This window comes from Trachypithecus francoisi, unplaced genomic scaffold (assembly GCF_009764315.1).
Source record: "Trachypithecus francoisi isolate TF-2019V2 unplaced genomic scaffold, Tfra_2.0 Lachesis_group11, whole genome shotgun sequence".
Lineage (NCBI taxonomy): Eukaryota > Metazoa > Chordata > Mammalia > Primates > Cercopithecidae > Trachypithecus > Trachypithecus francoisi.
This window is the reverse complement of record NW_022681456.1, coordinates 94,555,605-94,843,962: the sequence shown is the minus strand read 5'-3', so window position 1 is coordinate 94,843,962 and position 288,358 is coordinate 94,555,605. Positions and strand designations below refer to the sequence as shown.

The window sequence follows — 288,358 nt, the reverse complement described above, 5'->3', positions numbered from 1 at the left end:
AGAATATACATTCTTCTCAGCACCACATCGCACTTATTCCAAAATTGACCACATAATTGGAAGTAAAGCACTCCTCAGATAATGTTAAAGAACAGAAATTATAACAAACTGTCTCTCAGACCACAGTGCAATCAAACTAGAACTCAGGACTAAGAAACTCAATCCAAACCGCTCAACTACATGGAAACTGAACAACCTGCTCCTGAATGACTACTGGGTACATAACGAAATGAAAGCAGAAATAAAGATGTTCTTTGAAACCAATGAGAACAAAGATACAACATACCAGAACCTCTGGGACACATTTAAAGCAGTGTGTAGAGGGAAATTTATAGCACTAAATGCCCACAAGAGAAAGCAGGAGAGATCTAAAATTGACACTCTAAATCACAATTAAACTAGAGAGGCAAGAGCAAACACATTCAAAAGCTAGCAGAAGGCAAGAAATAACTAAGATCAGAGCAGAACTGAAGGAGATAGAGACACAAAAAACCCTCCAAAAAATCAATGAATCCAGGAGTTGGTTTTTTGAAAAGATCAACAAAATTGACAGACCGCTAGCTAGACTAATAAAGAAGAAAAGAGAGAGGAATCAAATAGAAGCAATAAAAAATGATAAAGGGGATATCACCACTAACCCCACAGAAATACAAACAACCATCAGAGAATACTATAAATGCCTCTACGCAAATCAACTAGAAAATCTAGAAGAAATGGATAATTTCCTGGACACTTACACTCTCCCAAGACTAAACCAGAAAGAAGTTGAATCCCTGAATAGACCAATAGCAGGCTCTGAAATTGAGGCAACAATTAATAGCCTACCCACCAAAAAAAGTCCAGGACCAGATGGATTCACAGCTGAATTCTACCAGAGGTACAAGGAGGAGCTGGTACCATTCCTTCTGAAACATTTCAATCAATAGAAAAAGAGGGAATCCTCCCTAACTCTTTTTATGAGGCCAACATCATCCTGATACCAAAGCCTGGCAGAGACACAACAAAAAAAGAGAATTTTAGACCAATATCCCTGATGAACATCGATGCAAAAATCCTCAATAAAATACTGGCAAACCGATTCAGCAGCACATCAAAAAGCTTATCCACCATGATCAAGTGGGCTTCATCCCTGGGATGCAAGGCTGGTTCAACATTCGCAAATCAATAAACGTAATCCAGCATATAAACAGAACCAAGACAAGAACCACATAATTATCTCAATAGATGCAGAAAAGGCTTTTGACAAAATTCAACAGCCCTTTATGCTAAAAACGCTCAATAAATTTGGTATTGATGGAACATACCTCAAAATAATAAGAGCTATTTATGACAAACCCACAGCTAATATCATACTGAATGGGCAAAAACTGGAAAAATTCCCTTTGAAAACTGGCACAAGACGGGATGCACTCTCTCACCACTCCTATTCAACATAGTGTTGGAAGTTCTGGCTAGGGCAATCAGGCAAGAGAAAGAATCAAGGGTATTCAGTTAGGAAAAAGAAGTCAAATTGTCCCTGTTTGCAGATGACATGATTGTATATTTAGAAAACCCCATTGTCTCAGCCCAGAATCTCCTTAAGCTGATAAGCAACTTCAGCAAAGTCTCAGGATACAAAATTAATGTGCAAAAATCACAAGCATTCTTATACACCAGTAACAGACAAGCAGAGAGCCAAATCATGAATGAACTTCCATTCACAATGCTTCAAAGAGAATAAAATACGTAGGAATCCAGCTTACAAGGGATGTAAAGGACCTCTTCAAGGAGAACTACAAACCACTGCTCAGTGAAATAAAAGAGGACACAAACAAATGGAAGACATACCATGCTCATGGATAGGAAGAATCAATATCGTGAAAATGGCCATACTGCCAAGGTGATTTATAGATTCAATGCCATCCCCATCAAGCTACCAATGAGTTTCTTCACAGAATTGGAAAAAACTGCTTTAAAGTTCATATGGAACCAAAAAAGAGCCCGCATTGCCAAGACAATCCTAAGTCAAAAGGACAAAGCTGGAGGCGTCACGCTACCTGACTTCAACTATACTACAAGGCTACAGTAACCAAAGCATGGTACTGGTACCACAACAGAGATATAGACCAATGGAACAGAACAGAGTCCTCAGAAATAATACCACACATCTACAGCCATCTGATCTTTGACAAACCTGAGAGAAACAAGAAATGGGGAAAGGATTCCCTATTTAATAAATGGTGCTGGGAAAATTGGCTAGCCATAAGTAGAAAGCTGAAACTGGATCCTTTCCTTACCCCTTATACGAAGATTAATTCAAGATGGATTAGAGACTTAAATGTTAGACCTAATACCATAAAAACCCTAGAAGAAAATCTAGGTAGTACCATTCAGGACATAGGCATGGGCAAGGACTTCATGTCTAAAACACCAAAAGCAACGGCAGCAAAAGCAAAAATTGACACATGGGATCTAATTAAACTAAAGAGCTTTCACAGCTAAAGAAACTACCATCAGAGTGAACAGGCAACCTACAGAATGGGAGAAAATTTTTGCAACCTACTCATCTGACAAAGGGCTAATATCCAGAATCTACAAAGAACTCAAACAAATATACAAGAAAAAAACAAACAACCCCATCAAAAAGTGGGCAAAGGATATGAACAGACATTTCTCAAAAGAAGACATCCATACAGCCAACAGACACATGAAAAAATGCTCATCATCACTCGCCATCAGAGAAATGCAAATCAAAACCACAATGAGATACCATCTCACACCAGTTAGAATGGCAATCATTAAGAAGTCAGGAAACAACAGGTGTGAGGGAGGATGTGGAGAAATAGGAACACTTTTACACTGTTGGTGGGATTGTAAACTAGTTCAACCATTATGGAAAACAGTATGGCGATTCCTCAAGGATCTAGAACTAGATGTACAATATGACCCAGCCATCCCCTACTGGGTATATACCCAAAGGATTATAATTACTCTACTACAAAGACACATGCACACGTATGTTTATTGCGGCACTATTCACAATAGCAAAGACTTGGAATCAACCCAAATGTCCATCTGTGACAGACTGGATTAAGAAAATGTGGCACATATACACCATGGAATACTATGCAGCCATCAAAAAGGATGAGTTTGCGTCCTTTGTAGGGACATGGATGCAGCTGGAAACCATCATTCTTAGCAAACTATCACAAGAAGAGAAAACCAAACACCGCATGTTCTCACTCATAGGTGGGAACTGAACAATGAGATCACTTGGACTCGGGAAGGGAACATCACACACTGGGGCCTATCATGGGGAGGGGGGAGGAGGAGGGATTGCATTGGGGAGTTATACATGATATAAATGTTATGCACATGTACCCTAGAACTTAAAGTATAATAAAATAAAAAAAAAAAAAAAAAAAAAAATAAAAAAAAAAAAAAAAAAAAAAAAAAAAAGACTCACATTGTGTATATAGCTTTGTAATGTTTCTCCTACCGAATCTAACGCTATTTCATCCATCTTTTCACAGGTGAAGATACTTCATAAATAATATAGCTGTGTGACTTCTATGCTATAGATGTGCTGTAATTTATTTAATATGTCCTTTCTGTTTGACATTCAGATTATTCTCTCTCTGCTGTTATACTGTAATAACAATCTGTTTTTCATAAAAAAAAAAAAAAAAAGATGAAGAAACTCTATTGAAAAATTTCTAAACGTATTTTGCGTGAAAAAGAGCAGGTTATAGCACTCTATGTTAAAAAAACAAAAAACACAAGAATAACAAGAAGGTGTCTTTAAAAAAAAAAAATAATAATAATAAAAAAAGAAAATGTGTATTTACTAGCATGAGTGTATTCAACTCAAGAACTTAAAGCCCTGTTGTGAAAACAGAGGTAAGCTGGCTTTAGACATTTCTCTCTCTGGAACTTAGGTAATACTTTCAGAATTATTTCTTTTTTCTCTCCATCTCTAATTTTAGCTTCTCTTTGTAACCTTGCCTCATTATCTCAGACTTTTCTACAAACAGGGACCATTAGTCACATCCTTGTAATATGTGACCTAGGTAAGAAGAAAGAAATTCTTTTTTTTTTTTGTTACCAGAATCATATATAAAAATCCCAGCAATTTTTTATGATTGGCTCTGATTGGATCACATGGCCAAAATTTGCACAAATAATAGAAGTCAGGAGAGCAGGATATTAATAACAGAAGTCAGAATTATAGGATATTATGATTTTTGCATCTCTAGCATAAGTGAGCAGAAAACACCTAGATGACCAGGTCTGTGAGAGGCAAACAATTTGAGTGGTAGAGACAGTTTTCCAAAGGAGTTGAAAGATCTCATTCTTGAATGTGGGAGTGGATACTGAGAACACAAAAACACAAAATTTAACAAATTATCCCCACATTTTAAATCTGTAGCAAAGAACTCACCATTGAATAAGGGCCAACAGATATCTGTAACAACATAATGTTACAGATGTCATAGGGGATACGCATAAAATGTGTCAGGCATGCAAGGATAGAGCAGTCACTAATCTTTCCCAGGAGAGGGAAGATATTGATGCAATCTAATATGAATCGTTAGGGATGAATATGATTTTGTCCCAAAGAGAAGGTATAAGAGAAGGGGTAGCATATTTCACGGGAAGGCAGGAGACAATGATAAATTTATATTGCTTTAGGGATAACTGCTTAATGGGCAACCCATAGAGACAGAAAGTAGACTTAGTGGTTGCCAGGGTCTGGGAGTGAAGGGGGAATAGGGAGTGACTACTAATGGATAAATCGTTTATTTGGGGGTTCTGAAAATGATCTGGAATTATATAGTAGTGATGGTAGCATAATTTTGTGATTATACTAAAAGCACAGTTAATACTTTATTGTTCACTACTTTTTCTTTTTTTAGTTTTTATGAATACAAATTATATATATTTAAAAAAAAAGATATGCATACTGGGTCTCATATTTATCCATTCATACATTTATTTATTCATTCATACATCTGCTTTAGGATATTTATCATGTATTTACTATGTGCCAGTTTCTGACTTGAGCAATTTGATATATCTTATGCTATTTTAAATTTTATTTTCTTTAAAAATCTATTAATATTTCATTCATGTATATAAAAACGAAATACCTAGTAATGGAACTAACAAAAGATGTATGTGACCTTTGCAAAGAAAACTGTAAAACATTTTGAAAGACAACTCCAAATAAAAACAATGACACAGCATGGATTACAAATGGATTAAAAGATTCGACATACTGAAGATATCAATTTTCCCCCAACTGGTACTTATACTCAATGTAATTCCACTCAAAACCCAATGGATTTTCTTGTAAGGGATGTCAAGCTGATTCTAAAGATATAAGAGACAAAAGGGTTAAAAATAAGTAAGACTATATAGCAAACCGTATGCTTTATCACACACATATATATAATAATTAAATGATGAAGTATTCACTCAAGGATAAGCAAAGTGACCTGTGAAACAGAATAAAGAGTCCAGAATCAAATCTACATATAACTGGAAACTTAATTTATGACACAGCTGATCTTGCTGATAACAGAAGATAGAAAGAAATTCTTAAATAGTGCTGAAATAACTGATCATGCTTGTGAAAATATCAAAACTGAAATGTTACCTTACATATATAATATATTATCTAACATATTCGGAGCAACAAGTCACTCCGAAAAGTTAGGGCTCAAAACAATAATAAATATCTATTTGACACAGTTTCTGTGGCTCAAATTCAGGAATTTTTTTTTTGAGACGGAGTCTTGCTCTGTCGCCGGGGCTGGAGTGCAGTGGCCGGATCTCAGCTCACTGCAAGCTCCGCCTCCCGGGTTTACGCCATTCTCCTGCCTCAGCCTCCCGAGTAGCTGGGACTACAGGCGCCCGCCACCTCGCCCTGCTAGCTTTTTGTATTTTTAGTAGAGACGGGGTTTCACCGTATTAGCCAGGATGGTCTCCATCTCCTGACCTCGTGATCCGCCCGTCTCAGCCTCCCAAAGTGCTGGGATTACAGGCTTGAGCCACCGCGCCCGGCTTCTGTCTTGAGTTTCTAATGAGGTTGCAGTTGAGATGTCAGGTGCCACAGTCTTCTGAAGGCTTGACTGAGACTAGAGCATGCACTTCTCAGATGGCTTATCCACATGGCTGTTACCAGCGAGTTCCTCACTGCTTCTTGGCTCAGTTTCAGCTCCTAGCCACATGGACGGCTCCATAGTGCTGCCTGAATGTCCTCATGACACAGAAGTTGATTTCCCTCATAGCTAGAAATAGAGAGGACAGGTAGAAATTGCAATGCCTTTTATTATCTAGGCTCAGAGATCTAACACCATCATCTTTGCATATCCTGTTTATTACACAGGTCAGCCTTATTCAGTGAGTGAGGATACCACAGACAAGGTACGAATATCAGGGGCAGGGATTATTGGTGCCATTTTGGAAGCTGGTTATCACATAATTAATTATAGGTAGATTAGAGAATTCTATAACACTTTATAAGACAATCTATGAGAAAATCTTTATGATTTCAGAGCAAAGATTTCTCAAAGAAGAAGCAAAATACTCAAATTACAAAGAAAAAGACTATTTAATTCAACCATATTAAGAATAAGTCCATCTGTTTAACAAGAAAACAGCATAAAGTAAGAACCAAATCACAAATATCATATTTGTAGCAAATATGATTTAAAATTATTAATATCAAGATTATAGAAAGAAATGCAGACCAACACTAAAGCGATAAATGATACAAGAGAAAAATGAGCCAAAACGTTAAGTTCCTGACAGAAGAAAGAGGAATGGTCTATAATTAAAAGATGGACAATTTCATTAGTAACCAGGGAAATTCAAAGTAAAGCCAAACTGTGATACCGTTACACACCCATTAGATGTGCAAAACCTAAGAAATGTGAAACAAAGCAAAACAAAAAGAGAAAAAAAGTTAAAAAGTAATTAATTTAAAAAAGAATTCTGAGACTATCAAAGTATGATGACATGGAAAAATGGAAAACCTTCCACATGGCCAGCATGAGTGTAAACGATCCAATCGTTTTGAATCACAATTTGGCATTATGTACCATAGTTGAGTTTGTGCACACCTAATTATCAAGCAATTTCTCTTCTGGAGAAAATACTACATATGTCTGTAGAAACACTGTATTAACAAAAACCAGAAAATAACTCAAGCAACCAACAAAAGAATGGACAAATTGTAGGATACAATGGAATATCATACAGCTATGGAAGGGTGGGAGTAAGTCTGCAGGAATTTTTTCTTTTTTTTAACTTAGAGACATTATAACATACTTAAATGCCCATGAGAAGTAACCCGTAAAGAGGGGGAGGATAAAGACTCTAGGAGAGAGTAAAAAAATGAGTAGTGTGAGATTCATGAAAGGCAAATGAAAAAGAATATGGAGACAAAGGAAAGGATTTCTTCATTACACGTGATGAAGGAGGTAAGGATGGATATGCATTTATTCAGTAAATATTTACTATATATCCCCTCCGTGGCAGGCCCTGTCGTTGCTACTAAGGATGCAAGTAGATTTGAAAATTGGGGGCCGGGTGCGATGGCTCACGCCTGTAATCCCAGCACTTTGGGAGGCCAAGGTGGGCAGATCAAGAGGTCAGCAGATCGAGACCATCCTGGCTAACACAGTGAAACCCCGTCTCTACTAAAAATACAAAAAATTAGCCGGGCGTGGTGGCGGGCGCCTGTAATTCCAGCTACTCAGGAGACCGAGGCAGGAGAATGGCGGGAACCCGGGAGGTGGAGCTTGCAGTGAGCCTAGATCGCTTCACTGCACTCCAGCCTAGGCGACAGAGCGAGACTCCATCTCAAAAAAAAAAAAAAAAGAAGAAGAAAAAAAAAAAGAAAGACAATTGAGAGATAGGAATATGATGGAATGTCTTATTTAATGGCTCTCATGTTCCTTGTGAAGTAGGTGGTAAAGTCATCTCCTGGGAGTGAGGGGAAAGCTTGGAGCTTTAGGTTTAAGGAGAGCAAAGATTAAAAATTGTGTATAGAGCAGGAGAGCAAGCTGGGGAAGGAAAAGCAGCACGGTTGGGCAGTGTTCAAAGCCTAGCTAAGGTTGGTGAATTTATGGACAGAATTCCCAGTTGTATATAAATAAATATATATATATGTGTGTGTGTGTGTGTGTGTGTGTGTGTGTGTATATATTTTCCAGCAGGACACTGGCAAGAGGTTTTTTTGAAATGACAGATGATAGCCGCCAGTGAGTTTGCTGATTAAAATCCTGGAGAGCCATGCGTGGTGGCGCATGCCTGTAGTTCCAGCTATTCTGGAGGATCCCTTAAGGTTGCAGTGAGCCATGACTGCACTCCAGCCTGGGCGACAGAATGAGATCCCGTCTCTAAAAAGAAAAACAATCGGAAGGAGAATGTATCATTTGAGTATATCCAGGAATCAAGTAATGTTGTTACATATTTATTTGATGAGAAATACAAGTGTTTAAAACCACAAGTACAGAGGAGTTAATGTCCTATTGGAAGGAAACTGACTGATGAGAGACCGGAGATGGAAAGGGTCCTGCAGATGTATTTGCTGCCTTTCTCCCCCGGCTGCTTGGAGATGCAAAAACTTCCCCCTGTCCTGTGATGCTGAGATATCTTTTCTTGTGAAACTATGTCCAGGTCAGTAATGCACCATCTCCTATTTTCTTTTCTTCCTTCCCTGCTTCACTTTGCTCTTTACCTCATTCTTGCTTCCCCAGGATTTCACTTCCTGATAAAACAGCACTGCAGAAGTTTTGGTTAGGCTCTGTCTTTTAGGGTACTTGGAGGAAGACAAAGTGAATTTCTCTGCTGAATTTGGAGTTCTTAGAAGACAACTCATGGAGGGGAGGACAGGGAAATTACGAAATAGAAGTGGGAAGATAAATAAAGAACCAAAGAGACAGTAGTAGGCCGGGGTCAATCTGCAGTGAGGCAGCAGTGAGAAATACCTGGCAGTGTGTGGGATGACTGAAGGGTTCTTAGTAACTAGGATGTCTATTACTCAATTTAAAATAATCATGCTGCTTCAAGGTAAAGTCCCTCCTATCCCTTTCTTCCCCCTAAATTTGGTAAATTATGTTACATATATATAGGCTTTATTCAATTTTCTATTTTGAGGGAGAACAATAAATGACTGAACTTCACATTTGGGTTAACACGGCATGAAATAGAAAGGATATTTCCAGGTGGAAAGATTATCCATTAGCTAAGCTAGTTCAAAGGGCAAACAAGCCAGAAGAACCAAGACAATATAAGACCTAGAAAACTTGAGAAGAATGTTTTACTGACATAGTCATGGAATGGGATGATGGAAGAAAATTTAATCAAGTATTAATGGATCTGGAGGTCCCATATGACATATGGGCAGCTTTCCTTACCAGAGGGTACTTCTGTAATTATATTGATTTTTAGCTGTATCTGTTTTTGAATATATATTCATTTATGTGCTGAAGTCTTTTTAAAGTATATTTATTTTCTTTAATCAACAAGGATTTATGCAATAATATGTTGATATTATAATGGAATTATTATGGATGCTACTTCCAGATATGAGATTTTGCTGCTAAGACTGTACTGGGACATTGCTATTTGAGACAATTTATTCAGTCCTGTGCACAGCTGTATAAGGTATGCCAAAAACTCTTCATGCAAATTTTTATGTTCGCAAGGCAATAGATAGGGGAGTCCCTGCAAATGTGTCAGCTCCTGTAGGTACTGTGGCATTTTATATACAGTAAAAAAAAAAAAAAAAAAAAAAAAAAAAAACCTTTGTCTACCAAACAGAGTATACCATAAATATTGGAAAAATTATTGTTTGGTAGAAATTTCTACTTTTTAATTTATTTATTAAGTAACCAATAATTTTCAAGAATAAAACCATATAGATTGAATAGAAGGAGAAAAAAATGACAAAATCATTCTAAAGCCTTTCATAACTCATAATTTATGCATATCAATTGAGCTCACAGGTATCTGGCATTTCCTAAATCAAAATGAGAGTGAAGGCTCCCCACTCTTTGTAGCATGGTATCAAAATACCTCATATAAAAATAAATTACGAGCAATGTAGCAGAACTATACATATTCCTTTTGCAAACAGTTTATGTGAAATAAATATATTTCATTTTTTTTTTTTTTTCTTTTTGAGACGGAGTCTTGCTCTGTCACCCGGGCTGGAGTGCAGTGGCCGGATCTCAGCTCACTGCAAGCTCCGCCTCCCGGGTTTATGCCATTCTCCTGTCTCAGCCTCCCGAATAGCTGGGACTGCAGGCGCCCGCCACCTCGCCCGGCTAGTTTTTTTGTATTTTTTAGTAGAGACGGGGTTTCACTGTATTAGCCAGGAGGGTCTCGATCTCCTGACCTTGTGATCAGCCCGTCTTGGCCTCCCAAAGTGCTGGGATTACAGGCTTGAGCCACCGCACCCGGCCATATATTTCATTTTTTATAGTTTGATTGAGAAAGCGTGCCTTAGTGATATTGAATGGCCTGAGGTCATGGACTCAAGCAAATTAAATGTCAGTCTAAACTGTTACATGTATTTACAAAATTATGTCATTTAGCAATGTGATTTACTCCTGTTGGTGGGTAGGAACATACCTTTTCATTTTTCATTAGGAATACGACAGTATTACTCAAGTTTTTAAAAATCCCTTTTGTAAAGTGACTTTTGATAAAATGCAAGTGCTATACCTTCCTTTAGTTATTTAGCAAAAAACACTTCAGTGAAATGGGTAGGAACCTAGATCCTGGAATAAGACATACTTGGATTTGAATTATGAGCACTTACTAGATATGTGATCTTACACTTCTGCATTTGAGTTTCCCCATCTTTTAAATGCAGATACTAAGAATAGCTACTGCAAAGTATTATTGTGACAAGTTAATGTTATAATTATTTTACGTGCCTATTATATTGCCCAGAATATCATATATGTCTATTACTATTATCATTATTCACTTTCAAAGAAAATTAAGTACATTGATCAAAAATCATTGTAATTTTAATTTTTCAAACTGTGTATTCTCCCACGAACTCTGACATGAACTCCCCTACTCTCCCTTTCTACCCCATATCCCCTCTTGCCCCCCCAAGAATTATTAGACTGTATATGTAAGATACTGAATCACGTTCTGAAAATCAATCTCTTATGATACTAATCGATGACCTTAGGACCCATACACAATTTCCTTGTTTTTCCAAAGTTTGTTTCTTTTCTTTTTTTTTTTGAGACGGAGTCTTGCTCTGTCGCCCGGGCTGGAGTGCAGTGGCTGGATCTCAGCTCACTGCAAGCTCCGCCTCCCAGGTTTAGGCCATTCTCCTGCCTCAGCCTCCCGAGTAGCTGGGACTACAGGCGCCCGCCACCTCGCCCGGCTAGTTTTTTGTATTTTTAGTAGAGACGGGGTTTCACCGTATTAGCCAGGATGGTCTCGATCTCCTGACCTCGTGATCCGCCCGTCTCGGCCTCCCAAAGTGCTAGGATTACAGGCTTGAGCCACCGCACCCGGCCCAAAGTTTGTTTCTTTAAATACTATATATGGATGAGCTTTTGGCTAATCCTGAAACATGCTGGATTAGAATGAATAGTCCAAATGCCATTAATCTCTTTACATACTAACTCTTGAAACTGAAATACGCTCTTCAACACCTAAACATAATATAATGAACAAGCACTGGCTGGTATTTTATGCCACATGTAATTACAATAATAGACCATCCAATTTAGAAAGAAAAAAATATGTCCTTCTATTTCTCCAAAGGGGTTAGATTACTGCGTTGAATGTTGCATAACTGACAGAAGTAGCTTAGCCAAATATGAGCTCATTTTCCCCATGTACAAGAAGTCTGGGGGTAGGCAGACTAAAGATGATGAATTAGAGGTGGTGCATAGATGGTGCTAAGAGAATTCATCAGACCAGGCTCCTTCTACCTTCCTTCTCTGCCATTCTTAGTGTCTTTAATCCTCTTGGTTATAGGATGGCTGCCCCACCTCCAGATGTCATTTGTATATCTCATACGGGAGGAAGAGAGCAGGATGAGGGGCAAAGGTGACTTTTATTGTGAAAACAATAACATTCCCACAAGCTTCCTACAGGAAGTTTCCTCCTGCATCTTGTAAATCTAGATTATGTGGGGGAAATTTTACCTTAAAGAGAGTTTACAGAGGAGAATTTTTAACTGGACACATTGCTGTCCTTAAAATTTGTGAAATGAGGAAAAGATGAAATATTAGGCAGATAATCAGCAGTGTCTGCCACATGGGTCAAGACATTTCTGCTTGATTTATAGAGAATGATACTGCAACACCATTATGCTACCAAAGTACACCAGCATCAGTTTAATAGGGAAACATCCTTTATTAATATAAAACGTAATACCAAAAAGATTCAGTTAATAAAAGGAAGTTCAAGATTTTTAGTAAGTCTCAACAGAAGATTCAAATAAACTCTGTAGTAGTGTCAGAAACTTCAGTATGAATCCCTATTATCTATTAATATCTACTAATCATCTATCTAACCACTTAATCATCTATATATAAATTGAGAGACAGAGAAATAATTATAGATGTGCTTATATACATATATATGTATTATTAGCATACATACATGTGTTTCCTACTTCAGTTTGCTGGAAGAGCCTAGAAGTAATGACATCCTATAACAATGAACACACTAAGCGCCCAGATCTTGCTTTCTAAATACCAGTCACCAATAGAAACAATCAATCAGAGCTCCTTGAAGGAATTACTGATTCTAGGGCTGGGGTTGGGTAAATACTAGATGAACCTGGATCATCTTTTAGTGCCAGAAGTGCTCAAAAGCAAGCAAACAAACAAACAACAAACAACCCTCACTCCCCAAAGAATGAAGGCATATCAAAAGGTCACAGTAACAAACGTGAAAGAAACCACAGTGGCCAAAGTTGGAATAATTTGTGCAGTAAAATAAATAATGTGGTATTGAATTATAACCCAAAGTTTAAAATAGCACATGAGTCTGTACTGGTACAAAGAAATCACTGAACAAATAAATAAAGGGGAGACAAGAGACAAATTTTCCTTCCAGAAAATTTCAAATAACATGTGCAGATATTCTCTCCTCTCCCTTCCATCTTGAGGAGTGTGGGCTGAACTTAGTGATGCTCTCCTAAAGAACAGTGAAAGGAAAAATAGCAACTTTCTGGTGGAAAAGCACGACCTTAACCAAGTGGTCAAGGTTCTCATCACCAGTGATAAGTTATGTTGATACCATATACGCCTGCCTGATATGAAAACCCATAACTCCAGTCTAATCATGAGAAAAAATTCTTAGTGTATAACTTTTATCTTCTTGGTTAAAATTGAATTTGGGAACATTCTACAAAATAAATATTCCTTAAAACTGTGAAGGTCATGAGAAATAGAAAAATATGAGAAACTTTCACAGAAGAGAAGACTAAGGAGACATGATGGCTAAATGCAATATGATATTCTGCATGCGAATCTGGGATAGAAGAAGAACATCAGTGGAGAAACTGGTGAAATCTACATAAAATTTGGAGTTTAGTTAATAGGGAAGTACCAGTATAAGTTTGTTAGTTTTGCCAAAGGTAGCAGAATAATGTAAGGTGTTAACATGAGAAGATACTGATTGAAAGTATGTAAAAATTATACTTTCTTTGCAACTTTTCTCTAAATCTCAAATTGTTCCAAAATTAAAAGATTTTTTAAAAAAACTTCCACATAGTTAAAACTGGAAGGGATAATAGCAGGTTCATAAAGTTTTACAATAACAGTGTGAACTTATATCTAATGGTCTCCAAAACATCTCAGAGTGGATCAATACAAACTGCTTAAGCTAGGTACAGTTATTATATCAATACTAGTCTGGTTCAAACTCCAGATCCTAAGGAAACAGAAGCCCATGTGTAAAGCGATATTTAATTTGAACTTTTCACCAAATGGTGCTTCGTATAAGATTTCTGGATAATTGTAACCTTTGCAAGGTCAAGTGAAAGCTGCCAGCAGTTGCAGTTAATCTATTGCTTTCTTCAAAATCAGGATATTCACAGTTAGGAACCTATGCCTGCAAAAGAAATTTTGGTCAATTCTATGTCATTTTTCCTCACAAAATCATAGAATTACATTGAGAAATCCCAACTAAAAAAGTGTTTCTACTTAAGAACTACATTTTTAGAGCAACAGTGTTGGCAACCAGCTAACATCACTGTGGGAAATCAAAATTTTAATATTGCTTTCCCACTCATTCTTTCAACGACCTTGAAAAACTTATTTAATATGTTCCTTGGCTACTATATGAGGTTGAAGAAATTCTCTAGATTAAAAAAAAAGGAATAATTATATAATCATCAAAAAGCTACTTGAAATGAAAAAGTGTTAACATACATATTGTGGAAGGACATTATACCACTTCGTGGAAGTCATACAGATATTTTTTCTCTAGTTTTCTATTTATTAAGAGCAAAGTTGAATAGAAGTAACAAAAAAGTCATTCTTGCTGAGAAACAGAACAAATTGAAGTGATGAATGAAGGTTAATCTTCAAAGATATCCCCTACAGAAAACACTCCAAATATTTTTTTCTTGTAGAAAGACTTCCTCCAGAAACTCAACATGAACATAAACATCCTAAGTTGCAATTCCGTAACAACTGCTCAACTTCAACTTTTAAAAACCTTCAAGAAATGAATCGTCTTTTGACTCTGCCAACTTAGAAATTAAGAGAAATCTCTTCAAAATATATCAGCATCCTTTTCTTCAGTCTCTGATCTTGAGTTAACTTTTGGGAGGTTTTTCATGCCCCTGTCATCAAGGAATGCAAGCATGTATAACTCAAAAGAGCCTTGTAATTGTACAGGGACATTCAGGATTAATTGTGCATGTTGCCACCTCGCAGAGGTCCACAAGGGGGCACTCTTTTGCTGAACTTTTCTATACATTTTAAGGTTAAAAACAGACTATGATAAAAGGAATTTGGTCTATATATATTTGTCTCTCATGGTTCTTTCAATTGTATCATCCTAGTCAGTTTCCTCCTTTGCTATCTTTCTTCAGGTGATTCTTTTTTATTGTGGTAAAATATACATAATGTAAAATTTACTGTTTTGAAGTGTACAGCTCAGTGGCATTAAGTACATTGACATTCTTTTATAATCGTCATCACCATCCACCTCCAGAACTTTTTCATTTTCCCAAACTGAAACTCTACACCCATTAAAAAATAACTCCTGATTTTCCCCTCCCGCGACCCCCAGCAACAACCATTCTACTTTCTGTGTCTATGAATTTGACTCTAGGTACTTCATATAAGTGGAATTGTAAAGTTTCAATTAACATAATTTTTCAAAGTTCATCCCTGTTGTTCCAGATGGTTCTCAAATGAACTTTTCTACAATTTTACTAAGTACCCAAAGTTTTAGGAAAAACTAGGCTAAATGAGGCTGATTATTGGCACTTCCATATTTGTACCTGCTCTTTATTGGTCTTTTCTTCCTCATTTGTCCACATTGCTCAACTTCCTAACTGACTCACCATTGTTTAGTGAGTCAAATTCCACCAACCACCTTTTTTACTAAATTCATCACAAAAATTCATGTATTTCTTACGATGGGCTTCAATTCTCATTTAAATGACTGTTCATCTAACATTTGCAGTTGAACATAGTAGCAACTCTTTATTTATTTATTTAAGACAAGGTCTCCCTCTGTTGCTCAGGCTGGAGTGCAGTGGCACCATCTCAGCTCACTGCAGCCTCCACCTCACAGGCTTAAGCGATGATCCTTTCATCTCAGCCTCCTGAGTAGTTGAGACTACAGACATAAGCCACCACGCCCAGCCTGGCAGGAACTTTTATACAAGGTCACAGCACCGAAAAGCAAAAATAATTGAGTATAAAGTGCTTCCTGATCCAGTACTAATGAAGATGGGTGGGGGCAGAAGGTGGTGGCACTGCCTGGATTAAGTTTGCTTTAAAGTTCTCTCACCTGATACTATATCCTCTTAGCCAAAAATTGTAAATTTCCTTTTAATTTTTATTTTTGTAGAGATGGGGTCTCTCTATTTCGCACAGGCTAGTTTCCAACTCCTGGGCTCAAGGTATCCTGCCTTGGCCTCCCGAAATGCTGGGATTACAGATGTGAGCCACCATGACTGGCCTGTAAATTTCTTCATATGGCCAGAGAAAAAAGCATCAACTGGGAATATTTTAACCAGATTCACATACTTTAAGCACCACATGGTCTTTGTTAATATCATCTTCCTCTTCTACATTGATGATGTTTGAAAACAAAATGAACAAGAAATTAATCAAACAAAAAGACCTACAGTGTCTTTCAGGGTCCACTGCACTATCAAGAAAATAAAAGAAATATTTTTGGAATAGCAGATTATTACACTGTAATTAGTTTGGCCTAAGAATGCCATAGCCATTTAGAGTAGTTGGGGCTACAGGTATGAGCTGCCATGCCCATCCTAGTAACAACTTTTATAGAAGGTCACAGATAATACCAAAACGCTAGTATCTGCTAGTGTGCGCTGTATGCATGAGAGTTAGAGAAATTATTCCAGAAGAAAGATGAAAGGTCTGAAAGCTCTACTTAAGTGCTCCCATTGCTTGATCCAGACAGTTCTGATAGTCTGTTTTTACAGACATGGCAAAATAACACTTGGAAGTCATCTGAGAAAATATTCCTGGTATCACAGAGGTAGGCAAAAGGACAACTTGAGATCTCTTGAATATTTATGTTCCTATTGATTGATTCTTTGAGGTTGGAGAAAGAATGAGTCTTCCTCCTCACTAGACAAAAATAAGACTATTATAGAAGAGAGCATTATACTATTATAGAAAATAAGCGTGGCCAGGCCCAAGAGTCAGACTCAAACTGATTCTTTTTCTTAAAGGATCTAACCGCAGCCATGTTTTTCATTGTTATTTTAAGTCTGGGAGGGAACCCCTGCCTTGTTCGTTTTGAAAATCCTGATGCTTTGATAAAATAGTTTCTAAAATATTTCCTGAAGGGGTGGCTTGCCCCTCCACACTTGTGGGTGTTTCTCGTTAGGTGGAAACGAAAGACTTGAGAAAAGGAATAAAACACAGAGACAAAGTGTAGAGAAAGAAAAGTGGGGCCCAGGGGACCGGCGCTCAGCTTACAGAGGACCCACGCCGGCCCCGGTCTCTGAGTTCCCTTAGTATTTATTGACAATTATCTTTACCATCAAAAAGATAAGGGAGTGACTGGACAATATGACTATGGTAGGGAGGAAATCAGCAGTAAGACATATGAACAAAAATCCCTGTGACATGAATAAGTTTAAAGGAAAATGCTGTGCCTTGAGATGCATATGCGAACATCTCCATAAACCTTTTAGCAGTATTACTCCAGCAAGCCCCACCTTATTCCTTTTTTTTTTTTTTTTTTTTATTATACTTTAAGTTCTAGGGTACATGTGCATGACGTTTATATCATGTATAACTCCCCAATGCAATCCCTCCCTCCTCCCCCCTCCCCATGATAGGCCCCAGTGTGTGATGTTCCCCTTCCCGAGTCCAAGTGATCTCATTGTTCAGTTCCCACCTATGAGTGAGAACATGCGGTGTTGGTTTTCTTCTTGTGATAGTTTGCTAAGAATGATGGTTTCCAGCTGCATCCATGTCCCTACAAAGGACGCAAACTCATCCTTTTTGATGGCTGCATAGTATTCCATGGTGTATATGTGCCACATTTTCTTAATCCAGTCTGTCACAGATGGACATTTGGGTTGATTCCAAGTCTTTGCTATTGTGAATAGTGCCGCAATAAACATACGTGTGCATGTGTCTTTGTAGTAGAGTAATTTATAATCCTTTGGGTATATACCCAGTAGTGGGATGGCTGGGTCATATGGTACATCTAGTTCTAGATCCTTGAGGAATCGCCATACTGTTTTCCATAATGGTTGAACTAGTTTACAATCCCACCAACAGTGTAAAAGTGTTCCTATTTCTCCACATCCTCTCCAACACCTGTTGTTTCCTGACTTCTTAATGATTGCCATTCTAACTGGTGTGAGATGGTATCTCATTGTGGTTTTGATTTGCATTTCTCTGATGGCCAGTGATGATGAGCATTTTTTCATGTGTCTGTTGGCTGTATGGATGTCTTCTTTTGAGAAATGTCTGTTCATATCCTTTCCCCACTTTTTGATGGGGTTGTTTGTTTTTTTCTTGTATATTGTTTGAGTTCTTGGTAGATTCTAGATATTAGCCCTTTGTCAGATGAGTAGGTTGCAAAAATTTTCTCCCATTCTGTAGGTTGCCTGTTCACTCTGATGGTAGTTTCTTTAGCTGTGCAAAAGCTCTTTAGTTTAATGAGATCCCATGTGTCAATTTTTGCTTTTGCTGCCGTTGCTTTTGGTGTTTTAGACATGAAGTCCTTGCCCATGCCTATGTCCTGAATGGTACTACCTAGATTTTCTTCTAGGGTTTTTATGGTATTAGGTCTAACATTTAAGTCTCTAATCCATCTTGAATTAATCTTTGTATAAGGGGTAAGGAAAGGATCCAGTTTCAGCTTTCTACTTATGGCTAGCCAATTTTCTCAGCACCATTTATTAAATAGGGAATCCTTTCCCCATTTCTGTTTCTCTCAGGTTTGTCAAAGATCAGATGGCTGTAGACGTGTGGTATTATTTCTGAGGACTCTGTTCTGTTCCATTGGTCTATATCTCTGTTGTGGTACCAGTACCATGCTGTTTTGGTTACTGTAGCCTTGTAGTATAGTTTGAAGTCAGGTAGCGTGACGCCTCCAGCTTTGTCCTTTTGACTTAGGATTGTCTTGGCAATGCGGGCTTTTTTGGTTCCATATGAACTTTAAAGCCGTTTTTTCCAATTCTGTGAAGAAAGTCATTGGTAGCTTGATGGGGATGGCATTGAATCTATAAATCACCTTGGGCAGTATGGCCATTTTCACGATATTGATTCTTCCTATCCATGAGCATGGTATGTTCTTCCATTTGTTAGTGTCCTCTTTGATTTCACTGAGCAGTGGTTTGTAGTTCTCCTTGAAGAGGTCCTTGACATCCCTTGTAAGCTGGATTCCTAGGTATTTTATTCTCTTTGAAGCAATTGTGAATGGAAGTTGATTCCTGATTTGGCTCTCTGCTTGTCTGTTACTGGTGTAAGAATGCTTGTGATTTTTGCACATTAATTTTGTATCCTGAGACTTTGCTGAAGTTGCTTATCAGCTTAAGGAGATTTTGGGCTGAGACAATGGGGTTTTCTAAATATACAATCATGTCATCTGCAAACAGGGAATTTGACTTCTTCTTTTCCTAACTGGATACCCTTGATTTCTTTCTCTTGCCTGATTGCCCTAGCCAGAACTTCCAACACTATGTTGAATAGGAGTGGTGAGAGAGGCATCCCTGTCTTGTGCCAGTTTTCAAAGGGAATTTTTCCAGTTTTTGCCCATTCAGTATGATATTGGCTGTGGGTTTGTCATAAATAGCTCTTATTATTTTGAGGTACGTTCCATCAATACCAATTTATTGAGCGTTTTTAGCATAAAGGGCTGTTGAATTTTGTCAAAAGCCTTTTCTGCATCTATTGAGATAATCATGTGGTTCTTGTCTTTGGTTCTGTTTATATGCTGGATTACATTTATTGATTTGCGAATGTTGAACCAGCCTTGCATCTCAGGGATGAAGCCCACTTGATCATGGTGGATAAGCTTTTTGATGTGCTGCTGAATCCGGTTTGCCAGTATTTTATTGAGGATTTTTGCATCGATGTTCATCAGGGATATTGGTCTAAAATTCTCTCTTTTTGTTGTGTCTCTGCCAGGCTTTGGTATCAGGATGATGTTGGCCTCATAAAATGAGTTAGGGAGGATTCCCTCTTTTTCTATTGATTGGAATAGTTTCAGAAGGAATGGTACCAGCTCCTCCTTGTACCTCTGGTAGAATTCAGCTGTGAATCCATCTGGTCCTGGACTTTTTTGGTGGGTAGGCTATTAATTGTTGCCTCAATTTCAGAGCCTGCTATTGGTCTATTCAGGGATTCAACTTCTTCCTGGTTTAGTCTTGGGAGAGTGTAAGTGTCCAGGAAATTATCCATTTCTTCTAGATTTTCTAGTTGATTTGCGTAGAGGCATTTATAGTATTCTCTGATGGTTGTTTGTATTTCTGTGGGGTCGGTGGTGATATCCCCTTTCATTTTTTATTGCTTCTATTTGATTCCTCTCTCTTTTCTTCTTTATTAGTCTAGCTAGCGGTCTGTCAATTTTGTTGATCTTTTCAAAAAACCAACTCCTGGATTCATTGATTTTTTGGAGGGGTTTTTGTGTCTCTATCTCCTTCAGTTCTGCTCTGATCTTAGTTATTTCTTGCCTTCTGCTAGCTTTTGAATGTGTTTGCTCTTGCCTCTCTAGTTCTTTTAATTGTGATGTTAGAGTGTCAATTTTAGATCTCTCCTGCTTTCTCTTGTGGGCATTTAGTGCTATAAATTTCCCTCTACACACTGCTTTAAATGTGTCCCAGAGATTCTGGTATGTTGTATCTTTGTTCTCATTGGTTTCAAAGAACATCTTTATTTCTGCTTTCATTTCGTTATGTACCCAGTAGTCATTCAGGAGCAGGTTTTCAGTTTCCATGTAGTTGAGCGGTTGGATTGAGTTTCTTAGTCCTGAGTTCTAGTTTGATTGCACTGTGGTCTGAGAGACAGTTTGTTATAATTTCTGTTCTTTTACATTATCTGAGGAGTGCTTTACTTCCAATTATGTGGTCAATTTTGGAATAAGTGCGATGTGGTGCTGAGAAGAATGTATATTCTGTTGATTTGGGGTGGAGAGTTCTATAGATGTCTATTAGGTCCGCTTGGTGCAGAGATGAGTTCAATTCCTGGATATCCTTGTTAACTTTCTGTCTCGTTGATCTGTCTAATGTTGACAGTGGAGTTGAAGTCTCCCATTATTATTGTATGGGAGTCTAAGTCTCTTTGTAGGTCTCTAAGGACTTGCTTTATGAATCTGGGTGCTCCTGTATTGGGTGCATATATATTTAGGAGAGTTAGCTCTTCCTGTTGAATTGATCCCTTTACCATGATGTAATGGCCTTCTTTGTCTCTTTTGATCTTTGATGGTTTAAAGTCTGTTTTATCAGAGACTAGGATTGCAACCCCTGCTTTTCTTTGTTCTCCATTTGCTTGGTAGATCTTCCTCCATCCCTTTATTTGGAGCCTATGTATGTCTCTACATGTGAGATGGATCTCCTGAATACAGCAGACTGATGGGTCTTGACTCTTGATCCAGTTTGCCAGTCTGTGTCTTTTAATTGGAGCATTTAGTCCATTGACATTTAAGGTTAATATTGTTATGTGTGAACTTGATCCTGTCATTATGATATTGACTGGTTATTTTGCTCGTTAGTTGATGCAGTTTCTTTCTAGCCTCGATGGTCTTTACATTTTGGCATGTTTTTGCGATGGCTGGTACCGCTTTTTCCTTCCATGTTTAGGGCTTCCTTCAGGGTCTCTTGTAAGGCAGGCCTGGTGGTGACAAAATCTCTAAGCATTTGCTTATCTGTAAAGGATTTTATTTCTCCTTCACTGATGAAGCTTAGTTTGGCTGGATGAAATTCTGGGTTGAAAATTCTTTTCTTTAAGAACGTTGAATATTGGCCCCCACTCTCTTCTGGCTTGTAGAGTTTCTGCCGAGAGGTCTGCTGTTATTCTGATGGGCTTCCCTTTGTGGGTAACCCGACCTTTCTCTCTGGCTGCCCTTAAGATTTTTTCCTTCATTTCAACTTTGGTGAATCTGGCAATTATGTGTCTTGGAGTTGCTCTTCTGGAGGAGTATCTTTGTGGCGTTCTCTGTATTTCCTGAATTTGAATGTTGGCCTGCCCTACTAGGTTGGGGAAGTTCTCCTGGATGATATCCTGAAGAGTGTTTTCCAACTTGGTTCCATTTTCCCCCTCACTTTCAGGCACCCCAATCAGACGTAGATTTGGTCTTTTTACATAATCCCATACTTCTTGCAGGCTTTGTTCATTTCTTTTTCTTCTTTTTTCTTTTGGTTTCTCTTCTCGCTTCATTTCATTCATTTGATCCTCAATCGCTGATACTCTTTCTTCCAGTTCATCGAGTCGGTTACTGAAGCTTGTGCATTTGTCACGTATTTCTCGTGTCATGGTTTTCATCTCTGTCATTTCGTTTATGATCTTCTCTGCATTAATAATCTAGCTGTCAATTCTTCCACTTTTTTTTCAAGATTTTTAGTTTCTTTGCGCTGGGTACGTAATTCCTCCTTTAGCTCTGAGAGGTTTGATGGACTGAAGCCTTCTTCTCTCATCTCGTCAAAGTCATTCTCTGACCAGCTTTGATCCGTTGCTGGCGATGGGCTGCGCTCCTTTGCAGGGGGAGATGCGCTCTTATTTTTTGAATTTCCAGCTTTTCTGCCCTGCTTCTTCCCCATCTTTGTGGTTTTATCTGTCTCTGGACTTTGATGATGGTGACGTACGGAGGGGTTTTGGTATAGGTGTCCTTCCTGTTTGATAGTTTTCCGTCTGACAGTCAGAAGGACTGTCTGTTGGTCTGTTGGAGATTGCTTGAGGTCCACTCCAGACCCTGTTTGCCTGGGTATCAGCAGCAGAGGTTGCCGAAGATAGAATATTGCTGAACAGCGAGTGTACCTGTCTGATTCTTTCTTTGGAAGTTTCCTGTCAGGGGTGATGCCACCCTGTGAGGTGTGGGGTGTCAGACTGCCGCTAGTGGGGGATGTCTCCCAGCTGGGCTACTCAGGGGTCAGGGACCCACCTGAGCAGGCAGTCTGTCCGTTCTCGGATCTCAACCTCCGCGTTAGGAGATCCACGGCTCTCCCCAAAGCTGTCAGACAGAGTCGTTCGCGTCTGCACCGCCCCCGCTCTTTCCCCTAATGGACTGCAGCTGTGCGCTGTCCGCAGAGGTAGAGTCTACAGAGACAGGCAGGCTTCCTTGAGCTGCTGTGAGCTCCACCAGTTCGAGCTTCCCAGCGGTTTTGTTTACCTACTTAAGCCTCAGCAATGGCGGCGCGCCCTCCCCCAGCCTCGCTGCTGCCTTGCGGATAGATCGCTACAGACGGCTGTGTTAGCAGTGAGGGAGGCTCCGTGGGCGTGGGATCCTCCCGGCCAGGTGTGGGATATATTCTCCTGGTGTGCCTGTTTCCTTAAAGCGCAGTATTGGGGTGGGAGTTATCCGATTTTCCAGGTGTTGTGTGTCTCAGTTCCCCTGGCTAGGAAAAAGGATTCCTTTCCCCCTTGCGCTTCCAGGTGAGGCAATGCCTCGCCCTGCTTCAGCTCACGCTGGTCAGGCTGCAGCAGCTGACCAGCACCGATTGTCCGGCACTCCCTAGCGAGATGACCCCAGTACCTCAGTTGAAAACGCAGAAATCACCGGTCTTTTGTGTCGCTCGCGCTGGGAGTTGGAGACTGGAGCTGCTCCTATTCGGCCATCTTGCTCCGCCTCCCGCCCCACCTTATTCCTAAAGGTGGTTTTCTCCTTGCTCAGTAAACAGAACGCACATGGGTGTTACCCGGAGATGTTCCATTGCCCAGGGAGGGGCAGGAGACAATGTTTTTCTCTTTCTTGAGATTTAAGAGAATGTTGATGACCTTTAACCATAAGCAGCCTTTAGGCACTTGTTTAACAAGGCACATTCTGCACCGCCCAAAATCCTTTTAACCTAAGTCACCTTTGCACATGTCTCTTGCAAGGACAAAGTTGAAGGTAAGGTCACAGATTAACAGCATCTCAAATACAGAACTAAATGGAGTTTTTTATGTCTACTTCCTTCTATATAGACATGGTAACCAACTGATCTCTCGTTCTTTTTCCCCACATTTCCTATCTACCTGTCCTGCTCTGTTCTGGCTATAATTACCAGACTAGCCAAAAATAAACTCTCCTATGTGTTACATCTAGTTGATTGTTGATTTCCTAGAGGGGGGAAAACTGTGGTAATTAATTGAAGCTTCTCTTTAAAATAATGTTTACGTCATCGCTCAAGGCTCAAATTAGGCCAGGTTTCTTATATTGCATATATTTTTGTTTTGTTCATTTTCTTCCTCTTTCCTCCCACCGAAACAAACAAATAAACAAACAAAACTAGAATCTGGTTCAAAGGGTCAAATGAGAGTTTTTGGTAGAAATACAAACTCTTATTTCTGAATTCCACATTAAATGTGGTTACTGTTTTGAGCTGGTCAAATTCGTTCAACACTTAGAATAGTCATCCAAGAACCAGGGGGAGAGAATTTTAAAGAAACCAAATAGTCAGTGATTTAGATATAGTTTTAAAGTTTTAAAGCTTATTTGACTTTACAGTTCCATTGAATGTAGGACGCTCCATTCTTTTGAAGACATAGGACAACTATTTTTGTTTCTGGACCAGACAAATTTGGATTTCCTAGACCACCGAATAATAATAATAATAATAATTGCTAACATAACTTGCACAAGGTGCAGTAACATGAATATCATGTGGATTGTCTTATGTAGCTTTCCAAATGATCCTGTAAGGTAGCATTGTGGAAACTGAAACCCATATAAGTTAACCTGGTGGTAGCTTGTAATTGAGAACTAGAATGTAAACCAAGGTGGTTATGCTTAATGCCCTGTGCTCTTAAAACAGTATCATGCTGCCTCCTTGGAGGAATCTTTAATTTAAGCAGGAAGGTTTTTCCTTATTCCATCGTTGCAACTAGGTTACTGTTTTTATGACTTTAGGCAAATCAATGGAACTGAACAAGGAAGGCAAGGAAGGTCTTGATTCAATGATTTCTCAAGTCCTTTTTCCTTTTTTTTTTTTCTTTTTTTGTCAAGGGAGTGTCCTCTAGCTGAGTGAAGTCATTTTTCCTTGAATGACTGACAGAACGGCTTTGGCTCACCTGTAATTCACAGTTTAGCTGATCCAGTGTACTGTAAAGTCTGTTTCACTCCACCAGCCAAAAAGGAGCAGGCAGCCATGGCTTTCTTACGTTCTGGGGGAAGCTATTTTTCAGTGATAATCTGGCTAACTTTGGATAGCTGCAACAACAACATCTATCCCTTGGCGTATGGCGTGTTTAGATGCTAATCACTGCCTCATCTGTGAGCACTTCAGTTTTTGTTTTTCACACAAGCCGGGTGAATATAAAAATAGAGGTAAATAAAAAGAAATAACTGAATCAGCAACCTGGAATTTTCTCTCCTCTGGTTAAAGACTGTTGTTAACTGAAAATGCTCCACTGGTTGTTTGGGGGTTTAAGACAGGAGTGGGATGGAGATGTTTGATAATTTGGTTGCTATGCAACCACTTTACAATTATGTAAGCTCCTACCATATGAGGTGATACAGAAAGGGTGGTAGAGTATGCTGACGCAGTGAGCATGCAGAAGACTTTTTCCATGTGACAGAGCCAGAGTCTGAGATCTGGAGTTGCAGAATTAGGTAAGAAGTAAATGTCACAAATTACAAAGGCCTTTATTTATAGCAAGAATATGGAGTTTCTATTAGAGTTGGATGAGCAAAAGCTCACCAGAAACAGCCTTAGTTTCAAGGAAGGAAGACACACACATCTGTCCTTTGAATCAGGACTTAACTCTAACCAAAATTCAGGAAAGATTTTTAAAAAAGGAAACTATGAGTATGGTATACTTTATTATTATTTAATTAGCCTGGCCCAGTTGAATCTTTTTCAGTGATGTTGTAAGGTAGGTGGTACTATTCTCTTTAGATAAATGCAAAAATGTAGGCTTAAGTGACACTCAGTAATTTGCTCAACATCATATTATAGTTGGGAGTAAATCTGGGCTATGAACACAAAACTTTTAGTTCAAGTTCAGTATTGTTCTCATTACATTATGCTTGACAGATGATCATGTACCCTTAGTGTTTCTTTCCTATTGTAAGTTCTATCTTTTATAAAATCCACTGATTCTGTTGAAAATCTTATTTTTATTCATTTTTGCTAGATATCAAGGATTTATCTCTGACCCTTTCCTAGTGGTTTTACTGAATTTCAGAAAAGGCTACCTAATTGATTTTATTGCATATGTTGTAATTTATTGCATATGTCATTTACTCAAATATGCAATTTATTGCATATATCATTTTAACATTAACTTAAAGGGAGAAAATGTGCATAGTCTAAGAAACAAGACAATTGCAAGTTATTTTAAGTGGTCTTTACAACTTAGCCAGTCCAAATCTCCGAATCATGGATCGAATGCCAAGACGACAGCCTCACTGAGGAAGTTTCTTGGTGCGTCTGTTTATAGCTCGGCCAAATGGCAAGTGGACATTTCTTTTAGAAGGGGTGGTATTATGCGCTCAGGATTTAGAAAAGATTAGTTAACATCATAAAGCTAGAGTTAGATCAGCATGATGCTATGTAGAACATTGTGTTCCCTAATCTTGAGTCACAATAAAGATTAGGTTTATGTGTTAGGATGGATGGTTTATCACATTGTGTAATGTCTGTATGGTTTTCACATATCCCATATCCGCTCATTCTCATGATGACCAATGAAGCAAATAGGGCATATTTATTCACTTCATTTTACAGAAAATTGAAGTAATTAAAGGAAAAGAACCTTAGAGACATTAAATGACTTACCTGAGGTCCCATCTGAGCAAGAGGGCAAGCCAGGCATCAGTTTTATGCTCTAAATAAAGTTCCAGTCTTTTTTCTTGTCCCTTTGCTGTTAGAATCACTGGTGGCTTTACCACTAACCTTCCTTCTCCTCACTCCTTATCTTCAACTTACTTCTTGCAGGTACTCTTTTTTTTCTTTTGTCATGGGGAACCAGGGCCACTGAAACTAAGTTTGTAATTACGTGAAATTAGATTAGGTTGGTTAGATTTTAAAATTGAACTAAATGCAAATAAACACGGGCTTCTGTGCCAATTTTGAACACTTGAATGTGGCTTTCAGAAAAATCTTGGATGAGAATTCTAATGTAGAACTCAAAGGAACTACAATGTAATTATTTCATAATTGTCCAATTGAATTCAACAAACCACATGCTGAGTGCTAATTTATGCATAAATCACAATATTAGATACTGTGGGAGATAAAATAAATAAATAATATATTGTCTCTGCTCCTTGGTGGCTGATTAATTATGGGAAATAGAAGCACATTCTTTACTTTCTATTCTTTGTTCCCTCCCTTTTTTCATTAAGGATTCAAGAAACTCACCATAGGGGGGGCGGAGCAAGATGGCCGAATAGGAACAGCTCCAGTCTCCAACTCCCAGCGCGAGTGACACAGAAGACCGGTGATTTCTGCATTTTCAACTGAGGTACTGGGGTCATCTCTCTAGGGAGTGCCGGACAATCGGTGCTGGTCAGCTGCTGCAGCCTGACCAGCGTGAGCTGAAGCAGGGCCAGGCATCGCCTCACCTGGAAGCGCAAGGGGGAAGGAAATCCATTTTCCTAGCCAGGGGAACTGAGACACACAACACCTGGAAAATCGGGTAACTCCCACCCCAATACTGCGCTTTAAGGAAACAGGCACACCAGGAGAATATATCCCACACCTGGCCGGGAGGGTCCCACACCCACGGAGCCTCCCTCACTGCTAACACAGCAGTCTGCAGCGATCGATCCACAAGGCAGCAGCGAGGCTGGGGGAGGGGCGCCCACCATTGCTGAGGCTTAAGTAGGTAAACAAAGCCGCTGGGAAGCTCGAACTAGGTGGAGCTCACAGCAGCTCAAGGAAGCCTGCCTGTCTCTGTAGACTCCACCTCTGGGGACAGCCCACAGCTGAGGTCCAATAGGGGAAGCAGCGGGGGCGGTGCAGATGCCAACGACTCTGTCTGACAGCTTTGGGGAGAGCCGTGGATCTCCTAACGCGGAGATTGAGATCTGAGAACGGACAGACTGCCTGCTCAGGTGGGTCCCTGACCCCTGAGTAGCCTAGCTGGGAGACATCCCCCACTAGGGGCAGTCTGACACCCCACACCTCACAGGGTGGAGTCATCCCTGAGAGGAAACTTCCAAAGGAAGAATCAGACAGGTACACTCGCTGTTCAGTAATATTCTATCTTCGGCAACCTCTGCTGCTGATACCAAGGCAAACAGGGTCTGGAGTGGACCTCAAGCAATCTCCAACAGACCAACAGACAGTCCTTCTGACTGTCATATGGAAAACTATCAAACAGGAAGGACACCTATACCAAAACCCCATCAGTACGTCACCATCATCAAAGACCAGAGACAGATAAAACCACAAAGATGGGGAAGAAGCAGGGCAGAAAAGCTGGAAATTCAAAAAATAAGAGCGCATCTCCCCCTGCAAAGGAGCGCAGCTCATCGCCAGCAACGGATCAAAGCTGGTCAGAGAATGACTTTGACGAGATGAGAGAAGAAGGCTTCAGTCCATCAAACTTCTCAGAGCTAAAGGAGGAATTACGTACCCAGCGCAAAGAAACTAAAAATCTTGAAAAAAGAGTGGAAGAATTGACAGCTAGACTAATTAATGCAGAGAAGATCATAAACGAAATGACAGAGATGAAAACCATGACCACGAGAAATACGTGACAAATGCACAAGCTTCAGTAACCGACTCGATCAACTGGAAGAAAGAGTATCAGTGATTGAGGATCAAATGAATGAAATGAAGTGAGAAGAGAAACCAAAAGAAAAAAGAAGAAAAAGAAATGAACAAAGCCTGCAAGAAGTATGGGATTATGTAAAAAGACCAAATCTACGTCTGATTGGGGTGCCTGAAAGTGAGGGGAAAATGGAACCAAGTTGGAAAACACTCTTCAGGATATCATCCAGGAGAACTTCCCCAACCTAGTAGGGCAGGCCAACATTCAATTCAGGAAATACAGAGAACGCCACAAAGATACTCCTCGAGAAGAGCAACTCCAAGACATATAATTGCCAGATTCACCAAAGTTGAAATGAAGGAAAAAATCTTAAGGGCAGCCAGAGAGAAAGGTCGGGTTACCCACAAAGGGAAGCCCATCAGACTAACAGCAGATCTCTCGGCAGAAACACTCCAAGCCAGAAGAGAGTGGGGGCCAATATTCAACGTTCTTAAAGAAAAAATTTTCACCCAGAATTTCATATCCAGCCAAACTAAGTTTCATCAGTGAAGGAGAAATAAAATCTTTTACAGATAAGCAAATGCTTAGAGATTTTGTCACCACCAGGCCTGCCTTACAAGAGACCCTGAAGGAAGCCCTAAACATGGAAAGGGACAACCAGTACCAGCCATTGCAAAAACATGCCAAAATGTAAAGACCATCGAGGCTAGGAAGAAACTGCATCTACTAATGAGCAAAATAACCAGTTAATATCATAATGACTGGATCAAGTTCACACATAACAATATTAACCTTAAATGTCAATGGACTAAATGCTCCAATTAAAAGACACAGACTGGCAAACTGGATAAAGAGTCAAGACCCATCAGTCTGCTGTATTCAGGAGACCCATCTCACATGCAGAGACATACATAGGCTCCAAATAAAGGGATGGAGGAAGATCTACCAAGCAAATGGAGAAAAAAAAAACAGCAGGGTTGCAATCCTAGTCTCTGATAAAACAGACTTTAACCATCAAAGATCAAAAGAGACCATTACATAATGGTAAAGGGATCAATTCAACAGGAAGAGCTAACTCTCCTAAATATCTATGCATCCAATACAGGAGCACCCAGATTCATAAAGCAAGTCCTTAGAGACTTACAAAGAGACTTAGACTCCCATACAATAATAATGGGAGACTTCAACACTCCACTGTCAACATTAGACAGATCAACGAGACAGAAAGTTAACAAGGATATCCAGGAATTGAACTCATCTCTGCACCAAGCGGACCTAATAGACATCTATAGAACTCTCCACCCCAAATCAACAGAATATACATTCTTCTCAGCACCACATCGCACTTATTCCAAAATTGACCACATAATTGGAAGTAAAGTACTCCTCAGCAAATGTACAAGAACAGAAATTATAACAAACTGTCTCTCAGACAGTGCAATCAAACTAGAACTCAGGACTAAGAAACTCAATCAAAACTGCTCAACTACATGGAAACTGAACAACCTGCTCCTGAATGACTACTGGGTACATAACGAAATGAAAGCAGAAATAAAGATGTTCTTTGAAACCAATGAGAACAAAGATACAACATACCAGAATCTCTGGACACATTTAAAGCAGTGTGTAGAGGAAATTTATAGCACTAAATGCCCACAAGAGAAAGCAGGAAGATCTAAAATTGACACTCTAACATCACAATTAAAAGAACTAGAGAGGCAAGAGCAAACACATTCAAAAGCTAGCAGAAGGCAAGAAATAACTAAGATGAGAGCAGAACTGAAGGAAATAGAGACACAAAAAACCCTCCAAAAAATCAATGAATCCAGGAGTTGGTTTTTTGAAAAGATCAACAAAATTGACAGACCGCTAGCAAGACTAATAAAGAAGAAAAGAGAGAGGAATCAAATAGATGCAATAAAAAATGATAAAGGGGATATCACCACGCACCCCACAGAAATACAAACAACCATCAGAGAATACTATAAATGCCTCTACGCAAATCAACTAGAAAATCTAGAAGAAATGGATAATTTCCTGGACACTTACACTCTCCCAAGACTAAACCAGGAAGAAGTTGAATCCCTGAATAGACCAATAGCAGGCTCTGAAATTGAGGCAACAATCAATAGCCTACCCACCAAAAAAAGTCCAGGACCAGATGGATTCACAGCTGAATTCTACCAGAGGTACAAGGAGGAGCTGGTACCATTCCTTCTGAAACTATTCCAATCAATAGAAAAAGAGGGAATCCTCCCTAACTCATTTTATGAGGCCAACATCATCCTGATACCAAAGCCTGGCAGAGACACAACAAAAAAAGAGAATTTTAGACCAATATCCCTGATGAACATCGATGCAAAAATCCTCAATAAAATACTGGCAAACCGGATTCAGCAGCACATCAAAAAGCTTATCCACCATGATCAAGTGGGCTTCATCCCTGGGATGGAAGGCTGGTTCAACATTCGCCAATCAATAAACGTAATCCAGCATATAAACAGAACCAAAGACAAGAACCACATGATCATCTCAATAGATGCAGAAAAGGCTTTTGACATAATTCAACAGCCCTTTATGCTAAAAACGCTCAATAAATCGGTATTGATGGAACGTACCTCAAAATAATAAGAGCTATTTACGACAAACCCACAGCTAATATCATACTGAATGGGCAAAAACTGGAAAAATTCCCTTTGAAAACTGGCACAAGACAGGGATGCCCTCTCTCACCACTCCTATTCAACATAGTGTTGGAAGTTCTGGCTAGGGCAATCAGCAAGAGAAAGAAATCAAGGGTATCCAGTTAGGAAAAGAAGAAGTCAAATTGTCCCTGTTTGCAGATGACATGATGGTATATTTAGAAAACCCCATCGTCTCAGCCCAAAATCTCCTTAAGCTGATAAGCAACTTCAGCAAAGTCTCAGGATACAAAATTAATGTGCAAAAATCACAAGCATTCTTATACACCAGTAACAGACAAGCAGAGAGCCAAATCATGAATGAACTTCCATTCACAATTGCTTCAAAGAGAATAAAATACCTAGGAATCCAACTTACAAGGGATGTCAAGGACCTCTTCAAGGAGAACTACAAACCACTGCTCAGTGAAATCAAAGAGGACACAAACAAATGGAAGAACATACCATGCTCATGGATAGGAAGAATCACTATCATGAAAATGGCCATACTGCCCAAGGTGATTTATAGATTCAATGCCATCCCCATCAAGCTACCAATGAGTTTCTTCACAGAATTGGAAACAACTGCTTTAAAGTTCATATGGAACCAAAAAAGAGCCCGCATTGCCAAGACAATCCTAAGTCAAAAGGACAAAGCTGGAGGCGTCACGCTACCTGACTTCAAACTACACTACAAGGCTACAGTAACCAAAACAGCATGGTACTGGTACCACAACAGAGATATAGACCAATGGAACAGAACAGAGTCCTCAGAAATCATACCACACATCTACAGCCATCTGATCTTTGACAAACCTGAGAGAAACAAGAAATGGGGAAAGGATTCCCTATTTAATAAATGGTGCTGGGAAAATTGGCTAGCCATAAGTAGAAAGCTGAAAGTGGATCCTTTCCTTACCTCTTATACGAAGATTAATTCAAGATGGATTAGAGACTTAAATGTTAGACCTAATACCATAAAAACCCTAGAAGAAAATCTAGGTAGTACCATTCAGGACATAGGCATGGGCAAGGACTTAATGTCTAAAACACCAAAAGCAATGGCAGCAAAAGCCAAAATTGACAAATGGGATCTAATTAAACTAAAGAGCTTTTGCACAGCTAAAGAAACTACCATCAGAGTGAGCAGGCAACCTACAGAATGGGAGAAAATTTTTGCAACCTACTCATCTGACAAAGGGCTAATATCCAGAATCTACAAAGAACTCAAACAAATATACAAGAAAAAACAATCAACCCCATCAAAAAGTGGGGAAAGGATATGAACAGACATTTCTCAAAAGAAGACATCCAGACAGCCAACAGACACATGAAAAAATGCTCATCATCACTGGCCATCAGAGAAATGCAAATCAAAACCACAATGAGATACCATCTCACACCAGTTAGAATGGCAATCATTAAGAAGTCAGGAAACACAGATGTTGGAGAGGATGTGGAGAAATAGGAACACTTTTACACTGTTGGTGGGATTGTAAACTAGTTCAACCATTATGGAAAACAGTATGGCGATTCCTCAAGGATCTAGAACTAGATGTACCATATGACCCAGCCATCCCACACTACTGGGTATATACCCAAAGGATTATAAATTACTCTACTACAAAGACACATGCACACGTATGTTTATTGCGGCACTATTCACAATAGCAAAGACCTGGAATCAACCCAAATGTCCATCTGTGACAGACTGGATTAAGAAAATGTGGCACATATACACCATGGAATACTATGCAGCCATCAAAAAGGATGAGTTTGCGTCCTTTGTAGGGACATGGATGCAGCTGGAAACCACCATTCTTAGCAAACTATCACAAGAAGAGAAAACCAAACACCGCATGTTCTCACTTATAGGTGGGAACTGAACAATGAGATCACTTGGACTCGGGAAGGGGAACATCACACACTGGGGCCTATCATGGGGAGGGGGGAGGAGGGAGGGATTGCATTGGGGAGTTATACATGATATAAACGTTATGCACATGTACCCTAGAACTTAAAGTATAATAATAAAAAAAAAAGTTCTGATATTACAAAAAAAAAAAAAAAAAAGAAACTCACCATAATAAACTTTAGTAAAACAAGGTCCCAGGTGCTCTGGCCTTCTCAGGTTTTACCTCCCCCTCTTCTTTTAAATAACCAAATACAATATTTTGTGTCACCAAGCTACATTTGGCTATGGGAAATTTAGCTTTTTCCTCACCCCTGATGTTTCTGAGAATTCTCAGGAAATATTTAAATGTCATGATGAGCACCTCTCAATTCCACTACTTACTCAAGAAGTTCCTCTTCTTGCTCAATATTTTTTTCATAATCACTTCTGACACTCTCTCTTCATTGGTTTCTCCACAGGATATTCCAAAGCTCTTCAATTCACTTTATTATAAAACAGTGCCAACACAATGCTGAAGTATCAGCTGAATCAGCTCTATATTGCCACAACAATGACGTGTAGCCAGCAACCACAAAACCTTAGTGGCACACAACAATATATGCTTTTTCCTTGTGTGTCTTGGGTGGTCAGTTTTGTGGCTTTGCTTATCTCTTTTGGACTTGCTGTCATGTCTAGGAGTGAGCTGACTATCATCTGATTTAGTAACACCATTGTGGCAACTAAGGAGGCTCAGCTGTGCTTTCCATGTCTCTTGTCTTCTAGTAGGCTAGCTGGTGCATGTTCTCATGGCAGAGGAAGAGGGCAAGCACCGGCATGCACACTCACATGGGTGCTTTTCAAGATCTGCCATATCCTGTCACCTAATCTCCCATTGCCAGAATGCTGGCAGACCCCAGCATCAGAATAAAAGGGCACTTCAAATTCATATGGAAAAGGCTATGGAGTGAAGGATAAATTTAGGAAGATAACAAGTATCTAAAGATATTGAGGGGACCGTGTTCCTGCCATTTTGAAAAATCTACCACATACTGAGAAACAGTGAGAAATATTTTAGGAAGGCAGCTATCAGCTAAATAACTCGAGTTTATAGTTTCCAAAAAACCATTGTTCACAGGTGATCTGAAATGTAATACAGATGAGATAAACTGTTTTGTTTCCATTTTGGTAAATGCCAAAGGACTTTTCTGGACTTAAAAAGTAACTCAAATGCAATATGTTTATTTCTAATATCTAAAATACCAGAAGAGATGAGTGGGTTTTTTTTGTCTTCTTTTACTTTCTTTTCCTTTGTTTTTGTTATTGTTGTTTTCTAAAATGTCAGTTGAGAATTTGATATGAGAATGAATATAAATTATGTTCCATTAAGTTTACTAAACTTTTTGACAGAATGTTGTGTTATGCCCAGACCGTTTATTCCCCGAATAAGACCACCAGAGTCCAGAGTCAAAGCCAAGCGGCAAGGATCTTTAATGCAAGTTCGAACTTGGTCCCTCCGTAACACAGCATTCAAGAGGGCCCCAAACAATGCGTGCGCTTGCTTTTTATAGCTCGAGGTAAACAGGACTTGTCAGGTTACAGAGGAACAAGGCATTTCTCTAGGCTACAGCATTACAATTGGTTTACATGTTAATGTGAAGTTATGCTTTTAGCAGCCTTCTTATCGGTTCCTGCACTTTTACAAACGGTTGTAACCTTATTGGAGCTTCTCCAGGTGTTGTTTTTCTTAATGTGTTTGTGTCGGGCAGGCATATGGGGGGATGTGATGTGTTCAAGGCTGTGATGTGTTTGTGTCGGGCCCAGGAAGTGGAGGCATATGGGGGGATGTGATGTGCTCAAGGCTGTGATGTGTTTGTGTCGGGCCCAGGAAGTGGAGGCATATGGGGGGATGTGATGTGCTCAAGGCTGTGATGTGTTGAGGAATGTGTTCTTTCATTTCCCCCTTTCTCAGGTACCTCTGGAGCCAATCTTGGGTCCTATAGGTCTGACTCCGTTTCAGTGTCCACAGTTTGGTATTGAGCTCTGAGGACCATGAGCTGTATGGTGTCAAACCTTTCCCTGACAAACCGCAAAATTCTGTTTATAACACAAGGTCCTATGGTAAGCAGAAACAGCAGACTTAGCAGGGGTCCAAGGAAGGGGGCTAACAGAGAAAACATAGAGGAATTCCACCATTGGTTTGCAGCTGAGGCAATCTGCTGTTTTTTCATTTCTATGGTTAACCTGCGTAACTGCTGGACCCGGTTCTCTACAAGCCCTGATTCATTGATATAAAAACAGCAATCTTCCTTCAGAAACATACATGTACCACCTTTCTCAGCAGTGAGCAAGTCTAAGGCCCTCCGGTTCTGCAAGGCTACTTGAGCTAGGGATGTAAGCTGTCATTGGAGGGAGGCAAGGGACTCAGCCGACTCCTCCATAGCAACAGCAAATTGTTGGTACAACTTGTTATTTTCTATGAGGGTGTGACCTAGGGCTCCCCCTGCCAGTCCGGCCGCAATGAGGGATGATGTGAGGGAGATTCCTGCAATGAGGGGGAGAAATATGGCTCGTGCAGGTCTCGGTCTAGGGACTGGGTGAATAGTAGTACTAGTCCAGTTACCGGTGTACCCCAGGAACTCGCCGGCAGTTAGGAGAGTTAACCGGGGAACTAATGTAACGGGAAGACACAGTTGGTTAGTTACAGAGGGACCAGATAGGTTCTTAGATAATGTTCCATTACACCAAAAGAATATGCCCAGCGGGGCCCTCAGGTTGGTGTTGGGGGGCGTTACAGTGATGTTGCAGAGGCTGGAGTTGGTGCCTGAAAAACAGTAGGGAAACTTCTCCTGACTGGGGTTCAGGTACAGTGGCACATCAAGAATGGGGGCGTTTGTGAGATTCTGAAGGTTGTTAATTTGGCTAGAGGATTCCCATGGCAGAGGGACAGCGGTTAGCGGTGGGCGCCCTAGGGTGGCACATAGAAAGCAACCGGACAAGCTATGAAGTCCTGTAAGGTTAGCAAGTTCTACTCCTTCTCGTAATAATTCTAACCAGGAGAAAGGACGTAACTCTTGTGTTAGTCTGTCTTCCTGTCGTTGGATATTCCCATGGACCAGGGGCAGTACTTGAACTAGGCCCCGCCACAGATAGAGGTGACTGCTAGGCCATGTGGAGGAAGGGGAGTAGTATACAGCTCCATGTTGAGGCTTGGTCCAGCGGGAGTTCCAAGGGTCTTTAACTACCCAAGTATAGATGCCGCCTCTACCCTGTCAGTAGAAGTTCCCCCCGGATCGCTCGTGCCACCCTCTGACTGAATGCATTCTACAGTAATTGTAGGGGCAGCCTGCGTTTTGGTGCCACCAATAGTGTTTACAATTGTATTTAGTCTGATCAAACTCAAAACATATTATTGGCACCTTTGGTTTGGCTATTTGAAAACCAGTAAAATTTAGCAAGATTGGGTCACTGCACCCTGGGGGGGGGGGCAATCAGCACTGGCTAATAATTTCCCGGGTTTATGAGGTTGCCCAGGGTGGGTTTGGTTTTCACAAAGCCAGAATCTCCAGACAAAGGGATTAGAAACTGGTTTTGTGTTTGCCCCAGTGGCCACTAGGGCAGCTAACGCTAGGGTTAGACTGCTTAGCTGCATGTTTGCAGTGAGCTATGCTGCCGGCGCAGGGTGAGTTTTAAGGGGTTGTTCTTAGCTCTGTCCACAGTCCACGTAGTTGGTGCTTCAGTCGCTGCCATGAGTGGTCCAAGAAGGTCGGAGGTTGGGTCCACCGGTTTGACGTGGGTGTAGTGGATCCACGACGCGATGCCTTCTACTTTCAGGGCAGTGGGTGTGGTTAGGAGTACCTGCAGTGGTCCTTTCCACCTGGGTTCTAAGGTCTCTTGTTGGTGTCACCTAACCAGGACCCAGTCTCCTGGCTGGTACGGATGGGGTGTCGGTGGGGGACCAGTCTCATATAGTTCCTTCAGCTTGGGCCAGACTTCCTGATGAATTTTCTGCAAGGCTTGTAGGGAAAATAAGAGTTTAGAGACATTTTCTGTTTCAGATTTGAGCAGATCATCTTTTAGGCTAGCAACCAGGGGTGGGGGGTCTGCCATACATGATTTCATAAGGGGTAAGGCCCAGTCTGTAAGGGGTATTACGGGTCCGGAACAGAGCGTAGGGGAGAAGGACCACCCAATTAGCACCAGTCTCCATAGTCAATTTAGTTAAGGTCTCCTTTAAGGCCCGATTCATCCTCTCTACCTGTCCTGAACTCTGGGGCCTGTAAGCACAATGTAGTTTCCAATTTGCCCCAAGGATGGAAGCCAAATCCTGACTTACCTTAGCAACGAAGGCTGGTCCATTATCTGACCCTATCTGGACGGGGAAGCCATAGCTGGGAAGGATATCTTCCAGAATTTTCTTTGCTACAACCTGAGCAGTCTCCCTCTTGGTTGGGAATGCTTCAATCCACCCTGAAAAAGTATCTACAAAGACAAGTAAGTACCGATACCCGTATTTTCCTGGCTTTATCTCAGTAAAATCTACCTCCCAGTAGATACCGGGCCTGGTTCCCCTAAGCCTTGTTCCCGTTGCAGCCTGGGATTGAGGGTAGGCGTTGTTAAGCTGGCAGACTTTGCAATTGGTCACGATGCTGCTGGCCGTCTCGGCTATATGTCTGATTTTGAGCTTGGAGCGTCTGATCAGGTCTATCATCCGCCGGGCACCCAGGTGGGTGGTTCGGTGGATGTGTTCTAACACTTGTTGTCCTAATTTTTCTGGTAGGATGGTTTGGTCATTAGTATCAGTCCACCACCCATTCTGGATCTGTTTCAGGGGAAGTTTGTCGATCCACTGGAGATCCTGTTCTGAATAATCAGGGAGATATGGCAGGTCCCGGGGGCCCGGATCAGGGAGCTGGAGTGCAAGGAGTTGACTGGGAGCCTTTGCCACACTCCTTGCAGTTTGGTCTGCCAGAAAGTTGCCTTGAGCAATTGGAGTGGTTGGTTTCTGATGCCCTGGGCAATGTACAATAGCCAATTTTTCTGGTTCCCATAAGGCTGTTAACAGGGCTAGGATCTCTTGCTTATTTTTTACCTCTTTTCCTTCAGCCATTAGTAACCCTCGCTCCCTGCAAATGGCCCCATGTTGGTGTGCCATAGCAAAAGCATATCAGCTGTCTGTGTATACTGTCAGTTTCTTCCCTGCCCCTAGGGTAAGAGCTTGGGTGAGCGCTATCAGTTCGGCCTTCTGGGCCGATGTCCCCGGGGGCAAGGGTTCCGCCCAGATTACCTCAGTCTCTGAAGTCACTGCTGCTCCAGCGTACCTCTGGCCTTGGTGAATGAAGCTGTTTCCATCAGTGAACCAGACAAGGTCTGCGTCAGGAAGTGGGCGGTCCTGCAGGTCTTCTCGAACTCCGTGCACTTGAGCTAGTATCTCAGTGCAATCGTGGAGCGGGGCGTCCAGGTCCGGGTTAGGCAGCAGCGAGGCCGGGTTTAAGGTTGTTGGGGGCAGGAAAGTTATCCTGAGAGGGTTTAGTAGTAGTCCTTGGTAGTGGGTGAGCCGGACATTACTTATCCACCGATTAGGTGGCTGTTTGAGCACACCCTCGATGGCATGTGGGGTACCGACCCATAATTCTTGACCCATGACAAGTTTATCAGCATCTTGTACCATCAGGGCCGTGGCTGCAATCATTCGGAGACAAGGGGGCCACCCGGTAGCCACTGGGTCTAATTTCTTTGACAGGTAGGCAACTGGCCTCTGCCAGGGGCCTAAGTTCTGAGTTAGCACCGCCTTGGCGACACCCTTGCTCTCGTCCACGTATAAGTGGAAGGGCTTAGTGACGTCAGGTAGTCCCAGTGCAGGTGCAGAGAGTAAGGCGGTTTTGATCTGTTGGAAAGCCATCTCGGCTTCTTCTGTCCAATTAAATGGCTGCTGTCCCCAGTTTGCCTGATATAAGGGTTTAGCCAGCTCCGCGAACCCAGGTATCCATAGTCTACAAAATCCTGCTGACCCCAGGAATTCCCTTACTTGTTGGGTGGACTGTGGCCTGGGGATCTGCAGAACAGTCTGCTTCTGGGCATCTGTTAATCAGCACCACCCTCCTTTTAGCAGGTACCCCAGATATGTTACTTCTGGTTTACAGATTTGAGCTTTCTTTGCCGAGGCCCGGTATCCTAGATTTCCTAAAGCTTGTAAGAGACCCTTGGTCCCTTGGAGGCAAGCTTCTTGGGTCTCGGCTGCAATCAGGAGGTCATCAACATACTGTAGTAAAGTTATTTCAGGGTGTTGGCGTCGGTACTCACCCAGGTCTTCATGGAGGGCCTCATCGAACAGGGTGGGAGAGTTTTTGAATCCCTGAGGCAGTCTGGTCCATGTCAGTTGGCCACTTGTGCCCCTCTCAGGGTCAGTCCACTCGAAGGCGAAGAGCTTTTGGCTCTGAGGGGCTAAAGGCAAACTGAAGAAGGCATCTTTCAGATCTAAAACAGTATACCATTGGTGTTTGGGGTTTAGAGTACTCAGGAGGGTGTACGGGTTAGGCACAGTTGGATGTATGTCCATAACCCTCTTATTGACTTCTCTTAAGTCTTGTACAGGTCTATACTCTCCGCTATTAGGTTTACATACCGGCAACAATGGAGTATTCCAGGGTGAATGACAGGGCCGAAGGACCCCTTGGTCGAGGAGCCGACGGATGTGGGGCGTAATTCCTACTCTGGCCTCTAGGGGCATTGGGTACTGCCATACCCCAACAGGATCTGTCCCAGGCTTGAGTTCGACAAACAAGGCAGGACGGTGTTTGGCTAGTCCTAAGCCCCCTGTCTCTGCCCAAGCTCCTGGATATTGCTGAAGCCAGGTTGCTCTGTCCTGGTCAGGGGTCACTTGCTCTTGGTGGAGCCAGTACTCATCTTCTAGGGTTATAGTCAGGATGGGCACGGGCTGATTTTGGGAATTGGTCACGATGGGCCCCTCAGGGAGGAAATGGATCTGTGCTCCCATAGTGACTTCTATTTTTTAGACTTTCTTAAATAGATCCATTTTACCTTTACTGTAGAAAATTTAGGAAAAAAACAGGAAGAAAAGAAAATGAACAATCTCCTGGACTGGTTGCAGTGGCCCATGCATGTAATCCCAGCATTTTGGGCGGCCAAGGCAGGAGGATATCTGGGGGCCAGGAGTACAAGACCAGACTGGGAGACATAGTATGACCCCGGTGTCTTCTAACTAACTAAATAAATAAATAATCTCCCAGAATTCCACATCAGGGAACAGGAACATATCCTTCCAATTTTGTTCTATGTATTGTGAATCCTGAACATTTGAGACCGGTCTCAGTCAATTTGGAAAGTTTATTTTGCCAAAGTTGAGGACACACCCGTGACAGAGCCCCAGGAGGTCCAGACAACATGTGCCCAAGGTGGTCAGAATGCACAGCTTTAGAAAGACATGAGACATCAATCAACATATGTAAAATGAACATTGGTTTGGTCTAGAAAAGTGAGATAACTTGAAGCAAATGTGGGATAACTCAAAGAGGGGAGGGGGCTTCCAGGTCACAAGTAGGTCAGAGAAAAACAATTGCATTCTTTTGAGTTTCTGATTAGCCTTTCCAAAGGAGGCAATCAGATATGCATTTATCTCAGTAAGCAGAAGGATGACTTTGAATAGAATGGGAAGCAGGTTCGCCCTAAGCAGTTCCCAGCTTGAATTTTCCCTTTAGCTTAGTGATTTTGGGGACCCAAGATATTTTCCTCTCACATTTCTCCCCTTTTCTCTATTTAAATCCTTTGGAGAAAGTATTTTAGAAGAAAATGAGTCTCTGGACCCAGGTGTCGTCTGATCTCTCATGGCTGTACTGGTTTACTCCTAGACAGCTACATCCCAAGTTATTAGGAAAGCTCATTTCTGTAAGGTTGGGAAGTCTCATGTCCTGTGAAGAGAAAATAGGTGGAGGAAGGGAGAAAAATAGCAGCAAACAAAAGAATAATCCTAGAAAATTGACATAGGCCACATTGAAAGAGACCAAATGAAATCTACAGGCAGGCAGGCAGCCCGGGCGGCGCCTTGAGCCTAGTTAGAAGTTGACCCTACAGGCAGACAGCCCGGGCAGCTCCTTGAGCCTAGTTAATGTTATCTATAGATTTCAGATGTTGTATAGACAAGCAATGTGAAAGTCCCTGTCTTGTTCTTTTTCTGTTCTAATTACTAGTGCTTGCCATATATCTCTCAACTTCCTGAGCCCAGTATAAACACATCCCACCATATGTCTCCCCTCCATATATCCCTCAACTTCCTGGGCTCATCCCACCATATGTCTCCCTACCATATATCTTTCAATTCAAAGACTACCATATATCTCAACTTTAGAAGGACACCACCTGGAAAATCCCCGATAAGAACACAGCCGTTTGTGAGAGTGCGGGAACCAATAAAAAAAACTGTTAAATGTATAAACTTAAAATGTTAACCAATTGTAATGCTGTAACCTAGAGAATTCCCTCGTTCCTCTGCAACTTTACAAGTCCTGTTTACATTAGGCTATAAAAGGCAAGCGCACGCATTGTTCAGGGCCCTCCTGTATGTTGTGGAATGGAGGGACCAAGTTCGAACTTGCATTAAAGATCCTTGCCGCTTGGCTTTGACTCTGGACTCTGGTGGTCTTTTTTGGGGAACAAACGGTCTGGGCATAACAACATTACTCTGAAGCCATCAGTAGGCAGGTATGAAAGTGGCTTACGTATGTAAATAGGTTACTGTTATTTTCTTGTGAAGTTTAAGTTGTCTAGCTTCAGTTCACAGGGCTTTACAAAAGCAGTTTAGTTCTCAGTGACTCCAAATTAGGAAAAATGGAGAAAAAGAGCAGAAAATTGAAAACCTTATTTTGAAAACTTGTAGCTAAGAAAAATTAGAATTTGGTTCAAACTAGAAAATAATAAAAATTGAAAAACATTAGGCGAGACTAGAATCTAACGATAGGTATACTATAGTTTTTGAAATGTAGTTTTTCTCTCTCCAGTTTCCCATTTTTACTAATGACAAATCCTGGTAGAACTGGTTTGTTTTATTATATTTGGCCTGATTATTTGTATACAGTGCAGCAAGAGTAATTCTTTTTTTGCATAAGCTTTTACATTGGTTTTGATGGAACTGTATTCCATAGAAGGAATCTCAAATAAGACTTTTTTTAAAGCCAAGCCCAGCCATGATTTTGTGTCACTAAATACCTATAAGTTGGGTGATCTTCTCCTCTTGAGTTTCCAAGATAAACCTGGGGCTCCTGAGCCTGTCAGAAAGTGACATTCTTCACCTACCACAGATCAGAGCCTATGTAGACAAAGGTATGAGGCCAGTTTTTGCAAGGGGCTTTTTATTGTTTCCACAAATCAGGCTTGATTCCTTAAAGAAAAGCACATCATTTCAATCAAAGCCTTGGTAAAATAACCAGTTTCTCTAATTGTGTCCTGTTACAAATAAAAACAGATTTTTTTTTTTAAGAGATGAGATCTCATTATGTTGCCCAGACTGTTCTCAAACTCCTGAGCTCAAATGACCCTCCCACCTCAGCCTTCCAAAGACCAGGATTACTAGTGTAAGCCTCCACACCCAACCAACGGATTTTTATCACACTTATGCAGATAACTGTATTGTCATAAGTTAAGAATACTCAAAAATAGTTTCCAAATTCTGGAGAAATCAGTAGAGAGAAGCAAACATGCTCCAAATGTTGTTAGTAGGAACATACTCAATTGTTAAAAGCTGTAAATAGCTTAAAAATTTTCTTGACTCTGAGAAACAAAACAAAGAATCAGCAATGTTTCAGCCAAAAAGTTAAAAACATTACTTTGTCTTCTATTAACTTGGTTCACACATTTTACTCCTGTTCTGCTTGATATTCATGAGCATTTCAGCTCTCCATGAGAGTCTTAAAAGTTTCTTCCTCTATTGTAATGTCACAATCTCCAGAGTTATCAGAAACCTACTTTTAAGGACACCTGTTAGAGTTCTATAGATGATTACAAAACCACCTTCTAAGGAGGACCAAAACAAGACAACAATTGTCTGTGGATGACAAAATGTTTCAGGGCAGCCATAGTCAAAGACACAATTGACAAGGAAATTTGTTACTTCTGTGGCACAAAACAATTTAACATAACAATTATAGTTATTACTGATAATGTACACTGAGTCATATTAGAATTATAGGAGTTTCCCATGATTTTGGAAGACATAGCAATGATATATTCATACAAATCCAGCCTAAAGAAAAATAAACACCATTTCCTATTTGACAATGTTTCCTGTATAATTTATTTTTATTTTTTATTTTTTTTTTGAGGCGGAGTCTTGCTCTGTCGCCCGGACTGGAGTGCAGTGGCCGGATCTCAGCTCACTGCAAGCTCCGCCTCCTGGGTTTATGCCATTCTCCTGCCTCAGCCTCCCGAGTAGCTGGGACTACAGGCGCCTGCCACCTCGCCCGGCTAGTTTTTGTATTTTTAGTAGAGACGGGGTTTCACCATGTTAGCCAGGATGGTCTCGATCTCCTGACCTCGTGATCCACCCGTCTCGGCCTCCCAAAGTGCTGGGATTACAGGCTTGAGCCACCGCGCCCGGCCTCCTGTATAATTTTTATACCAAGTAAGCCAAATTATGTTATTTTTGAATGTTAAGGAACCCAATATTTTAAAGCATTAGTTAGATCAGAAAAAGCCATAATTTTTCATTTGATTTTGGAAAGCTTGTCAAATATCAAAGCTGTAAAACACTTGATATCACAGATCATTGTAAAATAAGTCACTCATTTGACAAAAGTGATACTTCAAGGATTTCGAAAAAAAAAAAGAAAAAACCCAGCAAAAACCTTCATTCTTTGAGAGAGGAGACTTAATTTTCTAACAATAAGCCCTAATAAAAACAGTATCAAGCTGATTAAATTTGTTTTTCAAAATTTTATAAACAATCATCTATAAAATTTTAATCTTGACCATGAGATACAACTTCCATAAGCCTTTCTTAACCTTTATAACCTTTATGTACGAGTTGACTAAATGCTTCAAGAAAACCTTGTTAATCTGAAACAGGCGCATGTGCTGGCCTCGCATCAGTGTGACTTAGATATTAATGATTAATTTATAGAGAAAGTGAACTTATATTATGTCTCAAAATTGGCCCTTACAATCTCACATGCCCACCTCTTCCTCAATAGTCCCTGGTCCTTAAGGACTTGAATAGCTTTAATTTTTGGCTCTGTATTTCAGGAATGCAGTTTATTTTGATTGGCATCTTCTAGTGGGCCTGATGATGGGGTTTCAATTGCTGTTAGTGTTTAAAATTTAGCAGGACTTGGTGTCCTTTTTAGACTCAGGAGTCAAAGCCCTGTAATTCAATGTCACAAGTACTTTAAAAGTGCATACAGAGAGATACTTGAATGTAATAATCTTAATTTTAAAAAGTATTTAAATCTCAGGGTTTTTTCTAAGCAACCCAAAACTTAGTAATAATGTGACTATTTGACCATATAAAAATTTATTTTTAAAAAAAATCCTCTTTTTTTAACTTACACAGATTGTTCATGACATTCTTGGACTTTCTGGTTTGTCCTGAACATCCCTCCTTCTTTTTTTTTTTTTTTTTTGAGACGGAGTCTTGCTCTGTCGCCCAGGCTGGAGTGCAGTGGCCGGATCTCAGCTCACTGCAAGCTCCGCCTCCCGGGTTCACGCCATTCTCCTGCCTCAGCCTCCCGAGTAGCTGGGACTACAGGCGCCCACCACCTCGCCCGCTAGTTTTTTGTACTTTTTAGTAGAGACGGGGTTTCACCGTGTTAGCCAGGATGGTCTCGATCTCCTGACCTTGTGATCCGCCCGTCTCGGCCTCCCAAAGTGCTGGGATTACAGGCTTGAGCCACCGCGCCCGGCCAAACATCCCTCCTTCTTAAACAACCAGTCATGTTACTCTAGGACTAAATGTACCATAAGAGATTCTTTCTCATGTGAAACTGTTTCTCTTTAAGCTTTCTTTCCCCCCAAAAAATCTGAAAAACCCTTTTTATTTTTATAACTTTCTTTACATCTCTTCTGTTTCCTGGTTCCTTTTACCTTGTTCTATGCATTACCTTTAAATGAGCTTTGAATTAGACAAAAATTGTTCACCTTTTTAGAATGGACACACTTTTTTTTTTAGAAAGAATGTTCTCCTACAAATATATTTTATTGGAAAATACCCAAATAACGAAATATCTATTATTTAATTTAATATAATTTTAGATTCTAACTTATGATGAATTTGTCTACAAGAATTTATCCTATTACATTTACCTAATTATTTTATTTTATTTGCTTACCTAGGTTATTTATGAAAACTGTGAAAAAATCATTTAAGTTATGGAACTGATATTGCAAAATTATAATTGAAAGAGTAAAAAAGATTTGACCTAACCAACTTCATCTTGCTTTTAACCTCCGAAATGTCCTTGTTCATTCCTGGGTGTGGGCCAAACTAACTTTGGGAGGAACTTAGTTTATAGTTTAGCTTTGAAACAAAGGCAATAACAAACCTTACTGGCAGTGGAGTAGACTGCCTAAAGCCACAAGATTAGAAGTTATAGTCATCTTACTAAATTTGAGGCATAGTTATTTTTATTAAACCAATATTAATGTCTTATTTATTAAAGATTGCACAAGCAAAGATCATTCTGTCTTGTTCTGGGTTTATAGATTTGTAATCCCTTCATTGAATTTTGCACAGAAAATGGTGATACCTTTTTTCTGCATTCTCAGTTCTCTGTCAATCTCAGGAAATTTTTCTTTAACTGTACATTTAATTACTGCTACTGTTCCATCTTTTCTGATCTCTTCTTTGGAAACACAAACATCCACATGCTCATTGCTATTCATTGCTATCATCTTCTCTTTAATTATTTTATGTCTGTTACTCTGCAAGTTTATTCTTTACAGCTTTGTTACACAATACATGGTGCTTAGACCAATACTTGTGAGAGCTTGTTAGAAATGCACAATCTTGGGCCCAGACAGACCTAGTGCATTGGAATCTGTATTTTAATAAGAACCTTGGGTGATTTCCATGCATACTAACCTGTGGGGGAAACACTGTTCTACAAGACTGATCACATTTTCTACAATATAAATTTTGCTGTTTCTGGCTGTTAGTGCAGAATTTAAGTTAATCATTATATTTTGAGTTTCCTTGCAGAAACTTTCTAATCTTAGCATTTTCCTTTCCATTATGTTGTGTTGACTCTCCTCTTTTCTTCTATTTTATTACTCTTTCATTGCATAGCATCACCTTTTGGTTTCTCTATTATTTTTCTGTGACTTTCTCTTCATAGAAGTCATGACTCTTTTGATGATAATACTAACTTATTAAAACTTTCCTCAGGATCTTATATTATTAGAAATATATTCCTTCAGCCGGGCGCGATGGCTCAAGCCTGTAATCCCAGCACTTTGAGAGACCAAGATGGGTGGATCACGCGGTCAGGAGATCGAGACCATCCTGGCTAACACGGTGAAACCCCGTCTCTACTAAAAAATACAAAAAACTAGCCAGGCAAGGTGGTGGGCGCCTATAGTCCCAGCTATTTGGGAGCCTGAGGCAGGAGAATGGCGTGAACCCGGGAGGCGGAGCTTACAGTGAGCTGAGATCCGGCCACTGCACTCCAGCCTGGGCGACAGAGCAAGACTCTGTCTCAAAAAAAAAAAAAAAAAAAAAAAACCAGAAATATATTCCTTCTAATCATTTCATTACTTTTAATGGCAAAAACCACAATTACTTTTGCACCAACCTGATAGTTACTACTCTCTTATTAGCAAAATGTTCCTCCTAGAGGTCCAACATTTTCTGCGTGTGTTACAAATTCCCATACAAAAGATTCAGTCCTAAGTCTCAGTGTCTGTTAACAGACTAGAGAATCAATGGCTGAGTTCCTACTCCTGATAAACTTTTGAAATTTCTAACAGAAATGCAGACTGTTATGTTCAAATCAACCTCATTTCTAGGGTTTTGTTGATGTTCACCCAATGTTCCTATTGTTTTGTGAGATAGTTTTCTTCCCTAAACCCACTGGTTCTCTGCTACTTTAAACTAGTGGGACCCAGGAAGAATTTTTATCTCCAGGCTTTTTCCCCCATCTGTAACCATAATGTTTTACTTTTGTTAACACTACTTTATTTTATTTTATTTCATTGTATTTTATTTTTATAGAGAAGGGGTCTTGCCATGTTGCCCAGACTCATCTCAAACTACTAGACTCAGACAATCATCACACTTTGGCTTCCCAAAATGCTGAGATTACAGATGTGAGCCCCTGTATCCAGTCCTAACAGTACATTATTTAAGTCAAAGTGCTACCACCAGTTGCCCCTACATATTGAGAGTCTTTGTGAACGTGTTGGAAACAAATATGGAAAGGTTTGGGTGGCTGTTCTCTGCCATGTCATAGAGTAGGACTGTGAAGTTGGTTTGGCTGCTGATTTTATGCACAGAGGGGCAGTTCTAAAAGCTCCTTTTAACCTTTTTTTTTTTTTTTTAAGTTCTCCATCTCTTTTAACAAAATGAAACTTATATGTGTGGTAAACTTTGAATTATTTTCTCCTAATCATTTGCTACCATCCTTATGACTGGCAGAATTTACTTCAAGATTAGGGCACAAAGTAGTCCAAGAGTCTTAGGTTTCACTGTTGTGAGTTTTCCTCTGCTTTTCTGTGTTTCACTGGCAGTTTAAAGGGAAATAAGAATGAAGCTTCCTTGGAGTAATTAATTAATTCTTTTTAATTCCAATCCCTTTTACTTTATTTCTTAAATTTCACCCAAGGATAAGGTCAAGCTTTTCTTTGCAAAATTAAAAATTGTCTGCCAATTAGCTTAAGATACTTGCTTTAAAATCCTTGACAACTATCCATTTTATTTCAAAATAAATTGCCATTTTTACTGTGCATCACACTTTTACTTCCAAATTGAAAATTTTACTTTATATTAATCTCCCCTACATCGCCTATAAAATTTAAGCTAAATTGATTAAATTTTGTATCAATAAAGGCAAACAAGCAAACATTAATATTGAGATAAAATTTGAAGTATTAGACACTTCTCACTCATTAAAAAATACAAAATTGTATTTAAAAAATTCATTTATATTTACATTAATTTACTTTAGGATAACAATTTAACACATTAATTGTCTCTTTCAATACAGTTTACCTAAAGCTAACATCTGATGACATGATCACAACTCCATATCCTGAGTTGATTTCAACCTATGATTTTGTAATTTTCCACATGGAGATAAACATTGGGAAGCAGCTAATCATTCTCTTTGGATTTATAAGGAAAAAATGGATAAGTGAAACTTGAAAAAAATGGTCAGAGTATTAAGAACTAAGGTTTCTTTAAGGAAACAAATACTTTTACTTTAAGAATAGAAAATAAAAGGCCAAAGTTGTAATATAAGACAAATTATGTAAATATATGCTTATACATATAAAACCACTCCTCTTTTTAAAAAAGCATGCTTTTTAAGAAGAATCATCTCATTTCAGTGAGAAGGAAAGTTATCTTAGCAAACAAAAAGGATCTTGAAAAAAAGCTTTCACATGTTTAAGAAAGGGAATGAACAAATAAATAGGAAAAAAGATCTCTAGTTCAACTATATCAAAGCTTCTTCATGTTTGTTATTTTACTCTAAAGGACACCTCCCTGATCTTGAACTGATAATATAGTTAAAATAATTAACAAAAAGAGAGAGGGATAGAAATGGTCAGGTACAGAATGAAGAATAAAGGAAAATTTGTTTCTTATTTTTCCCTAATTAGTCTTTATTCAAATGAGCAGCATAGAGTGCTCCAAATCAGAACTGTGACCCACTAGAACTAATATATTTCATCAACATATTTATAATTGAACATATCAGTACTCTTTCATTTGAACAATTAATTGTATCAGTAATCATTTATCTGCACAATTGTTAGTTATAATTAATTTGTTACATTTATATAATTATTCATAACTTATTACCAAAGGCAATGTCAAGAATCATCTAATATATAAAACTTATTTGACAGTATTTGATAAATCTGTTTATGAATGTCCCACTGAGATATGTAAAAAACCATATTGATAGCAAAATTACTTTAAAATACAAGCTTTATCATTATGGCAATAGATGTTGTTTATGACTAATCTCGTTTCTATTCTGTATAATGAACTCTCAGATGTTCTTTTTTCAAATTTCGATTTGATCTCTGAGTTTCTGACTTTCTCCTCTCTCTTACTTATTTTTGAAAAAGGACATTTTGACATTACCAATAATGATAAAAAAGAGAAGAAAAAGTGAGATTAGCAGGTAATTTTTAAAGTTAAAGGTTAGTTATATTTAGGTAGGGCATGGTGCTTCACACCTATAATCCCAGCACTTTGGGAGGCCAAGGCAGGCAGATCACATGAGGTCAGGAATTTGAGACCAGCCTGGTGAACATGGTGAACCCTGTTTCTACTAAAAATACAAAAATTAGCCTGGTGTGGTGGCACATGCCTGTAGTCCCAGCTACTCAGGAGGCTAAGGAGGGAAAATCACTTCAACCCAGGGGGCAGAGTTTGCAGTGAGCAGAGATCATGCCACTGCACTCCAGCCTGAGCAACCAACTGAGTCTCTGCCTCAAAAGAAAAAAAAAAAAAAAAAAAACAGTGATATTTATTCATTATTGCCACAATAGGATAAAATTATTTAAGTCCATATAAATCTAAGTAAACTTGCAATTGTTTATGTCCTAAAAGGACACACAAGGAAGTATGTTTGAAATTAATCATGTGGCTTTCTTCCAACCCCAAATACTCCCCCACTCTCCAGATTCTTTAGAGTTCACTTTTCAAAAGGATGGAAAAAACATATTTTTCAAAGTTTTTTTTTTTTTTTAAATTTAAGGAATTGAAAGAGCAGAAAATATATACTAATCATTCTTCTTAAGCCCCATGCTCGGTTTCATTTCCCAAAGGCGTCTACTCTCACCGGTTTGTTTTTGCTCTTTTTGTGGTTATGGTTATAGCTAAATATGGTAATCATTTACCTTGCTTTGTTGCTGCATTTACCTGCTATGAAGTATGAGGAATTTAGTTTACTTGCACTTCTACTTTCCAAATTATTGTTTGTAGCCTCAATATTAGTTCTCCTTGAATGATACATTTGAACTCCCTATTTATATTGAAATAGCTACTATCTTCTACCCTGAAAGATGAAGAAATTAATGCACTTACTTTGGACTTCTTTCCATCTCTCTTCTTGGGTGTCTTTTAGTTATATAACTGTTTTACACTGTCAATAATTATAATTCTTGCATTTTTGCTGAAACTAATTATTTTTCATATTCTCAAATTTTAAGTATTGAGTATTTGACTTCAATTTGCATAATTGTCTTATGTACAAAGCATGGAAGGATTAATCCACTGTAGAATTCATGGTGTCATGTGATTGATGTCAAAAAAAAGAGAGAAAATATGATATCATATCATTTAAACTTTGCCACTTGAAGGAAAATTTTGCAAGTGCCTGAATATAGTAATTTTCTTTTAATATTTTTCTAGCTTGCTTTACTTCTTTTGAGTCATACTCAGTTGCTGGCATTTTGGGGACAACACTTTGTTTTGTTTGGGGTTATATATTTTATTTTTCTGTAGTCTAGCCTAGTCTACTTTTATTTATCGTATATGGGTAGTTTGTTCTCTAAGTTTTTGCATGCTAACAAATCTTTGATTTTTGCTCATATCTGATTAATTATTTGGATGAATAGAGAATTCTAGATATAGATGGTTTTCTTGGAGTCTGTCTTACCATATACTTATGAGAAATCTGGCCTCTCAGTTATTTTATTTCTCCTTCAATGATCTTGTCCTCCACCTCATGCCAATTTCCCACTTCTTTGGTCTTAGACATTGCCATGACCAACCCTCCCATAATCATATTCTCAGATATTCCATTCTTCTGTCTTTCCAGCTAAAATCACCATCGCCACCATCTTTCCACCTAAAATTGCCACCAACAATCCTTTAACCTCAGTGGACCTCCGCTCTAATGATCCCACCACAGTTTGATTGTTTATCGTTTCCATCCTGTCCTCACTTCTTATTACCCACTTTAGATTTCATGGCCTATTAGACTCATCATCTCCTCTCTGCATCTACTGTTTATTTCCCTGTCTTGCTTTTTTTCTAGCTCCTTCTGGCAGAACCCCCAAAATGGTTCAAACTGGACTCTCTATCCCATGCCTGTCCCCAAGCAGCTAAATGTAGCTGGAGAAAAATTATTCTGATTTTTGTCACTTTACATTCATTGTCATTAATTCTAAGGGCCTTTATGTGGCCCAGCAGTCTGCTGCATTTCCCTGGGTAATTCCCCTCCACTCTTCCACTATCCAGTTTTCTTCTATTTCTGTTTATAAACTTTCAAATTCCTTTGTATGCTGTACTGTGTTGATGACATTTACTACCTATTTTTCAGCATCATTGCATTTTCTTTTCTTTTTTTTTTTTTTTCTCTTCTAGTTGGAGTCTTGCTCTGTCACCCAGGCTGAAGTGCAGTGGCAGGATCTTGGCGCACTGGAACTTCCACCCACTGGGCTCAAGCAATCCTCCCACCTTAGCCTCCTGAGTAGCTAGGACTACAGGTGCACGCCACCACCCCCAGTTAACTTTTGTATTTTTTGTGGAGATGAGGTTTCACCATTTTGCTTAGGCTGGTCTCAAATGCCCAAGCTCAAGTGATCTGCCCACCTTGGCCTCCCAAATTGCTGGTACTACAGGTATGAGCTACTGTGTATGTGAATTTCATTATTTTAAAACCTTCTTTTATATCTCTTCTCAAATCTTATAAAAGAGTGAGAAAGAGGAAGAGAGAGGCAAAAAAAATTGATATATATCAGTATCTTCTACTCCATAATCTTATCTCTATTAATTTTCATAATTTACTAATATTCATATTCGTATAATTATCACATATATAAAAATTATCATTATGTATCTCCATAACTTTCTAGGGCACACATTGTAATGTTTTCATAAAATCCCTTATTTTCTTTTATGAATATGATGGGAAATGCTAGATCCAGGAATAATGAACAAAACAAAGGAATATAGATGCTTCATGTATTTATTCAACATTTTTTGAGTGCTGACCAAGTGACAGACACAATGAAGACTCTGACGCTATAGAGGTAAATGGTCAACAACAGCAATAACAAATCTCAGGTCTCAAATCCTAGTAAAGAATTTCACAATCTAGTATGTCAAAACATTAGCATGCTTAACAACTATTGTATTCATGGTGCAAACAGAAATAGGCCTCTACATTGAAAAGTAATAAAATTATGAGACCAATTTTTCAGGATATATAGGGTTGGTAAGTTTGTTGAAAAAGTTTGGGAAAGTATTTTGATAATGAGATAAATTACGTATTACTAGAATTTTAGGTTTATTTTAAATTTTCTTTAAAATAAGTAAGGGATAAAGTAAGTAATACTCTAGTGGTTTAACAATATGTCCACAAATCTTTGGTCTCCTTCCATTCAATGATTGGAGCCTAATTTCCCTTCTCTTGAAAATAATCTAGAATTAGTGACTAGCTTCTAATAAGAATGTGGCAGAAATGATAGCATCCAACTTCTGAGACTAGGTCATAGATGACATTGCTGATACCATGCTCCTCTCTCTTGTATTGTTTGCCCTGGGGAGAGTCAGCCATCTGCGATGTCATGAGGACACTCAAGCAGCTCATGGAGAGGCTCACATGGGGAGAAAGGGAGGCCTCCTGTCAAAATCCAGCAACAACATGGCAATCATGCGAGTGAGCCACCTCTGAAGTGGAACCTCCAGCCCAGTCCAGCCTTCAGATGACCAGCACTCACTTTCCTGACTGCAACCTCATGACAGACCCAAAGCCGGAATTGCCTAACTAATGTGTTCCTAAATGTTTTGACCCACAAAAACTGTGAGAATAATCAATGCCTATTGTTTTAAAGTCGCTGAAGTTTTGGGGTAATTTGTTATACTGTGATGAACAGCTGGATACAAATTGAAGTTTATTAAATTAGAAGTTGAAGGAGATAAATAAAAGTCAAATTCTAGTAGTCAGTAAATTCTAAAAGCTTATGATACTAGTTAGTTTTTACATCATAACATAATTGCTTCTTTTTTTTTCCTGGGCAAAATTGCTATGGAAAAATCCAACTCAACAGTTAGCAAAAGAGAAATACAGTTTTCATTTAAAAGGCAAAGTACAGCTTTGCTGTAGGTCTTAGATAAAAATAGATTGTATAATCTGAATACCTACCCACAACTTTTTTGTGAGTTTATATTATTTTCTCCTTTTAAAAGATTATTAAACTGCCAACTAAAGGAATTTCAGAAGAGAACTGCCATAAAACATTTTAACTTATTGTACAATGGATAGACTTATTTGCTATTTGTACAATATATATACTATGAAATATAATTTAGAATTGATTTAGAATTGTGTAAGTTTTTTTGAAAATAACTCTGGAGGTATAAGTAGAAGCTTGACTCCGAAATCAGACTTTTCCTAACTCATCCTCTTTCAACTAAGAAAAAAACTATCGGAACTGGGTGAACTGCCAGAACTTGTGGTTTTTTTTTCAAAGGACTTGGGCAATGACCATGGTTGGTGTCATAATAAAGCACATAGATTTTTCTTTTAAAAAACATTTGTAAAAGAGAGTGGATTAAAGAAGTTATTTATCTCAGAAATGGCATATACCCATGTAGGTTTGGTTGTATTTTCAATTGACTACCTTTCATACTTGGGATTCCCTCAAAGAAATAAAGTTCTCTGAAAAAGCTTTTGGTACTTTATTTAAAAATCCATCATATGAAGAATATGAAATAAAAAGAATTGGTTGAACTACCTGCATCTAAAAAACCACAAAGCAATGTTGCTTAACAATAGTGAACTTGGCCGGGCGCGGTGGCTCAAGCCTGTAATCCCAGCACTTTGGGAGGCCGAGATGGGCGGATCACGAGGTCAGGAGATCAAGACCATCCTGGCTAACACGGTGAAACCCCGTCTCTACTAAAAATACAAAAACTAGCCGGGCGAGGTGGCGGGCGCCTGTAGTCCCAGCTACTCGGGAGGCTGAGGCAGGAGAATGGCGTAAACCCGGGAGGCGGAGCTTGCAGTGAGCTGAGATCTGGCCACTGCACTCCAGTCCGGGCGACAGAGCGAGACTCTGCCTCAAAAAAAAAAAAAAAAAAAAAAAAAAAAAAAAAAATAGTGAACTTTCAGCTAGGCACAGTGGCTCACGCCTGTAATCCCAGCACTTTGGGAGGCTGAGGCAGGTGGATCACCTGAGGTCACGAGTTCAAGACCAGCATGGCCAAAATGATGAAACCCTGTCTCTACAAAAATACAAAAATTAGCTGGAGATGATGGTGGGTGCCAGTAATCCCAGCTACTTGGGAGGCTGAGGCAGGAGAATCACTTGAACCCGGGAGGCAGAGTTTGCAGTGAGCTGATATCGCACCACTGCACTCCAGCCTGGGCAACAGAGTGAGACTCCATCTCAAAAAAAAAAAAAAAATTAGTGAACTTTGTACCTGATAATTATTTCTTTAGATACTTTCTTTAGATACTTTAAATAATGATTTTACATAGATATATATGTATTTGTACATCTCATGGAAAATGTTAAAGACAAGTCAGATATGAAAGAAAACTAGTTGTTCTAGAAAGAATGGCAACACTCCAAAGCACAAATGAAGGAAGTCTTGTTGATGGAACTAAAAGAAGCACAGGCAATTAGGAAAAACGTTGAGAACTTAGATGTCAAGCTGGAAAAGAAAAAAATAAGTTAATGAGATACTCCCACCAAACTGTTTTGAAACATGTTGCTCAGAAAAGGAGTTCAAATTTATCTGTGTCTTGATCAAAATTTATGACTGGATCACCCCCAAATCAAACATGGTTTGTAAAAGCAATGTCGTTTAATTGTTAAGACTGTGACCTCTGGAGCCACATTGCCAGGATTTGGACCGCAGCTATTGTTGTTATTGGTTAAGTCTCTGTGCCATTGTTTCCTCATTTATAAAACAGGAATAGTAAGAATTGGATCTCCCAAGATTGTTGAAAAGAGTAAATGAGATAAAATGTCTAAAAGTCTTAGACTAGTGCCTAAGCATAGAGTAAGTAAACTATTATATGAATTACAATAATGGTAATATTATTATTAATTTTAATAATACAACTACTGCTAATAATAAAAGAGACAAGATCACAAGAAACAAACTAGAATGACTTCCCTGGAGAAACCCAGATCCAAAACCTCCTGAGTTGTTCTCTCACCAGTAGGACACATGAGACTATGTTGAATTAAATCAACTCTTAAAATGACTGAGGAACTAAGCCATTCCAGGAGAAGGTAGTCCTGGCCATAGGCACCAGGTAGATCCCGATGCTGAGACTGAGGTGAAAACAGAATTAGAAAGGAAACAAAATTGAGCTTCAATTTCTTTAAACTTAAATTTAAAAAATGGACAGAAACTTTACTTTTGGGCCGGGCATGGTGGCTCAAGCCTGTAATCCCAGCACTTTGGGAGGCCGAGATGGGCGGATCACGAGGTCAGGAGATCGAGACCATCCTGGCTAATACGGTGAAACCCCGTCTCTACTAAAAAATACAAAAACTAGCCGGGCGATGAGGCGGGCGCCTGTAGTCCCAGCTACTCGGGAGGCTGAGACAGGAGAATGGCGTCAACCCGGGAGGTGGAGCTTGCAGTGAGCTGAGAGCCGGCCACTGCACTCCAGCCTGGGTGGCAGAGCAAGACTCCGTCTCAAAAAAAAAAAAAAAAAAAAAAAAAAAGAAAGAAACTTTACTTTTGGACTTTAATTTCTTTCTGGGATTTAATAATGGAAGTGAAACGTTCATTTCAAAGCTGGGCTGAGGATGTTATTTCATAACCAATCTCTGGTGAGTATTTTAAGACTAATGGCTGAGTATATTTTGAAATAGGAAATAGAAAACGATTTTTTGGCTTAGGTTGTACCATGTCTGTAGAATCAGCTAATTTCTATCTCTTTCTGACCTATTTCAAAGATCACTGGAGTCCAGTGCTAAACTCCCCAGTTCACTGAGTAAGGAAGACACAGGGGAACAGACATAAGCAGGCTCATGAAGGTGGGGCAAGCTGGCCCACATGCTCAGCTGGTCTCCCCAAGAGAAATATATGCCCAAACATAGGCTTGGCTATTTCACCCAATGGGATAAGAAGAAATAAAATATTGGAGAGTGAGAACCTCTGTTTTTCTCCTGCATTTCTGCTTCTACCAATAGATTTAATACAACTTCTACAAAAACATCTTTTCCCCACTTGGGAGAGAGTTGGAAGGGAAGGAACTTACGTATTTTCCTCCAATCCATTCCTTTTTCAGCCCTGCATTAGTTTCTTAGGACTGCCATAACAAAGTACTACTGAAAGAGATCAAATGAAATCCACAGGCAGACAGCCCAGGCGGCGCCTTGAGCCTAGTTAAAAGTTGACCCTGGACCTAACCGATTATGTTATCTATAGATTCCAGACGTTGTATAGGCAAGCATTGTGAAAGTCCCTGTCTTGTTCTTTTTCTGTTCTAATTACTAGTGCTTGCCATATATCTCTCAACTTCCTGAGCCCCGTATAAACACATCCCACCATATGTCTCCCCTCCATATGTCTCTCAACTTCCTGAGCACATCCCACCATATGTCCCCCCACCATATATCTTTCAACTCAAAGACTACCATATATCTCAACTTTGGAAGGACACCACCTGGAAAGTCCCCGATAAGGACACAGCCGTTTGTGAAAGCGCGGGAACCAATAGAAAACTGCTAAATGTATAAACTTAAAATGTTAACCAATTGTAATGCTGTAACCTAGAGAATTCCCTTGTTCCTCTGTAACTTTACAAGTCCTGTTTACATTAGGCTATAAAAAGCAAGTGCACGCATTGTTCGGGGCCCTCTTGTATGTTGTGGAACGGAGGGACCAAGTTCGAACTTGCAGTAAAGATCCTTGCCGCTTGGCTTTGACTCTGGACTCTGGTGGTCTTCTTCGGGGAATAAATGGTCTGGGCATAACACTACATACTGGGTGCCTTATTATTTCATAATTATTATTTCATAGTTCTTGAGGCTAGTATTCTGTAATCAAGGTGTGGTAGTGCCATGCTTTCTTCTGAAGACTCTAGGAAAGAATCCTTCATTGCCTCTTCCTAGCTTCTGGTGGGTGCCGGCAGTTGGCATTCTTTCCTGGCTTTGCAGCTGCATCATACCAATCTCTGCCTCTGTCTTCACATGGTTTTTTGCCCACTTGTGTGTTTCTGTGTCCTAATGAGTCTCTTCTTATAAGCACACAAGTCATTGCACTAGGGTACACACTAATCCAGTATGATTTCATCTTACATTGTTTTTTTCTTTGTTTTTTGAGATGGAGTCTTGCTCTGTCACCAGGCTAGAGTGCAGTGGTGTGATCTCAGCTCATTGCAACCTCTGCCTCCTGGGTTCAAGCAATCCTCCTACCTCAGCCTCTCGAGTAGCTGGGACTACAGGTGCATGCCACCACGCCCAGCTGATTTTTTGTATTTTTAGTAGCGATTGGGTTTCACCATGTTGGCCAGGATGGTCTCAATCTCGACCTCGTGATCCACCTGCCTCAGCCTCCCAAAGTGCTGGGATTGCAGGCGTGAGTCAGTGCGCTAGGCCAGTCTCATCTTACATTGATTACATCTGCAAAGACCTTATTTCCAAAGAAGATCACATCCATAGGTACTTGGGTTTAGTGCTTAAACATATTTTTTGGTGGGGCACAATTCAACCTATAACACTCTCTCACAGAGGAGATGGTAATTGTGGTAACTTAGAACTTGACATTCACTGATGCATATTGAATGTTGGGCAGGCTTTTTATGCTTTATGGTTCAAGCTTGAGGATATGCCACACTGAGTTTACTTTCTGCATGCAGGCACAAGTGGCTCTATTGTGTATGGTGTGGCTGAGTGGTTTTTATACCTGGCGGGCCTACCCACATAGAAGAGAGAACTACTGTTCTCTGACTCGGATACAACTTCCTGCAACTGGGTGATCAATTCATATTGGGCCCAGGCTATGGAATCAGCTGCCTTCAGTTCAGAGGAAAGAGACTAGGAAGTCTCACTTCTGCTTCAGATCTAAACTGCATTCTCCAATACAGTTTACTAGAAACACCAAATTTGGAGGGGTTAAAGCCTGTTGGTCTGGTTTAATCAGGTAGTGCTTCGTTTCCTATTTAGGCTGTACTTCTGCATATGTTCCAGTACTGCATACCTATAACTCACTAAAAGGAAGAACTTATGGAAGAAGTGGCATTTGAGCAGAGATCTGGACACAGTGAATTAGCCAGCCATGATAAGGTGTTGAGGGAGAAAATTCCAGACAGGAAACAGCAAGTGAAAATGATGAGAGGTGGTAACACAGAGAATCTACGTAAAGGTCAGAGTTACCTGAGAAGAGTGAACAAAGTGAAGTGGGTTAGAAATGAGGTCACAGAAGGACCCAGGTCTGGAGTATGTAAGGCCTTGTAAGACCTGGAAAAATCTTTGTACTTCATTCTAAGTGTGATGGGAAGCTCTAGAGAGATTTTGAGCAAAGGGGTGACATTCCATGATTGAGGTTTCGAAGGATCGTCCTGGTGTGGTGTGGAGGAGAGAAAGTAAAGACAGACAGAGAGGTGATGGTGAGGAAAAGTCAGATTCACAAGGCGAAAATGTCAGGCTACTGCTGATTAGATGTAGTGTGACAGATGAACGCTGTTAGATTCCAGACAGTGGACAGATCATTAAGTAAAAATTCTTGTTAATTATACAAGTTGAATAGCACAAAGTTGTGTCTCCCTGGAACTTCAGAATATGACCTTACTTAGAAATAGGACCTTTGTAGATGCAATCAAGTTACACTGAAGTCATACTCAATTAGGGTAGTCTCTAATTCAATGACTGGTGGACTTGTAAGAAGAGGGAAATGTGGACACAGAGACACACATGCACAGACAAAAGAACACTGTATGGAGGCAGGAATTGGAGTGATGCCGCTGCAAGCCAAAAAATGCTAAGTGTTGAAAGAAAAACTTTAGACAAATTAAATGTAATATGGTTTGTTTGGGCAAATAATGATTTGTGAATTAGGCAGTCCCACCCCTTCAACCAGAACAAGCTCAGAGACACTCCAGCACCACACTACCATGTGGTTGGAGAGAATTTACGGACAGAAAAAGGAAAGTGACCTACAGAAACTGGAAGTGAGGTACAGAAACAGCTGGATTGGCTATAACTTGGCATTTGTCTTGTTTAAACAGGGTTTGAACAGTTGGCTACCAGTGATGTGCTAAATCTCTGTTACTGTTGCAAGAGTAAGTTACAGTCTGTTTATACATACAGTTAGCCACAGTTCATTATGTATGGAGAAACCTTTAGGCTGAACTTGCAGTCACCTAATGAGTTCTTCCTGCTTGCTACACTGCTATACATTCAAAAACCAATTCACTGAGACCATGGCCATTGCAGTAAAGACAGAGTTTAATTGACACAAGCCCAGGTATATGGGAGAACTAGAGTTATCATTCAAATCAGCCTAAGAACTCAGAGGCTAGGGTTTTTATGGACAATCTGGTGGGTGGAGGATAGGGAATGGGTGCTACTTATTGGTTGGAGATGAACTCATAGAGGTGCAGAAAGCAGTCCTCGTGTTGAGTCCACCTCTGGGTGGGGGCCACAAGACTGGTTGAGTTGCAAGTCATGGGTTCAGGCAGAGTCAGCCTGCAAAACATCCCAGAAAAGCAACCTTAGGTTCTACAATAATAATGTTGTCTATAGCAGCAATTGGGAAAATCACAAATCTTGTGACCTGTGGCCACATGACTCCTGAGCAATAACAGATTATAGAAACTTTGCCTACATTTTAGCAGAACTCAGGCCCCTCCCATAATCCTAATCTCGTGGCCTTTCATTAGTCTTACAAAGGTGGTTTCAGTCCTGGATCAAGGAGGGGGCCACTTTTAGAGAAGGCCTATTGTCATCCTCATTTCAAAGTTAAACTATAAACTAAATTCCTCCCGCGGTTAGCTTGGCCTACATCCAGGAATAAGCAAAGATGACTTAGAAATTAGAAGCAAGATGGAGCCAGCCATGTCAGACTTCTTTTTTTTTTTTTTCTGAGGTGGAGTCTGGCTCTGTCGCCCAGGCTGGAGTGCAGTGGCGCATTCTTGGCTCACTACAAGCTCCGCCTCCTGGGTTCATGCCATTCTCCTGCCTCAGCCTCCTGAGTAGCTGGGACTACAGGTGCCCGCCACCACGCCCAGCTAATTTCTCGTATTTTTAGTAGAGACAGGGTTTCACTGTGTTAGCCAGGATGGTCTCGATCTCCTGACCTCGTGATCTGCCTGCCTCGGCCTCCCAAAGTGCTGGGATTACAGGCGTTAGCCACCATGCCTGGCCTGTGTCAGACTTCTTTTACTGCCATAATCTTTGCAAAGGTGTTTTTAAACTTAAAATATGTAAAGAGGCAGCTTTAGACTAAATTTAAGGCAAGGATTGCCAGTAAACACCAGATGCAGAAAGAAACAAAAGAGGATCTTGTCCTAGTACCTTTAGAGGGAGCATGTCCCGGCAGACACATTGATTAGAGGTTTCTAGCCTCCAGCCTGGCCAACATGGTGAAACCCCGTCTCTATTAAAAATACAAAAATGGGCCGGGCATGGTGGTGTGCGCCCACAGTCCCAGCTACTCGGGAGACTGAGGCAGAAGAATTGCTTGAATCTGGGAGGTGGATGTTGCAGTGAGCCGAGATTACCCTGCTGCACTCCAGCCTGGGCAACAGAGTGAGACTCTGTATAAAACAAAAAAGCAACAACAACAACAACAACAAAAAACACCCAACATGCTAATTAAGATGAATAATAATATTTTGTTTTAATTTGCTTTTCTTGAGTGCCAGTGACTTGGAGTCCTTAAGTCTTTTGAGCAGTAGCTCTTCTTTTTAGTTTTCTGTTCACACGCTTAGCCTTTTCACCATTGTTGTCTTTGTGTTTCCTCATTGATATGTATGAAATCTTTTCTTCAAAAGGTTTAACTCAAGGCTACATTTCCTACAGTGTAGTAAGGTTAAACTGTGTGTGGTAGTCTTTTGCAAACATTTCAGATTTTGTTTTTATTTAAGTACAGATTAAAAAAAAAAAAGACATGGACATGTTTTTAAAGGAATTTGAAAGAAAGTTTCTCCAAAACTAGAATTACTCATTTCACTTGCATGGTATTATAATATTAGAATGTATAATTGCAAAAATATTGCTTTTGGTAAAACTAAAAAAGAAAAAAGAATTCCTGTGGAATACATATCTTTTCATACACTATGCTTGCATATGAATTTTCTCTCTTCAAAGAAAAAGTCATGCTTTTCTGGTGCTTCTATTCTATACGTATGGAGGAGGCAGAAGAGGATACTTCAAAATTAGTGACTTTGCATAAGCACTGAATTTAAACTGAGATAATTTTTGGAATTAACTCTGAATTTAATAAAAATAAATACATAGTTTAAAATGTATAGTACATGGTATGCACTTTGAAGCTATGTACTTTCTTCAAAAAGTTGTTGTTTAATGTTTTAAGTATAGAAATCATGTTTATAGTTTTTCTGATTACTTGCATTAAGTTAGAACTGATTCCAACTACTTATTCATACATCAAACTAAACTTTTAAAAACATAAGTTTGTAAACATCATTGGGCGTTGTATATGTGTATACACTGTCTTCCCAAATACAAAATTCAAAGTCGTTGGCCATGTTTACCTACTTAATTTGTATAGAAGACTCTTAATTTTTGGATGGATTCTCTTATGAAGAAGTATTTGTAAACTGTTCAAAAATCTGAGATTAATTAGCCATGACTTAACGATAAGGCAAAAATGTCACTGAATGTGCTTACACTGTCATACTAATCAGCCTGCAAGAGAGCATTTAGAGGTTGCAACTTTTGTTAATTTCTTTCTTTTTTTTTTTTTTTGAGTTGGAGAGTTGGAGGCTCACTGTGTTGCCCAGGCTGTAGTGCAGTGGCGCGAGCTCAGCTCACTGCAGCTTCCACCTCCTGTGTTCAAGGTATTCTCATACCTCAGCCTCACGAATAGCTGGGACTACATGTGTGCGCCACCAAGCCTGGCTAATTTTTTGTATTTTTTAAGTAGAGATAGGGTTTCACCATGTTGGCCAGGGTAGTCTTGAACACCTGACCTCAAGTGATCTCCCTGCTTCAGCCCTCCAAAGTGCTGGGATCACAGGCATGAGCCACTGTGCCTGGCCAGATTTACTCTTTACTGTTAACAGGAGCTCAGACTGTGAAGTTAGACATTGCTTTCTCAAAGACTGTTGGTTTGTAAATTATTTTTGTCTCGTAGAGAAACAAATATTATCTTTCTAGTAGAAGAGATAAAGCCCAAAAGTTATGGTTTTATTGCCATGACAGGTATTAATCAGTATTTTTAAAATCTGATTAAGCAATCTTTTTTCAGCATTCTTTCTTTCATTGACTTGTATATACTAGTCTCTCCTTTCTTCTTTTGAACCAACTTTACCATTCTTCTATTTCCCTCATTAAGCATACATCTTTGATGTATGCTCACTAATATTTGTATGAGGGTCTTGCTGTTAATTTTGGAAATGCATACTTTCACAAAATGAGAACCTAGAAATAATAGATACTGTGGTTAAGCCCCAACCATGTCTGCCCCAAGTGAATTTCCTCCCAGATGCACCTGGTATAACACATAATGACATTTTAAAAAATTAGACTATTATGATGACAGTAATTTTAAAAAATACATTGAGAATTTTATTTTAATAAACATTTTTTTCCTTTTTTCTTTTTGGGGACAGAGTCTTGCTCTGTCACCAGGCTGGAATGCAGTAGCACAATCATAGCTCACTGCAGCCTTGACTTCCTGGGCTCAGGAAGTCTCACCTCACCTCAGTCTCCTGAGTAGCTGGGACTACAGGCATGTGACACCATGCTTGGTTTGCTTATTTATTTGTTTACTATTTTCTGATAGAGATAGGGTCTCTCTATGTTGCCCAGGCTGATCTCAAACTCCTGGGCACCTCCCACCTCCACCTCCCAAAATACTGGGATTACAGGTGTGAACCACTGAAACTGCCTTTGAAAAATTGTGACTGAGACCATGAAAGAGATCTATCTTAATTGACTCCAGCTTGCTTCTGACCTCCAAGCTGTCCTTGTTCATTCCTGGGCATACACTGAACTAACTTTTAAACTTTTATAGTTTAAAACAAAGACGATAACAGCACTTTCCCGAAGCAGACCTTCTTGCCTGGGGACTAGATTGCCTTTGTAGGACTAATATTAGCCGCAATATTAGAAATTATGGTTTAGGAGTCATGCAGCTGGAGCAAGAATCTGACCCTCCCTAAACTGCTACTAAGATCATTCCTTGAGAAATTTTGCAGACCCTGCACTTGATGGATCATCGGGCACTACCCAGACTGATTAACTGGATCATCTGATCTTGTGGCCCCCATTCAGGGACTGACTCAATACAAGAAGCAGCTTCCACTACCTATTATTTCATCCCTGACCAATCAGCATTCCTGGCTCACTGGTTTCTCCCACCCACCAAATTGTCCTTAAAAACTCTGCTCCCCGAATGCTCAGAAAGACTGATTTGGCTAATAATAAAACTCTGGCCTCCCACAAAGCCAGCTCTGCATGAATTACTCTTTCTCTATTGCAATTCCCCTGTCTTCATGAATTGGCTGGAAGTAGTGGGCAAGGTGAAGCCCTTGGGTGGTCACACCACCCTGCCCGGATTAATGAACTTTTTGATGACAGGTTTGATTAGAGGATGAGAAGAAAGCAGTGTCAACTGGAACATGACAAGTTTCACAAATTTGGAAAGCAGAACTTTATTTCTCATAAAGGGCTGCAGTCTGCAGGGTGGCCATTCTGATAGGCTGGGAAGAGTAGCCTCTGGCCAGAAGCCAGAAACTGCACTTCACAGGAGGAGCAAAAAGGATAGGAATTTGTGCTGAGCATGGTAGCTGAATAGCCATATTTATGAAACTCTAGGAGGATCCATTAATATTTATGATAGGCGAAACATGCACATGTCCAATTGAGCTTCATCCAGTCATGAGTAGCATGCACAAAAAATGGCAGCATTAGCATGATCCACGGGTGGAGATTTTGGGCCTCTGATATCAAAAGGTGAAGCACAGAACACAGAAAGTCTCAGTGTGCAGGCTCCATAGACTGGCTAGAGCCACTCTGTGGTCAGTGGTCTCCTAGCGCTAGTGAAGGCTGGTGGATTGTTTTGTTGAAATCTCAAAAGGGAAAGGCAGCATCAGGTGGTTGGTTGAAAACAGCCATGCAGTGAGTCTTTAGAGAGAACCAGTTTCTGTTTAGCCCTATGGAAGAAAGCCTAACAGCGGTTAGCGAGGGAGGAGAGTGTTCTACTACCCTCTGCATCATGACCAGGAATGAACTTTGAAGATTTCTCCAGTGTCCCCTTAGCAAAGAGGGAGTCTGTTCAGTCAGTGGGTGTGTGGTGGGGAAGGAGCTTAGGATTTTATTTTTATTTCTCAGTAGGTAGTGGGAGGCATTTATAGTCATCTATCCTGATAAAACATTTTAAACATGCTCAATACTTTTAGACATTTAATCCCATTGGTTCTTTATTGTTCACTCTTATCTCAGAGTTTCTGGTGTATGTTCCTTGATGTGGGTGTATTTTCACATCAATTTTAAAAGTTTTATTTTTTTTCAGTCACAGGCAGGGTTACTGGGTATAAATATTAACTCAGCATTATGTGGCAGGTACTCTTATTAACACATCTGCTTTACAAATGAGGAAACTGAGGTATGATAAGCTAAGTAAATTACAGCCATCAAACTAGTAATTAAGAAGCAGAAATATCCACTCAGGCAGGTTGAGGCCAGAATCCACCTACTTATCCTCATACAAGCTGACCTGACTCTCAATGCTGCCTTTGGAAATGGAACTCAATTATCTCAGGTCGCCAGGAGGGAAAATTGAGGTCCAGGAGGCTTCAAGCAATTTGCTCAAGGTTAACTAGTTCATTAGTAGTGACTGGGGTTATTTTGTTTCACAATAAAAAAAAGAGAAGCAAAAGAGGAAGCTAGGATACCAAGAAGCAGTGAGATCTTTTTGTGATAGTTGAACAAAGGCTGGAAGTGAGTAAATTCAAAGGAGAGGAAATTATTAATCAAAGTGGGTTTACATGTTTAAAAGTTGCCTCGGGTAGAATTGACTGAAATGTGCAGCAATAAAGGTAGAAGAAACTGGGTGCAGTGGCTCATGCCTGTAATCCTAGCACTTTGGGAGGTTGAGGTGGGAGGATCACTTGGGCCTAGAAGTTCAAGACGAGCCTGGGAAACATAGGGAAACTTTGTCTCCACAAAAAATAAAAGCAATTAGCCAGGTGTGGTGGTGTGCACCTGTAGTCCCAGCTACTTCAGAGGCTGAGCTGGGAGGATTGCTTGAACTTGGAAGGTCAAGGCTGCAGTGAACAATGATTGTGCTAATGAACTCCAGCCTGGAAGACAGAGCAAGACCCTGTCTCTAAAATAAAATAAAATAAAATAAAATAAAATAAAAGTAGAAGAAAAGGTTGAATACAGAGACAAGGCAGACAGGAAAGAACAATGTTGTGAAAGTGCCTCTCTGTAAGGTGTTATCTGGGGTGAGGGATATTGTGTGGTGGTGCTATTCCAGCACAGCAGTGTTCTGTAGAGACCGTACAGAGCAAAGACTAGGGGAAGGTCAGCAGTGCATAAGATGTTCAGAAAGACAGGCTTCAGGTCTTGAACGCATCTTCACAGTCATCTATGTCTTTTCACAGTTATATTGCTATAGTAAAGCACTTTTCATGAATGCTATTGCTGATGATAAAACTCTTAACTTATATAAAATAGGTCATTTTCAAACTACTTATTGCACAGAACATTTTACTTTATAAGCCTTCAGTAGGCCTTTATTAGAGTCCATGGTCCACCAATTGTGGATTGGTAGCAAGAAAACTGCAGAGATTTCCAACTCAAGAAAATGAGTTTAGTGTATGACGATTAACAACTTGTTTACATTTATTTTCCTTGTTGGTGTCTTAAATAAATGAGTTCATTGAATGTCTTTATTCTTAGGAAAGGCATGCTGAAGTATTTAGGAGTGAGTTGTTATTGTAATATTTTCAACTTATTTCCAGAGGTGTATATATATACACATGTATGTGTGTGTGTGTGTGTGTGTGTGTGTATATGTAGAGAGAGAGAGAGAGAGAGACTCTAAATGTGGTAAAATGTCAATTCCTGAATCTAGGTGAAGGATACACAGGTATTCATTGTACTACTTTCAACATTTTTGTAAGCTTGAATTTTTAATACAAGTGGAAAAAGATAAAACAGTGTTATAAACCAAAAATAAAGTTCTAAGCCCCACAACCAACTGATGGAACCCCCTCTTGGCCAATGGATTCCGAAGTAAACCTGAAAATCTAGTTCAGGTCATGATGGGAAGGGGTGAGGATGAGACACGCCTCATTATACCCTCTTCTCCTTGAAATCCAGGCACAACTGACCAGCATTAACACTAAAACAGAGATCCTAAGACTGACAAGACAGGCTTTTTGTAGCAATAAGACATCAAGTATAAGCATCACATGACAGATAGCAGGCCCAAAAAGAAATAAAGGTATTTTACCCCAAAATATATTTCTTGGACACGACTGGAAATGGTTTTGCAAAGCCGTCTCTTGTGGGGAAAGGCTTCATCCTGTAGAGAATCCCCCTTCCTCTCCAGGTCTTTCCTCTCATCCAAGAGAGACTTAACTAAGAGTCTGGCATCTTTTTAGGCTTGATAAGAGCTCTCAAGTCTGCTACAAGGAGGCTTCATCTGCGTGATAAAACCTTTGTTTCCACAACCCCTTATCTTAACCCAGGCATTTATTTCTATTCATCCCAGGCCTTCAGATAATAACTCTTTCAACCAACCCATTGCCAATCAGAAAATCTTTGAATCCACCTATGACCTGAAAGTCCCCCACCCCATCTTCCAATTGTCCTGCCTTTCTGGACCAAACCAATGTACATCTTAGATGTCTCCCTAAAATATAAAACCAAGCTATAGCCCAACTACTGTGGGCACGTGTTCTCAAGATCTCCTGGGGCTATGTCATGGGCCACCGGTCACTCACATTTGGCTCAAAATGAATCTCATCCGATATTTTACAGAGTTTGACTCTTTTCATTTACACTATAATGAGTAGAAAAGATTCTTTCAGATTCTAGATTATGTTTTATATCAAGAATTGTAGTCCTGAGTGTTATTATTTTAAGCCAATGATTATTCCATAATTTTGTCTTATTTTTAAACATTTTCTCATTTTAAAATTATTTTTAAAAATGTTGATAATAGCTATTATTTATTTAATACTTATTTATTAGGAATTTTACATATATTACCACTAATCCTCACAAGAGTTCTGAAAGGTATGTATTATTGTCTCAATTTTTCAGGTAAGAAAACACATTTATTTGCCCTTGGTCACTTGCAACTATAAACGTTAGTGCCATGATTTGTGCCTAAGTGTGTTGGAATACAAACTCTGAGCTCTTCTCATTACATCACCTCATCCTCATGATAAGGAACTTCATTTGTAAGTTGGTGGGTAGGTGGTCCTTTGGAGGAGAGCCCTTTAGGCCAATTAAAATCTATTAAAACATTATTTTATGCCAAATGAGCAGGAAAACTAGTTCTGCTGCTTTTATCTGTATCTCAAAGTCTTAACAACAAAGTTATCCAAATCTGAAGATCTCTCCAAAACCTTCTTATGAAGGTTCCATGCCTTATTTAATTGTATTAATTATCATAAGCAAGAGGTAATATACCAACTGCATGTTTAATAGTACTATTTCAACATATATTGATATTTGGTTGTTTCTTCTAATTTTCTACTTTCAAACATGCATATTGTTATCATTAAGTGGCACTTTCTTCCCATAAGGCAAAGCATTAATCATTCATTCAACAAATACTTATCGAGCACTTAATAAGTGCTTATCACACCATGTGTGCATTTTATGGAACATTCTATTGCAATCTTAACTACATTTTGTTCCCATTAAAGATAGTAACATTACACGATTTTCTTCCCCTTCACAATTTTAAAGTTTTCTGGCAGTAGCAAAGCTTTCATAGGATAGTTTTCTGGTGAACTATTTTTTAATATATTTACCCATAAACTCCAAATTAAACAAGAATATTTAAGTCCACAGTTCAAGAAAATTCACAAAGTTTTTCAGAGTTATTGATAAAGCCCCAGGATATTTTAAAAGAAAGGATCCTGTAATCCCAGCATTTCGGGAGGCTGAGGAGAGTGTATCACCTGAGCCCTGGAGTTCAAGACCAGCCTGGGTAATATGGCGAAAACCTGTCTTTACAAAAATTAGCCAGGCCTGGTGGCACTCACCTGTAGTACCAGCTACTCAAGAGGCTGAGGTAGAAGGATCACTTGAGCCAAGGGAGGTCTTTGCGGTGGTCTGTGTTTGTGCCACTGCACTCCAGCGTGGGTGACAGAATGAGATCCTGTCTCAAAAAATAATAAACAAACAAATAAGTAAAGGATCTTCTTGACTTTGGGATGATTTCAGTAGAGAAGACAGACGAGAGATGATCCCTTAGAATCACCTCTAACATTGTGTGCTTAGATATATGATGAGTAGGCCGGGCGCGGTGGCTCAAGCCTGTAATCCCAGCACTTTGGGAGGCCGAGACGGGCAGATCACGAGGTCAGGAGATCGAGACCATCCTGGCTAACACGGTGAAACCCCGTCTCTACTAAAAACTACAAAAAAAAAAAACTAGCCGGGCGACGTGGCGGCGCTTGTAGTCCCAGCTACCCGGGAGGCTGAGGCAGGAGAATGGCATGAACCCGGGAGGCAGAGCTTGCAGTGAGCTGAGATCTGGCCACAGCACTCCAGCCTGGGTGACAGAGCGAGACTCCGTCTCAAAAAAAAAAAAAAAAAAAGATATATGATGAGTAGTAGTAAGTGTAGGCATTCCTGTTTTATTTTTACATTATTGGGGAAAAAAGTGTATTTTCTTGAAATTTTGTTCATTAAGCTTGGCTATATGACTGTCATTGAGGTAAAGAAGCTTATCTGTAATGGATAATTTTCTCAAGCCCTGCTTGATGAAGTGAGATGCTGCCAAGATTCTCTTTACCATCAGCTCCAGGGATTTTTGAGCTCATTCATCTGCAGATCATTCTCCCTTTAAATGCAAAGTTAGAGTTCACTACTGGATGTGCCTCAATTTGTGTTTGCATTTACTTAAGTTTATTTATTTTTTCTCATTTAGAGCTTGAATTGTAAACTCTGCTTTAGAAGCAGTACCAGTCTTCTTCCCTCCCTCCATTTCATCTATCCCAGGAGCATTCAGAGAGCATTCTTAGAGGTGAATCTGTAAAGGGGAATTAAAGGCAAGCATTGATTCCAGGAAAGACAGAGCAACAACAGCTTTTGCTTCTAGGGCTACAGTGGCTTTGCCAACAGTAAGAAGAGTCTCAGAAATTGAGAAAAAATTAAGAAATAGATTATTTCTCTTGAGTCACATCATTGACCACATTTCCAGGCTCTTCCTTCACTTTTAGTTATGAAACTTACCCTTTTCAATGACCTAGTGGCCTAAATCTCTAGGCAGCCTTAATTAAGGATACAATTTTCAGCTGAGAAACCAAGTTACATCAAGATGTTAAGTTTTTTTCATAGATGTTAGTATTTTAAAAAAATAGTTATGTTGAGAAGGCAAAGGGTCACTTATAGGTGATTTTCAGAATCAAAAGGATCCTTTGATATGCTTCTAGTTAAAACATGTTGGCAATTTTCTACTTGATAATTGATGTACTATTGAGGTCATCACTAATTATTAAAAATATATGGATGGGTCACTTATGATCAGATATTGGAGAACTCATTGTTATCTAGGTCATACAATTTTAGAAAGTCCAGGAAAATGTCCCTGACTCTCATTATCTGCCATATCCAACAGCAGTGATGTAGACATTTGATTCTTTAATTTGGGACTTGTCCTTTCCAGGACTGATCAGTGGATATCCAAACACTGTGGATGTGGTAAGGCATATATAGTTATTGCTCTTTTCACCTTAGAATAAGTTATGTTATGCCCAGACCGTTTGTTCCCCGAAAAAGACCACCAGAGTCCAGAGTCAAAGCCAAGCGGCAAGGATCTTTAATGCAAGTTCGAACTTGGTCCCTCCGTTCCACAACATACAGGAGGGCCCCAAACAATGCGTGCGCTTGCTATTTATAGCTCGAGGTAAACAGGACTTGTCAGGTTACAGAGGAACAAGGCATTTCTCTAGGCTACAGCATTACAATGGGTTTACATGTTAATGTGAAGTTATGCTTTTAGCAGCCTTCTTATCGGTTCCTGCGCTTTTACAAACGGTTGTAACCTTATTGCAGCTTCCCCAGGTGTTGTTTTTCTTCATGTGTTTGTGTCGGGCAGGCATATGGGGCTCAGGAAGTTGGGACAAAATAGAGGATTGTGTGTACTGGGCCCAGGACTAAGATATGTGGCAGACACTGGTAATTAGAGCAGGACAGAGACTTTCACAACGTTTGTCCTTACAATGTCTGGAGTCTATAGATAACCTTAATCGGTTAGGTCCGGGGTCGATCTTTAACTAGGCTCAGGGCGCCGCCCGGGCTGTTTGCCTGTGGACTTCATTTCTGCCTCTTAGTCTCTTCATTTGATCTCTTTCATTCCCCCCTTTCTCAGGTACCTCTGGAGCCAATCTTGGGTCTTATAAGTCTGATTCTGTTTCAGCGTTTACAGGTTGGTATTGGGCTCTGAGGACCATGTGCTGTATGGTGTCAAACCTTTCCCTGACAAACCGCAAAATTTGTTAATAACACAAGGTCCTACGGTAAGCAGAAATAGTAGACTTAGCAGAGGTCCAAGGAAGGGGGCTAACAGGGGAAACATAGAGGAATTTTACCATTGTCATCATGACACTGAGATTACAAACTTTACAAAGTAATAGAATATTACAAAGTAAGTGGGGCCAGGATGAGAGCACAGGATGGTGTTAACATTAAAATTGCTAATGAAATTTTGGGCACACATAGTCATTGATAACATTTTATCAGGAAATAGGGTTGAGAGCAGACAACCTGACTGACCAAAATCTATTAGGTGGGAATTTCCTCATCCTAATAAGCCTGAGAGCACTACAGGAGGCCGGGGCTTATTTCATCCCTTCGGCTTCAACTGTAAAAGGCGGCACGCCTCCAAGGGGGTCGTTATAGGCCTACCCTCAGAGCGCATTCTCTTTCTCAGGGATATTCCTTGCTGAGAAAAAGAATTCAGCGATATTTCTCCTATTTGCATTCAAAAAGAGAAGAAATGGCTCTGTTCCGTCCGGCTCATCGGCGGCCAGTTCAAGGTTACCTCCCTTGTTCCCTGAACATCACTGTTATCCTGTTCTTTTTTCAAGATGCCCAGATTCCATATTGTTCAAACACACATGCTCTACAAACCATTTGTGCAGTTAACTCAATCATCACAGGGTCCTGAGGTAACATATATCCTCCTCAGCTTACAAAGAAGATGATGGGACTAAGAGATTAAGCAAAGACATAGGAAATTACAAAAGTATTAAAGTAAAGACAGACCTAAGAAATTACAAAAGTATTAATTTCGGAGAACTAATAAAATGTCCATGCCATGGCGATGAAGGCTCGTTCGTTCTCTCCATTGTGGCATAGGATTCTTTGACTGGTCCAGCACACTAAAAACAAACCGATTAAACAGAGACACATAATTCCAAAATTTACTGCAGTAGAGTTCTCAATAGACTTAATCTAAGTTGTGGGGTTTTAATCCATAAAAATTTTTTTTTTTTTTTACTTGATCTAATGCCTCAGTTCCAGGCACAATATTTAAATGACTTTGAGAGGCTTTAAAATTTGTTGTTCTAATTTAGAAATGTCTAAAGTGAGATAATTTCCTCTTCCCTGTAGATGGTGTTTTGCCATGTCCCAGTGATGTTTAGACTCATTATAAACTTGGGGTGTAATACAAAAATCTGAAGTATTCCAGTCACACTGTAACTGGAAACGATACCTAATGGAAATATTTATCATCATTCTTTTTTTCCGGTTAGGCAGGGCAACAATCATCTGTGGACCAGGTATCTACACACTATTATTAACCATATTTTAATAGGATTATCCATCCTTGTGACTGCCCGAATTAAGGGCGGGAAAGGCACATAAGCCCAGTAGGTATAGTTAGCTGCAGCTGCTCCTGCAGGCATGGGGAGACTTACCACCATTGATACAACCATTAAAGCTGCCAGCAGCATTTTTTTTTTTCTGAGGTTTGTGTCACCTTTGCGCTGGCTAGGCTTTTTCTAGCTAACAGTGTCAGCTTCTTTAACTGTGCTCAGGTCGGCAGCTCTGCCTTCCTGGTGTGTGGTGACTTTATCTGTTCTTCTAATATCACCACTTGATTTATCCTGTGAGTCGATGGTGCTCGATGACGGTGTTTCTGTCTCTGTGGAGGCGCTTTTCTTTGCATCTCCGATGGGTTCATTGTAGAACTTCAAATGTTTAGTGGGTATCCAAATAGGAAGCTGATTTTCTCCTAGTGAAACACAAGCAAAACCTCTTCCCCAGGCTATTACCTTCCTCTATTTCTCATGTCCTATCTTTGTTGTAACAAAGTGAACAGCTGGTGTAACTGATTATCTATGCTATATTTAATTAGAGCTGTCTTAACATCCTTTGTAGCCTGTACTACATATGCAGAATCTGATATAATATCACAGGTTGATTAAAATCTTTTAACACTGTAATGACTGCAACCAACTCTGCTCTTGAGCAGATTGATATTGAGTTTTGATTACTCGCTCTTTTGGCCCTCTGTAAGTCACTTTTTCATTGCTGGGACCATCAGTGAATACTGTCAGAGCATTTTCTAAAGGTTTATGTCTGGTAGTTTTAGGTAAAATCCAAGTAGTCAATTTTAAAAACTGGAAGATTTTTGTTTTTGGGTAATGATTATCAATAATTCTTACAAAATCTGCAAGGCCAATTTGCCATGCACCAGAATTGATAAAGGCTCGTTTAACTTGTTCCTTGGTTAAAGGAACAACTATTTTGTCTGGGTCATTACCACACAATTTTATTATTCGTAATCTTGTCTGACCAATTAATGTAGCCATTTGATCCAAGTACAATGTAAAAGTTTTAATTGTACTGTGAGGAAGGAATGACCACTATACAAGATCAGTATTTCGAAAATGATGCCTTTTGCAGAACGCACAGTGGCGAAAATCAAAAGTTGGAGTGGGACTAAAGAATCTATTATCTATTTGCATCCTTAAATAATGAAAAGGAGCAGAGGTTTGGATCTTATTAAATACTATTGTTAGTCCTGCGTTGGCAACCTCTGCTTGCAGAAATGTGTAACAGTCAATTAATTTGTCTCTTGTTTCTGCAGCACATAAAATATCATCAATATAGTGAATGATATAACAATCTGAAAATTTGTTTCTAACTGGTTGAAGGACTTGACCTACGAAAGCTTGACAAATAGTTGGACTATTAAGCATTCCCTGAGGTAAAACTTTTCACTGAAACCTGGTAGCTGGTTCTTTATTATTTATGGCTGGTATAGTAAAGGCAAATTTTTTACAATCTTGCTCTGCCAGAGGAATGGTAAACAAAAGCAATCCTTTAGACCAATTATAATTAAAAGCCAGTCTTTTGGGATCATGGCCGGAGAGGGCAATCCAGGTTGGAGAGGCCCCACGGGTAGAATTACAGCCTTTACGGCTCTTAAGTCCATTAACATACGCCATTTGCCTGATTTTTTTCTGAATTACAAATACAGGAGAATTCCAGGGTGAGAATGAAGGCTCAGTGTGTCCCTTTTCTAATTGTTTCTTTGCTAATAAGTGTAAAGCCTCCAGTTTTTGCTTTGGTAGCGGCCACTGATTTACCCATACCAGTTTTTCTGTTTTCCAAGTTAATGGAATGGGTTTAGGAGGCTCTACAGTGGCCGCCCCTAAAAAGGATACCCCATTCCTTTTCTTTTTTTTTTTTCTTAGTCTCAATTGGGACTTTAATGCCATTTTCATTTTTTCATAATCCCTTTCCTGGTATATCCCATCTTAGTCATGATTTTTTGACTCATGGGGCTGTATAATGGAGCAGGCATAATGATTTCTGCACCCCATTGTTGTAACAAATTTTGACCCCATAGATGAACAGGAATTGAAGTAATCATTGGCTGAACAGTACTTTCTTGATTATCTGGCCCTAAACAATGTAAAATCATTGTACTTTCATACACTTCTGAAGCTGTGCCTACGCCGATAAGTCTTGTAACAGCCTTTTGTTTAGGCCAATTTTTTTGGCCACTGATTTAAAGCAATGGCAGAGATATCTGCTCCTGTCTCTACCAACCCTTCAAACTGTTTTCCTTGAATATGGCCTTACACACAGGTCTGCTCTCAGAGACCAGACTTGCCCAATATGCAGCCTTTCCTGTCAGATCAGTGCTTCCAAACCCTCCTGTTCTTTTTATTTCACTGTTTCCAACTTTAATATAAGGTAGGAGTAATAATTGAGTGATCCTGTCTCCTGGACTGGCACTCCAAGGAATTGAGGAACTAATACCAATTGAATTTCGCCTTCATAGTCTGAATCAACCACACCAGTATGAATTGAACTCCTTTTAGATTAAACTTGATCTTCCTAAGATTAGTCCTACAGTCCCCTCAGGCAATGGGCCGTATACCCCTGTGGGGACTTTTCGTGGAGGCTCCCCTGGAAGCAGAGAGACTGCTTGTAAAGTACATAGATCTACTGCTGCACTACCACTTGTGGTGGGGGATAATTGCTATATGTGATAACTGGCTTATTCCCTGAGACACTTGTGACAGTGGGGGTTGTTGTTCCTGAAAACGCTGAGGAACAAAGCATTGAATTTTAAATGCCCCAGTTTGTTGCGGGGCCTGAGGCTGGCCCCTCCTCTCGTTTCCTGACAGTGAAAGGAGGGGCAGGCGGTTCCTGGGTCTTGGATTTTTCTCCCAGGTCCTAAGGCAGATAGCCCTGATTTGCTCAATGGCCTCATTTGGCATTATTGCTTGTTGGTCAACAGTGCTCCAATTTTGACCTATTCCTAATAGTTGATCTGCCTCTATGTTAATTGGAGGATTGGCAGTCCTATTTCTTCGGACCTGCACTTGTGCCCCATCAATCCACCAAATCTTAAATTGTAAAAATTTAGAGGGTGAAAGTGAGGATTTTGCCAGAATCTCCCAATCATTCCATACTGTAAGTGGGATGATTTTACCTTCCCTACTTGCTTGTTTTAATTCTTTGCCAATTTTTTTCCCAATCTTTTAGATCTAAAGTTCTCTGTTCCGGAAACCATGGACAAAACTGTTCTTGTTTGAAAGAGCGTATTTAGATTTTTGCTAGACACTTTAACTCCCCCTCTTTTTAAGAGAATTTTTATAAAGCTGCGATGAGGCATATTTACTTTTAGTTTGCTCCATTGTTACCCTAGGTTCTCCGAGCGCGCAAGCTTACCACAAGGCTGACTGTAGACGTACTCGGGAGTCTCTCGTCGACTTGTCCTCAATGACCATGCTCCGGCGTACCTTCACCTTAGAGAAAAGCTTCCAAGTTGGGCACCAGATGAAGGGGTGGCGTGCCCCTCCACATCTGTGGGTGTTTCTCGTTAGGTGGAACGAGAGACTTTAGAAAAGAAATAAGACCCAGAGACAGAGTATAGAGAAAGAAAAGCGGGGCCCTGGGACCAGCTCAGCTTACAGAGGACCCACGCCGGCCCTTCAGAGTTACTTTCCCTTGTAGTGGGTCCGGGTGCGCTGGTCACCTCCCGTCCGCCTGCTCCCTCCCGCGGCTCAACCTGGGCGGGGGATGAAGGCTGCGGCCGGGAGAGGTAGGAGGGAGTTCTGTGGACAGTGGGTCCTCGCTATCCGGTAGAACAGGATGGGGGGGGGCAGTCGGTTGCTTGGATTTTAGCGGTCGAGCAACCAGTGCCTTACAGGGTTCAGAGGCTAATTGGAAAGGGGACAGCCAAGGGGGCGGGTTCCCAGCTATATCCTGCCATATGAGGATATATGGGATATGATCCAGGTGATTAGCATGCCCAGGCTGGAAAACCTTGGACTTTACCCTAGTGATGACAGGGAGACAGAATGTCCCTTCTGGTGGCCACCCTACGTTAAGGGCGGGCCACTCGGAGCGGCACAGAGTAATTAGCTTTCCCTTCCTGATATCCATACCAAGATCATGGCCCCTTGCCCTAACATCCTTGAAATTACTTGTAAGGAGAGATAGGGGAGTGCTCTGGGTATTACCCATCCTGAACAGTAGCGCCCGGAGTGGCATCTGCAACAGATCCTGCAAGGGAAAAGTGAGTTGCTGGAATATCAACAACAAGTTTACATCAGTCGCAGGCGCGCACCAGAAATCTGGGTCAGAATAAATTCAGACAAGAATCAGATGAGAGCCAGGGGACGTCTCCCACGGTCTCCACTGGCTGTCCTATAGCGCGTCCGCCAGGACTTATGCCAGCTTTCAGCTTCAGACCTCGCGAGTCACAGATTCAGAGCGGACTTAGAGAGCCGCGGATTCAGACAGGCTAACAGCCTCAGAGCGGACTTAGAGATCCGCAGGTTCAGAACGGACACAGACAGACAAACAGACGAGCCGCAGCCTCAGAGAGCCGCTGATTCAGAACGAACACAGACAGACAAACAGACGAGCCGGCTCACCTATTAGCAGATCGATCCTAGTAGATCCGTTGACCAGGGGTCTGGTGGGCTTGGGGAATCCCGGGAGAGCCCCCAAATGTTATGCCCAGACCGTTTGTTCCCCGAAAAAGACCACCAGAGTCCAGAGTCAAAGCCAAGCGGCAAGGATCTTTAATGCAAGTTCGAACTTGGTCCCTCCGTTCCACAACATACAGGAGGGCCCCAAACAATGCGTGCGCTTGCTATTTATAGCTCGAGGTAAACAGGACTTGTCAGGTTACAGAGGAACAAGGCATTTCTCTAGGCTACAGCATTACAAGGGGTTACATGTTAATGTGAAGTTATGCTTTTAGCAGCCTTCTTATCGGTTCCTGCGCTTTTACAAACGGTTGTAACCTTATTGCAGCTTCCCCAGGTGTTGTTTTTCTTCATGTGTTTGTGTCGGGCAGGCATATGGGGCTCAGGAAGTTGGGACAAAATAGAGGATTGTGTGTACTGGGCCCAGGACTAAGATATGTGGCAGACACTGGTAATTAGAGCAGGACAGAGACTTTCACAACGTTTGTCCTTACAATGTCTGGAGTCTATAGATAACCTTAATCGGTTAGGTCCAGGGTCGATCTTTAACTAGGCTCAGGGCGCCGCCCGGGCTGTTTGCCTGTGGACTTCATTTCTGCCTCTTAGTCTCTTCATTTGATCTCTTTCAGTTACTTCATCTATTGTCTGGAGAATGAATGGAACAAGACTGAAAGGGATTATATATTAACCATCACTTATCAGCCAGAGTGCCGTATGAGGCCTCTGAATAGAGTTGGGATAGATGGATGGATAGACATAAAAGCCTAATCTCAGCTTTGCTATAATCAACAGGGCATCCTTGTGAAAGTCACCTCCCTTTGGCCGGGCACGGTGGCTCAAGCCTGTAATCCCAGCACTTTGGGAGGCCGAGACGGGCGGATCACGAGGTCAGGAGATCGAGACCATCCTGGCTAATATGGTGAAACCCTGTCTCTACTTAAAAATACAAAAAACTAGCCGGGCGATGAGGCGGGCGCCTGTAGTCCCAGCTACTCGGGAGGCTGAGGCAGGAGAATGGCGTAAACCCGGGAGGTGGAGCTTGCAGTGAGCTGAGATCCGGCCACTGCACTCCAGCCTGGGTGGCAGAGCAAGACTCCGTCAAAAAAAAAAAAAAAAAAAAAAAGAAAGTCACCTCCCTTCTCTGGGTCTCAATTTCCTAATTTTAAAAAAGGGTATTAGATTAGAATGATCTCTCAGTTCCTGCACAGTAATGTGAACCCCAAAGATCTGAGACAGATCTCAGCTAATTTAGAAAGTTTATTTTGTCAAGGTTGAGGACACACACATGTGACAGAGCATCAGGAAGTCCCAACAACATGTGCCCGAGATGGTCAGAGCATAGCTTGGTTTTGTACATTTTAGGGAGACATGAGACATCAATCGACATATGTAAAATGAACATTAATTTGGTCCAGAAAGGCGGGACAACTGGAAGCAAAGGTAGGACAACTCAAAGTGGGGACAGGCTTCAGCGCACAGGTTGGTGAGAGACAAACGGTTACATTCTTTTGAATTATATATATATATATATATATATATATATATATATATATATGTAATTCGTGCATTACTGCTAGTCAGCATGAATATTATATAGTACTATAAGTGCTTTACCATCCATAGAACATACAATTACATATCCACCAACAATCCACCCAAAACATGCTTACAAGCAAGAACTCTACTGGAACAACTCAACTATAACACATACCGCCCAAACATCCAAAGCTCACAACACAGTCCACTAGAATATCAACCGATCCAAGAAACTCGCTAGCATACATAGCACATCTCACCCTTTACCGGACATAGCACATTATAGTCGAGCACGTCCAAACAACCCTCAACAACACGTTGAGGTTTCTGATTAGCCTTTTCAAAGGAGGCAATCAGATATGCATTTATCTCAGTGAGCAAAAGGATGACTTTGAACAGAAGGGAAGCAGGTTGACCCTAAACAGTTCCCAGCTTGAATTTTCCCTATAGCTTAGGGCTTTTGGGGGCCCAAGATATTTTCCTTTCACATATCCCCCCTTTTCTTTCTAAAAATCTTTTGGAGAAAGCATTTTAGAAGACAATGAGCCTCCGGTTCCATGTTTTGTCTGATCTCTCATGGCTAGGTGGTTTATTCCTAGACACGTAAGTCCTGAGTTATTAGGAAAGGTCATTTTTAGAAGGTTGTGAAGTCTCATGTTCTATGAAGAGAAAATACAGAGAGGAAGGGAGAAAAAAAAACAACAAATGAAAGAACCATCCTGGATAATTGATATAGGCCACATTACTCTGAAGTCCATACATTAGTAGGTAGGTATGAAAGTGGTTTATGTAAGTAAATAGGTTGCTGTTATTTTCTTCTGAAGTTTAAGTTGTCTAGCTTCAGTTCACAGGGCTTTTCAAAAGCACAGCTTAGTTTTCAGTGACTGCAAATTAGGAAAAATGGGGGAAAAAAGCAGGGGAAAAAATGAAAAATGCTATATTGAAGAGTTGTAGCCAAGAAAAATTAGAATTCAGTCCAAATGGTAGAAAATAATAAAAATGGAAAAACATTAGGCAAGATTAGAATCTAACAACAGATATACTATAGTTTTTGAAATGTAAGTTTTCTCTCTCCAATTTCCCATTTTTACTAAAGACAAATCATGGTAGGACTGGTTTGTTTTATTATACTGGGTCTAATTATTTGTATACAGTACAGTGAGAATAATTATTTTTTTACATAGGCTTTTATTTTATTTATTTATTTGAGATGGAGTCTCCCTCTGTCACCCAGGCTGGAGCGCAGTGGGGTGATCCTGGCTCACTGCAACCTCTGCCTCCCGGGTTAAAATTATTCTCATGCCTCAGCCTCTTGAGTAGCTGGGCTTACAGTTGTACACCACCACACCTGGTTAATTTTTGTATTTTTGGTAGAGGCAGGGTTTCACTATGTTGGCCAGGCTGGTCTAAAACTCCTGACCTCTAGTAATCCACCTGTCTCAGCCTCCTAAAGTGCTGGGATTACAGGTGTAAGCCACTGTAGCTGGCCTTACATAGGCTTTTAAATTGGATTTGATGGAACTGTGTTCCGTAGAAGGAGTCCCAGATGAAACTTTCTAAAGCTGAGCCAGGCCATGGATTTTTGCCATTAAATACCTATGAGTTCAATGATCCTCTCCTCCTGAGGTTCCAAGATAAACTTAGGGCTCCTGGGCCTGTTAGCAAGTGACATTCCTTACTTGCCACAGGTCAGAAAACATGTACAGGGACTATATAGACAAATGTATGAGGCCAGTTTTCCCAAGAGTCTTTTATTTGTTCCATAAGTTAAGTTTCATTCCTTAAAGAAAAGCACACCGTTTCAGTAAAAGCCTTGGTAAAATAACCAGTTTCTCGAATTGTGTCCTGTTACAAATGAAAAGAGATTCTTATTACACTTATGCAAAAAACTATATTGTCGTAAGTTAAGAACACTCACAAATAGGTTCCAAATTTTGAAGAAATCAGGTAGAGAGAAAGAAATATGCTCTACATTTTGTTCACAGGAGTATAACTTACTCAATTATTAAAAGCTGTAAACAGCTTAAAAGTTTTGACGCTGAGAAACAAAGAATCAGCAATATTTTAACCAAAAAGTTAAAAAGATTACTTTAGTCTTCTATTAGTTCAGTTCATGCAGTTTACTCCTCTTCTCCTTGATATTCATGAATATGTCAGCCCTGCATGATAATATTGAAATTTTTTTCCTCTATTGTAATGTCACAATCTCCAAAGTTATCAGAAACCTGCTTTTAAGGACACCTGTTAGAGTTTTATAGCTGATTATAAAACCACCTTCTAAGGAGGACCAAAACAAGACAACAATTGTCCACGGATGATGAAAAGGTTTTATGGCAGTCATAATCAAAGACACAATTGACAAGGAAATTTGTTACCTCTGTGGCACACAATACTTTAACATAACAATTAAAATTATCACTGATAATGTACACTATTATAATTATTACTGATAATGTACAGTCATATCAGAAATATAGAAGTTTCCCATGATTTTGGAACATATAGCAGTAACATATTTATACAGATACAGCCTAAAAAAAAACAAATGCCATTTCATATTTGACAATGTTTCCTGTGTAATTTGTATACCAAATAAGCCAAATTATATCATTTTTGGACTTTAGGGAATCTAAAGGTCAGAAAAAGACATAAGTTATAATTTGATTTTGGAAAGTTTGTCAAATATCAAAGGTTTAAAACACTTGATGTCACAGGTAATTGTATAATAAATCATTCATTTGACCAAAATGATAACTTAAGAATTTCAAAAAAAAGATATTAGGTTCCCTAAGGTCCAAAAAAAAGGAAAAAAACCTTCATTCTTTGAGAGAGGAGACTGAATTTTCCAAACAATAAAGCCCTAACAAAAACAATATGAAGCCAATTAGATTTATTTTCCCAAATTTTATAAACAATTTGTAAAATTTTAATCTTAACCATAAGATATAACTTCCATAAGCCTTTCATAACTTTTATTTAGGAGGTGGTAAGTCTGAAATGGGCCTATATGCTGGTATTGCCTAAGTATGCCTTTGACATTAATTATTTATTCGTAGAGAAACTGAACTACTTTATCTCCCAATATTGGCCCTTCCAATGTCACACTGCCACCTCTTCCTTGATAGTCTCTGAGACTTGAGGACTTGAATAGCTTTAATTTCTGTCTGTGTTTCAGGAAAGCAGTTTGTTTTGATTGGCATCTTCTACCAGACCTGAAAATGGGGCTTTAATTACCATCAGTGTTTAAAATTTAGCAGGACTCTGTGTTCTTTTTAGACAGGAGTCAAAGCCCTGTAACTCAATTTCACAAGTACCTTAAAAGCACATACAGAGAGATACATAGATGTAATAACCTTAACTAAAAAAAAATTAATTTCAGTTTTTTTCCTAAGAAAACCAAACCATATTAATAATAATATGACAACTTGATTATTTAAAACTTTGGGGTTTTAAAAAAATAAATCCTCTTACTGTAACTTACACATACCATTCGTGACATGCTTGAACTGTCTGGTTTGTCCTGAACATCCCTCTTTCTTAAATAAGCAATCATTTTACTCTAGGACTAAATTTACCATACAAGATTCTTTTGTATATGAAATTATTTCTCGTTAAGCTTTCTTACCAAGAAAAACCTACTTATTTTTATAACTTTCTTTACATCTTTTTTATTTCATGGTTCCTTTTACCTTGTTTTATACATGACCTTTAAATAAGCTTTGAATTAGATAAAAATTGCTCACCTTCTTTTTTAAAGGACACATCTTTTTTTTTAAGAATGTTTTCCTACAAATATGTTTTTGTTGGAAAATACCCAAATAACAACATATCTTTTATTTAATTTAATATAACTTTAGATTCTAAATTATAACAAGTTTGTATACAAATATTTATCCTATTACATTTACCTAATTATTTCATTTAAATGTTTACCTAGAGTATTTATGAAAACTGTGATAGTTATCATTTAAGTTATGGATCCGTCATTGCAAAATTATAACTGAGACAGTGAAGAAAATTTCACTTCGCTGACTCCATCTTGCTTTTAACCTTCAAGCTATCCTTGCTCATTCCTTGGTGTAGACTGAACTAACTTTGGGAGGAATTTATCGTTTAGCTTTAAAAACAGACTATAACAAACTTTACTGCCTGTGGACTAGACCACTTAAAGCCACAGGATTAAAAGTTATGATAATCTTATTAAATTCAAGATGTAGCTATTTTTAATAAACCAATATTATTGTCTTGTTTAATTAAAGATTACACAAGCAAAGATCATTCTGTTTTGGCCTGGATTTATAGTTTTGTAATCTCTATGACAAATTTTGACACCTTAGAGTACTTGTCTGGGATAAGTATAAAATTCCTTGACTAATAAATGCTAACAAAAATGTATACTGCCAAATTCTTAAGACATTTCTAGTATTATTTTACCAATAATTTTAAAGCCAGTTTATTTATTAAAGATTTTACTTAAGTCATGTGAACTTGAAAAAGCATTTTACTAGTCTTTTTTTAGTATCTGATTTTAATGCTTTTATTTTTAAGCCAATTAATTAGAGCTCTTTTATAAATTTTTAGTAGTGAAATATTGTGTACACAGCACATATATAGAAGTATTAGGCAGGCCGGGCGCGGTGGCTCAACCCTGTAATCCCAGCACTTTGGGAGGCCGAGACGGGTGGATCACGAGGTCAGGAGATCGAGACCATCCTGGCTAACACGGTGAAACCCCGTCTCTACTAAAAAATACAAAAAACTAGCCGGGCGAGGTGGCGGGCGCCTGTAGTCCCAGCTACTTGGGAGGCTGAGGCAGGAGAATGGCGTCAACCCAGGAGGCAGAGCTTGCAGTGAGCTGAGATCCGGCCACTGCACTCCAGCCTGGGCGGCAGAGCGAGACTCCCTCTCAAAAAAAAAAAAAAAAAAAAAAAAAAAGAAGTATTAGGCATGCCAGTAGAAGTACATCTTATAGATTCAGAAAGACTTCTATTTTTTTTCCTTTTGAAAAAAAATCTTACCCTAGGCCATTGTCAGCTAAATAGCCTTACATTTGCATATTAAAGGAAATAACTCTGGTGAAAATCAGATAATAAAATTTACATCATAAGGTATGAAGAGAAAGTCTGGTGAGTTATAGGAAAATTAAAACAGATTTAATGGCCAATTAAACATAAAATTATAGAAGTCTATTTATAGGCCCTCAAATCTATACACATACACATATACATATACACATACACACACAAATATTCTATAGCTTTTACTTCAGTACTCTAGCCTTTTGATACGTACACATTAACCAGCTTGCAAAAATCAAAACATTTTTAAAAATACCTGTTAGATCCAAACAGTTGTTTTTATCTCAGTAGAAATGTAACAGCAGATTTAAAACAGGCAGAAATGAAAATAGAGGTAAAGGGAACCTAGGAACTCTATAGTTTACAGGTTGACTTCAGGGCACTTTTTCATTAATGTAAATGTACACAAAGACCATATTACTTCCATTTTACTCTGGCAAGTAGAAGTGCCATAAAACCTACAGAGTGCTTCAAAGCAGGTCATTCTCCTTGATTTCTCCTAATTCTTAGATTATCTGTTTCTTGCCTTTTTTTTTTTTTTGGTCTCAAAAGGAGGAACTGAGCTGTGACCTGGGGTTTTTGTGTGGTGGATTGACGCATGCTGCTTGTAGGCAGGACTCCATAGTGTGTCACCTCTGAATTGTTTCCACCCACTTAAGTGTCTCAGTTTCTCTCTCTTTTCAGACCTCTGAGAGGGCTCAAAATGCCGGGTAATCAGCCTTATATGTGTTTCCTGGATGAGCTATTTTTAAAATTAATTTTTGTTGGGGATTTTCCTGCAGGGCCACTGCACGTCGTTATAGGGGTCAACCCCTCAGACACTGTCGCAAGGGCCCATGGGTGCCTTTCGGTTGGGAGGCCCTTTCTCTTCAGAGCTGAGAAAACTTTGTCTCTCATTTACCTATGAAAACAACAGTTCAGTTCCTCATGCAAATGCACACAGACAAACCTAACTGAGATTATTTTGGGAGAAAAAGCAATAAAGAAAATCTTTTAGAATGTGTCACCGAACTAGGATTAGGATCCTTAAAACAAACAACTTCGTAGGAGAAAAAGAAAAAACGACAGCCAATACTGTCCTGTAAACTGTATTCAGCCACTTGTAAATTTGTAGCTCTCATTTGACATTATACACACCAAGGTCAAATCCTGTCACAGTGCAAGGTTATCTCTGGTATTCTCAAAACCATAGAGGTCAGGTCATGCAATACAGGAGAATGGAGCTTTAGACCAAAGAAGAATCTGCCCATGGCTCTTAAAACTCCACAAAGAAAATAGAACACCCCAAAAGGGGTGAGTGGCACCTTTCTTCTGAATTCTTTAAAGGGGTTCAAGTCATTAGAAGCCTTCTCTAGATTTTTTTGGTATTGCAGGAAGCAAACATAAAAACTGAATGCGTGCTTTTTTGTTTTCTGTTTTTTTTCTTTTGCAGCTGTAAGGAATTTTGGCCAGATTAGAGAAACCTTGTTACCTATAATTTTGATTTCTTACTCTTATTTGATCAAGTCAGGTAGAGTTGATCAAACCTGATGGGAGAAAAACCAGAACAAACAACAACAACAACAACAAAACTCCAACAATATGATCACTGAGTGCTGTAATGGTAAGGAGAAATTAAGATCAGCTGGTTGTTAAACTTTAGCCAAGACAAAAACTCCCATTCAGCTGCTTACATAGAGATGGCTCTCAGGCTGAAGAATGCTTTCTGCCATTTTAGAAGCAGGAAAAAACTCAAACTCATCTTCCCTGCTGGGAGCGAGCTCAAACTCTTCCTTCCTTGGTCATCGTCATGGAAACAGGAAATCTTGCCTTCCTAGTTGGAAGCAAGTAAAACTTCAAAAAAAGGAGTTGTACAGCAAAATATACTTTAGATCTCGACCAAATTTGGGGAGAGAAGGGATTCTCTAAAGGCGATGCTCCCAGACCTCAGCAAATTGTCCTATTGTTTTGAGTCATAAAGTTAGCTCGTGTTGGCATGAAGCACTGCTAGGAGATTTGTCAGATGTAAATCCTGAAAATCTGAGACAGGTCTCAGTTAATTTAGAAAGTTTATTTTGCCAAGGTTGAGGACGTGCAGCTCTGATACAGCCCCTGGCAGTCCTGACAACATGTGCCCGAGATGGTCAGAGCATAGCTTGGTTTTATACATTTTAGAGAGACAGGAGACATCAATTGACATATGTAAAATGAACATTGATTTGGTCCGGAAAGGAGGGACAACTTGAAGCAAAAGCTGGACAACTCAAAGTGGGGTTGGGCTTCAGGGCACAGGTAGCCGAGAGATGAACAGTTACATTCTTTTGAGTTTCTGATTAGCCTTTCCAAAGGAGGCAATCAGATATACATTTATCTCAGCGAGCAGAGGGATGACTTTGAATAGAATGGGAGGTAGGTTTGCCCTAAGCAGTTCTCAGCTTGAATTTTCCCTTTAGCTTAGTGATTTTGGGGGCCCAAGATATTTTTCTTTCACAGTAATAATGTTCCATGAGGCTGTCCCTTCCTATTCTAAAACTTGGTGGTCTGGTGAAGAAGTTTACAAGTGTCCTATCTGCGTCCATCATCATATTATGCTCTTATATTTTACCTTATTTCATCTGTTCAGACTAAACAGCCGTAAGTATTTGCTCCTATAGAAGCAACTTTATCTCCTATGCTACTTTAGTATTCTCCTTTTGAAAGAGATCAAATGAAGAGACTAAGAGGCAGAAATGAAGTCCACAGGCAAACAGCCCGGGCGGCGCCCTGAGCCTAGTTAAAGATCGACCCCGGACCTAACCGATTAAGGTTATCTATAGACTCCAGACATTGTAAGGACAAACACATTAAGAAAAACAACACCTGGGGAAGCTCCAATAAGGTTACAACCGTTTGTAAAAGCGCAGGAACCGATAAGAAGGCTGCTAAAAGCATAACTTCACATTAACATGTAAACCAATTGTAATGCTGTAGCCTAGAGAAATGTCTTGTTCCTCTGTAACCTGACAAGTCCTGTTTACCTCGAGCTATAAATAGCAAGCGCACGCATTGTTTGGGGCCCTCTTGTATGTTGTAGAACGGAGGGACCAAGTTCGAACTTGCATTAAAGATCCTTGCCGCTTGGCTTTGACTCTGGACTCTGGTGGTCTTCTTCGGGGAATAAACGGTCTGGGCATAACACTTTGATCCTCCCCAGATTCGTTAAGTCATCTTTAAAGTTTCTTATCCCAGGACTTCTTTTGAATGCCTTAGAGACAAGGTGGATACTAAAAAACTAAGCTAGACAATCTGCCTGTTTCGTAATTTCCTTCCTTCCTGAGAAATGACTGGTGTTTTATTGATTCTTTTGACCAAATAATACCCTATACTAATGTTCTGAAGGTCTAATTATGCTGCTGTCTTTGCTAGTTACAGTCTTTGTCTTATTAATAGCGTACGGATTATTTTTCCCTCAATAGGTTATGTTGCTTTTTTCCCAATTGAATCTTATTTGTTACTTGAAGGCCTGGCTGCATTGCCCAATCTGCAGATACTATTCTTGCTACCTCTTGGGCACCAGCACACTCTCAAGTACAACATAAAACAGGAGGAACAGAACACACTGCTTCCATCAAAGTAAATCATGCTTTTCATCTTCTTCCTACTTCATCCTCAGGAACATAAATCTCAGTGGGATCTCTAGAGGGCCTATCCCATAATGTAAGTTCTAGGGCTTAACCATTGATAGGTACAAGGTTAGTAAATGGAGCCTATGGTTCTACGACCAGATTGGGGGTGTTTTCTGGGTGGCTTTGGCCCCAGTACATCAAACTCATGAGTCATAGATGACTCCTATTCTTATGCTAAATGTGCCACTGTCCTCAAGGTAAAAACTATCCCCACTAGAGAGTAGGAGGGATAATACCTAGAGCCAATGTGCTTTCCTTCCTGTGAGGCTGTTTGTTCTTGAAGCCACTTAGATGTGTTTTCTATCTTTACCCAAACGTTCTGTCATCATATTCTTTGTAACTATTTCCTTCATTTCTTATTCAACATATTTCTGTAAGGCCAGTAGAAAGATAAGATTCAGTTCTGTAATCTATATTATATCCTTAAATATAATTTTTTTTTTAAGTAAATGGAACATGAATTCAGTGACAAGTGGGAAAGAAGAAATGCTCAAATCAATTGGCCCATGTTTAGCAAAAATAATTTGGCAGAGCACCTACATTGGTCATGAGACCTTCATTAATTTAATAAATATTTATTTAGTCCTTAATATGTTCCAATCACTTTTATATTTGAACAGGCCAACATGGTACCTCATTCTTTTGGAGGCTTACAAACTACCAGAAAAGAAAAATAGTAAACTAGTAAATCTAATCACATAGAAGAAGGAAGTGAGCTCTAAGAATTAAAGATATACAAAACTGAATTTTGAGGGAAGCAATAACAATAAGAAATGCATATTGCCAGGCACTTTATATATATTAACTTTTAATCTTCATAACAGTCTTATATCAGTTTGCTGGGGTTGCCATAACGAAACACCACAGATTGGGTAAACAACAGAAATTTATTTTATCACAGTCGTGGATGCTGAAAGTCAAAGAACAAGAAGTTGGCAGGTTAGTTATCCTCTGAGCCTCTCTGCTTGTCTTGCAGGTGGCTCCCTTCTCACTGTGTCCTCACGTGGTTTTTCCTCTGTGCATGCACACATCTGGTCTCTCTCTCTCCACACATACCTCTCTCTCTCTCTCTCTTTCTCTCAGTGCATGTGTGTGTGTGTGTGTGTGTGTAAGCATGCACAGGTGCACAAGAGCCTAGAACAGAGAGAGAGAGAGAAGGGAACAATTAACTCCAAGAAATAAGATCAGTCATAGGCAATCAGACATATACACTAGCTTGTCCAGTAAATAAACTTGGGACAATAGATATCAGCTTCTCCCCAATTTTCCTATTAAATAAATCTCTCTTCTTTTGGGAAGTAAAAGGGTGGAGAGCATCATGGCAGCTTTTTCCCCAGAACTTCCCCAAGGAAGGGTAAGTATTGAAGGGAGGTCACTAGTACTTCTTGAAAGGCAAGAAGATTTGGTGGGAGTACCTATTTTATGACTGACCCTAGAAAGAAACGTGAAGAGATGAAGAGAACAACTTCCTCCACATTTATCACCAAGGATTTTTAGATGTGCATTTATGTGTGCAAAAAAAAAAAAAAAAAATCAAAGAAACACTAAGGCTTTATAAATTTAGAAAGACTAATTATCACAAGTTAAAATATACTATATTGTACCCTAAAGGGGATATATCAGAATCATCTGTGGGTCAGGGACGGAAGATACGTAGTCTGAAAAAACTCTGCTAGTAATTCTGAAAGGATCCCTCAATTCCCCTCTGCCCTCTTTCCCTACACACATAAATTAAGAATCATTGATCTCAAGCAAGAAGGGAAAAGTGTCAAAAATAATTTGGGGAATATCAATATGTGGGATTTAAGCCAATGAAGATAAAATTATGAAATACATCAATAACGTTCTAGAAAATTAGGAGAATGCCAGAGCAAAGTGGATTCCTAAAAGCCAAAGGTGCAGATGGTTTCAAGAAAGGGAAAAGGGAAAATAGTTAATATCAAATGTTGCTTAATGGTCAATAATATCATTACTATTATTCTGATTTCAAATGAAAATGTGCCAGTTGTTTCACATCTGTTATCTCATTTGATCTCTCAACAATTGCATGAGGTAAAACTGAAGATTAGAGATGTTAAATAACTTGCTCGGATATAAATTTAGGCCTGTAGGATTCCAAAGCCTGTCCTATTGCCACACTGTTCTGTGAAGTCATTGGTGGTCTTGGTGAGAGTGGTTTTGGTAGATTATTAGGTACAGAAGCCAGAAAGTTTTGAGTTGGCACAGTTAATAAAATTTGAGAGCGGATAGGCTGTGATGACACCTGAAGTTTAACTGACAAACATGAGAGAGATGGAACCAGAGAGGTGAAATGAGTTCACCCTGTGTTTTGTTTTGTTTATATGATGCAGTTTCGTACAGTGACTTAGATCACATGCTCTTCATCCATACTGCATCTGCTGGAATCCCAGGTTGCTCATCAGCCGTGTGTTATTTAACCTTTGAGTTACTAAATGATATTGAGTTATTTTAAAATTTAATTTCCAAACATATTTACTGTTTGTTTCTTTGTTGTGTTTTGTTTGAAGACAGGGTCTCGCTTTGTCACACAGGTTGGAGTATAGTGACATGATCGTAGCTCACTGCAATAAATACTACATTCACCTTGTCTTTTACTTTAATACTGAATTAGTATTCAGAGACATAATATTGTCTAGGATACTTAAGAGCTTTTATGTACACGATAACATTTTTTGTTGTTCTTCCCAGACTTAGAAATAACTGCAGTTGACAATACAGGTTTGAGCTGCACAGGTTCACTTCTATGCAAAGTTTCTTCCACTGCTGCCGCCCCTGAGACAGTAAGTCCTACTCCACCTCTTTCTCCTTCTCCTTTGCCTACTTAATGTGGAGAGAGTAAGGATAAAGACGTTTATGATGATCCACTTCCATGTAGGGAACAGTAAATCTATTTTTTCTTCCTTACGATTTTCTTTACATTTTCTTTTCTTTAGCCTACTTTAGTGTAAGAATTCAGTATATAATACATATAACTACAAAATATATATTAGTCAGCTGCTAATTTTTTTTTTTTTTTTTTTTTTTGAGACAGGGTCTTGCTGTGTCACCCAGGCTGGAATGGAGAATGCAGTGGTACTATCCTAGCTCACTACAGACTTGAATGCCTGGGCTCAAGTGATCCTGTCACCTCAGCCTCCTGAGTAGCTTAAGGCTACAGGTGAATGCCACCATGCCTAGCTAATTTTTAATTTTTTTGTAGAGACAAGGTCTCACTATGTTACTCAGGCTGATCTCAAACTCCTGGCTTCAAGGGATCCTCCTGACTCAGCCTCCCAAAGTGCTGGGATTACAGGCATGAGTCACCATGCCCAGACAACGGTTTATGTTATCAGTAACATAAACAGTTGCTGTCAACAGTAGGCTATTAGCAGTTAAATTTTTGGGCAGTCAAAAGTTATATGCTGATTTTTGACTGCATAGGGAGGTCAGTGCCACTAACCCCTCCAACCTGGGTGAAAAAGCAAGACCCTGTCTCAAAACAAAACACAACAAAGAAACAAAAAGGAAATATTTTGGGAAATTAAATTTTAAACTAACTCAATATCATTTAGCAATTCAAACTCATCAAATAAACCAAACAAAAATATTATTCAAGGGTCAACTGTACTCAATATGGGTTTAAGTTTCCTCTTTTTATTTTTCCAAATACATCTTTAATACTGCTAAACTCTAGGGCCACTATTTTGGATAATTTTTCAATTATATTTTATGTATGCTTTTCGAGCATTTACTATAGGGAAGATGTCATACTAGATGCTAATGCCAAATTTCATGTTTCATATTTAAAACTGGCTCAAAGTGCTTTTGGTTTTGGGTTCCTTGCTTCAGTTCCAGAGATATAAAAAGAAATATACAGATGTTATTTGAAAATATTTCTTTGACAACAAAGCAGTAAATTTTAAACTGTTGTTGAAGAACAATCAGGAATCAACGATACAGTTTTTCCTTAGAGGCTGCTGAATCATAAAAGCCTATTTTAAAATGTTGCAATGCTCATACTTTAAAATTCTTTTCTTCCAAAGATATTAAAATAAGACATCAACACCCCAGCAATTTTTATGCATCTGGAAGGGTGTCCTGGCAATGGGATGCTGATGCTGTAGGGAGAATAATGGTCAGCATTTGAGACACAGGCAGCCCATCAATGGATGAGCTCAGGGTGGGTTCCAGCCAGCAAAAACCAAAGGGTTGCCACCTCCCCAAGGACCAATGTAACTCCCAGTAAATGCTCTCTGCAGAAAGTGTCATATTCTCAAAGTAAGTCCCAAGCATAAAATATGGTAGTTTCAAAAGAAATATTGGCCAGGCATGGTGGCTTGCACTTGCCCAGCACTTCAGGCTGAGGCAAAGGATTGTTTGAGTACAGGAGTTCAAGACCAGCCTTGGCAAAACAACAAGACCCTATCTCTACAAAAGATAAGAAAACAAATTAGTCAGGCATTTTAGCAAGAGCCTGTAGTCCTAGCTACTTGGGAGGCTGGGGTGGGAGGATTGCTTGAGCCCTGGAGTTTGAGGCTGCAGTGAGCTATGATCATGTCACTGTACTTCAACCTGGGTGACAGAGCAAGACCCTGTCTCAAAACAAAATACAATAAGAAATAAAAACAAAATATTTTGGGAAATTAAATTTTAAAATAACCAGTATCATTTAGCAACTTTTTATTGGAATTATAGAGATTTCTAAAATAGAGGAGGTAACATCTTTATTACTATAAAAAATAAATATTCATTGAGTGTTCATCTTGCTTCATATATACATTGCTCATCAAATATTAGCATTTGTTACTGAAATTTTAGATGGAAGAACTTAAAGAAAGGTTCAAAAAACTGCCTGATGTCAAAAAAAAAAAAAAAAAAGAGAGAGAGAGGGGTAGGTGTGGTAGCTCATCCCTATAATCCTAGCACTTTAGAGGCTGTGGTAGGAGGATGGCCTCAGAAGGAGGCAATACTTAGCTCAGAGGGGGAACAAACTGAGCTCAAAGTTAATAGAAGAAAGGAAATAATAAAGATCAGAGCAGAAATAAATAAAATAGAGACTAACAACAGAAAAAAATGACAGTAAAGATGGGTTTCTGAAAAGACAAACAAAATTCACAAACTTTTAACTAGACTAAGAAAGAAAGAAGTCTCAAATACATGAAATCAGAAATTAGAGAAGACAGTACAAGAAATACCAGCGAAATACAAAGAATCATTAGAGACTACTGTGAACAATATATATGCCAACAAACTGGATAACCTAGAAGAAAGGACTAAATTCTTACAAATATATAATCTACCAATACCAAATCACGAAGAAATGGAAAATATGGACAGATTTATAATAAGTAAAGAGATTTAATTAGTAATCAAAAATCTCTCATCAAAGAAAAACCCAGGACCTGACAGCTATACTGGTGAATTCTACCAAACATGTAAAGAATAATTGTCAGTTTTTCCCAAACTTTTTCAAAATATTTAAGAGGAGGAAATACATTCAAACTCATTTTATGAGGCCAACATTATGCTGATACCAAAGCCAGACAAGTACCCTGTAAGGAAAGAAAATTACTGGCCAATATCCCTGACGAACATACACGCAAAAATCCTCATCAATTTCTAGCAAACAGCACATTAAAAGGATCATACACCATGATCAAGTGGGATTAATCACTGGGATTAATGGGTTGCTCAACATACACAAATCAATAAATGTGATATATGACATTAACAGAATGAAGGATAAGTATCATATGATGATCTCAATATATGCAGAAAAGTACTTGAAAAAATTCATTATCATTTAATAATGAAAAGTTTGAACAAATTAGGTATAGAAACGATGTTCCTCAATATAATAAAGGCCATACAATACAAACCCACAGCTAACATCCTACGCAATGATGAAAAGTTGAGAGATTTTCCTTTAAGATCAGAAACAAGACAAGGAAAATTATTTATGTTATTTTCCATTATGTTGTTTTAGGATAATTTTAGGGCCTCTTCCAGCTTGCAAGTAAAATTTTTTTTTCACATGGTGTACTGATGTTTGAAGTCACAACATAAAATTTAAGGATCTTTAGTATACTTATATTAACTAAGATTCATAAGGCTTTATCTATGCCTCATGTAATTTATTAATCTTTTTCTTTAAATTATATTTATACTCTTTTAAATAAATTCAAAATGTCCCTTCCACTTAAAAGATACTACGTTGCCGGGCGCAGTGATTCATGCCTGTAATCCCAGCACTTTGGGAGGCTGAGGCGGGCAGATCACGAGGTCAGGAGATCGAGACCATCCTCGCTAACACAGTGAAACCCCGTCTCTACTAAATATATATATATATATTTATATATATAAAATTAGCCGGGTGTGGTGGCGGGCGCCTGTGGTCCCTGCTACTCAGGAGACTGAGGCAGGAGAATGGTGTGAACCCAGGAGGTGGAGCTTGCAGTGAGCCAAGATAGAGCCACTGCACTCTAGCCAGGGGACAGAGTGAGACTCCATCTCAAAATAAATAAAAGTAAATAAATAAATAAATAATAAAAAAGATATTATGTTATACAAACTTGAAAAACATATAATAAACCCAAGCATATCAATAACCCAGAAAAATTATCAGAATTTTATCCCGTATGCTTCATCTATCTATTTTTTCCTTTTCTTTCCTTCCACTGAAGCATTTAAAGCAAATAATAGACATGTTATTCCACCCCTACATATGAATTTCTAAAGCTATAGGTATTTCTGTACATAACCACAGTATGTTCTTTCCATTTGGACAAGATGAAGATGATTTTAGAAAAGATAGCCTCTAAAGCTGCTTAAACTCCACACATAGGGAGGAAGATCCACTTAAATAATTCTAAATGTTGTATAATAGTTTCAAGAATTCCATTAGTAGTTCTTTACATTGTTTTTCAGTTCTAACTGTATCAGCACCTTAGAAATCTCCCTCTGACACTTATTATGAAGTACCCATTAAAACGCTCAGCTATGTTTTTTCTTTATATGTTCAAATCACAAGACAAAAGTAGGATTTTTAGAGCTGTATATCATTTGTGAACAGCTTGCTATTTCTTCTGAATGACTAATGTGAGAAAAAAAAGTTTTAAATAGCTGTGGCTCACCACAAGAAATGTAGGGTATAAAGTTAATTCTGCAAAATATAGTATGCTTTTTTATTTTTTTTAAATAAAGGGGAACAAACAAAAAAGAAACCCAATGAAGTATTACATTTTAATATTTTATCTTCCAGCAACTATATTCTTCTCCTAGAAGTTTAGTTTCCGGCATTCTTAATTTTTTTTTCAAATTTGTTTCAATCTTTTTTGTAATGTGCCATTTCCTTTAATTGTAAAAATAGATGCCTATGCTACCAAACAGGTTTAATGAGCAAAAAAAATAAGGAAGAGATAAAAATCACCCACAAATGCCAGCATCCAGAAATAACTAATCTATGTCAATGTGATAATATAAATAATAGTCTGTTTCCATACTTTGACATCATATCATGCAGTGTTTTCTACATATTATTCTAATTTATACTTGTATCATGATATTGTCAAACCATTTGTATATTTTTTGGATATTAGGATTTTTCTTTATTTTTTGCTATCATACACATTGTTTTTAGACAGCTTTATTGAGACATAAGTCACATACTGTACAGTTCATTCATTCTAAGTGTACTTTTATGTGTTTTTTAGCATATATATAAACCTGTGCAACCACCACCACAATCAACTAATGAACATTTTCATCATCCCCAAAAGAAACCCTGTACCCTTTAGTTGCCATCCCCCTATCCACCCATCCTAGTTTCTCCCTGTCCCTCAACCCCAAGCCACCACTTCTCTATGGTCTTCTTTCATTTGGCACAATGTTTTCAAGACTTGTCCATGATGTAACATGCGTCAAAACGTCATTCCTTTTTAAAGACTGATTATCACTCTGTTGCCCAGGCTGAAGTTCAGTGGTGCTGATAATGGTTTGGCTGTGTCACGGCCAAAATCTCCCCTTGAATTGTATCTCCATAATCCCCACGTGTCAAGGGAGAGAAGAGGTGGAGATAATTGAATCATGGAAGTGGTTTCCCCCATGCAGTTCTCATGATAGTGAGTTTGTTCTCACGGGATCTGATGGGCCTGCCCTCCCTCCATCCCTCCCTCCCTCGGTCCCCCCTCCCTCCCTCCCTCGGTCCCTTCCTTCCTTCCCTCCCTCCCTCCCTCCCTCCCTCGGTCCCTTCCTCCCCTCCCTCCCTCTCTCCCTCCCTTCCTTCCTTTCTTCCTCCCTTCCTCCCTTCTCCCTTCCCCCGTTCCCCTCTTCCCTCCTTCCCTCCTTCCCTCCTTCCCTTCTTCCCTCCTTCCCTCCTTCCTTCCTTGCTTCCTTCCTTCCTTCCTTCCTTCCTTCCTTCCTTCCTTCGAGTTTTGCTCTTTAGCCCAGGCTGAAGTGCAGTGGCGCGATCTCGGCTCACCACAACCTCTGCCTTCTGGGTTCAAGCATTCTCCTGCTGCAGCCTCCCCAGTAGCTAGGATTACAGGTACCCACCACCACGCCCGGCTACTTTTTGTGTTTTTAGTAGAGATGGGGTTTCACAGTGTTGGCCAGTCTGGTCTCAAACTCCTGACTTCGTAATCCACCCGCCTTGGACTCCCAAAGTGCTGGGATTACAGGCGCAAGCCACCGCACCCGGCTGGGGTCTCATGGTTTAAGGGGCTTCCCCCTGCGCTTGGCACTCACTCCGTCCTGCTGCCTGTGAAGAAGGAGCCTACTTTGCCTTCTGCCGTGATTGTAAGTTTCCTTAAGCCTCCCCAGCAATGCAGAACTGTGAGTCAATCAAACCTATTTCCTCTATAAATTACCCAGTCTTGGGTATTTCTTCAGAGCAATGTGAGAATGGACTACTACAGGCGCCCATCACAGCTCACTTTAACCTCAAACTTCTGGGCTCCAGCGATCCTCCCATCTTGACCTCCCAAAGGGCTGTTGTTACAGGCAATCTGTGAACCACTGTGCCCAGCCTCATTACTTTTTATTGCTGAATAATATTCCATTGTATAAATATACAACATTTCATTGATTCATTCTTCAGTGATGGCATCCATAATGTTTGATCATGAATGCCTTTACATTTAATCTTTGCATTTCTATTATTGTTTTTATTTGATATTAGAGTTTTAAAAAGAATTACTTGAACAAAGGGCATGAATTCTTTCAAGGCTTTTAACACATATTATCAAATACTATCAATTTTATAGAAAAAAATAGTATTGTCATTACTGGTTCAATTTGTATTTTTTGATTACTTGAGAAGATAAATTTTTTCATGTTTTTAAGTTAATATTCTGTTAATTTTGGTATATTTTGCCCCACTTTATTTTGTGATGCCAGTTTTTTTTTAATTGGTTGCAAAATCTCATTATCGAATGAAGATCTCACCTTGGTACACATGCTGCCCTGTCTCCATGTGCAAATCTTGCTCAGTCTTCACTTCTTAACTTAATTGCCACTCCTGCCAACTACCCGTCCCTGCCCTCCTCAGTTTTGGTTAAGAGCCCCTACTCTGTATTGCTTTGCATCTTTATATAGTAATTGTTTAATTGACATTTTTGCCTATTAGGTTGTGAGCAGAACTGGAATGTACCCAAATAGGGCCCTGCAAGTTTATTGCCCAGGGTTAAAAACTGAGGCTAGCTAGTGGAGCCTGAAATCCAGTCCTTCTTAATTCCACAATCTGCAGTCAACAGGGGCACCTTTTTCTCCAGCTCCCGCAGCGGTACCCTGTGGACAGCAGCAGTCCTGGGAACTAAATCTATGTTTGCCTTTGAATCTTTAATTCCTACACAGTGTTGGCCAAAACTTAATATACGTTTGTTGAAGAAAAGAAAGAAGGAGAAAAGGAGAAAAGAAAAGATAACTTTTTACTCATCATCTGTTTTTCAAACATATTCCCTCTGTCCTTTGCCAAATAAATTTTAATATATTTTTATGTACTGACTTTAATTAATTTTTCTTTCACGAATCAGGCAGCCTCCAAACAAGAACAGGTTCAGAGAGGCTCCTGGAATTTAATTTTTAAAAATTCAATTAAATGTAATAATCTTTCTGGTGGATTTTTAAGACATATGTGCTCAGAAAGCACTTCCACTTTTTTTTTTTTTTTTTTTTTTACAAAGTCTTATATCCATCTGGAATTTAAAAAGATGATGTTTATTTTATTTTATTTTATTTTATTTTTTTTGAGACGGAGTCTGGCTCTGTCGCCCAGGCTGGTGTGCAGTGCCGCGACCTCGGCTCACTGCAAGCTCTGCCTCCCGGGTTCACACCATTCTCCTGTCTCAGCCTCCTGAGTAGCTGGGACTACAGGCGCCCGCCACCACGCCCGGCTAATTTTTTGTATTTTTAGTAGAGACGGAGTTTCACCATGGTCGCGATCTCCTGACCTTGTGATCCGCCCTCCTCGGTCTCCCAAAGTGCTGGGATTAGAGGCGTGAGCCACCGCGCCCGGCCAGATGATGTTTATTTTGATATGTAAGTAAACTTGATATCCTTTTTCAATAATTTGTGAGTTTCTTCGAGCTATTTACATAATCAATTTGTTCCCCATTGATTCATGATGTTTACTAAGTTCTCATGTACGCTAAAGTCTGTTTTAGATCTATCAATTCTGTTTCATTGCCTAACAATAGTTTGCAAAAACTGCCTATTCTATTATTTTTGTGATATAATATACCTTAATATCTTATAAAGAAAATCTCCTATAATTTTTGTTTCAAAATTTCCTTAGCTTTTCTCACAAACTTGCTTTTGAATTTCCAAAACATCATGTTTAATTCCAATAATGATAATATAACCAGTGCCACCTTCATTGGAATCATGGTAAATCTGGGATAAATTTTATGGGTCTTTATCATATGAATTTTCTTGATTTAGAAATGTGGGCCGGGCGCGGTGGCTCAAGCCTGTAATCCCAGCACTTTGGGAGGCCAAGACGGGCGGATCACGAGGTCAGGAGATCGAGACCATCCTGGCTAACACGGTGAAACCCCGTCTCTACTTAAAAATACAAAAACTAGCTGGGCGAGGTGGCGGGCACCTGTAGTCCCAGCTACTCGGGAGGCTGAGGCAGGAGAATGGCGTAAACCCGGGAGGCGGAGCTTGCAGTGAGCTGAGATCTGGCCACTGCACTCCAGTCCGGGCGACAGAGAGAGACTCTGCCTCAAAAAAAAAAAAAAAAAAAAAAAAAGAAATGTGGAATAGCCATCTATTTAAACCTCACCACATATTCGAATAGTTTTACGATGTTTTCTGTGTGTGTGGATGTGTGTGTATGTGTTTAATAGACGCTGACATATTTCTTGTTAGGGCAATTTCTAGAGATTTTTGTATCATTTTGCTTTGTAATTTTCCTTTTTTAGACAGGTTCTCACTCCAGGCTGGTGTGCAGTGGCACGATCACGGCTCACCGCAGCCTCAACCTCCCAGGCTCAAGGGATCCTCCCACCTCAGCCTCCTGAGTATCTGGGACTACAAGTGCATGCCAACATGCCTGCCTAATTTTTGTATTTTTTGTAGAGATGGGGTTTTGCCATGTTGCCCATGCTGGTCTTGAACTCCTGGGCTCAAGTGATCTGTCTGCCTTGGCCTTCCAAAGTACTAGGATTACAGGTGTGAGCCATCATGATTGGCATTGTTTTGCATTTATTATTTTGTTGCTATTTGTATAAATCACTTTTCCCTATTTATTTACACACTGTTGTTGTTATGCTGCAAATATTTTAATATAAAGTTTCTATTCTACCGCTTTATTAAGCTCTGTTACTAATTCTAAAATTTTTGTAATCACTCTATTAGGTTATCTAGACTCATAAAAATACCCGTTGCAAATAATGAAGCTCTTTCAAATAATTACTGCTCTGTTTCTGTTAATCTTATGCCCTTACCAGAATTTCCAAAGGAAAGCTAGGTAACAATCTCTGTTTGCCTCATTAGACACTAGAGCATGTTGCTAATGACAAATTGTATGAGTATCTGAGTTCCTTGAGACCAGAGCTCATGCTTTCTCCATTTCTGAATCTTCAGCACCTGTCACAATGCCTAGACTAAAGGAGGTGCATGATAAAAGTGTATCTCATCGATAAGCTGGTTGAAGTGAATAGAAATGTCTCTAAGGTTTTCCCATTAGTTATTATCCATGTTAAGAGTGTATCTTCTTATTCACAAATTTATGAGTTTGTATTTTAATTAATGCTACCTAATTACAAGAGTGGGAATTACTGATACTGATTTGTTACATGTTTCTAGAGGATTATTCTCAATAAATATAGATACTCTGTACGTTCTTTTTTACGGATATGCTTTACAGTAAGAAGTTATGCCAATAAACACAAACCTACTGAGTGCTGTGTTCATGATGTATTCAGTCTTTGAAAGTATCTATAGTAACACGGAGGTAAAGAATTATATAGCTAAGTCAAGTGACACAGGTATATAAACATTAGTTTTTCTTGGAATTATGCCAGGCATAATAAATAACAAAAAAACGTTTTAAGCATATTTTTTAGACATTGTACTAGATATTTTACCTATGTTACTTTTTGTTATTGTTGTTAATTTCATCAAAGGACTGTGATAATAAGTTTTGAGATTTTAAAAGTATTTTTTAAATGTTACCATTAGACCCACTTTTGTATAACTGCCTTCAAAGGAATCATAGTTTTCCAGGTGGCCAGTCACAGTGGCTCATGCCTGTAATCCTCATCATTTTGGTAGGCCGAGATGAAAAGATTGCAAAGAGTTAATGACCAGCCTGGGCAACGTAGTGAGACCCCATCTCAAAAAAAAACTTCCCAGGTAAATGATGATCTCCAAATCTATTTCTTTTAGACAACTGTGGTATAGAATTGTGACTAGTGTATTATTTTGTGATCTCTTTTGTTACATCCTTAGTGTCCAATAGGATTTTTGTTGCGTTTGCTTTAAATCTGAAATTCTGCATTTTAATTCAGCTACATAAATAATGCATGTTTTCAACAAAACTCAGATACAAATAATGTTCTAATATTGTTATTTATTTCCGTATAGCATTAATCTCTAGTAAGTCTAACTTCACAATCTCTTTTCTCACTTTTCAGTATACCTCTAGCTTCCAGCTGTTTTACCTAGAGACTCTAAGGCCTATGACTGCCAGAATGAAAGATTGTTACTCTTTTCCCTTGCTTATTAAGGTAGGAGGCCATGATGAGGCACTTTCCTCAGTGTCTTGGCTTTAACTAGATTTTAGCTTGGGAGAGTTACAGTGAAGGAATGAGTAATTATGGTTTAAAACTTTGCTTCTGTGTCATACAACAATGCTGCATCATGAAATGTTGAGTCTTGTCTCTTTTCTTGGCAGAGGGCCAGAGGGTGTGATGGCTCCTACCTGACTGATATAATTGAAATCAAAGACTTGCCAAGTTATACCAGCAACTCCAGCAAAACTGTGAACTTACTGGCCTTGGAGGACTATGGATTGAAACATACAAAACATCTTTGGCTGTGCATGCCCTTCACACCGACTGCCTAGTTCCCTCACAGAAGACTGTACCATGTGGTAGTGAAAGAGATCAAATGAAGAGACTAAAAGGCAGAAATAAAGGCCACAGGCAAACAGCCCAGGCGGCGCCCTGAGCCTAGTTAAAGATCGACCCCGGACCTAACCGATTAAGGTTATCTATAGACTCCAGACATTGTAAGGACAAACGTTGTGAAAGTCTCTGTCCTGCTCTAATTACCAGTGTCTGCCACATATCTTAGTCCTGGGCCCAGTACAAACAATCCTCTATTTTGTCCCAACTTCCTGAGCCCAACACAAATACATCCCCCTCCCCACACATCTCAGAAACACCACCTAGAGAGCCCCTGATAAGGTCACAACCGTTTGTAGTTTTACTAAATGCACGGGAACAAATAGAAACTGTTAATTGTGTTAACCAAATTACCAGTTGTGATGCTGCAACCAAAAGAATTCCTTTGTACCTCTGTAACCTTACATATCCTGTATGCATCGGGTTATAAAAAGCGGGCACATGCATCATTCGAGGCCCTCTTGTATGTTATAGAACGGAGGGACCAAGTTCGAACTTGCATTAAAGATCCTTGCCGCTTGGCTTTGACTCTGGACTCTGGTGGTCTTCTTCGGGGAACAAACGGTCTGGGCATAACAGTAGTTGGTGTAAGAAACCATTGTGTATATGAATTTTGTCATGAGGACCTAGTGGTCAGTACTCCTTCACATTACAGAACAAGGAAAATATAGTATGTATAAACTCTTCAGCAATCCCTATTTTAGGGAGCCCAAATTCAATTCACCTAAATTGAAAAAGTTCAAATATAACAAAGGATTAGATCAGTTATCAAGCTAAATAAATCCCAAAGCATACTGCCTTCTAAACTAATTGTATTCTATACACAGCTGTAAGATTACTATGTAGATGGACTTTTTTTTTTTTTTTTCAGTTAGCTTTGTGCCACTCAGGAATGCAAAAAATGTTTGGAATATCTTTTTGAATCCATTGTTGTTCCCAAATATTTATAAATTTCTTTCAATTTTAAGCCAAAATTCTGTTGCACACTGTGAATATAAAGTCAGCTGAATTATAATAGCTTGTTCATCCAACTTCTGTGAACAGGTAGACATTCACTGGAATCTTTCCAAGCCCTTGGCAATGGAAATATTTACCTATTGGTTAAGGCAACACTCTGCATTTCAAGTAGTGAACACGATGTTAATGCTTAAGCTATCTTAATTTTCCAAATGCTAATGGCATAGCTGAAAGTGTTAATAATATGACTATATCAGATCTTGTCTTTAGGGGGGCTTAATTTATCCTATCCTTGAGCAAACCATCTGGCATTGCTGAGCCCCAAGTTGCCTGGGCCTGTGTAACACTGGGTGGGTTTTAATTCTTTTGTCTAGCCTAGTAAATCATTCCATATGGTTAGTTTTTAAATGCCGGCTTGTTTTCCAAACTGAAATAGTAAGAGCTGATGATATAAACCAAAATTGAAACTAGAAGAAATTTCTCCTTCCTTATTTTACACAGAAGTGGGCTGGAGCTGCTGCAATCATGGGGATGTCTGACATTGCAACAAAGGAAGCAAAACAGAGCTAAATGAATCCTGTGCAATGAGGAGGCATTTTCAGGTAGTGGCCAGAAACTAGAAACTGCTCTTTTCTGGTTAAAAACATTTGTGACCCATAAAACCTTCTCACTGCTTACTGAATAGCACAGCTCTGAGATACAAACCAGCAAATTTACAAATCACAATGCTTTCCTGGTGAACCAATAGCTGTAGCAAATATATATGTAAAATGCGATGGAAGAATGAAGACCTCTTTAGAAGCCTGAAGAAAATTTATACTAGATATGAAAGTTTGAGCAATCACATAAAAGCCCCAGTCCCTTAACATTGCTTTTAAGGTCATCAGTGTCCTGGATGTTGGTGACTTCCTTGGACCCATTTCTCCACTCCCCACCTTGAACTTCATGTTTAACTCTTATTTCTTCCAGTACTTAGTGAATACTTTCCTCTCTCCAAGCCTTTTCCTGGAGGAACATTCTCTTGTCTGACTTCCTAAGTCTGAGTTAAGTGGTCTCCTATGTCTCCTCTAATAAACTTATTTACCCTGTCATTATTCTTAGCACGCTTGTTTAATTCCCTATTTACTGGCTTATCCTGCTTCTAGGCTACAAGCTCTGGCATATCTGTCCTGTTCACCATTGTATCCTGAATGCCTGGCACTTAGAAAGCCTTCAATAAATACTTTTTGAATGGAGTTCATTGCAGAAACACTAAAGAATTTTTGCATGGTTTTACATTACAAAAAATCTTAGTAGCAGGATCAGATCTCAGTCATATAGTACACTCAATTGTGCACATGATTCCTGTATTTATATTCTTTAAATAAACTGAATTTTAATTCCAAACTACCATTTCACTTGGATGTCAAGAAATTTAATCTCAGTCATTTAGGGGCTGGATCCTTCCCTGGGATCTCACAGAATCAGGGAGGTTTATATGAGATCCACGAAATGGCTGAAAGGGCTCCACTGTCTTTCTGGTCCTGCTCCTAGTCCACACATGAGGAAAGAGGCCCTGTCTATCTCTGCTCCTAAGCTACACAGGGTTTCAAGAATCTGAGCTGCTTCTGGGAAGCCCTGGCCCAGAGCCCCACCTTCCTAGTTATTCCTGCAAAGAAGTTGCTCTGAAGCCTGGTCACTGCCTCGCCTTCTCCAGTTCACCCCACCTCCATCAATTCTGACCTTTTTTTTTTTTTTGATCTTAGAAAAATTTTACCTCCTCCACTTCCTTCTCATTTCTCCCCTGAATACACTTTCCCCCTTTCATTGGCACTTAACCTTTCAAAATAGGACAGGCCTTAGAATAACAAATGCCAGGAAAGCATCTTGTTCTCAAGCCCCATAAATCTTGGGCAAGAAACATAAAAGGCATGAATAATCAGTTACAAATAGGAAGTGGAAGGAAATATACAGAGAACAAATATCCAAAATAATTTTCAACAGAGAAGACAACTACAAAATCCTGCTACTTCTTGATTGCCTTATGTAAAGATTTGGCCAGATGGCCCAAGATATTAATAATGTTAGATACAGGATTGGAGATAACTGCAGATGGGAAAAGATCAGAACCACTTCCCTCAGGCACAAGCTAAAATGGGTACCAGCTTCCAGAAGCATTTGGAAATTAGCATCTAAAACACACAGTTTTATTTAAAGTTTATTTTTCCTTTTTCTCTTTCATATTTATATGTATACACACGTATATCAATCATATGTGTATGTGTGATAAGCTTGCATATAATATACATATATACATGCATACATATATAATACATGTTATATATAAGTATATAGTATAACACATATTTATTTTGTATTTGTTTATTGTATATTAAAGTATACATTATATTTATATATTGCAATATATAATATGTTAATGATATTAGATACAATTTGTATATTGCATGATATTGTATGTTATACAATGTGAAAGGAAAATATCTTGTGCCCTCAAAATCACTAAGCTAAAGGGAAAATTCAAGCTAGGAACTGCTTAGGGCAAACCTGCCTCCCATTCTATTCAAAGTTTTCCCTTTGCTCACTGAGATAAATGCATAACTGATTGCCTCCTTTGGAAAGCTTTGGAAAGGCTAATCAGAAACTCAAAAGAATGCAACCATTTTTGTCTCTCACCCACCTGTGACCTGGAAGCCCCTTCCTGCTTCCAGTTGCTTAGGAAAAAAATAAGAATTAAAAAAAAATAAAATTCAGATTATTACATCTGTGTATCTCTTTGTGTGCACTTTCAAAGTACTTATGACATTGAGTTACAGGGCTTTGACTCCTGGGTCCTCAAAGGGACACCAAGTCCTGCTAAATTTTAAACACTAACAGCAATTAAAGCCCCATCTTCAGGTCCAGTACAAGATGCCAATCAAAATAAACTGCATTCCTGAAACACACAGCCAGAAATTAAAGCTATTCAACTCCTCAAGGCCCAGGAACTGTTTTGGAAAAGGTGGATGTGTGAGAATGTAAGGGCCAATTTTAAGAGAAAAAATGAGTTCAGTTTCTCTATAAATTAATCATTAATGTCAAAGGCACACTGATGCAAGACCAGCATATGGACCCGTATCAGATTAACAAGGTTTTCTTGAAGCAGTAGCCAACTCTTAAATAAAGTTTATAAAAGGCTTATGAAAGTTATATCTCATGGTCAAGATTAAAATTTTGTAGATTGTTTATAAAATTTTGAGAAACAAATTTAATTGGCTTTATGCTGTTTTTATTAGGGCTTATTGTTTGGAAAATTCAGTCTTCTCTCAAAGAATGAAAGTTTTTGTCTCTTTTTTTGAAATTTTTGAGTTATCACTTTTGTCAGATGAATGACTTATTTTACAATGACCTGTGATATCAAGTGTTTTAACCCTTTGATATTTGACAAACTGTCCAAAATCAAATTATAAATTATGTCTTTTTCTGATCTAACTAATCCTTTAAGATATTAGGTCCCCTAAAGTCCAATAATGACATAATTTGGCTTTTTTGGTATAAAAATTGTACAGGAAACATTGTCAAATATGAATGGTTTGTTGTTGTTGTTTTTTGAGACAGAGCCTGGCCTGCTGCCCACGCTGGAGTGCAGTGGTATGATTACAGCTCATTGCAGCCTCTGCCTCCTGGGTTCAAATGATTCTCCTGCTTCTGAAAGAGATCAAATGAAGAAACTAAAAGGCAGAAATGAAGTCCACAGGCAAACAGCCCGGGCAGCGCCCTGGCAGCCCGGGCGGCGCCCTGAGCCTAGTTAAAGATCGACCCCGGACCTAACCGATTAGGTTATCTATAGACTCCAGACATTGCAAGGACAAATGTTGTGAAAGTCTCTGTCCTGCTCTGTTCTGTTCTAATTACCGGTGTCTGCCACATATCTTAGTCCTGGGCCCAGTACAAACACATTCCTCTATTCGTCCCAACTTCCTGAAGCCCAACACAAACACATCCCCCCACCCACACATCTCAGAAACACCACCTAGAGAGCCCCTGATAAGGTCACAACCGTTTGTAGTTTTACTAAATGCGCGGGAACAAATAGAAAACTGTTAATTGTATAACTTAAAATATTAACCAATTACGAGTTGTGATGCTGCAACCAAAAGAATTCCTTTGTACCTCTGTAACCCTACATGTCCTGTATACATCGGACTATATAAAGTGGGCACATGCATCATTCGGGGCCCTCTTGTATGTTGTAGAACGGAGGGACCAAGTTCGAACTTGCATTAAAGATCCTTGCCGCTTGGCTTTGACTCTGGACTCTGGTGGTCTTCTTCGGGGAATAAATGGTCTGGGCATAACACTTCAGCCTCCTGAGTAGCTGGGACTACAGGCACCAGCCACCATGCCAAGCTGATTTTTGTATTTTTAGCAGAGACGGAGTTTCACCATGTTGGCCAGGCTGGTCTCAATCTCCTGACTTTGTAATCCACCTGCCTCAGCCCCTCAAAGTGCTGGGATTACAAGTGTGAGCCACTGTACCCCACCGGTGTTTGATTTCTTTAGGCTATATTTATATAAATGTGTTATTGGTATGAATCCTCAAATCATGGGAAACTCCTATAATTCTGATATGACTTGGTGTACATTTTCAGTAATAATTATCATTGTTATGTTAAATTGTTGTGTGGCACAGAGGTAACAAATTTTTTTGTCAATTATGTCTTTAACTATGACTGCCCTAAAACTGTTGGTCATCCATGGGCAATTGTTGTCTTATTTTGGTCTTCCTTAAAAGGTGACTTTATAATCAGCTATAGAACTCTAACAGGTGTTCTTACTCTCAGATTTGTTAACTTGGGAGATTGTGACATTAGAATAGAGGAAAAACCTTTCAGGACTCTCATAGAGAGCTGAAATGTTCATGAATATCAAGCAGAACAGGTGTAAACTATGTGAACTGAACTAATAGAAGACTAAAGTAATCTTTTTAACTTTTTGGTTAAAACGTTGCTGATCCTTTGTTTTGTTTTTCAGAGTCAAGAAAAATTTTCTTTTAAGCTCTTTACAACTTTTAACAATTAAGTAAAGTATACTCTTATAAACAAAATTTGAAGCATATTTGTATCTCTCTACCTAATTTCTCCAGAATTTGGAAACTAACTGTGAGTGTTCTTAACTTACAACAACACAGCTATTTGTATAAGTGCAATAAAAATCTGTTTTCATTTGTAACAGGACACAATTAAAGAAACTGGTCATTTTACCAAGGCTTTAACTGAAATGGTGTGATTTCCTTTAAGGAATCAAACTTAACTTATAGAGCCAATAAAAGCCCCTTGGAAAAAGTAGCCTCATACCTTTTTCTACACAGCTGCTGTACAGGGTTTCTGACCTGGGGTAGGTAAAGAATGTCAATTTCTATCAGGCCCTGGAGCCCTGGTTTATTGTGGAACTTCAAAAGGAGAGAGTCATCCATCTTATGGATATTTAATGGCACAAATCCATGGGTTGGCTCGGCTTTAAAAAAGTCTTATCTGAGAGTCCTCCTAAGGAACACAGTTCCCTCAAAGCCAATTTAAAAGCATATGTAAAAAATAATTAGTTTTGCAAGACTGTATGCAAATAATTAAGCCAAATATAACAAAGCGAACCAGCCCTACCATGATTCATCTTTAGTAAAAATGGGAAACTGGAGAGAGAAAAATTATGTTTCAAAAACTACACTACACCTGTTATTAAATTCTAGCCTTGCCTAACGTTTTTCAGTTTTTATTATTTTCTACAGATTGGGCAGAATTCTAATTTTTCTTAGCTATAAGTCTTCAAAATAACGTTTTCAAATTTTTTCTTCTTTTTTCCATTTTTCCTTATTTGAAATTACTAAAAACTAAGATGTGCTTTCATATAGCCCTGCAAACTGAAGCTAAACAACTTAAACTTCAGAAGAAAATAACAGCAATCTGGGCCAGGCGCGGTGGCTCAAGTCTGTAATCCCAGCACTTTGGGAGGCCGAGGAGGGCGGATCACAAGGTCAGGAGATCGAGACCATCCTGGCTAACACAGTGAAACCCCGTCTCTACTAAAAAGTACAAAAAACTAGCCGGGCGAGGTGGCGGGCGCCTGTAGTCCCAGCTACTCGGGAGGCTGAGGCAGGAGAATGGCGTGAACCCGGGAGGCGGAGCTTGCAGTGAGCTGAGATCCGGCCACTGCACTCCAGCTTGGGCGACAGAGCGAGACTCTGTCTCAAAAAAAAAAAAAAAAAAAAAAGAAAATAACAGCAATCTGTTTACATACATAAGCCACTTTCATATCTGCCTATCAATGTATGGACTTCAGAGTAATGTGGCCTGCATTTGTCTCTCACCTCTCTGTGACCTGGAAGCCCTCTCCCTGCTTAAAGTTGTTTCACCTTTACTTCAAGTTGTTCTGCCTTTCTGGTCCAAATCAATGTTCATTTTACATATGTTGATTATGTCTCATGTTTCCCTAAAATGTATAAAACCAAGCTGTGCTCTGACCACCTTGGTTACATGTCATCAGGACCTGACTGTCTTAGGCCATTTTTGCTGCTATATCAAAATTCCTTAGATTGGGTAATTTATTGACAAAAGAAATTTATTTCTCATAGTTCTAGAGGCTGGGAAGCCCTAGATCAATGTACCCTGTTGCTCTGTTCTCAAATGGTAGAAGGTGGAAGGCCAAGAAGGGTCTTGTTAGCTCCCTTGAGCCCTTTTATAAGCTTACTAATTCCATTCATGAGGACAGAATCCTCATGACTTAATCACCTCTTAAAGGCCCCATCTGTTAATACTGTCACATTGGGTCTTAGAGTCCAATGTATGAATTTTGGGGAGACACATACATTCAAACCATAGCATAGGCTCTGACTTTCTACTCACTGACTCATGAACCCTGTGGGCTGGCTTCAGCGCACACCACCCTTTTGTAATAATTCTTGGCAACAAAATCACTACGTCCCTGCCACTAATACTAAGAGACATGGTGGCAGATTAGCTCCTTGAGCTTATTTGTCCTTACAAATGTCCTTTTCTGTCCATTCCTTAAGTGTTGGTATTTGCTATGGCCTGAATGTTGGTGCCCCCTAAATTAATATGTTGGAACTTGCTACCCACTGTGATACACTACTAATAAGTGGGATTTTGGGGAAGTGATTCAGGAGGGTAGAGTCTTCATGAATATTTTTAGTGCCATTATAAATGAGATTGAAAGAAAAGCACTAGTTTCTTATACCCCTCCTGCCATGTGAGGACATAGCATTTGTCCCTTCTACCATGTGAAGACACAACATTCACCCCTTTTGCCGTGTGTGAATGCAGCAAGAAGGCACCATCTGGAAGAACAGGTCTTGACCAGACAACAGATCTGATGGTGCCTTAATAGTGGACTTCCCAGCCTCCAGAACTGTGAGCAATAAATTCTGTTGTTTATAAATTACCAATTCTAATATAATTTGTTATAGCAGCCCAAACAGACAAAGACAGTATTTTTTTGATTTCTGTCCTAGGTGTTCTTTTCCTACTCTATAGCTTTCTCTGAGATATTTAATTTTTTCCTAAGAATAATTTATTATTTTTAAATTGGAGGCAAACCTACTGGAAGCTACATTTTTTTTCCTCATAACTCTTGACTTACAGGTATAGCCACATACCACTTGGATATGCTATTCACATGTAACATCCTGGATTCAAAAATTGAACTAGTTACTCCTATCCCTGCCCCTCCCCAACTAAGCCTTGTTCCATCTCTGGTGGTACTTGGCTTGGTGAATACCACCACTATCACTTATTTTGTAAGCATTCATATTCCTTCCTTTGCACCCTCACATAAAATCAGGAAACCAATTTAACCCATTCTGTGACTGAAATTTGTCTCAATTCATCAACTGTTTTCCAATTCTGTTGCCATGGCCCCATTCAGGCTGCCATCCTCTCTCTCCTAGATCCCTTCAATAGCCTCCTAACATTCCTTCTTTTCCTCTTCCTCCAGTCTTGTCATTTTTGTCTCTTTTCACACCCTAAAAGAATAAACATGGGCATAGTGATCACTTAAAAGTACAAATATTTACACCTCACTATCTTGAGGAAAACTTTGCAGTGGCCACCTTGTTTTGTTTAGGTAAAGTCCAAAGCCCCTAACCTGACTTACAAGACCCTTCATGATGTGGCCTTGGCTTACTTTCTCAGCTTTATCTCTCCTCTCACTTATAATCATGCTGTCATCCAGCTACCAGATCTGCCTTCCAGACTGAAAGGTTTATTCTGACAGCTACTGGCACTGCTGTTGGTAGCCAGCCCTCAGCTGTCATCCCTTTTCGGAACTGCATATATCAAATGGCTGATATACATGAAGTTACTGTAGAGAACTGGTCCTGTCATTTCAACTCAGGACAACTCTGAAGGGCCATCTCAGCTTCAGAGCTCCTGGTGAGGTTGGCTGAGGCTTCTGTTGAGACTATCACAGCCTGACTTTTCTCTCCTCTCAATCTAATTTCCTTTCCTTCTCTCCCATACTACCTGGTAAAGATAAACCTTCTGCATACTAATCTCTGTCTCTGAGAATCTGCTTCCAGGGGAAACTGTTTGGATGAACGGAGGCAAGATGGTGCACTTCCGGGTTCTTCATCCCCCCCCAACTTTTCCCGCACGCGCAAAAATGCAGCCGGCGACCCGGGAAGGTGCAGACCAACTAGGCATGCGCCAGGTGATGTCAATCCGAAGAGACCAACATTTACCTGGTCGCACCTGCGGAACGCCCCCGACATGCCCGTGCCCCGCCTATTGCCCTCCCACTCCTAGAAAAGCCGCTCCGGACGAATGCCACGCATGGACTTCCCAGCTTCCCCACTGCGGTCGGGACTGTCGGAACTCCGTCCGAGAGCTACACGGGCGACTCTGTGGGCTTCATTTGCCGGAGGCCGACAGACCTCTCCCCACCCACCTTCTTCCCCTGAAGCTAGGTGACCAAAATAAACTTGCAGTTTTGCTCCCACACTTGCCTAGTCGCTGGTTCTTTTGTGCCCGCTCCGGTGGTCTTAGAAAAACAAGTCAGTTGGTGCCAAACCCGGGAGGAGACCCCTCCTCAGGGCCCCCAGGGTCTGGGGAGCCTCCTCCTCCTCCTCGTTCCACGCTGCAGACGGACCAGGACCTGAGACCCGCTTCCCTCACTCTCACGGCCTCTCTGGGGTAAGTGCCCTTGTCTCCTCTTTACCTCCCTCGGCCAAAATCCTGCGCAGGTCCGAGGTCCATTTGGAGCCACCATGTGGCTCGGGAGACCCATTCAGGACGGAGACGTCCGCCTGAAGGTAATCTCCACTTTGGCTCCATGAGCCTCCAGTCTGTCGCTGCTGGTTCCAAAAGACACTTTGAAGCCAGGCAGGGATCCATTTCCATTTCCATTGTGTCCATTGTGTCGGTAAAGAGGAAACAAATGGGAAACCCCCCAGTCCAAATTTCCAAAGAGCACCCTCTTAGGGTGCCTCCTAGCCAATTTAAAAACCTTACAGCTCCAACAAGACCTTAGGAGGAAGCGGTTAATTTTCCTTTCCACTGTGGCGTGATCGAACTCAGCAATTTCTGCCAGTGGCTAGGCAAGTGGTCTGAAATTAATTACATACAAGGCTTTTGGGCCTTACGCTCTCGTCCCGATCTGCCCTCTACTCCTCTTTCTCTCCCCACTCTCTCCACCCTGCTCCCTTCCTGCCCAGACTCCTCCTCCCCCCCATCCAGACTCCTCCTTCCTCCCCATCCAGACTCCTCCTTCCTCCTCCTTATCTACTAGTAATCCACTCGGTCCCGTACCTCCTTCCAGGCCCCCAACTGGCTGTCTTGAGTCCCCTGTCTCTGCCCACACCCTCCTACAGTGTTAGCGCCTTTGTGAGAGGTGGCTGGGGCGGAGGGGGTAGTCAGAGTACATGTCCCGTTTTCATTGGCCGATCTTTCCAAAATTGAGAAGCGTTTAGGTGATTTCTCAGCTAATCCCACCATCTACATAAAGGAATTTAGATACTTTTGTCAGGCCTATGACTTAACTTGGCATAACCTCCAGGTTTTCCTAACCTCTACCCTAAACTGACTGAGGTTCTAACCCAATATACCCGGTTAGATCCGGCCTCCCCCACAGGGGCCACCATTTTGGCGTCTTATTTCATTTCTCAATCAGCTCCTGACATTCGTAAGAAACTTCAAAAGGTAGAGGATGGTCCTCAGGCACCAATACAAGACCTGGTTAAATTAGCCTTTAAGGTCTATAACTCCAGAGAGGAGACGGCAGGCTTGCCTCAAACAGAAGTTACAGCTCCTAGCAGTGGCTTTACAGCCCAGTCGTAACCCCAGGCCAGAGAGTACACACTCCGCAGACTCCAAGGCTACGAAAGGAGCCTGCTATAAGTGCGGCAAGGCAGGACACTATGCCAACAGGTGTCCGCAAGGTCCCCGAGCCCCAACGCAGCCTTGCTATAAGTGCAAGGCGTCAGGACATTGGGCGTGAATGTCCTAACCCTCGTCCACCAGCAGCCCCTGCCCTGCTTGCCAGCAGGGAGGACACTGGAAGTCTGATTGCCCCACCCTGAGAACAGGTGCTGCGTCTCCACGTGACCCCCTTTCCAGGATCCTGGGAGCTCCTTCCAGCTCCTACATCTGGACGACAACTACAACTGAAGGTGCCGAGACTCGGGGACCCCATCACCCTCGCCGAGCTGCGGGTAACTCTCCTGGTAGCGGGTAAGACAATTAATTTTTTAATAGATAGCGGGCTACCTATTCTGTTTTGCCGTCCTTCTCTGGACCTAGCCTTCCATCCGATATCTCTGTAGTAGGAGTAGACGGAAGCCATCCACCCCACGAAAACTCCACTCCTCATTTGCTGCCTGGCCAACAACTACTTTGCGCACTCGTTCCTCATTATACCCTCATGCCCTACCCCCTTACTAGGCTGAGACATCCTGAGCACCTTAAGGCCTCCATATACATTCCCACCAACCCATCCACTCCCCTTCAACCCCCTCATGACCTGTTGCTCATGCATTGTGCAAGCGCACATGCTCCTTCTATATCGCCCCCCCCACCCCCCATCTTCCTATTTCTGTACACCCTCAAGTGTGGGACACTTCCACCCCGGTCATAGCTGCCCACCACCCACCAGTTCTCGTCAAGCTCAAAGATCCCACTCATTTCCCAAACCGCCCCCAATTCTCTCTCTCTCTCTCCTACACATCTACAAGGTTTAAAGCCAATTATCATGCGACTACTTAGCCAACATATTCTTGTCCGCACACACTCCCCCTGTAACACTCCAATACTTCCAGTTAAAAAGGCAGATGGAACGTATAGGTTAGTACAGGATCTTCGGCTAGTCAATGAAGCCACCCGTCCCACGCACCCTGTAGTTCCCAACCCTTACACCCTTCTGTCCCATATCCCCACCAATTCTACTTATTTTACTGTGCTAGACCTTAGGATGCTTTCTTTACCATACCCCTACACACAGACTGCCAGTTCCTTTTTGCTTTCACATGGGAGGACCCAGACACACATACCTCCACTCAACTGACGTGGACAGTCCTCCCACAAGGGTTCCGGACAGCCCCCATTTCTTTGGTCAGCCTTAGCAAAAGACCTTGCCTCCTGCCCTCTCACTAATAGCAAAGTTCTGCAGTATGTAGATGATCTCCTAATCTGTAGCCCTACCGAACAAGACTCTCTTCTAGACACTGCAACTCTCCTCAACCATTTAGGCTCATTAGGTTATAGAGTATCTAAACACAAGGCCCAAATTCTTGCCAAACCGTCATATACTTAGGAATTGAAATCACCCCAACAACCCGTCACTAACTACTGACCGCATGGCCCTAATACGTAACCTTCTTCCCTCTCAAGATGCAAAAGAAATTCAATCCTTCCTAGGTCTAATAGGTTTCTTCAGACATTGCATCCCCAATTTTGGAATCCTAGCCAACCTTTATACGCCGCAGTTAAAGAAACCCCACATGGGCCTTTGTCCAACCCCAAGTTAATCTCGACTCATTTCACCCGCTTAAAAGCTTGCCTTCTCTCACAACCCACTCTCTCACTGCCTGATTTCCAGCGTCCTTTCCAACTCTTTACAGATGAAAGGCAGAAAGTGGCAGTTGGTCTCTTAGCCCAGCCTGTCGGTAACACCCACCGTCCTGTGGCCTATCTATCCAAACAGCTAGACCCAACTGTACAAGGCTGGCAACCCTGTCTGCGTGCGTTAGCAGCAGCAGCCTGCCTGACCCAGGAAGCAAAAAAGCTCATTAGAGGCAGTAATCTAACAGTCTTCTCCTCCACACACCGTCTTCAGGATCTCATCTCTCATAAAAGTATTAGCCACTTAACTCCATCCCGGCTCCAACTTTTCCATCTCTTATTCATAGAAGACCCCACTGTTACTTTAGAAGTTTGCTCCTCTCTAAATCCAGCCACTTTACTGCCAGACTCTCTTAAACCACCCCATACTAAACATTCTTGTCCTGAGGTCCTGGAGGCTCAACCCCCCAGCCACCTACACTTGCATGACCAGCCCCTTCAGAATGCACAACTGACCCTATTTGTGGATGGCAGCTCCTTTATCAACCCTCAAGGAAACAGACAGGCAGGATATGCAGTAGTTACCTCTTCCACAGTTTTAGAGGCAAAACCCCTACCACAAGGGACCACATCACAGCAGGCAGAACTCACTGCACTAACCAAGGCACTCCTACTATCAAAAGGAAAAACAGTAAACATATACACAGATTCTAAATATGCTTTTCTAATCGCACACACCCATTCAGTCATCTGGAAAGAGAGAGGGTTTTTAACCACCGGCGGTACCCCTATTATTAACAAAAACCAAATACTCAAACTACTAGATGCACTGTCAGCACCTTCCAGGTAGCCATTATACATTGTAAAGGGCACCAAACTTCATCTAACCCGGTAGCAGCTGGCAACAATTTCGCTGACGTCACTGCCAAGTCAGCCGCCAGATTTTCCACCCCTAAGCCTCCTTCTGCCTGTTTTCCTCCCCCCAGTATGCCCCTAATTACACTCAGGAAGAAAAGGCTAAGCTATTACAAAATCCAACAGCCAAACTAACTATAGGTGACTGGATATATATTGATAACAAACTAGTTATTCCTGAAACACAACTCCATACCATTCTAACAGACATACATAATTCTTTACATATAGGACCCAAAGCCTTATATGATTTCCTAAATCCCCTCCTCCACTGTCCAACACTACAAAAACACTTACTTACAATCAACCAGCAGTGCTCTACCTGCCTAAAGGCAAATCCTCAAGGCGCATTGCATAATCCCCATCCCAGCCATCAACTCAGAGGACACCAACCAGGTGAAGATTGGCAAATTGATTTCACACATATGCCAAGACATAAAAAATTCAAATACCTCTTAACCCTTGTGGACACCTTTTCAGGGTGGATCGAGGCCTATCCTACCACAGGAGAAACCGCTAACATTGTTGCCTCTATACTCACTGAACATATTATTCCTAGGTTTGGCCTCCTGGTCACTCTTCAATCCGACAATGGTCCAGCATTCATCTCTAAGGTAGTCCAACAGGTGGCAGCCCTCCTACACATCACCTGGAAACTCCACATCCCTTATAGGCCTCAGTCTTCTGGTAAGGTAGAAAAGGCTAACGGACTCATCAAACAGCAGCTCACCAAACTCTCAATCGAAACCCAGCAGTCGTGGGTAACTCTCCTTCCCTTAGCCCTGACCCGGCTGCGGGCAGCACCTCGAAGCCCAAGAGGCCTCAGTCCATTTGAATTAGTCTACGGACGGCCCCTAACCCTCCAACAAATACCTTCCCTGCCAGCCCCTTTGGCGAACTACCTCCCATATCTCACTCTTCTCAGACAACTCCTAAGACAACACGCTGAGTTAGCACACCCTCCTCCAACAGACGCCTACAACCCACATCTCTCCCTCAGTCCCGGAGACCAAGTATACATAAAAGATATCCAAGCCAAAGACTTACAGCCCAGGTGGAAAGGCCCATACATTGTCCTCCTGTCTACACATACAGCAGCAAAACTCCTAGGACAGCGCATTGGATTCATATTTCCCAGCTAAAAAGGGCCCCCACCAGGAACAATCAGTGGACATCAGTTCAACTTTCCCCCACTTGCCTCAAACTTACAAAACTTTCTTAACTAGTTCATGCCCTGACCCCTGGGGCTTAGCTCGCTTTCTCACCATCCTCTACAAACCTATCAGACTTTCAATACATAACCCCAGACCCATATCTACCTCCAGGCAATAGTCCAGAGCAGTGGTTTTCCCGTCTCCTAACCTTCATCGAACATCTCCAGTGGCAAGGGACACTCCGTGACTACACTGAAAATGAAGTCTCATTTTATACTTATATTGCTGTTTCACTCATACACTCAGACCTTTGCTATTCCACCTACTGTATGGCAATTTTTTTCTCATCACTGAAACTTGGCCACAAGACAGCCGAACACACTCAGTAGTACATAGTTCTGCCAGTTGTCTTCCTTAAGGCTATCAAACTTCTCTCGCACAATAGAGACCCCCTTCTCATGGCTCACACTTATCCGCCAAAGGCTAAACTTAACCTACACTGTGAATATAACCAATCTCTCCCACTGCTTCCTCTGTGAGGCTTTAGAAGGCCCCCGCCTAGTGGCAGCCCCCTGCCCATGGCCTTCAACACAACTGGTCTCTCTCTAAAACTCTTAACCATACAGCCATTAACTGATCCCTCTATGTCCCCGTGTCCTTGGTCCCCAGTCTAACTTTATACAGCCAGGCAGAAGTAGCAGAGCTTTTCCAGCAACTTTCCATGCCACTACGCCACTTCCGTCAAAAACGGGCTGTTTTCCTCCCTCTAGTTATTGGAATCAGCTGAAAGCCTGGCCTCCCGGCAGCGCCGAACTACCTCAATAGCCCAGGTAGCTGCCCAAAACAGGCGAGCCCTAGGCTTGTTTACAGCTGAAAAAGGAGGCACTTGTCTCTTCCTTGGAGAAGAGTGCTGTTATTATGTTAGCAAGTCAGGCCTAGTAGACACTAACATTCAAACCCTCAATAAAATAAAAACTGAGATACAGAACCTTAATACCTCAACCTTGCTGGGACCTTCCTTCTGGGTTTTGCCCCTATTCCAACAAATGCTTCCATTCCTCATTCCTATACTAATACTGTGCCTTATTTTATTCTTCATCCGTACGTCCAAATGCCAACCATGGGCCCCGACCTTAACAGCGCCCCTTAACAGCAGGAAGTAGCCAGACAGACCATGGCGCCCCTTTATCACTATTATCAATAAAAGGTTGGACTGTTTGGATGAACGGAGGCAAGATGGTGCACTTCCGGGTTCTTCATCCCCCCCCGGAACTTTTCCCGCACGTGCGAAAATGCAGCCGGCGACCCGGGAAGGTGCAGACCAACTAGGCATGCGCCAGGTGATGTCAATCCGAAGAGACCAACATTTACCTGGTCGCACCTGCGGAACGCCCCCGACACGCCCGTGCCCCGCCTATTGCCCTCCCACTCCTAGAAAAGCCGCTCCGGACGAATGCCACGCACAGACTTCCCAGCTTCCCCACTGCGGTCGGGACTGTCGGAACTCCGTCCGAGAGCTACATGGGCGACTCTGTGGGCCTCATTTGCCGGAGGCCGACAGACCTCTCCCCACCCACCTTCTTCCCCTGAAGCTAGGTGACCAAAATAAACTTGCAGTTTTGCTCCCACACTTGCCTAGTCGCTGGTTCTTTTGTGCCCGCTCTGGTGGTCTTAGAAAAACAAGTCAGAAACAACTTATAACAACTCTCTGGTTTGCATTCCTGGCTGTAGCCATACTGAATATCATTGAGTTTCTAGAATGCCTGTCTTGCTCTCTTTTGTCTTCAGGTTTGTGCCAGGAACACAGGCTTGAAGAAAGCCTTCTCTCATTTTATATCTTATTCTAAAAAGGTTGCCTTTTAAATGTATTCTCATAGTACCCTCATTTTAATTTATTCTCATTCCCTCATTGCAACACCTGTACTACTCAGCACTATAACATCCCAAGATCATAAACTCTATGTTTATGCCTGGTGAATAACAGATTCTCAATAAACAATTGCTGAATTCATTTGTTCATTAATTTTGGTAATAGGGTAGCTTCACCAAGTGTCCAAAATCCAGTAGTGAAGACATGCTTTCCAACAGTTCAGTTTCCTTTTCCTCTACTTTTCTACCAAAATTTATGTTAATAGGGACTTTTCCTAGATGGCCATTACTCAAGGTTGCTGCTTGCTTTTCTGTATTTTCATGCTCAATCCCTTTCAGATAATACACTTGTTCTTTAGATATGTTAATACATGTAATCCGTTAAATATACTGTTGCCTGCCTGGGTACAGTTGTCTTTCTTCAAAGTGATTTTAATATACTAGTTTTAATCTGCTCTGCTTTTGTTGATTTTATCCTTCAAATTTTCCCCAAAATCTTATGGGGGTGAGGCGTTTCTCTCTATAGTTCCCATGTTCTGGCTGCTAATTACAACCTAGCCCTGTGGTGGAGGGGACTGTGTCAACATTCTTAATGGTTTAATGTTCCTTTTCTGGTGTACAGTAAAACAAGCATGTTTTCAATTCTTTATAGCAACTTAAATTGTGTTTTAGCAGGGTTATTGCTTTTACTTGGAGAGAAACACTAATTTTATGGAAAAGGTGACAATGGTAATGTAGAGATAATAAAAAGAGACAAGAAGTAGATTCTGAAATAATCTTCTTAAAGATAGTTACAATGGGAAAAAAGCCACCTCATTTATATATATATATATTAAAAAACACCTGAAGATTAACTTCACCTGTAAAATAGTCATCCATTCCCATTCACAGCCCAGTGAGCATGCTACAGTTGGATTTCAGAGCTCACTACTGTGCAGAATTGTTCTCAGTAAGGTCGTCACTGTTACCCAATCTCAAGGGCACTTTTCAGTTCTTCCTGCTTTTAACCTTACTGGTAAACACTTCTCCTTTTAAGTACCTGCCTCCACTCTCTCCTTTTTTTTCTCCTCTCACCCCGTCCCTGTACCTCCTGAGCCTCCTCTTACTCTTTCACTTCTCACATTCCTGAGTCCCTTCTCTTTCTTCCCTTCTAAGCATGGTGAGTACATCAAACTCAGGATTTTCTAGGCAGTCTTAGGAAACTTTCCCTTTCTCCCCTTATAACAACTACTATTGTATAATATAATGTAACAGTGTTGTATTGTTTCTTAATTGTTTGAGAATTTGTCTCACTAGATTGTCAGCTGCTTCAGGGTAGAAATTGGGTCTTTTGCATTCCCAACACACAGAGCAGAGTCCACAAACAATAGGTACACAACAGTTGTTGATTTAATAAATAAATACCCTGGGAGATACTTGTTCCTATATATAAATATACTTCTTTCTACATAAATTCTTGTCAGAATTTGCCTTCTTATTTCAGAAAGTGCTCTAAACAAAGTAAACAATCACATTTAATATACTCTAGAAAGATGTGTGCTCCTAACAGCAGGTTTAATTAAAATCATCGATATGACAGTAAAAAAAAAAAAATCTGGATGTTTCAGAAACTCTATTACCAGTGGTGAAGGATATAATCCAAACATTTTTTTTATTTGGAAAATGTCTTTATTTTATAATTACCTTGGTAAGGTCATAAAACTATATTCTAAAGATATTTTATGGCCGGGAACGGTGGCTCAAGCCTGTAATCCCAGCACTTTGGGAGGCCGAGACGGGCGGATCACGAGGTCAGGAGATCGAGACCATCCTGGCTAACACGGTGAAACCCCGTCTCTACTAAAAAAATACAAAAAATTAGCCGGGCGAGATGACGGGTGCCTGTAGTCCCAGCTACTCGGGAGGGTGAGGCGAGAGAATGGCGTAAACCCAGGAGGCGGAGCTTGCAGTGAGCTGAGATCCGGCCACTGCACTCCAGCCTGGGTGACAGAGCGAGACTCCGTCTCAAAAAAAAAAAAAAAAGATATTTTAAAGTTATTGACTTGAAAAAACAATGTTTCTGCAAAAAGAAATTTCAAGTTACTTTTTCCTATAAAGAAGTTTGATAAAAAGATTCATCATCTTATTCTTGTTCTTAATATAGTAGAGATTAAATACCATGCAGAGATTAAATATCATGACTAATAATTTCAACTAATATGAGAATATCATACCATAGCGCAGTTGTCATTTTTATCTCTATTTCAGAAACCAGAAAAAAAGGTTTTTTTTCAGTATATATAAGGCACAGATGATAAAGGATAAGTGCAGTTTCAGCAATTAGATAGCTTATCTCTGGTTTAATGAAACTCACCTAAGAACAATAAAGTGATGGAAAAAGTTTGGATTGGGAAACTGGCATCACACAGTACGGTTCTGCCTCTTAGTAATGCCTTTGAGAAGGTCATTTTATTCTCCTGGTCTTCTATTTCCATTCAGTTATTCATCTAAGTATCAACTATTCCTCCAATGGCTCCTGTGTGCCAAGAACTGTTTTGAAGAGTTGGTAGAGAACAAAATCCAGGATGTCCTATGGAATTTTCAGTTATCAATGAAGTACAGTTGACCCTTGAAAAATATGAGATTGAACTGTGTAGTTCCACATATAAACCTTAGATGCCTTCACTAGTGTGCCTCCTCTTTCACCTTCTCTACCTTTTCTTCCACCTCTGTCAACCCTGAAAGGGCAAGACCAAGTCCTTCTCCTCCTCCTCCTTCTCAGCTAACTCAATGTGAAGATGATGACGATGAAGTCCTTATGATGATCCCCTTTCACTTAATAAACAGTAAATGTATTTTTTCTTCTTTATAATTTTCTTTTTTTTCTTTTTTTTTTTTTTGAGACGGAGTCTCGCTCTGTCGCCCAGGCTGGAGTGCAGTGGCCGGATCTCAGCTCACTGCACGCTCCACCTCTGGGGTTTACGCCATTCTCCTGCCTCAGCCTCCTGAGTAGCTGGGACTACAGGTGCCGCCACCTCGCCCGGCTAGTTTTTTTTGTAGTTTTTTTAGTAGAGACGGGGTTTCACCGTGTTAGCCAGGATGGTCTCGATCTCCTGACCTCGTGATCCGCCCGTCTCGGCCTCCCAAAGTGCTGGGATTACAGGCTTGAGCCACCGTGCCCGGCCTATAATTTTCTTAATAGCATTTTTTCTCTAGCTTATTTTAAGAATACAGTATATAACACATATACAAAACTATGTTAATTGAGTGTTTATGTGACCACCTAACATGAAGCATTGTTACATGTGTTTCTTATCTACTTTCAGTAGTTTTATTAGGCATGTACTTTTTTGGGTGTTTTTGGAAAATTTGGATGAAAATTCTGGAATTTTATGACATTGTTTTTCTCATATATTGTGAACAATTTATTATTTCCTCGTATGAAACTCCCACACACATTTCAAAGACTTCTTTCATAATTTGGTGAATGAAAAGGGTTAATTTGTTGATTTATTACTTTGAGCATCAGTGAAGTTGAAAATATGTTTAATTATTTTTATTATGAAATAAGTTAGAAACAGAATACGGGTAATAATATAATGAATACCCATGTACCCAATGACAAGCTTAAAGAAAAAATTACAGATACACTTGTAGCCTATAAGATATCCTTCCTGCATGCATTTCTACTTTCTTCTCCCCAGAGATAACCACTAGCTAGAATTTGGTAAATATTATTCCAAGTCTAATTTTTATACTTTTATACATACATATATATCCCTAAAGTATACGAAACCTTGCATATTTTATATCATTGGAGCACTGATATCATGCTATAAGTATCCTCTGCAACTTGTAAAAAGCCCAGTATTACAATTTTTTGCTATTTAGCCATTTTGTTATTTTGCTATGGAGCTCTAGTTTAATAATTTTCACAGATTTATAAAAGTTCATTATATGAATATATTCACTTTAAGTGTTGAAAGATATCATATGGTCTACATTTTCATTATAAGCAAAAAATGATGCACTGAAAATTCTTACATAAATGTCTTTATGGACATTTGAGAATTTCTCCAAGAAACAGCCTTAGAGTGAAAATGTCAGGTCATAGGATAGACACATCAGCTTTCCTAGATTTTGCCATTTGCTCTCCAAGGAGCTTGCTCTGATTTATACTCTTACCAATACCACAAAAAGTATTCTAGTTGCTCCACATCCCAGCCAGTAGTTATTGGTAATCGGATGGTCGTGAAATAGTATCTCATTATGGCTTTAGTTTTTATTTCCTTGATTACTTGTGTAATTGAGCATCTTTGGATAGGTTTATTAAATTTATTGGCTTTTCCTCTGCTACATATTGCCATATATATATATATTTAGGCAAATTCTCATCCTGTTGCCCAGGTTGGAGTGCAGTGGTGCAATCTTGGCTCACTGCAACCTGTACCTCCTGGGTTCAAGCAATTCTTCTGCCTCAACCTCCCAAGTAGCTGTGATTACAGGCATGCACTACCACAACTGGCTAATTTTTGTATTTTTAGTAGACACAGGGTTTCACCATGTTGACCCAGCTGGTCTCGAAGTCCTGGCCTCAAGTGACCCACCCACCTTGGCATCCTAAAGTGCTGGGATTAAGGTATAAGTCACAGTGCCTGGCCATATTTTTAAAACTTATATAAAAACCAGGCTACTTATCTTTTCCTTTATAATTTGTGATAGTTCTTTTTATATATTCTTCTTATTAATTTTTACTTGTTATAAGCTTTCCAAAAACCTTCCAGCCTATGGTCATCTTTTAACTTTGTTGATGGAGTCTTTTGTATAGTGTTAATTTTAATGTCTGTAAATTTAGTAATTTTTTCCTTTATGAACTGTGATTTTATTTTATTTTATTTTTTAGTTTAGAGAAAGGACCTTGCTCTGTCCCTCAGGCTGGAGTGCAGTGTGACAATTGTAGCTCACTGTAACCTGTAACTCCTGGGATCAAGTGATCCCCTTGCCTCAGCTTCCTGGGAAGTTAGGACTACTGGCACACACTACCATACCTGGTTAATTTCTAAATATTTTGTAGAGACAAGGTTTCTCTATATTGCCCAGGATGGTCTTAACTCTTGGCCTCAAGTAAGCTTCCCACCTCGGCCTCCCAAAGTGCTTGGATTACAGGTGTAAGCCACCATGCCTGGCCTGAACAGTAATTTTTTTTTCCCTTTTTAATGTCTGATACTTTTCTATTTTTTCAAGTGTTTTCTTTTCTTTTCTTTTCTTTTCTTTTCTTTTTTTTTTTTTTTTGAGATGGAGTCTCCCTTCTTCTCCCAGGCTGGAGTGCAATGGCGTGATCGGCTCACTGAAACCTCTGCCTCCTGGGTTCAAGCAATTCTCCTGCCTCAGTACCCACAGTGGCTGGGATTACAGGCACATGCCATCATGCCTGGCTAATTTTTGTATTTTTAGTAGAGACGCGAACTCCTAAGCTCAAGAGGTCGTCCCACTTCGGCCTCCCAAAGTGCTGGGATTACAGTCGTGAGCCACTGCACCTGGCCTATTTTCATTTTTTAGGCAAAAATATTCAATCCATGTGGAATTTATTTTTGAATATGGTGTGAGGTAGACATAATCATTTGATGCTTTTTCCACAAGCAGTGGTCTCAGATTCATTTATCAAATTGCCCTTTTTTTTTTCCCACTTGATACATAATGCAACATATCTCATATATCAGGAAAGATGTATTTCTGGGTTTTCTATACTTTCTCATTGGTCATTTTGTACAGCTGTGTCAATAACAGGCCAATTAATTTCTATAGCTTCAAAAAATATAATGCTTTCTATACTGTACATGTTGTGTCCTCCATAAGAACACCAGGGTGAAGAAATGGGTAGAGACTGAAATCCAAATCCTGCTTGATACTCCCAGACATAAGGCTGTGTCTACCTGGAAGGAGGGGCATCTTTTTCTAATTCATAGAAAGACTGCCTGCTGGGTAAACTATGTGCTTTCAGGGCTCCCCACTTTCATCCTAGGGGCACTTTTTCCTTCTTGGGAAATTGATAGAGAAAGCCTACTATATACCCTGAATGGATGTCAATTGGACATCCAAAAGGACAAGACGGCAATTCTCCCATCTTGTCCTTCTTCAAAAGTGTCTAGTCTATACTAGGTCTTTTGATCTTGCTGAAATCTATATAAATCTTGTTGAGAATTTCACTAATCTTGCATTGTTTTTTATTACTTTGTAGAGAATTGATATATTTTTGAATTTTCCCATTAATTAATATGTACTATCCATGTATTCATGCCTTTTTAATGCCTTTTAACATAGTTCAATAATTTATTCATAAAGGTTTTGTAAGTATTTGTTAGATTTATTTTCAAGGTTTCTCTCATTGTCATGATACACACACACACAATTACACTTTATAATTGTGTGCCACTCAGGTTTATGAACATAATTTTTTTTATAATGATGATATTAAAAAATACTTATTGGGCCGGGCGCGGTGGCTCAAGCCTGTAATCCCAGCACTTTGGGAGGCCGAGGCGGGCGGATCACGAGGTCAGGAGATCGAGACCCTCCTGGCTAACACGGTGAAACCCCGTCTCTACTAAAAAATACAAAAAACTAGCCAGGCGAGGTGGCGGGCGCCTGTAGCCCCAGCTACTAGGGAGGCTGAGGCAGGAGAATGGCGTCAACCCGGGAGGCGGAGCTTGCAGTGAGCCGAGATCTGGCCACTGCACTCCAGCTGGGCGACAGAGGGAGACTCCGTCTAAAAAAAAAAACAAAAAACTTATTGGTCATTCAAAGTGAATTTCCTTTTCAAAACCTTAGTTTATTATTATTTTTTCCTGGTCTATCTGTGGCATAATACCCTCCTCCCAGTGATTTGTAAGAACTTTTGAAAGTTAAAGGCAAATTGTGTTTCATCATATGTATTACAACTTTTTTCTTCCAGTTTGCCATTTGACTTCTAGTTTCATTAATGGGTATTTTTTCTTTGACTGCAGAGAATTTAAATTTGATGGAGTCACATACACCAACCTTATGTGATTTCTTTCTTGTTTTTATGTTTTCTTATTCAAGATTATATAACTATTAATTTATATTTTATTTTTGAAGTTATTTTTATTTAACTTTTTAATCTATCTGGAGTTTGTTTTGATGTTTGCTGTAATTAGAAATGCCAGTGTTATTTTCTTCTTTTCAGGAAGTTAGCCAATTGTTCCAGCACCATTTTATTCTCCACTGAGCACTGCTTCCATCATAAATTTGTGCCTGTAATCTTCATTTTCAGTCTTGTTAACTACCTGAAGAGTTGATAAATCTTGGAATTTTAGTCAGCCAATTAAACATTTTTGAAACCTAAGAGAATACTTCACCTTAACACTGTAGTAGTTCATGGGAGAATGCTCCCAACAGATAATTCATATTTTCATACTGCCTACTCACAGTCTGGCCAATATAGAATAGATGATAAATAGGCAATAGATGGATGAATGAATTGTGGAAATTGGAGACATTTTTTTTTTTTTTTTTTTTGAGACGGAGTTTCGCTCTGTCGCCCAGGCTGGGGTGCAGTGGCCGGATCTCAGCTCACTGCAAGCTCCGCCTTCCGGGTTTACGCCATTCTCCTGCCTCAGCCTCCCGAGTAGCTGGGACTACAGGCGCCCGCCACCTCGCCCGGCTAGTTTTCTGTATTTTTTAGTAGAGACGGGGTTTCACCGTGTTAGCCAGGATGGTCTGGATCTCCTGACCTCGTGATCTGCCCGTCTCGGCCTCCCAAAGTGCTGGGATTACAGGCTTGAGCCACCGCGCCCGGCCTTGGAGACATATTTTAATTTAGATTTATTTTTCTTTGGAAGGGAGGTAGGTTTTAATTTCTTGCAAGGTTGTAATTCAGTAGAATAGGAAGGGAGAAACTAATGCAGAGGAACAGAAGGAATGCATGAGATCGAGAATGCCTAGAAATATTTGAGACATTGATTAAGTCATCAGAAATGGAAACAAGTGTAGAAACAACTTAGAAAAGAATACACTGTAGGTCTGATAAATATTGTTAAGATTAGGATTTTTTTTGTTAAATTATGGAAAATGTTATATAGAAAGAATAGTAGAACAGACCACACGAACCCATCTCTTACTATCTTCAACAATTACCAGTTCAAAAGTTGTTATTGTTATCTCTGCCTCCACACATTTCATCTTTTCCTCCACCACTGGATGACTTTGAAACAAATCCTAACCCTGCTACCATTTCAACTGTAAATATTTCAGCATGTCTCTGTAAAAACGGAAGACTCTACAACAACAAGACATAGATCTAATATCCAGGTTGAGTAGGAATTTGCTATCTTACTAATCTGATGAATAAACAAAGTCTAGAGCATTTTTATTAAAGTGGTAGAGCATGAAGAACCATCTACTGGGTATTAGGAGATTTGCCTGAGTTGAAGTCCTGGCTCTCAACTTCCCACCTGTGTGACTCCAGCAAAGCTCTTCACTTCTCAACTCCAAATCTCAATTTCCTCATTAGTGAAAGAAGGATACATAGTAGTAGTTTTATCCATTTCAGACTTGTCATCAGGATTGAAGTAACAGATGTGAAAACAAATCTAAAATTGTGAAGTAGTAACTTCCAGTCCAATCCTCTTCTTTGTAAATAACCTTGAGCACAGACACATCAACTGAAGGATAGATCATCTTTGCCTAGCCTTGTTTACAATGTTCTTGCTAGGTTTCTCTTCCTAAAAACACATTACTTAGGTACTTAACAGAACAAACAATCAAAAAACGAAACCAAAAAACTTTGGGGTTATAGACACCCATACTCATAAGTAATTCTGAATGCCAAGATAAGAGTATTTCGGTTTGCTTCTCTCACCTTTTCACCTTTCATGTCATGTACCCTGTCCTTTGTCTTAGTTCTAATAGCTCTGAGAGCTGATTACTCTTCCGGTGTCCCACGTATCAGGATCCTGCCTAGTGCAACTCAATTCCAAAAGTTAATTTACTGGCCTTTTGGTGACCAGAGCTTCAGATAACTCACAGGGAAACAATGTTTATTTCCTCTCCCACTAACAGTCACAACAATAATAAAAAAGACAGTAGCGGGGCAAGTTTTGATGGCTAACCTCTCTCTCCATCCTTTAAGGGGAGAACTCTATAAAGAGAATGTTTTCCTAAAGGGGCCATCTGGGCGGTGTCCTCTTTGTCCCAGCGCCCTGATTTCTATTCTTAGATCTGGAGATAGGCGGCTTTCATTTTTCCTGCTGCCAGTTCCCAGACTTTCCCTGGGGCCGCAGGATCCCCGGCTGGCGGGTCGCGGAGGGTGGCTGGTCGGGCTGCGCACTGCGCGCCTCCGCTGCGGGGCTCCGGGCCTTGGGACTTGGCCTAGTCCGCTGAGTCAGTTTCTTCCTGCGCGACTCCCCGCCGCGCCGCCGCTGGGGTGGAATGTGGTCCCAGGAGGCGGCGCCCGCCCAGGGTCCGGTCTAGGCGTGCGTGGGGGCCACGGGCACGGTCATCCCGGCCAGGCCCGGCTCCAGCAGCCCCACGGCCGCCGCCGGAGTTCTGCGCGGCCCGTCGCCTCTGCGGAGCCTCTGGCAGGCCCCTGAGCTCGTTTTTTGGGGCCTGGCTGGGGGAGGAGGAAGCCGAGCAGGAGAGCTCTGGAGAGGGAGGGCAACGCGGGGCGGGGAGCCGCCGCCTTCCTCATAAACAGGCGGGCGTGGGCGCCGACGGGGCCTCCGGGGAGCGCTGGCTGCGGGCGGTGAGCTGAGCTAGCTCCCGAGGAGCTGTGGCCGGCGCCCCTGCCGGTTCCCTGACAGCGGACGTTAGTGCTGGGAGGCGGCGGGTTGGAAGCAGGGGCCACCATGGCTAGTGGCAGTTGTCAGGGGTGCGAGGAGGACGAGGAAACTCTGAAGAAGTTGATAGTCAGGCTGAACAATGTCCAGGAAGGTAAACAGATAGAAACGCTGGTCCAAATCCTGGAGGATCTGCTGGTGTTCACGTACTCCGAGCACGGTAATCACTTGCGAAGAAACTGTGCTTTTATTTTTGCAAACTTTCGCCCCCTCCTCACATTTGCAAACTTTGTCCTCCTCCGCTGACGCTGCTCAAACCCGGACTCTTAAAGAGCCCTAAACTCCCATATCCTTTCCTTAGGGCGGAAAGGAGCTGAGAGTTCCAGGAAGGTGTTCACCTTTTTGACTTTTCTCCCCTTTTCAGACTTAAAAGGAAAGGGGGTGCTGTGGATTGTGACTTTGCTTCTTTTCCCCACCCACTTGTTTTCCAGCCTCCAAGTTATTTCAAGGCAAAAATATCCATGTGCCTCTGTTGATCGTCTTGGACTCGTATATGAGAGTCGCGAGTGTGCAGCAGGTAAAGGCATTGTTTTCACTTCAACTCATTCGCCCTTCTGTTTGGAAGGAGACGTTTTACTGGCAGTGTTATATAGCCGGGAGCTCTTGGTTATTTTCGAAATTTGGCTTGAGGAACCTCCGACTGTGATTTTCAGATGGGGACATTGTTAAATTTTTTGACATTGTAAAAAGGGATGAAGGGCCCCAGTATGTGTTCCCTGAGTGTCTTTAAGAAGTAACTTTATAAAACCAACAGTATGGGTGGTGGTAGAAGGGGGATAAAAATGGGTTCGGGTTTAGTCCCGTTATTGGCAAGATGAATTAATTACTGTTTAGACCTGATTATTCCAGGAATCTTCCCAATTTAGAGCATGTCCTAGATGAGAGGATTATGAGTAGTTTGGAAAAGGGGAATAACTAATAGTGATAAAATGCCACTTTGTCACTGGCAAACTCTTGTAGAGTTCAGCATTTCTTAAAATTAAAAGACAGATTTCTAGCCTTTAGTTGTAGTATACCTTGTGGTATCTAAAGAAAGTCATGTCTTTTGAGACCCTCATAATTTACAACTGTTGTCATATAAAATGCATGTAAAACTGAAACTTTTACAATCTGTACCATAGGAAACCCAGACATTTGCTAAATACCTTGGATATATTTTTTTTAAGGGGGGGCTTTAAAATGGTAATTAAGAATGATTTACAGTCAAAACAAAATTATAGGCCAAGGTGATAACTTCCTTTGGAGTACTTAGAGATTTGGGGAACTGAAATCAGTTTTGTCATCTGCATGTTAACTCATGCAAAGAAAGAGAACTGTACTTTGAACTCCATGGAGGTGCAGTCAGAAAGCCAATGTTTCTTAATACTTGAGAGGCTTGACAGACGTAAGGCATCTCAATCTTTAAATTGGTGTGGGTCTATCTTTATGCTTATCTCTGTATCTAGCTGTATCTAGTCTGGATGAACCATCTAGCTTCTTTCATATGAGGACATTTATATCTGAAAGAAATATTTTAATTTGTTTTCAACTGTAAAATATTTTCCATCTGACTGTTATAGATTTTCACGCCGCTATCAAATCAAACCAAGAAAAGATGGAGGCATAATAAAGATGCTGTTCTTTTAAGACTCAAAGTCGGAATTTTGCCTGTGGAATATGAGTCACTCTTTGGGCAATGGCCTATTGTGCTTCCTGCTCTGCACCCACGTCATCCCTTCTTGCCTCTGCTTTGGTGTTCAGAAGTGCCTGATTCTGGTCACCTTCATTCCCTAGACTCTGTACTTCATAGAGTCACTCCTGCTTGATACCGCTCAGGACAGTCAGACCCTAGGTAGGCTTTGGTCTGCAAGGTCTAGATAAGGGAGTGCTAGACTTGAGAACCCAAGGGACTCTGGAACATACCACCTAATTCTTAATTTTAGAAATTGCTCAAGCCTGAGCATGCTTGTCTGGAGTAGTTATGAGTGTGTCACTCAGTATTTCTGCCCAGAGGACACTGGAGTCAAAGTATGCTGGAAAATAAGGAAGAGTCTTTTTATAAGTAATTAATTACTTTTTTGGATGTATCATAGTTGTATATATTTTTAGGGTACATATGATATTTGATACATGTATACAATGTGTAATGTTCAAATCAGGGTAACTGATTGAACCTTGAACATTTTTCTTTGTGTTGGCAACATTACAATTCCTTTCTTCTAGCTATTTTGAAATGTGCAATAAATTCATACTTTTCCTTCTGTACTATTAAATACGAACTTAATTGCTTCTATCTAATTATATTTTTGTACCCATTAACCACCTTCTCTTTATCCTTCCCCATCTTTTCATTCCCAGTCTCTGGTAACCACCATTCTACTCTCTCCCTCCATAAGATCCACCTTTTGGCTCCTAGATATAAGTGAGAATATGCAATATTTTATTTCTGTGCCTGGCTTATTGAATTTAACGTAATGACCTCCATTCCCACCCATGCTGTTGCAAATAACAGGATTTCATTTTTTATGACTGAATAATATTCCATTGTGTATGTATGCCACATTTTCTTTTATTTTTAGTTAAGTAATTAATTTAGAGACAGGGTCTCACTCTGGCCCAGGCTGGAGAAGAGTGGTGTGATCAAATCTCACTGCAGGCCTGAAATCTTGGGCTCAAGTAGACTTCTTTCCTCAGCTTCCCAGGTAGCTAGTAGTATAAGCGTGTGCCACCATGCTCAGCCAATTTTTTTTTTTTTTTTTTTTACTTTTTGTAGAGATGGAGTCTTGCTGTGTTGCCCAGGTTAGTTTCAAACTCCTGACCTCAAGCAATCCTCCTGCCTTCGCATCCATATTTTCTTTATTAATCTGTTGATAGACATATAAGGTGATTCTGTATCTTAACTATTGTGAACAGTGCTGCAATAAACGTGGGAGTTGAGACATGTGTTTGATATACTGATGTTCTTTCTTTTGGATATATGCCCAGCAATGAGATTGCTGGATCATATGAAAGTTCTATTTTTAGTTTTTTAAGGGACCTCCATATTGTTTTTCATAATGGCTGTACTACTTTATATTCCCATCAACAGTGTACCACCATTCCCCTTTTTCTACATCCTCACCGGCATTTGTTATTTTTTGTCTGTTTGATAATATAGCCATTCTGTCTGTGGTGAGATAATATCTCATTGTGGTTTTGATTTGCCTTTCCCTAAAGATTAGTGATACTTAAGATTTTGTGTGTGTGTGTGTGTGTGTGTGTATCTGTTAGCCATTTGTCTGCCTTCTTTTGATAAATGTCTATTTGGATCTTTTGTCCATTTAAAAATAGGATTTTTTTTTCCACTAATTGAGATTTTTGAGTTCCTTATGTATTCTGGTTGTTAATCTTTTGTTGAGTAGATATTTTGCAAATATTTTCTCCCGTTCTTTATGTTGTCTCTTCACTTTGTTGATTATTTTCTTTGTTGTGCAGAAGCTTTTAGCTTGATATAGTCCCATTTGTCTATTTTTGTTGTTGTTGCCTGTGCTTTTGAGGTCCGACCCCAAAAATCATTGCACAGACCAATGTCCTGTAGCGTTTCTTCTAGTAGTTGCACAGTTTCAGGTCTGAGATGTAAGTCTTTAATCCATTTTGAGTTGATTTGTGTATATGGTGAAAGCTGTCCATCTAGTTTCCTTCTCTGGCATAGCTAATATCCAGTTTTCCCAGCACTATTTATTAAAGAGACTGTCCTTTCTCCATTGTAGGTCTTTGGCACCTTTGGAAATAGGTTGCCTATAAATGCATGGATTTTTATCTAGGTTCTCTATTCTGTTCTGTTGATCTGTGTGAGGAATAGTCTTTTGATTTGGTAATTTAATGCAATAGAATTATTAATTTCAGCACCATATGTGTATAAGTCTATAAAGGGCATTGCATATTACATGATTTGATTCTTACTGAAATCTCACTGCCCTCTCAGAAATCTTACCGGATGGTTTACTTTCATATCTCATAGCTCAGTGAGGGTAAGCTACTAACTGAGGATCAAAAAGCTTGTGACAAACCTAAGACCCAAGTCTTCTCACACCTTCAAAATCTCTTTCCATCATACAATCTACTAGCTGCTGAATTCACAAGCTTTTTGTGCAAGCTCGTAAAAAGCAAAATGGTTTGGTTTTTGCTTTGGCCATGCTAGGTACAATGACATCAATTTAAATTATCATTGGTCTTACCAAGGGGATGTAGAAAGGGGTCTCCTACTGACATTTTAATACTCACTTGAAAGTAGTATTTTTCCTTCAGATTGCTTTATATAATTAGTATAATTACTGTAAGTATCTTTTAATGTTTTATGTGTTGAGTTAGCTAGAAGTGCCAAATTAAAACTCTTAATGATGAATTTAAGGTATTAAGGTAAATTACTCCTTCATTTAATTTAATTGTAATTCTTAATTACTATTTAAAATAAAGATTGACGTTTGTTTCTAGATGCCATTTAACATGATATTCCGCGCTGTCAGTTTTATTTTCGAAGTTTATTTCATATTTTATTAATGCTTCTTCATAAATGACAGTCTTTAGAAAATTGGTAGTTAAGCTGCTTTATATTTTTCTTTTCCCGCCCATCATTTCACTGTGCTCCTAAATTTTACATCTCTTTATTCTCACGGTTTCAACCTTTGAAGAAGGGGAGCAAAATAAATGAAAGTGGCTAAAAATTTTTCTTTAACCCCTAGACTCTTTCCTGTTGTGCCTTAATTACATGCTTGAGTTTTTAGAATAATTATAATAAAGTAAAACTACCAATTTAATTGTATTGTAACTGTGCAGGATGGGAGCCTTCTCTCTCTGAAAGATAAGCTTTTAATTGAATAGATTAATGGATCAATTGTTACCTCTGCTTTGCTGCCAGAGATTCTGTTTAATCACAGAAGTTCCTTGTAGTACTGGAGAGCTCAGTTGCCTGCATCTTTTTGCAAAGCACTTACTTATACTGTTGCTTCACCAACCAAAACAAAACAGGTTTTTTCCTTGAGTCAGCTTTGTAGGTATAGGGATGAGTTTGGCATCCAATGTGATTTTTTTCACCACCAGAAGCTGTTCAGAATGTTATTTTCTTAAATACTTCAGAAAAAAGTCTTGATGTATTTTATGAAAGCACAAAAATAGTTGGTTTCTATGACAGCTGGATTGTCAATGTCTGTTCAGCTTACGTGGAGGAGGATATCCTACTTAAGTAGTATAGGTAGAAATAGCTGTCAGAAATTGCTGCCTTTGAAAGCAATTTGAAATTATGTAAAAGGAAGTAATGACGAAATAAAGCAATTTCTGTTTAATCTGGAAAAGATCCAAAAGTAATATTGTAAAGAGATCTTGAGTAATCATTTTTATCTTCCTAAAATAGCCCTTGTTTACTCCTGTAAACAGGTAAGAAACTTGTGCCATTATTCCTTATTGGATGCATATAGATTTCTCACCTTGTCATTCAACTCCTTGCAATGTTCAACTTTACTTATGCATCCAGCCTTATCCCAAAATACCCTCTTTCCTGTAGCGACTTCCTTATTATGTGGCAGCCTACTCTCCTCACCACTCAACAGTTCTTATACAATCTGGCTCAAGCTCTACCTCTTCATATTATATTCTCTGAGTAATTTCAACTCACACTGAATCTTACTTTCAGTATTTCTATTGTATTGGTATTTATTACACATCACACTTAGGTACTTTTCCATAAGTCTCTAGCGGGTGGTGTGTGTGTGTGTATGTATGTGTGTGTGTGTGTATATATATATATATGTATATATATATATAAATGCTCTTTCTCTTTTTTTTTTGACCATGTCAAGTATAGATCTATAGTATAATAGAATTGGAGATCCTTTATATTTAGAGAGGAGTCTACAGTAGGAGGAGTAGGTTAATTTTAATCTGTGGTTTGAAATCAGGACTTTCAATTTTGTTTTCAGAGGTAAAGAGCAACTTAGGCAAGTTGGCATCTTGTAAACAGACTGAGTGAAGATATACTTAAAATGCATCCATAATTTCATATTTTATTTCAAAATGTGAAAGAGCCTACTAGGGGTGTCTGTATCTCTAGACCTTATCAATTCATTCTAGAGAAATCTAGAGGGAGCCATTGAGGAGTTCTACCTCCTGTCTATGTTATAGAGCCCTTTCTCTTTTTCTCCTATCAGATGTAGAGCCAGTTGCTAAAAATGCCACGTTTCTTGCCTCTATTATTCTAGCTTCATTAATTGGGGAGCAGCCATTCTGATAACTTATATTTTGCTACTAAAATTTTCAACTTGCCCTAATCCTTCATTTTAAGCCACTTCATTTTTTCCTATAATTAAAAATTTAAATATGTGGAGGAAATTCTGTCAGGTAGCTATCACTTAAAACTTACTAAGGACCAGGTGCGGAGGCTCACGCCTGTAATCCCAGCACTTTGAGAGGCCATGTCAGGAGGCTTGAGCCAAGGAGCTTGAGACCAGCCTGGGCAATATAGAGAGACACCTGTCTTCACAAAAATGTTTTAAAAATTAGCTGAGTGTGGTGGCACATACCTGTAGTGCCAGCTACTTGGGAGGCTGAAGTGGGTGGATCACCTGAGGCCATGAGTTCTAGGCTGCAGTGATCTGTGATTGCGCCATTGCACTACAGCCTGGGTGACAGAGTGAGACCCTATCTCAAAAACAAAATCAAAACCAAAAAAAAAAAACAAGAAAAGAAACGTACTAAGGATCCAGTATAGCCATTCCTGCACATAATAATCTTGGTACAACCTCTGAAAGTATTTTTTGTAGTTTATTTTATTTTGCCTTATTTAGACAATAGGCATGTCTATGTTCTTCATGATTTAGAAATTATATATATTATATATGTGTGTGTGTGTATATATATATATAAATGCTCTTTCTCTTTTTTTTTTGACCATGTCAAGTATAGATCTATAGTATAATAGAATTGGAGATCCTTTATATTTAGAGAGGAGTCTACAGTAGGAGGAGTAGGTTAATTTTAATCTGTGGTTTGAAATCAGGACTTTCAATTTTGTTTTCAGAGGTAAAGAGCAACTTAGGCAAGTTGGCATCTTGTAAACAGACTGAGTGAAGATATACTTAAAATGCATCCATAATTTCATATTTTATTTCAAAATGTGAAAGAGCCTACTAGGGGTGTCTGTATCTCTAGACCTTATCAATTCATTCTAGAGAAATCTAGAGGGAGCCATTGAGGAGTTCTACCTCCTGTCTATGTTATAGAGCCCTTTCTCTTTTTCTCCTATCAGATGTAGAGCCAGTTGCTAAAAATGCCACGTTTCTTGCCTCTATTATTCTAGCTTCATTAATTGGGGAGCAGCCATTCTGATAACTTATATTTTGCTACTAAAATTTTCAACTTGCCCTAATCCTTCATTTTAAGCCACTTCATTTTTTCCTATAATAAAAATTTAAATATGTGGAGGAAATTCTGTCAGGTAGCTATCACTTAAAACTTACTAAGGACCAGGTGCGGAGGCTCACGCCTGTAATCCCAGCACTTTGAGAGGCCATGTCAGGAGGCTTGAGCCAAGGAGCTTGAGACCAGCCTGGGCAATATAGAGAGACACCTGTCTTCACAAAAATGTTTTAAAAATTAACTGAGTGTGGTGGCACATACCTGTAGTGCCAGCTACTTGGGAGGCTGAAGTGGGTGGATCACCTGAGGCCATGAGTTCTAGGCTGCAGTGATCTGTGATTGCGCCATTGCACTACAGCCTGGGTGACAGAGTGAGACCCTATCTCAAAAACAAAATCAAAACCAAAAAAAAAAAAACAAGAAAAGAAACGTACTAAGGATCCAGTATAGCCATTCCTGCACATAATAATCTTGGTACAACCTCTGAAAGTATTTTTTGTAGTTTATTTTATTTTGCCTTATTTAGACAATAGGCATGTCTATGTTCTTCATGATTTAGAAATTATATATATTTATATATGTGTGTGTGTGTGTGTGTATGTATATATTTTTTTTGGAAATGGAGTCTTGCTCTGTCATCCAGGGTAGAGTGCAGTGGCGCAATCTTGGCTCACTGCAACCTCTGCCTCCTGGGTTCAAGCGATTCTCCTGCCTCAGCCTCCCAAGTAGCTGAGGTTACAGACGCTCACCACCATGCCTGGCTAATTTTTGTGTTTTTAGTAGAGACAGGATTTCACCCTCTTGGCCATGCTGGTCTCGAACTACTGACCTCGTGATCCACCCGCCTCCGCCTCCCAAAGTGCTAGGATTACAGGCGTGAGCCACTGTGCCCAGCTGAAATGTTATATTTTTTGTATGTCTTTCTGATCTGATTTTTGGAGAAAGGTGTATCCTAAGGATATGGCTTGCTTTTGTTTCTCGGTAAACATTTTAGGGTATCATTTTGTTTTATAACAATTATTTACAAGCGAGATAAGCATATATTCCACTAAGATTGAAGAGATTCATGTTTGACTCAGTATGTTCTATTAACATTCTTTAAAACATATAAATATATGTCTTTCTTGTTTTCAGGTGGGTTGGTCACTTCTGTGCAAATTAATAGAAATCTGTCCAGGTACAATGCAAAGCTTAATGGGACCCCAGGATGTTGGAAATGATTGGGAAGTCCTTGGTGTTCACCAGTAAGTATAATAGATATGTAAAAACAAACTGCCTTGAGTATTTATCTATACACATGAAAACCTTCCCTTGATACAATGAATTTGCAATCCAAGGCTACTCTTGTGAAATTCTTTGAAATACAGATATTTTTCCTTGAGTCAATGATTTACATTTATAGAGAGCTTTAAACTCAGAAGTTTGATTTAGAAAGCAAACATTTAAGGTAATATATCAGGCGTTATTTTAATAATATAATCATATAATTATAAAACTGGTTAAGTTGTAGATTTTTGTTGAGTACTTTTGAATTCAAACCATGAAGAGATTTTGCCCTTTAATAATAGAACTGATACAAACCACTAGTTCTTAAAAAAATGGGAACTGAGAAAAGTTAGTTCTGTAAGTAGTAATTTGAAAGTTGATGTTCTGTCTTTAAATAGTACATTTATATATATTCATATATATACACAGTGAATTTAAACTACGGCTTTCAAAAAGAGTAAGAAAGAGGAAATACCTTTCAGCACATCTGCAGCCAAATCTTGATGGCAATTTTACCAGCTATGTTTTTGCAGTTTGCAGCATAATGACTTCTTAAATGAGACTACTTCCTTAGCCACAATTAATTAAGAAAACCTTTTCTGAAGAAGAATGTGTTTCCAGGAAAATACATTGTTTCTTGACAGTTAAAAAATATCTTCTCAGCTACTCGAGAGGCTGAGGCAGGAGAATCACTTGAACCTGGGAGGCGGAGGTTGCAGTGAGCCGAGATTGCAGCACTGCTCTCCAGCCTGGGTGACAGAGTGAGACTCTGTCTCAAAAACAAACAAACAAACAAACAAACAAACAAACAAACCTTCTGTCATTAACTTTAAATCTTTTTTATACCTAATGTGACTTTTCTTTACCACAGAAAAGGAAGTTGTGAATATTTTTGGCTTACAGTGGTATACAGTTTATGAAAATTTAATTTATGAAAAATTTTTAGGTGTTTATATTGGTGATCAGCATCAAGTAGTGCTACAAATTTAGACAAATTAGAGCTATGTGTTTGTCCATAAGTGAACATATCTGTGCTTATACATTTTCCCCTCTTTGACAAATGTGTTGCTCTTCTTGTTTTCAGTACATAAAGGGTGTGTTTGGAAAGAGCATATTTACAATTAATTGGAGTTCTCATCTTCAATCTAATCTTTGTAATTCTGTGTTTCAGTTCTAAAGTATACAGCTTTTGATGAGGAATTACTCAGAATATACCAGTAATTAGCAATTGTAACTTTAAGCGTCCCTTGGTTTGGTTGAGAATTTCCAAGATGTCCAAAGATGAGCCAGTCTATAACCTCAGGGAGTGTTTGGGAAACTCATCTAGTCATATTCCTGTTCAAACTAGCTGTTCAAATTAAATTACATAAATATTTATATAGGAAATTTGTACACTCACTCACTTACTCATTCTCTCACTTTGTTCATCCAGTCATTCATCTTCCATTCATCAAATGTTTTTTAAGTCCCTCCTCTAGGCCAGAAACAATGCAGTTGTGAAGAAGATAGACACACTGCTCTCTCCAGTGGAGTGTATTAGATCACTCCCAGCAAAAATTGATTGCAAAATAGATTTCTGTTTTTTCAAGGCCTTTTCTCTCCAAAGACTTACCAGTTCTGAAGAAAAATTTCTTCCGTGGTGATAAAGTCAGGAATAGTGGGAATGGTACAGGGAGAGGTAGGGGCAGGGTGATTAGGAGGAAGACTGGCAGAGAATTGAAGACTGGCTTCATTCAGTTCCTCCAACTGCCAAATGGAGATTATGCAATGTTTCTTGAATACATACAAAGCTCTAGATGTGGTCAGCTCAGTCTTTTCCCAACAATTCACCAAACAATGCTGTGCAGGAATAGACTAGAGATTATATTTTGGGATTAATAATACAGGGATTAAAATATCATGAATTTGAACTAAACATTATTGATATGTTAAGTTCACTTTTTTTTTTTTTTGAGACAGAGTCTTGCTCTGTTGCCAGGCTGGAGTGCAGTGGCCTGAATCTCGGCTTACTGTAACCTCTGCCTCCCAGGTTCAAGTGATTCTCCTGCCTCAGTCTCCCGAGTAGCTGGGACTACAGGAGTGCACCACCACACCCAGCTAATTTTTGTGTTTTTAGTAGAGACAGGGCTTCATCATGTTGGCCAGGATGGTCTCGATCTATTGACCTCATGATCCCCCCACCTTGGCCTCCCAAAGTGCTGAGATTACAGGTGTGAGCCAGCGCTACCGGCCCACTTTTTAATATATTATTAATTTCTCTTTTAAAAACAGTAGCAATCAATAATTTAAATATTGAAATGAATTCTTAATTTATATATACAAACTAACATCTTTATTATATCTGTATTTTAATATATCAACATGTCTAAGATAATTTATAAATTTATATCACATGTAAAAATAGGTTTGCTCTTGATGTATATAAGACTTCATGATATTTTGAACATGGAGTTGGGTGAAAATAGTGAATCCGAATTTTTGAATTTGAATATTTATTGGAAAATAAGTAGCGCTTTTACCTTGTTAAATGAGACACATAATAGTTCCCTGTTGATTTTTTGTTTGTTTTTTTAACTTTATTAAAGTAGAGTTGACAATTAGAAATTGTTTATATTTAAGGTATACAGTTGATGATTTGATATATGTGTACACTGTGAAATATTACCACAATCAAGCTAAATAGCATTCCCTGTTAGTTTTTATAAGCCTGGTTCAGGTTTGTAGAAAGAAACAAACACACATGGCCAGGCACGGTGGCTCATACCTGTAATCCCAGACTTTGGGAGGCCGAGAAGGAGGATCACTTGAGCCCAGAGGTTTAGACCAGCCTAGGCAACATAGCGAACTCTGTCTCTCCAAAAAAGAGTGAAAAAATTAGCCTGGTGTGGTGGTGTGTACCTGTATCCCTAGCAACTCAGGAGGCTGAGGCAGGAGTATTGCTTACTTGAGCCCAGGAGTTTGAGGTTTCAGTGAGCTGTGATTGCACCATTGCATTCCAGCCTGGGTGACACAGCAAGACCCTGTCTCTAAAAGCAGACAACAGACAACAAAAACACATGAGCTTCGCTATAGGGAATTAAATACAATGAGAGTAATAAAAAATAGGTGAGCAAAAAAATCTAAATAAGCAAATTTCTGAGTATGATATTTCATTCTTATCTTGATTTCTGTTTTTAACTCCAGATTGATTCTTAAAATGCTAACAGTTCATAATGCCAGTGTAAACTTGTCAATGATTGGACTGAAGACCTTAGATCTCCTCCTAACTTCAGGTAATACATGTATATGGTTTTCGTGTTGATTCAGTTTAAAAAAAAATGATGCCATTAACTTACTTTTTTTTTTTTAAAGATCAGGATTAGGGTAGCTTGATTTAAATGTCCTAAAATTGCATCTTTTTTTAGGCCTAGTGATGGGACAGCCACAATGTAATCTAAATATCAGTTATTTCCAAAATTCTTTCTGTTTCCATCTTTTCTCCTTGTCTCTTTTCTCTATACTTTGCCTCTCAACAAATCTCATTCAATACCTTGGTTTTAAACATTACCTTATATATTATCCCCAAATCTCTGTTTGTAGCCTGATGTTTGCTCCCAAAATCTGCACCCATATCTCATATTCTCCCTAGGTTAGTGGTCATTCATGCCCTTGCATTATTACTTCTCTCTCCATATATATCTTTCATATATTTTCTATAATATATGTTCTGGAGTATGCCATAATAGTTACATTTTGAAAATACATAGCATTGCTTCTTGAGTATTTGCTAGATGCTAGGCTTCACAAGTAAAATGCTTCACATGCTTTTAAACACCTAAACCTGAAAACACCCCTCGTGATAGGGATTTTATCTCAGTTTTCTAAGTGAGAAACACTGAAATGCAGAGAAGTTGCTTCGGCCACAAAGTGGTAGAAACAGGGTCTGATTCTCCATGTCAGGTTCCTTCCCTGAGAAAACTTTGGCCTGGAAAATAACGGACCTGAAAACAAAAAAATCGTGAAATGATGCAACAGTTGTGGGCATTGCTGTGCTGGACACTGGCTATTATATAAGGTTCTTAGAAGAAAGGCTGCTCACAGGGAGCTAATCTTGTAGGGCTGGGAGGAGTTTCCTTCCATGTAGGGGAGGGCTTTTTAAGTTGAGAGAAGTATGGGTACAGAGGCCTGGGAGAATAGCATAAGAGAGGCTGGACATGTGATTGGGAAGGTTTGAAATGTCCTCATCAGTCCCCATCAGTCCTGCTAAGAGATGAAGACCTTGCTGGAGAAAGAGAAAGATGAGAGTATGAGGGAAAAACAAGAAAGTACTCAGCATTTCACCACCGCTTTTTATGACCATATTCTATGGAATGCACTAATAGTCTTAACCATGATTTAATTTAACCTCATCCTTGGGAGGTGTTTTTTTTTTTTTTTTGAGGGGTATTCATTCTTCATTTGGCAATGGACAGGAAGATGAGGGTTTATTAATCTGAAAAATCTCTCAACACTGGAATATATTAAAGTTAGCCTCATACAGTACTACCATTCCTATTCCAGTATTATTATTTTTATTGACAGAATAGATGCTGTTTGTGTTATGTTTTGGATTATGATAGGAGATGTTTGGTATAGTAAAAGGCAAGAGTATGACAAGCAGTTAGTCCAAGTACAAAGAGGTAACAAAGAAAATGTTTAGTGAGGAGCAGAGTTTAGCATATTTGGAGTGAAGACAATCTGCAGAAGGATAAGGGGCTGATGAGATACATGTACTATAGTCAGTTGTGTGAAGGGTCTTGTTTTTTTATACTAAGGAGTATGAGACGATCTTAGAAGATTCCAGCAAGGGATTTGCAAGACCACAATTGTGTTTTAGAAATATAATGCAGGCAATAAACTAGTTGGTTAGAAACTGGGGCCTGTAGAGCAATTAAGCAACTGTTTTTGCATTCTAGATGAGAATGCAAAACACAATAGGAACGAAGGTGCCTTGTTCAAAAGGCATTTTGTTCAGAAAGAATCTTCAAGATGTGTAGGAGATATACTTAAAGGAGTTGGTAACGAATTGATTTGTTGTTTGGATAGAGAATGAGAAGAGAAAGGACGATGGAAAAAGAAGATGACTCAGGAGTTTCTCATGGGTAGCTATTGGATTATGGTATCATTGATGAAGACAGGGAACAGGAGTAGACCAGGTTTGGGGTACCTGTGGAATATTCAGATATTGTCTAAGAGGCGTAAGCATGTATTTCAGGTGTTTGGGGCAAGTTATCTAGGGTAGAAGTACTGATTGGGACTCATGAAATTGTAATAAAGTGAACTGGGAATTTATCTCATTTATAAAGATCTAGAGCTTGATAAGTCTAACATCTAGGGCAGTTAAGTCGTTTGTCAATAAACAAACAAAATCGTGAGTCTACAAACCATTCACAGTCTTCATGTAAAAATTAACACATTAAATGTTAAAGCAGATCTTTACTCAGAGCATATTATTCTCTTCAAAATAGGTAAAATCACCTTACTGATATTGGATGAAGAAAGTGATATTTTCATGTTAATTTTTGATGCCATGCACTCATTTCCAGCCAATGATGAAGTCCAGAAACTTGGATGCAAAGCTTTACATGTGCTGTTTGAGAGAGGTATTTTAAAATGTCAAATTCCTTAAAGTATATATAAGAAAAAAAGGCTTATACTGGGAAAAGTAGAACACAGTTATAAGAAGAAGGTTTCTAAAATCCTGCTATTAAGAAGGGGGAGTTGTCTGTCAAGGGTGAGGAATGGTGTTAATTCAGCAGTATTGCTTGTTTTGGTGGAGTGAATTTCATTCATGGGTTATAAATCATGCCACTGGTGTAGACTTTCTTCAGTTGCATAACAAGGCGTAAGATTTGCTTTGAAAACTGGATGTGTGGGTGTTACGAAAGAAGAAATACAACTGAAGCCAAGCATCGGTTACATCGGGATTATGATGTTGAGTCATCACCAGAAATCTTAGAAATTGATAAAGGCTCTGCATAAAGAGCCAGGAGGTTTACAAAGTGTCTCTCAGGAAAAAGACTAATATGCATTTCATAGCCTGGCCCTGAGATTGGTAACTGAGATTGTCATGTAATTTTAGAGTTGGTTGGAGTCCTTGTTTAGTCTTTCCATTGACCTGAGGAGGAAATGGGTCACAGCAGTGAAGTGAGCATCCTGCCTGAGGGCACAGAGCTTGTGACAGTACAGTTCAATTAGCAATTATTTTGAGAGCCCTTTTTGTATCATTATGGGAGCCAACCATGCTAGGGGTTTAGATAAGAATGATTTATGCGGGCCCTGTGTCAGTTATCAGTTTACCAGTCTAATTTCTCGCAGTTCCCAGAATGGGATAGATCACCTAATAACTGAGACAGTTCCATGATATTCTTCACTTGTTAGAAAAACTTAACTGATTTCGCATTATATTATAGGGACGCTGGCATAAAATTAAAAAAAAGTTAATGTTGATCACTTAGAGTGCCGTGTTTTCTAACATATTTCTGGCACCATTTTCAAGCTAGATAAACTAGAATTTTATACATGTTTTTGAGGTTGTTGCCCAATAACAGTGACTCCAAATGGAACTTACTGACTTGATCAAATGACTTTAATTGTGAAAATTAATGATCTATATTTTTGCTGTCTGATGGAAAATCACTAAGACAGAGTATTTCAAAGTCTGATTACTTGCCATTTGCTCAAGTTGACAACTCTTGAACTGAAACATTTAGCCGAGCTGCCCTTCTGCAGCCTACCATTAATGCCTCCCTTTTAAATACTGCAATATGTCCAATTCCAGTTGGCCATCTTTATTAGTCACTGTCAGTTTTCTCTAGAATTTCCCAAATGAAACTGTAAATAATTTTGTTTTTCTGAGAATGACTTGCTGACTATCACTTTTACATTTCAAAACATTGAGTACCGAACATAGACTGAAACAAAATTATTTTAATCTCCGTAGCTTGCTTTCCCATTATAACATTCTTAGGAAGGTCTGTTTTCACAGAAATACATTTTTTATTTAAGGAGATTACATTTTTTTATACAACTATCATGAATGTTGTAATTTTTGAATAATTAAACTTTTATATCATCTTTAGGCTTACTCAGTATTTTGTCTTTCATTTTTTAGTCTCAGAGGAGCAACTGACTGAATTTGTTGAGAACAAAGATTATATGATATTGTTAAGTGCGTTAACAAATTTTAAAGATGAAGAGGAAATTGTACTTCATGTGCTGCATTGTTTACATTCCCTAGCGATTCCTTGTAAGTAGCATTTATATGTGATTTCTTTTTCGTATCTGAAAAATCACAGCCGGGCGCGGTGGCTCAAGCCTGTAATCCCAGCACTTTGGGAGGCTGAGACGGGCGGATCACGAGGTCAGGAGATCGAGACCATCCTGGCTAACACGGTGAAACCCCGTCTCTACTAAAAATACAAAAAACTAGCAGGGCGAGGTGGCGGGCGCCTGTAGTCCCAGCTACTCCGGAGGCTGAGGCAGGAGAATGGCGTAAACCCGGGAGGCGGAGCTTGCAGTGAGCTGAGATCTGGCCACTGCACTCCAGCCCGGGTGACAGAGCAAGACTCCGTCTCAAAAAAAAAAAAAGAAAAATCACAATATATCTCTTTCTGAGTATATTTTAACAATATTTTTATTATTTAGAAACTTGTGGATGCTAAACCCATTCATTCATTTATCCATTTAATTAATTTACATTAATTGACACTATACTGAAGTTGGCTCTGTGCTTGGTGCTGGAGAAACAATAGTGGAAAATACAAATGTGTTCCTTACCTTTTCAGAGTTTGTAGTACAGTGGGGGACACAGATAAGTACAGAGGTGATTACAATGGCAGAAGTGATGGCAGAAGTACCCAGAGTTAGGAGAACAAATAGGAAGTGAGGCAATGTCTCTTAGCAAAGATTGAATAAGTAGAGCTTCCTGTGCACAGAGATGTGAGCTGAAGTGAGAGTGCAGGCAAAGTGGCCCAGGCAGTGGGAATGGTTAGTGTAAAGATGCTGTAGCGAGAGAGAGCAGACTGCCTTCAAGAAGACAAAAGTAGCTCAGTAAAGTGTGGGGTTATGAGTGTGCATGCGTGCAAGTGTGTGTGCCACTGTGCATGCGCATCCCCAGATACCCTGTCCGTTTGTGTTTTCATTGACAGAGGCAAGGGAGAGCTTGATAAGAGGCAGTGGATGAGGCCAGAGACATGGAGTGGACAGCATGAAGGGCCTAAAAAGCTGCATGAAGGAGTTCGAATTTTATTGTGATTCTTGATTAGCATTTTAATGATGCTTTGAAATTTAGCCACCTTTTTCACCAAAAAATATTAATCAGAAGAAATTAGTTTGATGTGTATGTTACCAATGATTGCTAATAAGCTAAAATAATGGCTCATATTCTGTTTTGTTTTGTAAATGCCCATTAACACTTTGTATTTCATGTTATGTTTCTACAGGATATACATATGCATTTATCTAGTGATATTTTCATGCTCACATATGTGAAGTTTTGAGGATTCAACGAGTTAAAAATGTAGAGTAATACCTGGCGTGTAATAAGTGTTCTAAAATCACTGACAGGATTATTACACAATATGTATTTTATATGTATGTTGTATACTATATGTAATTGCATTTATGGTTTCAGATATGGTGTATCAGTCTGAAGGTGTGAGCCTTCAGTGTAGGCAGAGTAAAAACCCAATGCCCTTGTGAAAGAATGCCTTTTTTTGGTGATGTTTATAAAATCACAACATTTTCTTATCCACAGGAAATTAAACAATAGAAAGTGGGTGGGGCTGAACAATAATAGAGAAAGGCCATGCTTTTACATTTCTCTGAGTCATCATTGCCAACAAACTGAATATATTTTTCATTAAACTTTTCCTTGGCTATATTTACTCATTTATTTATTTATTTTGGGCTGGCAGTTTTTGGAATCCATTGTTTTCCACCCACATCTGACATAACTCCAGTAAAAATGTGTTGATTCATAATACAAAAGTCAAAGAAAGTGGCAGCTAAAAATTAAGAATCAAGAGTTTTTAAAGCACTGATTCTAATTGAAAAACATTTGCTTGGCCGGGCGCGGTGGCTCAAGCCTGTAATCCCAGCACTTTGGGAGGCCGAGACGGGCGGATCACGAGGTCAGGAGATCGAGACCATCCTGGCTAACACGGTGAAACCCCGTCTCTACTAAAAATACAAAAAAAAAAAACTAGCCGGGCAAGGTGGCGGGCGCCTGTAGTCCCAGCTACTGTGGAGGCTGAGGCAGGAGAATGGCTTAAACCCGGGAGGCGGAGCTTGCAGTGAGCTGAGATCTGGCCACTGCACTCCAGTCCAGGCGACAGAGCGAGACTCCGCCTCAAAAAAAAAAAAAAAAAAAAAAAGAAAAACATTTGCTTTTCAGTCTTTAAGTCTATTGTTCTGAATCAAAGCAGGTAACTCATTTAACAGACCATTTCCATAAGTTATTAACTTTTTTCTATGTTTAAGCATTATAAGACACTTTTTGTGAAAACAATTGATTAGTTTTGGCTGTGCCAAAAGAGATACTAAAATGTTTTGCAAATAGCCCTTAAAAAAAAAAAAAAAAGAACAGATAACATTTGATGCAGAAATAGACATATTTTCTCCACGTAGGTTCACACTTCACTCCTTTTATTAATTAATTGCTTTTTCTGGTAGAGTCTTTGCTTCCTTTCTGTTTCACCTGTGTTTGTCCCTTAGACTTAATATTTTAATATTGTGCCTCCCCTTTTTCCTTCTCCCGTCTTTTCTTCCACCTATTTTGGAGCCTTGAGGAAGCTTTATTTTGCTGCCTTGTACACTGGTTGCTCTCCTGGAATGGAGGAGGAAACAGGTCATAACTGATTTTAACTCTTCTGTCTGGTGACATATTCTTGATTTTCTTTCTTTTGGTTGGGGAAAAAAAAATGCAAAAGTCATTATCCAGTGAGGTTGAGCCTTGTTAAGAAAGAGACCCGCCAATTTAGTTTTTGAAAACTTAGACCAATACATTTCTAGACTTTCATTTTCAGTACTTTTCATTTCATTTTCAGTACTAAAAGTACTCTGAATTTTTCCTTTTTTTTTGATCTTAAGGGTTTAAGCCAAGAAACAGGAAAGAAGTAAATTTTCCTTAATGCTAAAGATGAGTCCTACATTCCATTATGTTATCAATGAACAGCATAGAATTTTTTACAGCTGCTTAACAGAACATGATGTTTAAATTTGGAAATACAGTCATTATGCTGCCATCTATTTACAATCTATATAAGACGTCTTTGTATGCATATTTGAAAGGGGAAAATGGTTGCCTTATTGATAATTATGATCTCTTTAAATTCAGGCAATAATGTGGAAGTCCTCATGAGTGGCAATGTCAGGTGTTATAATATTGTGGTGGAAGCTATGAAAGCATTCCCTATCAGTGAAAAAATTCAAGAAGTGAGTTGCTGTTTGCTCCATAGGCTTACATTAGGTGAGTTTCTTAGTGAATATATCATCACAATCTATATGATATACATATATATAATATATATATGTTGCATAATGATGGATAAGTAGCATATTATCATACTTTGAATGAAAATATTATAAAGTCCCGGAAAAAAATAAATTAAAAAAAAGAAAATACTGTAAATTAAAAATACCAAACTGTTTTGCTATGCTTAGATGGACTTTTAAAAGGAGTGTCAAAAATAGGTGTGTAGAATGTGAAAGAAGTATTATCTTAATCTTATTTTTATAGAGATAGTTCTATAGATGAGTTTTTTATTGTTGAGGCTATATTTAAAATATAATTATGTAAGAATTGATATATACAAAAAATATGCATAACATATACAATGTAAAGCATAATGCAAAGAACTCACCATCCAACTTAAATATTGTATATTCCCAATGGGGAAGCTACCCTGGGCTGTTTCTTGCCCTTGCTTTCTCTATAGAGGTTAACACTATCCAGAATTTTATGTTTACAAATCTTTTGCTTTATAAATATGATTTACTACATTTTCATGTTTCTTTAAGTAAAATTGTTAACACTTGCCTGCTTTTGCTTCATCACAATGTAATTATATTATATGTTGTCTTCTGCAATTTTCAAATATCAATGCTATGATTATAAGAATCAGAAATATTTTTGCATGTGGTTGCTAGTAGTAGTCTATTATTTGGAAATACCACAATTTATTTTTCCATTTTTCTATCAATGGACATTTGGATTCTTTCTTGTTTTATGCTACTACTATCTGTGTTGTTAGGAAAATATAAATAAGGGTTAATATTTTAAAAAGTATTTACTTGCCATTGGTAAGTCCTTCTTTGTGAAATACACAATCTGTCATTTATCACTATTTTTCATAGGATAGTCTTTTAAAAACTGATTCATAGCTTCTGGATAATAATATTTTGATGGTAGGTTATATGTATTTAAAATACCTTCCCTTGACTTGTAGCACCTCTTTTCACCATCTTTATGGTGGCTTTTGTGATATAGTTAAGTTTAATAATCAGTTCCTTTGTGATTTAGTCTTTTTTATGTATCTTGTTTAAGAAATCTTTCCGGCCGGGCGCGGTGGCTCAAGCCTGTAATCCCAGCACTTTGGGAGGCCGAGACGGGCGGATCACGAGGTCAGGAGATCGAGACCATCCTGGCTAACACGGTGAAACCCAGTCTCTACTAAAAATACAAAAAACTAGCCGGGCGAGGTGGCGGCGCCTGTAGTCCCAGCTACCCGGGAGGCTGAGGCAGGTGAATGACGTGAACTCGGGAGGTGGAGCTTGCAGTGAGCTGAGATCCGGCCACAGCACTCCCGCCTGGGTGACAGAGCGAGACTCCGTCTCAAAAAAAAAAAAAGAAATCTTTCCTTTCCCGAGATAATAAATATATTGTATATTTTATTCTAAATCTTTCTCATTTATTAAACTGTTGCAGTTTGTTTTTGTAAAGAACCCGATTCCCCCTCTTTTTTGCAGTGTGGAGAGCTAGTTACCATCATAGCACAATTTATTAGAGGTTCACCTGTTTCCCAGTTGTGTGGTACACCGACTATATATATTTATGTTTCTGTCCTTGCTGTTCTGTTGCATTAATCTGATTTGTCTGAATCAATATAACACTATTTAAATTAATAGTTCTGTAAGTCCTGATATCTGAAAAGCTAGTAGGTCAAGTCACTATACATTCTTTTTTAGGCACAGCTTGCCTTTTTTTGGGGGCCTTTACTATTCCATACATATTTTAGAATTAACTTGTCCAGTTCCTTGGAAAAGATTTTGACTGGAATTGCACAAAATATGTGATCATTTTAAGAAGAACTGACATCTTTACATTATAATTTCTTCTATACATGTCTTGCACATCTTTGTTAGTTATTGCTACATATCTTATTTTTATTATTATTGTAAATGGTATTTCTTTTTAAATCGTATTTTTGAACTGTGTTTTCATAAAGAAATGCAAATGAATTTTTTTTATATTGAGCTAACCTACCTTTCTAAACTCTTCTGTTAATTCTGACAATTTGTTTCCAAATGCTCTTAAGTTTTCTATATAGCAATTATATAATTTGTAAATAATGACAGTCTGAGTTCTTCCTTTCTGCTTCTTATATTCTTTATTTCATTTCCTTGTCTTTTTACATGACCCAGAATTATTAATACAGTGTTGAATAGAATCAGTGATAGTAGACATCCTTGTCTTGCTCTTTTTCCTGATTTTAAACAGAATATTTTTAATATTCTCCCATCCAAAATAATGCATCTTACAAGGTTCTACATTTTTTAAATAAATTTTAAGAAATTTTATTTTATTTCTTCTTTGCTTTTATTTTTACAATGTGGACTTTAAAAAACCACAGGTGAATATTTAATTTTATCAAATATACTTAAAATGTAGTAAGTCTTTTTTTTTTCTTTTCGTTTTGTTAATATGAAGAAATACATCTACAGGTTTTCTAATACTAAGCTACTTTGCACTTCCTGATAAATTTAACTTGGTCATTTATTAGATTTTTAAAAACACTTCTAAAAAAATCTTCTCTGTTTATTTGCGCATATACCAGGTGAGTTTTGGCAGCCTCTTGTTTTTTTCTTTTTTACCCTTTCTTTTTTTTTAAAAAAATCCTTCTATTTCTTTAATGATTAATACATGGCTATTTTGTGTTTTGTATCTGATAACTATATGTAAAGTTCTGGGGAGTCTAAACCAACTGCTTCTAGGCTGACTGCCCATCAGTCACAGAGCCTTGTTTTCTTGTATGCTTGTGAGTTTCTCTCTGATTGAGTTTAATATTTGAACAACCTGAGGACTTAAATTAAAGATGCTCTTTCAGAGGTGTTTGCCAGAAGTCAGAGTCCAGGACTGACCTGGGAGCAGTTTAGGATCTTAAGATCTAGGCTTAATATGGTAGACTCTGGTTGAATTACCTTACCTTGCAGAGAGTCTGAAACTAGATTGTTGAATGCAGCGCCGGAATTCACGCTTTCCCTCGAGACTACTCTGGCGTTCAACTCACAGCTCTTGTTTCAGCTTCTTTTTGAACTCCGTGTGCCTCAACACACACCTTGGCAACTTCCTTGATATTTTTGTGAGGACAACAATGCGTGTAAAAGGGAGTGGTTGGTGACTAATAAGGAATGATCGCTAACTGTTGGAAATTGATTCTGATGACATTTTCCCAAAAGGATAACCGGGAATATTTTGTGCAAAATTAGGATTATTATAATAGGCATTTAGTTTTTCATCATTACAAATTTTTGGGAAAATCATTAATCATTTGAAAAAACTAATTGACACATCTCCATTGTAGCAACTCGTATTTTCGCTTCTAGTATCATGATTATATCCCCTGTATAATTTGGAAATTGATTTTAGCATTAGGAAAGTTCCTAGTTTCGGTTAAAATGAATTTTTTGTAAGTTGAATTCTATTTTAAATGCACAATTTTAGTTTGTTATTTCTTTCCTTGATAAGCATTTATTGAATGTTGTTATATGACTAAAACTGTAAGATGATCATATTTAAATATTTTCACAATTTCTTTCATAGTTTCCAAAGTGTATATATATACTTATATATTTGATATGTATGAATCTACTTATGTACTGTATATATAAATATAATAACATTGTATATAAAATATATATATACGTGTATATAAATATACATACAAATGTGTATATATTTATATACAAATGTCTATAAATATAAATACATTTATATACACAAATATAAATACTGTGCATATATATATACACAGTATATATTTATATTTGTGTATATAAATGTGTGTATACACACACACACACACACACACACACACACACACAGTGTTTTTTGATCCATGCAACAATCTTGGGAGATGGGATATTGTTATTATTTCTACATTTACAGATGAGGTCCTGTGGTTCACCAATCTTTGTGTTTTATTCAAGATTATGTAAGCACTAAGGGGTGAAATCAGGCTGAGAACCCAGATTTCTTCATCCCTAAACAAAGTATTTCTTCTAAAATGTGGTAGCCATTTACTAGTTTATCTCTATCAGGTTACGCTTTATTCATTATTTTTCGTGAGAAGGTTGTAGTTGTACAAACTGGCTGATATCTGATAATGTTTTAATGTAATTCAAAGTTGATTTCTTAAATCCAGGTGTTAGAGTAGCACACTACTGTACAATTCTCTGTTTCATGTTTTACACAGTCAAGTTACAACTTGCACATGTTACATTAAAATGTGATTTCGCCTTCATTTCTTGAAATGAGCCAGAGGAAGAAGTGATTTTGTTTGTGTGATTAGGGAAATGCTACTTGACTGCTAAATTGCTCTATAAGAGCACATTAAAGGTGCTTGATTTTATACTGTTAAAATAAACTGCCTTTTGATTGTGAGGCCGTTGATGAATATTTGGGCTTTAGGTTTTTTATGATACAGGATCTTTTCCATTTCTGGCTTTGTATCTCAGAGATCACTTAGTTACGCTTATAGATGAATAGGAATTTTAATTCTTTGTTTTAGAAAGAAGCTTGGCGACTGTTAGTGAGTTACAAATAAGCCAAATGGAAAAAGGTACATATTTCTGGAATATCATATAAAGGTACATATTTCTGGAATATCATATCATAAGGATTTAGACTCTTGGGTGTCATATTAATTTTCAGAAGAATCAGAAGAATGGGTATAAAAAGATATGGGACTTCTCCCCAGGGTGGGTTAGAGGTGGTGAAATATCTCATTTATTTTAGTTTTTATTTTTTTTTCTGACATCATCATAGATAAGATCAAATAATGGTAAGCATGCCAATGAATTTTCTGAACACTATTCCTTTAAGTGAAAGAAGAGGGTTTCAACAAAACTATTTAATATTGGATCTTCTAAAAGACAGATTTAAGAGTTTCATCTTTAAAAGTCAGAAAAAGTAAGTTATTTTATACAATGAATATTGCCGTGCCATGTGTAACAGACATGACATGAGAGGGAATCAGAGAACATGCAGTTAGTACAACCCAAACTAGTATCATTATTTTTGCTCAGTCACTTCCATTGTCTAAGTAAGATAAATAAATGACAGCATAAAATAAAATTTCAAAACTTTACTCAATCATATTAAGCTATTTTAATTACAGTAAATGTTTTAATGCCATTAAATATTCATCACCATTCAAAATTATTGATGTAAATAGTGTTATATGTTAAAGGTAATTTAACTTCCATGGATGAGAATTCAGCTAATGTTTCACTTAACTTTTAGGTAATTTTTTTAATATCCTGGTGTTAAACGAAGTCCATGAATTTGTGGTGAAAGCTGTTCAGCGGTACCCAGAGAACGCAGCATTACAGATCTCAGCGCTCAGCTGTTTGGCCCTCCTCAGTAAGTAACTTCACTAAAAAGGAGATTCTTCCAGAGGCATTTGACATCCAGTGTGAACAATGTAACAAGAGAATCATATGTACAGATGGAAGTTCTGTCCTGTGTAGTTCATTTTCTAGTAGAGGATACTTTCAAGGAAACTAACAGTTGTGACAAGTATACACATCTCCATGTAGAGTTTTGCTTTACATCATTCTTGATTTAGCTTTGTCATTAAGCAGCTAATCTTTTTTTAAAGAATTTTTACTTGTGGCTGGGCATGGTGGCTCACGCTTGTAATCTCAGCACTTTGGGAGGCCAAGGTGGGTAGATCACAAGGTCAGGAGTTCGAGACCAGCCTGGCCAACATGGTGAAACCTCGTCTCTACTAAAAATATAAAAATTAGCCAGGCATGGTGGCAGGCGCCTGTAATCCCAGCTACTTGGGAGGCTGAGGCAGGAGAACCGCTTGAAACCAGAGGGTAGAGGTTGCAGTGAGCCGAGATCGTGCCACTGCATTCCAGCCTGGGCAACAAGAATGAAACTCAGTCTCAAAAAAAAAAAAAAAATTTGTATTTTAAATTCTGGTGTACACATGCAGGATGTGCAGGTTTTTTACATAGGTAAACGTGTGCCTTGGTGGTTTGCTATACCTATTAACTCATCACCTAGGTATTAAGCCCAGCATGCATTAGCTATTTTTCCTAATGCTCTCCCTCCCCCAGTCGCATCCTCTAATGGGCCCCAGTATATATTGTTCCTCTCCCTGTGTTCATGTGTTCTCATTGTTCACCTCCCACTTATAAGTGAGAACATGCAGTGTTTGTTTTTCTCTTCATGTGTTAGTTTATTTGAGGATAATGGTTTCCAGCTCCATCCGTGTCCCTGCAAAGGACATGATATCATTGCTTTCTATGGCTGCATAGTATTCCAGGGTGTATATGTACCACATTTTCTTTATCCAGTCTATGATTGATGGGCATTTGGGTTGATTCCATGTCTTTGCTGTTGTGAATAGTGCTGTGATGAACTAATCTTTTCAAATAATCCTTCTCTTTTTTTTTTTGGGGGGGGGCGGAGTCTTGCTCTGTCGCCCAGACTGGAGTGCAGTGGCCGGATCTCAGCTCACTGCAAGCTCCGCCTCCTGGGTTTACGCCATTCTCCTGCCTCAGCCTCCCTAGTAGCTGTGACTACAGGCGCCCGCCACCTCGCCCGGCTAGTTTTTTTTTGTATTTTTAGTAGAGACGGGGTTTCACCGTGTTAGCCAGGATGGTCTCGATCTCCTGACCTCGTGATCCGCCCGTCTCGGCCTCCCCAAGTGCTGGGATTACAGGCTTGAGCCACCGCACCCGGCCTCAAATAATCCTTCTCTAGTCTATTAGGTTTTTTTTTTTTTTTTTTGGTACCCTCTTCCTCATTTTATTATTTATCTGTATAGGATGGTAGTATTATGAGGTGTGTAATATATCAAAAATTATCTTTATAATTGACCAAGGCTTCTACTAAAGCACACCTCATTCTGTTGGTAATATTTCAAAATATTGAATTAGAGTTGTTCAAACTGTTAATCATATATATAATGTTTTATTTATTTTTTAATTTTTTTCAAGCTGAGACCATTTTCTTAAATCAAGATTTAGAGGAAAAGAATGAGAATCAAGAGAATGATGATGAGGGGGAAGAAGTTAAATTGTTTTGGCTGGAAGCCTGTTACAAAGCATTAACGTGGCATAGAAAGAACAAGCATGTGCAGGTTGGACTCTCATAAATATTAGAGTTACTCAAAATTATGTTTCTAATCATTTATATTTTGACAGATTTCTTTTTTCTCCCCTAATCCAGGAGGCTGCATGCTGGGCACTAAATAATCTCCTTATGTACCAAAACAGTTTACATGAGAAGATTGGAGATGAAGATGGCCAGTCAGTAGTTTTGATTTTATATGATAGAAAATTTCAGTTATATTTTAAATCAATACCTACAAAATACTTTAACCATAACTTTTATTATTAGAAATGTTTTTGATATAGCCTTTTAGTTTTAGATGTTGCTGCCAAATAGTAGTACGTATGTAGCATTTTGATCTCGTTACCTCCAGGAGTTAGAAAAGGTAGCATGTTTGAGAGTTATTATTGAGAGATTTGGAATCAAGAGTCATTTGGTAATTCACAAATCATGGAGAAAGAATCTTTCTGTTTCCTGGCTGATCGTTTTAAAATGCCATATTAATTCATCTTGGGTGATAGAAATTGCAGAGCCATCTGTGATCTTTTCTTCTGTGGTGACTAGCCAGCAGGTTGTCAATATCAGGAATTAGATTTGGTTAGAGAGCTTCCTATGATGAGTTCCCATCTGATGTGACAGAGTTGACCTGTCTTCTTTTGAGAGGGTTATTTGAAGCTGTCATCTCCAGATAACTCTTTCTCTAGGAGTGCCATTCAAACATCATAAGACTGGCACTCTCTCCCAAAGATACAAACTGTAGCAAGGAGTTTTGTGCATATCAGGTTTGTTTCATATCCGTGAGCCTTTGTGTTTTATGGCAACTGATTATGCTTGTGCTATTTGCAATGGATATCCTCTGGGTTTTAAATTGTGAATGGCTTATTTTGGAAACAAATAGTAGTATTCTACATCTGAAATCTTGACAGTCTATTTGTTTAATTATCTATTGCTGATAAGAAGGGAATTAATAACAGATGCTACTTAATTAAATATTTTCATTTTGACAAGAAACAGTAGTTCTTTTGAAAACTATGCTAAATTGGCATCTTAATAATCTCATGTTGAGCAAGACTTTTGGAGATTAGGGTAAGGGAGATTCATGTTGCAGTTTATAAATTTTAGTTCATAGGATACCTGTTTCTCAATATCCGTAAGAGAACTTTAAAATAAATATATTATTAAAACAAAGAAAATAAATTTATGTTGTACATCTTTAAAACCTATCTTGCTTCTTGACAGTTTTTTATTGTTCTTTTCTTTTTACCATTATCTTCTTTTCCTCACTTTACGTTTTTCCTCAGCATCTCTTTACATATCTGCTAAGCTTCTTTATTTCTCTCTGCTGCTTATTGGTTTTTGAAAAAGCATAAAAATACTAATTTTTTAGTATTTAATTAATTTGAGTCTTAAAAATGAACTATAATTAACTCTTGTAAGGGGAGGTGGCATAAAATATTGTTTACATGCTCTTAATTGTTGTTAGAGATATTTGATAATGGTAAGCGAGAATAGTTATTTAAAAGATTACTACTAACATTTTCGTTGAATTTTTGAAAGTTTCCCAGCTCATAGGGAAGTGATGCTCTCTATGCTGATGCATTCTTCATCAAAGGAAGTTTTCCAGGCATCTGCTAATGCATTGTCAACTCTCTTAGAACAAAATGGTAAGCAGTGTGCCATATTTTCAAATAAAGGGAAACACATTTTTGTGGTAGTTTTAATTATAAAAGCTATATATTGTGAGAAACTTACATAATTTATAAAGCTATATATTGTGAAAGATATCTCTGTGTGTAGAGATATATTGACATGTGGATTATGAACATATAGGTAAAAGGATGAAGAATAAAATAAACATTTGTTGTATATTTTTGTGGACTTCTATGTATAAACTCACACATGACAAATACAAAATTTTACATATTTTGTAGAAATATTATACTCTTTTATAACCAAATTTTATTTTCTTTATGTTGATACATGTGTATTCTCACATTATCATTTTTTATTTTTAATTTTTAAAATTAATTTTTGTTTTTAGATATGGTCTCACTCTGTCACCTAGACTGGAGTGCAGTGGCATGATCATGGCTCACTACAACCTCAAACTTTTGGACTCAGGTGATCCTCCCACCTCAGCCTCCTGAGTAGCTGGGACTACAGGTGTGCACTGCCATGCCTGGCTAATTTTTTGCAGAGATGGTGTTTTGCCATGTTGCCCAGGCTGGTCTTGAATTCCTGGGCTCAAGCAATCGATCTGCCTTGGCCTCCCAAGTGCTGGGATTACAGGCATGAGCGATTGTGCCCAGCCCAAATTATCATTTTTAAAAGCTATGTAGTTTTTCAATGCATGCCTGTATTCTATTTTATGAACCAATTTCTTATTGATGAAGTTTTAGTTTGTGTCTAGTGGGATGTTTCTGAAACCCATAATACATACCAATGATCACTTTCCTCCTCTGTTTTCCTTTATACATGGTTCCTATTATTTTCTTGGGAAAATTTCATAGAAATGCAACTGGGCAGAAAGCTATTCACCATTTTAAAATCTGGTAAAATTGTCTATTATAAATTTTCACACTATACTTTTTAAAAAAATGGTTCTTTACACATAATTCTTATAAGTCTTATAGCTCTGTATAATTAAGAAGAGAAAATGGCTTGTATAACTTCAGAAAGACGTGAGTTTTAAGTTTATTGTTCAGGCTGCTCAAATTTCTTCCCCCATAAACAGGAATACTGCCAGAAATCCTTAGGTGAAAACTCATCATAAAGGCATTGGGACTTGGCAGCTTTTGTAGGATATTTTTATAGGGCGAAAATTAGAGAAAAACGCTGAAAGTCAGAGACAGAGACCAGTGTAAGCACCAGCTTTTAATAGAGAATCTGGGTAAGGTGGAAAAAAAAATAAAGCAACCACCTCATGCATGTTTCTTTATATTATTATTGAAGCTAAATAAAGAGGAAAATCATTTCTTCTTCCTCTTCCTTCTTTTTCATCTCACCTCTCTGATGGCACTTTAATAAAACGCTTGGAGTGGCAAGGGCACTGACAGACAGACAGGGGCTGCTCTCAAGGGTAATGAGTCTGAGTAAAAGGGGAAGGAGAGGAAATCGCTGTTCTCGAATCTCTCATATTCTACTGTGCAGTTAAAGAGGGCTGGACAGGGATTTCACTCCCAAAAATGAGGACTGGACTTTGTGGCTTCTGTTGAGGCACCTTAGAGTGGAGGTAGACTTTTACTATGTACAGACAACATTGCATTGGTGACATCATTCATAACCACCTGGAAATCTCCTTTGATATGCAAATTAAACAACCAAAACTTTGTGAAATTTCGACTGCTTCCTATTATGATGTCTGAGGACTGGTTACATTCAGAGTCCACCCTGATGTCTTCGTTCAGTTCTCTGCTCTTTCTAGTTCCCTACTTCTTTGTTCCTGACCACCTGTCAGGTAAAATGTCCTCAGATCCTTTTGTATTGTCTTTGGAGTTCTGCCTTAATAAAGCATGAAGAACTTGAGTAGCTCATTCATCACCTTTCTTGGGAAATTTCTCATTGAAAGACGCTTGAGAACCTTTGGGTGTACAGAGCTGGGCATGGCTTTTTTAGAAAAATGGCTACACTGGCAGGCAGAAGAACTGGGTCCTTGGAACCATGGAGGTCCCAAGGTTGCACACATCTTGTGTGACATTTTCCATTCAATTAATTAACTAATATTCATTGAGCTCCCAAGTGTCTAGTGTCTGTAGGCACTTGGGATACATTCATTAAGTAAAAGTCCCAGGCTCATGGAATTTAAACTGTAGTGGGGAAGATAATAAGACTAACTAAAAAATGTAATATTTGAGGCAGTTAAGAATAGAAAATGAAGCAAGGAAGGAGAATATGATACGTTAGAAATCAGAGGAGATGAAGTTGTGAATAGGCAGCCAGGAAAGAAGGTGTCTATTGAGTAATACCTGCAGGGTGTTGCATATTGTTTTTTGCCTCTTAAAGCAGTTAATTTCCTGTTAAAATGGAGTGGATGAGATCAAGAGTATTATGTAGATAGCTGGTAGATGCGATAGCATGTAAAATGTTCTGTAAAGTCTAACGTGACTTTATGATGAAATTTCTTCTCCTAGGTTTATTGCTTGCAATTTTCAAGTCACACATTGGGTTACTGTCTAGGATAGTGATTCTTAAAGTGTGGTTCCTGGACCAGCAACATTTGCTGGGGAAACTTGATAAACAATGTAAATTCAAGGGCCCCATACAGACCTTCTGAATCATAAACCTTGGAGTTGAGACCCAGCAATCCATGTTTTAATAAGCTCTCCAGATGATTCTGATGCACACTAAAGTTTGAGAACCACTGATCTAGTGTCGTTTTTGTCTTTTATTTTATTTTATTTTTTTTTGAGACGGAGTCTCACTCTGTCGCCGGGGCTGGAGCGCAGTGGCCGGATCTCAGCTCACTGCAAGCTCTGCCTCCCGGGTTCACGCCTTTCTCCTGCCTCAGCCTCCGGAGTAACTGGGACTACAGGCGCCCGCCACCTCGCCCGGCTAGTTTTTTGGTATTTTTTAGTAGAGACGGGGTTTCACAGTGTTAGCCAGGATGGTCTCGATCTCTTGACCTAGTGATCCGCCCGTCTCGGCCTCCCAAAGTGCTGGGATTACAGGCTTGAGCCACCGCGCCCGGCCAGTTTTTGTCTTTTAAAGCGTTGTCTTGGCTAGAAGCTAGCCACTTTGGGAAAGGTTGTTACAACTTCTGATGTGATCGAGCAAAGTAACCAACTGTTTATTGTATATTAACGTGTGATATTCTGAATGTGTTTAAAAGATATGAGTTTTTCAGGTTCTGGCAGTATTTTAGAATGTGTATGTGATTTCTATTAGTTTCCATGTTTTGTCCTATCTTCTTGAGATAGACTACTTATTTTAAAAGCAATACTTAAGTTAAAACTTTTTATGTTTCTTTTTCTGTCACTTTCAAAGTGTTGAATCACAGTGTGTAATGTTGGAATTGATATTTTTATAGAGGCTTCAAGACAGTTGATGTTTATGTGGAAACTTGAAGACAATAGATTTATGTTTAGTGAAGGAAGTTTATTGCAAAGAGGAAAATTGGCCTGTTGTGATGGCTCTTGCCTGTAATCCCAGCACTTTGGGAGGCCAAGGCAGGAGGATTGCCTGAGCTCAGGAGTTCAAGACCAGTCTGGGCAACATAGTGAGATCCCCTCTCAACAAAATATTAACAAAAATTAGCCAGGCATGGTGGCACACTTGTAGTTCCTGCTACTTGGAATCACTTGAGGCCAGGAAGTTAAGGCTGCAGTAAGCTATGATCTCGCTACTGCACCCCAGCCTCCGCAACAGCGAGAGATGCTGTTACAAAAAGCAACAACAACAAAAAAAGAAGAAAATTATTGCTTAATCATTATTGCTGGAATATAGTTACTTTCCACAAATAAATGAAATGCCAGTTGTAAAGCATATCTCTATGTTTCCTAGAGTTTGGCATTACTTTGTGAAAATAACCGTAATTACTTATATTCTATGTAAATGCTTTCCATTCCTTTGTATATGATGGACTATATTCTAAATCTTATGGTAAAATTATGAAAATATGCTTTCATATCCATAAGTGACACTTTAAAAAATCTCAGTTAATTTCAGAAAAATCCTGTTATCAAAAGGAATATACCTGAATGTTTTGGAGTTAATGCAGAAGCATATACATTCTCCTGAAGTGGCTGAAAGTGGCTGTAAAATGCTAAATCATCTTTTTGAAGGAAGGTAATATAGATTCATTAACTTGTACAGAATATATCATATTGGGCCAGGTAGAATATCAATATTTCAAGCGTATTTCTAACAATGAAAAGGAAAAGAAAAACGTAAGACACTTGAAAATTGAAGCATTTTGCAATGTAATCTCGTGTCACTAGTACCATAGACTGACTTTATCTGAACACTGAAAAGATGGCAAGATTGTGGAAACATGTTGAAAGTTTGCTTTTGAACCTGATGCTTGATGTTGACTATATTTTGAAAAGTGGTAATTGTATAGCATATAGCATACAGCAGTTTTTCTAATATTGTGTGTGTGAAAGTTATAAAAGATAAAATCAGGATATACCTTTTAATTGTTGTTCTTTCACAATGAATATATTATTCCTTCATTTGAATGAACTTTGGCTTCTCTTCCTGCTCTCAATCTTTAGTTAGGGAAAATTTTAACTACATCTAGTCCAAGTGCAGCGATGTTAAGATTATACAGCTGCTGGTTAGTGGCACAACAGAGACCAGATCCTTTGATCTATGTGTGGATGGTGGTGGGACAGAGGGGGATGAGGTGGGGGTAAGGGGTGGTAGGTGTGGGCAGAACTTGTGGCTTAAAAAAAAAAAAAAAACCTGTTTAAAAGACTAAAAATGAATAATATGCAGAAGGTACCTACTGTAGAATAGGCTCAGTGCCTTTTTGCATTTTGTTAAGCCAAAAAATATGTAAATTTGGCATTGTCTGAGTAAATTTCAAACAAAAAGAGGCTATATAGAAAACTCTCATGTGTAGACAAAATAATTGGCACAGAAGTTGCAGTAAAAACTAATTTTGTTCCTGGCTTTGCCACTAATTTGAGCCAACTGTTTCATCTCTAAAACTTCACCTTCCTCATTGGTAAAGAATGATAATGGGAGGCCGAGACGGGCGGATCACGAGGTCAGGAGATCGAGACCATCCTGGCTAATACGGTGAAACCCCGTCTCTACTTAAAAAAATACAAAAAACTAGCCGGGCGACGAGGCGGGCGCCTGTAGTCCCAGCTACTTGGGAGGCTGAGGCAGGAGAATGGCATAAACCCGGGAGGCGGAGCTTGCAGTGAGCTGAGATCCGGCCACTGCACTCCAGCCTGGGTGGCAGAGCAAGACTCCGTCTCAAAAAAAAAAAAAAAAAAAAAAAAAAGAATGATAATAACAACCTTGAAAGTTGTAAGCTTAGAATGTAAGGATTAAATAAATTAATTTTTACAAAGGGATTAGGATAATGCCTGCTACATTTTAAGCACTCAACAAATTATATCTATTGTTATGCTGTTATTAAGTGTGAATAGATGAAGTGCATATAGCATGAAATGTAACATAACTGCAGACTTGTAAGAAGTAGGGTTACACTGTTTTTAACATCAGTCTAGCTAATCTATGTTTATGTATCTCTTTAAGCTGTGTTTCTCTTATTTAAATGTTGTTTTTGAACACTGAGATGAAAAGTTTATCTTAAATGTTGATTTTAATGGTGCCGGAAGTGTGCAAACCTTTATAAATGAGGCACAAACACAGTGGAATAAACTCCAGTCTAGGATTCTGTAGATTCTGGGCAAGCCATTTAATGTTTCTGGCTGCATGCTCTTAAGTAAAATGTGTGCAGTTGCAGTCCTGGAGATTCCACATTGGCTCTGGTAATGTGTCTGCCCCTAGAGAACTCATGTTAGTTGAGAGACTGATATGTAAACAGGTTATTATAATACAGTCTTAGAATGCAGTGACAGTAGTGTGTAAAATATACAATGGTAAGAGTAGAGTGGACCCAGCTGAGGTTACCTAAGGAGGGGAGGCTCCAACAGAGGGATGTGTTTAAACTGGGACTTTAAGTTGGCAAAGAAGGAGTATATCTCAGTGTCCACAGAACCGTGCAAAGTGAGAACATGGTTCTGATATGCACAAGTTTCAGTTAGCAAGTAAAGCAAGGATTGGCTGTATTAAAGTTCATAGTACCTACCGCATTCTAGTCAAGTGACATTTGCTTATATGTAAAAGAAAGAATAGCTTAAATACCCTAGAGAAAACAAGACTGTAAAACAAAAATAATTAAGGATACTATATAAGAACTCCAGTGATGTTAATCTGGAAGAGGAAGGTTCATGTGCTGTAAAGAGGCCTTATCTTGGGGTCAGACAAGTTTGGGTACCAGCCTTGTCTCTGTCACTTTCTAGTGACAAAACCTGAGTATTTAACCTCTGTCTGCCTAAGTTCTTCATGTAGAAAATGGGGATAATAACACCTGCCTGCTGGGATTGTTGTCATTGACCCATCCTAGGTCAGAAGGATGTTGTTAGTTTTATGAAATGAAATAATTCCCAGGTTACTATGAATTCTATCTTATGAGTTCAAAGTTTAGACAATTAAAATTATGTATGCTTATACTACTGATTTCAAATGCATTTTCATATAGTCTTTCCTGATAAAATATATTGGTTCTGTCCTCCTGTACTTACTTCAATTTGGTGTTTATACCCACTGAATCAGATCGGTCTTCCAATAAACATGCCAATTTTATATCCCCAGCAACACTTCCCTGGATACAATGGCAGCAGTGGTCCCCAAAATAATAACAGTTATGAAAAGTCATGAGACATCATTACCAGTACAGCTGGAGGCGCTTCGAGCTATTTTACATTTTATAGTGCCAGGTAAGTTACATAGTTGATTGTGGGAACAGATAACAATTTAAAGGGATTTTTGACTTTTCATGAAATAGCAATTTTCTAGGCAAATATTGAAAGACTAGTTTCTGTTGACTAAATGTAAATCTTTCTGTTACACCAAAAACAAAAATAGGGGTTAAATATGATGTAGAATTGGCATTTAGATTAATTTTTATAAAAAATATAAAATTCAGTAATTTATTTATTTTAAATAACTACAATGTAAGATGCGGAGATTTTATTTTTAAGGAGGGTGTTCATCTCTGATAATTGTTTTCTATTTTTGTTGCCGTGATCTGAGTTCAAACTTTTTTTCACTTGTTTGAATTGTACTATTAGCTAATTTTCATAACTATTCTCTTCCTTCATTTCCATCCTTTTCTTACTCTGTGATTGAATTAATCTTTCTCCAATGTGGCGTGTACTCATTTACCTCAATGGCTTCCACCCTCCACCCACCTTTAATTCCTACTTACATCTGTTATCACCTTATTTGTTCTCAAAAGCCCCTTTAAAATACCCATGTCTCTATTCATTCAGCACATTTATTAAGTGCTTCTTATGGTCTAAGCACTGTGGTGCTGTTAAGCTTTGAAAGATGAATTGGAAAAAAACTGTACTATTATAGGAGCTTAGAGGTAGATGGACGTGTAAATAGTTAATTAACAGGCAGTGTGAGAGGGGCCATGATAGATGCATGTATAAAAGGCTTTGAGAATATTGATTGAGGCACAAATAATTTCTTCAGAGGAGTAGGACAGAGATTATAATATTTGAGGTGGAAGGGTAAATAGAGCTGGCCTGGCAGAAAGACCAAGGAGGACGTTTCAAGCAGAAGAACATGCACATGGTCAGGGGTGAGTGAGGCATAGAGGATGAGGAGAGTAGTGCATGGAGATGAGTGTGGAAGGACAGGCTGAGGCCCAAAGAAAAGGGGCTTGAATGCAGTGTTGAAAAATCTATGCCTTTTAACAATGGAGGTCAATCCAAGTTTACGAAAAGTGTTTACAGATTGTAGTGTCACACCGAATTTTGCGACTAAAGACAATAGCATTGTGGTGTAAAGGATAATAGACAGGGAGAGAGACTAGATAAAAGGAGATTGGGTTGGAGGTCTGTGGTAGTCAACTGAGACCTGGTGAAGGAACCCTGCAGTGGAAACACAGATGAGAGGGCAGATTGGACAGATGGTTGGGAGATCTGCTTGATGTGACATCGTGATCCCTAAGTATGAGGGATGATGCTTTGTTTTGTGAAGTTCCCAATCTTTTGCAGTCGTTTTTGCTTTGTTCTTTTAAAATGAAATCTTCCTAAATCTATCATTTTCTCTAGTTATATAGACATTTTATGTTTCTCTGTATAAGAGTATTATTCGATATAAAAGTTTTTTAAGGACAGAGCTTTCTTCAGTCATGTTTTTCCAGTCCTCTGGTGGCTATTCAATCAGTGTTTTAAAAATGGAATCATGGTGTCCTATTCATAGTTTCAGCTTAATTTTGAGACATAATTTAACAGATGTAATTTTGCTTGCAAATATTATTGCAGGTTTTATTGAATTTTATTTTTAGATTGTAATTAAAAACAATAAAAATGCCTTTTGATTATCCTTAAAGTTGACAGCCTTATTCTTTTGAGAGACGTTTTGAGTTTTAAAGATAACCAGAGGACACTCACAAACCATATCTGTTAATGAAATAATATTCTTTTAGTCCAAAAGTAAGTTTGGAATACAGTATTTCTTTTCTTTTATTGTTCTTAAACTGACCCTGAAGCAAAATTGTTAGTCAACAATCAGTCAGTTGTATTATGGGTGGCCTTGAAAATAATCACTTGAGGACTGTACTTTATGTAAAAAAATACATTTTATAAACATATTAGTATGTAAGTACATTCTTCTGGTAGGTAAAGGCTTAATCATTTACTCTATGCTAACATATTATACTACCACATTACACCATACTGTATTGTACCCTACCATTATGTACCATGCCGTGCAGTACCATATCATTCTAGGTATCAACAAGTAATTATGGTAGCAATACTCCGGTAGTTTCTAGGTTGAATATGATTCTGTTTTGAACATGCTAAGTTGAGGTTCTTATAAGATACCTAGGTGTACATGTATTCATTTATTAACTAGATTATATTCAGGTTTTTTAGTGGCAAAGATGTACATTATGGCAAATGTGTATAATTTAGTGTCCAATTAAGGACACTAAAATAGCCCTCCTATTTTTCGAATGTCTTGTTCGTTATTTAAGTTGTGAATAATAGATCCGGAGCAAATGAATAATACGGCTTTGAAGAAGGCATGTGTGCAGATGTGTAGAAATGCTAGGTATGGTTGGTTGATGCCGATGGTAACTATCATTAATCCTAGTTGGCTTGAGGTGGAGAAAGCTACGATTTTTTAAATATCATTTTGTGTTAAAGCGCAAATTGCTATAAATATAGTGGTAATGGCTCCTAGGCATAGTGTAAGGCTTTGGACTAGCATATTATTTTCTATTATAGGGTGAAAGCGAATGAGTAAAAATACCCCAGCTACTACTATAGTGCTAGAATGAAGTAGGGCTGAAACTGGGGTTGGACCTTCTATGGCGGAGGGTAGTCAAGGGTGAAGGCCAAGTTGAGCTGATTTTCCTGTTGCTGCTAAAAGGAGGCCCATTAGTGGTAGAAGATTTGGGCTAGAGTCTAGGATGAATATTTGTTGAAAGTCTCATGAGTTGTAATGAAGGAGAAATCATGTTATGGCTAGAACAAGGCCGATATCACCAGTTCGGTTGTACAAGATTGCTTGAGCGGCTGCTCTGTTGGTGTCTGTTCGAGCGTGTCATCAGCTAATTAGTAGAAAGGATATAATTCCTACACCTTCTCATCCAATGAAGAGTTGGAAGAGGTTGTTGGCGGTAATTAAAATTAATATAGTGGTGAGGAAAATGAGGAGATACTTAAAGAATTGGTCGATGTTTGGGTCTGAGCTTATGTATAATGAGAATTCTATAATGCATCGGGTAATAAATAGTGCAATTGGAATGAATATTATGGAAATACAGTCTAGTTTGAAGCTCAGTGCTAGTTCTAGTGATTGGGTAGTCGTTCAATGTCAGTTTGAGGTAATTATGTCTTGATCTAGGAGGATATATAGGGCTGTAGGAAGGAGACTGATAATAAAGGTAAATATTATAGTCGTTTTTACATAATTAGGGTATAGATGGTTTTTACTGGGTTTGATAAGGGTAATAATAATTGGGAAGATTAGGGAAGTTAGGGTTAATATGACAATGGAGGCGTGCATTGTTATTACTTTCATTTGGAGTTGCACCAATGTTTTTGGTTCCTAAGACCAATGGATAACTGTTATCCTTTAAAAGTTGAGATAGCCGTTTTGTTAAGTACGGGGGCATGGGTTAGCAGTCCTTGCAAGCTTTCTCGGTAAATAAGAAGTGGTGGGCTTCTATGTTTAGATTCACAATCTAATGTTTTAGTTAAACTATATTTACAAGGGGTGAAGCCTATAATAATACTGGGGTTGAGGGATAAAAGAATAATAGGGGAGATATGTATAAATATTAGTATGTTTTCTCGTGTGAAGGAGGGTTTTATGTTGATGATGTGGGAGGTGAGTATTCCTCGTTGCGTTGTAATGAATATGTGTAGGGAATAAAGGGCAGTGATTAGTATATTTAGTCCTGTGAGTATAATGGTAATGTGTGACCAAGAAAATGAAATTATTACTACTAATAGTTCTCCAATTAGATTAATAGTGGGGGGTAGGGCTAGATTGGTGAGGTTTGCTATGAACCATCAGAAGGCTATCAGTGGAAGTAGGGTTTGAAGTCCTCGAGAGAGTATTATAATACGGCTGTGGGTTCGTTCGTAATTTGAATTTGCTAGGCAGAATAGTGTGGATGAAGTGAGCCCATGGGCGATTATAAGGATAATAGCGCCAGTAAAGCTTCAGGGGGTTTGGATGAGGGAGGCCATAATTACCAGGGCTATGTGGCTTACGGAGGAGTATGCGATAAGTGATTTAAGGTCCGTTTGTCGGAGGCAGGTTGAGCTTGTTATAATTATGCCTCATAGAGATAATATGAGGAAGGGGTAGGCTATATATTCTGTCAGGGGATTGAGAATTGAGGTAAGTCGTATTATACCATAGCCGCCCAGTTTTAAAAGTACTGCGGCAAGAACTATTGATCCAGCAATGGGAGCTTCAACGTGGGCTTTGGGGAGCCGTAAGTGTAGGCCATATAAGGGTATTTTTACTATGAAAGCTATTATGCATGCTAGTCAAGTTAAGTTATGGGATCAGGTGGTTGTTAGTTTTTGGGCTGTAAGTGTTAGTAGTGTGATGTTTAATGAGCCTAGACTATTATATGTAAATATTAATATAATTAGTAAGGGGAGAGAGCCAGCTAATGTCTAGAATAGGAAGTATGTACTTGCGTTGAGGCGTTCTGCTTGATTGCCTCATCGGGTAATAATAATTAGGGTCGGGATAAGGGTGGTTTCGAATAGGATATAAAATAAGATTAACTCTGTGGCTATAAATGTTATGATTAGAGAAATTTGTAGGAAAATTATTATGGAGAGATAAAGTTTTTTTCGTAAGGGACCTTCATTATGTAGGTGATATTGGCTTGCTATAATTATGAGGAGTAAGAGTCAGGCGGTTAACGTTAGAAGAGGTGTTGCTAATGGGTCGGAAGACAAATAGGTTGAATAGCTAATGAGGTTGTTGCTGGCTTGATTGAAGAATAGAAGGGGGATGAGACTGATAATTAAGCTGTGTGTGGTTAAGTTAATTCAGATTATATTGTTTTTGGAAAATCATGTTGTTGGTAATAGCATAATTGTGGGAAAAATTATTTTTAACATTGAAGTAAGCTTAGGTTGTGGATGTGGTCTAGGCCATATGTGTTTGAGATTGAAATTAGTAAGGCAAGGCCTACTGCTGCTTCGCAAGCGGCGAATACTAGTAGGGCAATAGGTACAATATTAGCTAGGGGGAAGTGTATGTTTAAGGCCATGAGGGTACTTATGATAAATAGTGAGAGTATTATTCCCTCTAGGCATAGTAGGGATGATATTAGGTGCGAGCGATAGGTTAATATGCCTAGGAGTGAAATGGTGGATGCTAATACAATATTTATGTAAATAATGGGCATTTGGTTAGTATGATTATCATAATCTAATGAGTCGAAATCATTTGTTTTATTTAAACTACTTACCAATTCAGTTTAGTCCAGTCCCTTTTGAGTTCATTCATAGGCTAGGCTGAGGGTTAGAATAGTGATTAATATAATTGATGATTTGATTATTACGGGAAGGTTTGTTGTTTGGAGAGCCCATGGCAAGGGTAATAGCAGGGCAATTTCTAAGTCGAATAGTAGGAAAGTGATGGCGACTAGAAAAAATTTTATGGAGAAAGGAATGCGAGTGGAGTTTAGTGGGTCAAATCCACATTCGTAGGTGTTGGCTTTTTCTGCGTAGGAGTTGAGTTGGGGTAGCCAAAATATAATGATTATCAGTAGTAGGGTTAGGAGGGTATTAATTGTTAGAGCTAATACTAGGTTAATTATTCTTTTTCGAGTATTATCGAAGCTAGCTGATTGGAAGTCAGCTGTACTAGTTATACTAAAAGAATAGGAACCTCATCAGTAAATGGAGATATAGAGAAAGAGTCAGACGACGTCTACAAAGTGTCAATATCAAGCGGCGGCTTCAAAACCAAAATGGTGATTTGATGTGAAATGATATAATAGTTGGCGAATAAGGCAGACAGTAAGAAATGTAGATCCGATAATAACGTGAAGTCCATGGAAGCCGGTGGCAACAAAAAATGTTGAGCCATAAATGCCGTCAGAGATAGTGAAGGGTGCTTCATAGTATTCTGAGATTTGTAATAGGGTGAAGTAGATGCCTAATAAAATTGTAGTGAGTAGGGCTTGGATTATTTGTTTTCGGTTATTTTCTATTAAGCTGTGATGGGCCCAAGTGACTGTAATTCCTGATGCAAGTAATACGGAAGTATTTAGAAGGGGTACTTCTAGAGGATTCAGGGGGGTAATACCTGTTGGTGGTCAGTGTCCTCCTAAGTGTGGGGTAGGGGCGAGGCTTGAGTGATAGAATGCTCAGAAGAAGCCAGCAAAGAAGAAAATTTCTGAGATGATAAATAAAACTATTCCGTAACGGAGGCCTTTTTGAACTGGTGTTGTATGGTGGCCTTGATAAGTACTTTCTCGGACAATATCACGCCACCACTGATATATCGTTAATATGTTGGTTAATAATCCCAGTATTAGTAGAGTTGTGGAGTAAAAGTGGAATCATATAATTAGGCCAGACGTTATTAGGAGAGCTGAGAAGGCTCCTGTCAGCGGTCATGGGCTAGGTTTAACTATGTGATAAGGGTGGGTTTGGTGAGTCATTAAGTATTATCGTGTAAATAAAGGCTTACCAAGAGTGTGAAAACATAGGCCTGGATTAGGGCAACTGCAATTTCTAGAATTGTTAGTGATATTAGGAGCACTAAAGTTAGTGAAGTTGCAAGGAAATTAATGGTTGATAATGCTAGTGCGGCATTTCCGATTAGGTGTATAAGTAGATGTCCTGCTGTAATGTTAGCGGTCAGGTGTACAGCTAGGGCTACTGGTTGAATAAATAAGCTGATGGTTTCAATAATTACTAGCATGGGAATAAGGGGTGTGGGTGTACCCTGTGGTAAAAAGTGAGCCAAGGAGCTTTCGGTTTTGAAGCGAAGACCTGTAATTACCGTACCCGCTCATAGAGGGATTGCCATGGCTAGATTTATAGACAGTTGGAAGGTAGGTGTAAATGAGTGGGGTAAGAGTCCGAGGAGGTTGGTTATGGCGATAAAAATAATTAGAGATATTAGTATTAGGGATCAGGTTTGTCCTTTGGTATTGTGTGTTGTTATTATTTGTTTTAGAATTAGTTGAGTCAGGTTTTGTTGAATAGTAATTAGTCGGTTGTTGATGAGGTGTTTGGAGGTTGGAAATAGTAATATAGGAAATAGAATGATGGGTATTACAGCGGGTAAGCCTAGGAGTGTTGGAGTTGTGAATGGGGTAAATAAACTTTCGTTCATTTTAGTTGTCAAGGGTTATTAAATATCTGTGTGTTAGAGGTTTTTTTGTTTTTTTTTTTTTTGAGACGGAGTCTCGCTCTGTCGCCCGGGCTGGAGTGCAGTGGCCGGATCTCAGCTCACTGCAAGCTCCGCCTCCCGGGTTCACGCCATTCTCCTGCCTCAGCCTCCCGAGTAGCTGGGACTACAGACGCCTGCCACCTCGCCCGGCTAGTTTTTTGTATTTTTTAGTAGAGACGGGGTTTCACCGTGTTTGCCAGGATGGTCTCGATCTCCTGACCTCGTGATCCGCCCGTCTCGGCCTCCCAAAGTGCTGGGATTACAGGCTTGAGCCACCGCGCCCGGCCTTAGAGGTTTTTTGTGATGGGGAAAAATAGTAATTTGTGTTTAGTAGTTTTAATTGTATAATAAGATATAGTGCAGGTAGCATGGTTATAATGGTAATAAACCATGTAGATGTGTTTAGTTGAGGCGTTTCACTGCAGAGAAGAATATTTTCTCAATCTTTAACTTAAAAGGTTAATGCTGTGGCAGCTATACAGTGGATCTTGGTGTTTTAAGAGTAGATTAAGTAAGGTGATTTCAATATATCTATAGGGTGAATACGGGCCCTATCTCAAAAATTTTTAGTGGAATTAATTCTGCAACAATTGGTATAAAGCTGTGATTAGCGCCGCAGATTTCTGAGCGTTGTCCATAGTAGACACCTGGTCGTATGGCAGTGAATGTAGTTTGGTTTAAGCGCCCGGGAATTGCATCTGTTTTTAGACCCAGTGTGGGAATGGTTCATGAGTGTAAGACGTCTTGAGATGTAATTATTATACGGACAGGAGCTTCGATTGGAAGTAATACTCGGTTGTCAACTTCTAGAAGTCGAAGGTCCCCTGGGTTTAAGAATAATGGGGGGAGTATATAAGAATTAAAGATTAAGCCTCCATAATCTGTGTACTCATAGGTTCAGTATCATTGATGTCCAATTGATTTAATAGTGAATGAGGGATTGTTAATCTCGTCTGTTAGGTAGAAAATGTGTGGGGATGGGAGAGCAATTAAGACTAGGATAATTGCGGGCAAGATGGTTCAAATAGTCTCTGTCTCTTGAGCATCTGTGATATTGGTACTAGTTAGTTTTGTTGTGAGTACTGATGGTAAAACATACAAGACTAGAAAGCTAATTAGGGATACGATTATAAAGGCGTGGTCGTGGAAGGCAATTAGTTCTTCTATGATAGGGGATGTGGCATCTTGTAGGCCTAGTTGAACTGGGTGGGCCATGTAAGATATATAGGGTATGTCCTATAATTTAACTTTGACAAAGCTATGAAATAATTTTTCTAATATCTTATTGAAAAAGTTATAGGGGTTATAGGATTGGCTTGAAACCAGTTTCAGAAGGTTCGATTCCTTCCTTTTTTATTTAACTTTGATGAAAGTTGGTTCATCAAATGTGTGGTATGGCGGAGGGGAGCCATATAGTCATTCTAGGTTAGAGGTGGGTTGTTCAATTAATAGTACTTTACGTTTTGAGGCAAAGGCTTCTCAGACTATATAAACTATTAATAGTATTGCTACTAGGGAAATAAAGGAGCCTATAGATGATACAATATTTCATGTGGTGTAGGCATCAGGGTAGTCGGAATAGCGTCGGGGTATTCCGGACAAACCGAGAAAGTGTTGTGGGAAGAAAGTTAAATTTACACCCACAAACATAATAATAAAGTGGGCTTTGGCGCAGACCTGATCTAGAGTATAGCCTGAGAATAGGGGAAATCAGTGAATAAAACCCCCTATGATAGCAAAGAGAGCTCCTATTGACAAGACGTAGTGGAAATGAGCTACGACATAATACGTATCGTGTAGTATGATATCTAGTGATGAATTTGCTACTACAATGCCGGTTAGACCTCCTACGGTAAAAAGGAAAATAAAGCCTAGGGCTCAGAGTATTGTGGGGGATCACTTGATATTTCCTCCGTGTAGCGTAGCGAGCCAGCTAAAGACTTTAACGCCAGTTGGAATTGCAATAATTATAGTGGCAAAGGTAAAATAGGCTCGTGTATCCACGTCTATGCCAACCGTAAATATGTGGTGAGCTCACACAATAAAGCCTAAAAACCCAATTGATACTATAGCTCAGACTATGCCTATATACCGGAATGGTTCTTTTTTTCCAGAATAGTATGTTACGATGTGAGAAATCATTCCAAACCCAGGTAAAATAAGAATATAGACTTCGGGGTGGCCGAAGAATCAGAATAAGTGCTGATATAAGATGGGATCTCCTCCTCCGGCAGGATCAAAGAAGGTAGTGTTGAGATTACGGTCTGTTAATAGTATTGTAATGCCGGCGACTAATACAGGTATTAGGAGGGCTAATAGGTATTGCGTCTAGTATATGTATCTTAAGTTTCTTCCAATTTATTACTGTACATTTTCTCTTTTACTTTATAACAACTTGTTGAAGACATTGAACTGGTTGCTTTAAGAAAATAATAATAGGCCGGGCGCGGTGGCTCAAGCCTGTAATCCTAGCACTTTGGGAGGCCGAGACGGGCGGATCGCCAGGTCAGGAGATCGAGACCATCCTGGCTAACCCGGTGAAACCCCGTCTGTACTAAAAACTACAAAAAACTAGCCGGGCGAGGTGGCGGCGCCTGTAGTCCCAGCTACCTGGGAGGCTGAGGCAGGAGAATGGCGTGAACCCGGGAGGCGGGGCTTGCAGTGAGCTGAGATCCGGCCACTGCACTCCAGCCTGGGTGACAGAGCGAGACTCTGTCTCAAAAAAAAAAAAAAAAAAAAGAAAATAATAATAAAGACCCAGTTACTTCAATAAAATATCATTTGACTTGTTGTTTCCTGAGTTACTGCTAGTTTTAGAGGAAATAATGTGAAATTCTTTAAGAAGGGATATAGGCGAATAGGGAAGTATACAGAGGAGAGTGATTAGGAAGATAAAAGCACATCAAAAAGAGCAGTAAAGGGAACTGAGATTGTTTTATTTGAAGAAGAGATGACAGGCCGGGTGCGGTGGCTCAAGCCTGTAATCCCAGCACTTTGGGAGGCCGAGGCGGGCGGATCACAAGGTCTCTACTAAAAATACAAAAAACTAGCCGGGCGAGGTGGCGGGCGCCTATAGTCCCAGCTACTCGGGAGGCTGAGGCAGGAGAATGGCGTGAACCCGGGAGGCGGAAATTGCAGTGAGCTGAGATCCGGCCACTGCACTCCAGCTTGGGCGACAGAGGGAGACTCCGTCTCAAAAAAAAAAAAGAAGAGATGACTCAAGGGGATATGAAACTCTGTTAAAATCTACTCACTTACAACCAGTAACAGTAATAATACTAAATGAACATGGAGAACTTAAAAAGTATTAGTCATTGTTTGAAGTGTTTTAAGTGTATTAACTCTTTCAATTCTCACAACACTCCATGAGGCAGATATTATTATTATTATTGTTATTTTGGTATTGTATGGACGACAAAACTGAGGCATAGAATTGTAGAGATTTTTAAGGTCAGGCCTGATATAACAGCACCAGATTTTCAGTGTATGCAGGCTGACTCCAGAGTAGGCATTTTAAAATAAATGTTTGTGCAACAAATTTGTCCTGAACAACCGTTGTATTTAAAGCACTATGTCGAGAATCCTTAAGGTCTGGGGAGATGATGAGGTTATGGACACTGCTCTCAAAAAAATGTACAATCTGCACAACTTAAAGGACTGTTATGTAGAAAGGAGATTATATCCATTTGAATAGTAGGACCTCAAGTGATAGAACAAAGACTGGAGAAGAAATGTACAGGAATGTTCATTTGGTCTTAATATAAGGAAGATGTTTAGTAAGACCCATTACATGTAGCATGATGTTTTTACTACTCAAACAGGCCAGTTTTAGTGGTCACATTTTCTTAAGGCATAATAGGCAGCCTCAGAAGTTAGTGTGGTCTTGGTCATTGGAAATGATACACAGAGAGTTTAAGGGACTTGCCCCAGACCACACGACTGCAGTGAATGTCAGAACCTCTTTGAATACATTTTAAAATAAGGACTGAAAGTTAGAGGAGGGTGGTTATCAAGGCTGCCTTCTTTACCATAGTATTCCCAGCATTTAACAAAATCCTTGGCATGTAATTGGAATTCAAATTCTTCTTAAATAAATGAAAAGCCTGCTGTAGCCAGCTTATAGTTTGTATTAATGTAGATTATTAAAGTGGAAGATTATAAATGATTGTTTGTTAACAGTTATGTCTATAATCTTAGGTTTGAAAAACATTATTCATTCATAATATTTTACTTATATGTTATATTGCCACATTTTTGACTTGTCGTGTTTTTAGCATAGTTCAGCCATAGTGTAGCTTAATAAGGAATATGATTTTTTAAAAAATAACAATGCTATTCTATAGCCTTTACAGGACTTCTAAAAAACGACATGTTCTCTACCACTTTAATACTGAAACTCAAATCTTATTTTTTTGCCACGATTATTCCAGCTACTCTTTTTTGCCTACTTTTCATTTCTGACCTTTTTATGTTGTAGTCCAAATAACTTTGAACTTTTCTCAAGTTGTCCATTGTTGCATACAAATCTTCCAGCATCTTAAAGCACAGCCTACTCACACAAAAAAAGTGATGGCTTCCCACAGAAAATTGCTTCACCATCACAATTTTTTGCTACTTCAAATTCAGTAAGCATTCTTACACATTATATTTATTTTATATTCAGTGATGAACTATCTTTATAGATTCCTTAAAATTTCTGGTTATTTCTTTGATAAGGAAACATGTACTAGAAAAAAGTACAACACATATATTGTACAATTAATTATGACAATTTCTAGAAAGTAACAGTCTGTTCAACTCAAATGTTTATAAGAAAAGTCTTTCTTTATTTATTTATCTGTGCATTTAGGCATGCCAGAAGAATCCAGGGAGGATACAGAATCTCATCGTAAGCTAAATATGGTTAAAAAACAGTGTTTCAAGAATGATATTCACAAACTGGTCCTAGCAGCTTTGAACAGGGTATGTTGAATATAAGTTTTCTGTCTTTCCACTGTTAACTAAAGTATTAAATTTGGAGAACTAGGGGGCTTTTTCAGTCAAAGTTTTCTATTCTCCGTTTACTATGATTGCAGGAAGTCATGTGGTTAGAGACATAAGATGTGGGAAGTGAAAAGATACGTACTAAGCTAAGTCCAACTAAGTGTATTATCAATTGCAAATGTAGGCAAGATTCTTTTGATTGCCAGTAATATAAATCCACTCTAGTTTGCTCAACCAAAAAGAGAACCAAAGAGCCAGATGTGCAGCTAGACCTCATGAGTCATGCTGAGTACTATGGCTGCTGTTTTCTCTGTCTGTCCTCTCCGGCTACTTATCTTTCTTTTCTGGTCTCATGGAATATGGTTTAGCCCATGAAGACATACCAGGGTTAAAAGTAAAGTCTTCGGCTGGGCACGGTGGCTCAGGTCTGTAATGCTAGCACTATGGCGAGGCCGAGGTGGGTGGATCACGAGGTCAGGAGTTCAAGACCAACCTGGCCAACATGGTGAAACCCTGTCTCTACTAAAAATACAAAAATTAACTGGGCATGGTGACGCGTGCCTGTAATCCCAGCTACTCGGGAGGCTGAAGCAGGAGAATCGCTTGAACCCAGGAGGCAGAGGTTGCTGTGAGCTGAGATGGCGCCACTGCACTCCAGCTTGGGCGACAGAGTGAGACTTCCTCTCAAAACCAAAACAAAAACAGAAACAGACAAACAAAAACAGTAAAGTCTTCTTTGATTCCCTGTGCTCCTTTTCATTGCTCTCCTAAGAGATAACCTCTGAAATGACTTGGTATACATTGTTTCCATTTTTTAGCATTTATATATCTATGTTCCTACATTATAATTAAAGTATCAATAAATCATACTGAATATGAAAAAGAGAAAAAGGGAATTACATTTAAATTGTGTAATGCACAAAGTATTGGTGGAATTAAGTTTTGGAAATTTTGCATAAGATGCATTGGTTCTTTATTAAAGATGTTAAGAATAAAGACATGATTAGTGTGAACGTTTTTATAAAAGGAGGAGCCTATTTAAAGTAATTAATGGAAATGATTCCATGTGATTTGATATACTTTGATAAATGTCATACATTAATTAAAGTAGCTTCCAAAGAGATCTCCCTTAAAAATTCATTTTAAATTGAACTTTATAATGTTACTCACTGCCTATAATACGTTTGAGTCATTTATACTCAAACTTTAATACAGTCCTTGCGTATGGCAAGAATTTATGTTGTAATGGGTTAAATTTAACTTGAGAAATATTTGTTGAAAATAAGTATATGGAGGGAAGCTGTTAGGCATTTAGAAGATAAATAAAAATGCTTTGTACCCTTCTCTCCTGAATCTCGTAATCCGGTTATTGATGTCTGTTGTGAAACCTCGGTTCTTTTCTGTAAACAAGAGACACACAGCAGAGGAGATGCAGCATCGAGTAATTTATTGCAAAAGAAAGAATATTTTGCAGGTTAAGTGAGGAATAGACACTTTTACCCTGACAGAATTCAGGGCGGGCTTGCTAGTAAGGAGGAGACTGCATAGACTGGCACTAGGAAGACTCCATTTGTGGGAGTCATACATGACTTTTCATAAGCAGATGGGAAGAGGTGTTACTAGTAAGCATATTCTAGGTTGTCTTCTGGGTGCACATGTGCAGTAGCTGTACATGCTTGTTCATATATCCCATGTCTCATAACTCTCTGAAATCTCCACCCAGCGGTGTGTGTTTTACTATTATAATGAGCAAAGGGTCAGTCTGAGGACAGGGAAAATCAAAATGTGCATGCTCCTTACAGGGGCAGTTCCCTACTGGAGATAGCTTTGCTTGAATGAGCTGGACTACAATGCGAATGCTGAAACTTATTATGTTGACAGTAAGATTGCCACAGTTGCCGCGTCCTGAAGACATGGTTACTTCCTTCTAATACCTATCTTGCCTCATTGTGAGAGGAGTAACAACTGTGCATAAAATCAGTTGTTCTACACGAGCACTTAGGAGGGATACCAGCATTGTGAACATAGGCTAAGTACATAAAGGAGGGAACAGTTAATTTTATTCATGGTGAGTGTTGGTGAAAAGTGGAAGAGGTACCAAAAAAGCCATATATATAACTGGTTCCAGTTAGCCAACATTCTCTAAAGTTATTAGAGAAGCCTAAGTGAGATGTAACCTCAGCAGTCGGGAGCCAAGAGAGCAGGTAAGTGCTGTGATGTGGAGAAAATCACTTTGTTTCATCAGAGAAGAAATGGTTGAACACTGCTTTTCCCCCCATGCCAGTACTTCAGTAATGACACACAGCCTTTCACTAAGCACTGATTATCGTTAGAGGTGGGGAGTTAAGGTCATGGAGAAACACAAGTAACAATATTTTATTTCAAAAACCTCTCCAGTGTAATTCCCCTAATCCTTCACCATGGTTGAGAAAAATGGCTGTAAGAGATGAGAGTGATTACTGTAGCTTCAAAATTCTGTGATTGCATGTCTTACTCTAAATAGTAATTACAAAGCATCAGAGGTTTTAGGTCCAAATATTGCAGATACGATAAAATGAATTACATTTTAATACATCTAAACTTGGAGAGCAGAGTTCCAAATAAGGTAGAACTTGAGATTCAACTCTGATTTATAAAGCAGAGACTAAGAAGAGTATTTATGAAAGCGAATCCATGTTTGGATACATAAAAATGCAATAAAATTAAAGCTGAAGTTAAAATCTCTGTCTAGAACAGCGATGTTCCATTTATGCCTGATCCTTTTAGCTTTTCCACAGATGAAGACTTTGTCACCTGTTCCGGAGAGATATATTTGTCCATTATTGTTTCCAGAGAAAAAAGCAGAAAATAGACTCTACACATTTTGGCTGCATCTGTATTTTATATGTGGTGACACTCCTGTTCTCTTCAGTGAGGAAATCCAGTAAAGTAAAACAAATCTTCAGATGAAATGGGCACAAATCAGAGAACTTGTGAGCTTCACAAACACCTTGAAGCAAAATATACTCAGCTTAAATATTGAATATGTTTATTTCAGTAGTCAAAAAAAGAGCTCATCTGCAAAAGCAACACCAATAACAATAACAACAAATTGCATATAAGTAAAATTTATAAAAGGTTTACAGGATGAATATACAGAAAACTACGAAGCTTAGGGGTAGAGAGGAGTAGCTGAATATATGAAAAGATACATCTTCTATTTTGATAAAAGGACTAAATTTTTAAAAATGAAAATTGATCTATGTTTATGAACCCTTAGTAAAAATAACAATAGTATTTTCTGGAACTAAGTAAGCTAGTGTAAAATTTGCATGAAAAAATTAATACATGTGAGTAATCAGGAGAATTTTAAACAAGAGTGTTAATTCATATGGCCTAACTCCCAAAGATAATCAAATGTATTATATAATTTTAGTAATTATAATGGTGTGATACTGGCACTAGAGGAGACAGATCAGTGCCACATAAGGGTGGCTCAGGAAATAGACTTAAATAAAAATTTGTAATGTTATGATATTCCTCGACTGCTGGGAAGAAAATAGATTACTCAGTTACTTGTGTTGGAACAACTAACTCTTCAGCCATTTGGGAAAAGCAAAAGAAGCTGAATATCTTACTCCTTTTGCCAAAACAAATTACAGATGGATGAGATTATAATCTATAATGAAATTGGTATATGTACACATTAAAAGTTTCAACTATAATTGTTATTAATGTAAATGATAACGAAACAGCTTGTTGGAGAGAAATTTGGTAATATCTATCAAAATTAAAATGCCATATTTTCTGATCAGCAATTTCATTCTAAGAATTTTTAATGTAGATATACTTGCTCATGTACAGAAAGATTATTAGACATGAATGTTCACTGTGGCATGATTTGTAATTGAAAATGTGGCAACAAACTAAAAGCTTACATGGTAATCATTCATGCTGTTTGCCAAATATTTTTAGTTCTCCACCTTCTGGTGATTCTGGCATAGGATTTAGTAGTTAGGTTGAAGCATGTGACTAAGTTTGGTCAGGGAGTTGTAAATGGAGGGAGCACTGCAGTGTTTGAGATAGTAGTTGCTCTGTCAGTGGAGGTCCCTGAGGGACTACAACAAGCAGAGTCCCCTCCTGACCTGCAACACATATGTAGCATGAGCAATAATGGAGCTTATTATTTTTGCACCCCATAAAATTTTGAGAATTGTTACTGCAGCTTAATTTAATCGTTCCTGGCAATGCAGTACCCATCAATAGAGACTAATCAGATAAATTATACCATTTCCAAATTATATCATCCTACGTAAATGTTAAAAAACAATGAGGTGAGATTCCTAATGTACTGCTTTGGAAAAATCTTCAGTTTTCTATGTGTATGAATGTATTCCCCAGGTATTCGTTTTTTTCTTCCTGTGTGTTGACACCTTATGCACCCTTTTGGCTGAAATTAATATATTTCCACTGCTTTATGTCCTCTCCCTCACTTTTATCACCCAATTGTAGCAAATTATATGTTTGCTTTTATTGCTTTAGCTATGTAAAATTTTCTAATAGCTAAGTTTGTGGTTTCTGGAATTAAGATATCTGAATTTAAGTCTGACACTACTACCTACAGACTATGCACCCTGGACAAGTACTTAATGTCTTGGTTTTATTATGTATAAAATGGAGATAATAACTGATTTTTCAGTTAGAGTCGTTGAAGATTTTATAAGATAATTCATGCAAAAGTGTCAGTATAATGATTGACACATAGTACGCACTCAATAAATGTTAATGTTATTACTGTTAGATTTAAAAGTATCTTTTGACCCCTGGCTATATAAGATGAGAGTATTTGCACTTCTGATATCTCCTGTTTTCCCACCTACTTTTTTTCAATAAACTAACTCCACATTGGCAGAGTAGATAATATTTATATGCAGCTTTCTAATTATGCTTGCTAAGTTTGTGTTTATCTTATTCCTACAGTTATTTGGAATCAGTCTTCATCTCAAGTCCTTTTGTTATTGTTTTTCCATTCATCTTTTAGTTGTCTGAATTTCTTTAGAAAAGTTTAATTCCTTGAATATCTAATGTTTATATTTCATTGTTGCTGTTTTTGCCTTTATAAATTTTGCACTCTTAAAAAAAGTTATGTTGGTTATAAAATATTGTGTTTTTTTTCCCTGAAGTGTTTGTAGGCACTTCACTGTGTTCTAGTACTGAATATTTTAGTGGAGAAGTCTGAGACCAGCTTCATTTGTTTCTTACTGTTAAGTGCTTGGATTCTTTGCCTGGCGCTGAAAGAATTTTTTCTCTTGAAATCCATCCACTTTAGTAGGATATATCTCAATGTTAGTCCTGGGATATGGTATTCTCATTCTAGCTATACATTCAACTTTTTTCCTGGAAAGTTTTATTGAGTTGCATCTTTATACACATGTATATTTCATATACATATACATATACATGGTAAAGATATTAAGGATATGGTTAGATGCTTTATAAATATCAATTCGATATAATTTTGGCATGAAAATAAACCTGTGGTGCATTTTGAGTTTGGAAGTAGAACTGGATATACTTACTTATTATTATTTTTAATACAAAAATGGAGACAGGGTCTCACTATGTTGCCCAGGCTTGTCTCAAACTCCTTGACTCAAGCAATCTGCCTCGACCTCCCAAAGTGCTGAGATTACAAGTGTGAGCCACCGTGACCAGCTTAAATATCTGTATTTTTCTCTTTCATTATTTTAGCTCTCTTCTTTGAGGCTATCAGTCATATGATGTTGGATCTCTTTTGCCTTAGTCTTTTAATTTTTCAAAGACTAATCCAGAGACACTATCACCATGCCACTTACTTATAGACAAGGGAGATGATTCCAAACATTTAGCTTATTTATCAAAATCAGAGATGGGATTTATAAGAAAAAAAGGAGAAGGGGAGAAAACAAAACACAAATTATCTGGGAACGTGAGTCTGTTTTCCCTTCTTTGGCTAATCTACTTACCTAGTAGCTAGGAAAGAGGCCAGCGTGAATATTTTTCCATTGAGCTGGCAAGCTCACTGATTAGAGAAACCATTTCAATATTTATGGATTCTCTGAAAAAAACTTGGAGAGTAATAAAGCATAGGTGGTAGGATGCTGCCATCCTTCTGTTGGCATCTCCAGAGTTTCACTTGAAAAACACCTTCTAAGTAGACACTAGTAAATTGATTTTAATCCCTATTTGAGCACCAGTGCAATACGTTACTATTGCAAGATGGAGCATTAGATAACTGAAGGAAATTCTATTGTAGGTTTGTAAATATCATGATAGTCATACCTATATAATACATATATGTATATATAAATATTAATTTTTAAACATTTACTTAGCTATTAAAAATCAAATGCTCATATTTAAAATTATGAGTTTATTAATGCACCATCACATGTTATCATGTGATACTCTGAATTCTCTTTTTGTATAGACAAATCAGAGATTATCTGTTACAAGTCATTAGTCATCATTGACCTGGACTGAAATGGTTAGAGCCTAGGGGAGTTCCAGGTGAAAGGACCAGTAAATGAGTAGAAACTCATTAGATGTAGAGCTATTAAGGACAAAGGTAGGTGCTTTATAAATATCAATTTGATATAATTTTAACATAAAAAGAAGCTTATGATACGCTTTGAGCTTGGGAGCAGAAGTGGATATGTAATTGTGTAATAAAATGGAAATGCACTCTCCTTGTTTGAAAATTATTAAGGATTTTACAAGGGTGACGACGGAGCATTGAAGCAAGTGCTCTCTGAGCATGAAGCCGTATATGATTGTACAAATACACACCTGTGAAGCTGGCCTTGCCTGTCAAACAGGAATATTGGTCCTATTAATCAAACAGAAAGTTCAGAATGACAATCTGACTTTGTTTTGTAGAAGATACTAAGTTTTGGCCTTGAATATTTGAATTTAAGATACTGGTATCAAGCAAAAATAAATTTGGGCTTAGAACTTTAGAGAGTTTAAACTTGTGCTTTGACTTGTGTGCTCACCTGTCTCTGTGTCACAATTTTTTTCATCCATACATCAGGACAACAATAGTGTGTCTACATCACAAAGGTTTGGGGAGGATTAAGAAGGTGAATACATATGAAGTACTTAAAAGAATGTCTGGCACAGAGCGAGTGCTACATAGGTTTTGGCATTGTCATTGTGGTCATTGCTATTGTTATTATGACTTGAAGTCATCTTAGTGTATGAAATCCCACCCATGAATAGAAGATAGAAAGAACTTTGGGCAAGGTTCGGAGGTGAAAGAAGAGATTGTAAAGAAGATGGGTAAAGGAATGGTTTTAAAGATTGAGAATAATTAGGGGAGTATTGTGTCATGGAAATTAAGGGATGAAAAGCACCAATTAAGTTGTTATTGGACTTTTTTCTTTGGTTTATGTTCAGAATGGCTAGGAAAGAAGTCTGATTATAGGAAATTAAAGGGTAAGGCGAATGTGGAGGTAGTGGGAGTTGACTTTTCTATTAATAAGTTTAGAAATAAAGGAAAAGTGGTAACTTGAGGAAAGAGAGGACCGATTAAGGGAAAATCTCATTAACTCTGAAGTTTTTCATCTCTGAGGACAGTGCTTAGCTTCAGGCCTGACCTGTGATGATTGCTCTCTCCAGGTCTGTTCCGTGGACAGAGCCATCTCATCTCCTCCTCATCACAGCCTGCATTAGGAGAATTGTTTTAGAGGTGAGGGAGCTGAGACACACAGCAAACCAGCCTTCCAATTTCACTTCGCACGACTCTGAATTTCTTTATATTTCTTGAATAGAAGTTTCACTTTTTACTTACCACTTCTTAGTAGTCATTGTCTGAGTAATTGTTACTTCATTCATTTAATGGTTCTCAGATTTATTTGATGGTTCTCAGATTCGCAGAATTTAAACCCAAATTTAATTGGCCTCCAAGCTGATGTGCTTATGGAAACAGTGACAGGAAACAAAAACGTCACAGGAGACAATGTCTTATTAAGATGATACATGAAATGATTTCCAAGCTGAGCAATTAAAGTGTGAAGTAGAAGGACACAGAGTGAGAAACTGATACTTCTCAGCCTCTGTAAAGAAGATGATGAATAAAGATAATTGAGAGGCATTAGGGGACTAGACTGAGAAAGGGATAGAAACCTGTTCACTGAGAGTACAGAAATGAGGAAGCTTGGAAGGCAGAAGATTTCGGTCAAAGACATCCGGCTTGAAGCTATTTCAGCTCTTTGGATTATCAGTGGTGGAGGCCATCACGTCTTTGGAGTGGAGGTACCATGAAACGAGTGTCTGCAAAACATCATCTAAATGAAAGCAAAATTCCTGGGAAGGATGGCATTATAATTTTTGAAAGAAAAGCTATGAGTTGAGCATTCACACCAAGGTAGATGTTTGGAGCGTATTGCTTGTGTGTGAAAAGGCAGAGATGACCAGAATAAGAGTTAGATGTATGTTGCATTTTCTTCTTGGTTGATGAGTAGGATGGTCTGGACAAAGAAGTGACCTGTATTAGAATGCCTTTATAATGTCAAAGCATCTGGAGGAAATTCAGATTAAAGAGGTTGGATGATGTCGTAATTAAGATCCTGGGCTTTTAAGGTGGAAACATTTATATTCAAGTCCCAGGCCCAGTGCGTATTAGTTCTGTGACTTGAGCTCTTGTTTCTGCATCTGTAAAGTTTGGCAAACCTATTACATGAAGCTGTCGAGGAGACAAATGAAATAAGGCATGCAAAGAACTTGCAGTAAAGAGTAATTATCAATATTTTCTTTGTTGAGAGGCAGCATTGCATTTTACTGGTCATTACATTTTACTAACTATTAAGTTAGTGTGGACTTTGAGAATAGTTCTCAACCATTCTAATCCTCAGTGAATTCTTCTTCTAATGGGAATGATATCAGTATGGATATCATGAGATTATGAAAAGAAAATGCCTACAAAGTATTTATTATAATGCCTGGCACAGAGCAAGCTCTCATTAATTGTAAAAATGCTAACTCTTATTCTTCATAATGCATAAACGTAATTAATATTATGGAAAACAAAATCAAGGATACTAATTTGTGTTTGGATTAATTGATTTATATTTCATCAGTCTATAACTGGTCTTAACTAAGGTAAGTATTAAGATCTCATTTTTAAGAGCAAGTATTCTTTTGATTTTAGTTCATTGGAAATCCTGGGATTCAGAAATGTGGATTAAAAGTAATTTCTTCTATTGCACATTTTACTGATACATTAGAGGTGTTATCCCTGGAAGGTGCTATGGATTCAGTGCTTCACACACTGCAGATGTATCCAGATGACCAAGGTCAGTACAATTTGAATTTTGGATTTAGAATAGATTTTTGTAGGCCATTAGCTGGTAACTGGATGTCTGTAAATATTTTTCTTCAGTTTTGAGATTTAAAACAATTTTTTTTTTTTTTTTTTCTCCTAGAAATTCAGTGTCTGGGTTTAAGTCTTATAGGATGCTTGATTACAAAGAAGAATTTATGCACAGGAACTGGACATCTGCTGGCAAAAATTCTGGCTTCCAGCTTATACCGATTTAAGGATGTTGCTGAAGTACAGACTGAAGTATGTGCATTATCTTGGAAAGAATTTGGGAACTTGTGCAAATTTCACTTTTGGAGCAGTTTGTGTAATTCCCACTTTGCATGAATGGGGTATTCTAGTTAATGGAAAACCATTTATCATTTTGTAGTTATTTTAATTATACAAACAAAGAAAATTGGATTGAATCTCTAAAGATCCAGTATTTCATTATTAAATCTCTAAAGTCAGCATGTTTATTCACCATTTATCTTGCCCATAAAAGTTCAGTGCTAAGACTGTGCTAAGAAATCCCAGCTAGCTGAATTCATTCACTTAGATTTTAGATAAATAGAATTTATAAATATTCCAAAGTTTGTCACTCTCTGGGTTTTATTGTAGGTTGCTTACCTCTAGTAATTTGACTTGTTGATTTTTTTCCTTGCAGTGAAAAAATGTTTTTAACATTTTTCATTAAGCAAAATTTAAAACATGATATATAATAACTATCTTTGTAAGGAATTCAAGATATTGGCCTAGAGTGAGTTCAGGGGAGATTAAGAAATAATTTTCTTTTAAATTGTAGCAAAACAAATAGTTTTTCTTCAAGAGTTTCTGTCTTGGTTGTGGAGTTTGCAACTTTCATAAACTACACTAAGAAATTTTTTTTTTTGGAGACAGGGTCTCACTCTGTCACCCAGGCTGGAGTGCAGTGGGAGATTTCAGCTCACTACAACCTCTGCCTCCTGAGCTCAAGTGATTCTTGTGCCTCAGCCTCCTGAGTAGCTTGGACTACAGGCATGCACTCCCATTCCTGGCTAACTTTTGTATTTTTTGTAGAGATGGGGTTTCACCCTATTTCCCAGGCTGGTCTCAAACTCCCCGGTGTCAAGCAATCTGTCCTGCTCAGCCTCCCAAAGTGCTGGGATTACAGGCGTGAGCCAAGGTGCCCAGCCGACTCAGGAAATAATTTTTTGTAACTGGCAGCATTGACCAGAAATAAAAATACCTGGTCCCTAATCTTTGCACAGACACCATCAGTAAATGAGAGAATGTATGTAAAGTGTTTTAAAAAATTATGAAGTTAAGAACATACAAAATTCTTACATTAATAACAACAATGTGTTTTATAACTGCTTTTCATAATGTGCTTCAGGATAGGCTGATTAGACCAAGATAGGATTGATTAAAAGTAATATTAGGGAAAGGAAAGGATTTTATGCAGGTATGGAACTCTCAGTCACTCTGGATTAATTCATCTAGGCATAAATTTTAGAATCTCTACAGTAGAGGTTATGAACTAAATCTGTCCTGCCAACATATTTTATTTGTCCAGTTCAGTGTTTTGTTTTATTTTTTGAGACAGGGCCTCACTCTGTTGCCCAGGCTGTAATGCAGTGGTACAATCTCAGTGCATAGCACCATCTGCCTCCTGGGTTCAAGCGATTCTCCTGCCTCAGCCTCTCTGGTAGCTAGGACTACAAGTGTGCACCACCATGCTCGGCTGATGCTTGTATTTTTAGCTGAGAGGGGTTTTGCCATGTTGACCAGGCTAGTCTCAAACTCCTGACCTGAAGTGGTTTGCCCACCTCGGCCTCCCAAAGTGTTGGGATTATAGGCATGAGCCACTGCACCCAGCCTTCAGTTCAGTGTTTAGAAGTTTTTAATTCGATTGATGTGCTTTCTGCACATTTGCACGACCTGCTCTGCTGCAGCATTCACTCGTTTTCAGGGACCTCTGGCTCTGGAGGCAGGTAGACCACCTGTCCCTCAGACATACATAAATTAAGGCTACTTTGCTTATCAAATATTAGTATTTGTAGAAACTCAGCATCATAAGAGTTTGAAGTAATAATTTTAATATTTAGATGATTTAACTTAATTTAATTTTTTTTTGAGATGGGGTCTCTGTAGCCCAGGCTAGAGTGCAGTGGCACAATCTCGGTTCACTGCAACCTCTGCCTCCTGGGCCCACCCTCCTGGGTTGGCTCAAGTGATCCATCTCATTCTCCTGAGTAGCTACAGGTGCACGCACAGCTAATTTTTAAATATTTTTCATAGAGACAAGATTTTGCCATGTTGTGCAGGCTGGTCTCAAATTCCTGGGCTCAAGCAATCCCAGAGCGCTGGGATTACAGATGTGAGCCATGGTGCCTGGCCAATTTTATTAATATATAATTTTAGAGGTAATAAAATGTTAAAAAGTTAAGATGATCTTTGGGTTTACCCAAGCTAAATAATACTAAAGTCAAATCCCAATCTTTCATTAGAACATCACATGGGTGAAGAGGACAGACTCTGGGGATGTGCTTAAGGTGGTTCTAAAAAAAGTAATGGTGCTCTTTATAAATAACTTATTGTTATAATGTAATCCTCTGAGTGCCCTCAGTGCTTCTCTATTACACTCAACATAAGTGAAACCTAAGAGTCCACACTAGCCTTTTTGAGGTAAACTTTTCAGAAGACAGCACAGAAAGTTGGGGGATATGCTAGGCTCTCTAGAGAACCTACTGTTCATATTATAATAAAAATTTTTACTCTATTTTCCAATTTGGATGTGTAGCTCTGCTGATCCAACTGTTTTAATCCTGTTTAATATCTGGGTTTCATCCTACAACTATGGCTTTAGACAAGCATCTTTGAAAACCAAATTTGAAGGGATTAGTTCTTTTTTCTGCTTTGCTACTGGATGGTTAACTAACATTTTATTCTTTGTGCCTGCTATATTTCTTAGTCATGAGAGAGAGAGGGAGTATTTATTTACAGGATAAATACTTTCAAGCACCAACCCAGTATATCTATAGTTAAATGAACATCCTAGGTACTGTTTCATATACAAACTCTCTGCTTTATACTGTTTATTCTTTTTGCCTGTAATTGCTTATTTTATTATTTTTTTCTTATACTTTTAGGGATTTCAGACAATCTTAGCAATCCTCAAATTGTCAGCATCTTTTTCTAAGCTGCTGGTGCATCATTCGTTTGACTTAGTAATATTCCATCAAATGTCTTCCAATATCGTGGAACAAAAAGATCAACAGGTACAATGTTTTCCACTTGCATCCTAAATGTTATGTATTTATCTGACTCTAATTCTCATTTCCACTCTTTTTAGTTTCTAAACCTCTGTTGCAAGTGTTTTGCAAAAGTAGCTATGGATGAAGACTTAAAAAATGTGATGCTAGAGAGAGCGTGTGATCAGAATAACAGCATCATGGTTGAATGCTTGCTTCTATTGGGAGCAGATGCCAATCAAGCAAAGGACGGAACTTCTTTAATTTGTCAGGTAAATATTAAAGGCCTCACTGGTGTCTTTGCTCATTATTCTTATCAAGTGTAGCTGTGTATCTCTTACTTACATCATATTATTCTTCACTATGGAAATTTACCAGTTTATTGTAATTACTTGTGTCTTGTAGTGGGGATTTAGATTTATAGAATTTCAGAAGTAATAGGGTCCTTTAGATGTTATCCAGTCTAATCTTTCATTTCATCTGTTGGCTTATCTTGTTAAGTTGATAAATAACTTTTCAAATGTGTCCCTTAGTAGGCATCTCTACAACTTGTTCTCCAGATACACTCCACATAACACATAGTTCTAATGTTTTGATAATTTTTTAACCATTTTTTTCCATGGTTTTAGTTTCTTCGCCTACAGAGTTCTCCTCTGAGGGCTACCACACATGGCTATGCAGGCTGTGAATGTCACACTTTTGTGGGTGCCATTTACACTGACATCAGTTGCTATTGGCCAAAGTTGTATAGTACTGTGGTCTTTCTTTCCTTCTCTCTTCCCTCCTGAACCATGCAAACACATATCTGTCTGATTGTTCTGCTCTTCCTTCAAAATATAATTCAAATTGCCTTTCTTTAATAAAGCCCTCCCTACACCTCCAAACAAAATTAAGATTTACTTCTTCTGTCAGTTCATGAAAATATATACATATCTCTTGTATACTTGGTGAGTTGTGTGAAAATAACCATGTACAGTGTTCGTCTTTGTATAATTCAGAATATCTAGCTCATTGCTTTACATACAGTGTGTATTCAATAAATACTAAGTTCATTGCTTATATTTCAGATTTGTATTATTTGTATAAGTGTTAGAGTTTATACTAGCATTCAGGTAGCACTATGTCTATTTTCTAGAAATTTAATATTTTTAACAAATATTAAATTTCAGTATTTAATAATCAGTATTATTATCAGTAAATAATCAGTAAAGTACTACGTTTGCCAATAATTTACTTTTTAAGCCTTACTGTATTTAATATCCCACTTGCCTATGAATTGAAGTCAATTTGTTGACTGTTAAGATTAAGTTAATACTAATTAGTAATCAACATAAAAAGAAACAGAACGTGTCACCCATTTTCATGCACCATTATGTTTATGCATTAAAATCAGATAAACAATCTAATTATTTAAATTTAGTCAAATTTATTTTAAGCAAGCAAAAATTAAAATAGTAGTTCTACTATATTAAAGATAATTAAATTTTTCCATCAATAATATAATACATTTTTATGGTGCATCTTTTGCATGCAGATTATTGCATCAATGTTAATTGAAAATACTGAAGAACTAAAAAGAAACTTCCCCTTCTAAGTCCACATTAAGGAAACAACATACCTAAAAGCACCTGATACAACTTTACTGCATTCCCCACAGTAAATCATTTCTGCTTTTCTTTCCATTTATCTAAATCTTCCTATACAACAGGATTTTTACTTTATTTCTCTTTCCATATTCTTTTGGCCTTCATATGCTTATTTTTATCTTTTCTTTTCAAAACAAAATCTTAAATCCAAGGATTATGTATTAGACTTAAAGAATTTATCCCAGTTGTCAGAGGTTATTTATACCTAGCAAATAATAACTGCTGATTAAATCTTGTGGATGAATTTATTGTATGTACCTTATTTGTGCCAGAGCAAAATAAGGTAATGAAGACTATTCATTTACCAAGAGGTTGCATTTTGAAGGAGTATCTAGTGCATGGGTGGAGTTGTGTTAGGCTTTCTGCAGAAAATTTAATAATGGAATGTACATGACTGGTGGAGAAGAATATGAAAGGTTAATACTGGATATGCAAATGCGTAGATAAAAACCTCAAGGTAAAACTCATCAAGTCACGGTGGAAAAAGTATAGTGAAGTCTGAATAAAAATAATAAGAGGCTGGGCATGGTGGCTCACATCTGTAATCCCAACACTTTGGGATGTTGAGGTGGGAGGATCACTTGAGCCAGGAGTTAGAGACCAACTTGGAAAACATAGTGAGACTCCATTTCTGCAAAACAAAACAACAAGCAAAAACTCATGTATGATGGCACATACATGTAGTCCTAGCTTCATGCAGAGTGGCTCATGCCTGTAATCCCAGTGCTTTGGGAAGTCAAGGTGGGAGGATCATTTGAGCCCAGGAGTTTAAGACCAGCCCGGGCAACGTAGTTACACCCCCATGTCTACAAAAAGTCAAAAAATTAGCTGGGTATAGTGGTACCTGCCTATTGTCCCAGCTACTTGGGAGTCTGAGGTGGGAGGATGACTTGAGCCAGGGAGGTTGAGGTTACAGTTAGTTGAGATTGCACCACTGCACTCCATCCTAGGCAACAGAGCCAGACCCTGTCTCAACATAACATAACATAAAACATAACATAAAACATAACATAACATAACATAACATAACATAAGAAGGCTGAGGCAGGAGGATCACTTGAGCCTAGGAGGTCAAGGCTGCAGTGAGTTATGATTGCACCGCTGTACTCCAACCTTGATGACAGAGTGAGACTCTGTCTCAAAACCAACCAACAAAAAACCAACAAAACCAAACACCTCCATCATACGCATTACCAGCTGGGCACTGCTCCAAATACTTCACACAATTTAATCCTAACAACAATCTATGAATAGGTCCAGTAGGTTCTAATGTTATTCCCATTGTACAAGTGAGAAGTTGAGGCATTGAGGGATTAAATAACTTGCCTAAGAACAACCTCCTGGTAAGTAGTGCAAAATCTGCCTCCACAGTGCCTGCTTTAATTTCTTGGCTACACAGCAGATTCATGGTAGTGGTGGTAGTGGTGTTCATTTACTCTAAAATAACAGTTTGAATAATTTGATTTTGATAATGTGCTGCATTTATTATAAATTAGATGATCAGAGAAAGATTGCAGGGATAAGAAATTATGCTTTTGATAATCTTTAGTTATTATATTCTGAATTTTCTTCATTATTATTTAAATGTAAAAATAAATATCTGTAAGCAGTAGTATTTTCCTGTCATGAAGTTGAAATTACTTTCATAAATATGTGTCAATATTCTAAAGAGAATGACTGTAGGATTTAAAGAAATTAATTCTTATTTTTGCTGGCATTTATTTCTTTTCTCAGATTCACTTTCTTATATATCTCTCTCTTCATGGCACCCATATGCCTAAAGTCAGCTTGGATAGTTTGGATCCTCCAAGGAAAATTCCTTCCACAAACATGTGCAGAGCACAGTGCTAGATAATTAATGGAGAATATATAAGGGGTTTCCTGTTTCACGAAGTTTGTAGGTCTGTATGTGTTGGGACATTGACAAGAGAATAAAACATAAATCACCTTAGTACAAAGTAAGGAGTGAGTGGCATATCTTAGAGAAAAAAAGTTACTGGGCTACAGGAGAAGGCATTTGTGAGTTTTTCCCTCCCCTCTCCTCCCCTCCCCTCCCCTCCCCTCCCTCCCTCCCTCTCTTCCTTCCTTTCTTCCTTCCATCCTTCCCTCCTTCCTTCCTTCCCTCCTTCATCTTTCACCTCCCTTCCTCTTAATTTTGCTATGAGCCCTTAAAGAGGATTTTAGTATTTTACTACTTAAATTAAATATACGTCCTAGGTGTTGTGCTAGGCTTCAGGAATACAAGTTGAATTGCAGTAATGTACAGGCCTTTGCATTCTAGCAAGAAAACAGATAGGTGTGTATGTTTGTTTGCTCAGTGCTACATTAAATGAAATGGATGGGAGCCAGGAGGGGAAATGGTGTGTTTGACCTGAGAGGTTAGTAGCAAGGACTTCTCTGCAAGAAATTTTGAACCCAATTCTTCAAGAATGAACACCTTTTTGCTGGGTGAAGAGTAGAGGAAGGCATTTGGGGTAATAGAAATAGCACAAAAGATAATGAGGTTTGAAAAATTACATGCTGTGTTTGGAAGAATGTCCGGAGCAGTGGCATTTTAGAAGGTTTTTAAAGAGGACGGTGACTTGATCAGACCTCTGTAGTGCTTTGAGTATGGGTTGAAGGTAAGTGTACTTGGAGACTGGTGGGCATTTAATTGGTGCCTTCCAACCACATGAATGAACGTCCCCTCAAATCCCTTGGAAGCACTTTGATTCTAGAAAATTCAAGAATTGTCCCCAACATCTATTTTCTCTGAGTTGGTACCCTGGATCTTTGAGTCTTCTTTTCTTTCCTTTTTTAATGTTTAATTTTGGGTAATGAAAGTCGCACAGGTTTTGAAGCCAGCAGATTTGGCTTCAAATCCAAGTTTCAGTTGCTTGCCAGCTTTAAGGGACAAATTATATATCATTTCTAAATACTCATCTATAAGGTGGGAGAAATAATTGCTATGGCATAGGATTTTTTTTTTTTTTTTAAGATTAGAAATCACGTGTGTACAGAATTTAGCACAGTAACTGATGGATATTATTTCTATTACCTGTTATTTTTGTCTTCTAGTTGACAGCTCCTTGCTAACGTCTAGCTCCTTTCCAAAGCTCTTCCTGAGTAGGGCCAGTGTGCAGTGCTTCAGGTTTCTAAGGCTTCTCCTGGCTTGCTCGTTGTTCTAGTTTTTATAGCACGTCGCGTGCTAACCCACCCTGAGCACATGCTCTGAAAACATAACATTCAGAGGAAGGTTGAGGACTAAGAGACAAGGTATATCTTTGAGGAAATTCAGATGCTTGTCCTGAGGAGATCAGGAAAACCAGACATGAGTAATGATTGTCGTTTAAATGTGGCATTAATAAATTTTACAATAGCTAAGTCCCCATTTAGTTATTCTATGCCACAAATAAAGACAGGACAGTACTATTTACTGTGTTAATGTACTGGTTTCCCAGATATCTTATAGTGAGAAGACAGAAGCTCAGAAAGTGTAAGCAATGTACATACTTGGTGGAGTCTGGATGTAAACAGAGATCTTGATGCCAAACCTATGGAACTTTGTCTCCATATAATATTGTCTCTTTCGTGATAACTGACTGCCGTGTGGCAGATTATTCATGCTATTCTGACAGTTACGGCATTAATATCATCTTATTTTCCCAATCTATTCAAGGATCAGTTTTGTCTTATTTTATTTTGTTTAATTCTAAATTGGAGATGTAGAGAAAAATCACATGAAGTTTGATTTGCCAGTCTCCTAAAAGGAAGAAAACTATAGATTTTTAATATACTTAATTTTTTTTTTCTTTAACAGGTATGTGAGAAAGAGAGCAGTCCCAAATTGGTGGAACTCTTATTGAATAGTGGATCTCGTGAACAAGATGTACGAAAAGCGCTGACGATAAGCATTGGGAAAGGCGACAGCCAGATCATCAGCTTGCTCTTAAGGAGGCTGGCCCTGGACGTGGCCAACAATAGTATTTGCCTTGGAGGGTTTTGTATAGGAAAAGTTGAACCTTCTTGGCTTGGTCCGTTATTTCCAGATAAGACTTCTAATTTAAGGAAACAAACAAGTAAGTAACAAGGAGAATATTTTTGACAGTTCTTATTTTTAATAGTATTTTTTTAAGTCACTAGTCTTTTAGTGGTTATTCATGTCAGTTTGAGGGACCTTAAGCCAAAAATATTGCAAAGGTTTGGATTTTTTTTGCTATGAAATACTTCAAAATGACGTATTTAAGTTCTTTATGAGATAACAAATAGGTACTTATAAAATTAGAGCAAAATAGCGGAAGTTTTTTGAAGAGCTACTTTTTAATATAGTCCTTTTTTTATTTTTAAAGTAAGGCATCCTTGTTTTTTAAAAAAGAAAATATAAAATTATAAAAAACAAAATAAAAATAACTTATTTTTTCCCTTTTAAGTAATTAATATGGATATTTTTCCTAACTTTTTGTATGCTTACATGTACCTATGCATTCAGATGTGTGTAAAAGCATACACACATATTCAGTTGGCATTTTTAACTTAGAATATACTTTATATTTCAATTGATAATGCATTTTCTTTATACGTTCAAGCTCATATGTATTTTGTACATATTATGTGTATTGATGGTAAGTTGCCATCCTCTGACACTATTTTTGTCTTTTGAGCTCTTCCATTTGTTCATGCTAAATGTGTTTTTAGCGTGTGAGCTCCCAGCTTTTCCTATGTTAATTTAGTCCCATGCCCATCTCCTTCCCCATGGTCATCATACTCCATGACTCAACACCTTTAGGACCATCTTGCAAATAACATGTTTGCTTCTCTCATTTTTATGATGCACTCAATAGCAAAACACCAGTTTTGGTCAGTCTACCAGTCTACTTTTTCCCTCACTTTCACCACGATAACTGAGTGCTGTAGAGAAAAGTACCCATCCATGCAATTTGGTGCCTTTATACATCAAGGTTTCCAACCTCTCAGTAGGCTCCAAAAGTTCCAGTCAGGCTGAATTTTTCTCGGTTTCTCAAACACTTCATGTACCCTTACTTCCAGTCTTTTTCCACTGTTACTCTTTCTACCTAACTCTAAATTCTGTCTTCACCTGGCTGTGTGTTCATTCTTCCTGTCTCAGCACCATCATAAGTCTGGAAGGTCTTCTTACTCATTGACCCTATGGCACCTTATTTCTCACCTGTACTACCATTCACCACATTATATAATTTAATTTTTCATTTTTATGATCTACTTTTTGGTAGATTGTTAGTACCATGAAGTCAATGTCAATTTTGTTCATGGTTGTAACCTTACCATTGATATGAATGCTTTGCACATAGTAGATTATCATTTAGAATTAAACATTCAATATTGGCAAAAATAAAAATTATGTAATACATTATGTTGCTAAGCATATGTGGAAACATGCTTCATACATTGATATGAATTTAAGTTGTCCTCTTTTGAGGACAATTTGGCAATATCCACTAATATTTTTTAATATACAAACATACTTTTTTGACCTAGCAGTGTACTGTTAGGAATCTATGATACAGACATTCTCAATGTGCACAAAAAATTATGTACAAAAATGCACATTAAAACATTGTTTATAATAGCAAAGGAGTAGGGAAAAACCTAAGTATTCCCCCAAAAGGAACTATTCAAATAAATAGTGGTACATTCACGTAGTGGAATGCTTTGCAATCATTGAGGGAAAAAAAAAAAAACATGTAGTAAATTTAATGTCCTGATAAAGATTACATTACTCCATGGCAAAAAATAGGCACAGAACAGTGTTTTTACTATGCTAATGCTGATGGAAATGCAATTGGAATATGATAGTTACAAAAGTTTGAATATGAAATAAAACCCTCCAGAAATGGCGTCCCTGATTGTCTCTGGGGTCTTTGGAAATTACTGAGACATGGTTAGATCCCATGTTTCATTACTTAAACTAGTCTCATGCCAAAAACCTGCTTACTGTAATCTTCGCTATCTGATGGAGAGGAATTGTGGGCCCATTGGAGAAGGATGGAGGGAGATTTATCATTCAGTATATTCTCTTTGCTCCGTATGAAGTTTTTACCATTGACACGTCTTACCCGATTAAAAAAACACAGTAATGTCATTGATTAATTGGAGGGTATAACCATGATTTCACTGGCAGCTGGTCTGAGTAAAGAACACTTTGGGTCATAGCTTTCAAACATTTTTCAGGTAGTATTTGCCTGAGTGACATATATGTGTGTGAACTCATTCTGCTGGGCTTCGGGATAATTTCCCATATCATAACATATTATTCTGGAAAAAAAGAACTATTTGGTATATGGGTATAGTGTAAGCCACAGTATCAATTGTCTTCTTGGGGTTTATCTTATGGGCTCACCACATATTTACAGTAGGAATAGATGTAGATACATGAGCGTACTTCACCTCTGCTACTATAATGATTGCTATTCCTACTGGCGTCAATGTCTTTTAGCTGATGAGCTACACTTCACGGCAGTAATACCAAATGATCCCCCACCATGCTTTGAGCCCCAGGGTTTATTTTCCTTTTTACAATAGGAGACCTAACCAGCATTGCATTAACCAACTCATCACTGGATATTGTACTACATGATACAGTGGTATCATGTAGTAATATTTGAAGTAATTACAGTAGTAATATTTGAAGAAATCTTCCTGGCTGTATGTAGAACAATGAGGACTCTGTCAACTTATTCTTCATAGTAGAGCTGATATATAATATAATGAAGTTGTGAGAAGAGTGTTAATTTTGAAATTCCATCAAATTTCCCAATAGTCATAGTGAATCACTCAGCAAACTTTATAAAAATAACAACATCCTTTATTTAGTATTTTATGTGTTCTATGCATTGTGCTAAACATTTTATATGCATGGTTTCATTTACTCTTTTCCATCACCATATGCTGTGTATGTTATCATCTTCATTTTCCAGGTGAGGCCACTGACACCCAGGGAGCTTATATAACTCACAAATGGCATTTCTGTCACTTGAACACAGGCCGATCTGGCTTCAAAGCCTAGGCCTTTTCCTGAATAAAGTTCCATAGAGATTCAATTTTGCTATCTACACCAAAGCATTGTACACATGGTTATTTTTTTTAAAAAAATATGATCTGCCACCTGCTAATTATTCAGGATCACTAGTGTAAGGTGACTTTGGAAGGAAAAATAGAAATTTTCTCTAGAAGCATAGGAATACATAAGAACTTTGGTCCTATATATGTTTATATTTGCATAATTGTTGATTTCTAAGTTCCTGGTGCATCTCTTTATTTTCAGATACAGCATCTACACTAGCAAGAATGGTGATCAGATATCAGATGAAAAGTGCCATGGAAGAAGGAGCAACCTCAGGCAGTGATGGAAATTTTTTTGAAGATGTGCTGTCTAAATTTGATGAATGGACCTTTATTCCTGACTCTTCTATGGACAGTGTCTTCGCTCAAAGTGATGATCTAGATAGTGAAGGTATTTATTATAAAAATAAATCCCTTTATGTTTTATATTTATACACTGACATTGAACAGTAGGACCCGAGACAAAAACCTGACTTAAATCATTTGGAAAAACTTAAGTAGAAATGTGTGTATTATCACAAACAGTTAGGTTTACTAATTTTGGTCAAAGTGATGTTTCAAGGAAGTGTGTCTCTGTGCTTCTAAATATTATTCTTACTAATTGGTTAATGGTTAATATTCCAGGAAATAAACTCTGACTAGACTGGAACGAGATTCCACACTCTGACACTTACTAAATCCTTTTGTGGCTTGTGTAAGCTCCTTAACTTTGTTAAAGGTAGTAATGTTAATAAGATGTTTGGTAAAAATGGAGTGAGGGGCTTTTTTGTTAATATAGTATGACTGAAAACATTGAGTGATAGAATAAGGATATTTGAGAGGGCAAAAAATGAGAGTTGTTCCAAGATATTGTGTCTCAAGTCAAACCATTTTTAAAAATCAAGTGTAGTGATTTATATACATATATAATTTATATAAAATAAAATGCATTCACTTTAAGTATATATTTTCATGTGCTTTGAAAATTAACATATTCATGTAGTCATCATCACTATTAAGTTATGTAATATTTTCATCCTCCAAAAAAGTTTCTTCATGCCTCTTCACTGAAAACGTCCCCTTCCCCTGCCCCTGCCCCTTAGCAATCATTTGCTTCCTGACACTGTAGATTAATGTTTTCTCTAGTTTTATGTACATAGAATCATACAGTAAGTACTCTTTTGTGTCTGTTTTCCAAAGGGGTTGTACTATGTTCTACCACCACCGGTGATACATGAGCATTCTGGTTGCTCTACATCCTTGTCTGTACTTGGTATTTTCAAGTTAATTTTAGCTCTTCTAGTGGAGATTTAATTCATTTGGATGTAATTTTCATTTCCCTAATGACTAATTACATAGAGGACATTTTCATGTTCTTATTGGCCATTCTTATTTTTGTGTGAAGTGTTGAGGTATTTTGCTTTTAATTGGGTTGTCTTACGATTACATAAAAGTTCTTTGTATATTCTAGATAGAAGTTGTGACAGGTGTATATATTGCATATATTTTTTCCCAGTCATAGCTTGTCTTCTCACTTCACTAATTCTATTATTTTTAAAAAACAGAAGTTTTAAATTTTGGTGAAATGCAGTTTTCCAGTTTTTTTCTTTTATGGTTTGTCCTTTTTCTATCCCACTTAAGAAACCTTTTCTTAGCCTAAATTTGTGAATATTTTCTCCTGTATTTTCTCTTAGAAGTGTTAAAATCTCAGCTTTAATATTTAGGTCTAAAACATTTTAAGCTGATTTTTGTGTGTGATGTGTCAATGAAGGGTTGACACTTATTTCTTTCTGTGTGGATATCCAGTTGTTCCAACATTACTTGTTGAAAATACTATATAATTCCTCATTGAATTAATGGAAGCTTTGTTCTCTTTAATTGACTATTTAGGTATGGTTCTATTTTAGCATTATTTATTCTGTGCCACTGATTTATACTTTATTCTTATGCCAAAACCACACTGTCTTGATTACTCTAGCTTAATAGCAGGTCTTGAAGTCAGGTAGTCCAAGTCCTCTGGTGTTCTTTTAAAAAAATTGTTCTTATTAATCTAGATTCTTTGCATTTCCATATAAATTTTGAATCAACTAACTTTATGCTGGGATTTTTATTGTAATTAAGTCCATATTTAGATTTTATATAGAATTAATTTATAAATTAAATCATATTACCTGTAATGTTAATATAATCTATACCATATAATTAATATATAAATAGTAATTTCTATAGATTATATCTGTAAATCAATTTGAGGGAACTAATATATTAATAACGAGTCTTTTGACATATTAATGTGACATATAGTTCAATTAGTCTTTTAACATTTCTAACAGTGTGTTGTATTGGATATTTTCTGATGCTATTATAGATGGTATTGTATTTGAATTCTAATTTCCAGGAGTTCACTGCTGATATATAGAAATACAATTCATTTATTAGTACGTGAATTTTTTATCCTGTAAACTTGCTAAGCTCACTTATGAGTTTTCCAGTACCTTATTATAGATTCCACAGGATTTTCTTTGTTCGTAATTATACCATTTAGTAATAAAGACAGATTTGCTTTTTCTTTTCTAATATTTATGTCTCCTTTTTTTTTCTTGTCATATTGCACTGGCTAGGACCTCCAGTACTATGTTGAATAGAATTGGTCAGACTGGGCACCATTACCTGGTTTCCAAACTTAGAGGAAAAACATTCAGTCTCTAATCACTAATTATGACATTGTCATTTTTCATAGATGCCCTTCATCAAATTGAAGAAGCTTCTTCCTAGTCATTTTTGGAGAGCCTTTTTTTTTTTTTTTAATCATTAATAGGTGTTGAAAAATGCTGTTCAGCATCTGCTGAGGTATTCATATTTTTCACCTATATTTTGTTAATATGGTCAAATACACCAACTGATTTTCTAATGTTAAACCAACTTGCATTCCTGGAGTAAATCTCACTTGGTTATGGTACATTATCCTTTTTATATAGTATTACATTTTATTTTCTAAAATTTTGTTAAGAATTTTGCATCTGGCTGGGCATGGTGACTCACGCCTGTAATCCCAGCACTTTGGGAGGCCGAGGCGGGCAGATCATGAGGTCAGGAGATCAAGACCATCCTGGCTAACAGTGAAACCCCATCTCTACTAAAAATACAAAAAATTAGCTGGGCATGGTGGCGGGCACCTGTAGACGCAGCTACTCTGGAGGCTGAGTCAGGAGAATGGCGTGAACCTGGAGGTGGAGCATGCAGTGAGCCAAAGTCATGCTACTGCACTCCAGCCTGGGCCACAGTGCGAGACTCCATCTCAAAAAAAAAAAAAAAAAAAAAAAAAAAAGAATTTTGCATCTGTGAGAGATATTAGTCTGTAGTTTTATACTTCCTTGTAATTATGGGAGTAATGCTGGCCTCTTGAAATAAATTGGGAAGTGTTTCCCATTCCACAATTTTCTGGAAGAGTTTGTGTAAAGGTGTTTTCTTCTTAAATGTATGATAGACTTCACCAGCAAAGGCCGTCTAGGTTTAAAATTTTTGGGGGGAGGAGATTTAAACTTATGAATTTAATAACTTTGATAGATGTATGATTATTTTAATTTTCTTTTACTTCTTAAGTCAGTTTTAGTAATTTGTAACTTTAAAGGAATATGTCCATTTCATATAAGTTGCCAAATTTATTTGTTTAATGTTACTTATAGTAATTATTTAATTATCCCATTAGTGATTTAATTATCCTGTTAATAATCTCTTCAAAGAATCAGATTTTTGTTTTATTGATTTTCTCTATTGTTTGTGTTACTTTCTCACTGACTTTTGTTCTTATCTTTATTGTTCCCTTTCCTTACTTATTTTCATTTTAATTGACTTTTTTTTATAGATTCTTAATTTGGATACTTAGAACTCTGGTTTTTAGAACCTTCTTATTTTGTAACAGAAACATTTATTTAAGGCTATATTTGTCCTTATAAATATCACTTTCACTGCATCCCAGTATTTTGATGTGTCATCTTTCCATTCATTTAAAAAATTTTAATTTCCTTTGTGACTTCTTTGATTCATGAGTTATTTAGAAGGCTGTCGTTTATTTTCTAAATATTTGGAGATTTTTCTGGATAACTTTTTGGTTATTGGTTTCAATTTAATTTTGTTGTGGTCAGACAACCTACTCTGATGATTTCTATCCTTTTATATTTATTGAAACAATGCTTTATGGATTATCATATGATCTGTCTTGGTGGTGTGCCATGTGCAACTGAAAAGAAAGTATATTCATCTGTTATTGGGTCAAATCAATAGGCCAAATTGTTTGGTAAAATTTCTCAAGTTTTCTGTGACTTTACTGATTTTTCTTTCTATTTATTGTATTTGAAAGAGAACTATTGAAGTTGTAATTGAGGATTTGTTGGTCATCTTTTCAGTTTTATCTGTTTATGCTCTGTATATTTTGAAGCTCTGCTGTTTGTTGTGCAAACTTTAAGGATTATATATAAAAAATAATTTTTTAAGTGAAGTAACCACTTTATGTTAATCTAAGTTTGCAGTTATTATCATTTTCTTCCTCTGGAAGAATTCCCTTTTACATTTCTAGTGCAGATCTTCCAGAAACCCATATGCAGATTACTGGAGCTCTTTTTCTGTAACTGCCCCAGAACTCCCAGCTATTGTAGTCTCCATAAATGTTGATGTCTATCTCCTCATCTCAGGAAAGCCGTGAGACTGTTTCAATTTCTTCTTATGTGTATGCCCCTTAATTTGTCTGCAAGCAAAAGACCAGAGTGATCATAGGGCTCACATAATTTGTTTCCCTCCTTTCAGGTATTACATAGTCCTATGCTGTCTGTCACCCAGTGTCTATATCCAGTCATTTAATATATTTGTCCAGTTTTCTTGTTGTTTATGCGAGTAGGTTAAGTTCATTCACACTTGTTGCTCTATCATGCCTGAAAGAACTCTCTTCAAGTATTTTTAAAGAAAACATTAGAAATTTTAACATAAAATAATTATAAAATGCATTATGCTGCTTGTACAAATAATGTGCTAATAGACATTTCACAAACATATAAATTGGGATAATTATGATAATTTAATAATCTTTATAATTATGTAATTGTTACTCAATTATAAATTTTATTTTATTAAAATTCTTAAGCATTAAAATAATGTAAATTATAGAATTAATTAAACTTCAGTAATGAACGAGGTGGGAACTGTTTATATCAGGATTTATACTGAATATTATAAGGGGGATATTTGGATATACAGATTTTATAATTTGGTTTTGAAGTAAAATGAATTCTTTGTTTTTCTAAGATAAAGAGTAGGGGAATTTAAAATCATAATTTTCACAAATGCATTCACATTATTTATCTTTAATATGATTTATTGATTTTTTTGTAAATTTATTATTTTGAAAGTACTGCCTTTTCCATATTTTGTAAAATAATTATTGCCAGCCAAATTTATTGTGTTTATTTTAATACCATTCCATAAAAGAAACCATGAAACACGAAATTCAGATAGGAATATATTCAAAATTGCTGTTAAATAATTTGTGTGATTACAACATTTAAAACAAGATTTGAAAAATTTATAAGAAAAATTCAGGGAGTTAATCCACTCTCTTTCCTATGCTGCTAGTTCCTATTCCAGAGGTCTCTATAAAAAAATTCAGAGAAACAGAAAGCAGTAACATTGATCAGATTGCATACAAACTTTTTGCACACACACATATTTGTTATAGCTTATGTAACCATTGATTGATTTGGCTTTTTCCTGCTGGACTATGAGCTCCTCTGCGGGACAGATTTATTTTTTTCCTGCATATCATTATCCAGTGCTTCCAGTGTCTAGTCTGTAACAGCCATTCCATAAATATTTATGAGTGAAGAAAAATGTTGTTGAATTTTTAAAGTGAAAAACCAACATGGCTTATCATTTCTATTTTAAAGATTTTACAAAGGAAATGGACTGTGAAATTTCCATTAATAAAAATAGGTTTAATCTTCCATGACTGAACAAGGATCTTATGATTAAGCTTTTCATACTCGCTTTCATGTTATTTTATCATTTTCAAAATAGGAAGTGAAGGCTCATTTCTTGTGAAAAAGAAATCAAATTCAATTAGTGTAGGAGAATTTTACCGAGATGCCGTATTACAGCGTTGCTCACCAAATTTACAAAGGCATTCCAGTTCCTTGGTAAGTTGAATTGTGATTATGTTGTGTTTTGCTACTGACATTCTCTTGATAACTAAAATTTATGCCAAAGCTAGGAACAATTGGTAGGGATTTCCCTGATGTATGAAAACTATAATTTTGAGATGTTTTATATATGTATATATATGAAAACACAGTAGATGTTAATTATGCTAAATTCACATTTGTAGTCTTTTGAGTATGCAGGGTATGAATTTGTTTGGGGCATATATATGTATACTTACAGTACACTTCAACATGGTTTTCTTCTTTTTTCTTTTTAGAACTTCATGTCTGAAAAGAGCCCAGGCTAGACCTGTACCTAATGGTGTGGGTTGGTCCCATGAACACTTTAGCTAGAAATCTTATAGTGATTTCTAAGAAACCAGACAGAAGTCTGAAGGACACTGAACAAGATGGAGTAGCATAATATAATTCATTGCTCATCTTTATCTATATCTATATCTATATCTATAGGTGTATTGAAAGTTATTTAATTTTTTAGACACCATTATTATTATTTCAACCTCCTGTCTGTTTTGGAACTATGGAAGGACTATTGCATATTTGCATGAGGAGTTTGATCATTCTAGTTGAGGAAATTGGAAGCCACCTTATTCTCAGGTTCACTTTGAAAGATCTATTCTAACCTATGCTCTAATTTTGATTATAGCTGAGTACTAAAAATATCAGTGTTGTTTTATGTTAATTCTAGACCTCAAGATGGGTGAAATGAATGACTATAGTTGAATTGGTCAAATTAGCTCTCAGCTTTATATATGCTCTTTCGAATTTATATATAAATTTAGTTATAAAAAGTAGTTTGGTTAATGAGAGAAATTATATGGATACAGCTTTTTGACTCAACCTTTCTGTTTTTCAGTTTCCTTATATTTAAAACAAAAGAGAAAGAGTAGATACTAAGGTCATTTGAGCACAAAACTGAGTTGTTTTCTTTTATCTTCACAATTGGGTTCTTAGTTTTTACTTTCCTATTTTTTCCCATAATTATAAAAACTATTTAACCCTATTAAAATTCCATGGTTCTTTCCTTATAAAAATGTCCTCTTGTCCAACAAATGACGGCAATTTTATTATAAATATCATTATTTTTTAATAGGGGCCCATTTTTGATCATGAAAATTTACTGAGGAGAAAAAGAAAAATATTATCTTCAGATGATTCACTCAGTAAGTATTTGGATGTAATCATAAGTAAATAGATACTTTGGGCAAAATACAGTGTTTGGTTGAATTTCCTCCAATTATTCAAATATTCTTGGGGCCAGTTTCATCTTACATAATTTCCCACAAGCTATAGAAAAATGAAGTATACATTTAAAATTTACCTTTCTTGAATATTATAGAACACATTAGTCTTTATTTTTACAAGTTTTCTGAAATGTAAATAACACCTCCCACCAGTGCCACTCTTCATCCTCTCTTCCAGTTTTCTTTTTTTTTTCCACACCATTTATACCACCTGATTAAGCGCTTTTTATCTACTGTTCATCTCTGCCACTGGAATATAAACTCCATAGTTTGGTTTTCTACTGAATCTTCAGTGTCCTGGAGAAAGCCTGATTGCTAGGAGGTGCTCAGTAAACTTTCACTACATGAATTTAAATTATTTGCTTATATTTCCATTGTCTGTTTGTTTTTGACAAAAGGGTCATCAAAACTTCAATCCCATATGAGGCATTCAGACAGCATTTCTTCTCTGGCTTCTGAGAGAGAATATATTACATCACTAGACCTTTCAGCAAATGAACTAAGAGATATTGATGCCCTAAGCCAGAAATGCTGTATAAGTGGTCATTTGGAGCATCTTGAAAAGCTGGAGCTTCACCAGAATGCACTCACGAGCTTTCCACAACAGCTATGTGAAGTAAATTTAATTTATCCTTGTAACTTTTAAGACGTTTGAAGAGCTTTTGTATTTATATCTAGTTTGCCTGATTAAGTCTTTTAAAAGAACATTCTACTTTTGTGTCACTGGGCGATATGTCCCCCATTCTTCTGGTTTTTGCACACATATCTTAGTCTGTGTGATGTTCAGGAGCATCTTTGATGGCAGGCAGTTGAAACAGATCTGATGAGAAAGGAATTCTAGGTTTTGTACGGAGTACATGTTAAAGTCTATCAAGTGTATATTGATTAAACTTTAATCATTTAATTCGAGTAAGACAACGTCAACTATTTAAATTAGATTAGGTAAACTAGAATTAGACCTGGTTTGGTAGTACTGGCTCTGACTCAGCTACCAACTGTGTGACAATACGAACATGTCACTCCTCCTGCTCGAATCCTTCATTTTCTCATCTGTAAAATAGAGATTCAACTAAATGATTGTTGTGGCTATTTTTTTTCCAGTTTAAAATAATGTGTAACTTAAAAGATTTTTTTTTTTTGGTCAAAGTTCCTGTCTTATAAGAATTAAAGTATAATATAGTTTGTTGATAGGATAGCTCTCTGAAAATTGACTTTGCTCAGCATTTGTGTGTACACAAATACAAATGTATTTTCAAAATAGTGTATACAAATACAAATGTATTTTCAAAATAGTTTTGAAAGCCAAAGAAGATATCATAAAAATTAAAATTATTTTAATGCAAATGTTTAAATTGTTAAATAAAATTCTAAAGGCTGGGCATGGTGACTCATGCCTATAATCCCAGCACTTTGGAGGCTGAGGCAGGCGTATTGTCTGAGTTCAAGAGTTCAAGACCAGCGTAAACAACAGCAAAATCTTGTCTCTACCAAAAATACAAAAAATTAGCCATGCGTGGGTGGGGTGCACCTGTGGTCCCAGCTACTGGATGCTGAGGTAGGAGAATTGCCTGATCCTGGGAGGCAGAGGTGGCAGTGAGCCAAGATTGCACCACTGTACTCCAGCCTGGGCAATAGAGTGAGACCCTATCTCAAAGAAAAAAAAAAAAAAGTCTTGTTGCAAATGCATTTCCCCCTTTTTAAGCCTAAAAAATTATCATAATTTTGAGATGTTTTAAAGGCAACATTACATAAATTTTAAGTATATTTAAGGGGTGTTTTTTTCTGTAAAGTTTTTATATCTGGAGACAGAAGAAAGAAAGGTGACCCACTCCTCCAGCCATGCTGTAATGTCTAAAATGTGTCTTTCTCTCTTCACCTCTTTGCCTTGCTAAATACTTCAAGTCACCCAGGGCTCAATTTAAATGTCACTTCATCACTCTCTGCTTCTCTTCCTTTTTCCTTCTACCCTTCAGCCAACCTGGCCACCTAACCTCCATTTCCATAACACCTGATGCTTTCCCTCTAATTCTCATTCGGTCATCCAATTTGATTAAGTACCTTTGCCCTCACTAAACTGTGAACTCCTTGAGGACAGGACTTGTTTCAGGCTTGTTTCTGTCTATTCCCAGTGCCTAGTGAGACCTGACATATGGTAGAAGTTTAGTAGATACTTACTGAATTGATTTGTGGAGGAATTAATGCCTGAAACTTGGTAATACTTCAATTAATATTTGTTAAATGAGCAAGTGAAATAATTCTGGGATTTAGTCTAGTTAAAACAAAGAGAATTGGAAGAGATGGTGATAAGGTGAGACATGCCGGCATTCAATGACTGGACAAGCTCAGAACCTTCTCTTAGGGAAATTTCAAAATGACACCATTAGATGGTACTTTGTTTGTTTGTTTGTTATTGTCAAAGAGTCTCAACTATGTTCCTTTTTATAAGAAAATTTCCTGATTAAACCCTGGGAATAATTTTAAAGTCTTTACTTTGGAATAAGTTAATAAGGGTCTGAAACAAAGGCAGGAATTTTGAAACAACTTCTGGGACAAAGAGTCATTAATAAGCCTCTATAATCATATCCAAGTCTAGAATTTCTTATATGGATAAATATACTGATATATAAAGAAGAGCATAGAGAAGTGATTGTTTTTGGCATTTGAGCTCTTTGAGAGTATTACATACCAAAGTTGTAAAAAATCGACGTAATATGTAAGTAGGGGTTTGCTGTTATCATTATAAAATTATAAACTGCTTAAAAATGGAAAGTAGAAATTTGAAACAAAAAGTTTCATAAAAAAGAGGAGGTTCTAAAATGAAACACATATTGTATGTAAGTATTTTTATGGTTAAATCTTACATGTATCAAAATATGTAACAATTTCTGACAGCACTTAAAACATATTCCCAGGATTATGTTGTGCTTTTTCTTAAATCATTAATTCAAATATTTGTTGAGGCCTATTCTGCTTCCATTTTGCTCTTTCTGGAAATAATTTACAAAAAAGCTGAAGGAAGCTTTCAACTCTATTTTCATGAACCTGCTTTTTACAGTCTACTGTTGTAATTTTGCTGGTTTTACCCATGCTATAAGCAGAGATGATTGGGCTAATCAGTATACTGAAATTCTGTTGTGGATTGTGTTTTCAACTTTTTGAAAATTCTTGATGGTTCTAGTTACCAGAGGTGTGTAAGGCAGAAATATTAGCTAGACTTAAGTTCCTCAGATGGTTCACTTTAGAATTTTAAACTCTTGTCTTTTCAGACTCTGAAGAGTTTGACACATTTGGACTTGCACAGTAATAAATTTACAGCATTTCCTTCTTACTTGTTGAAAATGAGTTGTGTTGCTAACCTTGATGTCTCTCGAAATGACATTGGACCCTCAGTGGTTTTAGATCCTGCAGTGAAATGTCCAACTCTGAAACAGTTTAACCTGTCATATAACCACCTGTCTTCTGTTCCTGAGAACCTTGCTGATGTGGTAGAGAAACTGGAGCAGCTCATTTTAGAAGGGTAAGAAAGAGCTCATTAAAAATAAAAGGACTGGCTAAATATGCTGATGTTAACAAAATACGCTGACATTTGTATAGTCATGAGTTTTGACAACATGGTGAAACTCCATCTCTACTAAAAATACAAAAATTATCCGGGGTTGGTGGTGCGCGCCTGTAATCCCAGCTACTCAGAGGCTGAGGCATGAGAATCGCTTGAACCCAGGAGGCGGAGGTCGCAGTGAGCCAAGATCGTGCCATTGCACTCCAGCTTGGGTGACAGAGGCGAGACTCTGTCTCAAAAATATATATATATAATATATATATTTATTATAATGTATAAGTATTATTATATATAATAAAAAACTGAGACAATGAATATTACAACTAGTATCAATGACTTATATTTTCACAACTAATTTTTAAATTAATGAATCCTCTTTGATGCTATTCTTTGAAAGCAAATTGTTTTTGGTATTTTTTCTTTAAAGCATATGAATGTATGCAATTTAATCATTATCTTGTCTCTTGTGACTAGAAATAAAATATCAGGAATATGCTCCCCCTTGAGACTGAAGGAACTGAAGATTTTAAACCTTAGTAAAAACCACATTTCATCCCTATCAGATAACTTTCTTGAGGCTTGTCCTAAAGTGGAGAGTTTCAGTGCCAGAATGAATTTTCTTGGTAAGTATTCTGTGTGGGTCTCCTCCTTACCAGGCCCTCTAAGTTGTACAAGATGAGTCACATATGGACCCTTTAGGTGGGGATTTAAAGGTGGCATTTCAGTCTAAATATTATGCTGGATTTAAAAAATAAAGTTAGCAGGTTGGCAATAAAAGAAAATGCTATCAAACTATGAAAATAAATGAAAGAAATGTAAATGCATATTGCTAAGTGAAAGAAGTCAATCTGAAAAGGCTACATACTATTCGTTCCCAATTGTAAGACATTCTGGAAGAGACAAAATTATGAGGACATTAAAAAGATCAATGGTTGTCGGGTTAGGGGAGGGAGAGATGAATAGGTAAAGCACAGAGGATTTTTAGGGCAGTGAAACTGTTTTGTATACCACAGTGGGGGATACGTGCCATTGTACACTTGTCAAAACCCATAGAATATACAGTACAAAGAATGAACCCTGATGTAAACTATGGACTTTGAGTGATAATGATGTGTCAAATATTGGCTCATCAGTTGGAACAACTGTGCCAAACTAATGCAAATTGTTAATAATAGGGGAAAATATATGTGGGGTGGTGGTGGTGAGAGAAGCGATATATTGAAAGTCTTTGGACTGTCTGCTCAATTTTTCTGTGTATCTAAAACTGCTCTAAAAATAGTCTATAATTTAAACAAAGTTATCACATTTTTATTGTCAGAGGTTAAAATGATAGTTACTTGGCCTACTGTGTAGTACACTGTGGTTCCTTTTAGTCTTCAACTAAACATGCACATGGCTGCCTGAGCTGGGTAAGGCATCTTTATACTGAAATACTGCAATGTTTTGTGTGATAAATATGATTACTCTTATTGCTGTTGTTAGAAACAAAATTAATCATTTAATAGTTTTCAATTTAGTGAAGTTAATGTATATTCAATCAGCTCTTTTGCTTTGCAAGACATTACAATAATGCAAATTATTATCATCACTTTTATTAAAAGTTGTAGAATCCCCTGCATTCTCTTAGCTTATGAAATAATAGAGGAAATTATGTTCATTTGTATCCTAAATGAACATTTTAATATTAGGAACAAAATACTTTTATGATAATAAACAGGAATTCCCCATATTTTATCTTCCTTCATAGAGAATACTCACTTCTTGCCACCCATGTGATTATTCTATACCTGACTCAGTAAAATAATTTTTAATTCTATTTAGTAGCAGAATATGGCTTGACTGCTTATTAATGGTATTTTAATTTGTCAGAGCTTTCAGAAACTGATAATGATCAAAACCATCTTAATTTGGATAGTATTTTCCTCCTTTATCCCTCTCTCCCTTCCTCCTACTCTCTTGAATATTGGCCACATTCTAACTATGATCCTGAAACTGGAGAGAGAGTGATTCACTCACTCACTAGTAAGCAAAGCAAACTCGGTCTCTGTCCTTAAGGAACTTGTGATTAAGTTCAGAGGACAGACAAGTTCAGAGGACATTAAGTAATGATGGCACAAATAAATGTAATTTTATATTGTGGTACCTTCTGTGGAAAAGTTTCAGAATGCTCTGTGGTACCTCAGGGGAATCTGATTCAGACTGTGGAGTCAGGGAAGCATTTCTGTTCCTGTGACATTAAGTTGGGTCTGGAAAGAGGAGCATCCACATCCTGAAGCTTGTGTATGGTTAGTGTGTCATCTCAACTGAATCTCACAATGATCCTAATGGTCGTTGTACCTAGGACATGTATGACCTCTGCCCAGTTGAGGAAATCAGAGCAGCGAGACTTTTTTTGTGTGATGTTTACAGGTGCATGTAATTGATTATCTTGTGAAAGTTTGAATGGACCCCAGTTCAAAATCTGTTTGCTTTGCACTACACAAGCTTAATAGTTTGAGAAGTGGTCTTACGTTTGAGAAGATGCCCCACGGAGGTGACATCTGAGCAGGACCACTAACCATTAAAAAATAATCCCATGTAAATGGTGAAACCTTGTCTCTACTAAAAACACAAAAATTTTTAGTTTTTTTTAGTAGGCGTGGTGGCATGTGACTGTAATCCCAGCTACTCGAGAGGCTGAGGCAGGAGAATCGCTTGAACCAGGGAGTCGGAAGTTGCAGTGAGTGGAGATCATGCCACTGCACTCCAGCCTGGCGACAGAGCAAGACTCCGTAAAAAAAAAAATAATAATAATAAATAAATCCCATGTAAAATATAGTTTTAGTTCTGTGGCCTTATGAATGTTTTCCATACAACATATGAAACTCAAGACTCTGAAGTCTTAAGTGGAGAATCATTTCTACTCATTTATTTTGCCAATAGGTGAGGTATAATATGTATCATTCTGCTTCTCAGGAAAACAGCTTCTAGGAGTGTCCTGGAACATTTTGACCCTTGAAAATTGTCTAGATAAATCATAACCCGTATTTTTTAACCTTGAAAATGCTAATAACTAATTCCTCAAGCCATTTTCACAGAACCATAGATTTGTAGATATTTCATGTATCTCAGTGTTCACTTGATCTAGCTGCACTCTTTTACAGATAAGAAAACAGGCTGTGTGATTTTCTATTTCCCAAATTGTGTTTCACAGAATTTTATTCCTTGGAGGTACCTCATACTGCATTTCTTTCTTAAGAATTCACAAAATAGGCCGGGCGCAGTGACTCACTCCTGTAATCCTAGCACTTTGGGAGGCCGAGGCGGGCAGTTCACGAGGTCAGAAGATTGAGACCATCGTGGCTAACATGGTGAAAACCCATCTCTACTAAAAATACAAAAAATTAGCTGGACATGGTGGCCCGCACCTGTAATCCCAGCTACTCAGGATGCTGAGGCAGGAGAATCTCTTGAACCTGGGAGGCGGAGATTGCATTGAGCTGAGATCGTGCCACTGCACTCCAGCCTGGGCAACAGAGAGAGACTCTGTCTCAAATAATAATAATAATAATAATAATAATAAAGTAAAAAATAAAAAAATTCATAAAATACACCAGAGTTTTGAGAACTCAGATATTTTACTTTATTTTACTGAATGTTTCCCAATCTCTTAAGATTATATGGTCAAAGAATACTTTTATTAAATAACACCCATTTTTATTCCATAGAACACTCTTTATGAGCTAGTACCATAAATAATTTTTGTCCTTATAATATGCTGTATATTAGTAAAGTGTTCAAAGTTGTTTTGCTGTAGTTATTTAAGAGTAATTTTAGTTAATCTATATGATATATAACATCACACATAATTTGAAATGAATATTCTAAAAATTTTTACTTTGTACAAATATTGGGTAGTTAAATTTATATTTAAATAGCTGTTTAGCTTCCAGGTTAAAAGATTCTGGTAAGTATGGCATTTTGTTTTATTGTTTAGTGGAAGTATTAAGGCTATTACCTTATTTTTAAAAGTGGATTTTTAAAAATCGTCAGTGTGAGAATGGAAATTAAATTAAATTAAACATCATTGGTAGCTGTTCTTATTTTTTAATTTAATGGAAATCTGGTTAAAATGATTAAAATGTTTATCTCATTTTTTTCTTTTAGCTGCTATGCCTTTCTTGCCTCCTTCCATGACAAGCCTAAAATTATCTCAAAACAAATTTACATGTATTCCAGAAGCAATTTTAAATCTTCCACAGTAAGTTTATTGTTATTTTAATTTTAAAAGCACATCAGCTGGAACAGAACCTTTAGAAACATGATTTCGATTCAGTCATATGGAGGTAATTGCTTTCTAAACCTACTTAGCTTAATGTTTTTGTATGTATGAATGATTTTCACTAGATAAAAGACCCAACTCGTTACTTAAAATGGAAACTTTTATATTAATTTAGTGGATCACTGTGTAAAAACAACTTAGGATTGTTTAATTAATTGCTGTATTAGTATTATACTGGCTATCACTTTAACTTTTAAAATGATAGTGGAACTTGATATGTTGCCAGAGTACCCTTAACTTTGACATTATGCTTAAGTTGTGTTTGAGTGAAATTTTGGGTGAAGATTAGGCAAGTTTATGTAGTTCCAGGTTTTTGAGGTATTTTGGTTAATTTCATGAAACCAGAAGCTTCCTGTTAACTTTAAGTTGAGGCATTAATTTGATCTTGATTGTGTTGTAATCTTAAATTCTATTCTAGTTATATCATACATGATAAACCAAATTCATAAAATATATGTGTAAATCTATCTTTTCCTTTGTTTTCTTGCTGTCAGCTATTCCTTCAAACACTGTGGCTTTTTAGAATTAAGACTAAAATGCTGCTTGCCTGATGCTGCAATGAACTCTTCTGTGAGCTCATATTTAGGCAAATAACAATTATAATTTAGCCATAGAGAGTGTTACACAAACCTATAATAGCTAACTTACATCTAGATTTAGAATGTGTTGAACTAATCTAACTACTCTACAGTGGTTCGCCTCTTTAATCTTCCTAATAATCCCTTACAATAGCCACTGTTATTATCTCCACTTCATAAGAGATGAAGTAACTTGCCCAGCTCATGGTTCTTAAACTCTGGTGGTTCAACTTCAGGCTCTCAAATCACATGCATACTCATATGTCAATAATGCTAGTTTTGACATTACACCTTATTCTTACCCTGAGGAAAATTATTTGTGATGTTATTTCATGTATTTTGGAAATACTCACTTGATTTACATCTTTCCATTGTATTGTTTTAGCTTGCGGTCTTTAGATATGAGCAGCAATGATATTCAACGTCTACCAGGTCCTGCACACTGGAAATCTTTGAACTTAAGGGAACTCTTATTTAGCCATAATCAGATCAGCATCTTGGACTTGAGTGAAAAAGCATATTTATGGTCTAGAGTAGAGAAACTGCATCTTTCTCACAATAAACTGAAAGAGGTAAGATGTCACTTTTAAAATTATTGCCACTTAAAAATATACTTTATGATTTGCATCATCACAAATTATCATTTTAAGTGATATTTAGTTTCTAAATACCAATTTCATGAAACTAGAAGCTTCCTGTTAACTATAAATTCCTGTCAACTATAAGTTCAGATTTCCATTAAATTCAAAAATAAGAACAGCTACTAATGGTGTGTCACTTAATTTAATTTCTATTCTCACACTGACAGTTTTAAAAAATCTGCTTTTAAAAATATTTAAAAGTAGTAGCTGTAATATTTCCACTAAACAATAAAACAATATACAATACTTATCAGAACCTTTTAATCTGAAAGCTAAACAGCTAGATATAAATTTGTCTACCCAACATTTGTACAAATTAAAAATTATTAGAATATTCATTTCAAATTATGTGTGATGTTATCATATAACATAGATTAACTCAAGTTACTCTTAGCTGTTACTTAACTATGACAAAACTTAGAATGCTTTACTAATATACAATTCTTTATAGTACTAGCTCATAAAGAGTGTTCCATGGAATAGTAGTTGATGTCATTTAATAAATTCAAAATAAGCATTGTAAATATCAATACTATTCAATTTTTTTGGTTTTAAATAAGTTGTAAGCCTACCCTATGGTAAATGGATATGGTAACACAGCGTAATTTCCTTAAAAAATACTTTTGTGCTATATTTTTAAAGGATTATATGAATTATACATAATTATAGATTAATGTTATGCTGTGTGTCGTTGTATCACTAAATCTCTGTCCAATCTGTTAACAGACTCTTAGATGCTTCATTTTTCTCAAGTTGTTGCTGGCCTGTGTACTGTATTACTTGTTTTTCAGCTTTCTTTGGTACATTCTTAAATTTCTGCATTCCTGCACCATACTACCTATCACCCTAATGGATCAATCTTTTCTGTTTTGCTCCATTCTCTCTGTTATGAATCTGAAATTGATAATCTATTTGTCTCAGAAAATATTTTTTTTCAAGTTTAGCGTATTGCCTACAAAACCAAAAGAATTAAGTGTCTGACACTGTGAGGTTCAGAAAAACTGTGCATATATTTTGCTATCTGATTTTTTGCCAGCAAATGAGTGTTTTCTATTATAAATACAGTATATATTGCTTACAAATTTGGAACAGAAAAGAAATCACTCCAATTAGGATGCCGCCTAAAGTATAAGCATGTAGCTTTACTTTGAGAACACTAAATTGCATGCAGGTTTGTAGTGACTCTAGGTCTTCTTTCCTTTACTGAAGGAGCAGAATGAAGCCACAGATAATGGATTTGGATAACTAAATCCATTTTGTGATAAGAACTTCCTTACTTTCAATGTCTTGAAGAGATGAAGTATGTTACCAAAGGAGATGGGGTTTTTTTTTGAGACGGAGTCTCGCTCTGTCGCCCGGGCTGGAGTGCAGTGGCTGGATCTCAGCTCACTGCAAGCTCCGCCTCCCGGGTTTACGCCATTCTCCTGCCTCAGCCTCCCAAGTAGCTGGGACTACAGGCGCCCGCCACCTCGCCCGGCTAGTTTTTTGTATTTTTTTTTTTAGTAGAGACGGGGTTTCACCGTGTTAGCCAGGATGGTCTCGATCTCCTGACCTCGTGATCCGCCCGCCTGACCTCGTGATCCGCCCGGCCTCCCAAAGTACTGGGATTACAGGCTTGAGCCACCGCGCCCGGCCGAGATGGGGTTTTTTAAGATTATAGATGAGTGATATAGATTGTTTGGGAGTAAGTTTTTATATGTAAGTTTTCATGTTTTTAAACACATACTGACAACTTATGACAAACCTTTGGAAAGTTTTAGAACTCTGTTGAAAGATTGTGCAAGCTGCTGATGGAATCTGTGAGCCTTTCTTGTTTCTTATCATCTTGTTTTTTGGCAGAACACATTTCTTCCTTCCCACCAACAGCTTTTGCCCCTTTTTTTCCATTAAGATTCCTCCTGAGATTGGCTGTCTTGAAAATCTGACATCTCTGGATGTCAGTTACAACTTGGAACTAAGATCCTTTCCCAATGAAATGGGGAAATTAAGCAAAATATGGGATCTTCCTTTGGATGAACTGCGTCTTAACTTTGATTTTAAACATATAGGATGTAAAGCCAAAGACATCATAAGGTTAGATAATTTTTTTTTCTATTTGTTTTTATTAAATTTATTTCAGATTTTCTACTTTCTGTGACTTTGATGGACGTACATTGTTACAGTTAGGGAAAAATGAATAGTAATATTTGGCATTAATATGCTGTGTCATTTGCCTTTCATTTAATGAATGCATTTCTGTGGTGCCACTGTAGAGATTTTTCATTCTTCTTAGCCAGGCTAATGTTGAGAGCAGCTTCTCCTCCTTCTGTTTCTTTTCACTGGAGTAGACTAAAAGAAAATAAGTATTGTGATTTGGTCTCTCGATTACACAGTCTAAAGAAATATAGCACAGTTTAATAACTTCTCACACTGTATTTCATATAGCAACTAGGTAACATACGCCTCTTCCATCTTAAAGCATTATCGTTACTGACATCATATGAAATTACTAACTTCTATTTTGCCCATTAGGATGAGTAATCTACTCACCTTGATCAGTTTTGAAAGCACCAAAACTTCTCAAGTATCACTGTTTCTGGTCTTTACACTCTAAGCACTTTAAATATCTTTGATAATAGATTTTATCCCCCATTTTATTCCCTTTCAGCACATTGGTCTTATTACTTTCTCATAAAATCCTTTGCTCCCTTTTCCACAGTTACTGTATGAACATTGCAGACCTCAGCTCTGTCATCACCTCTCAACTTGACTGTAATATCCACCAAGGCAGAGATCATAGCTGTGTTCAGTCACTATTCAAATCTTGGCACCCAACACAGTGCCTGGCATACAATTAGTAGTTGTTTAATTACCAGTGATTTATACTTCCTCATTTCATCTGCCTAAAATCTCTTAAATTTGTATTTAACTTCATCTCTTTTTATGAGGAAGGATTTTGTTTTCTGAACTTCTCCTGAGCTTCATTTCATTTTAAAGGAAAGAATTTGTTAACTTTTGTGCTAATTGTGACTACCCTTCATCCTACACAATTATTTTTCTCTCTTGAAACTGGAAAAGATGGTTATATAAAAATTGGTTCAATTCTTACTAAACATTTAGTAGAACTAGCTTTCAGTGTATTATACTGTATTATCAAAATATATATCTCAATACTTTTAAACATGTTTAACATTTTCAGAGAAGACAGGAAGACCTAGAGCAGGTTAGAAATTGTAGGCATCATTTGCTTTTTGAAGAAAGCCATTTTTCAAATAGTGGTGCATTCTTAATAAATAAATAAAGAAAGAAAAGTAATCCTTTTTGGTCATATCATCAGGAATGTTGGTGAGATTCTAATTAGTAATAGGAATGAATTGGTCACTACTCCGATGTAGTAACTTATGATTTAGTCTTTTTCTCTAATTTGAGACTGTGGCAACATTTTAACGTATTTCAAAATGTATCTTTCTCTATCCATTACATTTTTGATAACACTTTAAATCTATTAGTTTAAAGGTAGTTTTTAAGCTACCTAAACACTTCTATTTAGTTCAGTTTTTGCATTAAGATCATTAGGAATGAAAGCTTGTTAACAGTTGCTGATAGTATAATAGTTTATTTATTTATGATGTAAGGTGATCTCGCTATACATATATACTATTATATGCATATGTGATATATATGAATACATATCTATACATCATATATACCGTATATGTGTATATATACACACATATATAATGTAACTAATATGACCTTATTATCAAGCTTTATTATAACAGTATACATATATGTATACCTTGTTTCTATGTCATATGGACTTTGTGAAATTTTATACTTTATAATTTATAGGGTTTTTCTTTTCTTCTTTTCTTTTCTTTTTGAGACTGAGTTTCACTGTTATTGCCCAGGCTGGAGTGCAATGGACTGATCTCGGCTCACTGCAACCTCCGCCTCTTGGCTTCAAGCGATTCTCCTGCCTCAGTCTCCCAAATAGCTGGAATTATAGGCGCCTGCCACCATGCCCGGCTAATTTTGTGTATTTTTAATAGAGATGGGGTTTCACTATGTTGGCCAGGCTGGTCTTGAACTCCTGACCTCGTGATCCACCTGCCTCAGCCTCCTAAAGTGCTGGGATGATAGGCATGAGCCACCACACCCGGCCTGTAATTTACAGGGCTTTTCATACTATTTAAAGAAATTCAAATATGTATACATGTATATATGTATATGAGTGTATATATAGATGTATATATATTGCATATCGTATTCTAATTAGTATTGCAAATGTATTTTGGCCTTTTGATTATTTCTGGTGATAGTGTAACATGTTTTATTTGGTGATTTTACCGAACATTATCAACCACACTAAAATCTCTAGCAAAATATAGGCATTAACAGTACTCTGAAAGACATGTACATTATTACTTATACGAGCTATGCAATCTTTTGGATATTATAGTTTAGAATAGTGTGACATGCAAAAGAACTCACCTAAATCTTAAGTGTACTTTTCAACAGTTTATTATTTTATTTTTATATTTCAAATACTAGGTTTCTTCAACAGCGGTTAAAAAAGGCTGTGCCCTATAACCGAATGAAACTTATGATTGTTGGAAATACTGGGAGTGGTAAAACCACCTTATTGCAGCAATTAATGAAAACCAAGAAATCAGATCTTGGCATGCAAAGTGCCACAGTTGGCATAGATGTGAAAGACTGGCCTATCCAAATAAGAGGCAAAAGAAAGAGAGATCTTGTTCTGAATGTGTGGGATTTTGCAGGTATTTCTTTCTATAGAATTTTAAAATTCACTTTTACCATTTGTTTTGAACAGGGATTCAAAAACTGAACTTTCTGTTCTAATATCCAGAAACCTGGTAGACTGTATGGAATTATTCCAAAGCCCTTTACGTCTCCTAATTTTACCCTTGCCTCCAGAATGGAGAAGAATATGGAAGGATATGTTGGTAACAATACGGTGCTAGGTATTTTGATCGGTTGGTGCCATATATGCTAAAAGTGGTCAATCCCTTGTAAAAACCCAGAATAGTTCTCTAAACATTATCTGTTGTTTTTCTCTTATTAGTATGCTAAATAATAAATAGTATTATTCCCCCCAGATATTTTTTTAAAAAGGGTTCTTGCCTGTTGTTTGAAAGATTTAAAACAATTTGTCTCTAATCTTTATTTAGGTCGTGAGGAATTCTATAGCACTCATCCTCATTTTATGACGCAGCGAGCATTGTACCTTGCTGTCTATGACCTCAGCAAAGGACAGGCTGAAGTTGATGCCATGAAGCCCTGGCTCTTCAATATAAAGGTGATTTATTCTGATCTTTTGAAAATAGAAAATAATGTGTGTGTGTGTGTGTACGTTAATTTATTTTGGGCAAACAGTTGCTTCAGTCTCTTTAAATACTTTCTTAAAAGAAGCACTAAAGTTTTGAGTTGGGAAACTTTCAGAGTAATTAAATCATAACATGAAAATAGTATGTTCCATATTGGTGAATGTTATTGGTAACCCGAAATTCTTTTATGCTGTAAAACTTGAAAATATATATGTTCAACTGTTTTTTTAAATCATATTATTTCTTAAATGAAATCTAAATTTTTCTTTTCTTTTCTTTTTTTTTTTTGAGACTGAGTCTCGCTCTGTCGCCCAGGCTGGAGTTCAGTGGCCGGATCTCAGCTCACTGCAAGCTCCGCCTCCCGGGTTCCCGCCATTCTCCTGCCTCAGCCTCCCGAGTAGCTGGGACTACAGGCGCCCGCCACCTCGCCCGGCTAGTTTTTTGTATTTTTAGTAGAGACGGGGTTTCACTGTGTTCGCCAGGATGGTCTCGATCTCCTGACCTTGTGATCCGCCCGTCTCGGCCTCCCAAAGTGCTGGGATTACAGGCTTGAGCCACCGCGCCCGGCCTAAAAATGATTTTTTAAAATGTCTAGGTTATGTTGTTTTCTTAGGTTTAAGGAAAAAAGGACAGTTGTTCTTTTCTTCTTCTGAAGTCTGTTAGTTTCTCTTTTCCACTCAAGTGAATGTCCCGGAAAGCAAATATCAACAGGAATGTGAGCAGACCCAATTTGAAAGCAAACACAAGAGGGTTTTGTGTCTTTCCCTCCAGGCTCGCGCTTCTTCTTCCCCTGTGATTCTCGTTGGCACACATTTGGATGTTTCTGATGAGAAGCAGCGCAAAGCCTGCATAAGTAAAATCACCAAGGAACTCCTGAATAAGCGAGGGTTCCCTGCTATACGAGATTACCACTTTGTGAATGCCACCGAGGAATCTGATGCTTTGGCAAAACTTCGGAAAACCATCATAAACGAGAGCCTTAATTTCAAGGTAACATGGTAGGCTGGTAGAGAAATGTAATTTATTAATTCTCATGTTATGTAACTGCCTAGAAATGTCAGAAATTTTGAGAAGTGAGCAACTCACTTAAAATTGTGGGGTTTCTTTCCCCATTGCTGTTAGCATTATTAAAATCTTTTCCATTTTAAAATTATTTATACCAGACTTCATTTTTAATTCATAGAAATGGGAATAAAAAATAATTAGAGGGCCCTGAGAGAAAACTAAGAGAACATTTCTGGGATACTGAGAAAATGTTTCTGAGAGAGAATCTGAGAAAATGTTTTTGATGTCTTTTCTCATCCAGCTTCTTGTAGTGGTGGTTCAGTCCAAGGGTAAAGGTGAATACTGAGGTCTTGGGATCATCTTTCTTCTATTATTCTTTGACTGTTATTTTTCCATTTCTTCCTTTCATTTGGAATTCCTGTTTTATGGACATCTTGATCCTTTGTGCCACTCCTTCATGTATTTTGTCACAGTGATTCCCATTCCAATTTTTTTCCCCTCTGTATTGTGAAGCAGCTGTTTTATTTAGTCATGAAGACCACTGACTTGGTTTTCAGCAGTATCTCACTAATTATTTAGTTCATACAAAATGGGCTTTTTATTTTAGGAATTATGTTTTAAATGTTTAAAATTCTCTTCTGGTAAGCCAAATCTTTATAAAGCATAAATAAATCAGTTATCAGAGAGAACACTCTTTTTTTTTTTTTTTTTGAGACGGAGTCTCGCTCTGTGGCCCAGGCTGGAGTGCAGTGGCTGGATCTCAGCTCGCTGCAAGCTCCGCCTCCCGGGTTTACGCCATTCTCCTGCCTCAGCCTCCCGAGTAGCTGGGACTACAGGCGCCCGCCACCTCGCCCGGCTAGTTTTTTGTATTTTTTTAGTAGAGACGGGGTTTCACCGTGTTAGCCAGGATGGTCTCGATCTCCTGACCTCGTGATCCGCCCGTCTCGGCCTCCCAAAGTGCTAGGATTACAGGCTTGAGCCAGAGAACACTCTTTTTAAATACTTGCAGGAAAAAGAAATATTCACTGGGTTCTACAGGGAGTGTGGTGTAAACTGTACTGAAAAATACCCTTGATAGTTCCATATGACAAACATAATGATGAATCTCACTTAGTCCCTCTTGGCTTAGCTCATTAGCACTAATGATCAAGATCCTGGCTGATAAATAGAGTCCTATTTCGCCTGGGCAGTCCCAGCATAATTATTAATAGTGTCCCACTATATTCTCAAAAGCATTCCAATTTGGATGATAAATTATATGGTCACCTTGGTTATAACTCTGCGTTGGCCAGTTAGCTTACTTCTGTTCCTTTTATATAGATTATGTGTGCTTCTCTGCAAAACCTAATGAGCCATTTGTAAAAGTGATGGCTTTTGCGGTGTCCAGGGAGAGAATTTGTATGTTCGTGTCCTTCAGCACACATTTATTACAGTTATTAAAAAGTTTTATTGATGATAGATGGTAATGTCATGTAAAAATGACATTATTTATTTGTAGATTTTCCTATTCTCTTGTTGGACATGTAATTAGAAAGTAATATGACTTAAAGAAAAACAAATACACAAAATTTATTCATCCAGTTAATCTCTTAATCGAGGTTTTTTTTTTTCTGAGACTATACCCATACTTCAAAAACTTTGTTGTTACTGAGAATATTTTGATAGTTTCCCTTTTCATCATTGCTGTCAGAGAATGTATCATATCTTTAAAAAGACTTGTTGGAGGACGAGTTTGTTTTGAAAAGGCCTGAATTTAGTTGATGCAAAGTCACAGATAAGATGGTTCATTAAGCTGTATTAATACTGCTTTTGTCTAACAGATATCATTACCAATAAATCAGACCAGTTTTCCTTTTGGGACTTGTAAATCAACTTTGAAGACAACTTTTTACAAGGAAGTAAAACAAATGCTTTGAGAAATACCAGTATTAGTGAAAGAAAAGTATATATTGCTAATGGATACAGCATTCTGGCATAATGATTTGAAAACTCATTTGATTGCTTTGTAGAAGAGTGACTCTGCTTTGTAGAAGAGTGACTCTTTCAGAGGACCCAGGGCCTGTGGGCCTGCCAGAACTTGAAAATTCTTTCTTCCCTGAGGTGCTTCAACCTGAATTCAAAGAGCAGCTTTTAATCTATTAGAGATCTTTTTTTGTCCTCTCATTTATTTTTCATCTTTCCCTTTGATCTTAGCTCTTCTCTTATCTTTTTCTGTCTCAACCTTATTAACATGTGTCTGTGCAGACACTTTAAGTTTTATTTTTTTGACTCAGCCTGTCAGTGAACTGATAATCATGCTGAAAGGAGAAGCAGGACAATACAGAGTTCAATGCCGACAATACTCCTTTTAATCTTGTTCAGCCCATTAGCAGAGCAGGCATCCCTTTAGGCTTTGAGACCTAGTCCCCTAAAACTCATCCCGTTTCTACTTGATTTGCTTTCTTTGAGAACTCTTGTTTACTTTTGTATGGAGGTTTCCCTCCTTGGATTAAAACATAAACCTCAATCTGAAGTTCCATTTCATCTTAGTTTATGAATGACTCTGAGAGGGAACATGAAAAGTGGAGATTAGTGAAATTATCTCCAATTCTCTGGGTCAAAAGATACACGAAAACAGTCTCTTGAGTAACCATTCGCAGGTAAATACAGAAGTAGTGGTTATGGTTGTCTCCTTAAGGTTTTAGTCACAAATGAAAAAGACCAAGTTAATTTTTTGTCTATGTATGCTGAATTTCTATTTGTAGTAAGTGTAAGAATTTAAGCAGAAATGCTGTTTCTTATTTTCAGGTGAAAAGAATATGTAATTTCCATAGGTCCAGAAATAGGGAGAGTTTGCCATCTGGTGGTTCTTAAAGGCATTGCGGATATTATTAAGAGTTGCTTTTCTATTTAAAATTATATTTTAAAAAATGTTTGGAAGATACTTTTATTATAGAAACTATTCTCTTAAGCCCATCTTTAAAAAATATTTTTTTAAATGTATTTCTCATTTTGTAGACAGTGATTAGATTCTAAAAGCAACAGAACAACGATCATCCTCTCCTGGCAGAATCACTGGTGTTTAGATGATTTCTCATTTTCCCAAATTCAAGGTTCCATGAAAAACACAGCTTGAGTGGGATTTTATGTCTCCAGGTTTCACTGTTGATATATACATCCCATCAATGTAACATTTTACAAATAACAAGCACAAAATTTAATGTTTTACCTTGAATATTTGAAATGTAATATCCAAAAGCTCTTGTAATTTGTACTGATATCTTATGCTAGCGTGTCTGTTTCACATTAAGTTTAATGTCTTAAGATATAAAAAGTCTTTCTTATGGTTAGTGATTTATCTTGTTTTTTGCCATGGAATTTCTGGATAGCGAGATAAACATTTCCATACTATTTTATTTGGTATTTCCTAATTTGTCTCTGGATCAACAGTTTTCCTATTTTAATTTCATTGTACTTATTCCTTACAATCTAAGGAGCTTTTTATTATATTTTGATTTTATTTAAAAATGTACTTCTGAATAACATATCTGTTTCTGTAAAAACTGTTAGCACTGAATTTGCCAACCATTTGACAAATACATGAATAAAATAGATTTTTACGGCTTGTCATTTGCAATTTCATAGATCCGAGATCAGCCTGTTGTTGGACAGCTGATTCCAGACTGCTATGTAGAACTTGAGAAAATCATTTTATCGGAGCGTAAAAATGTGCCAGTTGAATTTCCTGTAATTGACCAGAAACGATTATTACAACTAGTGAGAGAAAATCAGTTGCAGTTAGATGAAAATGAGCTTCCTCACGCAGTTCACTTTCTAAATGAATCAGGTTTGTGTTTCTTTCCTTATTTTCAAAGTTCAGCTGTAATAACTTATAAAAGTGTTTCTGAATCTTGTATAGAATTTACATTCAAAGCTGAGAGAATATCCATACAGTTCTTTAATAGGCCACTGATTTTTTTCTTTTTGGAGGATCATCATGTGTGTGGATGACAAATCATGTATCGTGTTGTAAGAAAACAAATTTAGAAATCACCTAGGAGTAAAGTAGTGGAAAGATTCCCTGAGTGGGAGTTAACATATTTGGGTTCTAGAACTTACTTGTACTATTCAGGAGCTGTGGAACCTGGAGCACAGCCATATCCTTCCATAATGTCAAATGAGTTTAGTGCATGTGAAACTTATTTTTATATTACAAAGGGGAATTATTGTTGGAATGGGACGCTTTGAGAATCAATGGCTCCCTGAGATGATGCAGGTGCTGAATGGAAGATCTAGCTCTCTTCCATCAAATATTGATCTCAAAGATGAAAATTCTCAAACCAACTTCAGTGCTGATTGTGTATTTGATCATATTACTTTGCCAGAAATGTGTGAGTTGTTTGATAGTACTAGAGTAAGTGACTGGGAAGCTGCTTTTGATCCCTAGATTCTGTTGTGTAAAAAATAGCTTCCCGTGGTTTATGATCTGTTCCTTTTCCCCATTGTTCTTAAGGTATGCTGAAATATGCTGTGTTTCTTATCTGTATTTGAAAATAAAACATGTCTTTGTAGTGTTTATTCAGCAAGCAAAACAGAAAATTATGAATTTCTATGTATGCATGAAATATGCTTTGTAATGCATGTCAGTGTCTCAAATATGTTTATATATGATTGTTTTATGTAGTTTAAAAATACTCCATTATAATATTGGGACTTTAGACCATAGGATGCACAGCTTCTAGTCCCAGCTCTGCCACTAGGTATGCTGAAATTTCTTTACCTGTAAAATGAGGAAGTTGGACTAGATTCTTTCTAAAGCCCCTTGATATTTGTTCTACATTCCATGTTTCACTGTTTGATGAATTTTTACTACAGGAGTCCTTCTTCATTTTCAAGACCCAGCACTGCAGTTAAGTGACTTGTATTTTGTGGAACCCAAGTGGCTTTGTAAAATCATGGCACAGGTTGGTGTCTTTTATTTTTGTGGCACAGGGGTTATGGTCAAAGCATAGAACAGATGGCGCCCAGAGCATTGAGCATTTTAGAGTTTGGGTTTAGTTAAGGCAGAAACTTTTGTGAATTTAGAAGACTGTGGAACATTTCACATAGAGTACTTGAAGAGCTTCATGGAAGAAGGAAAGATGTCTTGAGTTCACTTCCATGACTTGGTTTTCAAGCCACATACAGATGTTTGTATCACTCTGTCCCATGTTGCTTTACTAGATCCTGATGAGGTCATTGGTTTGGTTACTGAATTAGTCAATTGAACGAAGGCCTTATGGAAATCCTTGGGGTAAACACATAGAAGAAAATTGGGTTGCTGAGCCTGTGAAACCTCTGTCTAGATAACATGGAGGGGAGTTTTGACTTAAGTGAAATGATCTGAACTTTAAATGCTTACGATTTTGAAAACTTTGGATGGCGTTGGTTATAGCTGTTTTTCTCTTATATTTCACATGGAAAATGGTTTTTTCTCCGAATGATAATCCATTACCAGTAAGTTTAATTAGTTACAATAGACCATCTCTGTAGCTTTGACATAAAAGACCATTTGAGCAAAGCATACTACCTCAGGGCTTTTCAACGCCAGCATGATGACATTTTGGGCCAGATAATTCTTTGTTGCACATTGTAGCATGTTGGCAGCATTTTTGGCCTTTATATTCTAGATGTAAGTAATATCCTCTAGCTGTGACAAGCAAAAATGTATCCAGACATTGCTAAATATTGCTTGGAGAATGTGAAAATGACCCTAGTTGAGAAACATTAAGCTTCTGATTTGTTGATGAGTAAAATTTATAGTTTTGCATGTGGCTGCCCGAGTCCCTAAAATTATTATATATTTTTATATTAGAAATATCTCTTCCAATTAAACCATAAAGATAATTAAATTCACTCAGACAGTCTTGAATAATTGTTCCTAAATTCCATCTAAGGAAAAAAAGGAAGCTATTGTGAAGAGAGAACTCAGTCGAGGCTAAATCCAGTACCATGAACTCGAGAGCATATTGAAACATTGCAGTCAGTGATTGTTTGCAGTGTGCTAGTTACTGCTATTTTGGTAGGTATTTTTAAATTAGACTTTCAACCTTCTGCACATATGTCATGGATCGTGTGATTTTACTCAATTATTAAACGATAATGGAGACAGTAATGTGATCCAGAGCACTTACTTGAGCATCACCTTGACCGATGCTTCAGTCTCTTGTAATTAATTATTAGTTCTGTGAAATTTCTTAATGCATTAAGCCTTTGTTTACTTATTTTTTAAATAAGGAAAATAACAGTTGTCTTCTATATTGCCTCCCTAGTTCAGTGTAAGTGAGGGGTAAATGTTAGCTAATTTTATACTGGATCTATTTGGCAATTTAAAGAATGTTAATTGGGAAATTTTTTAAAATTCAGAACTATAAAGAGGTACTCATGTAGTTTTGGAAAGTGTGTCATTTATGGGCACAAATAAAAAAGATGTGTAGGTAGCTGCATCCTCTACAGCAAAGGAAGTTTTAAATATATCCAGCGATTTTGTTGTCCTAGTTGGCGCATGGTAGCTATCAGGAGGTAACTCAACTCCGTTTGGTCAAGGAAACGCCATAGTTGCTCCCTAAAGTGATGTGTTTCCATGTCACTGTGGAACACTTGAAATTGCACACATGTGGCCGGGCGCGGTGGCTCAAGCCTGTAATCCCAGCACTTTGGGAGGCCGAGACGGGCGGATCACGAGGTCAGGAGATCGAGACCATCCTGGCGAACACTGTGAAACCCCGTCTCTACTAAAAAATACAAAAAACTAGCCGGGCGAGGTGGCGGGCGTCTGTAGTCCCAGCTACTCGGGAGGCTGAGGCAGGAGAATGGCGTGAACCCGGGAGGCGGAGCTTGCAGTGAGCTGAGATCCGGCCACTGCACTCCAGCCCCCGGCGACAGAGCAAGACTCCGTCTCAAAAAAAAAAAAAAAAAAGAAATTGCACACATGTGAACATTAGGGTGGGCATATCTTGTACAGTAGAATAAGGAAGAAGTTTGCATCAGAATCCCCCTTTTAAGCAGATTTTCACTGTGACTGCAATAAAATTCCTAAAGATTTTGGGAGTAATTAAGTTGAAAATCCATGAAAGTTCTTCTCATTAGCATAGTTATAAATATGATAACTTAAGTAAAAATTAATTTTAATTTGAGCCACTCAAAGTTACTTTGAAAGACAGATTTAAAATGTCAATAAAATGATAATTTAAATTTCTTATTAACCTAAAAAAGAAGTACTATCATTTTTATTTATGCCAATAAATTGAAATATAATGTCATTTTCTCACTAAGGTTTAACGGAAATGAAAGCTCTTAAATAATCAAGTGAAACCAAGAGCAACTTGTCTGACAGCTATTAGCAAAAATAAATAAGAGTATTCACCTTCATGAATCAAGGCAAGGGCATGAATAATTTCATGGTGCAGAAGCTCTAATGAGCCCACCCACTCTATGTGCCCCGAGCTGTAAGGTCACTAAACTTATTTTTAAAAGGTACCATTAAGGCAGGGAGAAGCTTACAAGACTCATTTAACTGTATGATAAAAGAGATATGAAAGAGACCTATTGAATTCATCAGGTGGAACATTAAAAAGCTTATATGGCAATTTAACCTTGATAAAAATATATGGGAGAAATACAAAGGAATTTGGAAAATTCTCTGTCCTTGAATAAGGCATCAGTTAGCTATTCAGGTTGTTAGGTTGAAGGAATGTTAGGAGCTCTTTTAAAGATGATGAAGTCAAGATAATGTTGCAGATTTTATTCTTACGTAACAAACCCCCTCAAAACTTGGAGGCTTAAAATGTGAACAGTTTATCATTTCTCATTCTTCTGTGGCTTGACTGGGCTCAGCTGCGTGGTTCTGCTCCACATGGTATTGGCAAGGGTCATTCACTTGGCTTCATTCATTAAACTGAGCTGGAAAGTGCAAGAAAGGTACATGCACGTTTTTGGAGTATTGGTGCTTCTCCATGTGGCCTGTCATATGGCTAGGTTGGGCTTCCTCGTGGCGTGGTGATTACAGAGTAATTGGACATCTTTCATGGTGGCTGGTTACCAAGAGAAATGAAGCAGAATTTTTCTGTCCTCTTAAAGGCTAAGCCGAGGACTGGCAAAAATATTAATTCTGCTACATTCTAGTAACCAGAGTAACCACAAACCTACCTCAGAATACAGGGGAAGGGAAATAGACTCCATGTGGATAGCACCTGTGTATAGGGATAGCAATGATGTGTCCATCTTTGGAAACTTCTGCTGTAAATAGTGGTAGCATGCTATAGATCCACTAGGAAAATCAAGCACAAACTCTTTAAGAAATAAATGTATCTTAGTAAAATAAATTAGAATAACTAGATAATAATGGCTAACACCCATGAAGTTAATATGTGCTTTTCAAAGATTATCTCATGTAATTCTCACAGCAACCTTTCCAAATGATATTTTATTAACCCCTGTGATACAGATGAAGAAACTGATTGACAGAGAGGTTGAATAATTTACCCAATGGTACACATTCAGGAAGAGGTAGAGTTAGAATTTCAAACCAAGTCGTTTGACTCCAGGGCCTATGAGTTACGTTCATAGGGCTAATATTCAAATGAGAGAAAAGAAATAATAAATAAACATATAATATGTTGAGTGGGTGCTACGAAGAAAATATGAAGTGTAGTTGGAGATGAGTTGTCAAAAAAAGGTCTTAGCACTTAAAAAACACTAAAAGAGCAAACAATTCTCTTTACCACCTGAATTGTAACAGCAATCTGGAATTGCTATAAAGTACACAACATGGGAGAAGTCTTAAACAACAGTTTTTATCATTTATAGGCCCGTTGCACACTGTCATTAAATACCAATATGTACAATCAATCATGCATTCATTGATTCAATAAATACTGTGCAAACAAAATAGAAATATAGAGATGGGTAAGACAAGTCCTTGGGCCTAAGGACTTTATAACCTGGTATTTCACTCAACTACATTATAGCATAAATAACGTTTGCTTCTGTTTAAGTATTCCTTGAACATTATAGATCTACCAAAGAAAATTAAATACAAACCTCTTTTTAAAGTGAATTTGTAAAGCAAAATAAATTGGAATGTATAGATAAATATGCTAAAATTGGTCATATGTACTTTGCGTGCTTTGCATGTGTTATTTCATTCTCAGGGCAATCTAAGACGATCACTTTTACTATCTCATTTTACAGAGAAGAAAGCTGTGCATTAAAGAAATCAAATACCTTTCCCAGGGTGACACAGCTAGTAGCAGAGCCTGGATTTGAATCTGGGTTCTGAGTTTTAACTGCCATGACAATGATCAAAGCTCAAAGTATGATCTCTGTGTTAGAAACATCAGGGTTGCTCGCTTAAAAAGCCGATTCTCAAACCTCATCCCAGACCTACTGACCCAGACACTGCAAGTAGAATCCATCAAAATGCAGTATTTACTTTGAGAATCATGAAACTCTACTACACCGTCTGTCTTCCTATTCATGGAAACCCTCTCCTAGTATATAAATGTGAAGTAATATTTCTGTTTCAAACCTGTATTGATAATTGTGTGGAAGATCATTTTCCTGGGAATATATTATTGATGAGACTGCAAAACAGAAGTGAAGTATTGGATTGATCTTTTCACTGAAGCTAGGGAAATATTGATGTTCATTGGTTCCAGAGAAGTTCAATGATTTCTGATCTGAATTAACTCCCTTAATTTTACAATGTTTTTTTTTTTTTTTTTTTTTTTTTTTTTTGAGAGTGAATGCCCCTCTGGGCTTCTAGGCCACATAGTTGCTAGAGAAATTAGGTACTTTGTTGCACTTGAAAACATTAAAAGCTTTCTGAGCAAAGAGACCTAAAATGCTTTAAATTTGCAACATTTCAGAAAACAAATTCTAGTGATTATTTATGACTCAATCTTTCAGATTTTGACAGTGAAAGTGGAAGGTTGTCCAAAACACCCTAAGGGAATTATTTCACGTAGAGATGTGGAAAAATTTCTTTCAAAGAAAAGGAGATTTCCAAAGAACTACATGTCACAGTATTTTAAGCTCCTAGAAAAATTCCAGATTGCTTTGCCAATAGGAGAAGAATATTTGCTGGTTCCAAGCAGGTAAAGAAAACCTTAAAAAATAATTGCTACATGGAAATTCACTATCTATTCTTTTAATTGTCAAAGTAACTGTAGTCTATAATAGATGTATTAAATAAATAAATAAATATATTTTGCTTCCAGTGTAAACTTCCTGCTGACATACTTATTTTGGAATGAAACATTGCATCTGACACTTTAAAGATATAGTAAAACTTATTTTATATATATATTTACTAGTTGGCTTATCACTGTTTAAATTATTTAAGAAAAGTAAATAGTGGAGAGAAATGTGTGTGTATGTGTGGGTGTGTGCATCCCTGTTTGTGTATGTGTGTGTTCTTAAACAACACTGAGAGAGTTTATTAAGCAAGTTCTGAGAAGATAGTGAGTTTTCAACAGAATTTTAAAAGCATTTATGGCATCACAGTGGATGCCTAAGTTTTAGCCTATACTATGGCTGTCCTACTCCTTTATAAGCAAGTGGGAAATGTTATAAAGTAATATGATGTTGAAATGTGCAAATTACATTGATTGATGGATGCAGCCAATTGTAAAAATAAATATACACCTTTTTTCTAGGACATGTATTTTTCAGGATTTATATAAAATTACATTTGTCTATGCATAACTAATTATAATAATTTATGTATTAGTGCACAGGGATTACCAAAAATATTTCATGCATCTACATCTGAGCATGCATTTGAATTGATTAATGACCTCTGAATTTTTGGTGCAGGAAAAACATGTAGTGAAACAATGTTACAAAAAGGCCACAGTTGCTTGGAATTCATTGATTTTAAGCAGTAAAATCATTTGCTCAACATTTTTGGGTATTCTGTGAGGCTGTATAACCAGTGTCCTTTTTCCTTTAGTTTGTCTGACCACAGGCCTGTGATAGAGCTTCCCCATTGTGAGAACTCTGAAATTATCATCCGACTATATGAAATGCCTTATTTCCCAATGGGATTTTGGTCGAGGTTAATCAATCGATTACTTGAGATTTCACCTTACATGCTTTCAGGGAGAGGTAAGTATTTAATGAAGACTTAATATTTAGAGAAATTAGGGAAATGACATACGAAAAGTAATATGCCATTTTCTCAGAGTTTACTTGTTTGGAAAGCAGCTGAAGAATTAGAAAATGCGCTCATAAAACCTTGGAGTAGGCAATGTAAAGATACACAAGCACATATAACCTCATCCAATTTGTCAGGAAGAAAACTCCTTAGGTGCTCACTCAGCTCTTGGCCATGATTACATTGTAGGGACTGTGATTATCTCTTTTCTGTTGCACAGCCACTAAGCCATTTACAAAAAAAAGAGCAAATCTGGTGTTTATAATGCTAACTCTTTCCTCTAAAATAAATAGAGACATTTTGGTACTCCAAAGGGAAAATACCATTTTGGGGATTAAAATTAGCTTTACACAGGTGTTACAGGTTTCCAAAATAAACCTTACTTTGATTGGAATTAATCAACATATAGGTAGTTACATTGCATTAAAAAGTTCAGAAAGTTTTGGATTTAGCACAATCAATTTCTTTTTGAAAATTATGAGGACTGATTTATGATTCTCTTTCTTCATCGGTTAAGCCTATTAAACTGCTTGCTTAACAGCATCAACCTGAAATGGGTCTTAATCTACAGGGGATTTAACTCGTTTTATTGTAAAGTTATGGATAAAATATTTAATAGATATGGATGAGGACTCATACCATTAACAACCCAATACTTTCTTTCAAAATGAATAGATCTGTATTACGATCACTTGTGGTGTGTGCAGTAGATTTTTTCCCTTTAATTTAGGAAGTAGTTAATAAACAGCTCCATTTGGATCCATTTAAATTTCTTTTAGAACGAGCACTTCGTCCAAACAGAATGTATTGGCGACAAGGCATCTACTTAAATTGGTCTCCTGAAGCTTATTGTCTGGTAGGATCTGAAGTCTTAGACAATCACCCAGAGAGTTTCTTAAAAATTACAGTTCCTTCTTGTAGAAAAGGTAAGGAAATCAATTTAAATGCTTCAATTGTAACACTAAAGAAATCTAAACTTGGCCGGGCGCGGTGGCTCAAGCCTGTAATCCCAGCACTTTGGGAGGCCGAGACGGGCGGATCACGAGGTCAGGAGATCGAGACCATCCTGGCTAATACGGTGAAACCCCGTCTCTACTAAAAAATACAAAAAACTAGCCGGGCGACGAGGCGGGCGCCTGTAGTCCCAGCTACTCGGGAGGCTGAGACAGGAGAATGGCATGAACCCGGGAGGCGGAGCTTGCAGTGAGCTGAGATCTGGCCACTGCACTCCAGCCTGGGCGGCAGAGCAAGACTCCGTCTCAAAAAAAAAAAAAAAAGAAAAAAGAAATCTAAACTTAAAAAAATATATGTATATAAACAAAAAACCTTTATCTTAAAGCTTTGTGACAGTATGAGGTTTAGACAAGACGTTGAGCTCTGTTTTCAATCGTGTAGGCTGTATTCTTTTGGGCCAAGTTGTGGACCACATTGATTCTCTCATGGAGGAATGGTTTCCTGGGTTGCTGGAGATTGATATTTGTGGTGAAGGAGAAACTCTGTTGAAGAAATGGGCATTATATAGTTTTAATGATGGTGAAGAGCATCAAAAAATCTTACTTGATGACTTGATGAAGAAAGCAGAGGAAGGTATGTTTTGAAACAACTTAAAAATGTGTTTAAGTGATCCTTCAATACTTACAAAATGACTTTTATTAAATGTACATATTCTTATTCATAAGGGATGAGTTGAAAAATAGTATATTCAGTTATAGGGACTGTTCAGAAAACTGGATTATATTTATTATCAATAAAATCTTGTATCCTAGATTCAGAAAATGTTGATTTGAGGGTTTGAATGCTGGCTCATTGAGCAACATATCCTCATCTGTGAAATAGGAATACCAACCACATCTATCTCATAGAATTGTTATAAAGATTCAAATGGACAATACACGGATGTAATTGACCAACAAGTCTGCCATATAATAACAGCTTCAGCTTCATGAATGTGGCAAAAGCAGAGAATAGATAACTTTCTAGTCAGATGTCTGGTAGTCTGCAGCAGTTCAGAATTCTACAAGTGAACGTAGGAATAAATTTTTGAAATTCCAAGTAGATAGATAATTAAGTGAATCTTTAAAATGTTCTCAAATTTTCTAGAGAAATATAGGATTGGTTAGAAAGGGAGGGGTTAGAAATTATAGAAAATATTCCATTATTTTTTCATATCAAAACCACAGATTTATGTATCTCCTTAAATGTTGTTTTTATTTAAAAAATGTTTTATTACTTTTCAGGAGATCTCTTAGTAAATCCAGATCAACCAAGGCTCACCATTCCAATATCTCAGATTGCCCCTGACTTGATTTTGGCTGACCTGCCTAGAAATATTATGTTGAATAATGATGAGCTGGAATTTGAACAAGCTCCAGAGTTTCTCCTAGGTAATTCTTTTTGTTAATTTGAGAATAAAAATTAGGATGTATTTTTCTCCTTATAATTTAGAAAATAGATCTCATAATTATATTGTCATAGATGTTTACTGTCTTCATATATTTGTTATAATGTTTTTTATTTGGAATGATATATTTTAAAGGAATACCGTGTTACAGATCTGGAATTTGCTTTGCACATAATCATGTAGACTAGGATCAAGATGAGGATGAGATTATCGTGGAAGCACAAATATTTCTGAAACGTATCTTTGTATTTGCCTTAATTGCCAGGGATATGGGAGGCAAATAAGAAAGTTTTCAGGTGAGTTAAGTGAAGCAGCCATATTTTGTATTTAAAATGACAGAATAGGTAAAGGAAGCACACCTCAGTGTAGTCATAGCAGGGGTTTTATGACTGAGTGTGACAATGCTGAATTCTCATAGAAATATTCATAAAAAGCCTTGAAATTAAAAAGTCAGAAGTGTCACATGGTGATATACTCAAATTCTTTTTTTTTTTTTTTGGTATGTTGAACAATTTACATTTGTTGGTTCCGTGAATTCAATCTGTTATTTTCTTTTTTTTTTTTTTTTTTACTTTTTTTTGTTTTTTTGTTTTTTTGTTTTGTTTTTTGTTTTTGTTTTTGTTTTTGTTTTTTTTTATTTAAGTTCTAGGGTACATGTGCATAACGTTTATATCATGTATAACTCCCCAATGCAATCCCTCCCTCCTCCCCCCTCCCCATGATAGGCCCCAGTGTGATGTTCCCCTTCCTGAGTCCAAGTGATCTCATTGTTCAGTTCCCACCTATGAGTGAGAACATGCGGTGTTTGGTTTTCTGTTCTTGTGATAGTTTGCTAAGAATGATGGTTTCCAGCTGCATCCATGTCCCTACAAAGGACACAAACTCATCCTTTTTTATGGCTGCATAGTATTCCATGGTGTATATGTGCCACATTTTCTTAATCCAGTCTGTCACAGATGGACATTTGGGTTGATTCCAAGTCTTTGCTATTGTGAATAGTGCCGCAATAAACATACGTGTGCATGTGTCTTTGTAGTAGAGTAATTATAATCCTTTGGGTATATACCCAGTAGTGGGATGGCTGGGTCATATGGTACATCTAGTTCTAGATCCTTGAGGAATTGCCATACTGTTTTCCATAATGGTTGAACTAGTTTACAATCCCACCAACAGTGTAAAAGTGTTCCTATTTCTCCACATCCTCTCCAACACCTGTTGTTTCCTGACTTCTTAATGATTGCCATTCTAACTGGTGTGAGATGGTATCTCATTGTGGTTTTGATTTGCATTTCTCTGATGGCGAGTGATGATGAGCATTTTTTCATGTGTCTGTTGGCTGTATGATGTCTTCTTTTGAGAAATGTCTGTTCATATCCTTTCCCCACTTTTGGATGGGGTTGTTTGTTTTTTCTTGTATATTTGTTTGAGTTCTTTGTAGATTCTGGATATTAGCCCTTTGTCAGATGAGTAGGTTGCAAAAATTTTCTCCCATTCTGTAGGTTGCCTGTTCACTCTGATGGTAGTTTCTTTAGCTGTGCAAAAGCTCTTTAGTTTAATGAATCCCATTTGTCAATTTTTTGCTTTTGCTGCCGTTGCTTTTGGTGTTTTAGACATGAAGTCCTTGCCCATGCCTATGTCCTGAATGGTACTACCTAGATTTTCTTCTAGGTTTTTATGGTATTAGGTCTAACATTTAAGTCTCTAATCCATTTGAATATTTCGTATAAGGGTAAGGAAAGGATCCAGTTTCAGCTTTCTACTTATGGCTAGACAATTTTCCCAGCACCATTTATTAAATAGGGAATCCTTTCCCCATTTCTTGTTTCTCTCAGGTTTGTCAAAGATCAGATGGCTGTAGATGTGTGGTATTATTTCTGAGGACTCTGTTCTGTTCCATTGGTCTATATCTCTGTTGTGGTACCAGTACCATGCTGTTTTGGTTACTGTAGCCTTGTAGTATAGTTTGAAGTCAGGTAGCGTACGCCTCCAGCTTTGTCCTTTTGACTTAGGATTGTCTTGGCAATGCAGGCTCTTTTTTGGTTCCATATGAACTTTAAAGCAGTTTTTTCCAATTCTGTGAAGAAAGTCATTGGTAGCTTGATGGGGATGGCATTGAATCTACAAATAACCTTGGGCGGTATAGCCATTTTCACGATATTGATTCTTCCTATCCATGAGCATGGTATGTTCTTCCATTTGTTTGTGTCCTCTTTGATTTCACTGAGCAGTGTTTGTAGTTCTCCTTGAAGAGGTCCTTTACATCCCTTGCAAGCTGGATTCCTAGGTATTTTATTCTCTTTGAAGCAATTGTGAATGGAAGTTCATTCCTGATTTGGCTCTCTGCTTGTCTGTTACTGGTGTATAAGAATGCTTGTGATTTTTGCACATTAATTTTGTATCCTGAGACTTTGCTGAAGTTGCTTATCAGCTTAAGGAGATTTTGGGCTGAGACAATGGGGTTTTCTAAATATACAATCATGTCATCTGCAAACAGGGACAATTTGACTTCTTCTTTTCCTAACTAGATACCCTTGATTTCTTTCTCTTGCCTGATTGCCCTAGCCAGAACTTCCAACACTATGTTGAATAGGAGTGGTGAGAGAGGGCATCCCTGTCTTGTGCCAGTTTTCAAAGGGAATTTTTCCAGTTTTTGCCCATTCATATGATGGCTGTGGGTTTGTCATAAATAGCTCTTATTATTTTGAGGTACGTTCCATCAATACCGAATTTATTGAGCGTTTTTAGCATGAAGGCTGTTGAATTTTGTCAAAAGCCTTTTCTGCATCTATTGAGATAATCATGTGGTTCTTGTCTTTGGTTCTGTTTATATGCTGGATTACGTTTATTGATTTGCGAATGTTGAACCAGCCTTGCATCCCAGGGATGAAGCCCACTTGATCATGGTGGATAAGTTTTTGATGTGCTGCTGATCCGGTTTGCCAGTATTTTATTGAGGATTTTTGCATCAATGTTCATCAGGGATATTGGTCTAAAATTCTCTTTTTTTTTGTGTCTCTGCCAGGCTTTGGTATCAGATGATGTTGGCCTCATAAAATGAGTTAGGGAGGATTCCCTCTTTTTCTATTGATTGGAATAGTTTCAGAAGGAATGGTACCAGCTCCTCCTTGTACCTCTGGTAGAATTCAGCTGTGAATCCATCTGGTCCTGGACTTTTTTTTTGGTAGGCTATTAATTGTTGCCTCAATTTCAGAGCCTGCTATGGTCTATTCAGGGATTCAACTTCTTCCTGGTTTAGTCTTGGGAGAGTAAGTGTCCAGGAAATTATCCATTTCTTCTAGATTTTCTAGTTGATTTGCGTAGAGGCATTTATAGTATTCTCTGATGGTTGTTTGTATTTCTGTGGGGTCGGTGGTGATATCCCCTTTATCATTTTTTATTGCTTCTATTTGATTCCTCTCTCTTTTCTTCTTTATTCGTCTAGCTAGCAGTCTGTCAATTTTGTTTATCTTTTCAAAAAACCAACTCCTGGATTCATTGATTTTTTGGAGGGTTTTTTGTGTCTCTATCTCCTTCAGTTCTGCTCTGATCTTAGTTATTTCTTGCCTTCTGCTAGCTTTTGAATGTGTTTGCTCTTGCCTGTCTAGTTCTTTTAATTGTGATGTTAGGGTGTCAATTTTAGATCTTTCCTGCTTTCTCTTGTGGGCATTTAGTGCTATAAATTTCCCTCTACACACTGCTTTAAATGTGTCCCAGAGGTTCTGGTATGTTGTATCTTTGTTCTCATTGGTTTCAAAGAACATCTTTATTTCTGCTTCCATTTCGTTATGTACCCAGTAGTCATTCAGGAGCAGGTTGTTCAGTTTCCATGTAGTTGAGCGGTTTTGATTGAGTTTCTTAGTCCTGAGTTCTAGTTTGATTGCACTGTGGTCTGAGAGACAGTTTGTTATAATTTCTGTTCTTGTACATTTGCTGAGGAGTGCTTTACTTCCAATTATGTTCAATTTTGGAATAGTGCGATGTGGTGCTGAGAAGAATGTATATTCTGTTGATTTGGGGTGGAGAGTTCTATAGATGTCTATTAGGTCCGCTTGGTGCAGAGATGAGTTCAATTCCTGGATATCCTTGTGAACTTTCTGTCTCGTTGATCTGTCTAATGTTGACAGTGGAGTGTTGAAGTCTCCCATTATTATTGTATGGGAGTCTAAGTCTCTTTGTAAGTCTCTAAGGACTTGCTTTATGAATCTGGGTGCTCCTGTATTGGGTGCATATATATTTAGGAGAGTTAGCTCTTCCTTTGAATTGATCCCTTTACCATTATGCAATGGCCTTCTTTGTCTCTTTTGATCTTTGATGGTTTAAAGTCTGTTTTATCAGAGACTAGGATTGCAACCCCTGCTTTTTTTTGTTCTCCATTTGCTTGGTAGATCTTCCTCCATCCCTTTATTTTGAGCCTATGTATGTCTCTGCATGTGAGATGGGTCTCCTGAATACAGCAGACTGATGGGTCTTGACTCTTTATCCAGTTTGCCAGTCTGTGTTTTTTAATTGGAGCATTTATTCCATTTACATTTAAGGTTAATATTGTTATGTGTGAACTTGATCCAGTCATTATGATATTAACTGGTTATTTTGCTTGTTAGTTGACGCAGTTTCTTCCTAGCCTTGATGGTCTTTACATTTTGGCATGTTTTTGCAATGGCTGGTACCGGTTGTTCCTTTCCATGTTTAGGGCTTCCTTCAGGGTCTCTTGTAAGGCAGGCCTGGTGGTGACAAAATCTCTAAGCATTTGCTTATCTGTAAAGGATTTTATTTCTCCTTCACTGATGAAGCTTAGTTTGGCTGGATATGAAATTCTGGGTTGAAAATTCTTTTCTTTAAGAACATTGAATATTGGCCCCCACTCTCTTCTGGCTTGTAGAGTTTCTGCCGAGAGATCTGCTGTTAGTCTGATGGGCTTCCCTTTGTGGGTAACCCGACCTTTCTCTCTGCTGCCCTTAAGATTTTTTCCTTCATTTCAACTTTGGTGAATCTGGCAATTATGTGTCTTGGAGTTGCTCTTCTGGAGGAGTATCTTTGTGGCGTTCTCTGTATTTCCTGAATTTGAATGTTGGCCTGCCCTACTAGGTTGGGGAAGTTCTCCTGGATGATATCCTGAAGAGTGTTTTCCAGCTTGGTTCCATTTTCCCCCTCACTTTCAGGCACCCCAATCAGACGTAGATTTGGTCTTTTTACATAATCCCATACTTCTTGCAGGCTTTGTTCATTCTTTTTTCTTCTTTTTTCTTTTGGTTTCTCTTCTCGCTTCATTTCATTCATTGATCCTCAATCGCTGATACTCTTTCTTCCAGTTGATCGAGTCGGTTACTGAAGCTTGTGCATTTGTCACGTATTTCTCGTGTCATGGTTTTCATCTCTGTCATTTCGTTTATGATCTTCTCTGCATTAATTAGTCTAGCTGTCAATTCTTCCACTCTTTTTCAAGATTTTTAGTTTCTTTGCACTGGGTACATAATTCCTCCTTTAGCTCTGAGAGGTTTGATGGACTGAAGCCTTCTTCTCTCATCTCGTCAAAGTCATTCTCTGACCAGCTTTGATCCGTTGCTGGCGATGGGCTGCGCTCCTTTGCAGGGGAGATGTGCTCTTATTTTTTGAATTTCCAGCTTTTCTGCCCTGCTTCTTCCCCATCTTGTGGTTTTATCTGTCTCTGGTCTTTGATGATGGTGACGTACTGATGGAGTTTTGGTATAGGTGTCCTTCCTGTTTGATAGTTTTCCTTCTGACAGTCAGAAGGACTGTCTGTTGGTCTGTTGGAGATTGCTTGAGGTCCACTCCAGACCCTGTTTGCCAGCAGCAGAGGTTGCCGAAGATAGAATATTGCTGAACAGCGAGTGTACCTGTCTGATTCTTCCTTTGGAAGTTTCCTCTCAGGGGTGACTCCACCCTGTGAGGTGTGGGGTGTCAGACTGCCTGTAGTGGGGGATGTCTCCCAGCTAGGCTACTCAGGGGTCAGGGACCCACCTGAGCAGGCAGTCTGTCCGTTCTCAGATCTCAACCTCCGCATTAGGAGATCCACGGCTCTCCCCAAAGCTGTCAGACAGAGTCGTTCGCGTCTGCACCGGTCCCCGCTGCTTCCCCTATTGGACTGCAGCTGTGCGCTGTCCGCAGAGGTAGAGTCTACAGAGACAGGCAGGCTTCCTTGAGCTGCTGTGAGCTCCACCCAGTTGGAGCTTCCCAGCGGCTTTGTTTACCTACTTAAGCCTCAGCAATGGCGGGCGCCCCTCCCCCAGCCTCGCTGCTGCCTTGCGGATCGATCGCTGCAGACTGCTGTGTTAGCAGTGAGGGAGGCTCCGTGGGCGTGGGACCCTCCCGGCCAGGTGTGGGATATATTCTCCTGGTGTGCCTGTTTCCTTAAAGCGCAGTATTGGGGTGGGAGTTATCCGATTTTCCAGGTGTTGTGTGTCTCAGTTCCCCTGGCTAGGAAAACGGATTTCCTTCCCCCTTGCGCTTCCAGGTGAGGCGATGCCTCGCCCTGCTTCAGCTCACGCTGGTCAGGCTGCAGCAGCTGACCAGCACCAATTGTCCGGCACTCCCTAGAGAGATGACCCCAGTACCTCAGTTGAAAATGCAGAAATCACCGGTCTTCTGTGTCGCTCGCGCTGGGAGTTGGAGACTGGAGCTGTTCCTATTCGGCCATCTTGCTCCGCCATTCAATCTGTTATTTTCAATAGAGTATGATGGAAATCATTGAATTCATGTAGCATGTTTAGGTGTTCATTGAGAAAAGCTGAAGTATGGTAACCATGTTCCAATATTCTCGTTTGTATCTTGACTTCCTGGACCTGTCCTATCATTGTACATGGATTTTTAGGCCTAAAAGATGTTTTTAAAAAATGCTCATACACTTCAGAAGATGAAAAATGTATGCATTATAACTACTTTGGGAAAGAAGCAGTCAACATAAGATATGTCACTGTATGTCATTCCGTAGATTACATGTGTGGCGTCTCATGTCTCTCAGAATAAAAGCTAATGTCTTTACAAGGCCTGTGATGCCATGATCTATCTGACTCCTTGGTTATTGTTTTTTTTTTTTTTAATATATTTTATACAAATTTATTTTTTTTAATTGACAAGTAAAAATTGTATATATTTATGGTATACAACATGATGTTTTGATATATGTATATGTTGTGGAATGGAGAAGTTTAGCTATTTAACATATACATTATCTCAAATACATATTTTTGTGGTGAGAAGTTTTAAAATCTACTCTAATAACAATTTACAAGTATACAATATGTTATTATTAACAGTAGGCTGACGTACTCAAGTTTTAAACATTCCAGAGAGTCATTGAGACAACTACGAAATGCATTAGACTGATTTAATGTAAAACATTTAAAGACAAGTTTGACCTTACTTTGTTTAGTTTTTGTTGTTGTTGTGTGTATAAATTTAATTTTAATCAAATTACCCCAGAGATAATGCCTAAAATCTGTCAGTCAGGACATAATATTCTTAGCAAAAAATTGTCCAAAATTTGGGACATGATGTTTAAAGCTAAATAAACACCTTTATACCTTTCATATTGGCATTCATTGGGAAGTTTAGGATGAATTTAAATGCTTTGGAACTGAGGAAGTCAATGTATTAGTAATAGAGGATTAACACAAAATGCTGAATTGTCAATGCTGAATCCTACATTTTAATGAACTCCAAACTTCAAGGTATACAGGGAAGTACCAGACATAGTGCATCCTTCCTCTGAAGAAATCCCAAACTGTCAGTCGCAGATCCCTAAAATATTTCTTTTTCCTGCATTAAAATGTGTTTCAGATGAATGGACACGTTTTGAGTAGTGTATGTGGAAACATCATTTACAAAGTCTGTTTAGTTGACCGGGCGTAGTAGCTCACTCCTGCAGTCCCAGCACTTTGGGAGACCAAGGCGGGTGGATCATGAAGTCAGGAGTTCAAGACCAACCTGGCCAAGATGGTGAAACCTCGTCTCTACTAAAAATACAAAAAAAATTAGGCGGGTGTGGTGGCAGGTACCTGTACTCTCAGCTACTCGGGAGGCTGAGACAGAGAATTGCTTGAACCTGGGAGGTGAAGTTTGCAGTGAGCCGAGATTGTGCCACTGCACTCCAGCCTAGGTGACAGAGTGAGACTCTATCTCAAAAAACAAAAACAAAACAGAAACAAATAAACAAGTCTGTTTAGTTACACAGATAAGAAAATGTTTGTGATTACTCTCCCTTCTCTAGACCTATGTCCCATAAATCCATAAATCCCATGTTCATTTACAGAAAGCAGTCTAGATAGGAGTTTCTCAGTCTTTGAGCTGTTGCCATTTTGGCTGGGATGACTGTTACCGAGGTGCATCGTAGGATGTTTGGCAGCATCTCTGGCCTCTACCCACTAGATGTCAGTAGTATCTCCCCTTCTTCCCTCAGGTGTGACAATCAAAATGTCTCCGGATGTTGCCAAAGATAAGGGGTGGGGTTGAGTACCCGTGATTTAACAAATTAGGTGCATCCTTCTAAAAACATTTTACAGGTAGAGACTCCAGCATCTTTATATTAGGGTAATCTGGAGAAGGTCGTGCCTCTCTCCATTTTCCCTCTTCCCGTTTTTATTGTAGGGCAGCAGTACATTCAGACTTTTTGAAAACTCTCTTTTTCCCAGATAGCAGTAACTATTATGCAGTGACTAATACGACCCACCTTAATAGATATGAATAGACTTGTTTTGTGAATATATTTTAAAATATAAATGTATGGGATTTTGTTCATGCATCTAGGAAGCTACAAGGTACATTTCCTCTTTGTGGAGCTATTTATTTTTCTGGAGAGCCAAGACAGGTACTTCCACTTCCGTGGTGTGATTTGAGGGATTAGGAAAATTTCCTTGCCTTCAGTTTCCCTTCCAACCTGGATATCACAAATGCACAATAGTAGTCCTTAACTTTATTTTTGTTCTCAGTCACCTGAAAGACATGACAATCCATACTCCATATTAATGCAGCAGTGATTCTCAAATAGAGAAGGGCTTTAAAAATTAGAAATCCCTACTCCATCTTGAAATTTTGATGTATCTCCCTAGAGTATGTTACTTCTCTATGCTCCATTACAATTTCTTTTTATTGTTGATAGCTGTCCAGATTGAGGGGAAACAGCAAGATGCATCTATTGTATGTTTCCATCTCTCCGACCCGTTCTCTCCCTTTCCCCTCTACTTGCTTTCTTTCTCTTTTCCCTCTTCTGTTTACCCGATTCTATTTCTGATTCCAATATATAACAATTTCCCCTGAAACTCTCTCAATACCAACAATCCTAACTAATGGTTTTTAAAAGTCAAATATTTATTAAGTACTGGAGGGATAGAATGAGAGAATACCAAGACTGATAAGATGCAAATAATATTTTTAACATATTTACAATCTAGTAGAAATACAAGACATGCTCAAATGAGTTAATTATTTTAATATATTCTGTCTCTGAGCATAAAATATAATCATATATGCTCATTATAGATGTATAAAAAATAAACAAATAGGTAGAAGCTTTCCATAGATGTGTAATTTCACCACTTGGAAATTACAGGTTGTTATATTTCCTTATAGACTGTTTTGCGTGTATTCACTTATATCCATCAAGTGACTACATTTCAAGGCACTATATGAGAACCGTAAATATTGTATAAACAGGATTTGCTGAATGTCGTTGGAAAGTAACAGTCCATGGGGCTGATTGTGGTCAGTTTCTGAGGCAGGCCTCTATTTCTTGGTATGTATTGGTCCCTATAGGCTTGATAAACTCCCTGGAGGTGGTGATGATGGAGTAGCAGAGCTCATCAAGGGTATGGAGGCTTGAAGGTACAAAGCATGCTCAGGAAATTTTGGCTATTCCGGTTTGTCTAGAGCACTTGTTCTCAACCTTACCTGCTCGTTACTAATTCTACTAAATATAGAATTAAAAGAAGAAAAAAATCTGATGACTATTTTCTCTTGGGACTAATTAGATCAAAATCTTTGAACCTAGACATTAGTGTTTTAAAAAGTTCCTCAGATGTATTGTTCAGCCAGGACTGGGGCAGGGAAAGCTACTGAACTTGAGCCTTGAGAATGAGAAGAACAAGAAGAGAACTTTAAAAGGATTTAGGGGCCACAATATGACTGTGGAGCTGAATTTAGATTTAGTTTCATAGGCAACATGGAATAATTTGTGTTTGAGCAGGAGAGTGACACAATCAAAGTAGAATGATAGGAAAATTAATTTTGCAAGAGAGAGAGAATGAGTTGGAAGTAAGGAACTCAGGAGGCCTCTTGGGACTCAGCAGAAGGCTCTGAGGCCACCAAATGGGTGTGGTGATAGTGGAAATGGAGAGGAAGGGAATGTGAATGAGGCTACACAGTGAACTGCCAGTGTTAGCCGTGGGGTTAGACCAGAGCAAGAGTTAAAATGATTTGTCAATTTTAACTCCAGAAAGACCCCAAAAAGAGCTTTTGTCTTGTTATCATTAGCTATATGGAAGGTAGAATAAAAACTGGTTAGGAGAAAAGATAATAAATATGGCTTTTGATAGGCTGTGATTGAGTTGGAAGGGCATACCAGTGAAATATCCAACACAAAGTCAGAAGTGTAGAAGAGCACTTAGGAGGTGGCTATAAGTGAAAATGTGAAAATTATCTACGTTAGAGGGATAGATGAAGTCACAGAAGTGGATGACATAATTGAGCAGGTTATATGTAGAGGAAAGATGAGAAGGTTGAGAACAAAATCTTTAGATGTATCTTTCTTGGAGTAGAAGGAAGAGGAAATGTTAAAGGAGATTTGATTCAATGAAACAAGTAGATCAGATTTCTATTCAAATATACAACAGATATAATTAAAACAGATATAATTTATTTAGTTTTTTTTTCTTGGACAGATTAAGTGCTTTGTATTTTCTTTTCAACAGGTGATGGCAGTTTTGGATCAGTTTATCGAGCAGCCTATGAAGGAGAAGAAGTGGCTGTGAAGATTTTTAATAAACACACATCACTTAGGCTGTTAAGACAAGTAAGAAATTCAGTAATATAATTATATTAAATTACACATTATTAATCTGCTGGAACTCTTATTTTGTGTACAGTTGTGAAAATGCAAAATAATGACCACATTTATACTTGAGTTTAATTATGCAATTCTAGTTTGTCTTTTCTTTGCAGAATAGAAAGTTTTGTGTTATTTCTCCTGTTGAGAAACAAAGCACTATATTCTGAGAATCCTTACAATTGTGATACATAGTATGTTGTAAAAACTTTTGTAAGACTCACTTACCCTCCTCTTTTTACTTTAGAACCTTACTGAACCAAATGTGCTCCATGGATAAGTAGCCAGGCATTATCCGGGAGATTGTTAGAAATGTAGAAACTTGGGACTTTTCAGCGCCATGTTTTTGTCCCCAGTGCTCCACAGTAGTCAGACTCCTAGCTGCCTCCACTTGCTTCCAGACCTTGAAGCCTAGCAAGCTCCTGACTTCACCTTCTGTTTTCTTCAGAGTGTTTATCTTTTACATTTCTGGTCCAGGGAGAGAATGATTTTTATTTTTATTGAACATGACTTCTGTGTGTTCAGAGTGAAAGAAGAAGTTTAATGCATGACCTCACATTGCTAATTTGATTGAAGGTGAGAAATCTTAAACCAAAACTCTCACTGGTAAGCTTGCACCTTTCTTTTCTGGATTTATCCACTTCAGTAAGAACCGCTATTGATTACTTGCTACAAAGATGGAAAAGTCAGCACGCTTATCCTATTTCCTACTTCCTGTCCCTGCCCACTTCCTAAAATTTAAAATTTGTTAAATTAATTTTCCTCATATATAACAATTATAACTTGGAATGATTTACAAAACTTTTGATTTTTTAGTACACCAACTCTAGACAGCATGGACTGACTCCTTGCTATGTGAGATGAGGAAAATTACTGCCATTCTTTCTCCTCTTCCCATCACCTTCTCACGTCCCCTAATTTATTCTATTATTTTTATGTAGTGAAAGTTTATAACGTTTATATTCTGTTCCGTGCTTATAATTAAATTGTTCACATTTTGTCTATAGTTTGGTTCTGAGGACAAAACCAATAAATGCCATTTATATATATTTTTTATTTGTACAGAACCAAAATATTTCAACTTTTAGACAAAGAAATGCAACCTTCTGTCACTAACTTCTTTTCCTAATAGAATAGTAACATTCCAAATAACAAAGTCAAACGGATCCTCTATTGTTATGTATTTATCATCAATCTATAAAAATAAGGGCATATTTTAATTCAGGCCACATTTTTACCCTGATTTAAAAAAAATTGTTTTTAGAGACGCAGTCTCACTAGGCTGACCAGGCTGGTCTGGAACTCCTGACCTCAAGTGATCCTCCCACCTTAACCTTCTAAGTACCAGTGGTGATTTATTTTATGTAGCTTTTTGAGGTTTTCTGATTATATATATATATTTTTTTAAAAAAAACATACTTCAGGAAAAGATATATATTTTCATCATGCCTTCAAGTGTTTCTAAGTTCTTAATCATAGAGTTTGTATAATAGAATCTACTTTCTTCTTGAAGACATTCATCATTCAGCACATGACTTACTGCTCTAAACAGGAGAGATGGATTTCTAGGCTGCTTGTGCAGTGATTAATCTATGAGTTAGTTTCCTTGCCCTCTTTGATTATTCTCAATGTTTCTTGGATTCCATGCCTTCTCTTGGTTGAATTGTCCTTAGTTTTTGTTGAAGAATATATTTGAGTAATTTGTTTAAGAAAAGGTGTTTGTAAGGTAAATGTTTGCAGTCCTTACATGTTAAAAATATCTTAATTTTGCCCTCCCATGTGGTGGATATGTTATCACACTTTATATTTTAGGAATCTAGGTTTGAAATAATTTTTCTTCAAAATTTGAAGAAAATTCCGCTGATTTTTAGTGCCCACTGTTGCTAATGAGAAGTCTGCAGTCAGTCATGTTTGCTCCTATCTAAGCTACCTTTAATTTCATTTTAAAAACTGAAAATTTGATCTTTTGAATTTCATTTGTTTTCAGTGTTCTGAACCTTCACAAGTATATGTTTGTGTGTAGGTTGTTTTTCATTCCATCTAATTCATTATTTTGTGAAAAATTGTCTTCTGTGTATTCTCTTCTATTATTTATTATTTCCTCCCTAACCTTTATTAATCATTTTTATTGACAGCTACTATGTACCAGGTTAGGTGATAGGATATATAATATACATATAGTAGTAAGCTAAACCCTGTCAAGCCTCTCCTTCTCTGGAGCCTGTATCTAGTTACTTATGATTCATTATTGCTTGCCATTGCTCCAAGAGTATATATTAGATGATAAGCCTTCTGGGTCTATCTCATCCATGTTTGAGTTCCCTCTTCGAGTTTTATCTATAATTTGTGTTACTTACTTGACTATCTCTTGCAGGTTTCTAGTTTGTTTTTCAGAATTGCCTCATCTATTATTTAGTTTTCTGCTGAATTTTGTTTTGATAATCATATTTTTCACTTCCAGCAATTCTTTCCATCGCCTCTCCTTGTTCTTTTGTAGCCATATTTTTGGGTGAAATATCCTCAAGTGTTTCTGTTCGCATCAATTGGAATTTAATTTTTTGTATTACTTGCATTATTGCTGTTTTCTCTGAGGTCATTTGCTCTATGGGTTCACCTTGATTTTTCTCTTTTATATTGTTGGTTTTCCAAATTGAGTAGTTTTGGATGACTTCATATCTGTGGAGTACTGTATTGACTATTAAAGATAACTAGAATGGGCATTATTCACATTTATGTAGGTTTGCTTGTTCAAGTTACCACTTTCTGAATAAGAAGGTAGACCATAGACTTTGAAGGGCTGTGTACTGCTTAGGGATGCTCTGTTTTTAGGTTACGTGGGCAGGGAGGACCAGGACTGCTGAGACCATACCTACCAAAGGAAGGCAGGCTAACGATAGTTGATGAGCTAAAAAAAAAAAAAAAGTAAACAAAAAAAATCTCATAATGTTTTAATAAAGTTTATGAATTTGTATTGGGCCACATTCAAATGCATCCTGGGCCACATGTGGCCTGCAGGCCACGAGTTGGACAAGCTTGTTCTAGATACTTCAGACTCTGTTCTACATCTCTTCATAGATCAATAACTTGCTGCAATGAGCTTATCAGATAAATTATCTTCTTTTCATCCATAAAAAAAGTCATGGGAGGTACTCACTATAGGATTGGTTTATTCCAGTTACTCTGGCCAATTTTCTTTAAAATTAATTTAACCTTGTTATATTGGTTTAATTTCTTCAGAAGGACTTTTCCCATTGTGGTAAACTGGTTCTAGGCTTCACAATTACTTATTCCAAGTACAGAAGAAAAGAGGGCACCTCTTTTGAGGACTTGCATTTCAAAGGAATCAAATGGCCTACATAATAACCCATTAAATAAATAAATGTCTCTCAGCCCCAGTTGAGTCACCTGTGCTTTTCTCAACAAGCACTGTGTTCAGGGCAATGCTCTGTGCTAATTGGCTTTAGGTCTCTGTTACCGAACTGATCACTGTGGCCCTGAGGGTGCTGTTACTTAGAATATTCTCACCTTTTCTGAGAGGCTGATGTTGGGGTCAGTTCTGCCTGAACTAAAGTCCATGGGCTGCATGGGTAAAGGTTGAGTACCTCAGCAAATATCATAGTACTCTTAGGAGGAAAGGAAGGGGAATATACACTGTTAGTTAACAGTGGTTACTCCTGTACTCTCTACTGGGGATTTCTTTTTCTGAGTCTTTATTGACATTAGGAATGAGAAATAGAAACAGGGTGAGAGAGGAAGTAAAATTCAATGCTGATTTTTCCATCTTATACCAGAACTCAAATACTTCCAGTATTTCTGGAATCTATATATCCTTACTTTTCCTTTGATTTATTACAAAAAAATTCTTAGTGGCTACACTAAAAATTTTGTAACCTTTAAAAAATACATAGTTACACTACTTCAGTTACTCTGAGTAATAGAAAATTTCATGTGTGTACAAAATATCCTGGGGGCATTTTAATTATTAGTAACTACAGTCACACTGTAGTTCTAGAAGCAAATTAAACATTTTGCATATAGAAGCTTATCTGTGAAACAAATCTGGGACAATCTCTTTTAATGTGTAGGTAATTTGTTATATAAATTGATTTTTTAGCCTTGTTTGTTAGTTGTCAGCATGCATTTCAAATTTTACACAATGTATTTGGGGAACTCTGATGGAAGTCAGTACATTAAAAATGTCTACAGGGCCAATTAGTGTATAGGCAGGGAGGCAAATTAAGGGAATGGTGGAAGAAATTGAAAAAAAAAAAAAAAAAAAAAAAAAAAAACAGTGTGCATAATGTGCTTCTTCTCTTAAAAAAAAAAAAAAAAAAAAGACAACAACATAAAGAAATCAAAATGACATTTGATGGTCATTCTGCCAGTAGTCATGGGGCAGATCTATGTTATACTGTACTATTATGCTCTTTTTTCTTTGTAATCAGTGAGTTGCTTTTCCAGGATAGAAAATTTGGATTAGGCCTCTGTCTGTGCCTATGAAAATAAGTAGAGCTAACTTAACTTGTTCTCATCAGTTTTAACCAACTGAGCTAATCAGACATGGGCATTAAGAAAAGATTTTATCTACTAAGCAAATATGATCACAGTCTGAAACTTTGTTATTGGAAAATCCCCTCTCAGGGTGTTCAGCCTTTCTTCTTCAGCTTGCAGAATTCTCCAAGTTTCAGTTTCCTGATAAATCGGTGGGTGCTGCTACTCCACATCTTTGAAGCTGGTTGTTAAGAAGCAGCACTTCTACAGCGATCACAGTTTAAAGCATGAATCAATTTAACATCACATAAGCTATAAATTTCAACGGAGTTACAGTTTCAGAGTAAAGTGCAATAAACAGTATAAAGTGAATCTGGAATTCAAGTCCAACAATGTCATAAAAGAGGCTGTGAAGTCTCACATGATGTGGGCCACAGAGAGGATTGTTGCCATTCAGATCTTAGCTCAAATACTACCACATCCTCGGAGTGGCCCGCCACGGGTCACCCTTATGAAGCCAATCCCTCTGTTCAAGCCAAAATGTATCTCAGACTTTTTTTGAATTGCAGAGAGATTGTTGCAGCCAGGGATTGCATTAGTAAGGGTGGCCCATGGTGGGCCACTCCAAAGATGTAGTAATATTTGAGCTAAGATCTGAATGCCAAGAAGACTTCAGCCATGTGAAGGGTGGAGGGATTTCTAGGGAGAGGGGTCAGCACAGGCAAAGACCCTCTGATGGGAAGAAGCTGAGCACAGCTTGGGATTGAATGAATGCCAGTGTGGCTGAAGGGTGGTGAATGAAGGGGAGGGGGAAAGGAGAAGGTCTGGGAGGCCTGGGCATGATCAGATCAGGCGGTGAGGCCATGGAAGTAGATGGGATTTTCATCTAAGAAAAATGAGAAGTCTTCAGAGAGTTTTCAGGAGGGGATGATATATATTTCTTTGAAGTTGAGCGTTATCCACGGTAAACTTTTGTAGTCATTAAACCAGAGATTACAGGCAGATTTTTCCTCATATGCCAGTTGCAGCTGATTAGTAGTGGCTATAGAGAATCCTGGGCTGAGAAGGCTTCTGTGGCTAACTAGAATTCAGCAGACGAGTTTGCCATGGCCCATTAGTATGACTGTACTGTGTGCACTGTTTCTGCATTAGATGTCTGACAAAAGCAGAGCCAAAGGAAAAATAGAACTTAACAATTTAATTCTGACAATACAGTTGACCCTTGAAAAACATAAAGGTCGGGGTGCTGACCCCTTGTGCAGTCAAAAATTTGCATATAACTTTTGACCTCCCCCAAAAACTGAACCACTGATAGCCCTCTGTTGACTGGAAGCTTTGCTGATAACACAAACACTTGATTAACACATGTTTTGGATGTTATCTGTATTATATACTCCATTCTTACCATAAAGCAAGCTAGAGTAAAGAATATTTTATTTAAAAAATCATAAGGAAGAGAAATATATTTACTCTTCATTAAGTAGAAGTGGATCATTATAAAGGTCTTCATCCTCATCATCTTCACATTGAGTGGGCTGAGGAGGGGGAGATAGAGGAAAGGTGTGTCTTGGTGTCTCAAGAGTGGCAGAGGTGGAAGAAAATTTATGTATATGTGGACTCAGGCACTTCAAACCTATGTTGTCCAAGGGTCAACTGTAGTTTCAAAACCAGCTTTTTATTACTGAAAATATGTAAAAAAAAACTCAGAGAAGAAATGGAAAGTTTGCTCTGATCCAGTCATCCAGAGAAATCCATAGTCACCCTGTTGATGCACTTTAAAGAAGGAGATACGTGGGTAAGACCTGATGGTGAATTACTCTTATATGATTTTGGACTTTTGCAGGAGCTGGTGGTGCTTTGCCACCTCCACCACCCCAGTTTGATATCTTTGCTGGCAGCTGGTATTCGTCCCCGGATGTTGGTGATGGAGTTAGCCTCCAGGGGTTCCTTGGATCGCCTGCTTCAGCAGGACAAAGCCAGCCTCACTAGAACCCTACAGCACAGGATTGCACTCCATGTGGCTGATGGTTTGAGGTAAGCAGGTCGTGTTGTTTAACATTCAGTGCATGACAAGTATGACCCCAGACTTACCCTCAGGTTCCGAGAACACTTCCCAGGAACACCGTGCCCCAGTAACAATTTACAAACAATTTGAATGAAAACTACCATTTCCCTGATCAAATTTGGTAATTTCAGAAAATAAGAGTATGAAAACCATGTAGAACCTCATAGCAAGTAGTAATAGACTTTGAACCCACAAGTTCGGCTGTGGAACCCATAATTTTCACCCTGTACTGATCTGCCTTCTGTACAAATGTATAAGTTAGGCTTCACAGTATCAAATTGAGGGTCAATTACATGATTCCAGTGAGGAAAGATGAGTCCATACTTCTCAAGGGGACTAGAGTGATTCACGTTGGATTCTTCGGTATGACCATCTCACATGTCTCAGAGGCACACCTATCCATGCAGCCAGAGCAAGCTTTGGAGAGGGAGCACACTGGAGTGGAAAATGTTGTCTTTGAAGACAAAAGGCCTGGGATTAATCACTATTCCACACACTTAGTAACTGTGATTTTATATCTCTGATTCCTATTTTTTGAATAGTCTGTGAACCATGACTTATATTTAATGCATAAAATTGTGATGACCTCTGTAATAATGGAAGACATTCCAGATGAAACTCTTGATGTCCTCTCTGCCATTGCTCCCCAACCCCAGTCACCTCTTTACACCTGAGAGTCACCTTTCATTCTTTTCTTTCTCTCTCATTTCATAGCTAATCCTTTAGCAAATCTTTCAGCTCTGCCACCAAAATATATCTTAATGCTTCTAACAATTTCTCTCACTAACATCTGAGCCAGTATAATCTCTCATTGCCTTTCAGTCCCCTGCTTCAATCTCTGTCTCATGATACATCCCATTCTTCACACAGCTACTGGGGTGATTTTTCTAACATGAAAGTTGGATCAGGCCTTGTTTCTGTTATCAACCCTCCCCTGCCTTATTTCTTGGGCAGGGTGCTCAACCACTCCTATCCCTGAGGTTCCTTGCAGATACCAGAGGCTTTATATTGGCTATTGATTTCACTCAGGAATGTCTGACTCCCAGATGTGCTCTCTACTTATTATAAAGGATCATATGAATCCTTTCATTGAGGACTCTCAGCACAGAGGATGTCCCCGATGACCCTTTGTCTCTCCAGCCTCTATAGGAGTATTGCTGCCTAGGATTTTTTATGTTTTCATTTTTTAAAAAATTTATTTATTGTCTGTCTTGCCATCAGAATCTAAGTACCATTAAAGGAGGGACTTTTCATCCTGTTCACCATTGTATCTCTAGTTCCTAAAATAGTAAGCCTTCAGAATTATTGTATTGACAGTAGGGGAAGAGGGAGAAACGAGGAAAGAAGGAAAACAGTGCCTGGTGCATAGTAGCCAAGCAGTGTATGCAACTTTCCTTCTCTTCTGAAATGCTATGAATATGCCTTTTAGGTAGTATCCAGAAATGTCCCTTCCTGAAAGGGTCCAGAAACTACTGAAAACTGTCCAGGTTATGAAATGAAACAGGGGGCAGGGATTTGCATTTGAGTTGATATTTCTACTTTTGAACACCAGGGGGAACCTTGGGTTAAATTAATGTAGGTAAAGTGCAGCTTAGTCTCCTGTATTTCAATGCCTTCTTTCCTTCATTTAACTAACTCTAGGTTCAGTTTTTCCCTAATTCTTCCACAAATCCGCGAAGTGTTTATTTATAAAGTGAAGAATTGCTATTTTTTTTTTTGCTTAACACTGTTCGAAACACCTTATCTCTAAAATGACTTATTCTAGTTCTGTGAAACCTTACTTTAAACAACAAATCCAGCAGTTTCTGATGAAGTAAATGAAATGTCAGCATATTTAAAATAATTTGCCTAATTTGTTCTTAGCTTAATGCCAGAAAAGCTTTCTGGATTTTGTATCACAAAAGGCTAGTAGATTTCAGTATCTATCAATCTTCTAACAGCACTAAGTAATTTTTAAAACTCGGCATTAAGGTTTATTTTCCCAAGTATGTTTTAGCACAGAAAAGAAAATCATGCTCCTTTGGAGTCCCTTGAACGCTGGAGCTGTTTAGAGTGACATACAAGAACTTTCTTCACGTTATGTGCTCTCCCTCCATCTTGCTTTTACCTGTTAGCTTACCTCTCCAATTCAATCCACTTCCTTTGAACTCTTTATCATAATTCTATAAAACTTATGAAAATATAATCACCTCTGTTTTCTATATGTTTCTGTGTTTCAATATCTTCAAAATGGAATGTACTGCCTTGGTACATCACCCACTATAAATCTATTATTTCTGCTATATCCCACACTTGCCAGGCCAGGATACTTGTTGTCCCATCCAGGCCAAACACCTTTCCCCAAAAGCAACTATGCATTTGTCCACCAGGTCCTTGACTCTATTTTGCATTATCTTTTTAGTCAATTCATTTACTTTTATGCCGCTTACTGCTGCCTTGGTTCAGCATGTCCAGGGAATTATCAGAATTTCTTTTCTAAAATAAAAATCAATTTATGCTTGCAATTCCATGGCAGTTCTCACTTATCTGCAAAGTGCATCCAAACTCTTGGCATAGCATCAAAGCTCTTTCTGTATGCCTCTTGCTTCCCTTTGCAGCCCCTGCCATCCTACTGCCCACACTGCATTCTAGCCATGCTGACAGTCTTGAATTTTCAGTTATGCTCATGTCTCTCCATCACTGTATTTGTTATTCTTCTCTTTCCACCAAGTTGTCTGCCTAGAGAGCTCATTTTCCTTAAGAATTTCCTCACATGTCATCTCTACTGTGAAGCTCAAATGTGTCATGAAGTGTTAGCTTCTCTAACTTGTGTTTCTTGCACACGCTCTGTGCAAGACATTGTCTTAGGTGCTAAAGAGGGAAAGCTAGATATTATATTGTTCTTGAGGTTGAAAGCTTACCGTCTAGTGGGAGACTCAACTTTGCTGTCTTTACCTCAATGTTTTTCTCCCTCTGTGCTTCCCTAGCATGTGGTAGTTACATATTTCTGGAACCTTGCTTGAACACCTGTTTGAGGACTGTTTGAGCACAATCCTTCTGGATTGTGACACCCTCAAGAGAGCAGATATACAAAGATGGCTTTGTATACTAAATGGCCCTCATAGATACCTAGTACATATTTGTCAGATGAATGAATGCATTCTATTTTTGGAATAATTCTATTCAGAATGAGATAAAGTTTACTTTAAGCTATGAAGAAAGAAGTTTCTTAGCAACTCTTAAAATAATCACAATCAAAGAATGACTGTTTAACTTAATATAAACCAGTTTGTTTTAATAAAATATTTGACAATAGTCATGGTTACACAATGTATAAATTATGGCTAAATTATTGTCAGGAAGGAAAGATCCCTACTTATTATTTCAAAAGCTATTTTGCTAGTCTATTAAAAGCTATTAAAACTGCACTTCTTAAGATTAAATTCTATAATTGAACATTTTAACTAACCAAGATATCTCTTTCCCACTGACATTATTTCAAATTAAGCTTAACTATTCCTTTTTAGCCTTTGGAAAGTATTCTGAGTCTGTGTTCTATAAATATACTTAGAGAGGCATGTCTTATAAAGGATTTGGATACTGTTCAGTGATGTATGACTTGGCTTTAGTTTTTTTATTCTTAATCTCTCAGCTTTTCTCTTCAGCATGGCAAGAGTACCTAATGGCCTTTCAGTAAGCCCTTAGTAAATTTTTCTTTCAAGCCCATTACTTACTGTGAAGGTCAACTTCATTAGTGTATTTATCTTATTTTTTTCAGCCCAAAATAGGTATATTGAAATGAATGGGCCTAATGTCAAATGTCCCAACTACATCCTGGAAGAGAGAGAATCTTCTGCTGTATTAGCTGATGCAATTAAATAATGTGTACTCTCCAGGCCATCATACAATTCAAAGTTCAGGGTATCATTGCCGCTCTCTTCTAATCCTTCCAAAAGTGATTGGTATTAGGTAATGGAGTAACTATTAATTGATATAATGTGAGCCAAAACTAACAGTCACGAATAAGCAAAGAATTTAAATTTAACTCCATTAAGTCTTGTGAAAAATTATTTTCAACCTAGGTTGTCACATAGCTGTGACATCACATGAAATGCTGTAGTCAATTTGACATCATGGGGCAGAGAAGACAGAGTTGGAAATCAGAATTTTATAGACATATAATGTGATAATAGCATTAGTAGCTGAGACATGGTAAGCTCACTGACCATGTTTCCAGAATGGATAAGACCTGGTTGAGACGAAAACTTTATGTTATTTTTTTGTATTAACTAGCTTTTACTCTTTGCCTGAAATGTTCAACTCTAGTTGCTCATGATTGCATGGGTTAGTCTCCAAAAGGATGGAATTTAATGTTACCCATCATCTTTTCCAAGACAATGTTTTATTCATTCTAACTCAGCCCAAAATACTCTTTTTTAACCTTAATATCTAACATGATTAGGTTTATGGTAAATTATATACTCAAACAGAAGAAGAGACTAATAGCAAGCAAAAGTCTTATTTTTCATTTGTTTTCATCCAAAAAGTAGAAAATATTTTCCAAACGTTGGGAAACATTTTGGTCAGAAAAATAAATATCAATGGTAAATAGAAGAGGAAAAATTTTAAATCTGAGCTAAACCTCTATATGGTTTTAAGAAAATCAAAACTATTAAATAAATGGCAAGTACAACAAAATCCCATCAATTCTTATTTAACTTATTTGAAATAGCTAAAATATTCACATGATTATTGAGGGAATTCAGAATTGCCTTTAAGTAATTGTTCATATATACTAAAGAAAAGTCTCCAAAAATTGGGTCTTTGCCTGAGATAGATTTGTCTTAAAATTGAAATCATTCGCTTATCAGATTTGACCCTTTTTTAAAGCATAACTTTACTTTGTAATATTAGACTTGTATGTTTTGATTTTCTTCTATAATACCACTTAACTTTAAGGGTCAAAGTGAGCACAGAATTTTTGATGCTTGGCATAATGGACATGTGTATTTAAGGAAATTAGGAGAGAAATTATTATAATGTAATCACATTTGAATAAGATTTCCTGTGCATTTTCTGGCAGATACCTCCACTCAGCCATGATTATATACCGAGACTTGAAGCCCCACAATGTGCTGCTTTTCACACTGTATCCCAATGCTGCCATCATTGCAAAGATTGCTGACTACGGCATTGCTCAGTACTGCTGTAGAATGGGGATAAAAACGTCAGAGGGTACACCAGGTAGGTGATCAGGTTTGTCTCATAATTCTGTCTTCAGGATGGATAACCACTGACCTCAGATATGAGTTCAGAAGAGTCAAAAGGAAACCAGAGTCTATCACATTGGGAACAGAGGTTTACTGTGTGAAAAATTGCAAACATTACATTGTGATTTTTATCATTGTATTTTATAGGAAAAAAGACAATTGATGTAATTTTTCAGGGCAAAAACTGAATAAAAAAGAAGAGGACGTTTGATATCAAGTTATGTTTTTATAAGTTAGATTTTTAGATTCTTTAGATACTCTAGAGGTTGTAAGAAGTAACAGCAAAAACTTCAGTCTAGGTACTGTTGACACTTGTGAGGCAAATCAAATTCAGGTCCACAAATTCTTTTTCATAACTCTGAAAACCCCAAGTTTTTTTTTTAATAACTAATTTGGTGTCAAAACCTAAGCAAACTGACTTGATGCTTATTACAGTCTTTATTTCTCATGCCCAGTGTGAATATGCATACATTTTGCTGCAGAAATATATACATGTTGGAGTACAGGGGGCCGGCCCTGACCCTTCAAAGGGTTTCTGTGCACATCACTATCTACCCCAGGAATATTCCCTCCCTTTCTCAGTTCCCACTCCACTTCTTCTACTCAAATTCATCAGGATATCAAGCTCAGATTCCTAAAAAGCAGTTATGGGGCCAGTGATCTGTACAGACATGTTGTCTCAGACATCAGTTTGAGCAGGAAATACAACATTTAGGGGTTGGCATTTGTTTGGAGGGGGGGATCACTCTATCTTTAGGGAAACTTTATATAGTTAGTTATTTGTAAGTAAAATTACAGGTGGCTGTACATCATCTTGATGATTGCAACTCAGTTAAATCACCATGCCTGACACAGAAGAAAATATGCTAGAGGATATCTCACTAGGGAAAAGGTTCTAGTTCAATTCCTGCCCACTCAACTTTTGTATTTAGATAAACAAATGGCTCCAGATTCCAATGCCTGGTTTTATTTTTGCTCCAAATACATATATACTCTTTTGTTTTGCATAGGTACATTTTAGAAGTAGACTGTGTATTCTCATAAACACTTCAAAGTGTATGTTCTGGCTGAGAGTGTCTCTGTGTAGTTTAGTGAAATTAATTATCATTTTTTTCAGTACCATGCTGTGCGTCAGGCCCAGTGCCAGGTATATTAGAGACAAGATCTCTTACCCTCATGCCAGGGCTGAAAGTTAGCTATTATTTTCTCATTTGCCAAATGAGAAAACTGAGGCTCAGGGAGATTATATAACTTGCAGAATATCACTCAGTAATTGGCCGAGATAAGAATTCAGTCTGAATGAGAACCAGATCCAGAGATATTTGGCTTTAAATTCTATAGTCTCTCCTAAACCATATGTGACTCTAACATGAAGAAGCTTATTTAATTTTCCCTATTAAAAAAGTCAAACCAAAACAACAGAGCCATGAATAGCAAATATTGTCAATGAGAGGTTTGGAAAAACAATCTTAAAGGATGAAATTCCATAGACCTCATATATTCTCACCTGAAAAAAGTGGGCACAGGACAGTGATTTTCTTTTGGAAGATCTGCTCATTTTTGTCATAGGACATGAAGGTGGACGGGACCACTCAGTTTCTTCTTTCTGCATCTCCCAACCGAGTCTTTCTGTTCATGGGGTGAAAATCTGTTGTTGAAGCCTTGTCTACTTAATTGGACAGTGGAACTCTCGGGTCCCTATGGGCTGTGCTCTTGTACTTGAGCTCTGCTTCTCCGCTCTGTGGTATGGGTCAGCTAGCAGCCCACTCAGTTCACCTTGGTTCAGACTCATGGCCTTTCATTTTCAGTATCTGACTTCTGGTTTTGCTCAATACCTGTCTAAAATGTAATACCCATCTGATTCTTCATACTAAGCCACACAATTGCTCCTGATCCCTTTTAATCTCCAATATTGAATGGTGGTAACATAAATATGGAGACAGATCATGACAGAAACCCAGGGCCTAATCTTTTGTGCCCACTCTTCTCATAGGCTTCTTAATACTTTGGAAGCTTTTTTTTTTTTTTCTGGCTGTAACCTAGATTTTCCCTTTATCATTACTCTGTTATTGTTAGAGCACTTCTAATTATCTTAGCCCTAAACTCTGCCTCCAATTTTAAATAACAATAATTCTCACTCCTGCTAATACTGCTACTAGTACTACCATCACCAAACTTTTTCTTCCCCAAAGCAGTTCTGTTTGGGAAGAAAATAGTTCCCTCTCATACAATTTCAGTTATCTTCTTGTCTTTTCTGTTTAATGAATCTTCCTGTTAATGTTACATCTTTTAACATGGAAACTTCTAGAGAAACAAAAGATGATGGATTTGTTAAACTTTTTGGGTGCAGTTTTATACTAACTCTTACCAAAGTGTGTGCATTATGAGTGTGGGTCTGTGACAGCTGTAATAGGAAAAGAACCTTCCAGAGCATGAGTGATGTGCTGGGCTTGTGCTTAGCTCTGTCCATGAGTTGAGCATCTCAATCCTTAGGACCCTCTGATATATGTGCTATTACTATTTCTAGTCTATAGATACAGAGATTAAAGTTTAGAGAGTATTCAAAAACATTTACAAGATCCTATAGGACAAAACTGTAAGACAAAATGCATACCCAAGCAGCCTGAGAGCAGAGCTCCTGTCCAGCCCTGTGATAGCTGGGGACGCAGAAACAGAAACAATGCAATTATTGACAAGGGCCGTGGTGCCATGTCTGTCCATATTTTGAAAATAATTATGGTATGGATATTTTCACCTTTAAATAACTTGGAGAGTTTCAGCATTAACTCGGTCAAATGGATATATTTATATCATATTCGGTTGGGAGTGACAGTTAATTCTGGGTCCGGTGGCAATTGCACTTGACTGAGATGAATGCTGACTGATGGCTTTAACATTTAACTAATGTGATATTATTTAACACACCCACATAAATACTACAGTCTTTGGGTAAATAAAATGTTACTGGCTGGACATACACGAATATCTGATGGAGATTATGGAACATATTCTACTCATACTTCTCTGAAAGTAAAAAATAAAGTATATGTTTCAGTACACAATGTGATATATATTCAGACTTCATTCATAAATTTCTCTTATTCTTCATCTATGGATCCTTTCTTTATTTACTTACTGCATTTGTTAAAATGCAGGCTTCTCTGAAAAATTATTTCTAAAAATAGTTTTTAGACAATCATATTTTCTCAATTATTTTAACATTATAATCATTATGATAATTCTCCAAGGGGAAATTATACTTATTTTTTATTCATTTATTCATTCATTTGGCAACAATATATTGAACATTTGCCAAGCACCAAACTGGCTCTGCCGCTTAATAGTGGCATGACGTTCATCAGGAAATTGTTAGTGCAATCAAGAACACTAGAGATTCACTGGGAGAATTTAAAGAAGCTTTTAGAAGGGTATTATATTAGAATTGAGGCACTTGATGAATCTATAAATAATATTATGTTTTCATGCTAGAGATCGTGCCAATGAAGATACTTACTTTGAAAGGGGGAAGATGAGAAGTTTCAAAGCATTTCCATATTGAAGTAAATATTCATTTCCATATCTTCACAGTTATCTTCTCAGAGTTCTCTGACTCATTGTGAAAAAAAATTCCAACCTTCTGCACAGCTCTACGATCTTTGAATTGTTGCCTAGAGGGGTAAAAACTATTCTAAAAGGATGTGTGCGCTGGATGAGAATTTAGAATTAGATGAAATGACCCCTAGAGTCTTTTCCTGCTTTAAGAGCCTGTGATTCCAAATTCTCACAGTGCATTTATCAAGAAAAAAATATGCTGAACATTTTAGTAGTTTTTGAATAGTACCTGGATAAAATAGATACCTAATAAATGTGCTCAATGAATGATAAATAACTGATTAAGATTTAAATAAACCTCCCAAATCTCTTTCACATTCTAAGAAGGGAAGCATAAAGGTTGTTAATGAACTAGTGACTGTGTGGGTAGCTCATTATTTTTAAGTGCTCTTGACTTTGCTGTTCATTATCTGTGTGGCCTTGGGAAAATACATACATTTTGAAAGGATTATGTCATTTGTAAAATAGAAAGTCCTTATCTGTCTACCACAGATGATTCTTGTGCATATCAAATGAAATATTCAATAAGGCATCTGTAAAATAGTAGAGAGAGATGAATTAGGAGCTATTGTGATTTGTTTACATTATGTCACAGGTGCACTTTATTAGGGATATGTTTTAGAGCTATCTTAATTATGCAATTCTTTAACTTAGATTGTGAGAATGATATTATGGTTATATAGGAAAATGCCCTTATTCTAAGGAAATGTATAATATATTTAGGTCTGAAACATTGTATCTGTAACTTAATCTAGTATATAAATTATGCTAATTTACATGATAATTATATGTAATTATATTACTATGTTACTATGTATACAATCTATTTACATGCATATATGTGGGAGAATGTTATCAGTTAGTGTAGTAGGAGTTAATCATGCTCAAATTCGATGTCTCCACCCTTCCAGCTCTTCATGCTTTTCCAGCATGGTGAGGACTGCTGAGCTCCATCTTTTGCTGGTAGTCTCTCTGTCAAATAGAACTGTTTGCAAATTCAGTCATTTACTCCTTGAAGGCTATGAATTCATACTTTGTTATATTTTTCTGGCTGCATATTTAAATTACTCTTACAATCATATAAGTTCATTGTAAAAATTTTCGAAATAAAAAGGAAGATAAAATGTACAGATAATTTTAGCAAATGAAATAATAATTATATTGGGATATTTTCTTCTTAGATTTTAATTTGTACATTCCCGTCAACTTTTTATTTTGAAAATGTTTAAGCCTACAGAACAGTTGAAAGAGTAGTACAGGCCAAGTGCAATGGCTCCTGCCTGTAATCCCAGCACTTTGGGAGGCTGAGGTGGGTGGATCACTTGAGGTCAGGAGTTCAAGACCAGCCTGGCCAACATGGTGAAATCCCGTGTCTACTAAAAATACAAAAATTAGCTGGGCATGGTGGTGGGCGCCTGTAATCCCTGCTACTCCGGAGGCTGAGGCAGGTGAATCGCTTGAAACCAGGAGGTGGAGGTTGCAGCGAGCCGAGATCACACCACTGCACTCCAGCCTGGGCAAGAGAATGAGATCTCCATCTCAAAAAAAAAAAGAAAGAAAGAATAGTACAGCATACACTTATATACCCTACACATAAATTCATTGATTATTTACTTTTTGCCCTACTTGTTCTTTCTTGCTCTGTTTGCATATGAATGAATTGCTGAAATTAAGTTGTAGACATCATGCCATGTCATCTCTGAACAGTGTGTGTATTTCTTTAGAATAAGGATGTTTACTTACATGATTGTAATACCATTATCACAGCTAAGAAAATAATTCAGTTGATTTTTTCCACATATTTGATAACTTTCTGTCTATCCAGGATTCTGTCCTACATTTTCTTTTAATTTATGTCATAGCGTATCATCTTAGAAAGTGATCCTTAAGTTACTGCATGGTATACATTGTTTAATTGTTTAACCATTTCCCTTTGTGATTGGATTTCTTTAGGTTGTTTATATTTTTATTATTATCACAAATGTTGAAATCACTCTTATTTTCTGAAGAATTTAAAAGTAATTTATCTCTTGTAGAATAAAATATTTATTTCCTCTTAAAAGAATTTCAGGCATGAACCCAAGAGAGAAGGCTTTTTTTGTTTTAGTTGTTGTTTTTATTTTTATTTTTTATTTTTTGGGTAGAAGGAGCAAAGTGACAAGTTCAGGAAATAATGAGAGTGTTAGAATTTTGGTCAGATTAAAGTGAGTTGGAGTGAAGTTTAGAAATCTTTCTGCTCATCTCTCCTGTTTTTAAAACACTGTCCTGGAAATAGTTAATATTAGGAATGAGAAAAATGATATAGGTTTTCCTAGTAAGCTTTATTTCTTAATTATGAAATACTACTTAATAACTTACCATTGAATGTTTATCCTTAGTATCCTTCAAGGTATTTTATTGAAGATTGAAGATACTTATAATAAAGATTGAAAGGATTTTATTGTCCTTTGAGGTCAACCTCGGGGGATGAGATGTTATGAGACAGGACAATTAATTGACTTGATCAAGGTACCTGGTTATAAAAATAACACAGCCTGGTTTAGAACGTCTCTTCCTGACTCTCTTGTTTGGCATAGAGCCTAAGTGTATGCCTCCTTGGATGTATGAGCCCTGATGTTGGGCATATTTATTTTATCTGCTTACTTTCAGGGTTTCGTGCACCTGAAGTTGCCAGAGGAAATGTCATTTATAATCAACAAGCTGATGTTTATTCATTTGGTTTGCTACTCTATGACATTTTGACAACTGGAGGTAGAATAGTAGAGGGTTTGAAGTTTCCAAATGAGTTTGATGAATTAGCAATACAAGGAAAATTACCTGGTAAGCTCTGTTTCCTCTACAATGAAGATTATTTTTTCTTAATATCAGCAGCTTTATTTTTATTTAATTGTAGTTGTATGCTTAATTCCTTAAACAGATGATCATTTTTTGTTTAAAGCATAAATATTCTTAAATCCTGTGGCATATTAATAAAAATCACCTGAAGGCCGGGGCGGTGGCTCAAGCCTGTAATCCCAGCACTTTGGGAGGCCGAGACGGGCGGATCACGAGGTCAGGAGATCGAAACCATCCTGGCTAACACGGTGAAACCCCGTCTCTACTAAAAAAATACAAAAAACTAGCCGGGCGAGGTGGCGGGCGCCTGTAGTCCCAGCTACTCGGGAGGCTGAGGCAAGAGAATGGCGGGAACCCAGGAGGCGGAGCTTGCAGTGAGCTGAGATCCGGCCACTGCACTCCAGCCTGGGTAACAGAGCCAGACTCCGTCTCAAAAAAAAAAAAAAAAAAAAAAAAAAAAATCACCTGAAAAAGGTAGCAATTTTAGGCTTTTTAAAAGAATTCCAAATTAATATTGGTGTATTTAGTATTATATTTAGAAACATACTCAGAAAAGGAAATTGCTGTTAGAACTCCGCATTTGGTGATTTTTAATTTTCATAAATAATTACTATGTACTCATTATCCTGGAATGTTTTCATTTTCTTGGAGTGAAATAATTTACATGCAGGAATGGAAGACTGAATGATCTATAATAATAATTTTTAGTAAGAATAGGTAAATGCGTATTTAATGTTATCAAAGCTCATTTGGAATGGTTGTCTCAGGCTTTCAAGAAATTAGAGGACTTTGTAATTCATTCCTTAGCCATTACTTTGGTTCTCACCCCAAAATGCTCTTTTAAATTTGTTTAGCTCTTCTCATATTTTCGGCTTTCCCTTTCATTTAAAAAATACTTTTGAGTGTACACGACGTGCCATGTACAGGAAATAGAGCTTTATCTTTTTTGAGTGTAACTTCAAGATCATGGCAAAACACAACTTATTATTAATTGGATAAACCTTAGATATAATCTAGGTATTTCCTTTATTTTACTAGTTTTCTAGTGAAAATATTCAGGTCTCTGCTGGGTGCAGTGGCTCACGCCTGTAATCCCAGCACTTTGGGAGGCCCAGGCAGGCACATCACTTGAGGCCAGGAGCTGGAGTCCAGCTGGGCCAACATGGTGAAACCCTGTCTCTACTAAAAATACAAAAATTAGCTGGGCATGGTGGCACGTGCCTGTAGTCCCAGCTACCAAGGAGGCTGAGGCATGAGAATAGCTTGAACCAGGGAGGTGGAGGTTGCAGTGAGCCAAGATCACACCACTGCACTCCAGCCTAAGCAACAGTGAGACTCTATCTTAAAAAAAAAAAAAAAATTCAGTTCTGCATTCTGCATCAACCAGAAGAATAAGCAACATCTTATAAAAAACAAATGTGTACAAACCATCTGTGAGGACATAAGGATTAAATGCTTGCCTACTTTGAGTATTAAAATAAAAAGTAGAAGCTTAATTATTATATGAGTAAAAGTGTTTCCAAAGTCTATTTGAAATGCAGGTATAGAATGAAAATCTATTATTTTATTAAATTGTTATTTGGGTCTCTTTTGATTCCATAAAAAATCATCTTTTTCCACATCTCTTAGTGGAGATCAGTTTAACAAAATTAGCTTTAATTTTGTTAAGTAAATTTACATAAATATAGGATTATGGAGATAATATTTTTCTTTGCAATGTCTGGACCTTTTATAAACATTGAGGGGAAATTTAAGTGTTCTTACTTATTTAGTATGCTAGCATGATTTTTTTTAATGTTTTAGATCCAGTTAAAGAATATGGTTGTGCCCCATGGCCTATGGTTGAAAAATTAATTACAAAGTGTTTGAAAGAAAATCCTCAAGAAAGGCCTACTTCTGCCCAGGTATTCTTATAATAAAATTTTGTTAATATTTTGTACAGAACATCATGTGCATATATGTGTATATATATAAAATCTTCAAATACATATACTTAAACACATAAATAAACACACACAGACAGAATTAAAAATACTTATAAGGCAAACCTCCTATAATTTTCACCATCCCAAGCACAGAAAAAGGACATTGCCAAAACCCCACATGCTCCCATATGCCTGTCTCCTCTCCTCTTCTTTGAAATGCCTGCCCATTATTTTGCCCATTTTTCTGTTGACTCTTTTGCCTACAAATCAAACGAGAAAAAAATTTTCATATATAACCTACTAATCCTTTGTTGGTTTTATATGTTGCAAATTTCTTTTTCGAGTTCGTGGCTTGATTTTTAAATTTCCTGTGGGGTGCCCACTAATGAAAAGAATTTCTTAATTTTAATATATATACATTTAACAATCCTTCTTTTTCCTTCTTTTTCTAGTTATTCCTGTTTGGTCCTGTTGTAGAGTCCATCTTTCTTTTAGAGCCATAAAAATATTTACCTATGATTTCTTCAAGCCTTTTAAAAGTTTGGTTTTGACAAGTTTTTAATCCATTGGAATTGACATTTTTATCTGTATCTAACTCCTTTTTTTAATGTAGAAAACTAGTTTTTTCAGCTTGATTTACTAAATGGTTTCTCCCCTTTTGTCCCATTGATCTGATGTGTCCCTTTGTAGTTTATTAAAGATAATGCACATATCCACATGTACACTGTCTTCCACTGATCAACTCGCTTATTTTTCCTCCAGTATTACCCTGTCTTAATTCCTGTAGCTTTTTAATGGTCTCTCCCTATTTACTTTTCTCATCCAGGAATATTTTAACCAGTCTTAGGCTTAGCTTTTCTACATAAAATTTAGAATCATGCTGTCAAATCTTATGAAAAACCACATTGTCCTTTGGATTGGTCTTAGATTAATATGGAAACAATCTGGAGAGGATATCCTTATGGTATTAAGTCTTTGTATCCTTTTTTTTTTTTTTTTTTTTTTTTGAGAGAGGGTCTCGCTCTGTTACCTAGGCTGGAGTGCAGTGGCAGGGTCACAGCTCAATGCAGCTTTGACCTCCTGGGCTCAAGCTATCCTCCTTTCACCTCAGTCTCCATCGAATGAGTCTCATTATGTTGCCTAGGCTGGTCTTGAAGTCCTGGCCTCAAGCAATCCTCCCGCCTAGGCCTCCCAAAGTGCTGGGATTATAGGCATGAACCACTGTACCTGGCCAAGTCTTCCTATTCTGGAATGGCATAAATTCTCTCTGTTTACTTAAGTCTTCTCAAGTGTGTTTCAGTAAAGTTTTGTAATGCTACGTATAGGTCTTGCATATCTTTGGCTGGATTTTCTTGCTGCAAATTGCTTCAAATGCAATTCATGGCTTGAGATTTGTTTTTTAACTGCCTAGTTGATGTAAATCCAGTCTATGAATTGTACTGACAACAAGCTTGTGAATAGCAGTTTTTCAGCAACCTTTTGCTCCCTCTCCCCCTTTCCCCGCAGAGTCCGAAAGCAACTTTCCTTATATACCAATGAAGGTGGAAATGTGGACAGGTTGATTTCTGCTTCTTGTTTATGCTGAATATGCAGTCCTTTAGGGTCCCAGCTTTATGGGTACAGTCCCTTTACTAAGACTATCTTATCTTGGGAAGGCCGTAGACTATAACTTCTTTCTCATGGACCCCACAAAGCATCCAAGAGTATACATTTATTTTGTCTCACTTTGTCTTGGCAGACAAATGTCTTCAGGGCAAGTCTGGCTTTAGGGGTCAACTGACCTCTCTGGTTTCTGTCTCTCACTGTGATTTTGGCCTCATAATGCCTTATGGTATCAGATCTTCAATGTTTTTTAATACATTGTTTTTAAAAAAATCATTTAGCATTTTAAATTGTTTTTAGTTGGAAGATTTGCCCAAGTAACCTCGTCCACCATATTATCTGAAAGAGAACTCTTGTGATGTTTTATACTTACACACATTTTAATAAACGTGGGTTATCTTTATGTTGGGAGCTCTTGATTTTGTGTTGTAATTAATTGGAAAAGTTTCAACTTTAAATTTTCTGATCAAAAATAGTCAAGTACAACTATAATGACTTTATCAAACATTACATGCTTTCTTTTCTACATGGCTTATTTGTTTTTAAATTTATGTTACCACCAGTGTTAGTCACGTGAACTTTTATATTTATGTCAACAGTAAACATTTTTCATAACTTGTTGTTTTACTTCTTTTTTCATTTTCAACTGTATTTCACTTATACTTAACAGAATATATAACAAGTATATATATACATATGACAATATTAAAAAGCTTAGACATACTTGACTTGTTTTTCTAAGACCACCAGAGCGGGCGCAAAGGAACCAGCGACTAGGCAAGGGTAGGAGCAAAACTGCAAGTTTATTTTGGTCACCTAGCTTCAGGGGAAGAAGGTGGGTAAGGAGAGGTCTGTTGGCCTCCGGCAAGTGAGGCCCACAGAGTTCCCCATGCTGCTCTCGGACGGAGTTCCGACAGTCCCGACCGCAGTGGGGAAGCTGGGAAGTCCGCGCGTGGCACTGGTCCGGAGCGGCTTTTCTGGGAGTGGGAGGGCGATAGGCGGGGCACGGGCGTGTCCGGGGGCGTTCCGCAGGTGCGACCAGGTAAATCTTGGTCTCTTCAGATTGACGTCACCTGGCGCATGCCCAGTTGGTCTGCACCTTCCCGGGCGTCGGCTGCATTTTCGCGCGCGCGGGAAAAGTTGGGGGGGATGAAGAACCCGGAAGTGCGCCATCTTGCCTCCGTTCGTACAAACAGTCCAACCTTTTATTGGTAATAGTGATAAAGGGGCGCCGTGGTCTGTCTGGCTACTTCCTGCTGTTAAGGGGCGTCGTTAAGGTCGGGGCCCATGGTTGGCATTTGGACGTACGGATGAAGAATAAAATAAGGCACAGTATTAGTATAGGAACGAGGTATGGAAGCATTTGTCGGAATATGGGCAAAACCCAGAAGGAAGGTCCTGGCAAGGTTGGGGTGTTAAGGTTTTGTATCTCAGTTTTTTTATTTTATTGAGGGTTTGAATGTTAGTGTCTACTAGGCCTGACTTGCTAACATAATAGCAGCACTCTTCTCCAAGGAAGAGACAAGTGCCTCCTTTTTCAGCTGTAAGCAAGTCTAGGGCTCGCCTGTTTTGGGCAGCTACTTAGGCTATTGAGGTAGTTCGGCGCTGCAGGGAGGCCAGGCTTTCAGCTGATTCCAATAACTAGAGGGAGGACAACAGCCCGTTTTTTTACGGGGGTGTCGTAGTGGCATGGAAAGTTGCTGGAAAAGCTCTGCTACTTCTGCCTGGCTGTATAAAGTTAGACTGGGGACCAAGGACACGGGGACATAGAGGGATCAATTAATGGCTGTATGGTTAAGAGTTTTAGAGAGAGATCAGTTGCACGAGAAATAGCCTTCAATGGGGGCTGTTTGGCCTCCATTGGGTGCCTGAGTATGATTACCTCAGGATGAATTTGGAGTTGAATAACGGAAAGGAAGGATTGGGCAGTTTGGACGAGAAATAGCCTTCAATGGGGGCTGTGTGGCCTCCATTGGGTGCCTGAGCATGATTACCTCAGGATGAATTTGGAGTTGAATAACGGAAAGGAAGGATTGGGCAGTTTGGACGAGAAATAGCCTTCAATGGGGGCTGCGTGGCCTCCATTGGGTGCCTGAGCATGATTACCTCAGGATGAATTTGGAGTTGAATAACGGAAAGGAAGGATTGGGCAGTTGGACGAGAAATAGCCTTCAATGGGGGCTGCGTGGCCTCCATTGGGTGCCTGAGCATGATTACCTCAGGATGAATTTGGAGTTGAATAACGGAAAGGAAGGATTGGGCAGTTTGGATTTCTGGTATAGTGGCGCCTGGAGTGTAAGTGAATTGTGGGATGTTTGACCAGTTGTGTTGAAGGCCATGGGCAGGGGGCTGCCACTAGGTGGGGGCCTTCTAAAGCCTCACAGAGGAAGCAGTGGGAGAGATTGGTTATATTCACAGTGTAGGTTAAGTCTAGCCTTTGGCAGATAAGTGCGAGCCATGAGAAAGGGGTCTCACTCAGTAGTACATAGTTCTGCCAGTTGTCTTCCTTAAGGCTATCAAACTTCTCTCCACACAATAGAGACCCCTTTCTCATGGCTCGCACTTATCTGCCAAAGGCTAGACTTAACCTACACTGTGAATATAACCAATCTCTCCCACTGCTTCCTCTGTGAGGCTTTAGAAGGCCCCCACCTAGTGGCAGCCCCCTGCCCATGGCCTTCAACACAACTGGTCAAACATCCCACAATTCACTTACACTCCAGGCGCCACTATACCAGAAATCCAAACTGCCCAATCCTTCCTTTCCGTTATTCAACTCCAAATTCATCCTGAGGTAATCATGCTCAGGCACCCAATGGAGGCCACGCAGCCCCCATTGAAGGCTATTTCTCGTCCAAACTGCCCAATCCTTCCTTCCGTTATTCAACTCCAAATTCATCCTGAGGTAATCATGCTCAGGCACCCAATGGAGGCCACACAGCCCCCATTGAAGGCTATTTCTTGTCCAAACTGCCCAATCCTTCCTTCCGTTATTCAACTCCAAATTCATCCTGAGGTAATCATGCTCAGGCACCCAATGGAGGCCACACAGCCCCCATTGAAGGCTATTCTTGTCCAAACTGCCCAATCCTTCCTTTCCGTTATTCAACTCCAAATTCATCCTGAGGTAATCATACTCAGGCACCCAATGGAGGCCAAACAGCCCCCATTGAAGGCTATTTCTCGTGCAACTGATCTCTCTCTAAAACTCTTAACCATACAGCCATTAACTGATCCCTCTATGTCTCCGTGTCCTTGGTCCCCAGTCTAACTTTATACAGCCAGGCAGAAGTAGCAGAGCTTTTCCAGCAACTTTCCATGCCACTACGACACCCCCATAAAAAAAAAAAAAAAAAAACGGGCTGTTGTCCTCCCTCTAGTTATTGGAATCAGCTGAAAGCCTGGCCTCCCTGCAGCGCCGAACTACCTCAATAGCCTAAGTAGCTGCCCAAAACAGGCGAGCCCTAGACTTGCTTACAGCTGAAAAAGGAGGCACTTGTCTCTTCCTTGGAGAAGAGTGCTGCTATTATGTTAACAAGTCAGGCCTAGTAGACACTAACATTCAAACCCTCAATAAAATAAAAAAACTGAGATACAAAACCTTACCACCCCAACCTTGCCGGGACCTTCCTTCTGGGTTTTGCCCATATTCCGACAAATGCTTCCATACCTCGTTCCTATACTAATACTGTGCCTTATTTTATTCTTCATCCGTACGTCCAAATGCCAACCATGGGCCCCGACCTTAACGACGCCCCTTAACAGCAGGAAGTAGCCAGACAGACCACGGCGCCCCTTTATCACTATTACCAATAAAAGGTTGGACTGTTTGTACGAACGGAGGCAAGATGGCGCACTTCCGGGTTCTTCATCCCCCCCAACTTTTCCCGCGCGCGCGAAAATGCAGCCGACGCCCGGGAAGGTGCAGACCAACTGGGCATGCGCCAGGTGACGTCAATCTGAAGAGACCAAGATTTACCTGGTCGCACCTGCGGAACGCCCCCGGACACGCCCGTGCCCCGCCTATCGCCCTCCCACTCCCAGAAAAGCCGCTCCGGACGAGTGCCACGCGCGGACTTCCCAGCTTCCCCACTGCTGTCGGGACTGCCGGAACTCCGTCCGAGAGCAGCACGGAGAACTCTGGGGGCCTCATTTGCCCTTCTTCCCCTGAAGCTAGGTGACCAAAATAAACTTGCAGTTTTGCTCCTACCCTTGCCTAGTCGCTGGTTCCTTTGCGCCCGCTCTGGTGGTCTTAGAAAAACAAGTCAATACTTATTTTATCTTTAAAATATAACATATACTAGGTAAGACAGGAAAACTCATCACCTTTATGAGATGAGGCACAGAGAGAGTAATGGGCTTTCTTGGTGTCTCCTGAGTGGTGGGTAAGTGGACATGGCACACCTCTAATCCCAGTTTCCTGACTTATGGTTCCGTTTTCTTACAGTGCCTTCACACTGTCTCTCCAGATCATTAGTGTTTGAAGGACAAACATAAAAACAGAATCTAGAGGTGACTTCTAAATTTTGTTACCAAAGACTGAAATTCCTGTTCCTTTCAACTACTAGAAGCTCGACTAAATTGTTGTCCCAAGGGTTTTTCTGTCACTTACGGTGGCTCTGCAATGTAGAATTGCATGAAGAGTACCTCCTGACTCTGCTAAAATCCTGTTTAATTGACCCTTGAGATTTTCAAGTTAAAAAAAATACTACACATACCAAAAACTATCAAGTACAGTTTAAAAATACAGATCTGTCTTTTCATGTAATTGTATGTGTAGTTTAGACACTAATCTTGATGAGCTAGTTGGGTTCCAGTTTAACAGTTTTTGGTTTTGCTTGGCAGAGCTATAACATTTAAGTCTATGTTTGATTTTTCAAGGGAAATGAGTTAACTTGATAAGTACTGTTTCATTATCTTTAAACTTTCTCAGGTCTTTGACATTTTGAATTCAGCTGAATTAGTCTGTCTGACGAGACACATTTTATTACCTAAAAACGTAATTGTTGAATGCATGGTTGCTACACATCACAACAGCAGGAATACAAGCATTTGGCTGGGCTGTGGGCACACCGACAGAGGACAGCTCTCATTTCTTGACTTAAATACTGAAGGATACACTTCTGAGGTAAATCCAATGCTCTTTCAATCTTTTGTAATTTAAAGCATATACCAGTTAGAAAGTTACTTAGGAATAATTTTTTAAATTTATTTTTTACAAAGTAAAAATTTACAAATTTTAGTTTTACAAAGTAAAAACAAAAGTATAATTTTTTTACAAAATAAAAAATAAATAAGAGCCAATGTAGGAATATTATTCAATTAGCCTTCTGTTAGAACAAGAGTATTCAAGAGCTAGTGTGTTTTGCTTTAGGATAACAGTATATGTCTTAGTTCAGCATACCCAGAAACAGCCTGAGATGTTGCACAAGTGATTTAAGGAAAGAGAATCTTAGAGGGAAGTAAAGGAAGCCAGAAAGGGCAGAGGAAGAAGCTCAGTAGAAATGTGGTTTCTGAGGAGGTCTAGCCTCAGTCTCTGCCCACAAGGAGCTCTGGAGTATGAACAGTAGCACAGAATTTTCCCACCGCCAGGCAAGGGGGCCAGTCTTTCATTCTCACATACTGGTCAGTCATTGGCTGCAATCTGCTGAGAGGTGGGGGTAGTGTAACTTTCAAGGCATTTCTGGGCAAGCTGCCTCTTGTCATCTGAGGGCATTCTGGGGTAAAGAGCACAGCTCTGAACTATAGTAGCCAACACTCATGGTAGCCAGGGATGGTGTACCTGATGGATAAAGGAGATCCGGGCATGGCTCTACAAGTGGATCAATACATTGTATTGGCAAATATAAGATAAATTTCTAGACTTAAAAGACAACCTAATATTTTGACTGCTGCCTAGAGATAAATATTTTGCCTCGACATTAGTTCTGAGGTTAAATAATATTCTTATATGGTTTGAAGGAATGAGAATTCACACTGGACAATAATTTTTAATTTTACTTTCAGATGTTATCTTGATAGACAAAACTTGTTTGCCAACTAACTCAATTATTATTGAAAATTAAATAAAATTGGCATTGTTTTTAAAAGTAAATGCAAGAAAGCAAAAAGAGTTAAGTATGTTGATAACAGAATCCTTTATTCTGTACAAGTTCTAGTTGCTTAAGCTTAAATCAATTCCTTGTAAGAATATTTTCTTTTCTTAACAGGAAGTTGCTGAGAGTAGAATATTGTGCTTAGCCTTGGTGCATCTTCCTGTTCAAAAAGAAAGCTGGATTGTGTCTGGGACACAGTCTGGTACTCTCCTGGTCATCAATACCGAAGATGGGAAAAAGAGACATACCCTAGAAAAGATGACTGATTCCGTCACTTGTTTGTATTGCAATTCCTTTTCCAAGCAAAGGTATGGTAGTGAATTTGATCATTGGGGGAAATTACAGACCTTTTAAATGACTTAATTGTGTGCAGAATTGTTATTGCATCAGTAAAGATTGTTCATTTTTAACCCATTTTCATTGGTTTGCATATATTAAAGGGAATTGTGGAAGGTCACAGAGATATTTGTTATTTTTCAGAATACAGATCTAGCTGAGACAGTTATAAAATAAGTCAACCATTTCTTCAGGCCTACCAGCCCTGCTCCTGGTATTACCTCAACTGTGGCTCTCTCTCTTGACTTCTCCTCAGATCAGTGCATCTTTGTAGGGCCTTTTCAAGGATAAATTCTCATTCATTCATTCTTTGTGTGTGTGTGTGTGTGTGTGTGTGTGTATGTGTGTATGTGTGTGTGTATAAGCCCATTGATTGTGTGCCAGGCTTAAACATACCAAATTGTCTATCAAATTAAGAAAAAAATTAAATAAATGAATTAATAAATTCTGAATTGGTGAAAATGACTTAGCTCTTATCAGTTACAGGGTTCTTGTCCCAAAGAAATATATCTACATAGCAAAATTTCAGGTGTGAGTTGTAGGTTGGTGTCTGTAATATTTGGGGCAAGATGATTTCCAGGAGGCATTAAGATTATACCCCATATATTTCTCTGGTTTAAGTTAGTATTGGAAAAAAAGTATTAGAAAAATGTGAAGCCTGCTTTTGGTACCTGAAATATCAACTCCACTGGCAGTTTTGGAGTTGAAATTATTTGAATATGGTCAAAGAAAAATTTCAATGGATGGGATCGGGCCAGGAAGACTTTATTCAAGCCTATCACAACAGGGGAGAGAGATCTGATTGAACTAAACTCCACTGAAACAAAAGGTGGGAGAGTTTTAAGTGCAGGGGTGAGCTAATGGAAAAGTACCTGAGGATGTGTTGCGGGGAAGTGGGAGCAGTTGTCAATGTGATTAGGCCATCTGTGCTTGCTAATTGTCCCTTCTTGAAGGTAGGCTCCTATCCTCCCACAGACACTGGAGAATAGTCTTCCTTCCTTCCTTCCTTCCTTCCTTCTTCCTTCCTTCCTTCCTTCCTTCCTTCCTTCTTCCACCCACCTTTTTGCTCTTGTTGCCCAAGTTGGAGTGCAATGCATGATCTCGGCTCACTGCAACTTCCACCTCCTGAGTTCAAGCGATTCTCTAGCCTCAGCCTCCAGAGTAGCTGGGATTACAGGCATACAACACCAAACCCAGCTAATTTTTTGTATTTTTAGTAGACAACGGGGTTTCACCATGTTAGCCAGACTGGTCTCGAACTCCTGACCTCAGGGGATCTGCCCACCTCGGCCTCCCAAAGTGCTGGGATTACAGGTGTGAGCCACCGCACCAGGCCTCTTTCTTGATAATTACATTTCAAAGGAATGGCTCCCAAGTCCTTGGAAAAGACATTCCCGGGGTATAAAACTGGAAAGAGTCTGGGAAAAGGGGCAGAGAAAGAATTTATAATCGCAAGTTTTCTAAAGTAAATACTCTAAGAAAAGGGAGGTTAGGAGTTTATAGTTGAGAAGTCTATCTAAAGTTTAATAAATCAGAGGAGAACATTAAGGCCATTTTAGTCAATGTACATGTTCTTTTTGTAACAATTTCAACATTTTTCCTTTCAGCAAACAAAAAAATTTTCTTTTGGTTGGAACCGCTGATGGCAATTTAGCAATTTTTGAAGATAAGACTGTTAAGGTAAATGTTGAATGCATTCTACATCTAAATTTATTTTAAGTCTTTTGTTTTATATATATCTCACCCCCCTCTTAAGGGATTATAAACTCTGTGAGAGCAAGAATCATAAATTATGCTTATATTTGTATTGCTTCATAAAGTCTTGCACACAGTAGATCCTCTGAAAATACTTGCTGATTGACTGTATATTTTATATGAATGAACTAAGATGATAAATGACATCTGATTGATAATGTTAGGAATGGAAATAATTCAATTTGTACAGATTTGTATCTGAGGCAGATAAGATAATTCCTTATAAATATATTGTGGGAAAAAAAACAAAAAGATACTTAAGTTTTAAATATGACTTGCCATTAACTTTTTCTTAAGCATTGAAGAAATCATTTAATTTTGTGTTCTTCAGATTCTTATTCAGTCATTAAAGCATTTATTCCTCTACCCATCTGTTCATCTTTGGTTCTATCTATTCACTCTACTTCCTACCCGTTCATTCTCCTATTACCAAAAAGCTTATTATCTGAGGAGACACATGGAAGTAGAGTATAATAACCCTTAGGTTATTTCTTATGTAATTTTTACATGGGGAAAAAGAATAGATTGAATGTAACAATAATATTTTGAATATGACTTAAATTTTTTTATATATAGTATTTGTACATATTTATGGGGTACATGTGATATGCTGTTACATGCATAGAATGTGTAATGATCAACTCAGGGTGTTTAGGATATCCATCACCATGAGCATTTATTTCTATGTGTTGAGAACATTTCAAGTCTTCTCTTCTGGTTATTTTGAAATGTTTTTAACTGTAGTCACTTTATTGTACTATTGAACATTAGAACTTATTCCTCCTATCTAACTCTATGTTTGTACCCATAAACCAGCCTCTCTTCATCCTCCCCTTCTCCCACACACCCATATCCTTCCAAGCCTCTGATAACTATCATTCTACTCTCTACCTCCATGAGATCAACTTTTTTAGCTCCCACATATGAGTGAGTACACGTGATATTTGTCTTTCTGTGCTTGGCTTATTTCACTTAACATAATGACCTCCAGTTCCATCCATGTTGCTGTATATGACATGATTTCTTTCCTTTTTATGATCAAATGGTATTCCATTATGTAAACACACATATTTTCTTTATGCATTCATTCATTCATGGGCACTTAGGTTGATTCCATTTTTTAGCTATTGTGAATAGTGCTGCAATAAACATGGGGATATAGGAATCTCTTTGATATACTGGTTCCTTTTCCTTTAGATTAGTATCAGTAGTGACATTGTTGGATTGTATGGTAGTTCTATTTGTAGGTTTTTGGAGAAATCACCATTCTGTTTTCTGTAGTGGCTATAGTAATTTATATACCCACCAACAGCATATGGGCATTCCTTTTTTTCCACATCCTTGCCAGCATGTTATTTTTTGTCTTTTTTACAATAGCCATTCTAACTAGGTGAAGAAGATCTCGGTGTGGTTTTCATTTGCATTTTTACTGATGATTAGTTAATGTTGAGCATTTTTTTTTTCATATATCCATTGGCCATTACTATGTCTTCTTTTGGAAACGTCTATTTGGATCCTTTGCCAACTTTTTGTTTTGTTTTAAGACAGGGTCTCGTTCTCTCACCCAGGCTGGAGCACAGTGGCATGATCATAGCTCACTGCAGCCTTGACCTTCTGCACTCAAGTGATCCTCTAACATCAGCTTCATGAGTAGCTGGCACTACAGGCGTGTGCCACCATACCTGGCTATTTATTTTTATTTTTTGTAGAGATGGGACCCCACTATGTTGTCCAGACTGATCTCAAACTCCTGGGCTCAAGCAATCCTCCTGCCTCATCTTCTCAAAGTGCTGGAATTACAGGCATGAGCCACCGCACCCCACCCTTTGCCTACTTTTCAATGGGGTTCTTTTTTTTTTTTTTTTTCCTGTTGAGTTGCTTTTTCGAGTTTCTTGTGTATTCTGGAGGAATAGTTTGCAAATATTTCCTCCCATTCAACAGATCGTCTCTATATTGTTGATAGTTTCCTTTGCTGTGCAGAAGCTTTTTAGTTTATTATTGTCCCATTTGTCTATTTTTGTTTTTGTTGCCTGTGCTTTTGGGATCTTAACCATAAACTCTTTGTCTAGACCAATGTTCTGAAATGTTTCCCCTGTTTCCTTCTAACAGTTTCATAGCTTCTGGTCTTACATTTAAGTCTTTAATCCATCTTGAGTTGATTTTTGTAAATGGTGAGAGAGTGGGGTCTAGTTTCATCCTTCTGCAGACTGATATCCAGCACAATTTTTTGAAGGTGGTTTTCTTTCTCTCATGTTTGCTTTTGGTGCCTTTGTTGAAAATCAGTTGGCTCTAAATATGTGGGTTTATTTCTGGGTCCTCTACATTGGTCTGCGTATCTGTGTTTTTGCCAACACTGTGCTGTTTTGGTTACTCTAGCCTTGTAATATATTTTCAAGTCAGGTAGTGTGATGCCTCCAGCTTTTTTCTTTTTGCTCAGGATTGTTTTGGCTATTTTGGCTCTTTTTTGGTTTTATAATTATTTTTTTCTATTTCTGTGAGAAATATCTTTGGAGCTTTCATGGGAATTTCATTGAGTCTGTAGATTGCTTTGCGTAGTATGGTCATTTTAACAATATTAATTCTTCCACTCTGTGAGCATGAATATCTTTCCATGTGTTTGTGTCCTCTTCAATTTCTTTCGTGTTTTTCAGGTTTCCTTATAGAGATTGTTCATCATCTTGGTTAAATTTATTCCTAGATGTTTTATTAATTTTTTGTAGCTACTTTAAATGGGATTGCTTTCTTGATTTTTCAGCTACTTTGTTCTTGTGTAGATTTGCTACTGATTTCTGTATGAATCATTTATTGTCCTTATGTATCAGAACTAAGAGGTTTTTTCTGATGGAATCTTTAGGTTTTTGAGGTTTAATTTTAATATCTGTAATCATTTAAGATGGAAAGTTGTTTTTTGAAAGCACAGATTTTTAGTGTTTTATTCTGTGGATACTCAATTTGCTGAGTGTGTTTTCTTTTTTTTGGCAAAGCTTGAAGGAGCTGCTCCTTTGAAGATACTAAATATAGGAAATGTCAGTACTCCATTGATGTGTTTGAGTGAATCCACAAATTCAACAGAAAGAAATGTAATGTGGGGAGGATGTGGCACAAAGATTTTCTCCTTTTCTAATGATTTCACCATTCAGAAACTCATTGAGACAAGAACAAGCCAACTGTAAGTTATTTTTTTATCTGTACAAGTAATTTGTCATTATCTTTATGTTTATTCCTTATAATCATTAATAATACTGTTGATAATTCATAAGGAAGATCTTTTAAAGTGCATAATTTATTTCTATCATAAAATCAAACATTCATTATGAAAAATTTTAAAAATTTCAAAAAGCAGAAGGGTATTTTTAAAAAGTCACTCAGCCTAATCACTTTTAGGGATAAAATATGTAAACCCATTGTAATCTTAGTAGTATTTATCAATCTAAATTTTTAAACAATTTTTATTATCTGTGTTTCAAATTAGACATGAAATTGGAAGACAATCAACTCTGTATTTTGCCAAATTTATGGACTTTACATATGCAATTTGAGTAATTTCCATTAAGTATTGATTGTAGGAAAGATAGACAGCAAGTATTCTTGCTTGTCTCAAGTTGTTTCTAGATTTGATAATTATGCAGATGTCTACTAACAACCAAGTTAGTGATACCAGTTTCAAACAAGAATAAAATAAAATATTAATATAAACCTCTTTCAAGTTTGTTTTTTTCAGTTGTATTTTAATCAAATCTTTGCAGTTGGTCCTTATTTATCACATTCCTCAGTGATAAGCAGTGTAGGATTGTGGATAAGAGCATAAACCATAGTTCACCTATTGCTTTGCCATCTATTGGTTTTGTGAGCTTGGCCAATAACCTTTCACATCTTCAGTCATCTCTTACCTGAGGATTGTAATATTCTCTATCTCAAAGGGATATTTGGAGGAGTAAATAAGAACATTAATATATGGAACTTAATTAACGTAATGACCAGCACCTGGTAAGCTGTCAATAAACATTAGCTATTGTTATTATTCTTATTATTAGCTTTGAGTCACACATCCCTACCTTAGAGAATATCCTAGTTTCCCAATATCCATCTAATTGCCCAAGATTGGCACTTGGGAGTAATCTTTGACTCCTTTGTTTTTGCTCCCTTTATCCACTTGACCCTCCTAATTGCTATTCGAATCTTTGTACTTCTCACTGTTCTCAGTGCTGCTACCATAGGCCAGACTGCCATCCATCATCTGTGGCCACATTAACAAGAGCATCCAGTTCTCATCCTCTGATTATACTCTCTTCCACCTATTTTCAGTATTGCAGACAGAGGGACCTTTTTAAAATGTACATCAATCTGATGCAATTTTCCTGCTTAAAACCCTTTGGTGGCATCCCATTGTCCTTTATATGAAGTCCAAATTCCTTAAGATAGCCTACTGGGCCCTTCATAATTCAGTGCTTGCTTAGCTGTCTAGATTCATATTTTGCAACCTTCTTGTCATCTGTGCTTTACCCAAACTGAAATTGACTCAGATCTCTAAGATAACCTGTTACCTTTCACCCCCAGCCTTTGAATGTAGTATTCTCTTTACCTGGATGACTATTATGCACCCTGCCTATTTCAGTCCAAGTGCCACTTGCTCTGAATGCCACTTCCGTTGCATCTATTGTTTTCCATCACAATAGCTATTTTACTTTTATAATTGTATTTTTTAAAGTAGTTTCTTAATACCACTAAATCTATTGGTTTTCAACATTGGCTGTGCATTTAGAAACCACTAGGTAGCTGAAAATAATGATACCTGGGCCCTACCTCAGACCAATTAAATCAGATCAGTTAAGCCTGGGATGGGGAGCAGACTTGTTTTTTTTTTCAGGTTCTCAAGTGATTCTAAAGTATATTCGAGGTTAAGATATACTGCAGACTGCAATGTATTGTAAGTTCCCATGAATGAGTATTTTTATTTCTGTGTTTACATATTTGTTTACTAGTATGTGGTTAACATTTAGATCAACTCATTTTCATTCTGTAACACCCACTTTTTAAAAAATGAACGTAAAATGTATTTTATTATTTTTATTTTTCAAATTTTATTTTAGACTCCGGGGTACATACGCAGGTTTGTTAACAAAGGTATAGTGAGTGATGCTGAGGTTTGGAATACAACTCAACTCACAACCCAGCAAGTAAGCATAGTACTCGATAGGTAGTTTTTCATCCTTTTTCCCCTTCCTGTGATTTCCACTTTTAACCTAATTATACAAGCCTGAAAACCTTTAAAAAGAAAGGGCCTCCAGTTTATTTTTTTATTTCATAGGTCATTTTATGGGCTCATGGATATCAATTAACTCCCTAAAGTTCCATATAAGATTTGGAGCACAGATGCTTTACTAGAGAGCATCCATAAAGATCAAGCTCTCAAAGATGTTCATCTCCCAAAAAGAGACTGGGACCTAGTTGCATAAACACTTAGAGAGAAATATTTGCTCTCTTCTGAACAAGTATCTCCTGTGGCCTTGATCTCTACCCCATGAAACAGACATCACATCACAAATCAGAGGTTGCCTCGTTATCAGTACCCCCATCATCGTCAATACACACCGACTCAGAGGCATATTGGGTAATGAAAGATGACTGCCTTTGAAGCCAGAAGACTGCACAACTTTTGGAGTTCTAGATCTGCAACATGTTTTTAGTCCTAGGTCGGCAAGCATGATGTCAGTAGTCATGGAACCCTGAGCAAATTATTTAGCGTTTGTACATGTTTCTTTCTACAATTAAAAACATTGAGATTTGTCATATTTTATGGTTTTTTTTTAATTAAGGATCAAGCAAGATAACACACAAAAGTATTTTATAAAATACGAAAATTCCCTGCAAAACTTTGTCCTAATTGGAACTATTTTCTATTAAATACAACAAACATCCAGGAAGGCATTACCTAAAACGTAGTGGCTCTCGAACAACACATCACATTTTTATCTCCTTTTCTAGAATAGAAAGAAAAGGGGGAGAAAAAAAAAATCTTCCTGCTCTAGGATGTACTAATGATTGTTGAATCATTATGGTATTTTCATGTTATCTATCTGATTTAAATGCAATTTTGACTATTTTTACTTATTCCTGGTTGTTCATTCATACTGTAGTGCCTTCTATCCCCCCACTTCACAGACTGCTTGGTATATCAGAGGTGCTTATCTGTGCAACTCTTTACGGGACGAGGGTTATGTAGAAAATACATCATCCTCATCTTTATGAAAGTACACTCATAATCTAGTGTGAGGGATGCCCTAATAAAGACAATTTTATATTTAATAAGGTCTATAATATGACAGTGACACCAGTGGGGAAAAGGGACTGGTTAGTCTATTTTGATAGGTCAGGGAAGAAATCCAGAGGAGCTGACATTTAAGTTAATCCTCAAAGGACAAGTAGGAGTTTGCCGTGTTGATGTGGCCCATGGTAACCAATCTGTTTGTGAAATATGTATAATGTCAGATGCCTTAGGTTGAAAGGGAAATATTTTAGGTGTTTGTAATTTTTCTTTATGTTTAAAAGGGGAAAATGGCAAATATTTTACTTTCTGTTTATGTTTGGATGATTTGGATTTCTGTTTCCGATAATTTGACTGGCTCAACTGCAAAGATATACCTTGCTTTAAAATTTGAAGACACTGCAACTAAATTTTTTTCAACACTTTATATTTTATAACTCTAGATATAAAAGGCTAATGCTTAGTTTTCTGAGCATTCATGAAACAAAGTTTTGCAACGACATTCAAAAGTTACAGATATTATAATATTTCCTTCAGAAATTTAGATATAGTATAAACTTCTACAAAGAGCCACATAGAATTGAAACTAAAAGTAAGACCAGAGTAAACATTGGACATAAACTGTATTTTATTATCAAGAGAAATTAGTATAAAGTAACCAAAAGTATGTAAAATACCAAAGCATGTTATATATTCAATTCAGAATTGTTAGGGAAGAATATGAAATAATTGCAATAGTCTAGCTTGTTTAGTTTTCAAAATAGTGTTTTTACATGCATTAAGAACTAAGGTTGTATTACACGTAGAAATTTTAAGAATAAAACATATAGTGATGACTTTCTGTTTTGTTTTCTCTGTAGGTTTTCTTATGCAGCTTTCAGTGATTCCAACATCGTAACAGTGGTGGTAGACACTGCTCTCTATATTGCTAAGAAAAATAGCCCTGTTGTGGAAGTGTGGGATAAGAAAACTGAAAAACTCTGCGAACTAATAGACTGTGTACACTTTTTAAGGTTAATTCATTGGTTTTTAAGTTTATTTCCAAAAGAATTATCTTTGCACTTCATGTGTCACAGAGGAAGGATTTGTCTTCCTTTCTGCCTCTGAATAGAGAATTTTTTTTAAATGCAGAAAAAAGTTTGTAATGCTTCTCAGCACCATCTTTTCAAATCAGGAACATTTTGTCTTGGGAAAATAAAAAAATAGGAGCATAATATGCATAGTTTTTTCATGGTATTATAAAGAATGCTCTGGAATGAAAATAGTATATTATTGAAAATGAGCATAGTGGAGTCTCTGCTAGCTTTGATGTAGTTGTGTCACAGTGTCAAATACACTATTTATAATTAAATTATGGGCCCCAGGATTATCTGCTCTAAAGAAAAAGAGTCACAAAATAATAGACGAATATGGGGGAAACACAATGGACTCAGCAAGGCACTAACTAAGGAGTTGGGATCAAGACCCCAGAATGAGAGCATAGTGCTTAGTCTGATGCAGCCCGTGGGTGACAAATCCATAGCAAGCACATTCTTTCTGTGCTGGTGCTGAGAAACAGGACCATTTTCAAGCTTATTTGCTAGCCACTTTATATTTTTATTTTGTTTTGGTTTTACCTTATAGATCTATGATACTCTCGAGAACATTTGAGATTACACACTGTATCTGTAAAAGGAGACTTCAAAGTTTCCTTTCTTAGATTCATCTGACAGTTTTTCTCTGGATTGTGAGAAGGGCTCACAGTTTATGTTCAGAAGAACCAACAGGTCTCCTTGATAAAGGGTTCCTTACTTCCTGAAGTGCCAAGACGATTAGGATTATTTTATTTCTGGACACTTCATTTTGGTCATGAATTAGACTATTCATTGGTTCTGGGAAAAAATCCAGTGGTTTGTATCGATATCTCTTACATGTGAGTGACTATAATTTTATATTCCTTTGTAACACTGAGACTTCATGTAAAGCTTTTGAATCTAACTTTTTTTTCTTTATCCTGGGCACATGCATGCTATTTTTACTGAATTAGATAGCTTTGGTATTTATAAAAATTGTATCCCTCTTATTCATAATTTCCTGAAAATGAAGGGCTATTGTTGTCTTTGATAATTTATACTTTAAGTAAAGAAATATGGCTCTTTGGCATTCTGTGTTTAGCAAAATTTGCTTTGTATAATTTTAATGATGCATAATGTGTGGTGTCATGTTTTCATAATTTAAAATGTTATTTATGTTTTCATATATAAATAACATTTATCTCTTAACTGGTGGTAAAATTATTAATGTATACCTTATGGTTCTAGGGAGGTAATGGTAAAAGTAAACAAGGAATCAAAACACAAAATGTCTTATTCTGGGAGAGTGAAAGCTCTCTGCCTTCAGAAGAACACTGCTCTTTGGATAGGAACTGGAGGAGGCCATATTTTACTCCTGGATCTTTCAACTCGTCGAGTTATACGTATAATTTACAACTTTTGTGATTCGGTCAGAGTCATGATGACAGCACAGCTAGGCAAGTTTCTTTCCTTTAGATATTTTTCATATTCTCTAAGTCTTATAAAATATGCCTTTATTTTACATTTACTTTTTCTCTGCACTTTCCAGTGTCATTTGGATGGTCTTGGAGGTTCACACAATGAAACATAAGACTGGTGTAAACTGTGAATAGGGTCATTACAGAAATGGAGGGAGTAAATGCTCTCAGTCCCATAAGAGAAGCAGATTACTGCAGCTGAACACTCAGTTTGGGTCTTACTTGCTTTTTTCCTTTTTACCTAAGGCAAAAATGGGAAATACATAGTGTTGAATATATTTCACTTTTTGAGCAAAGAAAATAAAGAAAATGTTTATTTTAATCATAGTCTAGCCTCCCACGCTTGTTAAAGAATCTCATTTGGTTTTTCATTCTATAACAAATCTTTATTCTTGCAGCAATACATGCTGAACCACACAACCTACAAAGATTGACAAATCATGTTTTACTGAAACTTTGTCTTTTTTTGCTTCTATTTTTCTATTTAAATATGATGAAATTGTGATAGCACATAAAATATATTTTCTGCATAAATATATTTGTGTCTTCCTTTGATAATTTGATTTAGAAAATAATAATAGCACATATACAAAAGTTTACAAAAACAACACTAAGGGGTTTAATTCTGAAAAAAACTAGAATTTATGTAACTTTAGCAAATAATTAATGAATGTTTTGAACATGGTGAAGACAATAGATTCATTACAAGTATGTGTGAAAGAGGAACATGTGTTTCTCTAGCACCTTCACCTATTTTTCATTTATAGACGTTAGAGTTGCACAGAAGGAGTTAGAATTAGATGCTCTTAATGACTGCGAACTATTTTTTTTAATTATTATTATTATACTTAAAGTTCTAGGGTACATGTGCATAACGTGCAGGTTTGTCATATATGTGTACTTGTGCCATGTTGGTGTGCTGCACCCATCAACTCGTCAGCACCCATCAATTCGTCATTTTTATCAGGTATAACTCCCAATGCAATCCCTCCCTCCTCCCCCCTCCCCATGATAGGCCCCGGTGTGTGATGTTCCCCTTCCTGAGTCCAAGTGATCTCATTGTTCAGTTCCCACCTATGAGTGAGAACATGCGGTGTTTGGTTTTCTGTTCTTGTGATAGTTTGCTAAGAATGATGGTTTCCAGCTGCATCCATGTCCCTACAAAGGATGCAAACTCATCCTTTTTTATGGCTGCATAGTATTCCATGGTGTGTATGTGCCACATTTTCTTAATCCAGTCTGTCACAGATGGACATTTGGGTTGATTCCAAGTCTTTGCTATTGTGAATAGTGTCGTAATAAACATACGTGTGCATGTGTCTTTATAGCAGCATGATGTATAATCCTTTGGGTATATACCCAGTAGTGGGATGGCTGGATCATATGGTACATCTAGTTCTAGATCCTTGAGGAATTGCCGTACTGTTTTCCATAATGGTTGAACTAGTTTACAATCCCACCAACAGTGTAAAAGTGTTCCTATTTCTCCACATCCTCTCCAACACCTGTTGTTTCCTGATTTTTAATGATTGCCGTTCTAACTGGTGTGAGATGGTATCTCATTGTGGTTTTGATTTGCATTTCTCTGATGGCGAGTGATGATGAGCATTTTTTCATGTGTCTGTTGGCTGTATGAATGTCTTCTTTTGAGAAATGTCTGTTCATATCCTTTGCCCACTTTTTGATGGGGTTGTTTGTTTTTTACTTGTAAATTTGTTTGAGTTCTTTGTAGGTTCTGGACATCAGCCCTTTGTCAGATGAGTAGGTTGCAAAAATTTTCTCCCATTCTGTAGGTTGCCTGTTTACTCTGATGGTAGTTTCTTTTGCTGTGCAGAAGCTCTTTAGTTTAATTAGATCCCATTTGTCAATTTTGGCTTTTGCTGCTGTTGCTTTTGGTGTTTTAGACATGAAGTCCTTGCCATGCCATGCAAGGTTATTTATAGATTCAATGCCATCCCCATCAAGCTACCAATGAGTTTCTTCACAGAATTGGAAAAAACTGCTTTAAAGTTCATATGGAACCAAAAAAGAGCCCGCATTGCCAAGACAATCCTAAGTCAAAAGAACAAAGCTGGAGGCATCATGCTACCTGACTTCAAACTATACTACAAGGCTACAGTAACCAAAACAGCATGGTACTGGTACCAAAACAGAGATATAGACCAATGGAACAGAACAGAGTCCTCAGAAATAATACCACACATCTACAGCCATCTGATCTTTGACAAACCTGAGAGAAACAAGAAATGGGGAAAGGATTCCCTATTTAATAAATGGTGCTGGGAAAATTGTCTAGCCATAAGTAGAAAGCTGAAACTGGATCCTTTCCTTACTCCTTATACGAAAATTAATTCAAGATGCATTAGAGACTTAAATGTTAGACCTAATACCATAAAAACCCTAGAAGAAAACCTAGGTAGTACCATTCAGGACATAGACTGCGAACTATTAAGATACATGTCCACACAAGCAGAGCAGTAGGTATCTCAATGAGTTGTCTCCGTAGTCTTATTCTACCAAAGTGGTTGCATTCTCTAGTTGAATTGTATGTACTTTGGGACCCAAATAGCTTGCTTATAACTGAAGTTATAGTGGAATTTCAATAGGTTACAGTTTGATTTTAAAACAAAGATCAATTTGAACATAGCCTACAAGGTGCTGCATGAGCTGGCTTCATTGTACCTCTCCTGCCTCCATCATCTACCACATTCCTACCAGATCTTCCTTGTCTAGATGAACATCCAGTTCTTCTTAATTACTGTGCTATATTTTGCCTCAGGGATTTGCACATGCTGTTTATTTCTTTGCTTAGTTAAAGTAGTTTTTTTTATGCTTAGTTAACTCATACGGTTTGAAATGTTAGCTCCTGTGTCAAAACCTCTGAGAAGCCAACACTGATTAGGTCAAAGTTCCCACTTTGGGTTCCCATAACAGCTTTCTTGCATAGTTGTGATCATAGTCATTTTTTTTTTTTTCATTAATGCTAGTCTCTTCACTAGAATATAAACACCAAGCAGGTTGGGTTAGTGTGTTTTGGTTTACCCCTTTATTCCCAGGATCTAGCCTAGGACTTACATAGAAGACTTTTGATGCAAATTTGTTGAATGAATTAGTGAATAATTTGAGAAGAAAATATGATATTTTGACATAGTATCAGTATATCCATCCATCTAAGTGTCCATCTAAATACTCATATTTGTACCTTACCGTATCCAAATAACTTTTCACACACATTACCTCATTTAACATTGTAACTTTGGGGAGGGTAATGTATAAATACTAAGCCTATTTTATAGAAAGGTTAAGCTGTTTTCTCAGACTCACATAATTAAGACTTGCAGCAAGGAGTGGATCACAGATTTTGTTACTTTTTTTTAATGCTGGTCTTTATTCAATATAATTTAAGGGTCGCCTAGAAAATAGAACTGTGAATTCAGTTCCAAGGTATTTGTGTCTTAGACTATGAACAACTTTACTTTTTTTCAGACCAGCTTAATATATATTTTTAACGGAAAACTTCCATATTTTGTTTTTGTAAAGGGAGCCTTAAAAATGTCATGCTGGTATTGGGCTATAACCGGAAAAGTACTGAAGGTACACAACAGCAGAAAGGTAACATTTAAAAGGATACTGTATTCCAAACAGTGCAATGACATGAATGACGGTAACATATTATGTGTTTTATAAATTTGTAGAAAATATTACATATGGTATAATCAGGAATTTTAATTGGTAGTTTATAGTATAAAGAACTTAGGTGTAAATTTTCAAAATTACAAGTGATATGAAGTGTTAAATATTTATATTTTCAGATGAAGTAGAGGTGTCAATCACTAGCTCAACCTTAATGTGAATATTTTTTACAACTTACCTATATTTACATAATGTTTAATTTTGAACAGTGTTTGAAAAGCTTTATTTCTTTTCGATTATGAAATGTTAATTTATCAAATGTCCACACTCTTCTTGAAATTTAGTAGTTTCTATAATGTATTATAAAAATTGTCCAAGTACAGTTTTTTATAAATAATTATTTAGTGCATTAGTTATAGCTGTGTATATATATACATTTATCTAAGTCAACTAAAAATACATAAGCCAAACTGAAATAAAATAAGAATGTTTTATGGTGGATCTTTGAAACATGATTTCATTTTTTTCTTTTTCTAGAGATACAATCTTGCTTGACTGTTTGGGACATCAATCTTCCACATGAAGTGCAAAATTTAGAAAAACACATTGAAGTGAGAAAAGAATTAGCTGAAAAAATGAGAGGAACATCTATTGAATAAGAGAGAAACAGGAATTGTCTTCGGATAGGAAAATTATTCTCTTGTAAATATTTATTTAAAAATGTTCACATGAAAAGGGTACTCACATTTTTTGAAATAGCTCATGTGTATATGAAGGAATGTTATATTTTTAATTTAAATATATGTAAAAATACTTACCAGTAAAAGTATATTTTAAAGAACTATTTAAAACACAATGTTATATTTCTTATAAATACCAGTTACTTTTGTGCATTAATTAATGAAGATAAATCTGTGAAGTACCTAATTTAAGTACTCATACTAAAATTTATAAGGCCGATAATTTTTTGTTTTCTTGTCTGTAATGAAGGTAAACTTTATTTTAAATTCTGTGCTTAAGACAGGACTATTGCTTGTTGATTTTTCCAGAAATCTGCAAGGTAGAATGAAAATATTAAGACAGTTTCCCATGTAATGTATTGCCTCTTAGATTGCTTTGAAATGCACTATCATATATGCTTGCAAATATTCAAATGAATTTGCACTAATAAAGTCCTTTGTTGGTATGTTAATTCTCTTTGTTGCTGTTGCAGACAGTGCATCTTACACAACTTCACTCAATCCAAAAGAAAACTCCATTAAAAGTACTAATGAAAAAACATGACATACTGTCAAAGTCCTCATATCTAGGATATGAGGAGAGTTTCTGTGTCTTTCCTAGACATGATAGAGTTGTTTTTCAACTCTATCTTTGAGTGTGGATACCCTGAATTTTGTATAATTAGTGTAAATACAGTGTTCAGTCCTTCAAGTGATATTTTTATTTTTTTATTCATACCATTAGCTACTTGTTTTCTAATCTGCTTCATCCTAATGCTTATATTCATCTTTTCCCTAAATTTGTGATGCTGCAGATCGTACATCATTCAGATAGAAGCGGTTTTTTTTTTTCCAGAATTATAGAATTCCACAGCTCCTACCAAGACTATGAGGACAAATATCTAACACTTTTCAGTTGCTGAAGGAGAAAAGAGCTTTAGTTATGACGGATAAAAATATCTGCCACCCTAGGCTTCCAAATTATACTTAAATTGTTTACATAGCTTACCACAGTAGGAGTATCAGGGCCAAATACCTGTGTAATAATTTGAGGTCATTTCTGCTTTAGGAAAAGTACTTTTGGTAAATTCTTTGGCCCTGACCACTATTCATTATTTCAGACAATTCCCTGTGATAGGACAACTAGTCTATTTAATATTCTCAGAACTTATGGCATTTTACTATATGAAACCTTTAAATTTATTTATATTCAGGGTGATCAAATTCTTAAACATGAAAGATTTTCTGTATTTTAAAGGAACCCATGCTTTAACTTGCTACGTAATTAACAACAAAAAAAAAACATATAATAGAGCTCTTTGTTCCAGTGTTCTCTCTTTCATTGTTACTTTGTATGTATTTGCAAATTTTTTTTACCAAAGACAAACACAAAAAAAGAATACTGTATTTAAATGGAATAATAACATTTTTAAAAGCATGTTTATGAATTTTTAAACTTTGTGATAGTGTTTTGCTTTTCACATATAGGTCTGTTATCCATCTCATGGGAAACTTTGTATATTAATTTGTATATGGAACATTCCACGATAAGAAAGTGCAACTAAAGTTTTTTCTTGAGAACTTATGGAATATTTAAATTTAATTTTCTATAATACGTATAGTTGCCCGGATCCCAGGACAAAATCTGATGGATATGAAACATTCTATTTTCAAGTTCTCTTAAAAATGTTTTGTAAGTAAATTTGTCTGCTCTTGAGTACTGAAACAAAATATAAGACTTTAGAGTAAATGATATATACAAAAAATAAGCACAGTCACTTCAAGTGTTTTCTGATTAGAAGCATAAAATAACCTGCTAATTATGATC

The 288,358-nt window shown here is 37.9% G+C and overlaps 1 protein-coding gene, 2 long non-coding RNA genes and 1 pseudogene across 3 annotated transcripts; 1 reads left to right on the top strand and 3 right to left on the bottom strand.

The window, feature by feature from the left end:
- Positions 1-88,090: 88,090 nt before the first annotated feature.
- LOC117090284 lies at positions 88,091-127,681 on the bottom strand. Its single transcript, XR_004439961.1, has 3 exons — positions 126,416-127,681; positions 120,319-120,572; positions 88,091-88,532 (listed from the first exon to the last, which is right to left on the bottom strand). It is a non-coding gene; the product is annotated as an uncharacterized LOC117090284 (long non-coding RNA).
- On the top strand, positions 127,675-287,968 carry LRRK2 (leucine rich repeat kinase 2). The gene is made up of 51 exons (XM_033222425.1): positions 127,675-127,958; positions 128,230-128,315; positions 136,301-136,410; positions 139,616-139,704; positions 141,919-142,053; positions 143,565-143,699; positions 146,790-146,921; positions 152,196-152,315; positions 153,905-154,047; positions 154,137-154,216; positions 155,577-155,683; positions 159,674-159,803; positions 162,351-162,475; positions 174,511-174,623; positions 183,814-183,958; positions 184,088-184,227; positions 187,095-187,223; positions 187,298-187,468; positions 192,642-192,900; positions 196,122-196,310; positions 201,965-202,083; positions 203,201-203,270; positions 203,750-203,967; positions 206,618-206,868; positions 207,385-207,533; positions 211,057-211,150; positions 212,195-212,381; positions 214,342-214,523; positions 216,984-217,213; positions 217,625-217,752; positions 218,552-218,770; positions 222,410-222,611; positions 223,640-223,728; positions 228,713-228,900; positions 229,758-229,912; positions 230,741-230,887; positions 231,357-231,548; positions 232,199-232,345; positions 243,285-243,385; positions 249,753-249,943; positions 255,037-255,197; positions 261,485-261,655; positions 263,474-263,574; positions 270,131-270,325; positions 271,407-271,600; positions 273,236-273,308; positions 276,368-276,552; positions 280,509-280,661; positions 281,949-282,157; positions 285,719-285,790; positions 286,349-287,968. Exons 1-51 carry the CDS (start codon positions 127,808-127,810, stop codon positions 286,468-286,470), a joined length of 7,584 nt encoding a protein of 2,527 aa, XP_033078316.1. The 5' UTR covers positions 127,675-127,807; the 3' UTR covers positions 286,471-287,968.
- On the bottom strand, positions 165,716-178,686 carry LOC117090283. Its single transcript, XR_004439960.1, has 2 exons — positions 178,657-178,686; positions 165,716-167,234 (listed from the first exon to the last, which is right to left on the bottom strand). It is a non-coding gene; the product is annotated as an uncharacterized LOC117090283 (long non-coding RNA).
- On the bottom strand, positions 168,554-170,086 carry LOC117090282 (annotated as a pseudogene).
- Positions 287,969-288,358: the final 390 nt, after the last annotated feature.

Excerpts from the sequence above, each read along its gene's own strand:
- LRRK2 (XM_033222425.1), top strand. The coding sequence starts at position 127,808 with ATGGCTAGTGGCAGTTGTCAGGGGTGCGAGGAGGACGAGGAAACTCTG. Across the intron at positions 142,054-143,564 it reads ACATGTGCTGTTTGAGAGAG|TCTCAGAGGAGCAACTGACT; the intron begins GTATTTTAAAAT and ends TTCATTTTTTAG. Across the intron at positions 270,326-271,406 it reads CTGAAGGATACACTTCTGAG|GAAGTTGCTGAGAGTAGAAT; the intron begins GTAAATCCAATG and ends TTTTCTTAACAG.